This window comes from Chlorocebus sabaeus, chromosome 16 (genome assembly GCF_047675955.1).
Source record: "Chlorocebus sabaeus isolate Y175 chromosome 16, mChlSab1.0.hap1, whole genome shotgun sequence".
NCBI lineage: Eukaryota > Metazoa > Chordata > Mammalia > Primates > Cercopithecidae > Chlorocebus > Chlorocebus sabaeus.
Window position 1 is genome coordinate 55,890,971 of NC_132919.1, and position 288,358 is coordinate 56,179,328.

Here is a 288,358-nt window from a genome sequence, read left to right on the forward strand (position 1 = left end):
TGAATTTCACAAGGTCATAGAGTGAGTTAGTAACTAACTTGGAAATGGGCTTAGCCTTTGGGACTTCTCCTCTGTTTTTGTCCCTGGTCCCCCGGTAACAAGAGTTTAATTCATTCCAAAGATGCTTGAACTGTGGGTATAAATGTTTCAATGTACCAAGGCTTTCTGGAACTGTCAATGTTAAGCATATTTTAAGATACAATAAATATTCTGCAATTTCACTACCTGCTTAGCCTAGCCTAGCCTTTCTATTTAAAGCTGTATTTGGTCCCACATTCATTTACTCATTAAAAGTTATAGAAACAAAACTATGTGTGAGGCACCATGAAGAGATGCAAAGGTGTCCCGCTGTCAAGTGCCCTGCCCTCATTGATTCCTTATAGTCTAAGAATAAATCTGCTAAAATGACCAGCAGCCAACTGAGGGAAAAGACCACCATTAGAGGTTTTCCTTCCAGTAGAATCATCAACCCCCTGGAGATGGGAGATCAGCCTAAAGACACTAAAGACACAGCAATCTACCTTTCAGTAATTACTCAACCCTATTCCAGCAAATCACCAAATGGAGAGAATCTTTTATAAAAGAAAGAAGGAAAAGAAAAGCTAGATAGAAATGAGATCCAGAAAATATTTCTGGGTGGTAGCATGCTGAAGTCCAGATGGAAATTTAGCATTAATTTGGCTAACACTATTTCAGTCACAGCACATTTTCAACTATTTATTTTTGTACTGAGCCTCTCCTAGTAAGGTGGGTATCAAATGGAAATTTTTTTCTAAGGTGGCATTTCAAATAATAACAATAATAATAAAATCCTGGATCAGGAACACTTTTTCCATTAGATGCACAAGGAAGCAAAGCAGGAAGCTTGAATGGTCCTATATTTTTTGGCTAATTGAATCTGTTCATGTAAATGACATCTCTCCATTTCTTCCTTTAAAACGTTTGTTTTTCTATCCTTTTAAATGATTGGCTCCAACTTTGAGATGCTTGTTTCTTTAGTGTTGATACCCAAAAATGAACGCAGTCCTCTAATTTATACCATGGGGGAAAGGAGAGCTGGAGTATGAGAGGTGGATTTTATCTGTGCCATGGTTACATATAGAAAATTGATTTTCCAACCATACCAAATGATAAAGTCCATCTTTGATATATTCCTGTCTCACTGCTTTCCAGGTCTTAAGGCATCTGATCTCAGGTCAACTCCCCTTGGAGTGTAATTTAGAATACAGTCCCTTCCCTTTAGAGGTTTCATGCCACAGGGCATGGGTATGTTTTCTTTGGCTAGGACAGACCTTATGAAAGAAATTATTCTGCTGCCTAACTGACAGAGTTGGGCATGGGGTACAGAGGAATGGAGCCTCTCCCAGTGGCCCTTTGCCTGGAATTTGTCCTAAGAGCATGAAACTAAGCAGGATTTGTAGCAGACAGATGTGGATAATATATGCACTACCTTTCCATTCTGGTGTCTGTTTGCATGAGAATGATAAACTGCAGGACTTTAAATGTGGCCCTAGGTAATGGTGAAGTTGTGAACTCTTGGAGAGACCTGGTCCCGGATTGGATTGGAAAATCTATTATGGATGGATCTTCTGGCCAAACAAACAAACAAAAACCCTCCAAAAAAACAGGCAACAAAAAACTCCCATAGTGCCAGGTCTGCTGGAGCAAGCTTTCTGAAGACAATAAACTAAAGATTTTTAGTAGTCCATGAAAAGTATGTATGTTATAAGCAGACAGCAGTCAAATTTGGTGGCTGGTCGATACCGCTTGCTCTAAAACTACCTAAAAACTGGGGCTACCCAGCAGGTCAATGGTGTTTATTCAAAAACCTCTTATTACCTGGGCCAACATCTTAACCTAGAATTAGTGATTGGTCCAAGAGTTTGTTTCTTTGGTTCTTTTTTGTTTGTTTGTTTTGGATGAGTTTCCAGGAACAATTACAGTGAAACTATTGTTGTGTAGTGAAAAGAATCCCTTCTTGGGTCATATGAGTTCTAGCCTGCCTCTGCCATTTTAATTGTAAGCAAATTGTTATCTTACATATAATGTGAGAGAGATTATTTACATGACTTCCAGCTTACCTTTTTTTCACTCCAAAACATTATAGCATCAGTGCCACCAGACTTATCACAGTGAGTCAAATGTAAAAGTTAAGTGTCTAACATCAGCAATGTGTACCTCCATTGCCTGAAGTCTAGTGGTTTGTGGGAAATATATATTATTGATTATATTATAAGACATTCATTAATTTTTTTGAAATTTAAATTGGAGGTAAAACCTGGGAATTGAGATGACCTTTTTCTTGCTCTCTCACTAGCACATTTCTTCTAAACCAAGAACTGAACTTCCCATTTGTACACGGCAGCCAGCTTAGGTCTCAGCTTAGAGCAGGAATTGGCAAATAAATCATGACCCTCAGGCCACATATAGCCTGCAACCACCTGTTTTTGTAAGACCGAAAGCTAAGAATGGTCTCCTCCATATATATTTTTCTCTATATTTTTAAATAGGTGAAAAAATATCAAAACAAGAATAATATCGTACAACATGAAAAATACATGAAATTCAGATCTCAGTGTCCTTGAATAAGGTTTTATTGGAACACAGCCACACTCATTTGTTTACTACTATCTGTGGATGCTTTCATACCACCACAACAGAATTGAGTAGCAGCATCAGAGACAGTGCAGCTTGCAAAGCTGAACATTTTTACTGTCTATCTTATTATTAAAATATTGCCAACCTCTGGCATGGAGGGAGAGTATGAACTGTCAGAAATACATTAGGAAAGAGAGAAAAGAGAAATAATTACTAAGAAGAAAAATGTAAAAGAGGAAAACAATAATGATTACTAAATTGTAATTTCAATAACGTTAGCCATATTTGTTTATGTATAATACTACTACCATTTTGAAAATATAGCACATAGACTATTTTATTAGTCTTAGGCCAAAAGAAAGTTATGAAGGAGTAAGAAAAGTAAGATATTCTCTATTTTACTGAAAGATAGTGAGGCCCAGAAAAGTTCAATGTGAGCCACACAGCTAGTTAGCCCTCAGAGCCAAGACTTTAATTCAGGACCCTGAAGATTTATTCCAGTAGGCCTGACATATACAACATACAACAGAAGAGGACTGGGGTGAAAGGGAAGGGTCATTCTGGGAACACTGAATTAAAGCCTTACTAAAAGACTGAATTGTCACTCTTCCTACAGAATACACTTAAAACCTCAGGTTGACCATGTCATCCCATATGTTGATTCTATTAAAGGTAACACACACACACACACACACAAATATATGTGTAAAACATTTATGTGTTTCTAAAAGATTTACCATTATCCAAAAAATCGTCGACATATAAACCATTTAGTTTAGACAACACTCTGTTTTCAATACCTACACAAATAGTCATTTGGGCTATATTTTTATATTCTGTGTAGTATGAAACAAAAAGGACAATAATGTTCAGATCTCAAGATTTACATCTTCGAACAAATGACCAAATACCAAATTAAAAATAAAAAACTAACTAAATAAGTTCTAGATCTAGCAAACGACAGGAACGCCAAAAACTGTCATTTCTGATCCCTATGTCTTGTGAGAAAGTAGCCAATAAATGCAGCCATGGTCTCTCCCACCTCAGCCATCACCACCAACCCCAAATCCAGAGCAGCTGATACGATTTAGTGGCACAGGAAGAGACAAACATGTGGGAAAGCAAACCCTGAAAGTCAATTGGATTATAAAGTGGAGACTTTTGTGATAAAGGGGACTTAGTTTTACAGCTTAGTTGAGCACGAGTGGGGAGAAAAAAGAAAGAAGAAAAATCACTCTGGGTCTCTTTGCTTAAGTTATTTTGCAGATTTATTGAAACATGCACGTGGTAGAAAATGACTTCCAGAAGTTAGAATTTTAGCTAAGCCATACCGTGGTGGCTGGCTCTCCTGTGCAAACACGGCCTCATGCTCTGAGCTCTGAGGTAATGTGAGGTAACTGTTTACACTCAGGAGCCCTTGACAATGTTAATTGCAGGATGCCTCTGGCCCAAGCTGGCATGGCACTCCTGGATCCTCCACTCTGATTAGAAATTTGTGAAATATAACACGTCTTGCCAGGTACAGTCACGTTTGGGTCAAGCCATTTTTACCAAGTAAAAAGAAGTGGGAAAATATAGTGGAAATACACACGTGTGAGCGCACACACACACACACAGAGGAGGTCATAGTAGCCAATGCCGAGTCTACACAAGCCCACTTGATTAGGTGTTTTAACTGATCATGACGTTCAAAACGATCAAGTCATTCTTAATGGGAGATGTAGCATTTGGTTGGTTGCTCCTGGCTCTCCATTCTTTCCTGCGGTTAGTGTTTGCTATGGAACATGGAGCCTTGCTTATTGATCATTGGGGACACTTTATTAAATGCCAATGTGCTGGCGAGGTGAAGCCGCTTCACTAATTTCTTGGCCATCTAATTTATAGCCAAAAAGTCAACAAACAGATCTGAGCTATGCCTACAGGAATCCAAAACAACCGGTGAAGATTGTTTGATCCACTTCATCGGTTTGATCGAATTCACAGGTGGCTTAATGCATCTGGGTAGAAATAGCCACAAGCTTAATTCATAGTAAAACAAAACATGATCAATTTAAGTAGCCCATTGAGAAAAATATAGTCAAGCACTTTGTTTGCTGGAAGGTCATGCTAAAGGGAAATCGCTGTTTACAGAATTTCACGCAGCCCTTTTTGGCTCTGTGTGATGCTGGGAATAAGGTCTTCCTCCCCTGGAATGTCTTAGCATTTCATTTAATACTAGTATGTGGGTTAGATACTATCCATGTGTAAGAATTTGGTGCTATTTTTCATTCCCTATTAATTTATAATTTTCTTGAAGTAAGGAATGATGATGCATTTTTGTATTACGTACGGCACAATGTCATCCACGGACTGGTTCCTCTAGAAATATGTGATAAAAACAAGTTAAAATAATTAATGATGGATACACAAGTCTCTTACGTTTCTTGGGGCTCTTCTATTGCCAGTAATTCATTCAACTATGCTCATAGTAGAGATATCCTTTGTTATAAGCATGGTCCTTGTCATTTCGGGTATACAAATATAAATGGGACACACTTACTGGCTGCAGATAATTTAGGGGAAAGCCATTATGAGAAGAAACGTTTTTAACAGAATATAGAATAGGGTGTATCTTATTAGAGAGGTCCAAACAAAGAAGAGGATTCAAAGAAGAGGTTTTGTCATTTAACTTGTTGATTAATTGCCTCTTCATCTACTAAATATTTATTTTATTCAATCACGAAAAACATCAATATATGATAATATTTGTTATCACCTATATAGTGTTTTGTGCTATAAGCTACTTTCAATACATTACAGGTATTAATTCACTAAATCCTCACAACAAATTGGTGAGGTATATATTACTATCATCTCTATTAGACAGATGAAAAAACCTGGGGAACAGAGAGATGTTAAATAACTTGGGCAGTATCACACAGCACATAATTAGTGGAGCTGGAATTTGATCCCAGGCACTCTGGCTCAAGGGTTTTGTCCTATTAACCAAAAACCAGTGTTGACTTAACCCTTGCTCTTTGGGAGTTTATGATCTAGAACAGGGGATGCAAATATTTCCCATAAAGGGCCAACTAGGAAATATTTTTGGTTTTTTTTGGCCAGAGGGTCTCTGTTACCACTCCTAACTCTGCTGTTAAAGTAGGACAGCCTCCCTAGATAGTGTGGAACCAAATGGGCATAGCTGTGTTCTAATAAAACTTTATGTCTAAAAGCAATCAGCTGGTTGAATGACACCTGCTGGTTGTAGTTTCTTGACCCTATCTAGAAGGAAAGAAGTATATAAGCAAGCAAACACAGAAGGATTTTACTAGTTGCAATAGGTGTGAGGTTGGGAATGGTCTAAGAAACAATGGGTCTAGCGAGCATGAGAGAAGAGAGAAACTAGGCAGATAGTGTTCAGATGAGGTCTCTCAGAAGCAGTGGCCTTTAAATAGGGTTTAATGGTGAGTGCTCCAAGCAAGCAAAAAGGAGCCAAAGAAACACCATTCTGGATGGAGGGAATAATAAGATAAAGGCCACAGAGACGTTAGAAAAATATTGGTGAGGCGTGTTCTAAGAGTAAATTGTGTGAACACAAAAGAGAGTGGTGATGTCTTCCAAAAGGGCCAAGCAAGGTCACAGAGGGCCTTGTACACTGTAGTGAGAATGGATATTCCTAAGGTCTCTGGGAAGACACTGAGGAGTCCAAGTCGGGCTCAAAGACAAGCCAACTGTACATGTTTTTAAAGGGATAAAGTAGACTTTGGGCTTAGCCTAGGGGCCTAGGTGGAGTTTTGTTTCAACATTAGCTTACAATTTATATGTATAGAAAAGCTAAGGCAGGATATAATACTTTCCAAAAGTTGAAACATAAAATTATACCTGTTGGTGTACTATACTAAACTCTAAAATTTATCGTGTATAATTCTGTTTAACTCACCAACAAGAGGATTGCTAGATGCCAGGTGCTGTGCTAAACATTAACGCAAAAATATACATATCTCGAAAAAGAGCTCTGTGTGTACTAGAGTTAAATAAGGGCATAGCCAATACAACGTTCATTACTCCCTAAGGGAGTTCAAATCCCAGTTGTGCAGCCTTAGCACATTACTTAAATGCTCTATGCCTGAGACAGAACAGGATGATAATAAAATATGTGATTTCGAAAGCGAGGATGAGGAAAAAAGATGATACAGACAATATGAAGTTCCTAGACTAAAAAATAAATGTTAGCTACTTTCATGAGGAGATACTTCATAATTATCCTTAAGAAAATATTAGGCATGCACTCTATCTACTAATAAGTACACACACACATATAATTTAATAAAACTAAAAACAGAGAGCAATTCATTGTTTGCTAAGTGACAAAACACATTCTAAAGATGTTCTAAGCTACAAGATTTCAAAGAAGGGAGAAACCAAAGAAAGGTTCTACAGTGAGGATGTTTTGAGCCCCTGCTTCCTCTGCAACCAATGACTGTAAATAGCACTAAGGGGGCCAATGTAGTTTGAGTTTTAAATTTATATTTTGGGCACTATTTGGAACTCAGCTTCTTTCAGACATATCCTAAACTCACCAAGATTTTTTAGGCCAAGAAAGGGAATACGTAACCTAGGATTTGTACATTTGACCATATGCTGGCAGAGCCCATCATAACAGTGTTTAGTATTAGAAAGTAAGTCAATAGAAGACAAGTCATGCCTACGCTACCCAAACCATCGTCATCTATAATTGTAACAAAAGAGTCTTAGAATATAAATGTCATATCACGTACAATTTTAGGAAGTAAGATATGGGGCAAAGGCTTAATATTTAGTAATGGATGGTAAATTCTGTAGCATAATTAGGTTTCTCATAAAATGCTGTATCAACATTTCATCTCGTACATAAAATTGTAATACCAAAGTAGAATGATGTTGCAAACACACCTATATAGATCATTAGAAGAGTAATTTTCTCTCTTGAGAGCTTCATAGCATAGAATAATCTGAAGAACTATAGCATATCGATATATTGAAATAAATTGCAAGAATGCCAAAAAATGAGACCTCAGTGATATACAATGAAATAAGAGCGATCAAGTTAAATTCATTTTGTTTTTAATGTGTACTTTGAGAATGGCACAGATTACAAAATAGAAACTTGAGAGTAATTTTTGTGGAGTATGTGTTTTGAATCCCATGTAATAAATACGTAAAGAAAATTGCCGTGAGTTGTGAAAATTATTTTCTTCATTTCAACCAGGAGCTTGGTTCTTTACAATGATAATATGGTGTTAAAAGTTTGATTGCAAAATGGCTGTGCTCTGGGGGCAGCTTCTGTGCTGCTTTTGTGGTTTCTGCTGATACAAATTTGATATTTTACAAATGCAGAATATGAAATATATTCCTAACATGTGTTTCATACACTTATAATACACCAAAATGTAAAACAGCATATGCTTGGGACATTTCTTGGCTGTGTGCTTAATGCAGTATATCTGGAACCCGTTAAATGTTATTATAGAAATAATTGAAACATTTCGCACAGTTTCATGGAGAGAATTTTGCATGTTAAGCTCATACTCCTTTCTTCAGTTATAGAAGACTTTACATGACTGATACACAAATGTTTCCATTAGAATCAGGAACACGGATATGGTGTTTCTTTGTATGAACCAGTGTTAGGTAAACTTTGGCGGTATTTCAGACTTAATTTTGCCAACAACTACCTATCACTGAAGAGATTCATGAAGAGAGGTTTTTCTACAAATGAATTATATCGAAAATAAAGAGAGACGCGATTTCTACTTTCACAATTTAAAAATGACATCCTTTATTCCTCTTAAATTCATTTTTCTCCTTCTAGTTCTTTGCTGAAGGTTCTTTGTTTATCCTGGTATCACATCGTATTTTCTCGGTGATAAGGTGTAATATTTAATCATTCAGATATAACTCCTGCTTTCATTTGTGATGTGGAGTGTAATCTGTTTTTAGTATGATTTCTGGCTTCAATTTAAAGAAATTGAAAATTTATATTTCCTATGGTGAATTTGGAAATGAATGGCCTGATAGAAAGTCTGAAGTGATTCAGTAATAGCTTTAAATTATTATTCATTATTATTACTTTTTTGAGACAGGGTCTCACTCTGTCACCCAGGCTGTAATGTAGTGGCATGATCATGGCTCACTGGAGCTTCAACCTCCCCAGGCTCAGGTGATTCTCCCCACTCACTCCCTCAGCCTCTGGAGTAGCTGGTACTACAGGTGCACGCCAACATGCCCGGCTAAATTTTATATATTTTTGAAGAGACAGTTTCACCATGTTACCCAGGCTGGTCTTGAACTTCTGGGCTCAGGCAACCTACCTCAGCTTCCCAAAATACTGGGTTTACAGGCTTGAGCCACCACACCCTGCCCAATATTAATTTTTTATTTCTGAGAACTGAATGCCACTATTATTTCCAGATCATTTAGAAACTACATAAAATGATCTAGTTTTTCTCACGACAAACAGCACCATTTATTTTACTGAAAACCAGTTGTTACCACTAAAGTACGGTATGAGCCTATATGTACATTTCATTGATAGCGGGCCTCTCCACGTCAGTGGTTCTCCAAAGTGGGGTCCCCAGACCACAATCAATATCATCACTTGGGAACTTCTTAGAAATGCAAACTGACAGGCTCCCCTGGAGACCTACTGAAACGGAAACTGGGGATGAGGCTTGGTAGTCTTTGCTTTAACAGGCTCTCCAGATGATCCAGAAGCATGTTCAAGTTTGAAAAGCACTGCTCTAGAAGGATGGTTCCATCTCATCATGCACTGAGATGATGAGTTTCAACATCCTGCTAGAATCCTCTGTTCAATTACAGGACCTATGACAGGTTGGAGGGAAAACATTTATGTTAAAGTCAAATACATCTACTAGAGATAGAATAGACAAAAGATAACCAATCTCAGATTCTGGGAGAAATATTCTTCTTGCTTTCCCTCGCCCTTGTCTGCGTACCATATTTCCTCTGCCAAAATACACTTCCATAAGCGCGTGCACGTGCACACACACACACACACACACACACAGATTTATCTACCCCTAAAAAAAAGATAACTTGTTCATCCCCCGCTTTCATTTAAGTAAAGATTTTCCACAAGACAAGTATCTCAAGAAACAGAAATTTCATTTTCCAGCCAATGTGTGAATATTATCCGGGCCTCACAAAATATTAGAGAGATTTACAAAAGGTGAGGATCTACTAATGACTTTTTTTTTTTTTTACCATGTTTAAGACCTAAAAGTAGGAATCATGAGTTTCTTCAAACTTAAAATTGGTCAAATAATTAATTTGTATATTTAATGTATAGTGGAACTTATGGATTAAAATGATTTGTTTTTATTATTAGGGAGTCTGTAGAATAAGCCATTGCCTGAACTCACCCAGAGTTGCCCATAAGCCTATCTGACAGTTGTGAAAGGCAGTATCATCCCGTGCCACATGTGGTTAAGAAAGGTGATTCCGAATCTGAGTTTCACCACTTTTTAGTTTTGTGAACGACAGCTAATAACATAGACTGCTTGATTTTCTCTTTTCTCCATTGAAACATGGAAATAATAAGAAAATCTACTCTATAGCATTGGTAGACAAAAATAAACAAGATAGTGTTTATAATGCCTGGCACATTGAATAAACATTAGCTATCACTAAGCTGAATTTTCACTGACCATCTCTCTTGAGATCACATCCTCATCCTTATTTTATTTCCTTGATTAATGTGTCAAAACATTACTTTGGAAACACACAGCATAAAGTTTCCTTTCCACTGAATTTTCAATAAATTATGAGCTTTCACCGTAATGATATGCATTTACCTTAATTCCTCCCTTTGAAAAAACTCCCTTAACGTTTATATTAATGAGTCTTTTCAGTAGTTATGAGTCTGGACTATGCTCTTCCAAAGAAGTTTCCTCATAAATTAGCATTAATTGATGTCCAGTTTTTTGGAAAATGTTAGCACACATTATTTATGGCACGTTCTGTTCGTGTGGCGCCTCTTAATGTGAAAAGAAAAAGTTTTCAAAGGAGGTTCAAATGCTGTTTCCTTTGCTTGCAAAATGGTGAAAGCCACGGGCTTTTTGTATTTGGCAAGCTTTCAGCAATATTTCTAGTTGAAGAGCATGTAAGTGATCTGAAGTCAAGGGCGAATTTGGGATCACTCTCAATGTCGTGGTTTTTTCCACATCCATTTTAAGGCTGCATGAGCTGTGGATGCTGTACCCAAGTGACAAAGACACATCCCTCCAATATTAATAAGAATGCCTTGTATCCAAAATGAAGCAACATTTCAGAAAGGTTGGCATCACTTCTACCAATCCTAGGGTACGAGAAAAACACATCAGCACACAAATATATATTTAGTTTTATTCCTCGTAGTATATCTGTATGTGTGTGTAAATGGACCATTTGTAATTTTCTAAGCATCTTAACAGACTAGAAGAGGGAAGAAAGCAAGAATCCATAAAATAAAGTTGTAGTTTGATTTCATTCTATAGAAAAAGTTATGTAATACTATAAGCAGAAATCTTCCTAAAAGTTGGAAGCTTTTTCTCAATGTTAAACATCGTAGATTAATGGTTATGACTAAAGGCTGGTACAGATGTTCTGGAAAGCTGATCCTTAAAGATACATGCAGTGGGTCATTAGGATCTAGCACATAATGAATTCTCAATAATTTGTGTTTGTTATTTTCATTTTTCCCAGTCTTATGTGCTTGGTGATTTTTGTTTTGTGCCATTTTCAATTCTGTGTATTTGCTGATTTTTGGTAACAAAGACTTAAGGCCCTTGCTTACAGATAAATTCATTTTTCATTATAAGAAAATATAGAACTAGTCACTTATCCTAATATAATCAACCACACAAATGTCAATCTATATTGGATTTTCTTGGGAGAAAACCAAGTTCAGCTGAAAGTATTTCCATAAAAACGTAGATTGATGTGATAAACATAGAATGTTATTTGCATCAAATATAAACCCTGATCAAATGAAAAAGACAGGTCAAAAGACTTTTTTTATTTTTTATTTTTATTTATTTATTTATTTTTGAGACAGAGTCTCGCTCTGTCGCCCAGGCCGGAGTGCAGTGGCATGATCTCAGGTCACTGCAACCTCTGCCTCCCGGGTTCAAGCAATTCTCCTACCCCAGCCTCCAGAGTAGCTGGGACTACTTGGGAGGCCAAGGCAGGCGGATCATGAGGTCAGGAGTTCGAGACCAGCCTGGCTAATATGGTAAAACCGCATCTCTACTAAAAATACAAAAGACTATTTTTAAAGTAAGTTCCGTTGTAAGCCCAATCTTTGAATAATAAATGAGCCTACAAATAATTTTTTTTCCTCTAAATAATTTGTATTTTTATTAAGGAGATGACATATACACAGGAAATAAGAGAACGCTAGAAATGCTGTAGAAAAGACTACATGATTTGCTGCTTTGTTCTATTCATAACTATAGAAATTCCAAAGAGATATAAATATTTTTGGCAGTCCACAATTTTTCAGGATTTGAGTCAGAAGAGGGGCTGGTCCCAAAAATACATGACCGTTCCCAGAGCGGGTACTACCAAAAAGATTATCTCAAAGTCAAGGAGGAAAAATAAACCATATTAACAGTCAGTCAATTATACTAACATAGAAAAAGGAAACAATTTCTGATGTGAAAATAAAGCAATTGTTTAGAAGCTTAGATAAGCCAAACCACCGAAGTGTGGATGGGCTTGAAATAAAAAGCCAATATGGGCCTGGCATGGTGGCTCAGGCCAGTAATCCCAGCCCTTTGGGAGGCTGAGGTGAGAGGATCACCTGAGGCCAGGAGTTTGAGACCAGCCTGGCCAACATAGTGAAACCCCGACTCTACTAAAAATACAAAAATTATCCGGGTGTGGTGGCACGCGCCTGTAGTCCCAGCTACTTGGGAGGCTGAGGCAGGAGAATTACTTGAACCCAGGAGGTGGAGGTTGCAGTGAGCCAAGATCACACCATTGTACTCCAGCCTGGGTGACAGAGCAAGACTCTGTCTGGAAAAAAAAAAGAAAAAAAGAAAGAGCCAATATGAGAAAAACAGAGGCTGGACTGAGGAACAGACATGGTGAGCTGCAACGTGGAATAGGTCTACCACAATCTTCCCAGAGCTTAAACAGTCATGTTGAGCCTTGCTGAGAGGATACAGCATTTCTGACATGTTTGTGGAAAAAAAGACTGTTTACAGGTCAGATTTTGTCAGTAGCAAAGACTATCGAGGGTAAAAATGGAAAAGTTGCAGGCGTAAAGATTTAGATTTGGATAGTGGTTCTGTCCCTGTGTACTATTTTGCAACAGATTGGGAAGCCATGCAGGGTTTTGTACCTTCTATATTCTCATCTATGAGACAGGATGAGCGACACAAACTTTTTGAAATTCTTCTGAGGGTTGGCAATGATGTATAGTTACCACAAGATCTAACACAAAATACGTGTATTTTTTTCACATTTTCAAAACCTATTTTTTTTTTAAAGTGGATTTGTTTTATTTTAGATTCGGGGGTACATGTGCATGTTTCTTACATGGGGATATTGCATACTGGTGGGGATTGGGCTTCTAATGTGCCCATTATTCAAATATTGAACATTGCATCCAATAGGTAATAAAAATGTTCTTAGTAAATGATGGCTATTTTTATTATTGTTGTTATTATTATTGGCTCAACTTTCTATCCAGTCTTTAGGTCCTCATGAAAACATAAACATCATTTTACATTCTAAGCAGTGCTTGAATAACAACTGTAAAACTTTTTTCTTTTACTCCTAGAAGCCCCCATTCCATCTATTAGAAAAATTTTCTGTTAAATTAAAATGTACTTATTCAGGTGACAAATTTTCTGCATTAGTTTAATGATGAGTAAGAAATAAATCTATGGCTGGGCACAGTGACTCATGCCTGTCATTTCAGTACTTTGGGAGGCCGAGGCAGGAAGATCACTTGAGCTCAAGAGTTCAAGGCCAGCCTGGGCTACATAGCGAGACCTTATCTCTACTAAGAAATAAAATAATAATAATTAGCTGGGCATGGTGGTGCACACCTGTAGTCCCAGCTACTTGGCAGGCTGAGGCAGGAGGATTGCTTGAGCCCAAGAGATGGACACTGCAGTGAGCTATGATCATGCTACTGCACTCTAACCTTGGTGACAGTGAGGCCCTGTCTCAAAACAAACAAACAAACAAACAATAAACAAAAAACAGAAAGAAACCTAAAATCTCTTTTATGTAGTAGCATGTCTATACTCTGCTTATACGTTTATGTCTTTGCTTCTGTTTGGCTCTCTCAGCTACATATCACTGTCGTCTCATACGCAGGGAACTAAGTGGTTGCGCTTTCGATCTCTCTCTCTCTCTCTCTCTCTCTCTGAGAGTTTATTCTTCTATCTGATAGAAGTAGTTTTGAAACAAAGTCTTGGTGTGACTTAACCAACTCAGAATAGATATAAGCAATTACTTTTCTTACCTCTGAATAATATTCTTCTAGTAAAAGATAGCCTAAATCACATTAGCTTTCAGATGGCCATATTACAGTATTGATGAAGACATAGTGTCATCTTAAACCTCTTTCTAGGGGCTAATACATCAATGAATCAATTCTTCTACCGACTAAGATACATCAGTCTAGGAGCTAATCCATCCCTCCATCAATTCTTCTATTCATTTGAGAATGGTAAGTTTTGCTTTCCACATATTTCCAGAGTGAAAGGGCACTTTATTGAATCTACATAGATTTAAGAAACAGAGATTCCCTCTCTTACTAAGTTGATATAGGCCCAGATTCCCTGACAGTTGATATGTGAGCTGAGTAGTTACATTATTTTGTTTGTTTTTCATTTGGTTCTACTGAGCAGATCTTATATGCATCATCTAAGCATCCTCCTGAATCTAGAGAACAAAAAATTCGCTACTTAATAAGAGAATGTAGAGACAGGCAGACTTAACGTGTTGTTTACATACTTTTGCTTTTAATTTGTTTTCTCCATGTTCCTCTTGCTTTTTATTTTCAGGTTCTATTTTCCCTTTAACCTTTATACCTAGCCAGGTAAGAAAAATGTAGTAATTTCAAATTTCAGTAAACTGCATTTTAACAGTAAACAAGCGAAAGTGACCACATTCGTGTCATGTTCTAATAAATATTAGGTTCTGACGTAGATTGGGGTTTTTCCTGACTGCTTTGGGAAGTATTGACGTTCCAGCAATCAGTCTTTGCTAAATTTTTAAACTGATTTTCTAGATGTTCTGCACTAGACATTGAACATGAGGGTCATTGTATTCTCTATTAAATGACACGGTTAAAGCTTGAAGCAGAAATTTTTGACTGTAATCAGGCATAAAGGAAATAGGAAAATGTATCCCAATGAATTGTATTCTTCTTCATTATCAAAAAAGGTAAAGAATGTCGATAAAACATGCACATCTGTTTACTCACAATTTACTATTCCTATGCTTAAAGATAGATTTTCTGTTAAAATAGAAAGATACAGATCTCTTCTGAAGAGCTTCAGAAAACTTTCATATTAAAAAGGCATTCATCTGCTAACGATGAAATATTTTTCTTGCTGTGATTGTTCTATAGAACAATTGCTAAAAGCAATTAGAAGTAAAAGATACAAGTAAAAACCAATAGTTATTGTCATCAAGGAGAAAATATCTATCCTAAATATAGTTCAAGGTAATCGTAAGTATTCAATTCATGATACTAACATTTTCAGGACCCAAACTTCTGATCCTTTTAAGAGATTTATTTCCCATGCCATTTAATAGTCCCATTGCCTGGAATCAAGTTCAACCCACAATGTCTAATCTAACAAAAATGTTAATGTAAAAGAAAAACTAACATTTTCCAAAGTGCTCATAGACGACAGACTGCAACAATATTTCACTTATATTTATGATTACTTAGAAGTCTGTGCTGTCTTAACAGCCTACTTCTAAACTTCTGAAAATAGTTTCCTCTGGATTTGATAATTTTCGAAAAATAACCAAACAGTGAAACAGACGAAATTCTGAAAATGAATTAGGTAAAATTACTCAAGTGTGGGGTTAATTAGAGAAGAAGTAACTCTGGGAATCTGAATCATAAGCTATTTCCAAAGTATGACTTTTTATTACTTTTAGGAATATAATGGGAACAAGCAGCTGAGAGTGTTACCAAGTAGGAACACTGCCAGATGTGCTTAGATAAGTAGATAAAAAGTAGTTGTAAATAAAATGGTGTACTAGCTACATATAGGTAAATTTATTTTTAATAATTCTTGAAAAGTTTTAAAATAATCAAATATTTTATTCCATAACATGTTTATTTGTATGATGACACACAATTCAATTCAATCAATTTTCACCTTATTTTCAAGAGAGTGAAAAACAAGTAAGTTTTCACCAAAAATACACCTTTTTTTTTTTTTTTTTTTAGATGGAGTTTCGCTTTGCTGCCCAGGCTGGAGTGCAGTGGTGCAGTCTTGGCTCACTGCAACCTCTGCCTCCCTGGTTCAAGCAGTTCTCCTGCCTCTGCCTCCAAGTAGCTGGCACTATGGGCATGTGCCACCACGATTGGCTATTTTTTGTTTGATTGGGTTTTTTTGTATTTTTAGTAGAGACAGGGTATCACCATGTTAGCCAGGCTGGTCTCTATCTCCTGACCTCAGGTGATCCGCCCTCCTCAGCCTCCCAAAGTGTTGGGATTATAGGCATGAGCCACCACTCCCAGCCCCCAAAATACATTTTTATTCAGAAAAGCAAACTTACCAATAGCAAGATGTGCTGAACATACACATTTTATTGAAGGGTGAGCAAATGTGAGTAAACCAGTTCTCACTGAAAGAGCTAAAAGCATGAGAAGGAGCATTTAATTGACATTTGAACTGTGGTCATGTAAGATGTGATTTAACATAAAATTACTGCCATGTTTCCTGGCGTATCTTCTCCCATTCAGCCTCCTAAATAGAACTCTTTCTTGCAGCATTTTGAGTTACATGTGATATTCTGTTGACCAATGTTTCTGAAAGTTGTGGTTAAACTCATAGTCTCTGGAAATTCTAGTAGCACTATGCACAATCCCGGGTAATATATTTTCTCTGTTTCCTCATCTGTTAAGTACTAACTCATTTAATCCTCACAACTATGAGAATTTTTTCTCATAGAAAATATTTTCATAGAAAAAATTTCTCAAATTTTCTTAAAGTTGTGAGGATTAAATGAGTTAATACTTCAAAATTCTTAGAACAATGTGTGCCACATATTAAGTCCTAATTATCATTTGCCAGAAGGCAAATAACCTAGAAGAAGTACCCTCGTAGTTTTCCATTTATCCAATGCTCACTATTTGCAAAGTTCTGTGCTCTGCAAATACTTGTATGAGAGATGCAGAGTTGTATACAAATATTTTTATAATTTAAGGTGGGTTTTAATTTAGAAGAGGAGATATCCTTTCTGCAAATGTCTATAAAAAATGACTATGGGCTTTGTGTTTGGACCTGACAGTCAAAGATTATTTAATGCAAGACAAGTTTAAGATCATGGAATTTAGTGGGCAAATCACACATATTCTTTGAGCACGTTCCCACTGTCAGGCACTGAGCTGGTTGGTGGAGGATAATGTAAAGATGATATTTTCTCATCTCAAGTTACACTTAGTAAAGCACACAGACCTATAAGCAAATAATTCTACCACAGTGATAAACTAGAATTAAGATATGCACGAGGAAGGATGGAGTGAATTATTTTGGCAGGGAGGAAAGCATTCAGACAAGGATCAGGAGATGAAGAGAGTTGACCATGTCTCCAGGAACAAATCCAAGGCAGTGATGGGCATGCTAGATTGGTGACTCTTGCATACTGTGACTGGGAGGCATGGCAGTCAGTGTGGTACCCTTTGTACACTTTGCACCTGTCAGTAGTTGAACATGGCAGACAGAAAATGAAGGGGCACAGGAGACATGCCTGTAAGCAGACATCTCTGTTCAGAATGATTATTTGTAATTCATATTTCAAATTACAGTAGATATGAGAAAGTTATGGAGAAAGACTGATGGAATAATTATACCTGTAAGGCCAGAAGTAAATACAGAAGGATTCACCATTACTGCACACACACTAGGCACTATCATTTGAATCTGCCTTCTCTGATCTTATTCAAATTCAGGTCTTGCTGCTTCCTCAAAGATCTTGCTTAAAAATAGGAATCCTTACAAATAAAAGTCTTCAAATATTATTCTGTTTTCTGAAGGAAGAGGTCTATGTAATTTTCTTTCAAACCACTTTATTTTTGGCAAGATTTAGAGAAAAGCTCTCCTTTAAAAAATATAAGTTTTCCTTCCTAGAGGCACAATACTCAGACATGAGGAAATATCAGTCAAAAAGACAAAATAAACATGTAACTCATAAGTGCTTTAAGCCAACCAGAATATACTAAATATTGTAGTAAGTCTGAGTTCTCGTGTGCCTGTGTGTGAGAGGGTGAGGGAGAGAGGGAGAGAAAAAAAAAGGGTGAGAAAGAAAGAGCCAAAGAGGAAAAGGAAGAAAAGGAGGGAAGGAGAAAAGGAAGGAAGGAAGGAAGGAGAATGCAAGCAAGCAAGAAAGATAGAGAAAAAGAAAGGAGAGAGAGAGAAAGAAGAAAGAAAGAAGAAAGAAAAAAAAGAAAAGAAAGAGAAAGAAAGCAAAAGAAGAAAGAAAGAAGAGAAAGAAAAAAAGAGAAAGAAAGAAAAAGAGAAAAAGAAAGAAAAGAAAGAAAGTAAAAGAAAAGAAAGAAAGAGAAAGAAAGAAAAGAGAGAGAAAATCTACTGAAAGGTTTTGGTCTGTGAAGTGGATTATTGGAAATGGTGAGTCCCATTCTCTCCCAGACCATAGCAGGACAGTGTTAGTCAGCCAGAAAATCCCTCAGTGGGTTGAGGGTTGGCAGACGATCATTGCTTTAGGTTTTGCTCTGTGGTCTGACTCAAATCAAACCTATGTTAGCACGCATGTGTCTAGCCATAATGGAATCTACCATTAGTGCTGGTTCCACCCATAGCAAATGGTATTCAAACATTATCCTCAAATGGAAGACCTGAGATGAGATGGGAAATTGAATAAACTACAAACCCTTCCTTATTCCAGGCAATTCTAAGTTCAACATGACCGTTCCCATTAAAATCAGCCTTATTTGTAAGGTAACTAAGTGCTTAGAAATGTCTTTGGGGATACATGGTATAATGCAGGTAACCAAACCAAACCAAACAAAAACACAAACCTCTAAAAAGCTATGCCAATAAAACCACAACCTGAATTCATTTATCTCTTTAGAAAGTAGTTCACTTTCCTCAGAGAAAGGAATTTATTCTAGGGCACAGAATGTATCTTGAATCTGAGCAGACAGTTCTGCTTGGCCATAAGAGAGATGGAGATTAATGCCAGTGAACTCTGATACATCCCACAGTGAAGAGATCATGCCTTACAGAGATGGGCTAATGATATAATTTCTGTTTTATGAAGAACCCCACTCCATGAAAACAATAGCATGCAGGCAGCAACATAGCTTAGTGGAAAGAGAACAGATTTTGGAATTGATTAGGCACAGGTTTATTTTTCAGCTCTGTTGTCAGAGCAGTCACCTAATCACATAGACATATTTTATTTTTTTTAGAGACAGTGTCTTATTCTATTGCCCAGAAAGGAGTGCAGTGTTGATATCATAGCTCACTGTAATCTCGAACTCCCAGACTCAAGCGATCCTCCCAGCCCAGGAGTAGCTGAGGTTACAGGTGTGTGCCACCATGTCTGACTAATTTTTCTATTGTTTGTAGAGATGGGGTCCCACCATGTCACCCAGGCTAGTCTTGAACTCCTAGGCTGAAGCAATCTTCCTGCCTCGGCCTCCCAAAGTGCTAAGATTACAGGTGTGAGTCACCGCATCCTAGCCACAAAGACAGATTTGAAAGACAAAACTTACATTAAGTGCCTATTAGAGTACTTGGCACATGGCAAACCCCAAACGCGTCATTTTTATACAAATCTAAAAAAAGATACATCAAAAATAATGCTCCTACATAAACAGTATATAGGAACTGATGCAGAGTAAAGAGAATGGGACTAATATAAAAGGCAAATTTCAATAAATTTTGGGAAATTAGCAAAGGCAAACTCAGAGGCAATAGGCAAAAATGTAAGGACCACCCGTTCCCCACTCCTCTGCTTTCCCTAAGAATCTGCAGAATTATTGAGAGGAGATTTGCCCCTGCATGGAAAATGTCTTTCCCCCTAGTTTTATTTAAATGGGAAACAAGGATGACCTCCAAGGACCCTGCAGTTAGGTCAGTAAAGTGCTGAGGATGCCTCTGGCACATACTGCTGAATATGTAAATATGGAGGTTCCCAGCATGTGGTTGGCTACTAATTAGTTGTAATTAGTTATATGACTTTATGTATGTGATGATGATTTAATTCTGGAAGCTTCACTTTCCTTATCTGTAAAATGAGGAGAATGAGCAATGTTATGTAAATTCTGATTGTATTCTGAGAAACAATAACGTAAGTTTTGTCTTATCAAGGATCAGAAAGTTAATGATGAAGTAAAAACCCACAGAGGTGGAACAGGAGCCTGTAGATAGTAGAGTTGAAAATTATGCAGCTCCCAGTCAATTCCAGCACGATGCTAACTAACCCTTGTAATATAGTGAAGTGCTGTTTTCCATTCATCTATATATCCTTAGGCAATACTTGCTTATTTTAAAAAGCCCATTTTATCTTATACATTCTGTGTGCACATACAAGTACATATCATATTATGTGACCCAGAGGTCTATCTAAATGTATAGAACTTGTTCAGTTGGCAGGAAAAAAAAAATAATAAAAATATTCCCATTTGCTTTGTTTAAAAGATGTAGACATTTTTCTTTTATTTATTTGTTTTAATTCAAGAGAAAACCAGAAAATGTAGCCAGACAGTAGCTGTGTCTTTTGGCAGTAGAAATAATCTAATAAAAGCATCACATTTCAAAGGGGGAAGGGGAGACCCATCCCAGACATTAGTAACGTCATTCTAGCCCCAAATATATTTCATTCTGGGTTTATATTTTTTGGACTCACACAGCTTATGATGATTTTATCCAAAGTTCATGCCACCAGAGTTGGAATTTTTAATACAAACATTTAAACCAGGCAGTGATTGGCAGTTCTGACTGTTAATACCCCGTAGTAGGTCTTCTACCATGGTGAGAAGTTAAGATTTATTTTGACAAGCTTTCTCTTGGTTTTGTAGTTAGAAGCTTTATAATGGGGTTACCCCATGACTATATATCGGGCATAGGTTATTAGAATTCATAGCAAAATGGTAGACAGCCTTTTCCCATACAACCAGAGCCCGCAGATGCTGGAACTTGATATTAATGAAGTTATATCCAGTTATTGCCTTCTTTAATGGGTAGAATCTGGACATTGGATTTGAATTAGAACCAGACAATAAGTGGCCATGAATGTCAGCATCTCAATTTAGGAAGTCTCCTGACTGAAAACAACAACAACAAAAACTGACTTTTTCCTAAGCTCGTTGTCAATTCCTCATCTCCAAAAGAACCATTTGGTAGCTTTTTCACACGTACAAAAAAATTTACATAGAGTTGAGTTAAGGCTGCTGAGATTTCTTCAAAAATTGCTAAGTTAGGGCCGGGCATGGTGGCTCATGCCTGTAATCCCAGCATTTTGGGAGGCCAAGGCAGGCGGATCACCTGAGGTCAGGAGTTCAAGACCAGTCTGACCAATATGGTGAAACTCTGTCTCTTAAAAATACAAAAATTAGCCGGACTTGGTGGCACGCACCTGTAGTCCCAGCTACCCGTGAGGCTGAGACAGGAGAATCGCTTGAACCTGGGAGGTGGAGATTGCAGTGAGCCGTGATCGCACCACTGCATTCCAGCCTGGGTGACAGACTGCATCTCAAAGAAAAAAAAAAATTGCTAAGTGAGGATAATGGTTCTCAAAGTGATGATGTGAAGAGGCTTCATTAGGAGAATAATGGAGGTTGTGTAACAGACTGTTATATATAGCAGGATGAAGAAAAGGGACCATATTATGATTCTTATAATAAGATTACTCACTCATTTTTTTAACATATCGGGCTCTAGTCTTTAACAGTGTCTTCATGAAAAACACAGTAAAGCTCAGAATATACATGCATTTTAATATTTAATATTTAATATATTATGTATTTAATACATATTTAATATATATTTAATGTACAGATATTTAACTTAGGGATGACTTTATTGTCATTAGGCAAAAATCAATCTTTACTTCTTAGACATCCATCAAGATTGTGCTGATGACCCTTTGTGGTGTCCGGGGTCTTCTGAGGGATCAGCTAAGTCCGATAGAAGTGCTTGTGAGTGAGGGCTCCTGGGCTGGTCCAAACACTGTGCCTAAATGATGATAAAAGGAAGTGTCATTGGTGTTAATTCTATAATTATTGAGTGTTTATTACACAATAGGTTGGTATGCTATGCTTCATGAGACTAAGCATGTACTCTTTAAAAAAGGAATTATAAGAGAGATCTCGATGTGTTTAGACAACGTAATCTTTATAGTTTCAAATAATCCTGAGATGTAGGATTCTGAAGTCTTAATCAAGGAGATTCAATAAAATATAACTTTTATCTGCTTATCAGTAATCAGAATTGAATTGATTTCTTATTGATACAGGAAAAATCAAACAAGCATAATAGTCATTCAACAATTCTTTAAAAAATATGTATTTGTGATGATTAATGTTAGGTTTTATCTTGATTGGATTGAAGAATGCCTAGATAGCTGGTAAAAGTATTATTTCTGAATGTGTCCGTGAGGGTGTTGCCATTGATATGTGAGTTAGTGGACTGGGAGAGGAAGATCCACCCTCAATGTGGGTGGCCACCATCCAATTGGCTGCCAGCACAGCTAGAACAAAGTAGGCAGAAGAAGGTGGGATAGCTTTGCTTGCTGAGTCTTCTGACTTCCTTCTTTCTCCCATGCTGGGTGCTTCCTTCCATTCCTCCTGCCCTTGGACACCAGAAGCCAGGTTCTTTGACCTTTGGACTCTGGGACTTGCATCAGTGGCTTGCTGAGGGCTCTTGACCCTTCAGTCACAGGCTGAAGGCTGCACTGTCAGCTTTCCTGATTTGAGGCTTTCAGACCTAGACTGTGCCACTACCAGCTTTCTTCCCCAGCTTGCAGATGGTCTATCATGGGACTTTGCCTTGTAATTGTGTGGTGAGCCAATTATCCCTAATAAACATGTATTCAGGAGATAATATATATGCAGTGACCTGAGCTGTACTTTGGGCCCTTTGAGCCAGGGCTGGAGCTGGAGCTGGAGCAGCTGGGATGCAAGGAGCAGTGTCCTGGGGCTGTGCAGAGCAGTGGGCCCTGGGCCTGGCCCAAGAAACCATTCTTCCCTCCTAGGCCTCCAGGCCTGTGATGAGTGGGGCTGCTGGGAAGATCTCTGAATTGCCTAAGAGTTCTGTCCCTCTGAAGAACCCTGACTAATACAGCACTGGTCATCTGTTTATGTGCAGACTCTGCCGACTGCTGGGAAAATGTCAACAAATAGAGTAGACAATGCCTCTTCCTTTATGAAATTTATATTTTATGTGAGGAAACCAAACATCAAGTCAGCAACAAATAAGACAACCACAGATTGTGTAAAACTATAAATGACACAAATAAAATAATTCAATAGAGACCAAATGAGTAAGGCCAGCTAAAGATAAAATAAGAGACAACTTTTCAAAGGAGGGTAAAAACGAGCTACCTATAAGATCTTGGACTTTAGCATTCAGAGTTCAAAGAAATGAAGCAACAAGTGAGGATTCACTTGGAATGAAAATATTTGATCTGTTTGGGCAAGAAAGCAGTGAGAACAGAGACAGAGATTGCTGGGGGAGGAGTGAGGAAATGGAGTGGTACAGATTAGAAAGGCAAGCTGGAGACAGGCCATTCAAACGTTTTAGGCCAATGTAAGACCTTTTCTTTTTTCTTTGTAATAGTACAATAAAACCTTTGAACATCTTCAAACAGAAAAATGAAATGGTCTGAGTCTCAGTTTTAAAGGTTACTGTGGATGCATTATTTAGAATGGGCCAAAGACAACAAAAATGGAAAACAAGGAGATTCATAAGAGAGCCCCATCTCTTATCTGTGTTTAAATGATGGTGGCTTAGACTACAGTGCTACTAGTGCACTAGTAAAGGAAAAAAAAAATGCAGATTTAGTACATATCAAACAGACAGAATTAAAAGGATTTTGATTAGATGTAAGGGTAAAATTGTGAATTAAATGAATGCTAGTTGCTTAGCTTCATAACACAGAAGTTGACTGCTTGCTCACCTGAAGTCTAATCAGCAGTTGTACTAGTCCATTCTTGCATTCCTATAAAGAAATACCTGAGACTGTATAATTTATAAAGAAAAGAGGTTTAATTGAATCACGGCTCTTCAGGCTCTACAGGAAGCATCGTGACTTCTGCTTCTGGGGAGGCCTCAGGAAAATTCAAATCATAGTGGAAGGCAAAGGAGGAGTAAGGATCTAACATGGCAGGAGCAAGAGCAAGAGCAAGAGAGAGAGGGGAGGTGCCACACACTTTTAAACAACAAGATCTCCTGAGAACTCACTCACTGTCATGAGAACAGCACCAAAGGGATGGTGCTAAACCATTTATGAGAATCCAGCCCTGTGATCCAACCACCTCCCACAAGGCCTGTCTTCCAACATGGGGACTACCATTCAACATGAGATTTGGGAGGTGAAAAATACCCAAACTCTATTATTCCACCCCTGCCCCTCCCAAATCTCATGTCTTTCTCACATTTCAAAATACAATCATGCCTTCCCAATAGTCCCCCAAAGTTTTAACTCCTCCTAGCATTAACTCAAAAGTCCAGAGTCCAAAGTGTCATCTGAGATAAGGCAAGTCCCTTCTACCTACAAGCCTGTAAAATATAAAACAAGTTAGTTATGTCCAAGGATGCAAGGAGTTAAGTATTGGGTAATTATTTTCATTCCCAAAGGGAGAAATTGGCCAAAAGAAAGAAGCTACAGGCCCCAGCCAAGTTCAAAATCCAGCCAGGCAGTCATTAAATTTTAAAGCTCCAAAATAATCTTCTTTAACTTCACATCCCATGTCCAGGGCACACTGGTGTGAGGGGTGGTCTCCCAAGGCCTTGAGAATGGCTTCCATTGAAATAAATTGTATAAGTCCTAAGCCATCATACTTATTCAATGAGATATTTTTCACTATTTAAGTTGGCAAACTAGACTTTACATTATGCACAAAAATACAAGTATTATTTATCCAGGATATCTCAATGCTTGATATCATTTGTCTACTGTTCTCTCTATCCATTTCCCACTTAGATGACTTGAAAATTAACAGTGTAATTTCATCTGATTATAATCAGCTAGCCATTGACTAAAAAGTTCTCCTTGGCTATTACATTCATTATTTCACTAGTACATTGTTGAATATGTGACTAGCAAATAAGCAACAAAAATTGCACTTCTCAAAAGATAACTAAAGATTTATTCCTTACATCACTAACTTCAAGAGAGATATTATTCTCTAAACTAATTTTCTTCTTGTCCTAGGCTTGAAGTTTCATGTATATCAAGATTACTATAATAAGGCTTTCATTGCAGAAAAACTGAAACCTATCTAGTAGTTTTTTATTACTGTCTTTGTCAGACATACTAGATTTTTCTACCAAATCCCAAAGCATTCAAATTTATGCAAATTATTCATTTCCCAAAAAGGAGTTTTGACCTTATTAAGTATTGTTTTCATCTAAAGCTATGATGTAGTCCCAGGGTGTTCTATCAGACTAGTAAGAAGTTTAGAGTTTCTACTTTATTCATTGAAAAGAAACACATGTATTTATTCAGTTTTTCAAACCAACGTGGATTAAAGCTGTGTCACTGATATGGTTTCGCTGTGTCCCCACCCAAATCTCATCTTGAATTGTAGCTTCCATAATCCCCAGGTGTTGTGGGAGGGACCTGGTGGGAGGTAATTGAATCATGGGGGTAGTTTTTCCCATGCTGTTCTCATGATAGTAGATAAGTCTCATGAGATCTGATGGCTTTCTAAAGGGCAGTTCCCCGGCACACGTTCTCTTGCCTGTGCCATGCAAGACATGTCTTTGCTCTTCCTTTTCCTTCCACCATGATTGTGAGGACTCTCCAGCCATGTGGAACTGGGAGTGCATTAAACCTCTTTTTCTTTATAAATCACCCAATCTAGAAGATTTCTTCATAGCAGTATGAAAATGACTAATACAGTTATATTTTTAAAAACACTCTTATAACACATAGAAAAAATATACACAAATATACACATAGAAAAAATGTATACACAAATAAGATAAGTTGTGCAAAGTACTTAGCAGAGTTATTGGCACTTAGTGCTCAAATACATCAATCTTTTATAATAAAAATTATTTGTGTTATTAATCATCATAATAGTCAAATACTGAAAACAGGTATTTGCATATTATATTTCTTATTGCCTTTATTAAAATGAATAATGAAAAGCCCCACGTTTTAGGTAGACACATATCCATTGTCACCTGGCTTATGGAAATGATATCACTTTTACATTACACAAAAATGAAATTCAATTAGCCAACTCATCCATATTTTGATAAAGGTAGAATCTTATTTTTATCCTATTGTCCCAAGCCCTTTGTAGATTTAGGTTGAACTTGCATAATACTGACATTAACAATTAAGTGGTTGAGTCTACTAGTAACTAAGTGAACAGAATAATCAACTAGGTACAAAGTTGAAGTATATATAATTTATGAACATTAATAATCCCAGCACTTTGGTTTTATATAATTATTGAATCAACATCTATTTATTGAGCATCTGCTGTGCAGGAACTGCTAGGGTATGTGCTTGTGAGCAATGGTGAAAAACATAGACCCCATCCAAGATTTCAGGGTCCTAAATAACTTCAGTAGTTTTCAAGATGATATTGAAGAAAAAGTCCCTGAAAACTAGGATCAAATATAGTAAGTCTTAGAGACAACTAATTCTCCCTCTGTGTCTTTCTGGAGAGCAGTAAGTAAAATATCCCAATTGTGAAGGCTTCATTTTCTGGCTATTGTGTGAGAGTGCTATATTTAGCAAATAAAAATACAGGACATCCAGTTAAATTTGAATTTCAGACGAACAACATTTTTTTGTGGTATATTGCATGCGTTATTTGTATTTTATTTGGCAAACCTTTGTGGGGAGGAAAATCCTTTCCAAGCCAGCATGTTGCAACAGTAAACACTATGATGTTTTCCCAAGTTACAATTTAGAAAGAACATTTATATCAATTGTTTTAATGGGTGATTTCAAATCTTTACCGGCTAGAATCTTTTTTAGCATTAAAACATAAATGTGTTATGAGAGTACATTTTTTAAGAAATACAATTTTTCAGATGATGAACTTGCTATTATAGCACCCATAGGCATGTTTGTAATTAACTTTCAAGGCATATAAATGATCTAATTTGTGAAAATATGTTTTTGATCTGTTGGGATTTGTTTCAAATATGGCCATTACCTCAATGTAACTGATTGACCACCCAAACCTCATTCATTTCACAGCATGAAATGAAGTGATGATGTTCCCTGGAAAATACAGCATATACTTGAGACAGATTCATGAGCTAGCTATAGATGCTGATCCCCAGAGAGCAATCCATTGCTGGCTTCTGCTCAAAACGTGTAGGAATCTGTTTCACATCCTTCAGGGGTGTCCAATCTTTTGGCTTCCCTGGGCCACAGGGGAAGAAGAATTGTCTTGGGCCACACATAAAATACACTAACACTAACAATAGCTGCTGATGAGCTCTCTCTCTCTCTATATATATATATATATATTGCAAAAAAATCTCATAACGTTTTAAGAAAGTTTACAAATTTGTGTTGGGCTACCCTGGACCCCATGCATCCTGAGGGCTATGGGTTGGACAAGCTTGCTCTACATTATCTGGTTGGAATCTGATGCCTCAGGTGGAATATGTACATAAAAATGACCTCTTTTCCTCCCAATCTACTTTGAAATAATTTTAAGGACATATGAACGTAATAGCTACTATAAATTGCATGTCCACAATGTAGTTAGGGAAGTTAACTAAGCGGAAAAGAACATATAAAGGCATATAAAACCTCTCATTGTTAATTGTAGCTGCAGATTACCCGATGGAAGGCTTATGCCTGACTTCTCAATACCTTTTTTCTAACCTATTCTATTGAAATAGTAAAACAAAACAACAACATAACTTCTAAAAATATTTCAAATAAAAATGTCTTAATTTATGCTATTTTAAAGACAATTTCTCAAAACCTTTAAAATTAAGGTATAGTACATGTAACATAAAATTTACCATGTTAACCTTTTTTTTTTTTTTGAGATGGAGTCTCGCTCTGTCACCAGGCTGGAGTGCAGTTGCACAATCTCAGTTTCCTGCAACCTCCACTTCTTAAGTTCAAAAGGTTCTCCTGCCTCAGCCTCCCGAGTAGCTGGGACTACAGGTGTGCACCACCACACCTGGCTAATTTTTGTATTTTTAGCAGAGATTGGGTTTCACCATGTTGGCCAGGATGGTGTCAGTCTCTTGACCTCATGATCCACCCACCTTAGCCTCCCAAAGTGTTGGGATTACAGGTGTGAGTGATAGCACCTGACCCATGTTTGGCCTTAAGTACATTCACACTGTTGGGCTACCACGACCACTCTTCATCCACAGAACACTTTCATCCTGCAAAACTGAAACTCTGTGCCTGTTATAGGACAATTCCCTCTTACCTCCTCCTGCTGGCAACCAACATTCTACTTTCTGTCCCTATGAATTTGACTATTTTAAGTACCTAATTTAAGTGGAGTCTGTCCTTTTGCAACTGGCTTTTTTCACTTAGCATAGACCCCTAAAGGTTCATCCATTTATAGTTTGTGTCAGAATTAACTTCTTTTTGAAGGCTGAATGATACTCCATTGTATGTATATACCACATTTTGTTTATCCATCCATCTGTTGTTGGATACTGAGTACTTGCTTTCAATTCTTTTGGGTATACACCCAGAAGTGGAATTGCTGGATTATATTGGTAATTTCATTATTAATATTTGAGGAACCACCATTCTGTTTTTTATAGTAGCTTCACCATTTTACATTCCCACCAACAGTCATGAGATTTCTGATATTTCTGCATCCTCTCCAACACTCATTATTTTGTGTTTTATTTTATAGTAGACATCCTAATGGGTGTGAGATGATATCCCAATGTGGTTTTGATTTGCATTTCCTTAGTGATTAGTGATGTTGATCATCTTTTCATGTGCACATTGGCCATTTGTATGTCTTCTTTGGAGAAGTGTTTATGCAAATCCTTTGTCCATTTATTAATTCAGTTATTTGCTGTTGTTGATTTGTAGGGGTTCTTTGTATGTTCTGGATATTAATCCCTTATCAGATATATCATTTGTAAATAGTTTTCCCATTCTTTTTTTTTTACTGAGATGGAGTCTCACTCTGTTGCCCAGGCTGGAGTGCAGTAGCACAATCTCGGCTCACTGCAAGCTCCGCCTCCTGGGTTCATGCCATTCTCCTGCTTCAGCCTCCCGAGTAGCTGGGACTACAGACACCCACCACCACGCCCGGCTAATTTTTTGTATTTTTAGTAGAGATGGGAGTTCTCTTTGTTACCCAGGATGGTCTCGATCTCCTGACTTCGTGATCCACCCACCTCGGCTTCCCAAAGTGCTGGGATTACAGGCATGAGCCACCGTGCCTAGCCAATAGTTTTCCCATTCTATGTGTTGCCTTTCAATTCTGTTGATTGTATCCTTTAATGCACAGAAGTTTAAAATTTTTATGTAGTCCAGTTCATCTGTTTCCTTCTGTTGTCCATGCTTTTGCTGTCATATTCAAGATATCATTACTAAATCCAATGTATGAAGCTTTTCCCTTTCATTTCTTCCACAAGTTTTATGCTTTCAATCTTACATTTAAGTCATGAATTTATTTTGAATTCATTTTTCTACGTAGTATAAAGTCAAAATTTTTAAATCATGAATTTGAATTGACATTTAAAATCATTTAGTTCACAGATGGATTGGATTTAAACATTATTTAGCTTAATACATGAAGTAACAACTAAATTCCTTCTAAAACAATCTTAGAACATTCTTTCAAGTCTGGCTATGTCCTACTTTTTCTTCAAAATTCAATTTAAGTGTTATCTATTCTGTAAGTATTCCAGGACATCTTACTCTCCAACAAATACTCGTCTCAAGAGGAAATGCCCAAACACCTCTGAGCTCTTCTAAATTTCCAATCATAATGTACTGTGTTTTCTAGACGATTTTATTTTTTAGAGCAGTTTTAGGTTAACAGCAAGATTGAGAGGAGGAAGGTACAGAGATTTCTCATATACCACTGTCCCCTACATGCACGGCTTATATTATCCCCATTATCAACATTCTTCACCAGAGTGGTACATTGGTTACAAGTGATGAGCCTAAATTGGCATACCATAATCACTCAAAGTCCATTGTTTAAATTAGGATTCACTATTGGTGTTGTACATTCTATGGATTTGGAAAAATGTATGATAACGTGTATCTACCATTATATTATTGTGCAAGTATTTTCACTGCCCCCTAAATCCTCCTGCTTCACCTGTTCATCACCACCCCCCAACCTCTGGAAACCACTATTCTTTTCACTGTCTCCATAGTTTCTTCTTTTCCAGAATGTCATATAGTCTGAATTATCCAGTATGTAACCTTTTTAGACTTGCTTCTTTCATGTAATAATACATATTTAAGGTTCCTCTACGTCCTTATGGTTTGATAACTCATGTCTTTTTAGTGCTGAATAATATTTAATTATCCACAGCTTCTTTATCTACTTGCTTACCGAAGGATATTTTGGTTGCTTACACGTTTTGGAAATTAGGAATAAGGCTGCTATAAACATACATGCACAAGTTTTTGTGTGACCATACGTTTTCAACTCCTTTGAGTAAATACCAACAAGCACATTTGCTGGATCATATAGTAAGAGTATGTTTAGTTTTGTAAGAAAGCGCCAAACTGGCAGGGCATAGTAGCTCATGCCTGTAATCACAGCACTTTGGAAAGCTGAGGCAAGAGGATCATTTGAACCCAGGAGTTTAAGACTAGCATGGGCAACATAGTGAAATGCCATCTATACTAAAAATTAAAATTAAAATTAAAAAAAAATAGCCTGCTGTGGTGACATATGCCTGTAGTTACAACTGCTTGGGAGGCTGAGTTGGGAGGATAGCTTGAGCCGAGGAAGTCGAGGCTGCAGTGAGCCATAATTATGCCACTGCACTCCAGCCTAGGCAATAGAGTGAGACTCTGTCTTAAAAGAAAGAAAGAAAGAAACTGTCAAACTGTTTGCCAAAATGACTACACAATGTTCATTCCCACCAGCAGTGAATGAGAGCCCCTGGTGCTCCACATCCTCATAAGTATTTAGTGCTGTCAGTGTTAACCATATTAATAGGTATATAGTGGTATCAAATTGTTGTTTTAATTTTCATTTTCTAACGACATATGATGTAGAGCACCTTTTCATATGCTTTTTGTCACCTGTGTAGCTTCTTTGGTGAAATATCTGTTAAAATTTTTGATGAATGTTTTCATCAGTTTGCTTCTTATTGTTGGGTTTTTAGAGTTATTTGTCTATCTTGGATAGCAGTCCTTTGTCAGATATGTCTTTTGAAACATTTTCTCCCAGTTTGTGGCTTGTCTTCTCATTCTCTTGACATTATCTTTTACAAAGGAGAAGTTTTTAATTTTAATGGGGTCCCTCTTATCAATTATTTCTTTCATGGATTCTGCCTTTGGTGTCATATCTAAAATGTCATCGCCATAGCCAAGGTCATCTAGGTTTTCAACTAAGTTATCTTCCAGGAGTTTTATAGTGTTGCATTTTACATTTTGGCCCATGATATGTTTGAGTTAATTTGTGTAAACCGAACAAGATCTGTGTCTAAATTCATTTTTTTAAATGTAGATTTCATATACTATACCTTGAATCCTCTTTGCCTTCCTAAAAATATTAAACCTTTAGGCAAAGATTATATCTTACTTATCTTTATATTCCCCAATTCTATTCCAGAGTTCACAACCCCCAAAAAATGCATGATGGTGACCTTCTAGATGCCATACTTATAAAGTGTAAAATTCAATTTTTGACTCAGTTAAATTATTTTAAAAATTTCTTCTCTTTAGGTAACATAGTATTCCTCATTCTCTCTTAGATACCTACAGAGATCATATAAAGTTCATCTTTGTAAGAGCTTTCCAATTATTTTAACACCACTATTTTGGTCTTTCCCAGTGTCAGATCTTCAATTCCAAAACAAATGTCTTCAGATCCTTTCCAGGCTCTTAATCAACCCTGTAATTCTCTTATGGATTTGTATGTTCAGAGCTGGGGGGAGTGACAAGTTATTTTCCTTGGAATTTTTAATGTTAACAATACAGAAATAAACATAAAATTCTGAAAAATTCACACAAACTATTTGAAGTCACAAATTTAGAAAATTACTTCTGAACCACGAGAACGAGAATCCATATACAAAAGATGCATCTGCAATTCTCTGAATGTTTTAAATGAACCCAACTAATATTTCACAGTTTGTAAATTTTTATTTTAGATATGCATAGAGCAAAAATCATAACCTGGTCCATATCTCTCAGGTCACTATCACCTTATGTAGGTGTGCAACCTTCTTTGAAAATGTACTTTCGTTTTCCCAAGAAATTAGCTCAGTTTCATGATAGAAATTGATAAAATATTTGAAACCACCAATGTGGAGTCTCTCTATCCTTCTGTTAATTGCCTAAACCTAATGTATCATAGTATCATTCTCCACTTTTCATTTTTATTTCATCTCTTTTCATAGTCTTTCCATGTAACGTTAACATGTATATGTTTGTTTTCTGTGCTTATTGTGAACAAAATGCCTAAGTAGTTAAAGAATTCCAGCTGAACTAAATTCAGCACTCATCTATTTACAGTTGTTTTTGTTTGCTTTTTAAAATCTTACTGCTTTGGCAGGAAAAAATACCAACAAGCTCTAAGTTTGCAGTGACAAATGTAGACTTCATCTCAAATTCATGTATGGGTGACATTTGCATGTTGATTTCTTTGCCGCCCTAATGGTTAAATTTCAAAGCACATCTTTCCTTTTATCTTCAGCTGAATGAGACATCAAAATAAGGGCCAGATAAAGGCGGAAGTCCTTTGTCTGAAACTGCCCAGGCCTGGCCAGCTGTGATGAAAACTGTCTGATGTTTCACAGGCTTCTTGTCTGGCCTCAAGCTGGTATTTGCTTCTTTTATTTTGGAGGTTTTAAAGGAATATTGCATTCTAGCACACAGTGTCATAATGGACAATGGAAGGCCTGTTCATGGTGGTGTCTGAATATATGCACATCAGATTAAATTATTTATTAGATAATAAGCCACTGGTTACACAAGGGATATGTGCCATCTTTTATTATAATCATGGTAATTTCTAAGGTCAAACTAATGTTTGGTTGTATCACAATATCACAGCCTAATGAGAGTGTCTCCTTTACTGATAAATCTAACCTTCATGTTTAATTTTCTAATGTAGGTAATGAGATTGAGTGTTTTGGTTTAGTGTGTTTATTTTTAAATATAAAATCAATTAGTAGTAGCATCTGCAAATAGTATACTATTTGATGATAAGAAAGAAAGGTAGACTAACTGGAGTATGCTAAATTATATTTGGTCAATTTTTAATAAGAAATAATAGTGATTGCCTAAGCAGCAAGTAAATTAAGGCAGCTCCCTTAAAAAAAAAATCAAATAAGCCAGTGGTTGGCCATTAAAGTCATAAAGTATTTTCTTAGTTTTTTTTTTTAACTTTATGTAAGTATCTTCTTAATTTGGGGGATAGAATAAATATGCACAGGAGTAAAAGTGTGCTACAGTTATCTGAACTTGTAGCATTATTTATATTATAGTTCAACCTTTTTTTAAGAGAAAAAAGCAATAATTATTTCAGAATATTTTGCTTTCTAAAATAGCATAAGGGCAAGTAGGTATAATACATTATAAATTATCTTGAGTCCAAAATCGTTAAGATAACTTGACAATTGCACATACTGGATCCTTAACTATGTTTTTGGACCTCGCTGCTTGATGCTCTATTGATGAAATAAGGCTGACTCACTTCCTCAGGCCACACTCTTGTGTTTTTCTCATGCTGAGAAGTCCAGTCTACTTAGTGAGACCTTAAGACCTGGCACTCTGCCTCCAGTCCAACTTCCTGTTCCTTCCAGCCTGTCTAGTCACATACACATCACACACATGTCATGTGAGACTGTCATTTCTTCTTTGCAGAACCTACCCTGTGGTCTTCTACCTCAGCATCTTTGCTCAGAATGTCTCCACAGAGGGAGTACTCATCAGCCCCATTTTGTCTGTTACAATCCTGGCTATTCTTTGCATCCAACTCCGTTGCCCAGTCCTTCATGAAGTTTGCCACAACCCTGCTTTCTTCTTCTTTATTTTATCATAGACTTGTTTGTGGTTCTTTCATATTATCATAGAATTGTTTGTGGTTCTTTCATAGCAATAATTCACCAACATGGTGAAACCCTATCCCTACTTAAAAATACAAAAATTAGCCAGGCGTGGTGGCAGACGCCTGTAATCCCGGCTACTCAGGAGGCTGAGGCAGGAGAATCACTTGAACCCGGGAGGCGGAGGTTGTAGTGAGCCGAGATTGCGCCATTGCACTCCAGCCTGGGCAACAAGAGTGAAACTCTGTCAAAAGAAAGAAAGAAAGAGAGAGGAAGGAAGGAAGGGAGGGAGGGAGGGAGGGAAGGAAGGAGGGAGGGAGGAAGGAAGGAAGGAAATAATGGCATTCGCAGGAAACTAGATGGAGTTGGAGACCATTATTCTAAGTGAAGTAACTCAGGAATGAAAAACCAAACACAGTATGTTCTCTAATTGCTTTTTAATAATAGCCTACTAGGGCTCACTTACACATTTTTCAGGATAACCATAAAAAAGGTTTGTTCTTTGGGGCATATTTTGCATGTATTTCATGGCAGAATCACTGCAAGCTTCATCCAGTGTCCCTAAAAATACTTTTAACCTACCTGCGCTGAACACTATTCTTTGGTGCATAAACTGAAGTTTATACCATAATGTATGCTTTCAATCAATTAAATATATTTTAATATAGACTCTTCAGATTGAAGGAACATGAAAAAAACCTAGGATAATCATCCACCTCCTTCTTCCCAAGTCTTATAAAATGGTTGTCCAACCCATGCTTAAAATACTAGTGCTCACTATATTTGAGGAACAATCTCTTGACCACATGATGTGAAGTTTTGCCTGTTATTCACTGGCAACGGCCTGGTAGAATTGGATTCCTGTGCATTTTTCTACACACAAGATACTGGAATAATCTCCATCCCCATACTAAATGGAGGATGTCTGGGGGAGTGGGATTTTTTTTTTTTTCTTTGAGACAGATCTCGGCTCACTGCAACCTCTACCTCCCAGGTTCAAGTGATTCTCCTGCCTCAGCTTCCCGAGTAGCTGGGATTACAGGCGCCCACTACAACGACCACGCCTGGCTAATTTTTGTATTTTTAAGTAGAGACAGGTTTTCACCAAGTCAGTCAGGCTGGTCTTAAGCTCTGACCTCAAGTGAGCCACCTGCCTCAGCTTCCCCAAGTGCTGGGATTACAGGTGTGAACCACTGCACCCAACCTGTTTAGTTTCTTTTTATGACTGAGTAGTAGTCCATGGTGTGTATGTATATATCACATTTTAAAAATTCACTTGTTGACTGATGGACATTTGGGCTGGTTCCATGTTTTTGCAATTGTGAATTGTGAATTTTGCTGCTATAAACATATGTGTGCAAGTGTCTTTTTCATATAATGACTTCTTTTCCTCTGGCTAGATACCCAGTAGTGTAATTGCTGGATCAAATGGTAAATCTACTTTTAATTCTTTAAGAAATCTTCATATTGTTTTCTACAGTGGTTGTACTAGTTTACAGTTCCACCAGCAGTAAAAAAAGTCTTCCCTTTTTACCACATCCATGCCAACATCTATTATTTTTTATTTTTTCTGATTATGGCCATTCTTGCCGGAGTAATGCGGTATCTCATTGTAGTTTTGATTTGCATTTTCCTGATAATTAGTGATGTTGAACATTTTTATAAAAGTGGGAACTAACCTATGAAGATGCAAAGGCATTAAGAATGATACAGTGACGTGGGGGAAGGGTGGGAGGGGGTGAGGGATAAAAGACTACACATTGGGTACAGTGTTCACTGCTCAGGTGATGGGTGCACCAAAATCTCAGAAATCTACACTGAAGAACTTATCCACATAACCAAACACCACCTGTATCCCAAAAACTATTGAAATAAAAAAGAAAAGAAAAGCACCTAGCACAGTGCCTATCATGTAAGATACCCCCCTTCCAAAAAAAAAAAAAAAAAAGCAAACAGGCCGGTGTGGTGGCTCATGCCTGTAATCCGAGGACTTTGGGAGGCCAAAGCAGGTGGATCATAAGGTCAGGAAATCGAGACCATCCTGGCCAACATGGTGAAATACCATCTCTACTAAAAATATAAAAAATTAGCTGGGCGTGGTGGCATGCACCTGTAGTCCCAGCTACTCTGGAGGCTGAGGCAGGAGAATCACTTGAACCCAGGAGGCAGAGCTTGCAGTGAGCCGAGATCACGCCACTGCACTCCAGCCTGGGTAACAGAGGGAGACTCTGTCTCAAAAATAAACAAACAAAAAAAAACAGAGACATTAATTAAAGTTTGAATTTCAGTCTATGAATTATATCTTTTATTTTCTAGTATTGATTTTTGCTAATTAGAATGAGTACTTATTAAATAAAACAGTTACCCCAAGGAATACTGTAAATCTTTACCATGCCTTTTAATCTTTCTCAACAAATAAATTGTATTTCTTTATGGTATTGTTTTTACTTTTACTTGCTAATATTTTTCATAGCAAATGCTTATGGAAATGGGAAGTCAATAAAACAGATTACAGTGAAAGCAAAGGCTATTAGAAAAGCATCTTGATAGTACCTTATTTTGTTTCACTCATTATTAAGAACATAGAATTTTTTAAATTAGGAATATTAAAGAATAGTCAATCAAATATCACATTTTAATAAAACATAATTTCTTAGGTTATGTGTTCTACAGAAAAAGAAATGACAGTATAAATTTCATTTTATTATGGACCTTGATTAAAGTCAGAAGTATATTTATATCTGATTAGTTAATATAGTATCTGTGAAGTCCCTGAAACATATTTCTTTAAATATTAGATATCTGCTTAGAATTGTATCAGTAGTATCCCTTCATAAATATATTTTATTTCTCCCAAGTCTTCAAATAGTCGATGACACATCATATAAATTTGACTTAAGATCTTGCCTTGCTTTCTTCTCTCCCTCAGCAGAGAATACTGTACATGGCTATGTACATTTTCAAAAAATAGAAGAGATAGAGGTATAGAGGAGGAGGGGCTGCAGGTAAATATTCAAATCCCCAAAATGTAAAGAACTATGACTTGAAAAATTCAATGTGTTTCTAGCTATCAATAACACCTAAGGGGTACAAGGATATCATAAGCATTGTTTGAAACTAAAATGTGTGCACTTGCTAATTTTTTATGCATCTACTATATACTGAGTTTACCTAATTTTCCAGCAGCCAATATAGTACGTAACCTACCCATTTCATAAATCTTTTGCTGCATAGTAAATCATCCCCAAATTTAGTGTATTATAGCAATAGCACTTTATAATTTTTCGTTATTCCATTTGTTCACAATCTAGACCGTCTTTTGTTGGCATCCTTCGGGGTTGCTCATGATGCTGAGGTCATCTGACAGCTATGCTGGCACTCCACTGTCCAAGATGGTCTCAATCAGCTGTCTGGTTGTACGTGCTACCATTGTGGGTCTCTGGTTGTTCTCTATGTGACCTCTCATCTTCTAATATACGGACTGGGATTCTTCACAGCCTTGTGATGTCAGGGTTCCATCAGCTAAATCCTGGACTCTAGAACTCTTATTATTTTACTTCTATCACATTTATTTATTAAAACAAGTCACCAGACCAGTTTAGACTCAAGGAGTCTGTAAAATAGACTCTACCTCATGATAGGAAAATGGGTAAAGACACTTAACGAATGGGTATAAAACAGTGAGTTATGGTTTACTGAGGATCATTATGATGATTATCTACAGCAGTGCCATCTCTGGCCTCAATGAGTCATACTCTCTCACATGTAAAATGCACTCCCTCCTGCTTCTCAAGACCCTTTCAAATATCATCTAATCAACACCAGATTCAGGCTCTGAGTCTGGGATCTCATCAACTAAATAAGGTCCAGATGTGGATTACACACCCCACACACTCAACCTACAACAATGAGATGGAGACAAGTAACTGCAATAGACAATCCCACTCTGAAAACAGAACTAGGAGGTGCATAGTAAACACTGGTTGATATGGTTGATAACAATTCTCCTTTTCCAAAGTCAGGGAATAGTCTTTGATTAAAGCTGAATTATTCTCCCTGGAATCAATTCTCTAATCTATTCTTCTTCTTTATTCTTAGCTCTGTCCTCTCAGCCTGTTTACTTTATAGAAAGTTGACAGCCCAGAAGCCTCTTCTCATTTTGAACTACCATTTAGTCTAAAACAATACGGCATGCTTAAACTTTGTGGGTTTCCTATATATGAAATTATGTACCACTCCATTACATAAAGTCATGCCAAATTCATCCTATAGCATGCCATTTTAAATTTGGGAGTTGTTGGGAAATAGCCTTGAAATAGAAGCCCCTTTTTCTACCTGAGAGGTTCTAGTGAGCCCCACCTTAAACTTTTCTGAGATTTTCACAAGTGGTATTATGGACACACCCTTGAGCCAATCTTTTCTTAGGCATTTCTTAATTGACAGTATTTTACTGGCTGGAGAGAATACCCTGGGATGTCTATATTTCTTCTAAATTATGCATATAAACCAAACTTCGTTTTTTAGAGCATTTTTTTAAATGTTAAAGGAACCAACTGACACTTCATTTAGCCTGAAATTTTCCTTGGTAAGATTTACAAGTTCATTAGGTTATCTTCTATCTTCTGCTTTAATGTAGGATAAAATTATGTTAATTGTTCTGCTGGTGTAGGACACAGGTTGCCTTTTCTGCAGCCTAAGATAACAATTTTCTCAGTGCTTTTCTTGCCCCAGTAGCAGTCTTCCTGCTTCTCTTTCACTCTCCACTTGCCACCTGAGCTAAAAGATAATGCCAAACATTTTAGGTTTTTTAAAGGGAGAAACCCACTTCCAGGTATTAATTTCTGTTTCAGTTACCTTTTGCTGCGTAAGAGATCACCTCAAAACTGAGTAACTTAAAACAATACTAATATTTTATTTCTCGTGATTCCACCTTAGCAATGTGGGAAGTTCTTCTGCTGGTTCTTCCTGAGATCACTCATGTGGCTTAAGTCTTTTGATGACTACACTCAAGCTGGAGGTTCTGAGATGGTATCAATCAAAGTTTTTGCTACTTCATTTGGCTATGAGCTGGGGCTCCTTGGTTTTTCCATAGTTAACCTTCCATTCTCTATTAGGCTTGGATTAAATTTCACCTTATGGTGGTTTCAGGGTTTTAAGACTGTCAGGGAAAAACCTGCAAAATCTATTGAGATTCACACAAGACTTCTGCCACATTATAATGGGTAAAGCAAGTCACAAAGCCAGTGAAGGGGATGATAAAATACAACTCAGATACTATGTCACATTACAAAGGTTCTGGGTACATGAAGATGGGATTTCTTAGAGGTCATGACTATAACAATCTGTCACTCTACCTTTCTCCTTCAAAGCACCTCTGAAAGTGTATGAAATTATGAATACTTTTTTAAAAGACTGCATTTTTAGAGCAGTTTAGGTTGAGAACAAAACTGAGAGGATGATACAGAGACTCCCCTGCCCTCAAACATGCATACCCTCCCCCATTATTAATATCCATCACCAAAGTGGAACATTGGTTACAGTTGGTGAACCTACAATGACACATCATAATTACCCAAAGTCCATGGTTTACATTAGGGAAATTTTTCTGTGTTGTACATTCTATGAATTTGAATAAATGTATAATGACAAGTGTCCATCATTATGGTATCATGCAAAGTATTTTCCCTGCCCTGAAAATCCTTTGTGCTTTGCCTATTTATCACCTCCTCCATCCTAAGCCCTGGCAAACACTGATCTTTTTACTCTCTTCATAGCCTTGTCTTCTTCAGAATGTCATATAGTCTGAATTATCCTGAACGTAGGCTTCTTCCACACAGTAATATGCATTTAAGGTTCCTCCATGTTTATTCATGGATTGATAACTCATTTCTTTATAGCATTGAATTATAATAATATACCATTGCCTGAGGGTACCACAGTTTATTTATCCATTAAGGACATCTTGGTTGCTTCCAAGTTTTTGGCAATTATAAATGAAGTTGTTGTAAATATTCACGTGTAAATTTTCCTGTGGACATACATTTACAATAATGTATATGCCAAAGTTATTTGGTAAATACCAAGAGGTGTAATTGCTGGATTGCTGGGTAAGTATGTTTAATTTTTTTAAGAAACTGCCAAACTCTATTCCAAAGTGCCTGCGCCATTTTGCATTGCCATCAGCAATGAATAAGAGTTCCTCTTGCTCCACATCCTTGCCTGCATTTTATATTGTCAGTACAGTAGGTTTGGGGCAATCTAATGGATGTGTAATGGTGTTTTTTTGTTGTTTTAATTTGCATTTTCCTGATGGCATGTGATGTAGAACATCTTTTCATATGGTTTTTTTTTTTTTTTTGCCATCTGTATAAAATGAGAGGTGTCTCATTTTCTTGGTGAGGTGTCTGTTAAAACCTTTGGCCCAGTGTTCAATTGAGTCATTTGTTTTTTTATTGTTGAGTTGGTAAGAATTCTTTGTATATTTTGAATAGCAGTCCTTTATCAGATGTGTCTTTTGTAGATATTTTTTCCCAGTCTGTGGCTTGTCTTCTTCCCTTGACATTGCCTTTTGCAGAGGAGGTTTTAATTTTAATGAAGTCAAGCTTATCAATTATTTCTTTCATGGGTTGTGTCTTTTGTGTTGTATCTAAAAAGTCACCAACCTATCTAAGGTCATCTAGGCTTTTTCTTATGCTAACCTCTAGGAGTTTTATAGTGTATTTTACATTTATGTCTATGATCCATTTTTAGTTGGGTTTTTTTTTTTTTTTTTTTTTTTTGAGACAGGTTCTAACTGTCACCCGGGCTGGAGTGTAGTGGCTTGATCCTGGCTTACTGCAACTTCCACCTCCTGAGCTCAAGCCATCCTCCCACCAATACCTCTCAAGTAGCTGGGACTATCAGTGCACACCATTACTATGCCTGGCTAATTTCTGTAATTTTTGTAGATATGGAATTTTGCCGTGTTGCCCAGGGTGGTCTCAAACTCCTGAGCTCCAGCAATCTACCCGCCTCACCTCCCAAAGTGCCGAGATTACAGGCATAAGCCACCACCCCTGGCTTAGTTAACTTTTTGAAGTATTACTTTTAAAAATTAACTGTGAGATTCTAGACCAGTGACACAACTGGCCCTGATTAATTTTGAAAATGAAAATAATTTCCTGATTGATTGACTTCAACATATCATTCACATATGTAGGATTATAGAGTTTTAGGACAGTGAAGGTAATAAGGTGATATCTAGTACAAATTCACTTCTTATTCTTGAATCCTTTCCATCACTTCACAGTGACTCTTTTTGCTCAAATCTGTAGGTGTTAACACTCTGCTGCTCTAAGAAATTTTCATCTGAGCCCATCTACTACCATTATTCCTCTTGTTCCTCCCCTTCTTCCTCCTCCTACTATGAAACAGCAACCTTTCCTCATTGCCTTGTATGTGCCAATTTCTTTTCATGCATTAGTTTTATTCAACAACTTCATAAAATATATATTATGTTTAAACCCAAGGATATGAGATTTAGAAACATTAAGAAGTAGGCTATAAATGTGGGCTTATCTATACTCAGTCTGAGTTCGCTCCACTTTCCCTAGAGAATATTATAAAAGTCTCTTGGATTATAAAGGAAGAATATGAGGAAAGCAGTTGACCAGAAAAAATAAATATTTACTAAGCACCTGCAAATGTCAGACAGCGAAATATAGCACTTCAGTATAAAGTCCATTTTGGTCTCAGTTTTCCAGCTCACTCTTTACCTACTTTTGCCTCCTCCGTATGTCAAAATTATAAACCCTTCCTTATGATGCACGCGTAGTTTTCAATTAATGTTTATTTCTCATCCTTAACCCAGAAAACTCAGAGTTGAATATCTGTGTACTGTTTTTTCTCTTCATCATTTTTCCCCTTTCCCCCCACCCCACTGATTATATAAGTGCAGCATGAGGCATTAAGATTTAGGAGTTTATGGATATGAAATTATATTTGTAATAGTTCTGACCTCTGGGCCTTAGGTTTGTTGTTGTTATTGGTGGTGCTGTTTTAAATCAGTATAGTTAGGTGTTTGGATCATCTTTTAGTAAAACTTCCAGGAAGGATGCCTTCAGGATCTGGGTTGCTACTTGTGGGACCAGCACTGGCAGCTTCTGCTTGAGTAGGAGAGGAAAAGAGAACAGGTGATCAATGCGGAGGCCAGGGACAACTCAGTGAACATAAATAACAAAGGAGGAAAGAAGAAGGAATGTAAACTGTCAAGGGGGCATTATTTCTTTTTTCTTTTTCTTTTTCTTTTTCTTTTTTTTGTCCCTCTTCTCTTTTTTGTTAAAGAAAAGAAAAAATCTTTCCGGCAGCTTTGTAGCACCATCTCAATCTCTTTGCATCTGTTGTTATGCTCACTCAGATTCAGGAAAGTCACACGTATCATTTTTCAAAAGGCACAGAAAAGAAAATATTGCAAACTGACAACCCTTTTAGGAAATCCACTTCGGACTTGGAATTTAAGACAAAGTGAAGTGGAGTCTTACACAATCCTCCAGTGGATTTTGATTTGAATACTAAGGCTCTTCAACACTGCATTTTCCCTGTAGTTAATCTGGATTTTGATTTGAATACTAAGGCTTTTCAACACTGCACTGCATTTTCTCTGTAACTTGCGCGCGCGCGCGCGCGCGCGCACACACACACACACACACACACACACAGAGAGAGAGGAGGAATGGCTCCAAGATCTCTCTATTTAACACTTTGGACCATTGCAGAGACTATTCAGGCAAAGAATACCGGGAAATAACGTGAATTTCATTTTCATCTCCACCTCCATCTAGTGGTTCCTGCTGTGCACATCTTTATCTGATGGGAAGAACAGTCCAGCACCCTGGAAGAAACAGAGTTAGGATCTTCACAGCAGAAACCACATTATTTCCTAATTAATACTGGAAGCCTGATGTTTCTAGAGAAGTGTGTCCGTTCTCCATTTTACTCTTCATGTGTAAACATTTGACATTTTAAAAAATTGAAGAGGAAAGATCTACTTTTGAAATTTTCTCATGAAAATCTACCTTTTCTTCTTGCCCTTCCTAAAAAGAAAGTAACTATATAAAGGAGATACAATAGTAGAAGTTAGAAAAGCCAAAAATCCTTTGTATATTATAGTATTTCTATATCTTTGCTAAATTTGGTTTCAGTAAATGAAAACATGGTCATTCTATCCTATTGAGTTGTCTTGTCTTGAAGAATGAGCAGGTGACCCTCTGAGGCATGCAAAATGGAAACATATTCTACAATGGGAAAAAGAAAACAATATGGACACAGGTATCTTGTGGGCTCCCAGGAAGTAACCTGTAGCACAGTCCATTTTCTCTGTTTCTGTCTCTGAGGCCTTATATACTCTCTTCTCTGCTTCATTTTGTACATTGGTTTTATTTATCTCCTCATAAGAGCCTTCCCTCGTTTTAAATGCTGATCAGAGCCTTTGGAAGCTAATTTTAAATTCTCATAAATGAGATTCTGATGCGTCCAACTTGAGCCAGATTTCTACTCTTGGTCCCCATAGCTGTGGTTTTGGGGGAATAGGGCCACATGACCTGATGCCCCTTCAGTGGGAAGGCAGATGGTCAGATGAAGAACTTTGGGCAGATACTTTTCTAAAGGTAACATAGAGTAGGAAAAAAATATAATTGATGGAGGAAATAACTGATATTTCTAGTGCATTTCATCTTTTATCTTTCTAGCTACGTGTTTCGTTACCATAGCTTTTGCTGAGTAATACACAGCTCCAAAATATATAGCATAAAACTACAATTGTTTATTTATTTTTCCTGTGTCCATGGGTCAGCCAGGGCAGTTTTGCTGTTCTGGGCCAGGCCTGGCCGATCTTGCCTAGGCTCATTCATGAAGCTGCTGCTAGTTGGCCAGTTGACTGGGGACTTGTGGGTCTAGGATACCCTCACAGTGGATCCACTCATTTTCTACTCATGTGGCCCCTCATTCTTCAGCAGACTACCTGAGCTTACACTCACGGCAGAAGGCACAGAAAGAGAGAGTAAAACAAAGCACAGCCTCTTGAGGCCTAGTTTCACAACTGGCGTGATAACGTTTCAGAGCATTTCATCGGCCAAAGCGTATCTCCAGGCCAGCTCTAATTCGAGCATTTTATTGGTCAAAGTGGATCTCCTGTCCAGCTCAAATTCGAGCATTTCATTGGTCAAAATATATCCCCAGGCCAGCTCTAATTCGAGCATTTCATTGGTCAAACCCATCTCCAGGCCAGCTCTAATTCCAGCTTGGAGAAATAGATTCCATTTCTTCATGGGAGGGGCTGTAAAATGACATCGCAAAGGGTGTTGTGGCTAGAGGGAGGTCATTAATTTGTGTCACCAATGTAATAATCTGTAACACTTGCATCTTTATTTACCTCATCCATTTATCATTAAACCCCAAGCTATTATCTCTTTTTATCTTTCTCTTCTTCTTTCAGAGGGGCCATGTCTTCTCGTATTCTCTCCAGGAAGCTAAAAGTTTTCCAGTTATTTTTCTTTTTTATAATAAATCTTTTTAAGATACGTACACTTGCTAATATCTTCAGGATGATGTTTCTTTTATCCCACAATGTTTACACTTTGTCTTTATTACTTCTTTAAATATACTCTTTTTTTGTTCGTTTATAATATTGGTTAAGAGTAGAGTATGTATGTATGTATGTATGTATGTATGTATATATGTATATATGTATTTGTTTATTTTGAGACAGTTTCTCACTGTTGCCCAGGCTGAAGTGTAGTGGCATAATCTCCGCTCACTGCAACCTCTGCCTCCCAGGTTCAGGCAATTCTCTTACTTCGGTCTGCTGAGCAGGCAGGATGACAGGCGCCCAGCACCACGCCCAGCTCATTTTTGTACCCTTTTTTTTTTTTTTTTGACAGAGTCTTGCTCTGTCTCCCAGGCTGGAGTGCAGTGGCACGATCTCGGCTCACTGCAAGCTCTGCCTCCCGGGTTCACACCATTCTTCTGCCTCAGCCTCCCGAGTAGCTGGGACTACAGGCACCTGTCACCATGCCCAGCTAATTTTTTGTACTTTTAGTAGAGACGGGGTTTCACCGTGTTGAGCAAGCTGGTCTCAAACTTCTGACCTCGTGATTCGCCCGCCTCGGCCTCCCAAAGTGCCGGGATAACGGCCGTAAGCCACTGATCCAGGCGAAGAGTAGAGTTTTATTAGAATTAAACTGCCTGTGTTCAAATCATACCTTCACCATTTACTACCTGTGTCACTTTCAGCAAATTACTTTGACTAAAATTCTCTTTGTCTCAGTCTCCTCATCAGTAAGAGGGAAATAATAACCACCTCATCATGTTTTATGACGGTGAAACGATTAACTATTTATAAGCACTAAAAATAGTACCTGTCACATAGTAATTTTCAGTAACTGTTGTTACAATTATTGTCATTATTTTATCAATCTTTAAATGAACAAGAATGTTTCCAGACTCAGTGCTTTGATTGAGCGGATTGGCCTTTGGCTTGCAAACTTCTCAGATCTGCAGAGCTGAAGAACTAGATTGGGGGTCTAAACTCCAGGGCCACAGACTGGTACCGTCTGTTTTAGGAACCAGGCTGCACAGCAGGAGGTGAGTGGTAGGTGAGCAAGCGAAGCTTCATCTGTACTTACAGCCCTCCCTGTCGCTCACATTACTGCCTGAGCTCTGCCTCCTGTTAGATCAGCAGCCACATTCGATTCTGATAGGAGCACAAACCCTACTGTGAACTGCGCATGTGAGGAAACTAGGTTGTACGTTCCTTATGAGAATCTAACGCCTGATGATCTGTCACTGCCTCCCATCACCCACAGATGGGACCATCTACTTGTAGGAAAACAAGCTCAGGGCTCCCACTGATTCTACATTATGGTGAGTTGTATAATTATTTCATTCTGTAGTACAATGTAACAATTATAGAAGTAACGTGCATAATAAATATAATGCACTGGAATCATCGCGAAACCATCCGCCCACCCCTGGCTCCTGGAGAAATTGTCTCCCATGAAATTGGTCCCTGGTGCCAAAAAGGCTGGGGACTGCCAAGCTAGATACTGTGCAGAGATCCCAGCATCTTTTTATGATCAATTCCCATTCACCTTGGGCTGTGTCTTCTTGGGAGTTTTGTTACTGGGTCTACACTGTCAAGGCTGCAGCATTTCACCTTGAATGCGGGTCTCTCTTGCCCTGGTTCTCTTTTACGCAGATTGCTTTGGGACTTTCAGATACTAGAACACACAGGATGAGGGCATCAAAGAGGAGCAAGGGGGAAGAGCATCACCTACAGAGATCCTTGATCAGAAGCAGGTCCTGCTTCTCTGCCAGGGGAATGTGGATTAGGTTTGGTGGCCTTCTATCATCTCTCATTCTGTCAAGGTTGTTCCGTGTCACAAGATGGCATGCACACAGGGCACCAATTGGTTAATACACTCAGCCCTGTCTGACTTCCAATTATTGAAAATTCCTTCCAGATTCAGGCCTTGGGTTGTCTGTCAATCTTAGTTTATGGGGTCATAAATTTACATCTTTTCTGCCCTTACATAGTTCTTTTAGTGAGAGTTCGGGAGAGGCTTTGTCCAAGGCTTCTAGACAGAGGCCATTTTTAAACCAGAAACTTTGTTCACCTAATTGTCAAGTTTATTTGGCTCTTGTTTTTATTCAACCTAAAAATTTGGATGTGAACATTACCCAGGAATAACTCCTTCTTAAGTAAATATAGTATGTTATTGAATAAGAAGCACATAGAATTTTAAACTAAGAATTCTAAGGTTTCCAGAAAACAGGTTACCCTCTCATGGAGTTTTCTTTTAGGGGTAAGTGACTTGTGACCCCCTAATGAAAACAAACTCTAAGATGTCAGTGGTGATAGTTGGGTATTATTTTTGTTTAAGAATTTTAAATATTGTAGGTATAAGACTCTTGTAGCACAAGTAATATTAAATATTTGCACGTCTCTGAATTATGGTTTTTCCCCCCTTTTTTCGGGGGGAGTTGGGGGTTGATTCAAACAAGAGGTAAAGAAATATATCTTTCTGGTTAAAAAGAAAAATTCTAAAATGGATATTTTTAACTTGTGCAGTTTTTAGTTTCTAAATCTGTCACTAATACGGGAATCATTTTTGTGTGTGGCTGGCTGTTATTTATGAAAAAGTTGTATTTTATGAAATGTTGATTTTTCGAAATGTTATTTGACAGATTTCTTTGGAATACTGTTTATGCTGACTCTGTACTTATTAAACTACACAGGAAGAGGTAACTTTATAGAAAGAAATACATCTGCAAAAAATGTGCATAAGTTGCTTAACCCTTAAAGAAATTAGAGCCAAAGTTAATTCTAATGTTTGCATTTAAATGAATAATACAGTATAGATTCTTGCCTATTAAGAAATCTATTTGGTGGTCCTGGCTACCAGTATTTCCTTGTTGCAAACTGATAAACCTGAAAAAATAGATCTATTGAGGGATATATATTTGTTAATTCTGACTCTTAGAAACCCGCTCATTTTCATGTACACAAACAAATGCCGATGGAATGAGTCCAACCAAATTCAGAGAGCTCTTTAGTCATACTTAGAAAATCAACTACATATAAAATTGACTAAAAACAATACCATCACCACCAATGAAACCACGACCACCCTGATGGTAAAATAAATTTTAACTCTTTATGACTTGGTTCAACATTATAAAAATTCCCTGACACAGGCAGCTTAATAGAACTCTATCTCTGAAACATAATTGGACAGGATCTAACAGTTTTATTTTCTAAAGGATATACTTGTGTACATTTACTGGTAATGAAAATGATTAAAGTAGTTTTGGAGTTCGGAAAAGCCCACTTATTTATTTATTCATCCCATGAATATTTTTCTGGGTGAGAACTATGCTCACTAGACTGTATTCTTCAGTCAGGTCTCTATTACATGGGGTTAATTTGCTACTATTATTTCTTGCTTCAACTGAAAAATTGTTAATCCACCTTTATGTACATTCAAAGTTTCTGTTCTTCTCAAATAGAATTTTCTTTGTCTCTCTCTCTTTTATAATAATTATTTAAAGTTTGTCTCTTATATGAAATTTCACTCTCATTAATTACCTTTACTACATTGCTACTTAAATTATTACTGCTTGTTATCACATTTTCTAGGAATTATTCTAATTTCCATGAATTACAGCATAGCTTTGAAAGTTTATTTTAGATTATATTTTGCCATGGAAAATTTTTTGACAGTATTCATATTTTCTGTAAAAAATGCATTTACATAGTTTGGAAACCATATGTGTATTTCTGGGAACAATAAGGGAGATAGATATCTGAGACTGGAATGTGTTGGGAAATCTATACCATGTACTCATGTAATTATGGGGTTTGGTCAAACAGACCAAAGAGACCGACTGGCCAAAAAGCTTTTAAACCTTCATATTATTTGTGTTGGTTACTGTTTGGAATCTGGTGAGCGAGGCTACAACTCCTGGAAGAACTAATTTTCATTGTGGAGTTTATCTTAGAACAAAAAGTAAATTTTTATGGGTAATTCTTGAGCTGTAGAAATGTTTCAAACTCTTGCTTTTCCTATTTTTACTCATCTAATCAAATAGTTTTTGGGCACTTACCATGTTCTATGTAATTTGCTGGGTACTGGAGATTTGATGATGGAGAAAACAGATATCCCTTCCCTAAAGAAGGCACTAACTTACCACGCATCATTAAAATTCTTTGGTCTTGAATTTCTTTATAGAAAAAAATGGAAGAAAAAAAATCTCTGAATTCCATACTTATCATGAAATTATGTCTAAGAGTGGGTAGTTTTAGAATAATTTATTGGAATTGAGAAAGACAAGTTGTAGAAGATAATGTTTGGAACTTAACAATTTACATCAGAAATAACACATATGTTAAAAAGTATATATAATTCTAACAGCCTTAAAATAGTACCATAAATCTAAGAAAAACCCACAACATATAAATATCAGAAATTCAATAAAACAGAAAAATGCTACATCAAATATCACTTGGATAATAGACAAGATCAACAGTAGATTGTTTCTGAGTCTCTTTTTTTTTTTTTTTTTCCTAGAAATAGCAATCCCTCTCCATTCTGTTGGCACTTGTAAGGATTACCTGAAACCAAACAGACAGGTAAAGTTTGTGGCTAGCTTTCTCCACTCTTCCTTTTCATCCCTCGTTTGATTTTTTAAATTCTATCCCAAACATGTAATTTTTCAAATACTTTATTTTAATTATTGTTATTTAAATGGTCATTTTGAAACTAATATTTCTTAAACAATTTTAATGCCTTTCTTACCTTTGTTCATATTCTTATCTAAACTCCAGAAACCATTAGCTATGTTAGCTATATGACAGAAGACAATACCATCTTTATGGAGAAAATGATTTCAAGGTCTTAGCTCAACCAAATGCTGTCTACATATAGAATTTCTGACCAGCATTTTAATCAACAGATAATTACATTAACATATATGATCAGATGCATATACATTTCATCACAAAATAAGAAATGCAACTTAACCTGATACATGTTATTTTTACATATATACATGCACACACACACACAGCAAAAACTTGCTATGACTGACTCCTTTCTTGGGGCTTTGGGGTCTGTCACTTACATTTCTATGACTAAATCTTTAAATTAAGGTGGGGTGTCATTTTGGTGGTCAATGGCTGTGTGAAACTAAGTTTCTATACCTTAACAAATGGAGGCAATATATAATAACACAATGGAACAATGATTTTGTCCCATTTTTCTCAAAAAATAAAATGGTCTCATTTGGAAAGGATGAAGAAGAAAATGTAATTTAAAATTACATGGACCATGATATTCTACATGCATTGTGCTACAGAAAAGCAATACTACTTAGATGAAATAATATGATTTTCTTTGAGTCTGTCACTTTTTTTCATTTGTGTTTGTGGGATTTGGATGGCTGTCCCTGATATAAATTAGCTTTTTGTCTCCATTCCTCTAGGATATATCACTTTCTTTACAACCAAACTTGAAGCAAGTAGGATAAAGTATATGTCATAAAATATGCAATGACTTAACTGATTAGTGAGGTGGTCTTTCCTAGTCCTGTGCCAATATATATTCAGAATAATAAATCCTATGTAACATCATGCATCACAAGCTTTATTTTGGTTTTCTGTGGTAAAACCAAGCATTTATACAGTAGAAAGATGGTTGAGAGAGTGTTTTTCTGTTACCATATTTTATCATCAACCTTTTCATCTCTATTAGAGTTGATAATATGGGATTCATATTTAACTGGGATATATAGATTATCAGTTCATCTATGTTGCTCAGACTGGTCTCAAACTCCTGGCTTCAAGAAATCCATCTGCCTCAACCTCCCAAAGGGCTGAGATTAGGGGCATGAACCACCACACCTGGCCAAAATTAATGATTTTAATCTTCTTTCTGTCGAGCACAAATCAAAGTTGTTAATTATAAGCCAAACTGGCCAATTTAAATCAATCTTACCTTGCCTTTCTTCTTTCCTTCCTTCCTTCCTTCCTTCCTTCCTTCCTTCCTTCCTTCCGTTTCTCTCTTTCTTTCTTTCTTTCTTTCCATTTTCTACTCTCTAGAATAAAAATAATCACGGATTAGGCAAGAGGTCAAGAAGAAAGATAAGGGCTTGGATGTTTAGGAAACTATATTTTAAGCTCTTTCAATTAGTTAAAATTTGATTATCTTTCTACCTTTCTAGTGAATACTAAATTTCTCATAAACACAAGACTTCTTAAAATATAAACAACAAAATCAAAGATAAAAATCAGTAGGGCTTAGCTCTAATTTTCTAAAAATTAATTTTTATTATTTTTCATTTTACAAATATGTGCTATACTAGATGCTTTAGATTTTAATATAATTTTGTAATTTCCCATATACTCGGTTCCAAATAGTTCCAACGTATAGGTCTGTGTAGCTAATTGCCTTTCTTGATTCCCTTTAGATTTTCAAACAGTGTTTACAATTAATCATATTTTTCTTGTTACTTGTTTGTTCTACTTTTTTGCTTTTAATGTCCCTTCCTTAGATGTCTCAGCCAAGAAGTGTATCACATTGACACCAACTTAACTCATGACTGCAGGCTGGCTTTCCAATCCATTAGTGCCCTCCACAAGTCAAGTGTTGGACCACAGGAAATGAAGAAGTAGAGCTTTGGTTTACATATGTTGACGTGAACAACTCAGTTGCACCCGTTATGAGAGTAACTGCTCAGCTCATGATGAGTGAATAGGTCATCCAGCAAGAAACAGAAAACACAGAAATGGACCTTCTTTGGGAGCAGGGTAGCAAGGTGCTGACAGCTTAATGAATGACTTGTCTGTTATGACAGTAGGACACCTAGCAATGCCAAGAGCAAATATTTGAAAGAATATGCAATGCAGGAAGTGTATGTATGTTCTATATATAGGACACGTAGATTGGCTGTATCACTAACAGATGGGCAGCATTTGAGAAATCTTATTTTATAATGTGCAACATCACTCCTGTCAGATACACTTTGAGATTTGCAGATTAATGGAGCATGGCACTCAGAGTAAAATGGGAATTCCATTGTATGTACTGAGGGACTGGGGGTTTTAGGGATAGATGAGCTCAACAGAGAATACTGTCCATATTTTTTAGAGGTATAACTCTGATTTCATTTATAATTTAATAATAAACAGCTGCAGACACCATGTCAGATGAAATAGGTAAGTAGATAATTTTGTGATGTGTCTTTGGATAACATTAAATAGTGAAACCATGGCTAAAGGAGCCAAGTGATTAGATGGATGAGGAGTTCACTTTTACTTTCTAAACCAAGAAATCCACCGACATTAATTTTGAAGAGCAATAAAATTAGTTAGCTTGCAAAAAATGATATTATTTATAAATGGACTCACTTTGGAGCTAAGACTCAGATAATTTTAATTAAATTCAACTGAGATAGGTGACTGAGAGATGGTTCTTTTAATTTATTTTTATTTTGAGACAGAATTTCCCTTTGTTGCCCAGGCTGGAGTACAGTGGCGAGATCTCGGCTTACTGCAATGTCTGCTTCCTGGGTTCAAGTGATTCTCCTGTCTCAGCCTCCCCAGTAGCTGGAACTATAGGTGCGTGCCCCTAAATTTTTTGTATTTTTAGTAGAGCCAGGGTTTCACTGTGTTTGCCAGGATAGTCTCGATCTCCTCACCTCGTAATCTGCCTGCCTTGGCCTCCCAAAGTGCTGGGATTAACAGCAGTGAGCCACTGCGTCTGGCTGAGAGATGGTTCTTGAATAGATCCTGAAACTCTTACTCACTCTGGTATGGGCTCTTGTAAATACATTTGTTAACCATAGTAAATAAGCATGGAGACAAAATTAGGCCCACCATCTATTAGAGATTAATGACCATTTTGGAGTCTCATGGTTAACAAACGTATGTAGACTAGATTCTGACATATTTCTTACTACAGAGGTTAAGAAGAGGATGGGTAACCGGTAAATACTTGAAACCCCCAGTTATTCATTGAAATTTCATGAGTGCTAACTCATTAGCCAGATCCTATCATAGACAAGCCTCTCTCTCTCCTCATCACTGTGTTCATCCCCACTCATTATTCATTAGTTTTTACTGGCAGATGGCTCAGTACCAGGTGCTTTGCTGCATGTCCTAGTGAATAGCATATTGCCTTCAGAAATGCTCTGTATCAAAATTCTAAAAGAAAAAATATATGGGTTACTGTTCTTAGCATTCCATTCATTCTCTAGCAACTCTGTTAACATCATGGACTTCTCAGAGCATGGCTGAGGAGGCATTTCTTCCAGCCACACAACAATTCCACAGAAATAAAGAAGGGCTCAAGCTAGTAAGATCTCACACGAAGCTGGTACAATATGGGTTTGTCACAGATGTTAGGTGGCTTTCTCTGTGCAGTCAGGTCTCAACATCTCATGCAAACTACTTGGCAGAGGCAACAGAATGATATCTGGCTTTCAAATCATCAGGGCACAATCATTTGGCCTCACGAAGTGATCTAATTAGATAAGAAATCTCAACACTATTGAAACATGGTTACTATGATGTTTGCAATACAACAGGTCTTTACAGTTCAGGCTAACTGGCCTCACTTCACCTACAGGGTTATCTTTTAGTTGTTTTTTCCGACATATGCCTTAAGTAAACTATCACAAAACTGACCACAAAAATAAGCATCAAATAAATTTTATGTAAAAAATTTGGTTCTTCCTTTCTCACTGTGAGCCTTAACTCTCTATAAGAAATAGCTCTGCCACAGCATTATCTCAGAGCCCCGCAATGGAGCCATCCCTGACTCTTCACATTATCCCTGTGGGTTTACCTGGTCAGTCCTTGGGCATTGTCAATTATTTATGAATAGTGCCTCTCATTTCTATTCTCTCTGGTTTTATTCCAGGTCAGGTCTTCATAATCAGGGGCTTAATCAACATTACATATGGCATATTTATTTAAACATTCTTGAAGACTCTTGTTAGAGAGCATCATGGTACAAGTCTCTTGTTTGCAATTCAGCTGAATGAAGACTTAAGCCATATGTCTATATAGATAGATAAACACTATGGCAAGTGAGAGTCTGAGATGATAGGGCTCTCCCATGATGAAAGGGTTTGTGGGCTCTCAAAAGGTGTCGGCAGCACAGAGCTGGAAATAGAGGTGTAATGTTAGAGACAGTGGTTCTCCCACAGTGTCCCCTGTAATAATAGTTGTAAATTATTTTCTTATTTTTGCCTCCCTTGGGTTGAGCCTGAAAAAATTATAAATATATGAACACGGTCAAATGACAGGCAATAGATATTGCAACACTTACGGGAGGGAAAGAGCTAATTTTCTTAATTTAAAAAACTCATACAAGTCACTGAAATAAAACAAAATCATCCAGTAGAAATATGGTCAAGGCACAGGAACAGATGGTTCCCATGGATTTAAAGATAAATTGAACTCAAAGAGGAAAATGTCCCAAATCAAAATTAAAACTATAAATTTTTATTTTCTTATAAATTAGTAAGGATCAGAAAGTGTAGTGTTAGAAGGTGTAGAACTATACTCACATGTTGCAGGGAGTATAAACCTTTATGAGGTACAATTTGTCAAAAGTTATAAAAATTTAAATAGACATATTTTGGTCGAGAATTCCACTTGGCTATAGATTAGATGTGCATGGAAACATATGTACGAGAATGTATATGTATTATTGCTTATGAGTTTAAAAGACTAAGAAACAACCTGAACATCCAGCAATAGGGGATTTATAAATAAATAATGGTAACTCCATTGAATGAAATAGTATGCAGTTACAGCTGTCAAAAAGAATAAGGAGGCTCTGTACGTACCAAGACAAACTGACTTCCACGATAAGGTAAAAAATGCAAAAGAGAGAATAGTGTGTATAAGATTCAAGTTGCATTAAAAAGAAAAGTTATTACCGATTTTAGCATATGCCCATATTATCCAATGGATGTTTACACAAAAACTTGGTAATAGTGTGACTACATCTTGGGTGCAGAAGCAAGGGGCCAGAAGTCATTGGCAGAAAGAAAATATACATGTACAAGGAATATTTTTTAAATTTTATGTATTAATATAGTGCATATTTATTATAAATTTATAGCATAATATGCAATTATTAAAATACATGTAAAATAAAACACTCTCAGCCTTTTCCATGGTGTCATTTGAAGGTATCACAAAGTGTCTGATTCATGCTGGGAATAACATGATACAGGGAAGAGAATCAGAAGCATGTGGAAATACCTTTCAGCTACAGTAGCTCTTAAGAGAACAGAATTCAATCGGCAGGACAAAGACCAGAAATTCAGTCACATGGTGGTAGAGATGACAAGCAGTACTACCTGATAAAGTTACAAATGTGGTGGCTTCATTTAAGCGTTCTCAGAAACTGTAGTTGGAGAAAAATTTGTGAAAGTCTTTTCATGTTTTGCAGTTAAGCTAGATGAAGACTGAAATCATTGTTCACAATTAATGCTTGTATGCCCCGTTTTGTAAACATCACTGGAAATAAGTACTCTCCTAAAATCAGGAGGCGCAGGCATGCTAAAATGAGGCTGGCTCAACAGAGGCCAACCAAGAATTTGGAGGGAATGGGGCTGGTGTGTTCCAGGCAACAAGTCACATGTCACCCAGTTTATCTAAGTGTACGGTGCCCTCTGAGTTTGTGCCCCCTTATGTATGTTAAATTCTGTCTAATGATGCAGTCATATTGTTTTTCAAAATTCAAAATATCTTTATGTTTCTATAAGGGTCTGTGCTTGACACAGATCCTTGCCTGTTGAAATGACCATTTTAAAATTCCCTTTTCTACAGTGCTCAGTACTAAGAAAAATTTGGAGAAACTGTACTGGCATACAATTTATCTACGTACAATTCACCTAAAGTTTAGGAAGAAAGGAATCCGATCAAAAAGAGTTGCCATGAGATCTTGATGACCAATAACTGGACAATTTCCTATTCTCTCAAATCTGGTTGGTAGGAAATTTACATCTAAGAGTGAATTAGTCTCTAATTGGTAGAAACTTAAGTTATAGGAAATGATGTATCTTCTTTGTAAGAGGGGAATTTCTGCACTTGCTCTATTCTGCCGCTTGCCTCTAAAAATCATGATGGTAAAGAGATAGACGTTTTGATTCTCACTTGTTTTTATTTTTTTGTTATTGATTTTGATTTCTTCCTTCCTTCTCCCCTCCAGCTCTTTTCCTATTAAGAAAGAAGATTTAACCACAGATCTATTTATCCCGTTCTGTTAGTTTTCTACTTTGACCCAGTGAGCATAATCATCCTGCTTCATTATAAAAAGGGAACAAGAGAACTTTGAAAAAAGAAGTGTCAACCTCCCATAAATACCACTGTTTTTCATGAAGGCTGTGTCCACTGGATGGCTAGCAAGAGTCAATTGAGCAAGTTTCTCTGTAATGAGAACACAGATGGCTAACTATCCCAGCTGCTCGGGAGGCTGAGGCAGGAGAGTTGCTTGAACCTGGGAGGCGGAGGTTGCAGTGAGCTGAGATTGTGCCACTGCACTCCAGACAGGGCAACAACAACAAAAAAACAAAACAAAACCAAAAAAAACTTCGTGTAATGTTTTAGGACACACTTTCCTGACCTTAGACTTAAAAGTATCATTGCAGAAAGCAAATCATTTTCCTCTCTTTTCAGAATTCTGCTCCAATTCCTAGTCTCAAAATTAGTTCATACCAAATGCAGATGACAATTTGAATCTCCACAGCATCTGTGAATTCAACCGAACAACTTTTGTGGCTACTGCTTTGAGTCATGAGCCGGACGCACTCTGCTTTTGGTTATTTCTGCTCTCCTTTAGCTGTTTACTTATTCTCATGTGCATAATTCCTTCCAGCAGGCTCCATTTCTATCCCACTCACCCTGCCTGCTGCACCTTCTAACCATTACACTGCACCCTTGGAAACCTCATTCTATCATCTACAATTGCCCTGCATCTTCAAAATTCTAAAGAAAGAGGGCCCTACATTTTACATTTCCCATTTATTTATTTATTTCCATAGAGAAAAGATCTCACTTTGTTGACCAGGCTTGTCTTGTACTCCTAGCCCCAAGTGATCCTCTGATATTGACCTCCCCAAGTGCTAGGATTACAGGCACGAGCCACTATGCCCAGTTTCCACTCCTTAACTTACATAATAGTAGCAACATCACTTCTTTTTTTTTTTTTTTTTTTTTTTTTTTTTTTTTTGAGGCGGAGTCTCGCTCTGTCGCCCAGGCTGGAGTGCAGTGGCCAGATCTCGGCTCACTGCAAGCTCCGCCTCCCGGGTTTACGCCATTCTCCTGCCTCAGCCTCCTGAGTAGCTGGGACTACAGGCGCCCGCCACCGCGCCCGGCTAGTTTTTTGTATTTTTTAGTAGAGATGGGGTTTCACTGTGTTAGCCAGGATGGTCTCGATCTCCTGACCTCGTGATCCGCCCGTCTCGGCCTCCCAAAGTGCTGGGATTACAGGCTTGAGCCACCGCGCCCGGCCCATCACTTCTCTTTTATTGCCCTTTTTTGTGAAGGCTACTCATTCTTTCAGGCCTCACACGCCACGGGACTGAAAAGCACTATGGCAAATGTCCTAGCCCTCACTACCTTCTTCAGCCCATCTGTATTTCTGCAATTGCCTTTCCCTCCGGTCCTCCGCACCAACTCCTCCAAACTTCCACCACCTTCCTTGAGAAAACCCACCCCTTTCTCTCACCAGGTATCTTGCCCTTTGCTCAGTCACCTCTTCAGCTTCCTGCCCGACTAATCACCAGAATGAATTGCTCTGTGCCCCTCCTCCTCCCTCTTGGAAGAAATCAGTTCCTTTCTGCAAAATTAGACTGATACATCCACATTTGCTTTCCATTCCATTCCTTTCTGAATCAGAAAAAAACTCAGAAACTGGGTTTCTTTAGTAAAGTGTCTCATTCCTGCATGCTCCCTCTCCTTCCTTAGCCTTTTGGCCTCTCTTAGCTTAAAAACAAAAACAAAACACCGAAATAATGAAACCAAGTTCTTTCCCCCTACCTCTTTATGCTTTCAGTCCCTGATCAAGCTACAAATCTAGCATTGTCACTGGATTCTTGTGCTTCTTTATCCACATCATTATTTTTCCAGTTCTATAAACCAGTGCTTTTTAAAGTTCAAAGTGCTTTTGATTTAGTTGGAGATTTTGCTGGAAAGCAGATCCTGATTTGCTTGGTCTGAAGTGTGGCCATGTTGCTGCATTTCTAAGACGTTCCCAAGCACTGCAGCCACTACTACTCTACATTTCACCCTTGCGGTGGGGATAAAAGAAAGACAGATGCCTCCAAAATACTTTGTAAGATGTTGACAGCAATTTTCAAAAGAATAACACACATATATTTTTCATAAGTTATATCCAATTACATTGAGAGAATGTTTTAATCCTAAGATGGATAAAGCAATCACCATAATTTTCCTGACAACTTACTAGGTGCTACGGCATTTCATTTATCTAGATGAACAAAGTGGGCTTTAAAGAGGTTAAACAGTGGGTCAAACTAGCAAAAAATAAACATGGTTTGCATAACTATTGTTATAGTAGTAAGAATCCATGTCTTAAAATATTTTAAATTTATACTCCAGTTCCCCTTTTATTTGTTACCTTCCTCCCCTATTTTCCTGGAATAATGTAACTTGGTTTTAGAAATGAACTCTTTTGTTTTTAGAGAGAACAAATTATTTTCAGTTTCTCTAAAAAATAGGAATGCAGTAAACAAAGATTTTAACGAGACAAGCTGCTAATAAATTAAAATATAATCACATTCTGAGGTCAGATTGATGAGGTTGGAATTATGACTTTACCTCCTAATGTGTGATCAAATTACTTAACTTCTCTGTGCCTCAGTTTTCTCATAAAATGTAAGGCAGTGATAAAACCTTCTCATAGACTGTGATGAAATGAAGTTAAACCTCTAAAACACTTATAAAATTAACACATGGCAAGTGATTAATGCATGTGTGTAGTTATTATTATTACTATTATTATTATTAAGGCATTTTAAAAATTCTGCTCCTGGGATGGTGTCTGTGATTACCCTACTGGGACAGAAAAGTAAGATTTAGCCAAATGATCCATCATCTGGGTTTGTTAGTTTTGTCTGCAGACTGAGTCTGAATAAATCCCTTGGTACTTGAAATTCTACAGACCAATTTCTCCCCCATCTCTAATCCACTCCAAGAAGATAGAGCAGTTAATGAATTAGCTTGATCTATCTCCTAAGCTGTACTGTCATCAGCAAATTACCCCAAAGAATATTATAAATGGATGTTACAAATTAGAAATCATGTCCTTAAATTACTTCCTTCCTCCCTCTATTCTCTTATTTCAAAACCTTGCAAATCTACTACCAATCAACTTTGCTCCGTTGGACAAAATGTAATCAGGCATTTCTTATTTAGAATTGTGCATGAAAAGCTCTGTAGTAGGATTTGTAGATTTGTTTGCTAAGATTATCCAATGATTTCAACTGTAACAATTATTTTTTTAAAAAAAAAAAACACCTGATTATACTGCCATCAGAGGATTATCATAGGATTAGAATCACTGATACTGTGAATCTCTGTGATTCTTACTGATTTCACTTATGATTTGCCTGAGTTGATATAATTGGCAGATTCACATTTCTTTTTCTACTTAACTGCTAAAGGGGATTCATATATGCCCCAAATCATTTTTTATACTTACAAAGATATAAAGGTCATAGTGTCTATTAGCAAAGATGGAAGGTGATTTCCTCATACTGACAGATATGAAACAAGCTTGCATTTTCTTTTGACAAATGGTAAATTTATAAAACTGCGGTTGCCCTTGAAGTTAATGAAATAAAATACTTTATTTTTTTCTATTAAGTGAGCCTCAGAAAGTTACGTGTCTTGCCTCATATCACAGAGGGGCAGTTAGGGCAGAAACAGTAGATCAATGTTTGTTTTATATGGTTACATTGCTTCTGAGTGAACGCCAACATTTAATTTGACTTCATTTTAGCTATCATTCACAATTTGGGATAAAATCAACATAGCAAAGAAATACATAATTACTGCTGTCATTTAATTTTGATGAAAATGTGGTTTGCATTATTGTTTTGTCAGGGGGCATTTTGTTTACAGCTTTCTTAATTCACTGAGGACTGACTATACAAATATCTGCACAAGAAATATTTACACACAGCTATTGCTGCCCTTTTATGGCCTATGTTTGTTCAGATTCCAGATATTTTCATCTGTGTAAGTTTCCTTTGGATGAAACTGTGAAAAATGGAGGCTAAGTCTATTAAAGATGGAAGAACACATTCACAGGCAGCTACTGTCTTCCAGAAGTCCCAGTACAATAATTTAAGGGAATAGAGGAGAAAAAAAACGAAACCCACAAGAATAAAGAGAATGGGTCAGTAGACAACAGAGATAGAATGTCAGGGCATAAAAGTAAGATAGAGTAGTGATAAATGACTTAGCAAGATAAAAAAAAGCTGAATTTTAGTTTGCTACTGGGAAAAGCTATGAAGTAATCTCATGTTCATTGCAGAACTTCTCCTCAAATCTGAAATTGGAAACAAAAAAATTCTGGAGAAGAGGGTAAAGGAAATATTATCACAGGGGAATTGGTCGACCGTTTGAAAAGGAAGAAATAGTTTGTTAACCAGATCCTCTTGCTAGTATGTACAGCCTAGAGATTGTGGAGTCAGTATTTCAGCTGAGTATTAGAGATGCATTTGCTGGAGACAGTAAACCAAATGGCCTCTAGCCTAGGAAACAACAGGAAAAGCTAATAGTTAGCAATGAGAGCATCATGTGGAAAACAGGCATTGATTACACGTTTGTGACGTGAATGTTTAGATTCCCAGATTTCTACTCTACTTCCAGAATTCTGGCAACATCAGTCAGATTCAGCTACATAGCAAATGACCCAAAATGTAGTTGGTTACAACAGTGATTGTATTTTACTTATGATTCTGTGGGTCAGCTGGGCAGTTCTTTCGAGAAAACATGTGGAATGTATGCAAGACAAATGTGGTGTTATTTTAAATTTTCAGAAAGCAAAGACATCTTCTGTGAATTAAAAATATGGTTACATAGTGAAAACTTCAATAGACAACAAAATTGAAGAAAGCAACCAGAAAGTAGAAAATACAAGTGCTGAATAATGGAAGAATGAAGTAAATAAAGTTATAGCAATAATCTATAGTTCCAGCTGCTAGAGAGTGCGAATTTCAGAATGAAAAATAATGACACAGAGAATGTTAGCATTTCAATGAAGACATAGACTGAGGCTAGTAAACCTTTTCTGTAAAGGACCAGATACTAAATATATTAGGGTTTATGAGACATATTTCATCTGTTGTATATTCTTTGTTTAGTAGTTTGCTTGTCTTTACAATCCTTTAAAAAGGTAAAACTGTTTTTGGATTACTGGCTATAAACAAATATGTTACAGACTAGATTTGGCCCTGATTGGGCAGTAATTTGACAACTGCTGGTATAGAGAATTACGCAAGCTTTTCTCCTGCCAAAACAGTAACAACAACAACAACAACAACACTATAAACTACAGGTGTCTTCTCTCTGTACATGCACAGAAATGTGAAGGAACCAAATATTACTGGAAGCTCTCTTCCAGGATAAGCAAAGATCAAAAGCTGCTCACCCACGTGAAGCCATTGTCCAAGAACTGGGTAAATACTGCTAGACTACTGGGCCTGACAAAGGCAAAGGATGTCTGCTAGATCAAGGAGAGAACAATAGATATTTCAACAGCCATGCAGACTGCCATGACCTGCTAGAACTTTGGAAGCCTTGAAATCAAAGCTACTTCTCTTTACCCACTAAATCTCAGCCATGGAACTTTTGTGCGTTATGGCGTATATGGAGAGCAAGCCTAGAGTTGGACTGGAAAGATATACAGATATTTCCATCTTATCCTGTAAGACCATGAGAAAAAGATTTTTTAAAAACAGTGAAAAGATGCTGCCTGACATTGACTGAGACGTTGCAATCTCAGTCAGACATTTCTAATACTGGCAAGGCATTAAATAACTAGCACTAGTATGTTAAAGAAAATAGAGAAAAAATATGTACAAAATGAAGGAAAGGATGGCTGGAAATGTCCAATAGAGAAAAGAAATTCATTTATAAAAAAGATCAAGTGAAAACTCTAGAACTGAAAAATATAATCCTTAAATTAAACATTATAGAATAAACTTAACAGACAACATACAGCATAAGAAGGACCAGTGAACTTAAAAATGGGTAAATAGAAAATGATCAAAGGTGAAAATAGGGAGAAAATGTATTAAGAATAAAAAATAAACAAAAAACAAAAATACCAGAACCAAGTGGGAGAGACATATAGGATAATAATAAACAGTATAACAGACATGTAATTGAAGATCCAGAGGAAACAAACAGAAAAAGAAGAGATAGCTATTTTTTAATGTTATTTCATTTGTATAGATGTATGGGATACAAGTATAATTCTGTTGCATGCATATATTGTATCTTGGTGAAGTCAGAGCTATTAGTGTATCCATCACTGGTTAAATTGGCTTTGGTAAAGAATTTCCCAACACTCTTTAAACTCTTCATCTCAAAGATCCAAGAAGCTCAATGAATTCTGAATATAGTACAAAACAACATCTAGGCACATCATTGTGAAATGTCTGAAAAACAATCTTAAAAGACGGAGCAAAACAAGCATATTGCATTCAAGGATAAAACCATAAAGTTGACTATTTCGCTCTATAAAGGACACTATGAAAGCAAAAAGATAATGGAATAACATCTTTAAATTGCCGAAAGAATACAAGAAGCAAAAAACCCTGCAACTCTAGAAAAAAAATTCCTCAAAAATGGTGATAAAATGAGGCTATCTTAAGACATTTTGAAATCAAAAGAGAAACAGTATGCCAGACAAGATTCTACATTATTTTAGGGAAGCTATTCATTAGAGGTTCTAAATGTACAGTTTTAAAAGAATATTTGTTTTAAAAAACAGTTTTAAAAGAAGAAGAAATTCAAGGAATAGTGAATCTAATATAGTGTGATAAAATGACATCTTTAAAAAAGGAAGTAGAAACAAATCTAAATGGTTGATTTAGAAGTAGCCACTTTTGTGATGTTAAATGCTATTCTTGTGAAAAATTGTACATTTTACTCATTGTACTAAATCAACATGGTGAAACCAAAAATACAAAATTAGCCAGGCGTGGTGGTGGGCACCTATAATCCCAGCTACTTGGGAGGCTAAGACAGGAGAATCACTTGAACCAAGGAGTTGGTGGTTGCAGTGAGCCAGGATCATGCCATTGCACTCCAGCCTGGCGACAGAAAGTCCTCATTAGATTTTGAACCTCCTTGAACACTCATTTTCCTCTTTACATACTAAATGGAGACAAGCGAGCAAGCATTTTGACCATTTTGTATTCAAATTGACCTTATTCAAGTTTGGAATATTAAACTCAGATATTTTGGAATATCTGAGTTACTTAGGTACACTTGTATTCTAAGGTTAGAATTAGCCAGCTAATTGCCTCTTCATCACAACAGAGCAAGCCAAAATCCAGCCTCAATCTTGACGTAGTGTTTCTTAGCGGTCCCTTTCCAACCCATCACTGGCTGCGTGGACTTCTTTAAGACACCTAAGTATTTTCCATTCTTTAAAATCTGTACTTGGACTCCTTACATGAAAGAGTGTCCAAAGGAAGACAATTGTATTTCTGAACTCCAGAGGTAGTTCAGGAGAACCATTGCTAGAGTCAGTTCTTATTCTACCCTGATGGTTTTTTCACTATAGGAGACACTGGTTTGGTATCCAGAAGATGGTAAACAATACTTGATCTTTCTCAGTTTAGAGAAGTATTGTCAATTCACAACCACTCATAAAAGTTATACGTAACATGAGTTCTATGTAATGGGCTGTTCATCTCCAATGAGTGCTTGTACTTAGATGTACTTAGATGTACTGGCCTGGCTTTTGCTATGGTTTATATGAATTCTTATAAGAAATCAAAGGACTGGAGGTCATTTCCTTCTTGTAGCTTATGAAAGAACAGTTAGTTTTGCAGGAGATAAACCCAACATCTCTATACCTCTACTCACTCCTCTTCATGTTCTTGTCAAACCCCAACCTCATGTGATGACACAGACATCATCTACCAAAGATGCCCACACCTGCTCTCCAGTAGACAAAAACCATGCTCTATCTGGGCAGTCCTTGGCTACAAGCTTGTCTTATCTTCACACACCACCATCCTGACCCTGTGAGACAAGGACTATCAACAGTGCTGGGCACTGGTAAAGCCAGCATTCCCCTCTTGACTGATAACAGGGAGATGCATGAATTGGTCTTTTCAGCCAATCTCATGGTGTCCAGCCAGAGCTTATCTTCAGTTTTAAGGAAGGAAAAGCTGAAGTTGGCTAAAAGCTTTTCTTTATTCTCTCTTGCCTTGATATTCTATAAGTCACCAGGGGAGCTAAATATTGCAAAATCCTGTCATGAAAGAGTAGGCTGATAAACTGAAAAATAAAAACAGATGTGGAGCAAAGAAGGCTTATGGACATTTGTTTCTTGCTTTGGACTGGTTCAAGTGCTGGGAATCTTTATTCCTACTCCCACTAAGAAAAATCTAATATTTCCTCTGCTTCTGACTATCACAATCCTTGGATAATTCACATCTTTGGATAATCACCTCTCCCACATTGAAGTCAAAATAAAGTGATGGGAAAATGCAAAATAAAAATAATAAGTGACATTTATTGCATGTGTATGTGCCAAACACTCTGCAGGCAATATTTCATTTAAACAGGGAGAAAGCTCATATTCTAAGGCCTGATGGCCTGGAGTCAAATCCTAGCATTAGTGCTTACTAGCTGAGTAACCTTGAGCAAGTTACTCGAGTTGTTTTTGTCTCAGTTTCCTTACCTGTGCAAGGAGAATAACAATACCTTTACCACCCTCTTAAGGGTCTTGAATGGATTAAAAGAGTTAATATTTAAAAATTGCTACAAACAGTATCTGCCTATTGTAAACCCTCAATATGAATAGGCTGTTAATCTTATTATATGCAATGAAATAGGTAGTGTTATCAATCCTCATATTTTATATGAAGAACTAAATCTCAGCGAGGTTAGGTCACATGGGAATTATTAAGCATTACTGGAATCACAGCCCTCATCTGTTGGATTCCACAGCCCAAATACTTAACCGTGATGCCATACAGTAGAATTTTCAAGGCAAAGTCAAAATGGAGATGCCACCAACCTATGAACACCACTGTGATTTCTACATGTTAGGCAAATATATAATTCAGCCCCTAGTCTTGATATTTTACCTTCACAGATTTGAATATGAATTCTACAGATTTCCCCTCAGATTTCTATTTGCTACATGAAGGCATAACTGCTATTAGGACCCTAGGATCTGAGGAATCAAAATGATGTCAGGGCCAGGTCTGGTGGCTTACACCTGTCATCTCAGCACACTGGGAAGCCGAGGTGGGTGGATCGCCTGAGTCAGGAGTTCGAGACCAACCTGGCCAACATAGTGAAACCCCATCTCTACTAAAACTACAAAAGTTAGCCAGGCATGGTGGCATACACCTGTAATCTCAGCTACTTGGAAGGCTAAGGCAGGAGAATTGTTGAAACCAGGGGTGCAGAGTTTGCAGTGAGCTGAAATCCCGCCACTGTACTCCAGCCTGGGAGACAGAAAGAGACACCATCTGAAAAATAAAATGCCATCAGTTTTGCAAAGGCACTAATATCTAAGTACCCTAAGAGTGGAGCGTTGATCTCATCCCATGGAAGGACTAACTAGAAAAGGTGGATACTACATCATCATCACCCTGCTTCTCCTGAGATTTATCATATTGAATTTTATTGGCTACAAGTTACAGAAGACCCAACTCATAACAATGTATTGATAATAAAGTGTTCACTATCTCACATGTCAAGAATTTGTAAGAGCAGATGTTTCCAGGGTTCAGGTGATTCAGTAACACAAGGATGTTATTTTCATCCTTTCCCCTTGCCACATGTAGCTTATTTCCTCTTATCTCCAGCCTTGTCTTCATATGTGGCATGATGGCTATAACATCAGTTTTTTTTTTTTTTTTTTTTTTTTGAAACAGGGCCTTGCTCTATTTCTCAGACTGGAGTACAGTGACATGATCACAGCTCACTCCAGCCTTGAATTCCTGGGCTCAAGCCATCCTCCCGCCTCAGCCTCCCAAGCAGCTAGGATTACAGGCATGCACAACCACACTCGGCTAATTTTTAAAATTTTTGTAGAGACAAGGGTCTCATTCTGTTGCCCAGGCTGGTCTTGAACTCCTGAGTTCAAGCGATCCTCCTGCTTCAGTCTCCCGAAGTGCTGAGATTACAGGTGTGAGCCATTGCACCCAGCCTCAGCTCGATTTTTAACTGAGCTCATGACCCCCCCTTAAAACCAGCTTAGATGTAGGACTAATTTCTTACCACTGCCACATGAAAGTGGAATATGCATTTTTCAGAAGGGCCTTTTCTTTCTACTTCCCTCCTTACTGCTTTTTCTACCCTTGAGGGATGGCAGAATAGAAATCAGGAAACAGCCCACATTCATCATGACAGGATCTACTATGTCAACACTGAATTGCTTATTATTATATGAAAGAAAGTGACATTTTAATCTCATTTAAGCAACTGCTACTTGGATTCTCTTCCATTTGAATCTCAATCAATATTCCACTGATAGTATCTCTGCTAGTTTCCCCAATAATCCACAGTCAGTATTGCAATTAGAATAATGACTTAAGGCCGGGTACGGTGGCTCATGCCTGTAATTCCAGCACTTTGGGAGGCCGAGGCAGAGGGATCACAAGGTCAGGAGTTCGAGACCAGCCTGGCCAATATGGTGAAACGCCATCTTTACTAAAAATACAAAAAAAATTTAGCTGGGCATGGTGGCACACACCTGTAATCCCAGCTACTCAGGAGGTTGAGGCACCAGAATTGCTCGGACCCGGGAAGGGGAGGTTGTGGTGAGCCAAGATCGTGCCACTGCACTCCAGCCTGGGCAACAGAGGGAGACTCCGTTTCAAAAAAAAAAAAAAGGCTTAATTAGAAATCAATTAATTCCACTGTTCAATGGCTGCCACCATTTTGACTGCACTTAGAATCCATAATCTGTCCCCTGCTTACTTTCTATACGTGTCCTACCAACCCCTTGACTCTTACTGCATCTTGTCAATCCTGATCTTCTTTCTGTTCTCCAGGAAAGAAAGCAAAAAGAAAAGGGAAGAAAAGGGAACGGGAGGAGAGGGGAAGGGAGGGGAGGAGAGGGGAAGGGAGGGGAGGGGAGGGGAAGGGAGGGGAAGCGAAGGAAAGGGAGAAGAGAGAAGAGGGAAGAGAAAAGAGAAGAGAAAAAAAGAAAAGAAAAGAAATATCATCCCCACTCTAGTTTATGCTTCTTATTCTTTCCCTCCGTCCTGTTTTCCCAAAAAGCTTTATATAATCATCTTCCTAATTCAGAACTGACCTCAGTCACCGTCTTCTCAATAAATCTTTCTTATTTCTTGACCAGCCTTTCTCAATCACCCCTCATCATTACTCATAACACTGCTTTATTGCCTCATGGCTCTTAACTGTACCTGAAAGTTTCTTTTCCAGTTATTTGTTATATTATATGTCTTCAACCATTAGAGTGTAAGCTCCAGGAAAACTAGGAGCTCATATACCTAGACATATCTGTCTTGTAAAAGCACAGCTCGAAGAAGTTTATATTTTGTCTAGCTCTTAGTTTAATTTTCTGGATTTATTTTCATGCCATTTCATAAGCATTCAGATTGCTGGAGGGTGTCTGTAAGCTGGAGTCTTATTACATAAATGATTTTGTGTTCCCCCTCTATATGTGATGAAGATTTCAAATAGACCATTCTTAAGTTACTCTCGTAATAAAAAACTAAGAGAATTTTAAAATAAAACCATAAAGAAACTTAGAAGGATTGGGGGGGGTAAGGAGATAATTGGGAGAATAAACATCCAAAATGATGTCTAATTTGGTTGAAAATAACCAGGATCTACTGCATGACGCTGGGAAAAGATTACTGAAGCTCTTGACTCCTGGCCTGATTTGCAGTCTGACCTTAGGACGCCTGTTACAATTCTCTTAAGTTGGATGGACACTTCCTAATAAATGCATTGAGAATCTTTAGATACAACAATTTCAAGTCAAGCTTGGAAGCCTTTTCTGTATGTTTTTAGTTATCTTTAAAAATTAAAAACAGCTCTGCCTGCACTTGTCTTGTTTCAGCATAGAAATATTCCCAGCAAGCGCTTGCATGAAACAAAACAATCATTTGGGACATGACAATTGAAAAAATGAACTGTGTCTTTTAGCTGCTTGATGACAATCCAATTGTACTGATTTTTAAAAATTAATTTTCTTATTAAATCACTTTAAAATAATGTATTTTTAAAATGTACTCTTTCCTTATTTATTTCGCATCTGTTTTTTTTTTTTTTTTTTCTTTTGGTCCATGTACTATGGACTTGGCAAGATGGAGCTATAGTTTCTGTATTTGGATGATGAACAGATAAAGAGGTGTTCCATATAGAAAGCAATGTTTGTTTTTGGAAATTTTACATACTTGCATTCAGTCTCATAATTATATAGATGTTTTCTGCCAGCTTTCTACTGTTTCAAGCCTATTTTTACTCTATTGTTTTTCTCTAAGCAGACTTAACCTTAGAAACGGAATAATGACATCCTTCCTAGAAGAAAAAAAGTTTCCTCAAATTACTTCAGAGGACTTCCGTTGATGTTTTATTTTCAATAAACCTTGAGGCAAATAGCCACTTTTGAACTTTGCACTTTGCCCTCTGAGTTTCACAACCTGGAGAAAGATCAATACCAGAGTCAAAAGTGTCAGCAAAAATGAAAATGATATGCACAAATTGTTATTTATACAAGTCCCCTGATTTTGTTTACTGAGTTTAACATAAACTATGCCTTTTGATTAAAAGCAAATGTTCAAGTTCTCTGTAGGGACCTGCTGTTCTAGATGATTATATCTTGTAAAGAAAACTGCAAAGGGCAAGAATTAACATAGAAAAGCAGATGGCTAGCAGGAATTCCTTTGGTATTAAATATACTAAATCGCAGAAGATAATGACTGAGCCATGTGGCTATGTATGGCAGAAAAGGAGAGAGAATAATTACAACAGACATAATGCTCTATTTCTTAAGGCCTTCTGACATATATATTATTCAAAACTGTTGGCATAGTGTGCCAAAATTAATACAAATTATCATCCTTTTGCATTAGCTACTTTAAGTCTTGAAATTCACCACAAAATAAGACAATCAAATACGCATGCAAATATGTTATCTTTAGTGCTGTTGACACTTTAGCTCTTAGAGAAATAATAAAATAAAAAGAAAAAAGAAAAAAATTAAATGATGTTTTTCATTTTCCATAGAATTTAATGAATCAGCTTAAAATATTTTATGGGATATTTCATTAACTGAGAAAACTATCATCGTAGGCAGATACGTGAGAAAACCAAGTTACTAAAACTGCATACCCGAGGTGATTCATCATTTGTAAAATCTTCAAATTTTATATAGATTTAAAATATACAAATAAGCCTGGAAGAAAAGATACAAAATTAATGAGCTTTCTCTGGAGTTGGGCCTATATTTCTTATTTTCCTTATACATTTTTAGTTTTTAAATGTTTCATCAAAGTGTAAGCACTATTTTTGTAATTAAGAGGTGATTATTAAAATGGGTGCTATGCTGTTGATATTTATTTTTAGGCACAAAAAGGAAATGCTATTGAACTTATTAAGATTTTACATCTTTTATAGAATCTGACGAGGCATATGACAATGAATTCCCTACTCGTTTGCTCCCTTTTGGGGTTTCCCACTACTAAGATAGCAAACCTTAACTACTTAAAACAAAAGTATTAATAAACGTCTATGATAGATTGTCGTTTTTAAAAAGATTTAGCTTAAATTTTTTTGAATGATACCTAATACACATTTATTTTTGGCTTTAGATAGTGATAGGAATTTTAGGAGTTTATAATTCTTGTCCTCAAGGAGTTTATAATCTTCCTGGGGAAAACAGACCTGCTATATGAAGTATTTACAGAATAATTAATGAACAATTTGTGTGGTCCTAACCAATTGTGCGGTGAGGTTCCTGAGTTTATTCCTCTTCTCATAGGAAGTTAATATGTAAGATAATGGCAGATATTTTGTGGAATTAATTAAGAAGAACAAATATAGTAAAGCCACAATCAAATTTATTGATGTTGTGTTTAGTGTAGCTCAAATTAATTTCTCTAAAATATGGGAAGTGAAATATGTGCATCTTCTATTTAATTTTAGCTCTCAGGGAATACAAATAAAAACATCCTGATTCTATCATTCAACAAATGTTTAAGATATTTCAATGTAGATAAAATGTTAAATCAAATAAGGATTAAAGCTCAGATGAGAGCCCTTTCAAACAACCTATTGTTGAATGTTTGGTGACTTGTATCCATCAGAGGAAGGCTGTGGCCCATGAGTGTCTGTCCTTTGTAAGTGAATCTTCTGTATCATGCCCTCAGGTCTTACGGTGATATATTACCTCTGTAGGAGTTCTAACTTAAAAACAAAATGATGCAAACAAACAAAAACACCAAATAATTTATTAACAGGGAGACAAAATTAAAATTAGTGGGGGAAAAAAGGCTCAATATCTGTAAGTAATTAAATATCACATTCGTTCTTTGGAATTTAGCAGCCAAGAGATCATGTTTCACTCCATTAATTTGTTCTTTTACTGCTCACTGTAGGAAACAAAGAATGAAAACCAGTTTCCAGATTTCCATCTTAATTAATCCATAATAGCCTGACCAGTAAAATAATCTTCCATTATCAAATTTCAACCAAAGATGGCAACTTTTCCTGGTAAGGGTGCCAAGAAGAAATATTTCAAAATAAAACAATAAACAATGAAATGTAACTTGCACCTGGAATTGAAAAAAAACAACTATGGATTGACCAGTTGTGTAGAGTATAGCAAAGAATAATTGCCTTATAACAATTTTATTATAAGATATCATCCATGTTACTCTGCATAAGATTTCAAAGGGAATGATAGTGCATATATTTAGCACCCGTTATAAATTAAATAGGTGTCTTAATCTTTGCTTAGTTGTCACATTTTACTCTGATTTTACATATATATGTATATATATGGAGATATATATGTATATATGGAGATTTTTATGTATATACTTTACATATATTTATATATATTTTACATATATGGAGATTTTACATATATACACACACATATATACACATATATACATATGTGTGTGTGTGTGTGTATGTGGTGATCTGGCTGCCCAATATCTTAATAACAAGAAACAACAAAAAACTTACTTTAATGCTTCTGTTTTTACACACACATTATATACACATATATATACGTGTATATGTACATATATATGTGTGTGTGTATATACACATGTATATATGTGTGTGTGTATATATATGGTGATTTGGCTGCCCAATATCTTAATAACAAGAAACAACAAAAAACTTAGTCTAATACTTCTGTTTTTACACACACATATATACACATATATACACATTATATATATGTGTGTGTGTATATATATGTGGTGATTTGGCTACCCAATATCTTAATAACAAGAAACAACAAAAACCTGTTTAATGCTTCTGTTTTCCTACGTATAAACAATGTGTGATTATAAACATGCACGGAAGGCAATAATGCCCCTTTAACATGACCTTTAATTTACCTTTGCTTATACAGAAGTCATTTCCTATACCAAACAATAAGTCAGCTGCAATACTGAATGTACAGCTGAAAATTCATTTCATTTATTTTAAATGAAATGGGCAACTGGGGATTCCCAAGAGTGATATTAATGGGTCACTTAAACATTAGGTGGCCTGGCTGCTTAGAAAAAGCATTTCGGCATGGTTCTTTTGTGAATGCCTCATTTTTATAAACCATAATCTATTGTTCCTTTCCTTCAAGAAAGTGGACAAAAATATCTATCATAGCCTAAAGAGATTTTCATATTTTATGTGCTTTTGTTTACCATTTGTCCAATGTCACCATGAGTCTTAGAGTAAGAGAACAAAACAGAATGCCGGAAATAAACCTTATGCAAAGAAGCTCAAAGGAAGGGCCCTGGAGTGCATACTGCACGGTACCAGTGAGCACTTCATTTTCCAGTACTGCTTTGCCTCTTACTAGTAAAGAAAGTTGCTTATAAAATAAACCACACACACTGACGGAACTCACAATTGGAACATTTAAATGATTATTTGCTTCTCTTCCTACCAGCTTGTAAAACATTATTTTCTTATTCTTCCTTAAATGGCCTGCGCTAATTACATACCATGACCCTTGCCCTCCAAGTGCCTTCATTTATGGCAGTGCATTCCTTTTCAGGGCAACACATTGGCCTGGTTTATAGGATGTTGCTACCAGGCCTTCCCTCCTGACTTCTACTTCCCTAGGTCATAAGTCTCATTCACCACATATAACCCAGCAAAATAATCTATTTTTTCAGCAGAGGTAGATAACTCAATTGCATCCTGAGAAATAAGACAAAATAACATGACTAATTATATGTGACTAAAATAATGCAAAATAATATATCCCTCTTTGGAATATCAACCATATCAACATAGAAATACTTTGGTGATTTGTTTCTTTCCTAAAAGAGAGAAAATAAAAATAAAAATTCAGCCTAGGAATATATAATTGAATTACCATTGTGGAGCCATTTCTACAGGGATTATAGAAATAACATTTGAGTTGACTTCTTAAACAGTCTGCAGATTGGAAGTTTATAAACTGTTTTGAAACTTACAATCTCAGTTTTGCGTGATTCTAAACTGGCAATGACATCAGAGGATGGAAGTGAGACTCCATGTTAATCTAAGTGTATCGGGGTAAAAGGTTGTTGAGATGATGTCGTACCTATCTTTCATATACCTCAGACATAATACAAGATTGAAACTCTTTCAGCTGTATATTTGTCAAATAGTTGAATTCAGCACAGCTTGGTTTTCAGGATCTGAATATTGAATGGATTGAGACAAACTGACCAAATAGAGATTGCTATTAAAACATAACTATAAAATTGAATCATTCAGAAACAAACGAAACATTTCTATGCACAGGGCCTTATTATTTTAACCATTATTGCTGGCCCTCAAAGTTCTGGTAAATTTATCACAATTATTTATTGATTTCAAATGAAACTGTTTTAGGAAGTTGAACTATTCAGTTAATTATATAAGGCTCTTAATACATTTCCTATAGCTAGACGTATCTATAGTATGAACATAAATGAAAATTTTTGTCAATTGCTAAATGAAATAATTGTACTTTTCATACAACTTTGACTGAGTAAGAAATATACAACAAAAGAGGAAGGTGTTTTTGGCATGCCATTATATCTATACATACCTAACATCATGTAAAACTACATAATGTGTGTCATTCTAATTCAATTTCTACTACAACTAGTACCTTTACTTAGAAAACTAGGATGCCTGAATTTCTGTCAAGTCAAATTTATTCAATCAAAGTGTTTTAAGCAGCAATATAATTAACTTAAAAGTATTTTCATTTAAGTGTGTTAAAAATCTAGATTTAAACAAATAAGCATATATAATTCATTTATGAGTATCACTCTAACTTCATTAAATAGTATATATTACATATAAAATATTATATATATTATAACTATTATACAAAAATATTTACATATGAAATTTACAACAATTTGATTTGCAAGCGTATTTTCCACTTGGGCATTATATACACGTTAAATGTCTTCCCTGTATTTGACTTTATGTTGATATAGTGTTTTCATCAGTAACATTTTAACATGTGATGACTTTATAGCGCAGGTAGAGGAATCTTTGCTGACCATTTCCTTGAGGATAGTATAGTAAGGGTGACAAGTGTTAAAATTCTGAGATACTTTTTCTTATGATGGCTTGGGGTCCCTCTCCCCACCCATGTACCAGTGATGTGGGCTCTCAGAAAAGAGGCCATTTACTTGCCCTGTTGTCAGCGCATCTGGAGGCCTTGTCAAAACAATCTAATTTTACTCTGTAACTTTTTGACATTGGTATTTATTGCACCTGTCTTTGGACATGATTTATGACCTGTCTGGTGAATATTTCTCCCCATGTTGGAGTTTACAATATGAGATAAGTGAAGCATTTAAAGTCCTGTGTGTGCTTCAAAATGGGAAATGGACATTTTGCACACACAGCTCACCGCCTTTCCTCTTTCCTCAACCTCATCGTCACCTCAAAAATGGCCACTGTGATACACCTTTCACTCAGTTCTTCAGAGAAAGAAGGAAGACAAAGATTATGTAAGACTACATTTTCTATAATCTATTTTGCAGGGGAATTATGCATCAATAAATTCTAATGAGTGGCAAGGAAATTCACCATGGGGGAGACAGCCAATGGAAAACATGTGTTTGTTGTAAGGAGAGCCCAGTGACCTTTTGTCTTTGTAATGGTATCCTGACTGGGACTCATCAGTGTTTCTATATGTCACCAGAAAACACACTTACCATTGGCAAAATTGCACGTATTTTTTAAGCAGTCATTTTAATTACATTGCTTCACTAGGCTATAATCAAGAAAACTTTCTTTCCTTGAGTCATCCCCTCTGGGTCTTGGTATTAGGTTATGATTGTTTAGCAATTCTTCTTAATCTCATAAAGTACTTGCCTCAGATATGTTTTTTTTTTCTATGTTCTCATAAGAAAATGTTTTAAGTCCCTCAATTTCTGCTCTCCAAAGTTCAAAAGAATATGATCTACTTTAGGAAACTTCTCTAATTACTAATAAATTATAATGTTTCTGAAGAAAAAGTTAGAGATACGTGACTAGAATCTGTTTCTGTGCCTCCTTCTTCAGGAGTGCAAACTCTTTCCATTTAATACAATAGAAACTAAATTATCTTAAAATAACATGAAATATAATTTATGTGTTTGTACAATTATACATTTTTTACTTCTAATTAAGTAAAACAGATTAAAATGTAATGTGTTTTAATCATACTTTAAAAGAAAGCATAGATTGCCCTGTCCTAAGCACTTTTATTTTTTTTCACCATCATCCTACCTAGAATGAAGACTCAAGCTCAACCTCTCCAGAACTTTCCTTCCTGGCTATATACTTTCTTTTATTTGAGTGACAAAAATCTGTTAAAATGTTGTATATACTTAATTTAAAATTATTAATATGTTCACTTCCAAGGTGTCCCTAAGAGCTCACGATTATTTACTATATCACTATGTTATTTAAGTGCAGTCATAATTGGCCCCAGCTTCTGTAAGTTACCTTTATTTTGATCAGATAACACATATACACTTAAACATTTATTAATTTAAATGTGTTTCAAAAACTCATTACAGAAGCCTTCAAATCATAAGTGGGTTGAACTTTATTCACTCAATTTGATTTGAAAATTGAGAACTCTGACACAGGTTTAAATAGAAAACCCAATTTTCTGTACACTGGTAATTCAGACAAAAAAATTATACCATCGAAAGAGAAGATAATTAATTATTGCTTTCTATGACAACTCCTTAAAGCTGCAGCAGTAGGGGGGTGCATAAGCAATAGTTCTTGCAGCAAGGAATCCTGTAGTCTGTGCCCTTCATGTCTTTACTATCCATCTCTCAACAATGCCCCAAGTTTCTTAACGTTTTTACCCAGAAATGATAATCTAACTCTTTAATCATTTTTGTTGTATTTCTCTCAATCCTCTCAAAATTCTCCATATCATTCTGTTGTGGTGGTGGTAGTAGTGGGACCCCAACGTGGATAAACCTGCCAGGGTTGAGCATAGATGGACAATTGCCTCAAGGTTCCTAGGTACAACACTTACATATATATCAATAAGTTGGTAGTTTATACAGTGTTAATCTGTCTTACAGACTCATTCAGTGTGACACGCCAATTTTCTTCTGGATACTTAAACATTAAGACTAGTTCCTACCATCTTCTTATGGTGCAACTCTATTTTACTCCTGTGAAAAGTTCTGCAGCATTTTCCTTTTTAGAAGATGAAGGACTTTCTTCCTTGGCAAATGCAAATGCAAATGAGGAAAAGACACTATATTTGTCAACTATAATACCTTAATCACTGCAGTGAAATATATACTAGCCATTTTACTGTCAGCTCTTGCCATTTCTTGTTAGTCCATATGCAATCCAGAAAACATACGTCCCTCTCCATGCTGTGATACAATTTCCTTCTTGAACGTACTCATCTTTAACAAGTTGGACTCTGCCAGTGTGTTGCCAAGCCAGTGACATCAGCACTGGCAGGACATAAAATTGAGATTAGAAGTGGCCCCATGACATCACCCTCTTGTTCCTATCGAACAGATGGTTTCTGTATATTGTGCAATTTTAGATCATTATTCATGGTTTGGGTCAGTATAATTCAGGAAGCCAAAAAACTGCCAAGAAAAATTGACCTGGAACCAGTTCAAAGACTTAAAATGATTTTATTGATTAGATGACTAAGTTTTCATTTTCCAGAAGAACATCATGAATCATCAATATATGATAATACCTGAGTCATTTTGCATGCAGCGCGATGTTTAGAACTTCAAAACAAGATCATCTTTGAGGGGTTAACCTTAAAGAATTGTGATAATAAGATAGCTGACTGACTTTGTTGGGTACAAATGAACATGGGCCAGAACTGTTGACTGAGGCAAGTGGTTTGTTTGAACTGGATGGTTATTTATTTTCACCTTATACTTGTAGACTTCACATCCTCCTCACAGCTCAGTTCAGAGACAGTAAAGAGGTATGTTTTAAACAAGCCAGACAGGAAGCTATTTTGTAAGGCCTTGTTCAGGCATTATACCAAAATAAGAAGATAAAGCACGATTTGGCTGGCTGAGAACTTGGAGAATAAAATCATGTTCAAAACAAAACAAAACAAAACCTAAATGTGTTCAGAGAAAGCTTTACAAGAGACCATAAGTATCATCTATTCTTTCTTTAAAAATCTGGAAGGAATTTTAGTAATAACACATTTCACTTAGAGTAAATATTAGCTATTTTTAAAAGATATATCTCATTATATTCATTAGATTATCACTGCCAGAGGGCAAATCTCTTGCATGAGGCATTGTAAATTTATTCCTAAACAAATTCATGCTATGCCCAAACCTCTACCCATCTATGCCTCCCTTCCATCCTGCTGCCTAAGTGCTGTTCCATGTCTTTGAACATGTTACTATCTTACTTAACATTAGTAAGACTGTTGTTGCCACCCACTTAATTGAGTATAAATTTATGCATTAAGAAAATCAGGTCTTGGCCAGGCATAGTGGCTCATGACTGTAATCCTAACACTTTGGGAGGCTGAGGCGGGCGGATCACGAGGTCAGGAGATCGAGACCATCCTGGCTAACAAGATGGAACCCCGTCTCTACTAAAAATACAAAAAAATTAGCCAGGTGTGGTGGTGGGCACCTGTAGCCCCAGCTACTCAGGAAGCTGAGGCAGGAGAATGGCATGAACCCAGGAGGAGGCAGAGCTTGCAGTGAGCCGAGATTGTGCCACTGCACTCCAGCCTAGGCAACAGAGCGAGACTCCGTCTCAAAAAAAAAAAAAAAAAAAAAAAAAAAAGAAATCAGATCTTTTTTTATTTCTGTGTGGATTTCTCCCTCCATCCTGTGACGGTGTATGCCTGGCAAAGTTATGCACACTTTTCACAACCCTGTTTAACAAGCCTATGTTAGGATAATTCACTCTTGACATCACAAGCAATGCAGCTTTATTAGAAGACTGTAAGAGATTAAACTCTCTGGATAGGGGCTTTCTCCTTGTCTTTGTTCCTAAAGTTTAAAATTTATAACTGGGTATAAAAGATGAGATCTTCCTACTATCACAGGATAAACCCTATTGAGATTTAGGTTTCATGGTTAATATAACTGAGTTAACATGTTGCTGTGTTTCATGTTCTATCATGATTTGCATAGTTACGTTCCTCCCCTCACTCCCTACGGTCAGAGCAGGGTTTTGTAATGACAGAAGCATTACAAGCAAGAGGAGGTGCTGGAGAGGTGGGAGTAGAGAAATAATTGGTATCCACTTTGGAGCTGTGTGACTGCCAAGCTTTTATTTTCTACATTAGATTTTTAAATACACCGTAATCATCTTCACATTTTGGGTGCCTACTACAGTGCTTGGCACATATTCACTACCTAGTAAATGTTTGTGAAAAGAATGCTGAATTGGCGTTTTCATGTTGTATTTAAGTGGGAAGGTTCTGGCTTTAGTCTGAACAGGCTGATACATTTACAACTTCTGTGACACAAGGTATATTAATCCATTCTCACACTACTATACAGATGCTACCTGAGACTGAGTAATTTGTAAACAAAAGGGGTTTAATTAATTCATAATTCCACATAGCTGGGGAGGCCTCAGGAAACTCACAATCATGGTGGAAAGCAAAGGAGAAGAAAAGCACATCTCATATGGCAGCAGGAGAGAAAGAGAGAAGGAGCAAAGGGGAAGTGCCACACTTTAAAACCATCAGTTCTTGCGAGAATTCCCTCACTATCACGAGAGCAGAATGAGGGAAACTGCTCCCATGATCAAATCACCTCCCACCACATCTCTCCCTGCACACATGGGGACTGCAATTAGATATGAGATTTGGGAGAGGACACAAGGTAAAACCATATTTTTTCACCCCGGCCCCTCCCAAATATCATGTTCTTCTCACATTTCAAAACAAAATCATGCCTTCACAATAGTCCCCCAAAGTCTAAACTCATTCCAGCATTAACCCAAAGACCAAATCCAAAGTCTCATCTGAGACAAGGCAAGTCCCTTCTGCCTAGGATCCTGTAGAATCAAAATCAAGTTAGTTACTTCCAAGATACAATGGGGATACAGGTGTTGGGTAAATGTTCGCATTCCAAATGGGAGAAATTGGCCAAAACAAAGGGGTCATGGACCCCAGGCAAGTCCAAAACCTAGCAGGGCATTTCTTAAAGCTCCAAAATCATCTCCTTTGACTCCATGTCTCACATCCAGGGCACATTGATGCAAAGTGTGTGCTCTCATGGCCTTGGGCAGCTCTGCCTCTGTGACTCTGCAGGATTCAGGCCCTGAAGCTGCTTTCACAGGCTGGCATTGAATGCCTGTGGCTTTTTCAGGTGCATGGTATAAGCTGTTTGTGTATCTACCTTTCTGGGGACTGGAGGGCAGTGGCCTTCTTCTCACAGCGGAGTGTGAGGGCTCCAACCCCACATTTTCCTTCCACACTGCCCTAGCAGAGGTGCTCCATGAGGGCTATGCCCCTTCAGCAGACTTCTGCCTGGACATCTAGGCATTTCCATGTATCCTCTGAAATCTAAGGAGAGATTCCCAAAGCTTAATTCCTGTCTTCTGCACACCTACAGGCCTAACACCACATGTAAGACACCAAGGCTTGGGGTTTGCACCCTCTGAAGCAATGGCCGAGCTGCACCTGGGCCTCCTTTAGCCACGGCTTTAGCTGGAATGGCTGGGACACAGGACACCAACTCTGGAGGCTGCACAGGGCAGTGGGGCCATGGGAGAACAACACCATTTTTTTCTCCTAAGCCTACAGGCCTCTGATGGGAGGGGCTGCCATGAAGCTCTCTGACATGCCTTTGGAGACATTTTCCCCATTGTCTTGGCCATTATCATTTGGCTCCTTGTTACTTATGCAAACTTCTGCATAATTTGATGGCTTGATTTCCTCCCCAGAAAATAGGTTTTTATTTTCTACCACATGGTTAGGTTGCAAATTTTCAAAACCTTTATGCTCTGCTTTCCTTTTAAACGTAAGTTTCAATATCAAACCATCTCTTTATGAACACATATAACTGAATGCTTTCAGAATAAGCCAGGTAACCCCTTGATATGCTTTTCTGCTTATAAATTTCTTCTGCCAGATACCCTAAATCATCTCTCTCAAGTTCAAACTTCCACATATCTCTAGGGAAGGGGTAAGTGACCTTTGATCCACTTCCCAATAAATTCCTCATCTCCATCTGAGACCACCTCAGCCTGGACTTCATTATTCGTATCACTATCAGCATTTTGGTCAAAACCATTCAACAGGTCTCCAGGAAGTTCCAAACTTTCCAGCATCTTCCTGTCTTCTTCTGAGCCTTCCAAACTGTTTGAACCTCTGCCTGTGACCCAGTTCCAATGCTGCTTACACAGTTTCAAGTGTCTTTATAGCAATGCCCCAAACTCTGAATGATACGGTTTGGCTTTGTATCTCCACGCAAATCTCCTCTAGAATTGGAATCCTCACATGTTGAGTGAGGGACCTGGTGGGAGACGATTGGATCATGGGGTGGTGCTCCCCATGCTGTTTTCATGATAGTGAGGGAGTTCTCACGAGTTCTGATGATTTTAAACTGTGGCACTTCTCCTTTCCTCATTTTCTCCCTCCTGCAGCCATGTAAGATGTGCCTTTCTTTTCCTTTGTCTTCCACCATGATTGTAAGCTTACAGAGGCCTCCCCAGCCATGCCAAACTGTGAGTCAATGAAAGCTCTTTTGTTTATAAATTACTTAGTCTCAGGTGGTATCTTTATAGTAATGTAAGAAAGGAATAATACACATGGCAAGTCACTTATGCTAGCTAAACGTCGGGCTCCTCATCTGCAAATTGAGAGAGTGTAGTATAATGAGTCACATTGACTGCTTACATGTTGATCATAAGTCTGAGATCATTCTTGGTACTTTATGCATGTTAACTTACCTGATGTCTATATAAGTCCTAAGGTGTAAGTGCTATCTTTTAAATCTACATTTACATATAAAAAACGGAGGCCCAAGCAGGTGAAATGACTTGCCCGAGCTCAAGAGCTGAGGGACAAACCCAGGCAGTATGCTTACAAAGATGGCATGTATGGCCGCTATGCCACATCGCCCAGTTGTAAGGTTTCAATGCAATGTAGATGTAAGTCACATGACACATAATCCATCAAAAATACAAGTTCTTATTGTTGCTGAATTCCATCATCTACAATTGAAGATGCGAGACAAAATTCTCCCTAGACCCTGACTAGTTGCACCATTCTATATAAAACCTGTGGTGATGATTACATTGTTATAGTAGCAGTGACATGGGAAATAAAAGATTTGGTGCAGTGATGGAGTCATCATTGAAGCTATTTTCCTTCCAATTTCTCTCAAAACTTATGCTATGAATAAATCATATGGTCTTTTTAAAAGTATTGATTGAGGCCGGGCATGGTGACTCACGCCTGTAATCCCAGCACTTTGGGAGGTCGAGGCGGGTGGATCATGAGGTCAGGAGTTCAAGACCAGCCTGGCCAAGATAGTGAAACCTCATCTCTACTAAAAATACAAAAATTAGCTAGATGTGGTGGCAGGCACCTGTAATCCCAGCTACTCAGGAGGCTGAGGCAGAGAACTGCTTGAACCAAGGAGGCAGAGGTTGCAATGAGCTGAGATGGTGCCACTGCTCTCCAGCCTGGGCAACAGAGTGAGACTCCATCTCAGTAAAAAAAAAAAAAAAAAAAAAAGATATTGATTGAAATGCCATGATTCTATTTATTACATATACATATGAGTGTGTGTGTATATATATACATGTATATATGTATATCTGCAACTAACTTATGTAATATACCTATTTTGAATATGCCTGTAATAAGATAACAGTGAGTTAACAAGTAAGAAAGAAATTCTATGCAACTCAAGCTTAATCATCCTATGTAAACCTTTCAGTTTTTGTATCATGTTATATTTTAAATCTCATTTCCAGGTCCTATTAGATAGACTATCTGGTGGTTATAAGAACCACTGAAAGCAAGAATACACTTTTCTGTAGGAATGGTGAAATGTATCTTACATTACTTACATAAAGGAAGCTTCAATCATAGGTAATAATAGGCTCAGAAATGTTCGATTTTTTTGTTGCAACATGACACATCACCTTGTTTAACTCTAACGTACTCCAGCTATAATACACTGGCAACATTCTCTCGCCAAGCAATCAAACAATTTACCACTTCAGTTCATCACTTACACACTTGCCTCCTCTCCCTACCTCCCACCTATCCAACCCCATGATGTAAGCAATAACAACATTACATTGAATGAAGCTTCAGAATGAAATCAGTATAAAAAAAGAAAAAAATTTTAAATGATATTGCTGATTGGGGAAAAGAGGATATAGGAATTCAAGTAGCTTCTTTGGGTATTCTTTTTCCAAAGGCTGTCTTTGCTCTGAGGGGAATTGAACATATGCTTATGATTCAATTTGATTTTTTCCCCAGTTACGGCAGGTAGGACAGTGTCTGGGCATGCCTCATCCCTCAGCCCTATTTCTCTGAACATTACCAGTATCACAGATAGTGTTAGAAGCGGTACTAAGAAATTTGTTTCCTGGAATTTTCTGTTTGTCTCTCTGGAATAGAGGTCTTATCTATTTATATATGCCTTTGCCCCTTCTTTCTTTATTATAATAATTATTATTAATTTTGAGACAGAGTCTCACCCTGTCACCCAGGCTGAAGTACAGTGATGTGATCACGGCTCACTGCAGCCTCAAACTCCTGGGCTCAAGCAGTCCTCCCACCTTAGCCTCCCAAGTACCTGGGACTACAAGAATGTGCCACCACATTAGGCTAAATTTTTAATTTTTTTTGTAGAGACTGGGATCTCGCTATGTTGCCCAGGCTAGTCTCAAACTCCTGGGCTCAGCTTAGCCAACAGGATGAAACCCCTTCTCTACTAAAAATACAAAAATTAGCCAGGCATGGTGACATACACCTGTAATCCCAGCTACTCCAGAGGCCAAGGCAGGAGAATCTCTTGAACCAGGGAGGCAGAGGGTTGCAGTGAGCCATGATTCCACCACTGCACTCCAGCCTGAGCAACAGAGCAAGAACCTCTCTCAAAAACAAAACAAAACAAAACCCTCCTGAGCTCAAGAAATCCTCCTGCCTTGGCCTTCCAAGGTGTTCAGGTTACAGACATGAGCCACTGTGCCTGGCTGACTCTCTCCCGCTTCTTTAAAACGTTGTTTTCAGGATTGCATTTACATATATATAGGAATACTGCTCCTCTGGGATGATTCCTTAGGGACTTGATCCTTGTCTTTGTATCTACTCGGTACCATTCCTAAACTTGTGTAACTAAGTAAACACTGTTTCAAAATGTCCTTATTTCCTAGGCACATGGCATGTCTTTTTCAGTCTTCAAAAAAGATGTCAGGCACTCCATGAACACTGACTGATCTTTCTGCTTTGTTTCTGCAGGAACAGAAATCAAATCAGGTAGCATGCTGTAGTAGCACTGGAAAAATGAAACATAACTCTTAGCTGGTAACTTGGTTTGATGTACAAACAGGTGAGGAAAGAAAGAGAAACATTAAAAAAAGGTTTATCTGTGAATGACTGTTTTAGAATTCTTTACTAAAGATGATCTAAAGATGTAAAATTCTATGCTTGAGGGAGATGGCTGTGTTTATATATTACATTCACCCTGAGTACTGACTGCTAAGCTGTTGTAGATCCGGCTTGCCATTAAACTTCACATTTTGAATCTGAGAAAAAAGGCTAAATGGAGGAGTGTTCTATGTCACATCTCCCGTAGATCAATGAATAAATAAATATAAACTGTAATACTTTCCTTCCAGGAGCCTAAAAAGGCCTTTTACATTTTACATTCTCAAAAAGCCTTTTTAAGAGTCACATGTCTGTAGGATTCAAGGTTTCATTTGCATGGTCAAAGTAGACAAATATTTCATTATAAGGGGAGCTTCTCAAAGATAGCCTCTATTTTCTCCTGTTTTCCAATTCATGCTAAAGTTATAAAGAAACCTGAAAAACAAAAGAAAACCAAACAGAACAACAACAAAACCCTCCTCTCTTCCTTCATCACTACCAACTGCAGCCAAAACAGTGCAGTGAGGAAAATACCTGCAGCCTCTAGGAGCTTTGATAGAATCAAGACCAGTGAGATGTGCCAGGCCTTTTTCCTTTCTCCCAGATGGTGTCGTTTGCGACTTTCACATTTGGCTTTTAATGGACCAGCGAGAAAGCCTGCCAGTAAAGCAGCGAAGCAAACTAAGAAAACAAACAAACAAAAGCAATCACGTCCTAGACACGGAGGCCAATGACAGGTATGATTGATCAGGTGACCAGCTGGAAGCTGTCACCACCAGGTTGAGAGAAACAGCCAGAGTTTGGCATGTTTCACGGGCCAGAGATTATCATGGGCTCTTAGGTAGTCAGTGTTCTTCGGCAAACAAAGAAATGGAAAGAATGGAGTTTGTTTTGCCTGGGCCACATATCTCATAAGCAATACTTATCACATGACCCACCTGGTATAAAGGATACTGGAAACTAAACATATCATATTTCCTCTTGGAAACGCTTACTAAAGAAATCCATACTGTGCACCACTGTCAGTATTTTTGTGTTCAGAGACAGGCTGGATACTTTTTCCTTGCTAAAATAAGTATACATGTTGGCATGTAATAACTTCAGCAGCCATGCAATCCGCTGGGAAGCAATCTCAAGTTTAAATACTTAAATTCTAATTGTGGTGTAATTTCCTTGTTGCTTAACTGAGGAAAACAGAAGCCCTATGAACTCGATAGTATTATCTTGAAATAAGTGGAATAATACCACATACACTTGATTTAAAGATGTCATGGATTACAAGGCTCACAGAAAGTTTCTGAAGAAATAACACCTTTTTGCACATTAAGTAAACACATTGATTTTAAAATTAATCTCATTCTTTAAAAAATATTAAAATGTGCATAAAAGGTACACATTGCAAGATCTACATGAAAATATTTGATAAAACACAAAGTGCTAGACACATGAAAGATATTACCAACAATTCCGTCTTAATGTGAACATGTTAATAATATGGAATTATTAGCATCCTTCTTGCTGTAGACCGCTGCCTTCAATAACACGATGACTTCACACACACAAACAGAAACACATCATAAACAGCATAAACTTAAGATCTTAGTGTTCTTCAACTCATGTGTACTAAAAATGAAAATAATAGAAAATAAACCTTTTACAAATTTTACTTCATCAGAACGCAAGTAAATATCAGTGTAACAAACATATCCTGAAAGCCTCAGCCTGATTCCATTTCAACCCAACACACATTTGGTGAGTAAACTATTGATCAGACTCATCCTATAATATTTGTTCCTGGTTTTTGTTAAGCGCCCAATTTGTATTTACAAATACGGTATTTGTTTTCAAAGAATTAGGATCAAACAGAAGATAATCAAATGACACTGTATGACTGACTAAGAGACAGATCATCAATATCTCTTCCGTATGGCCAGATTCTGGTATCTTGCCAAAATATTTTGGTAAAATACTGGGAAATAAAGCTATGTGCCTACATTACTAGTTCCCAAACTTGGCGCATCCCAAGGATCACCTGCAACAGACAAAACATATTCGGGGTTTCTTGTCTACCCTTGGAGACTCTGAAGCACTATGTCCCAGTGGGGTCCCAGGATTTTCAGTGTTTATCAGGTGAGTCTAATGAGAGCTGGAGACTGTTGTAGTAACGATTCACATTAACCTTCCAGACTCATTAGTAATGTAACAATATGGAAAAATATTCCTTTGCAGGAGAATATATTTTTTTCTTTAATGTTGGAGAAATATTTGCTACATCACTTGGCAAGGGTGGGAGAAATGCTCATGGGAAATTTTTGAGGAAAAAAAGGTGGTCCTGGGCTACATTCTAAGCTTATTCTTGCTGGGTAGAGTACATAAACTCACAGCATGAGATAAATTATTATGGACAAAAGAGGAAATTTTTTAAAGGTTGCAAATGGGAAGAAAATAGGAGTAAAAGGAAAATGTTCTTACTTTAGTGCCTTATATGTACATATTTGCTAAATTTAGTAATGATTGTTGTTGTTAGTATTATTACCCCTAACATCATATGTAGATAACAAAAGTCAGTAACATATTAGGGTCTAAAGATGTCCCCAAAGGGATTGATCTAATGACTAGCAAAGTTCAAGGATCCTTAAACTCAGTGGCCATTGACCACGCACATGTACCATAAAGAAAGAATAAAACAAAAGCATTTCTTTAAACAATCTGTTGGAACAGCCAAATGTCTTTGTCGATTTAAAGTTGCATCAAAACCGGCCAGTATACCCCAAAACAATGATGAATCTTTGGAAATGCAAGCAGACATTCCAAAAGAAATGATTTCATACTTGAATTGTCTTCAGGAAGCTAGAGTTAATGGTAATTTAATAATGCTTTCTTAAATGTCAAGGGATATAATAATTTACCCCCTTTGAATATTGCTACTTTCCTTTCTGTTTTTCCCCAGTGATTGATATTCCACGTTGAACTATTTAATTATATTTAAAAATAAGTTTTACATGCAATTTTAAAACTTTTATTTCATAAATTGCTAACCAGATTTTAGGTTCTAAAAACTGTAAAATAGTGTATTGAAAATGTAGTCTTTGTAGAGTCAAGGATAATAAAAAAAAAATACACTTTTACTGACCATTAACCAGGGGAAAGAAGTTCTTTTGGGATAAGGAGTGTTACTGTAAAAGATCATGCCACCTGTGACTTTTGTAGTTCACAAATTTCAGGTAACTGGCACTCTGCAGTACATGAGTGAAAAAAAAATACTTGTTTTTAAGACAAGGTATGGAGCAAAATATTGTCAAAATAGTGTTTCTCAAGGTGTATTTATTTTTATTTTTAATGAAACAAAATTACTGCCAGCTGTGCAGTGTTCTCACTCTACCCATTACATTTTAATGAATCTTACAATAAGATGATTAATTCTACACTCTTGTAGACTTTTGGCTGAATGTTGTTGATTAAGCAATTACTTTAATCCACTTCTGTTTGTTTTTATGCAAGCCCAATGATGAAGGTAATTTTTCCCCCTGTGGAATAATCTCACTAGAATTATTAGGCACGTGTGAAAGGAGTTTTACACATGTTTCCAAGGGCTTCAGTTGCTATTATTAACCAATTTTAAGCTGCAAATTGCAATCAACCTGTTTTATTCCAGCTGATAAAGTTCACAACATCAATTTCTTTAATTTCTGATCTTAGGCATTGACATTATGCAATGGCGTTAAAATAATATCATAGTGTTTTGGCATGGAATAACTTACATAAAAACACAATAGAAATTGATCAACTATTTGACTTAGGCAGCAAAACATGCACATTTTTTTGTCTTCAAAAATGATTAAAATGTAGGGAATAATACAAATAAAGGTTTTAGAAATGAAGTAGAAAATGTTAGAAGTAGGATTATGATTTAGAGTAGTTAGATCGGTGTGGGTGTTGGTTGTGGACCCCTGTGAGTTTGCAGAATTAGCAAGGTATTTATGGTGGACCTGATAGGACAGGCAACAGGAGAGGTCTCTACCTGACATGGAGAGACACTGGAAGGTTTGGGTTATAAGAAATTTAATAGTGGAGATAACTGCCTCCGCATTTCTTGTGATGGCAAATGGTAGCACATGCAAGAATCAAAATAGAGGTAACACAAGTGATTGGATAATTTGATACTTATTTTGCCTACCTTTTTTCTTCTTTTACTATAGAAGACCAAAGATGTGAATAGTTTCTTATTTCATGTAACTTGTTGTATTAGGCTGCATTATGCAAAAGAACCAATATTCAATCATCTTTAACTAAAATGACAATTTATATGGTTAAAAATAATAACTATAAAGTAATTCTGTCATACAGGCATATTGCCTTCTTCCTTGGTTCTTCTTTTGTTGTTGCTGTTACAAGATAAAATGTATCAGCTTTTGAGAGTTTCTTGATTTTCCTTTCCCCTCTTCTGACTACAGAGGACTCTGTCTTGAATCACTACTTGCTCTCGAGAAAGTTCAGGGCTTCTGTGATAGAGAATAAGGAGAGAAACGGGAGCGAAAGAGGAGAAAAAACAAAAACACCTCTCTGAATGTGAAACACAGATGTTTCATTTTAGTGAAGTTGAAGAGAAAAGTGAAGCTGAGGAGAAAATTGCACAAAGCACAGCTGCATTGTGCAAGAAAAATTGTTTGTTGAAAGAAAAATAAATTTGATGTTAGGTAGTTTTGCTGAGGATTATATATTCATTTTATTTCTTTAAAAAATACAGGTGAAGAATTTGTATTATACTAGCTTCAAAGCATGCACTTACTAAATTTGAAAGACATTTAATTATATATGCATGACATCATTCTTTTCTCCTTCTGTCTATAAAACTTTTATTTTAGTTCATCTAAATTTAAGGGGTACAAGTGCGATTTTGTTACATGGAAACGTTGCACAGAGATGAAGTCTGGGTCTTTCGTGTATTTATCACCCAGATAATATATATCAAATAATCTTATATAATTTAAAATAATGTAAAATTAAATTTTACATTGTATTATTCATATCCTATACACATGCTATTGCATGAAATATACATTTAAAAATACAGCATAGGGCTTAAAACTCACAGGCATGCCTAGTCCTAATCATGGACCTACCTGCAACATTTGCTCTAAAATACATGTTATTTGACCCTCCTGTTTCTGGCAATAGCTTCTTATATTTCATTTGAATTAAGAAAATTTATGTTGATAAATTTCTTACATTCAAATCATTACATCCCATCACCTTAGCAAATTGTTTGTCTACTAGACTTTACTATAAGGGTTGGGAGAGTCTTTAAATGATATTATATGAATACATAATTATTGGGAGAGTCCTTAAATTATATTAATACATAATAATAGCTATCCATTTAATAATTTATTCAATAAATACTTATTGGCTGGGTATGGTGGCTCATGCCTGTAATCCCAGAACTTTGGGAGGTCAAGGTGGGCAGATCACGAGGTCAGGAGTTTGAAACCAGCCTGTCCAACACGGTAAAACCCCATCTCTGCTAAAAGTGCAAAAATTAGCTAGGCGTGGTAGCAGGCACCTATAATCCCAGATACTCAGGAGGCTGAGGCAGGAGAATTGCTCGAACCCAGGAGGCAGAGGTTGCAGTGAGCCAAGATTGCATCACTGCATTCCAGCCTGGGTGACAGAGCAAGACTCAGTCTCAAATAAATAAATAATAAATTAAATATTTATCATTTACTCTATCCTTAGCACTGTAACACGAGCTAAGAATTTTCCTACATATAGGAGGAAGGACAGTCCCTGCTTTTAGTGAGTTTAAATGACTTTCTTCTGGGTTGAATAGGGTGAGGTCTTCAATATGCCTCACAGAGAAAAATAAGAATGCATACTTACTAGCCACTGCGAAAGGGCATGAAGTGGATTTTCCTGTGATATACAATATCCAGAATACAGAAAGAATGGTATGGGCACAAGAAGGAAGATTTTCTTTCCACTATACCTTAACAAAAATTGAGCAGTTTAAAACATTTTCATTGTCCTTTTCTATTGGGACTGTATTGGTGTGTCAGGCTGAATAAGAATTAGTCCTTTATTTTTCAATGAAAGTAATGAACATTCATTCTCCACAAAATAAATGGTTATATGCATAGGCACAGAATATGGTTAAGCCCAAATCAGCTTTTCTGTTACCTCCCATTCTTTTGAGAATGAATAGAGGAGAGAGGGAAGTGGTGACTGGCAGGATGGAGCAGCACATATCCTGGCAGAGGAAGAGTCACATGTTTAGAAAGATGGTTCCCGTTTCCTCTCGACAGACGAGGACCTGACTTCTGTGAGTGGGTTTCAGCAACTGCAACAGCAGCAGTTTATGGCCATAGCATATGCCTTGCATTTTCACTTAGGGCTGTCTTAGAAGTTCAGACATTGGGACCTTTTTCTTTGAAGACCTCCTGAACACAGTTCTCACTCTTTCTGGCTCCACAAACTAATTACATCAATGATAAGGAAATATTTAAAAGTGCGTTTCCCAAAGCACTTAAGGGTGGCTGGACACTGCGAAACACTTTAAAAACCACACCAGGAACCTTTCATGTCTTAGGAACATTTTAAACATAGCGTGGGCACTGAAGCTTTAAATTCAGAAATAGGGTATCATATAGCTACACTCCAGAGTTCTGTAGACTTTAAGTATCCTACTGGATAAACTGGTTACCAGAAAAAGAAAATTCCCCTACAGAGTGTCTTTGGTTACATTGTTTCTACAACCTAAAATGAGCATTGCAGCAGGGTCCACTTTTCAAGCCCATTTGTTATATTAATTACAACAAGTTGATTATAGAAGACAGAATTTGAATAAATTACAGCTTTAACATAAAAAGAAATGTATTGGATTTATTTTAAAGTTACTGAGGAAACTCAATAATCTAAGCAAGCATTGAACATCAAGCCAAAATAAAGAGAAGCATTCAGCTGTTGCACCTCAGGGAAAAAAAAAAAAAATAGATCGAAGTACTTAAGTACTGTCAAAATACTCACTGTTCATCTCTAAGTATCAGCTGTGTTGATCTTTCTCCCTAGACTAACTTTCTCTATCTGGTAGACATGTTAACCAAGAGTTCTTCAGTTTTATGTGTTATAAAGAAGTTTCTTATTTCCAAGTTCCAAAGTTCCATTGAAGTGACTCATCAAGTCAACTGGAGTCAGATTGTACCTTATGTCAGATAATTATGATCAGTGCTGGAGTCATACAAAACGTGAAAAGTAAGTCAGTAGAACCTCTAAGAACAAAATGAGTAAAGAAACATTGTCAGCAGAAGGATTTGTTGTTGCCTGGGTCGGGGAGAAGATAATCTAGGCACTGAGAAGAACCTCCCATTGGCTAGACCCAACTGGAAGCCAGGAGTTAAGAGAAAAGAGTGTGCTGTATTCTGTCTGATATAAGACCTTGTGGTAGAGATCAGGAAAGAGAAGATAAAAGGGCCTGGGGTAAAGGAAGGCAGAGTAATTAGTTCCCATAGTCAATATGATATATATGTGAGATGGTTTGACTGTGTCCCCATCCAAATCTCATCTTGAATTGTAACTCCCATAATTTCTATGTGTTGTGGAAAAGAGCTGGTGAGAGACAATTGAACCATGGGGGCAGTTTCCCCCATACTGTTCTCATTGTAGTGAATAAGTCTCATGAGATCTGATGGTTTTATAAAGGGAAACCCCTTTCGCTTAGTTCCCATTTTCCCTCGTCTGCTGCCATGTAAGATGTGCCTTTTGCCTTCTGCCATGATTGCGAGGCCTCCGCAGCCATGTGGAACTGTGAGTCCATTAAACCTCTTTTACTTCCCAAACTACCCAGTCTCAGGTATGTCTTTATCAGCAGCATGAAAAAGGACTAATAAAATACAGGGGACTTTTACCTATTAGACTAGAATTTGTTAACAATTGTTACCTGGCCCCTTTCTGGCCCTGCGATAGAGAGAATTACAAATGGAAAAAGACTCAAGGAGCTTCTTTTTTTTCTAGTTAAAATTTATTCTAGTTGAGCAAGGAGGAGTATTTTGAATGCCAGGTGCTATTAATGTCAGTGTTGGTATCTTTTATACCTGCTATTAATTTTAGTTTCTTCCACATTTCTATGGTTGTACACCAGTGACTTTTAGGTTAGTGCTTTGTCTCAAGAAAGCAATACTAGTGGATGACCTGCTTCTTCCCTCCTATTCTATTGTTACCAACCCAGACTTTGAAAATATAGCATTTAACTCCATAGTGATTATTTTATTTAATCCAGTAGGAGTCATATTTTGATCCTTTGCATTCTTAGAAAGGAAAGGTGAATTCCTTAAAGAATTAGGAAGAGAATACTATTCCCTTCCTGCACATAATTCAAAGGGCTTGCTGAATCATTGCAGTAATATTAGAACCTGTGAAAACCCCACTGGACATGAGAAGGTGTTGAATGGATAGGAAAGGAGAAATGGACTTGAAAGGTTTCTTCCCATCTGGTGATTCCCCCAATGACCAAGCTAAAAGAGGACCGGGAAGAGAAAAGGCTCAAGTAATATTATGAGAGTCGTGTTTTCCACTCATGTTCAGGAAACCATTGAGACAAAAGACACCCAGCAGCAGCCACATGGCTCGGGGACTTGGAAAAACATGCTGCTTCCTCTGTTGTTTCCTCACAATATTCGCGCCCTCTCTCAATTTGTTTTTGTAAGGAAATAATTAAAGATACAGATTTTTTAAAAAAGACTGACCAGTCTCTCTTTAAATGTTAAAAAAAACTCTTTTTCAATGAAATTATTTCAATTCTTTCTGTTTTCTTCTTCAGACAAAAAAAAAATGTATATATCAGTTTTCTTTATCTGGACACTAAAGAGAAGATTGGTTTACATTCCCTTAGAGGAAAATATCCAAGGAAACTTTTGCCAGCTTAATGCATTAGTCTGAGATTTTTATGTCATGTGGTTATGAGGTGTAAGGCTACTTTAAATCAAAGTACTTTTTCTTATGCCACTCTCGAGCTATATGAAAATACATGAATTTCATACTTCATATTTCTTATCTTCTAATCAGTTTTTTTGTCGACTGCTACTTTTAACACAGTACATGCTAAGAGTATTGAAAAGTAATATAATCTACATTGCAAGTTTATTAGGACTTCATTCTTTCTGTGATTCAGCAGATCTGTGCATACATAACTCTTTTTTCATTAGAAACTATTAATAGAATATGAAGTGGCACCTCTTCAATAAAGTCACCAAAGGTAAAACCTTACTAAAAGCTTAGTAGGCATTGAGTATACTAGACTATTATATATAGTACATATTCATGCAGTTTTAGGCAAGAAAAATAAAATTCTACAGATTTCATTGAGAGATAAGATTTTGTATCAGATTGAAAAACATAAAAGTTTCACATGTTCTATATTTATTCCATCTAACTGCTGATCTAAAAGAATAGTAAAAACTCTAAAGTTTCTAACATAGAGGGAATTTTGGTTTGGTTTTTTTTTTTGCCTCATACACAAAAATTTATCTTTCATCATTGTAATATATATTGATCCATCATTTTAGAAAATAACATGAAAATACATCTTCTTTAGTCTTTTGTCTGTTTATTTTTGTTTCCTGATGAGAAATCTGCAGTCTCTCAAATAGCTGCTTTCTTATATGTAATTTGTGATCTAATTCCCCTCAACCACCCTTTAGCTACTTTTAATTTTTTTTCTTTGTTTTTGGTTTTTAGCAGTTTGGTTATGATTTACCTGGGTATAGATTTTTAATGTACATCTTATTTGGGGTTCACTGAACTTTATTCTGTAAACTTTATTTTACCAAGTTTGCAAAATTATCAGCCATTAATTCTTTAGTTATTTTTGTACTATATTCTTTCTCCTTTCTTTTTTAACTTTGGTGTCATAAATATTAGACTCTTAGAATTGTCTCACAGGTACCCAAGGCTGTCTTTTTGTTTTCCAAATATTTTTCTTTCTGTTTCTCAGACTGGATAATTTTTATTGATGTATTTCACTGACTCTTTTCATGATAAACTCCATTTTGCTATTAATTTTAAAATTTCAGTTATTTACTTTTAGATTCTAAGGTCTCTGTTTTTCACATCTTCTATGTCTTTGCTGAGACTATCTTTCCATTCATTTTAAGAGTATTTTCTCTATTTCCTGGAGCATGGTTATAATAGTTGCTTTAAATTATTTTTCTAAGGATTTCAACATTGGTATTACCTGTTTATTTTCCTCAAAGTTATTGAGATTTTCCTGCTTCTTTATATGTCAAGTAATAGTGGATTGTATCCTTAAAAATTTTAATATCATGGTAAAAAATTTTGAATATTTTAAAAATTCTATGGATTGTTTTTGCAAACAATCAGCTCAAACAATCAGTTGGGTTCACATCATGAGCTGTAACCTATCCTTCAATATCGGTTCAGTTTCTAAAACCTCTACAGGACTCTTCAGTTGTTTTCCATGTGTGTACCAACTAGGAAGAAATCTGAGTCTTTTTAGTATTATCTCCCCATTCTTGAGATTTTATTAATGCTTTTCAGTTATTTTTCCATATTTTAGCTCTGATTGGATGATCTCCACTGAGGTATCTTTCAGTTCACTGACTCTTTACTCTGTCATTTTAATTTTACCGTCGAGTCTATCCAGTGAATATTTAATTTTGATTATGTTGGTTTGACTTGCAGCACCAAACATTGAGATGCTGAAATGGTTTGGATGTTTCATCCCCTTCAAGTCTCATGTTGAAATGTGACCTCCAATGTTGGAGGTGGGATTAGTGGGAAGTGTTTGGGTCATGGGGACGGATCCCTCCTGAATGGCTTGGTGTTGTCCTTATGGTAATGAGTGAGTTCTCATTCTATGAGTTCACATGAGATCTAGCCATTTAGAAGAGCCTGGTACCTCTTCCCTCTGTCTCTATTGCTCCCTCACTCATCATGTGACATGCTGGCTCCCCTTTATTTTCCATTACGGTTGGAAGCTTCCTGAGGCCTCATCAGAAGCAGATGCTAGTGCCATGCTTCATGGACAGCCTGCAGAACTCTGAGCTGAATAAACCTGTTTTATTTACAAATTACCCAGCCTCTGCTATTTCTTCATAGCAATGCAAATGGACAAATACAGCTTAAAAATATGACAATCGGAAAGGGGAAGGTAAACAGTACAAAACTTTAGGGACTCATATTCTGGGTGAAGTTTAAGGGTCCAAGTGTCTGAGTGTATCAAAATATCCCCTCAAAGGTAAAGGAAAGTTTTCTGAAGTTTTACTGCCTACCACTCAAAGAGATGGGTACTATATTGTGGAACAGTTTGGAGTGGGATAAAAGAGCAACATACAACACACTTGAGTATGCTAATCCAAAATATTTATCTCATTAACCTCCAAATACCATTTTTGGTCATTCGTTTCCTGGGATCACTCCTCATATAAATTTCTATATTAATCAGCACTCAGATGAGAAGTAGAAATTGCACATGTTATTTAAACAGAGAAAATAAAGAATTGGATATTAACTGTTGAAGAACAGAAACGACACAAAGAAAACACTAAGAAATCATGGGTGTATTAACAGCAGTAAGGAGTTGCCACCTCTATGACTAGGGGAACATTAGATGTGTTCCCACTTAACACTTGAAGAATGGGACCTGGAGACCTCTGAGGATGGGTTGCTACTCTGCTGGTAAGGATGCCACTAAACTTAGATTAGTGAGTTCAGTGCCTTTGTGGGACGGACCTGAGACCTTATGGGAGGAGGAGCTGGACAGTTAATGAGAAGGAGACACATTGAAGCTGATCTGGAAGTGCTGGAAGACTAAAAACTGGATTCAACTTCTGCTGGTGGAATGGTTGCAGGAGCAAAGCCAGGGTGAAGCTGACAGGTAGAAAAAACAGAGAAAAAGCTAACAGGATGCTCGTATAAAAAGGCAAGTCTCTTTTCATCTTCCAATCTTCCAGTCCACATGTATTGACAGAGCCTTTTAAGGAGCCAGCTGCAGAGAAGGAAAGTGGGTGGCAGAGATCTACTTTTCCATTGCCAAATGAAGTAGAGAATTATAGACCTGGGTGAAAGGCATTAGCCCAGTAAATGGCACACTGTGTCATGACTATTCATGACAGCTTATACATGAACAATTAACTTTGTTTCATAATTGGGCGTGGTGGTTCACACCTGTAATCCCAGCATTTTGGGAGGCTGAGGTGGGTAGATCACCTGAAGTCAGAAGCTTGAGACGAGCCTAGCTAACATGGTGAAACCCTGTCTCTACTAAAAATACAAAAATTAGCTGGGCATGATGGCAGGTACGTGTAATCCCAGCTACTCTAGAGGCTGAGGCAGGAGAATTCCTTGAGCCTGGGAGGCGGAGGTTGCAATAAGCCAAGATCGTGTCATTGTACTCCAGCCTGGGCAACAAGAGCGAAACTCAGTCTCAATAATAATAATAATAATAATAATAATAATAATAATAATGTGTGTCCAACTGAAGATTTAAGTTTAATATTAATACATTTAGGAAAATAAAAAAAAAAAACAGTAAAATAAGAAAAAAACTGGCTGTTTTTAATTGTCATTAAAAACAGGTTGTCATTATTAGGTTGCTGAATTTAGTGTAACTGCATGTTTGGGAGCTAAATTTTGGATTGAGTACAATTGTAGCAGGAAATTAATATTGATCAAAGTAATTTTCCCAGAAAGATGAAGGGTTTTTTTCCTGTGGTGCCATGTATTCTGTGGCAGGGTGCTACATGCTACATGGGTGCAAAATCAAGGACTTACGGTGACAGATACGAATCTCAGTGTGAAGGCTTGCCTACTCATGAGATACAGTGTATTATATTTTACTCCAGCACCAACAAATATACATTGAAAATATTCATCTAGGAAGATGACCTAGATTTTGAACCTTACCTGAAAAGCACCTGGTAGACCAAGCCCAACTCATTGTTAAGGTAAAACACAACTAGAGGCTATGAATTATGTGGTTTTATTTATCCATTAACTGTTCTAATCCTCACCTTGTTCAATTGTAATGTATGTATCTTCAAACTTGATATTTTGAATGTCAAGGGTTACCCCATCTTATGTCATCACTTTCATGTAATTCCTAAACTATTACATATGTTTTTTCTTTGTTTTTAGGTATCCTTCTTTATTAATAACAGACCTTATTTTTGAGAGTTCCAAATTCAATGCATTTTCTTGAAACTTTAGAGGTAGTTACACATATCTCTAAATTAGACATGACCATTCCTCACTAAGAGTTTGAATAGTGGAGCCAGAACTTGGCTATTATGCCTCCAGATCAGAACTATAACCATTTTCCCTCTAATATATGATAAGTGTCCATTTCTAAGGGCTCTTCTACTCCCTCTGGCTTATTGCCTTGGTGTTGCCATCATTGTTACTTTTCCATTGACAATAGAGCTTTTGCAGAATAAGGAGGAGAATACTTTCTCTCTTTTGGATGAAGTCAAAGATGCCCTGGATTAGTGTTGCCAGGCCTCTGCACAGCATAAAGGCACCACTCTTTCATTTCAATCACATATAACCGATTCTCCCAGTATGCATATGTTCCTGCAGGGTGTCAAGAACATGGGGGGATGTCTATGTCTTCACGTGCCATACAATTCCTCCACTGCTCAAAAAGACTCCCTTATTCCATATGGCTAAAACTTAAAACAAAACCACTTGAGATTTTCCTAGAAATTGCATTAAATCGGGAAATTATTTGCATACACTTCTGTTGTTTGTGCAGTCTAGGAATACACTGCTTTATTGTTTGCGGCTGGCCAGTAGGCTATACCCTCGTAGGTTGCCTTGTTAGAACTACATTAGAAAGGAAATCAACAGATTTCCTTTGGTTGGGTTTATGCAAAGGGAAAGACAGCAAGAAATTAAAGACTCAGAGAAAGGGGAAGTCAGTGCATTTATTCCTTTGACTCCATCACCCTTTGGGCACACCATTGGGTTGGCTCCCTTACTCCACTGAAAGCCATAGCAGCGGTGGGTCTCTCCACGTGGATGCCTTCTCTATATTCTAGTAACCACTCCTAGGTGTAAGTAGCAACAGTACTCTCCGCAATTCAATGTTATGGAGTATATGATCACACTTTGGTTGCCTTCGTTCTTCGCCCAGCAGCCATAAATCGCACACAAGCTTAAAGCCTTCCACTGACTTCCATTAAACTTGGAATAACATACACACCAAAAACCATGTCTACAAAGTGCAACCAGACTTGACTTATCCGCCTTTCCAGACTCTCACTGCCACCATTTAAAGGCCTCATCCTGGTCTCAAAACCCAGCAAAATCTGCTCCTGATTATATCTCCAACATCTCATCCCACTTTCCATCTTGGTTTCTATTTTCCAATGATTTTGTTTTCCTGCCATTTCCTTAAACACACTGAAACTTTTCTTAATGAAGAAAAGTTCATCCTTGCTATTACTACTTCCTAGAATGCTCTTCTCTGTTTCTTTCCAAATTAGCTCATTCTCATCCTTCAGGTCTCTGCCCAGTAATAATTGCCGCTGAAGATCTTTCTGAACATCTTAAGTTGACCACCCCAATTACTTTTGATTATATCATCATCTTATTTCCTTCATTTCATTTATGACATTACATAACAACCATATCATTTTTCACTTAGTTAGTGATGGTCTTCCCTAATGAGAATATAAGCTTCATTCATGCAATAATCTTGCTATTGGGGTTGACCATTGTAGCCTCACAAAACAAACCTGGACTAATAGATGGCACTCAATACCTGTTTCGTGAGTGAAATTTGAGTATAATGTACTTTGCAATGAAAGGCATATATCTCTCTTCAGTGAAAGTATTTGTTAGGCAGAAATCATTACTGATTCTCTCTACTTGAATTTTTGCATAACCACGGTGTTCCCTAAGGTCTGTTACTTACAGCTACACTTACTGTTCCTGCTTCCAGCTCCAGATGCTGATTTGGGGGTGAGGATAGTGATACAGTTTCACTGTATCCTCACCCAAATCTCACCTTGAATTGTAACTCCCATAATTCCCATTGTGGTGTGAGGAAACTGGTGGGAGATAATTAAATCATGGCAGCAGTTTCCCCCATACTGTTCTCATGGTAGTGAATAAGTCTCATGAGATATAATGGTTTTATAAGGGGTAACCCGTTTGGCTTGGCTCTGACTCGTATCTTGTCTGCCACCAAGTGAGACATGCTTTTCACCTTCTGCCATGATTGTGAGGCCACATGGAACTGTAGGTCCATTAAACCTCTTTCTTTCTTTCTTTTCTTTTTTTTAATGTAATATGCTATTGTTTTATCGCTTGAGTAAATGTCGAATTGACATTAACTTAAGGAAACAGACCACTGTAGGTTTTTCTAAGTATCTTGCAGTAAACCTCTTTCTTTTGTAAATTTCCCAGTCTTGGGTATCTTTATCAGCAGTGTGAAAACAGACTAATACAGATGGGAAGTGGGCAAGCAGAGACTACAGTGGAGTCCTCTGGGATTTTTTCCAGGTTGTTCCTTTACAGGTAAATAATTAAACATTGCAGAAACCCCTTGATGTATCAAGTGTAAATATAGTTCCCTCTCTTAGCTTAGAACCCTGAAGACATTATTTTTTCTATTTTTCTGTCCTACTGGTTTCATCTACGGGTATCTGAAAGGGTTTATAGGCCTCTCTGCTGAAGTTATAACCCCATAATTCATCTGGAATATGAACACTGGCCACTCAATAGTTGTTTACTCAATAGTTGTTTGCAAAATTCAAATGGACAGAAATTGGTATTCTCACTTAAAACTTAACCCAGATATTTTCTGTGGCACATGCTTTTGGAAGGTTTTGTTTGACAATTTTTTAGGGTATTTATATTAGTCAGTGTTCTCCAGAGGGACAGAACTCATAGGATATATGTATATATGGAAGGGAGTTTATTAAGGAGAGTTAATTCACATTATCACAAGGCAAAGTCCCACGATAGCCTGTCTGCAAGCTGAGGAAGAAAGAAGCCAGTGGTGGCTCAGTCTGAGTCCAAAAGCCTCAAAAGTAGGAAACTGACAGTGCAGCCTTCAGTTTATAGGCCAAGAGCCCCGGCAAACCACTGGTGTAAGTTCAAGAGTCCAAAGACTGAAGAACCCGGAGTCTGATGTCCAAGCGCAGAAAGCATTCAGCACAGGAGAAAGATGAAAGCCAGGAGTTTCCGCAAACCAGCTTATCTTGCCTTCTTGTACCTGATTTGTTCTAGCCCTGCTGGCAGCCCATTGGATGGTGCCCACTCACACTGAAGGTGAGTCTCCCTCTCCCAGTCCACTGACTCAAATGTTAATCCACTCTGGCAACACCCTCACAGATACACCCAGGAACAATACTTTACCAGCTATATAGGCCTCCTTCAATCCAATCAAGTTGACACCTAATATTAACACCACAGTATTCTATATCGCTAGAGAAACATCAAACTAACTCTTAGAACTAGCTCCTAATCTATGAGCAATTTTGAGTTTAAGCATCAGAAAGCATCAGGAGGATAATTAAGTCTCTAATTTTAATTTTAAAACATTTTATGTTTTAAAAACCTTAAGTGTTTAACTTGTTAGACTGTAGGGATCCACAATTGCACTGGTGTATTTTCAGGGGATGGGCAATGTGGCGGGATATATGATACCTATTATTAAAGAGTAGCTTGCTCCCGTGACTATTGTGTTCTTTTCCTTTTATTTGTTCCTGTGATATTTGACACAAATTGACAATTTTCTGATTGTTCAGAAAGAATTCATTTGTCAATATTTCAGTTATTTATAATAATCTATATATTCTTGTGAAGCAATATTTAGTATACTTATCCATGTTGAAGCAAGCAAATGAATTTATATTTAACATCTTTATGAAAATGAAAGCATTGTCTGTAATGAAGTATTCGTACATAATTGTATGTAAAATATTTGTATGTACTATTATATATAAAGCATTTATACATAATTATATGTGTGTGTAAATGTGTGTTATGTATAAAGCATTTATACATAATTATAGGTGTGTGTAAATGTATATGCATATACATATCTATTATTGTCAAGATCAAGTTAGTTCTTAGCTAAGTCTGTGTTTAACTTTTCCAGCAGGCCTCCACAATAATAAAATTGTCAAGCCATTTTTCGTTAACAATTACTGACTCCAGCTATAAATCCCTAAACTGGTCAATAACCTATAACCCAGCACTTTTTGAAATGGAATGTGGGATATTTACGCTCCCCCTGAGAACAGCTTTTATACAAAGTCCCAAACAGCAGTGTGTGCTGACCAGGACCACCGTTCTTGAGCAATAACACAAACACAATAGCAATAGCGTCGGTGTCTTCACTTCTGTCTTCCCTCCCACGCCTGTAATGTCTGAGACCGCTTTTCTTAGAAGGCTTGAATCGCACCCAACTTAACATATTAGGTGCTAGCTTAGCACACGCAGCACTAAACCACACCACAGCTCATTAACCTTTAGACTATAAAACAAGAAAAAAAAAACTTGCAGAAACGTCAGTTTAACTTTCCATGTCAATAACAGGGTTTAGGGTTAACAAAGAAAGAAAACACAAAACCTGAGACTGTGTGGTCATTATTATTAAGAATCATTCATTTCATAATTAGTTTTTAAGTCATAAAGTGTCAGAGGAAAATTAGCTTCTAATCGTATATTTTATTTAAAATTCACTATGTCATGTTTTTCAAAAATATATTAGTCTAACTTAAATACAGTGTAAAGTTGAGTAATCCCTTTACAATATACTGGAGATTTTTTCAAAAATATTGAGCACATATAAGACCTTTTTCCTAATATATTCTCCGACCATTAAACAAATATTTATTAAGCGTTATGTGCCAGGCACAGCTTTAAAATCACTGAAATACAGTGGAGAATAAAGCAAACACAAGCTGCTGTCCTCAGGGCGCTTACATGCATTTTAGTGTTTTGCATCACCCTCTAATATATGCTTATATGTGTCCTTCCGTTCGTGATGAAGGTAAATTTCACAATGGTCGAAGTCCAAAATACGTGATTCCCATTCTGGTTTGTTTGACATATCCCTCCTTTCAAAGAAAAAATCATTTTGTACATTAAAAATTAAAGTATTTTTATTGTCCTAGAAACACGAAGATAAGCAGTGAAGATTGAGGTATCTAAATGCTTCTCCCTAAGTGTACTCTGTCATGTGCTACACCGTCCCCAAAACGCAGGTCAGAGACAGGAGGAGATGTGTGCTCTAGAAAAATGAGTGTATCAGCTCAGTAGCTCCAGACAGCAGTATATTGGAGGCCTTAACTAGTAGCAGAGTGGTGGGATGGGAGGCTTCTCGGTGGTTCAAACTCTGCTACATTTTTCGGGATACCTGAAAATACAATAAGCTGTCAGACAACAATGGCTTGTCACAGTGACTTAGATGATGTGTGTGTGTGCATATATGTATGTATGCACATGTGTGTATGCATATATAGTCATATACATTCATATGTACACACATATGCATACACAGGGATATATATGTATATATACACACATGTACATAATCTAGGTCACTGTGACAAGTCAGTGTTTATATATATGTCAGCATGTATATGAACACAATTGATTATTACACAAAATGGGGGTTAAAGGACTCAATCCCCTGCACAGTCAAAATCCTGCATGTAACTTTTGACTCTCCAAAATCTTCACTACTAGTAGCCTACTGTTAACTGGAAGCCTTACTGATAATATAAACAATAAATTAACACATATTTTGTGTGTTATATACTATATTCTTACATGAAGTGAGTTAAAGAAAAGAAAATGTTACTAAAAAAAACTCTAAGAAAGATAAAATATATTATTCATTAAGCGGAAGTGGATGATCATAAAAGTCTTTGTCTTCATTTTCTTCATGTTGAGAAGGATGAGAAAGAAGAGAGGAGAGGTTGGTCTTGTTGTCTTAGGGGTGGCAGAGGCAGAAGAAAATCTGTGTATAAGCGAACCCATGCAGTTCAAACCCATGTTATTCAAGGGTCACCTGTATATACATCTCTTTCTCTCTGTATATACACATACACATATGTACACATGTGTATATATATATAGAGTGTGTGTGTGTGTGTGTGTGTGTGTAGAGAGACAGAGAGAACTTAACTACACGTCAGGCACTGTGTTAGTTGCCAAAGTTATTAAAAAAATAAAAGGGCTGGGCACGGTGGCTCATGCCTGTAATCCCAGCACTTTGGGAGGCTAAGATGGGTGGATCACGAAGTCAGGAGATTGAGACCATCCTGGCCAACACGGTGAAACCCTGTCTCTACTAAAAATACAAAAATTAGCTGGGTGTGGTGGTGGGCATCTGTAGTCCCAGCTACTTGGGAGGCTGAGGCAGGAGGATCGCTTGAACCCAGGAAGTGGAGGTTGTAGTGAGTCAAGATTGCACCACCGCACTCCAGCCTGGCGACAAAGCGAGACTGTCTCAAAAAAATAAAAATAAATAATAATAAAATTAAAAAAATAAAAGTAAAAGAAGACAAGTCCCACAACTCTCACTCTAGTTGGGGAAGTGATAGTTAGAGGTTAGGGTCCTGTGTTTATTATTATGGTAGGCTTAGACACGTGGTTAGCTAAGGGAAGTCTTCTAAGAAAATAAAGCACCTGATGTGAATTAATTTTTTGGCACCTACCATGTGCTAGGAGCCTGAATGAAATTTTAGTCTAATGTGCTTTGCAGTGGAAGGCATATATTTTTGTTCAACAAAGGCGTTGGGAATTCAATAACGAATAACATGGACATGGTTCTTGCCCGAAGGAGACAAAAGTATAGTGAGGAGATGAGAGACTTTCAATTACAGAAAATTATACCTACATCTCAACTATGGAGAGGCAGTCTTGGCCAAGGGCAGCATAGGTAGGGAAATCCTGGCCCGGGGACAATTGAGCAAAGATTAAAGAAAGGATAGAAATGGCAAGATTGTACAGAATGAGCATAAATAATCTGGTGTTGCTAACGTGTAAACAAAAGCAAAGAATGGAGAGATTTCCTGTATTCGTGAGAATTATTCTGTCATACATTGAGAGAACCAGACTGAGAGTCAGAAGATCTGAGCTCTAGTTCCAGAAGAAAGATCTTGGGGAAGTCACTGCAGGGTAATACTCTAGGCATTTCAGAATCATTTGGGGAGAGAATAATAGTTTTAAAATAAGGGTAGAGTATGCATGACTCCAAGATCATCCCCTGCCCTTCAGTCCTGTCTCAACTGAAGCTTCTTTTCAGTCACTTACCTGATACGACAAAAATGATGAAAACATTTATTGCCAACTTCAGGATGGTTGCAAAAAATGAATGAAATAATGAATGTAACAGTGTATTCAAATATTAATCAATAACACTCTTGCTTAGAAATGGCTATATCAAATAGACACCAAGACTTATCAAGATTTATACCGGGAGATTTAAATCTGCTTTATGGAGAAAGATAATGCAGTTCTAATTAACATCTTCCAAAGCAATTCATAATATCCATTGTGCTCTTGGCTACTGGATGTCTTTTTCCATAGCATGGTGCTTAGAGTTTTTGTCCAGGGTGGAGAAGAGAAAATAGTACGTCCTTTACAATTATTTTTAGTCTTTTGGGATCTACTTTTTGTAATTGAGAGACAAAAAAATAAATAAATAAAAATAGATATTTAAAACTTATCTTTGGAAAGGAAGATGAAATGTCATAATGTTGTCAGTTCTAATAACAAGTGGTGTATCAAATGCAATCTTATTTAAACTCAGTGGGATTTTTCACATAATGTCATATATTTTTACTAAATTTTACTAATGTGGAGAAATAAGTAATTTAGGATATCCAAGGTTATTCTAAAAGGATAAATGATAATGTGTGTGTGTGTATATATATATATATACACACATAAAAATGAAAAACTAAAAGTAAATTAAAATGACCATTTAGTCAATATATTCATCAGTAGCTTTCTAAGCTTTGAGATTGGCTTTGAAAACACTATATGGAAAAAACATGATGAAAATAGATTATATTTTTAAAATAACTAAAAATTTTAGTCAGAAAATGTCAAAATTCTGGGAATAAAGCAAATAATTGTTTGACAAAAAATAATTGCATACATAGCAAGTTTTATCTCCTTATATAAAAAATGTAAATGGCACCAATAATGATGTGACATTTTACACTTATTAAAGTGACCAATTTAAAAAGTAAATTCTAACCAGGCAAAGTTACATTTATACAGTATCTTCCTACATTATTTGAAGAGTATAAATTGATACAGCTTTGTGGAAAATAATTTGACAGTATGCAGTAAAAATAACAGTATTAATTGTTGTGATTTGGTAAACATTCTATGAATGTATCCTAAGGAAACAACTTAAAAGCAAAATAAGTTATACACATGAAGACATTGATTGCAATATCACTTGGAAATAAATGAGAATCAATCTCGTTTGCAAACGTAGGATAATTCAAAAGCTAGGTAATGTAATTAAGTAACAGAATAGTGCTTTCACTTAATGATATTTTATGTGAGCACTAATGGAATAATAATTAACAGCTTTAGTGCTAGGAAAATGCGTACATAATTTACATGAGAAAGCAAAATTAACAACTGTATATAGGCCGGGCGCAGTGACTTATGCCTATAATCCCTGCACTTTGGGAGGCGAGGCAGAGGTGGGTGGATCACCTGAGGTTAGGAGATCAAGACCAGCCTGACCAACATGATGAAACCCCATCTCTACTAAAAATACAAAATTAGCTGAGCATGGTGGCACATGCCTGTAAACCCAGCTACTTGGGAGGCTGAGACAGGAGAATCGCTTGAACCTGAGAGGCAGAGGTTGTAGTGAGCTGAGATTGTGCCATTGCACACCAGCCTGGGCAACAAGAGCAAAGCTCCATCTCAAAAACAAAACAAAAAAACTGTACAAAGATACTATGATTGCACTTCAGTAAAGACAATAAATGTAATTAATAGAAATACTTCAGAAACTAGTTCTTAATACTAAAAAATCACATAAATGATTTTTAATAAAAAATCTATAGAAAGGATGCAATAGTTTGAAAACTAGTAAATAAAGAAAAGCATCAAACATTTATCTTGACACTTCTGTATAAAGTATACTTGGGGTAGCTAATAGTTGACATATTTTTATGTAGGAGTATTCCAGCTAATTAAAGAAATAAAATCAGAAAGTCAAATCAGTCACTTGTGTACCTTGAAGGAGTTTGAGAAGTATATCAGGTAAAGGACTTTCAGTTGTGAGGAACAGAACCAACAGTGGTTTTCTTGAGCAAAGATAAAACAAGTAGGAGATTGGAGGTTGAAATAATTGATGGAAAGTTGGAAAACCAGGCTTAGAAAATGACCCAGGCTACTTCAGACATCCAGGAAGCAGGAAGCCATTCAACTAACTTTTAGGAGTCACATTCGGGCCAGGATTCTGAGGCTCTGGGACCCTTCCACTGCTGCTTCTGCGTATGAATTTTAACCTCTCTCTCCATCTCTATCATACCTGTTCAAGATTCAAATCCTGGACATAAGCATCTAAATTTTTGAGCCTAGAGGTCATGTGCACATACGTTTCTCTAGGAGAGTAGTTAAAACAGGGAGGCTTTCATACTTCTTGATTCTGTAAAATGGAGAAGGCAATGCCTTATGCCAATACCAAAAAGCTAACACACGTTCACTGTGCAATTTGTTAATCAAAAAGCAATAAATAATAGAAGACACCAGAATAAAACAGAAGAAATTCCATGCCTGCTATGTACAGGATACAAGACATCTCATATGTGTCATTTAATCCTCACATCTCCAAACTCTTCATGAAAGATACTCTTGTTACCTTTCACATAATCTCACAATTCAGGAGAATAAGTGAGGTTGCTCACGTGAAATTAGTAAGGCCAAGGTTTAAATCTAAATCTTTATAACCATGAAATTCAGCTGCTGTGGAAATCCAGAAAGAAGACATTATATTCAATCGATGGATTGACTCAACAGATGACATTTACTTCAAACGTTGAAAGTTGAGTAAAAGTTTTGACATCTACCAATAGGGAAGGAGAATATCAGACAGAGGCAACAACATGAGCAAGGATAGAAGAAGGAGTAAAGTTTGGAAGTCTTGGGAAAGTCTTGGGAAAAATATTGAGAACACAGATTGAGGTTAAGACTAAGTTTTAGAAACCTTTGAAGGGTAGTCTAAGAAAAGAATTTGGTCTTGAGTCTGAGCATTTCTGGGAACCACGAGGTAATCTTGGACAGCATGGGTAATATTATTAGAACTATGCTTCAGGAACACTAATTTGACAAAATTTTTACGAAATTATCAGTCGATATACACTAATCTTATTAAAAGGATGTGGCTGGCGCTTTCCACTCTTTATTTAAAGACACAAAACAATGTTCCTTATATATTTTGTACTGAAATAATCTTGAAGGAAAACTCTTCCCGTGGATAACTTTAATATAAATAGCCACCTTTCAACTCATATTAAGGTAAAAAATCACACATATAGCAATCTTTGCTTTTTGAACAGCTAACATTTTATTTACATTGAAAATGGTAGTTGAACATATAAAAATTTCTAAGGATGCTTCATGTTTAATGTAGACCTAATATTTTATTTAGAGAATAAGGAATGAAACCAAGGAAGATAGAATGACATTAAAGACATCAAATTATAAATTAGTGGTAAAGCTAAAAAAAAAGTCTAATTTAGCACTCTGGACACTCAATTTCAATTATGTCTTATTTTACCACACAACTGCTGTCTGCTTTCCTGGCTGCTCTGGGACAAAAACAATCTCATAGAAATTGCTGCAGGTAACCGAACATTCTTTTATAATTTAAGAATAGTCTTTTATATTCCTTTTGCATTTTATTTATCCAAATTCTGTAAAAATTGAGAAGGACATCATCTTAAAACATCTAACCTAATCTGACTCCAAAAACTGTATCTTGAAACCTGACTTCTAGGTTGTAAAATTATCAACAGATCAGCAAACTGGCCATTTAGATATCTGATTCCAATGACAGATGAAAAATCATAGGAAATTACATGATTTTTATCTTTCTACATAGAAATAGCAAAGGAAGATTTATTACTAAACCACCCAGTTTCTTAACCAAAAAAAAAAAAAAAAAAAAAACCTCAAAATACATGTCAAGGGAGCATTTTAGGTTTTTAAATAGAAATTATCAATATGATCTGTCATCGTTATTTACTACATGTGCTGCCCATTTATTTTTCTTTGAAAACAAAAGAAATTTAATCTTCCTTATTTTTCTTGACTTAGCTAACTATATGGCATAGTATTTTGAAAGGGTTAAATAATTTCCTTCTCTTCTGCACATTTATTTATTTCTTTTTGTGTGTGAGGTTCCCCACTAACCATAGCTCTGTCCAAAAGGAAATTAAAATGAAATACATAAGGCATGCTGGGACTTCACACTTCAGAGACTTACAAAGCAATATGGCCTGGTTAAATTGATTGTCACTTTAACTGCCCACATCTACTCTTCAGGAAGGGGGCTTACGGTTTTACTGTTCTTAACGGGACCATATCCCTTTTCCAATAGCTTAATTTAGGTTGTGCTGAAATTCCTATTAAAATCAGAGTCATTAATATTTCATTAAAAACACCCATGATGTCAGAAGCAGTCATTCTGAGCCTGCCAAGTTTCAAAGAAAACTACTCTTTCTTTGTCGGGTTGTGCTAACATCCTGATATCTAAACTCACATTTACATTTTTTCATCCACCTGAATAAAAAACAAAAATGAAAGAAGGAATGTATCGAATGACTCCCATTGTCTGGTGCCTTCTGTGTTTTGATGTCTTCAGATAATACCATTAGCTCTTGACAATATGATCTTAAAACTTGACTTCAAGGATGTCAAATTATCAACAGATCAGCAGGCTGACCATTTAGATGTCTTACTTTTGCACCACAAAATTAGAGCATTTGACAAATGGATATGGGGTTTCTCTGTGTCAAGTGTACTGAAGATTTTATTTTAACAAAAGTCCTCTAGCCAGAGCAACCTTAAAATCACACAGCTGTCACATGAATGCATATATAAAATCCCAATCATAACTAAAATGCATCATCATGGACTTAGACAATTACTTGTAGATATTCCTTATTCTTTGCTATTTGATTTAGAGAAAAGCTGTTACAGAGTCTGGTTCAAAGCTTTGATTTTTAGTGTTTGCTTTTAGAGAGAAGATGCCTGCCCAAATACCCAGATAAAATGTGATGAATCTCTTACTCAATTGAGTTAACACTCATTCCTAAACTTGACTTATTCTCTTGGCCTTCCAGCCCAGATCCTCTTCATTGTATCACATTCTACATCTTCACCTGCCCTATGACTTCTAAATGTTTACATTTTCAACATGATGACTTTCTCTATGAAGTTCTGTATCAGCAGTTCTCTGTTGTAGAATATCTTTTCTTTTCCACCCCTTCTTCTAGGAAATATCTATAGCCCACACATGCTTTAGGAATCAGCTAAGATGCTACTTCTTCAGCTGGGAACTCTACTCAATGATCTCATGGCCTTTCCCCCACAACAGCCGTTGACTACTGTTAGACCAGGGAGTTTCTATGGCTTGTTTGCAACCATCTCCTTAGCACTTAACATGGTGCCTGGCATACACTAGCTCCTCCTCATGGTGTGTTGTTCTTGATAAACCTAACATAAGAGATTCAGAAAATAAAGCATATGGATTGCTTCCAATACGAAGAAATGGATGAGACACGTAGCTTTCTGGCAAAGTCTACAGAATGGCCAAAATTTTGCCACAAACAGAAATGCACAAAGCATATTCTAGGGTGGCAAGTAAGTGACTTTCCAGAATTGCAGCAATGAAAGATAAGGCAGAAATGTAAGTAAGGCTTAAGTATGAATTTTAGGTGCAATAAAAAAAAAAAAAAAAAAAAAAATGCCTCTCCTTTCCGGGTTCCTATTCATTGTTTTAATGAACCTAAATATGATTTGCGACTTATTCCCTTGACATATCTTTTAGTTAAGAACAATTGGTGGAGGACAACATAATGTACAGACTCCTCAAATTAGAGCACTGTCTTACCTGAATAGAAATAATTCATATCGTCAACTGGGGAATATTGCCCAAACCCGGTGGTACAGGCTTTGCCATTTTCTTTCTAACCTTTTCTCCTTCAGTGCCCAAGAAAATCACTTCTTTTCATTCTCAGAGAAAATGTAAGAAACTGAAAATCTACATGCCCTCAAATATTCCAGGAAGTTCGTTTTTAAATTTCATTCAGAAATTTTCCATTGCACAGAAGGAATGAGCTATCGAAAAGAAGTTCAGTCCAAAGATGGCATTTTTTTAACTTAAAATTGAGATTTCCCACTATGTTTCTCAATTAAGAATGAATTGAATTTTATACTAAAAGGTTCATATTATTTCAGTAATAAATAATGATGTCTAAAAAAGTAATTAATACAAATAATTTTTAAAAATCAATCAAAATGTTTCTTTGGCACACGAAGGATCAGTCTCTGGATACATGTATCCAAAAAGAGAAAGCATTCTGATTCAGGCTCAATTCAAAACATGGAATGAAGAATGTACTTGTAAGAAGAAAATGAAATTATTAGCCAGTTGAATCCTAAAGGAAGAAAGGAGAAAACAGAAAGGAATTAGTCCATAGGCTTTTCTGGTCCAAGCAATGACTCAAAATTAGATGTGATAACTATGTGTAACCATTTGAATTATATAAGCATTACAGAAGAATAAAAACCATGTTAAAATAGAAGAGATTATGTGATCATTAATAAAATAAGAAATGTGGTCTGAATAAAAGGAGGAAGCACTCTGAGATGAGTTATCTTGGTTCTTCTATTTTATAAGTAAAAGTTAGATAAAACCACATTTTTATAGTATTTAGATACTTATTTGAGCAAGTAGATATACAGGATCATCTAAAACTGCCAAATTGATGTCCCAGTCAAACATCTCCCTATTTCTAAAATGGTAGGGCAATAACAAAAAGGACGGCCTAATCTTGTCTCTCTCTCTCTCTCTCTCTCTCTCTCTCTTTTTTGTTTTTGTTTGAATGAAAAGAGGAAATGCTCAGAAGTTCGTAAGAGACAGAGCAGCCATAAACTCTCAGTTTGATCTCCAGGCCAAAGACATGTAGATAAATTCAGATTCAGCTAGGGCAGGATTAACACAAGACATGATTGAATCGGAGCAAAGACAGCCAGTCCAGACTCCCCTGCCTGATTTCTGGCACTCAATCCATTTTGATTGTACCTTAGCCAGGGCCTGTAATGCATTGAACATCTGCTTAACTATATTCTGTATTGTAGTAAAATCAAAAAGAGGTGCAGTGGGGGCAGTGCTCGCATTCAGTAGTTTTCCTGCTTAGATCACTCATTGGATTTGCTGATAAAGAAAGAAAGAAATCATAGAGGAAGAGAAGAAAAGAGAAGAGAAAAAAAATCAGATGCATAAAACATATTTAAAACATATTTATAAGCATCGTTTGGCTAGAATGACTCAGAACACACGAAAACTATGCTAACTACAAAATCTTCATTTTAATACTTCTAGATTAAAATCTCATTTTCACTTGGTAATTGTATTTGACAATTAGATTGTTCTTTTCTCACAAGTGCTAAGTAGCAATATAGTTCAGTCCAGGAGTAGGCGAACTTTTTCTGCAAAGGGGATGATGATATTTTAGGATGTCCAGGCCCGATAGTCTCTTTCACAATAATACCACTTTGCTTGTATAGGGCAAAAGCAACTACAGATAACATGTTTAAAAAAAAAAAAAATGGTGTGATTGTGTTTCAATAAAACTTTATTTAAAAATGGCCAGACCAATTTGACATGCATGCAGTCATCTGCCAACCCTGGTTTAGGTAACTGCTTTTATCATGCATTATTTAGAAACTCGGAATCTGCAAGCCTTTGACATACAAGGAGGAAAGTAAAGTAATATTTTTTTTGCATATTGACAAAGATCCAAACTTTACAATTTTCAAATCAAATCTCAAAAACATTGAGTGGCATGCACGTGGTGAAAGAGCTAGTCAATGCTTAAAGCAGGATTCTAGCATGATTTGTCAAACTCCAAAATCTGCACTTTTATAAGTTCATCCTGCTACTGTCTTCAAGTAATTGGTCAAAATTTGATAAGCAAATCAGAAAGTAATTAAGGATACTTCCTTTAAAAAGATATGTTTTCTAAAATTCCCATGCCCCTCCAGACATGTGCTTAAGAAAATACATGTTTGGGAAATAATCAGGACCCAGAACTGTTCACAAAATTTAGTTCAAATGCTCTATTTTTAGTGAAAAATTTTATTTGCACAAAAGATTATGCATAAATATTTTTCTTTACTCTTTCATGAAACATATTTTCCAGTTGATACCTTGCCCTTTTTTTATGGTGTTTTTTGAAACATGAAAAAATATGTAAAATTGAAAAATTTTAAATTATTTCTATGATGATTTATTTTTCTCCTTTTGCTTTTGTGGAAAAGGAGGAAATACTGGAAAGACCACTCTGAAGACCAGATACATATTCACCAATAGTTTATTCTAATTTTAAAAATTACCTTATGATTTTAACAGTCTGAAATTTATCTTGATACATGATTTCAAAAAGGAGTAAAACTAATTTTTTTCTATAAGTCATTAATTGTGACTGTTTATTGAATAAAACTGTCCCTTTTCAAAGGGTTTGAAAGGGCTTATTTTTATTACATACTATTTATACCTTTATTAAATACTAAAGTTTTGTAGACCTAGTGTGATGGTTAATATTGAGTGTCAACTTGATTGGATCGAAGGATACAAAATATTGGGTGCATCTGTGAGGGTGTTGTCAAAGGAGATTAACATTTGAGTCAGTGGGATGGGAAAGGCAGACTCACCCTTAACCTGGGTGGGCACCCTGCCAGCACAGCTAGAATAGAAGCAGGCAGAAAAATATGAAAAGAGAGACTGGCCTAGCCTCCCAGCCTACATCTTTCTCCTGTGCTGGATGCTTCCTGCTCTTGAACATCAGATTCCAAGTTCTTCAGTTTTGGAACTTGGACTGGCTCTCCTTGCTCCTCAGCCTGCAGACCGCCTTTTGTAGGACCTTGTGATTATGTGAGTTAATACATAATAAACTCATATATATATATTCCATTAGTTCTGTCCAGCTACAGAACCCTGGCTAATTTTGGTACCAGGAGTGGTTCTAGAGGAACAGAATATTAAGGATGAAGTTCTTTCACTGATTTTGGGGTTTCTGGAGTTGGCTGCTTAATATGATTAGACCCAGAAATGCTAAGGACTCTACTTCTAATACGGAGAACACTGATAGTCCTTGGCATGACCTGTTTAGAGAGTTATGCAAAATAAATGCATTTGACACTCCTGATTCATCGCTTGTGAGAGCCAAGGAGTTCAGTGATTCTATATATAATACCTTTGACCATATGTGGAGAACCAAGGAACATAATGAAGCTAGTTGGTTGCTCCTAAGTTCAGTGGACAAAGTGATGAAAGAAAATGATGAACTCAGGGATTCTATCTCCCAGCTTCAGAAGCAGATACTGAGCTTCAAATCTGCTAAGATTGCCCCAAGTGAGTCTTATTTCCTGTAGAGAAAGAGCTGAAATTGTGGAAAAACAAACATAAGCTCTTATCATGAAAGTGGCTGACCTGCAAGGAAAAGTGCATGCACAGCCTCACCAGGTGTCTACTGCTAAAGTGAGGGCATTGATTGGAAAAGAATGGGACCCTGAAACTTGGAATGGGGATGTGTGCGAGGACCCTGATGAAGCTGGGGACACTGAGTTTGTAAACTCAGATGAATCTTTTTTGCCAGAAGAAACAGCTTCCCCATTCCCCATTAGTGGCAACATCCCCTTCCCTACCCATGCTGCCATCTTTCCGCCTTTGTCTGAGGAGATAAACCCTGTGCTGCCTGAGGCAACAGTGGTGGCCTCCTATGAGGCAGTTGCCAGGCAAGACAATGTTGATTCTCCTCAGGAGTCACCCCCAACACTCCTGTTTGCTTCTAGACCTATAATTAGACTAAAGTCCTGGTGGGCCCATAGAGATGGGACTGAGAGTATGACCCATGAGGAGATGCACTACACTTGAAAAGAATTGCTTGAGTTTTCTAATTTATATAAACAGGAATCTGGAGAACAGGCATGGGAATAGATATCAAGGGTGTGGGATAATGGTGGAAGGAACATAGAGTTGGATCAGGCTGAATTTATTGATTTTGGCCCACTAAGTAGGGACACTGCATTTAATGTTGCAGCTCGGGGAGTTAAAAAAGGTTCTAATAGTTTATTTGTTTGGTTAGCTGAAATATGGATTAAAAGTTCACCCACTGTGAGTTAGCTGGAAATGTCTGATCTCCTTTGACTTAATGTAGAGGAAGGGATCCAAAGGTTTAGGGAGATTGGAATGGTGGAGTGGATTAGCCACTTTAGACCTACTCATCCCAGCTGGGAGGGTCCAGAAGATATACCCTTGACCAATGCCTTGCAAAATAGATTTGTGAGGGCAGCACCTGCATCTTTGAAGCGCCCTGTAATTGCTCTTCTTTGTATGTCAGATCTAACACTGGGAACTGCAGTCACTCAACTACAAAATTTTAAAACAATGGGAATAATTGGATGCCAAGGTGGCAGGGGCCAAGTGGCAGCACTCAAACATCAAAGGCAAGCTGGGCATAGCTACCGTAATGGACAGCAGAGGCAAAGCGGCAATCAGAATAGTCTGACTCATGTAGAGCTAGGGCATTGGCTAATTAATCACTGTGTTCCTAGAAGTGAAATTGATAGGAAGCCTACTGCATTCCTACTTAATTTATATAAACAAAAAACTTAGAGGTCAAAAGGATAAAAGACTAATTTGAATTATAAAAACAGAGAATCACGCCCCCTCAATCAATTTCCAGACTTGAGACAATTTACAGACCCAGAACCCCTTTAATTTAGGGAGGACACCACTACATTACTGATAATTTATGCAGTGAATCTTTATGGAGCAAGGCCCTGCCATCTTCTGCAGATAACTACTGGAACAGCACTTGGCCCATTACAGGGCTTTGGTAGAAACTGAACATTTGACTATGGGTCATCAAGTCACCATGTGACCTGCACTGCCTATCATGAACTGAGTGCTTTCTGACCCATCTAGCCATTAAGTGGGTTGTGCACAGCAGCATTTCATCATCAAATGGAAGTGGTATATACATGATGAGGCTCAAGCAGGTCCTGAAGGCACAAGTAAGTTACATGAGGAAGTGTCTCAAATGCCCATGGTCTCCACTCTTGCCACCCTGCCTCCTCTCCCCCATCCTACACTGATGGCCTCAGGGGAGCTCCCTATGATCAGGTGACAGAGGAAGAGAAGACTAGGGCCTGATTCACAGATGGTTCTGCACAAAATGCAGGTATCACCCAAAAGTAGACAGCTACAGCACTACAGCCCCTTTCTAGGACATTCCTGAAGGACAGCAGTGAAGGGAAATCTCCCCAGTGGGCAGAAATTTGAGCAGTACACCTGGTTGTACACTTTGCATGGAAGAAGGAATCGCCAGATGTGCGATTATAAATTCATTCATGGGCTGTAGCCAATGGGTTTGGCTGGATGGTCAGGACTTGGAAGAACATGATTGGAAAATTGGTGACAAAGAAATTTGGGGTAAAGGTATGTGGATGGACCTCTCTAAGTGGTCAAAAAATGTGAAGATATTTGTATCCCATATGAGTGCTCACCAACAGGTGACCTCAGCAGAGGAGGATTTTAATAATCAAAGAGATAGGATGACTTGTTTTGTGGACACCACTCAGTCTCTTTCCCAAGCCACCCCTGTCATCACTCAATGGGCCCATGAATCAAGTGCCATGGTGGCAGGGATGGAGGTTACACATGTGCTCAGCAACATGGACTTCCACTCACCAAGGCTGACCTGGCTACAGCCACTGCTGAGTGCTCAATTTGCCAGCAGCAGAGACCAACACTGAGCCCTCAATATGGCACCATTCCTCAGGGTGATCTGCTAGCTACGTGGTGGCCGATTGATTATATTGGACCTCTACCAGCATGGAAAGAGCAGAGGTTTGTCCTCACTGGAATAGACACTGACTCCAGATACGGGTTTGCCTATCCTGCATGCAGTGCTTCTGCCAAGCCTACCATCTGTGAACTCATGGAATGCCTTATTTACCGTCACAGTATTCCATACAGCATGGCCTCTGACCAAGAAACTCACTTCATGGCTAGAGAAGTGCGGCACTGGGCTCGTGCTTATGAAATTCACTGGCCTTACCATGTTCTCAATCATCCTGAAGCAGCTGGATTGATAGATGGCAGAGCGACCTTTTGAAGTCACAATTACAACCCAACTAGGTGACAATACTTTGGAGGGCTGGGACAAAGTTCTCCAGAAGGCCATGTATGCTCTGATTCAGCATCTAATGTATGGTACTATTTCTCCCGTAGCCAGGATTCACGGGTCTAGAAATCAAGGGGTGGAAGTGGCACTACTCACCATCACCCCTAGTGATCCACTAGCAAAATTTTTGCTTCCTGTTCCCGTGACATTACATTCTGCTGGCCTAAAGGTGTTAGTTCCGGAGGGAGGAACATTGACACCAGGAGACACAACAACAATGCCATTAAACTGGAATTTATGATTGCCACCTGGACACTTTGCGCTCTTCCTACCTTGAAGTCAACAGGCTAAGAAGGGAGTTACAGTGTTGGCTGGAGTGATTGACCGAGACTGTTAAGATGAAATCGATCTACCACTCCACAATGGAAGTAGGAAAAGTATGCATGGAATCCATTAGGGCATCTCTTAGTATTACCATGTCCTATGATTAAGGCCAATGGGAAACTATAATAGTCCAATCCAGGCAGGACTACAAATTACCCAGACCCTTCAGGAATAAAGGTTTGGGTCACACCACCAGGAAAAAAAAAAAATGCATGACCTGCTGAGTGAGGTGCTTGCTGAAGGCAAAGGGAATACAGAATGGGTGGCAGAAGAAGGTAGTCATCAATACCACCTATGACCACATGACCAGCTGCAGAAATGAGGACTGTAATTGTCATGAGTATTTCCTCCTTCTTTTGGTAAACATGTTTGTGCATGTACACACTTTTACTAAGAAAATATCTTCATTTTATTTCCTTTCTCCTTTATCATGTAACGTAAAGTTTATTGACTTCACATCAGCATTTAAGTATTGTTAACTTTATGTACTAATAGTTGGGTTGGGGATTGGTGCCTTTCTGGTTGTAGGAAGGATAGTTGTATTATGTTAGGCATAATTATGACCTTATTATTTTCTTCATTTGAAGATTATGTATGATCTCAGGAGATGTGTATGGGTTCAAGTTAACAAGGGGTGGACTTGTGATGGTTAATACTGAGTGTCAACTTAATTGGATTGAAGGATACAAAGTATTCATCCTGGGTGTGTCTGTAAGAGTGTTGCCAAAGGAGATGAACATTTGAGTCAGTGGGCTGGGAAAGGCAGATCCACCCTTAATCTGTGTAGACACCATCGAATCAGCTGCCAGTTCAGCCAGAATATAAAGTAGGCAGAAAAATGAGAAAAGCCTAGACTGGTTTAGCCTCCCAGCCTACATGTTTCTCCCATGCTGGATTCTTCCTGCCCTCAAACACTGGACTCCAAGTTCTTCAGTTTTGGAACTCTCCTTGCTCCTCAGGCTGCAAATGGCCTAGTGTGGGACCTTGCAATCATGTTAGTTAATACTCAATAAACTCCCCTTTATATAGATCTATACTTATCTATCTATCTATCTATCTATCTATCTATCTATCTATCTATCTATCTATCTTCCATTAGTTTTGTCCCTCTAGAGAACCCTGACTAAAACACCTAGCTTGGAAACTAAGAAATTTATTTTTAATTTCACTAATATGTTATTTCTTCTATAGCATCAAACTTCTACTTACTGCAACTCTATAATACTTAAACATTCCTTTATCCCTCAAACCTCACTAACTCTTCTCCCCTGTTTGTTATCCAAACCTCATTTTAGATTTTATTTATATTGTTTACTTTTTGTAATTCCTTTAACCTAGACACAGATCAAATGCTTCTTGACAGAATGACAAGTTGAAACATGAGTATTAAGATGTTTTATGTTAGTTGACTGAAAGGAAAATAAAAAGAGATAGGCAAGTGCTCTGAGTATGTGGGAAGTCCCAGGAGGTTGCTGGTCTTCAGCTGTGTTATGCATCATGCACTGAGGTCCACTCTTGTGGAACCAGCCACCATCTCTTCCCATTTAGATCAGTCTTCACCTTTCTTGCCTCAGAGATAGGGAGGTCTTGTGGTTTTAAATATTTCACTTAGAGGGGCTCCACAATTGTTTTTTTTCCAATCACATTTATTTGTTTCCTCCGAAAGAATTAGAATTAGGAGATTATACATTGGTCTGCTTAAGACTATTATTTTGCAAGAGGGTGACGAGGTTAGCATGAGAAGGCTAAACTAGATTGCTTCTTGTAACTCTAGCCAATGTGCTTTTATGTTGTTGATGGTTCTCCACCAAGAGGAATGTATTAGCCCTTTTTCACACTGCTAGTAAGGGTATACCCAAGACTGGACAATTTACAAAAGAAAGAGGTTTACTGGACTTACAGTTCCACGTGGCTGGGGAGGACTCGCAATCTGGTGGGATGTGAAAGGCACATCCCACATGGTGGCAGACAAGAGAAGAAGGCTTGTGCAGGGAAAATCCCATATTTGAAATCATCAGATCTCCTGATACTCACTCACTATCAGGTGAACAGGGCAGGAGAAATCCAACGCCATAATTCAGTCACCTCCCACTGCCTCCCTCCCACAACATGTGAGAATTCAAGATGAGATTTGAGTGGGGACACAGCCAAACCATATGAAAGAAGAAAGGCTCAAAGAACATTCCAAATGACTGCAAATACCTCCACTGGTGACCTCACTAATTTAAAGGAATAGCAGCAAACATTTTAAGATATCGTTCTCCACCTTTACTACTTTGCTCTCTTCTGCTCTTTCTTGTAGGGAGCCAATTGTGGCCTTCTTGCTAATTCTTTCAATTGGGTGCAATTCATTCTACACTTATTTATGTTTCGTTAAGAGCCCTTAACTTGTTTTATTGACTATACTAATTGACTGTACTTGCCATCGACTGTACAAGTACATTGTTGCTATATTTACTTCATAAATCTCATTTTATTTTTGATGAGGAGGTTTTAAAAATTTAAACTCCCATGTTGTCTCATTTCTTGCAAGTTTCTGGATTGCATTTTTTTTACTTATATGAGGAGTGCATTTTTAAACTTATACTTTTAACTGACTTATACTTTTAATTGAGGAGTTTTATCCTATTTGTATTTATTGTCATCACTAATAAATTTACTGTTTGGATATCAAGTTTCATCATTCCTATCTTATGTTTCTGTCTGTTTTCTTTTTATTTTTTAGTATGAGTTATAATTTGTTTGCCTTGAATATTTAACAAGTACGATTTTTAATTACACAAATGGTCACCTTTTATTTTGTTGAAAAAAGCACAGTTGAACCTACTCTTTTCTGTTTACCGTGTCAATGATAAAGTAGTATTTATTTATTCCTCCCTATTTAAAATGAGGAAAGTAGCACATTTTTATTTCTTCTTTAAATTTCAGTCGCCCAGTTTCAGGGATATCACCCAGCAATTTAGAATCTCTTTATATGATTAACATTTTATGTGTCTGTTTTTATAAGAATTAGTTGCATTTTGTTTTATAATTACACTTATAATGCTTGTTTTTCCATAACTAGTTTAAATAGTTTTTGTGCTTTCCACCTATAATGCTTTCTAGAAACTCCCCACTTTTGAAGTCTTTATTGTGATACAGTTAGCTAAAGGATATCTTCAATTCATGCTTTCAGAGAAAGTATAGGAGCCTGTATTGTCATTATATTCACATTTGAATTGTACTTTGTTTGATAATAGGTGTCTTTTGAAATAACCTATTTCCTTCAAACCTTGAATTATTGTGTTTAATGCTGAGGAGAAGGCATTGAAAGGAACCTGAATTTTTGTTACTATTAGTAGCAAATTTTGCTTTATTTACGTTGTTTACTTGACATTTTTGGATTCTTATTCTTTTGAGATGCAGTTGTATATATTAGTCTATTTTGATTAATTTTGCCTGATGTATAGCCTACCTATATATTCTTCAGATTTGGGTCTTTTACTCAGGATTATATCTTATTCTATTTTTATTATTGCTTCTGCTCCATATTTTCCAGTCTCATTTTCTGGAATTCCAGTATTCCATATACTCCTCTCTACTTTCTATCACTACTACTTAACATATCTTAGTTAAGACATTCTAAATTGGATTTTTTTTTTGTTAGAGCAACCCAACCTAATATGAATAGATATGATATACATTTTCAGTACCACTTCAGCAGCACAAAGCGTAAGACAAGTTGGCGTTTTCAACAGTGGCAGTTTATCTCTTCTTGCTTGGGGAAAATGCCTTACTGGGGACGGCTATCAATGGTCCCTGTTCCGTTTTGCTTGCCTTCACTCCCAGTACACAGTACGTCTGTCTCTGATATTCTTTTTGGTGCTGCTGTCTGAAATATCAGTGACAGGGTCTGCCTGATCAAGAAGAAAGTTCTTTGTCTTTCAGACTTTCTGCCTGGCATATTTCTCTCACAGATTCTTCCAAATACGTTTCTCATCTGGGACACAAAGGAAAACTCATTTGGAGCACTTGATCTCAATCCCAAGCCCTATTTTGGCCATAAGTCTCCACCACGCTCTGTCTGAGTTGCGCACATTAGAAGGATTTTACCAGAATTTTTTCCAAATTAATCTTGTCTAAACTATTTTATCAGAAGAAAGATTTAGTAATTTAGGGTCTTCCCTTAATTTCATCATATCTGTATCCAGTTTTCATGGGAAAGTTTTAGCATGCAGATAGTATTTCGTTTTCTCTCTGATTTTTTTTTTTTTTTTTTTTTTTTTTTTTTTTTTGATGGATTCTCTCTCTGTCGCCCAGGCTGGAGTGCACTGGCACAGACTTGGCTCACTGCAACCTCCGCCTGCTGGGTTCAAGCAATTCTCCTGCCTCAGCCTCCTGAGTAGCTAAAACTATAGGCATGTGCTACCACACCTGGATAATTTTTGTATTTTTAGTAGAGATGGGGTTTCACCACCTTGGCCTTGCTGGTCTTAAACTCCTGACCTGCAGTGATCAGACAGCCTCGGCCTCCCAAAGTGCTGGGATTTCAGGCATGAGCCACTGCGCCTGGCCAGAGAAAGTAAACTTAGAAGGCTCCAGTGAGATATGAATTCTATCTCTTACAATAAAGCAAAGCAGAGAGAGTAAGATAATCTCCTTGGATATTTCAAATGTTCAAATCTAAGTTTTGAACCTGGCATTATTTAGGCATCTGTGTACAAATTACTGACTTTTTAAAAACACTGTTTTAAGAAATGTATTTTAATTGACAAGGAAAAATTACATATACAGTACTTACGGTATACAGCATGAGGCGATGTTACATGTACACCTTGTAGAATGGCTATGTGGCTATGTCAAGCTATTTAACATATGCCTTACTTCAAATACGTATCGTTTCCTTTTGTAATGAGAAGACTTCAAATGTACTCTCTCAGCAATTTTCAAATATTAAATATATTACTATTAACTGCGGTCACTATGATATATAATTGATCTCTTGAGCTTATGCCTCATATCTAATGGAAATACTACATGTCCTTTGAATTCACATGTCCCCAGTCCCCAGATCACCTCGCCAGCCTCTGGTAAACACAATTTTGCTCTCTGTTTCTGTGACTTACTGAAAACTCTTGACCCTTAGTACTAATGAGCAATCATTGGTTTTCAATTGACAGTGGGGTCTCAGACAAAAAACAAAAAAAAAAGAGAGAGAGAGAGACGTTAGTTATAAATAAATGTGTTTTGTTTGTTTGTTTTTTTGTTTTTAGTTTTTTTGAAACAGAGTCTTGTTCTGTCACTCAAGCTGGAGTATAGTGGTGTGATCTTGGCTCACAGCAACCTCTGCCTCCCGGGTTCAAGCGATTCTCCCACCTCAGCCTCTGGAGTAGCTGGGATTACAGGCACGCAACACCGTGCCCAGCTAATTTTTTGTATTTTTAGCAGAGACGGTGTTTCATCATGTTGGTCTGGCTAATCTTCAACTCCTGACCTCAAGTGATCCATCCACTTCGGCCTCCCAAAGTGCTGGGATTACAGGCATGAGCCACCGCCCAGCCTCAAATGTCCTTTTTTGTTCAAAAAAAAAAAAAAAAAAAACTGGCTACTAAAAATGTAAAATCACACATGTGGCTTTCATGTGTGACACGTTTGATTTTCATACGACCAGCACTATGTAGAAAACTAGCAAAGCCACTGGTGTGTCTAGGACAGACTGCGGGAAAGGAAGAAAGGCCAGAGGGCACAACGGAGGGCTGACCATAGTCCAGATGGAGAAGTGGCCTGTCGACTGTCGCAAAGATGTCAGCTTTCATTCTGAGTGAACTGCACATCCAAACCATTACCGAGTCTGAAGCAGAGAACATTTGTGCTGACATCATATTTAAAAGGGTCTCTGTGTTTGGTGTTTTGTGCCTGAACACCAATGAGGCAAAGGTAAAGTCAGGAAAATGAGTTCAAAGGCTATTTTCTTAATTGAGTCAAGAGATGATGATAACTATGATTGGAACAATCAGTAAGAGAAAACATCTTCTGGAAATCACAACAAATATAAAACGGATGAAAAATAAGAGGAAAAAATCATGAAAATAGGAATAATTCTAGGAGGTTCAGAGAGGGGATAAAATAAATAATAATAATGATAATAATGATGGACAATTTCCTAAACCTGAAAATGGGTCTTCAATTTGGAACAGCCACTAACTGAAAAAGCAATCATCAATAAGACGCACTGTTTCATAATTCAGACATTCAAAAAATAAAATGGATATACTAAAAACAGATAAAACAGGAACAAAACAGATCACCTACTAAGAATCTGAAATTAAACTTCTCAGTGGAAACTTCGAATACTATACTAAGAATCTGAAATTAAACTTCTCAGTGGAAACTTCGAATACTATACTAAGAATTTGAAATTAAACTTCTCAGTGGAAACTTTGAATACTAGTAGAATATTGAGTACTAGTAGAGTATCTCAAGCACAGAAGAAAGCCCAAAGAGAACAATTTTGCACGAGGAGTCCACGGCAGCTAGTGCAAAGAAGGAGGCAAAGCTCGGTGTGTACTAAGGGATAGGGGGTGAAATTAACAGCATGCTAGGATCTGTGCTTTCAATATTAGAAAAACTTAGTGACAGGAGCTTGATGGGATTTTTAGAACAAAGGTATAAAGATATTTAAGCAAATATAAAATCAGTAAGTGAGGAAATTTGAAAAGTAGCATGTAAGCAGTGAATTATAACATAAACACTGGTAGCAGATTAAATCCCCAAATTGTGATAATATTATATGATACCACTGTGGGACAAGGGAACATATGAGTATACAACAAAGTTAAACCCTTCTTCTCCTATTACAGGAATTGGATAGATAATGTCGGAAATTGATAAATATGTATGAATACAAATTTATACAAAATATAAGCACATTACTATTTCCTAAATATATTTAAAAATATAAACAGGCCGGGCGCGGTGGCTTACACCTGTAATCCATGCACTTTGGGAGGCTGAGGCGGGTGGATGACGAGGTCAGGAGTTCGAGACCAGCCTGGCCAACATGGCGAAACCCCGTCTGTACTAAAATTACAAAAATTAGCCAGGCGCAGTGGCAGGCGCCTATAATCCCAGCTGCTCAGGAGGCTGAGGCAGGAGAATTGCTTGAACCCTGGAGGTGGAGGTTGCAGTGAGCCAAGATCACGCCACTGCACTCCCATTTGGGTGACAGAGCAAGACTTCACCTTGAAATAGATATATATGTAAATATATGTATATAGCGATATATGCATATATGCAAATATATGCAAATACACACAAATAGATAAATAGATGAAGGTAAACAGCAAAAAATATAGAAAAGATTTGTCTCTCAGAAGCAGGATTAGGTATTCAGAAAGAATAGTATTTTTCTTAGAAACATTTGGTACTGTTGTCAATTTTGTGAGATGGATTGGGTTACTGGTGTCAGTTATTCACTTCTTTGTAACAACTACATTCTCACGTAACTGTAGCGCCCCCTCATGTACAGAGAAATGTTCCTGACACTGCTACAGGATTTGGATGTACACCCATGAAATTTTCTCTAGCCAGTGGAATGGAAGGGGGCATGAGACACACACGGAGGCTTTAAACATGTTTTTGGTATTTTATTTGCCTACTTGTGCTTCTCAGATTCACCAAGAAGAGAAGAGAATGCTACTGGCCCAAGGAGAATGTAGAAACCTGTGGTGCCAGCTTGAACCCAACTTTACCATGTAGCAAAGCCCAGCTTCTTCCAGTCAAGTCCGAGGAGCCATAGTTGGTCAACCCATGAGTAAGAAAATGGTGGCAGTTGCCATACGCCAAGACACTGAGAACTTTGAAGTTGATTAATCCAAATTAACTAATACTCTACCTTTATGATATATACACCATGAGAAAATTCATCAAAACAAATTTTATGCTAATTAAAAATAATAATAACAAAAAAGGAATTAGTGGGAAAGTTAGGATTCCACACACCGGAACTTCATCTGCTCAAATAAAGTAGTCATATATCTATCTGTTTATTTCATTCTGACAACATTAAAATCTGTTCTCAGCTAGGCGTGATGGCACATGGGCACATAAGCCTAATATTTTAGGAGGCTGAGGTGGGAGGATTGCTTGAGCCCAGGAGTTTGAGACCAGCCTGGGCAACATGGTAAGACCCTGTCTCCACAAAAGATTAAAAAATTAGTTGGGTGTGGTGGCTCACGCCTGTGGTCCCAGCTACTTGGGAGGCTGAGGCAGGAGGATCGTTTCAGCCCAGGAGGTCGAGGCTGCAGTGAGCCATAATTGAGCCACTGCACTTCAGGCTGGGCAACAGAGCCAGATCCCGTGTCAAACAAACAAACAAACAAAAAGTAAAAGAAAAGAAAATTTTAAAAAGGAATAGAAAAAAGTCTATTATCTTCCCAGGAATAGCATACGTGACTCAGCATAAGCAATCTGCTGCGTCACTGTTATCCAAAAACCTTGGAAATTATACAGATTATAAACATTCTTTCTTTGGATCTGTGACCTTCTTTTTCAGAAGGCTACTCTCTATTTCTAGCCCTGCAGCAACTTCACCCTCAAGGCTTTTCCAACCAGTTTCCCTGTTCTGGGAGTGCTGCTATCTGCTTCTATCCGGTGTTCCCCCATCCCACTGTTGAAAGGGAAATCAGTTCCATTAGTTTAGAGCAGGGCAATATCACAGAGTGGAAGAGGCCAGGGAGAGATTCATGGGCACAGATCATGGGGGGATTGAGTGGGTTTTGAAGGGAAGATAAGCATGGGATGCATAAAACAGAGTACACAGGGGTCTCCTTTCTACCTTAGGAAATAGAAAATCACTTTTAAGATCCCCAAAGGGAAATCAATGGCTTTCTCCCCCATGGTGAAACTTTCTTGTCTTAACAGGAACGACATAAATAACACTTTTATTATAAGGAAGAATCGGCCTCTTATTAAGACTCATAAATCAACAGTTATTTTATTTTCACAACATGACCCCCAAATGTAATTTTAATGTGAAACATATTTTAAATGGCATGTGGGTATACATAATTTATATTTGTTTACATATATGGTACTGAGATATCTACTTTTATGTTTGAATACATATTGTATTATTTGGGAGAATACATTATTTTGCTGTATATAAAAAGCTAGATATAGTGGAAAAATATGGGGCTTTAAATGTATGAGAGTGTTGAGAAGCATTAGAGGCAGAGAGGACGAGGGTCAAATTCTAGCTGCATCTTTTATACATTACGATCGTGTTTGTTTTTATCCCACTGTAAACCTGGTGTCATCACAGTGTCTGGCACAGAATATGTGTTCAATATGTATTCGTTTGATAGTGAGTAATAGATGAGATATGTGAAGTTTTAAGTGGGTAAGTGACTTCTCTGAGCTCAATCTGTGGCACACACAGGATAGAACCCAGCCTGCTTGTCTCCTCATTGAGTCATCTTTTAATCAGACTTAGTCACTTGTATTTTAGCTTATACCTTTTGTGTCTAATCGTTGAAACCAAGTTTAAACTGAAATAAAGAAAATATGGGAATTTAATTAAATGTCCCTAGAATATTTCTTAAGTCAACCCAGCCCTGGGAAAAATAAGAAAACAGGTGTGTCCCTGAAACATCTAGCGACAAAGTGTGCATGCCTCCAGGGAATTTTTTCTTCCAGGGTTTTCTGCTTTTCTCTATACAGTGTGGCAGCATCATCCTATCATCTCACAACAGAATACCTTTCTCTTCATGAAGTAAATTATCATGGATAATACCTCGACTGTTGATACTTGTGATGGTTAATTTGTGTCAGCTTGTGTCAGCACGCTTACTTCTCATGGTTCCAATGCCTGGCTTACTCTTAGTGGGGAGTTTTAAGTGATCATGAGAAATGTAGGGATCTTGATCAGGCAAGGTCGTATCTGTGTGGGACTTCCAGGACTTAGGCTATGAACTATGAAGTCCGGGCAAGGTCATCAACAACAGCAGCATTGCCTGTGGGTTTCTGGCACTCCTATTGACCATGTTGGTGACAACAGTCTTTGAGGCAACCAACACGAGAAGTCTGAAGCCTTTTAGTTGAGAATTTGATGATGATATGGCTTGGCTCTGTGTCCCACTCAAATCTCATCTCCTATTGTAATTCCCATTCTCCCCCTGTGTCAGGGGAGAGACCTCGTGGGAGCTGAATGTATCATGGGGCTGGTGTCTTCCATGCTGTTCTCGCGATAGTGAGTGAGTTCTCACGAGATCTAATGGTTTTAAAAGTATTTGTCATTTCCACTGCTTGCACTTCGCTCTCACCTGCTGCCATGTAAGACGTGCCTGCTTCCCCTTCCACTATAATTGTAAGTTTCCCCAGGTCTCCCCAGACATTCAAAAGTGTGAGTCAATTAAACCTCTCTTCTTTATAAATGACCCAGTCTTAAGTGTTTCTTTATAGCTGTGTGAAAACAGACAAATACACATGGCATGGGGTTCAAAGAGAATACAGAAGCAGTTGCAAAATAGAACCTCAGTGGGGTAGAAGAGCTCCTAAGTTACTGTCGACTTAGCTTAGAGGCCATGCACACAACTACTTGGCTCAGAGTGCAAAGCTTCCAAGGTATGACAGGTCCCATACAAAGTTATTCAGTAGGCTTGCACCAGCTCCAAATTATATTTTTATGTGTCCACAGGACACAGAAACATACCTAACAAATGGAAATCTTAGAAAAAGCCTTGATTTTCCTAGAGTAAGTGTGCAAATTTAACTCAATAACTGTATTAACTAGGCCATATGGATGTGCAGAGAAAAATTTTCCATAGCTAAATATGTTAACTCCGAGCCCTAGTCAGTCATCACACAAATGTGTAAACAGATATAAGAAGAAACTTGAGAAAGTGCAAAATGTGAATTTAATGAAAGTCCATCTTTTCCCAAAACCCAAAGGAAAATTACTTTGTTATTTATTTATTCTTACTTTACTTTTTTTTTCTAAAATGTATTTGAAGCTGCAAAAGGTGAGGATTAAGATAATGAAAGCCATCTTTCATTTATACTTGTTTTGCTGCCTATATATAATAAATTAAGTGTGTCCACAATAGGTATGTTTTTAGTTTACCATAAAACAATAGTGATCAGACTGGTGATATTCATTTATTAAAAAAATTGAAATAGTTATAACGAAAGCATGTTTAAAAATATAAACCTCTGGGGCAATATTTTAAACATTTTATATATTCTCACTAATGGCTTCAACCTCACAGAAGCAGAGCAGTCTGAAAATCTCTCACTTATGCCAAGTCAACATTTACAGGCAAGTGGGTAGCTCTTATCTAAGATGTGTCAAATGGAATCTGTGGCCACATGACAAAAATGAAGTAAATGTTAACAATGACAACAGAAAACTTAAAATATTTTTTGGCAAATGTTCTCACTGCTTCAACAATATCTTCAGTAGTAAATCAATGCTTTTTAGGATGGATGGTTCTAAACACTGAAAATGATTGTGCTAGTTATTCCATGATCCTGTGATTTTAAACACTGTGTGGGTGAAGTGGTGAAGAGTGATAGTTAATAGGTTTATCTTTAAGCATCGAGGGCATATTTTAATTACTGTATTATCATGAGAATACATTTCTCTATAATCAGTTTCCTGGGGCTTTGTCACCTAGAAAACATTCACTTTTGAGGGTAAAGCAGCCAACTGGTCAAAGATTTTATTTTATAGGAAATCATCAATTGACAAGTTTTACAGATATAGTTCATGAGATATTATATTTTATCCTTTAATTTCATATCCTTTTTGAAAGAAAATTACTAAAGCATAATACTTTTTAGTGTTTTATAAACTACATCATCACATCAGTATAATATGTTATGTTACATTTTTGATAGCAGAATGAGATTTTCTTAAAATTTACCAATACACTTATTCCTAAGTTCTTATTTATTCTGTAATGGATCAGGGCCTAGATAAAGAAGTTGGTACATATACTATGTTTATTTATTTATTTTTTTTTGCTCTTAATATGTTTTCTTATTAACCTGGTTTCATAGATTACTTTTATTTAATTATGTTTAGATAAGAGACAACATCCAAGAATTGATGCAGAAAAAAAATCATTTCTTGTAATAAGAGTCTGAGCAAAATATCTTTGGAAATGAACTCCAATATACTCTAGGTTGGGAGAGTAAGGAAACTTACAGATCAGAAATCAAGATTGTCAGCAAATTTATATCAACATGGTTCTCACAGAGTCATTTATAGAATTTCATAGCACTCCCTTCGGATGGTTGCCTGAAACATAAATCTGGGTTCCAGATGAGTAATTAGCATAGAAATGTGGGCCTTGACATTTTAGAAGAGCATCCTTCCCAGTAAGTCAGCTTTCAGAGGGCAAAAAATCCCACCTGAAAGAAGCTATAGGTGAACCCTGAATGAAGACTAGGGGAAAATAGGTGCTGTCAGTAACAGTCTGCCTTGCATTTGCAGGACTCAATAGGAAAGTACCCGATATCCAGCTGGAGAATAAGGCTAGGCATATGGCTCCATGACCACTCCTCTGCTTGTATAGTAGGACCACGAACAAGATGGCCATATGGGACTAGTCCTAAGCCAGACAGTATGGGCTCCCTTTCATTAAACCTAATGGAGAGGACTTCATCATTGAATGCCCAAATTATAGGCAGCAGAGGCCTATGAAGAGCTCTTGATGATGCTATGCTCTAGAAAAGACCAGCCAGCTATTTGATGGAAGACTGATTCTATTAGACTCCTTCTACACTGCTGTGGGGCTGTGATCCATTTTTACCAGAATGGGCTGGATGTTGGCTTTCCTTCTCTGCCCACAGTGCCTCTGCCAGCACCATTACCCAAGGGCTTAAAGAATACTTGATGGAATATTAATGGAAGGGAAAGCACTAATTGGGGCAGCAGCTCAAACCATTGAGAAGTTGGGGAAAGTCATACTTACAAGAAAAATACAAGCCAGTGGTTGTTTCTGTGCACCACTGATGCACTGGAGAACAATGAAAGGCTATCCATAACGAATCACTAATTTAACACTAATTGCAAAATCAGAGAAAGAGATGTTTAGCTTCTGCGTAACGCAATTACCATAGACATATTTAAGAATTGGCCATATCTCTGGGCATGGTGGCTCACGCCTGTAATCCCAGCACTTTGGGAGGCTAAGGCGGGCAGATCACGAGGTCAGCAGATCGAGACCATCCTGGCTCACACGGTGAAACCCTGCCTCTACTAAAAATACAAAGAAAGCTGGGCATGGTGGCGGGCGCCTGTAGTTCCAGCTACTCAGGAGGCCGAGGTAGGAGAATGGTGTAAACCCGGGAGGTGGAGCTTGCAGTGAGCCGAGATTGTGCCACTGCACTCCAGCCTGGGTGACGAGTGAGACTCTATAAAAAAATAAATAAGGCCGGGTGCGGTGGCTCAAGCCTGTAATCCCAGCACTTTGGGAGGCCGAGACGGGCGGATCACGAGGTCAGGAGATCGAGACCATCCTGGCGAACACGGTGAAACCCCGTCTCTACTAAAAAATACAAAAAACTAGCTGGGTGAGGTGGCGGGCACCTGTAGTCCCAGCTACTCGGGAGGCTGAGGCAGGAGAATGGCGTGAACCCAGGAGGCAGAGCTTGCAGTGAGCTGAGATCCGGCCACTGTACTCCAGCCTGGGCGACAGAGCGAGACTCCGTCTCAAAATAAATAAATAAATAAATAATTAAAAAATTGGCCAAATCTACACCTCGGTGCCTTGGCCGGTAGGGGAGACCTTATGTAAGTTCCCAGAACTACACTTAACTGCTGCTTGCCAAGGTAGTACACCAAGAGCAACATTTGATTTTTGTTTCTGCCCTAGGACATAGAAAACTGGAAAGTGTCACTCATTTTAACAATAAAAAATTAAAGATAATAAAAATCAAAATCATGAATATTCTTCTTTCCTTCCCTCCCTCCCTCCCTCCCTCCTTCCTTCCTTCCTTCCTTCCTTCCTTCCTTCCTTCCTTCTCCTTCTTTCCTTCCCACCTTCCCGCCTTCCTGCCTTCCCGCCTTCCCACCTTCCCTCCTTTTGTCAGAGTCTCACTCTGTCACAAACTGGAGTACAATGGCGTGATCTTAGCTCACTGCAACCTCCACCTCCCAGGTTCAAGCAATTCTCCTGCCTCGGCCTCCCAAATAGCTGGGATTACAGGCACACGCCACCATGTTTGGCTAATTTATGTATTTTTAGTAGAGACAGGGTTTCACTGTGTTGGCCAGGCTGGTCCCAAACGCCTGACCTCAAGGGAACTGCCCGCCTTGGCCTCCCAAACTGCTGGGGTTATAGCATGAGTCACTGTGCCTGGGAATTTTCTTGAAGGCAATAGAGGAGAGACAACATCCAAGGCAAATAGGTAGGAGCTTGGGAGCTTGAAATAATAATTCAAAAATATACATCTTCTAAGGGAAGGCAGGGCAAATGAATGAGCACACCTGTGGCAGAGCACAAGAAGTGGCAGACACCACATACATGAGTAAGAAGCTTGGGTACCATTTTAACTAATTGCTAAAGATTGCGTGAGGGCCAGTGTGACACTACAGAATCCTTGAAAGTCCTAGACAACTCCGAGGGGAGTTGACATCCACTTGCAGTCTCCTTGCCAAGGATATCCAGCCAGTCTTCATGAGAAATATTGGTGGCAAGGAGGAGACCAGACAGAGGTTCTCACTGTGGTGTCAGCATGGAGGGAGAAATCTGCTGGGAGAAAGACACCCAGGCAACATGGAACTTCCCCCCTACCTTTTTTTAAAATGTATTTTGTTTTATTTTAAGTTCCACGATACCTGTGCAGGACACACAGGATTGTTACATACGTAAATGTGTGCCATGATGGTTTCCTGCGCCTATCAACCCATCACCTAGGTATTAAGCCTCATATGCATTAGCTGTTTATCCTGATGCTCTCCCTACCCTCGCTCCCCACAACAGGCCCCAGTGTGTGTTGCTTCCCTCCCTGTGTCCATGTGTTCTCATTGTTCAGCTCCCACTTAGAAGTGAGAACATGTGGTGCTTGGTTTTCTGTTCCTGTGTTAGTTTGCCAAGGTTAATGGGTTCCAGATCCATCCATGTCCCTATGAGGGACATAATCTCATTCGTTTTTATGACTGCATAGTATTCCATGGTGTATATGTATCACATTATAAAACTTCTCTCTTCGTTAGCACCTTTCCTTCGGCCACTGGGGGAGGTATAGTAAATCTTGTCATACTCCCACCTCCAAAGCCCATGTAGAACTTATTTTCATGTTGTTTCCTTTTCAGGGGAGTGGGAGGGGAGGAAAGATAAAAGAAAAACTCTCCTCCACCTTAAGAGTGGGGGATAGGAAAAGAAGGAAACATTTTATAACCCAGGATCTTATACAAATACCTTCAGAATTCTGAGACTGTTGAAGCAGGGTCAGGAAATGATCTCCCACAAAAATCCTCCTTAGAGATAAGGCAGAATTTAGGAGCCACGAAGAGAAAAAGAGGGTTCCTAGGAAGGACTCATTCCTGGTGCTTGAGTTCACAGAGCCTAACTAAGACCAAGAAAACAGAGCAAGTGCCTCTGCCCCTATCACTAGAAATGTCAAGCAGTGTTGGAGGAGGGACAAGATTGTGACTCAGGTACAGCAGTCCGGCTGACAGCCTTGGGCGGGGCATGAACATTGAGGAAAACCCCTCTAAACATACTATTACAAAAACAGGGCATTTTTGGAGGATCTGAAGCTTTTGGTTTTCAAATGAGAGCAATTTGACTCACGGGGACATTTTGACAATATTTGGAGATCCTTTTAATTGGCACACCTGGGAATGGGAAAGTGTCACTGGTATGGAGTGGATAGAGGCCAGGGATACTGCAGAACCTTCTATAGTACACAGAACTACCATGACCACTGCCACCATTGTCACCAACAAAGAATTCTCCAGACAAAAATGTCAGTGACCCCAAGGTTCTAAAACTCTGAAATAAGGCAACCACGGTAACACTAAAACTCAAACCTAGCCATACTCCTGATTAAATTGACTCCTACTTTCCCCTCCTTAATAACTACAGCCTGGTAAGCAAGTAAACAAGGAGCATGCAGTTCCAGGTTTAAATATTGTGTAACTATTGCATAAACCAGACAATATATACTATTATGTTTTATGCCAACAGTGTGACATTTAATTAAAAATTATGAGACACACACACACACACACACACACTCTCACACACACTCACTTTAGAAAATGGCATTGTAAAAGACAAAACAACAGACCCAGAATGAAAATTGACACAGATGGTTGAACAGCCAGAGAAGTATTTTAAAGTATGTATGATTAATATAATTATGCTACTATATCATAAAAAACTAGACACAAATGCATGAACAGATGGGAATTTCAGCAGAGAGGGGCAAGCTTTAAGAAAGAATACATTGAAGAAGCTAAAATGAAAAACAAACAAAAAATAACAATATAAGAGAGGAAGAATTCTTCAGGCATATTTGCTAGTAAACTTGACACATTCTCGTAAAGAATACATGAATTTGAAGATAGGTAAATAGAAATACACACACACACACACATACAACAGAAAGTAAAAAGAATGGGGAAAAGTACACAGATCATTTAAGAGCCATGGGACAATATCAAATGACCCAACCTACATGTAATTGAAGTTCCTTCAGAAGAGAGAGAAGAGGGAAAATTTAAAGAGACAACACCCAATAATTATTTTAAAAGAATGAATTAAAATATGGAGATGATGAAATTACATAAACAAATAGCAAGATCCAACTATATACTGCCTACAAAAAAACCATTAGAAATGTAAAACCTTAGAGTAACTAAAGTAAAAGGAACCACATCATAAAAGAACAACAGAAAAGTTGGAATTACTATATTCATCTCAGATAAACTAGGCTAGATACCAGAAATAATGAGGGACATTACAAAATGATAACAAGGTTAGTTCACCCAAAGACATAATTTAAATATATATGCACCTTAGAACAGGACATCAAAATACATTGAACAAGAATGGATAAAGCAGGAGAAAGAGACAAACCCACAATTATGATTGGAAACTTAAACATTTCTCTCTATTTAATAATAAAGTAGACAGATAACCTATGAAATCATAGCTGACCTGAATCAGACTGTCACCCAACTCAGCTTAATTGATAGAGAATACTGCCCAACAACGCAGAACACATTCAAGCACACATGGCGACTTCACCGTGAGAGGTCATATTTTTTGTCATTAAACAAACTCAACAATTTAAAACTGTTGAAACTATGCAAAGTATGTTTTCTATCCAAAATGGAATTGAGCTAAAAATCAGTAACAGAAAGATATCTGGGAAATCTTTAATGTTTGGAAATTGAGTAACATTGCATCTGATGAACTGACGGGTCAAAATCAAACGACAAGTGAATATTTAGTTGAATGAAAATTAAAATGAACATCAAGCATTTCCGGGATGCAGCTAAAACAAAGCTCACTCCACTTTTGTGATGGTCCCGGTGCACTCTGGCAGCCCCTCATCTCCGTAGAACTGCCTGCCTTCTCCTTTCTGTCCTTCTGTTCCTCGGGCACCATCTGAGAGGCCTGTGGCAACTGCTCAGAGATTCTTTCTTGCTTGCTTGTTTGTTTGTTTGTTTGAGACGGAGTCTCGCTCTGTTGCCCAGGCTGGAGTGCAGTGGCCGGATCTCCGCTCACTGCAAGCTCCGCCTCCCGGATTCACGCCATTCTCCTGCCTCAGCCTCCCGAGTAGCTGGGACTACAGGCGCCGCCACCACGTCCGGCTAATTTTTTGTATCTTTGGTAGAGACGGGGTTTCACCGTGTTCGCCAGGATGGTCTCAATCTCCTGACCTCGTGATCCACCCGCCTTGGCCTCCCAAAGTGCTGGGATTACAGGCGTGAGCCACCGCGCCCGGCAGAGATTCTTACAGATGAGAAACTTGAAGGTGAAAGGAAACAACTTCCACAGAGCAACTCATGAGTATTGGAGGCACGAAAGATCAGATTCCAACCCTTAAGAAACACTATCAAAGGAGAGTCTACTCATTGTTTCAGAAGGTCCCCAAGCAAGATTGATACACAATTGCCCTGCAAATGGCAAGATCAATAGCTAGTGTCAGGATTTGTAGTCCTTCTTTTTCTATCACACTATTCTCATGCTTCTACTCTCATCAACTGCAATCAATTCCCAAAATAAACCTACAAGCAATGCAGCCCCTCAGGCTGTGTTTCTTGAGAGAACTCAGGATGAGAAAAGATTACAATTTTTTTCCTTTGACTACTCCTTTCACCTATTGCTATTTGTTACAATTACAGATAATGTGGTGGGACATCATTTTATATGTGTGTGTGTGTGTGTGTGTGTGTGTGTGTGTGTACACACACCTATACATACCTCCCCACACACACACACACACACACACACATATCTTTGTCACACACACATGGATATGTATTAGATTCATTGGACTAGCGTGTTAGGTAAAAGCATTCATGAATTTCATATTTTGACAAATAATGCAAATTTTAACAGTTGTAACTGTTTATATTCTCACCAAAGCTCTGGGTGACTTGCTATTTAATGTTCTGCCCTTTCTTTTCAATTTCATTTCAGATTCCTTGAGAGCAAAGACTAAGTTCACTATGTTATATCCCCCGTAGTAGCATAGTATCTATTGGAAATACATTCACGGGCTGAAAGGTTATATAGAAGTAAATACTTTTTCTACAGAGAAGAGAACAGGTAGGATGCAAAAAGTCAAACATTCCAACATTTAGGGGTCCTATCAAAACAGAGCAGGCCAATCAGTGGAGGTTCACACCCCAGGTAATTGGCCTAACTTTTACAAACTTTCCTTGCCTCTAATATTCATTTAATTGAAATATGCATTCACTAATTATGAACATAGCAAATTATGGAAAATAACAAAATGATTTTGGAATTATTTATTTTCTTACGAGGCAGCCTCATAGTTAATCATCCAGATTTTTCAAAAGAATTTATTATGGGAATTTAGTAATACAGTAGTAGTATTTTCACAATATACTTGATGGGTGGGTAATTCTCTAAGAAAAATAAAAGTCATAAATATTAAAATTTATAAAGGCTCAATTGCTCCAAACTTTTCTGTTGCAGAAAAGTAGTTAAAATCTTAGCGGCTGCTGACTTTCCCCTGGGGACAAAATTTTTACTGGAAAGGTGGTTGTACTATGGAAACATTTACCAGCTGCAGGTATAATACTGTGTCTGTTGTCAGACTCACAATTTCATTGGTTTATTTCTGGAGGATTATTTAGATGGCTGTGGTCTTATATCCAGGCCCCGAGGAAAGAAAAAAAAGACAGAAAAAAAAAAAAAAGAAAGAAAAAGGAGCCTATGAGGTGTGCCTTCTCACTACAGAATAATGATTTGTTATGTGTTTGTCTGAGTTAAATATAGCAGCCAGTCATCTTGCACAGTTCTATATTATACTCTGCTCACCAAAAAAAAAAAAAAAAAAAAAATTGTTTGCATAGTAGACGTAGTCTCAATAAAAACCATAGCTCATTTCTCCATTTCTCCATTTATTTAAGGTAGATTTGCAGGGCTTATGATGATATAAATTTTACCAATTAATCAATAAGAATTGAAATTTGTTTGACTCACTAATGCCATCATCTTTTACTCAAATTTGTTATTATTTTAACAACGGTGATTTTGAACGTGACATTCCTAATGGCAGCAGCAATTATTTGGGAGGGGGAGGTGGCTGACTGTTCACTCCCCTGGGTTATTAATCAATTGGGGGGTTGAGGGCAAAAATTAATTAGGGATTACAAAACCCTCCTTCGTTATATTAAATGGCTCACTGAAAACAAATAACCTCACCTGCATTAATTTCATGAGTTCGAAGATTAAAGAAATTGAATTGAATTCCTTACAAGTGATTTTCAGTTCCCAAGCTGAGATCAACACAGTGTTCAAAAGCAGCCTATGTCTCAAGGAAAGTCTGGGACTTCAATTTATGCTGCCTTTTCTAGTTGCACCAGGCATTTGCTAGACCCAAAGTCTTTATGATTTGATTAAAACTAAGGTGTTCTTATTATTAGTATTATTGTTATACTTTAAGTTCTAGGGTACATGTGCACAACGTGCAGGTTTGTTACATAGGATTACATGTCCCATGTTGGTTTGCTGCACCCATCAACTCTTCATTTACCTTCGGTATTTCTCCTAATGCTATCCCTCCCCCAGTCCCCCACCCCCTGACAGGCCCCAGTATGTGATGTTCCCCACCCTGTGTCCAAGTGTTCTCATTGTTCAATTCCCACCTATGAGTGAGAACATGCAGTGTTTGGTTTTCTATCCTTGTGATAGTTTGCTGAGAATGATGGTTTCCAGCTGCATCCATGTCCCTGCAAAGGACATGAACTTACCTTTTTTTATAGCTGCATAGTATTCCATGGTGTATATGTGCCACATTTTCTTAATCCAATTTACCACTGATGGACATTTGGGTTGGTTCCAAGTCTTTGCTATTGTGAATAGTGCTGCAATAAACATACGTGTGCATGTGTCCTTATAGTAGCATGATTTATAATCCTTTGGGTATATACCCAGTAATGGGATTGCTCTTAGTCATTGTGATCATATAATGTTTGAAGTCAAGAAAACCAGATCCTGATGTATACTGATTGCTGTAAAATATCTGACAAGTTAAAACTTTGGCAGCAGAACCAAAAGCCTTGTTTGAATTTTGTAATAAGACTGTAGTGTGTCATTATAATGTTTCATCCCTCTACTGAAATCGTTGCTATATTTTTCAAAAAAAGATAAAGTATAATGGATATATTTTACAATTGTCCTTAGATATTATACATTTTATTAGTCTTACAAATTGAGCATAGAACATATTTGCGTCTACCACCATACCTGTAATGTTAATAGGGAAAAATGATCACTTTACTTTGTGTACCCTATTTGTAAAGGCCCAGTAAAGCTTTCAATAGGTCACCTTTATTTCTGTTTTTAAAGTGGTTATGAATTTTTGTTGATTACTAGAAAATATACTATCATCTCTATTACACAAAAGAAGATAATAAAAATAAGCTTAAATCATTTATGACTCTACCATTTCAAGACCACTGCTATATATAAGATTATATGAATATGTACACACATACTTATCTTTTGCAAAATGTATTTCACTTTGATGTAAAAATTGATTTTACATTATATTGATTTTACATACAAATACAGATATTGGCTTAACTCTCTTAATTTTATATCAAGAGCCTGTCATCTTTAATGTTCTCAAAAAAGATTTCATCATTTACTTAATTTTAAAATCTCTTCTATGCACTTTTTCTCTTTTACTTTTCTGAAAAGTAATGGGCATAAGATAATCGATTTTAGTAATATTCAGACCCAGGCCAACATTTAATGTTTGCTGTTATTATTTGCATTCTATAATTTTAAAATAAAAGTCCTCCAGTTAATTTCTATGATCTCAGCATTCAACGTTAATACACGTTACACCAAATAATACTATTAGTTTTTCTCTCTGGTATGTAAGTCAGCAGGGCAGTGGGAACATTTGATGCTTAGATTACACTGGTGAGCGTCAACTGTAATTTTTGAGTCTTTGAAAAATCATCCTGCAGGTATTGCCCCTTCAACAAAATTTAATTTGGCATTGGTCTTGCCCAAGCATTTTGCTAGTATTCCCACTGCTTTCTTGAAGTTATCCACCTTTTCATTTCTGCTTACACACATTCACTACTGTGATCTGTCTCTGTCCATAGCAAGGTCAGTTGCTCTTTGTGGATATGGAATTACACGCCACACATTTTAAACAAAGAGTGTTTAAAGACCTAGATCCTAAATGTGTTTACTTACCAACTCTGTAAATAAAAAATAGATGTTCTATTCTCTAATTAATGGTATTGACTCTGAGCTTTCTATCCCCCAATGAAGTTACAGGAAAAATTCTTTGAAAATGAATGGAATGGCCCCAAGCGTTGTTATATTTTTCTTCTTAGCTATATGTGATTTTCGGGGGCTGATATCATCAATTATGGATGTAACTATTTTAAAAATGTTCAATAATCTTTTTTTTTTTTTTTTTTTTTTTTTTGAGACGGAGTCTTGCTCTGTTGCCCAGGCTGGAGCGCAGTGGCCAGATCTCAGCTCACTGCAAGCTCCGCCTCCTGGGTTTATGCCATTCTCCTGCCTCAGCCTCTCGAGTAGCAGGGACTACAGGCGCCCGCCACCTCGCCCTGCTAGTTTTTTGTATTTTTTAGTAGAGACGGGGTTTCACCGTGTTAGCCTGGATGGTCTCAATCTCCTGACCTCGTGATCCGCCCGTCTCAGCCTCCCAAAGTGCTGGGATTATAGGCTTAAGCCACTGCGCCCAGCCAATAATTCTTTGTCATAGTCATTTTATGTACAGAAATGATTATGGATATGCATGGATTTACTGGTTAGAATGTTCAACATAAAATTTTTAAATACTCCAATAAAAAACAAATTACATCTCCAATAATATTAGAGAAATTACATAATTTATGGTTTTGTGAAATTTATTAAATGAATCCTAATAAAAGGAAAGATTTCATGAGAGAGTAATGAAAAGAGGGTTAAAAACAGAATGTGCGTTGTGGTCCAATTTTATAAAAATGAAAATGAACATGTATATAAATGTCCAAAGGTCTGTCATTCTTTCATTTGTTTTCTGTCTGCATTTTAATATTATACAAGCATAATGCATAACCATTGTAATAAATATAAACATTGGTGTTATTTTCTTTAATGTACGATGAATCAGAATTTCAACATAATACTGCCAAATAAGCTTGGTTTTCTCCGTTAGCTCATTGTACGGACTTTGGCATTGTCAATGATAACATTTATACGACCCTTGAGATCTGACCCTCAATCTTTTACAAATATGACAGGAATAACAGAAGTTCAGTATTAGTTTATTACATGGATAAAGAACAATAGAGTTCAGTATTGAAAGCTTTCTTCCTTTGTATGACATGCAGAATACTGCCCCCCCTCCAATGTGCATGTCCAAATTCCCAGAACCTGTGAATGTGCTACCTTATGTGGCAGAAAGAATTTTGCAGATGTTATTAAGTTAATGGTGTTGAGATGGGGAGATTATCCTGGATTATCTGGGTGGGCCCAGTGGAATCACAGGCATCCTTCAAGTGTGTTGGGGTAAGCAGGGCAGGACAGAGTAGGAGAAGGAGATGTGATATGTGTGATGACGGAAGCAGAGGTCAGAGTGAGGAGATTGCTGGATGGAGGCCATAAACTAAGGCATGCGGGCAGTCTCCAGACGATAAAGAAAGGAAGGAAATGGATTCTCCCCTGGAGCCTCTAAAAGAAACGTAACTCTGCCAACTCCTTGATTTTAGGACTTTTGACCTCCACAAGTGTAAGACAATATATCAGTGTTGATTTAGGCCACTAAGTTTGTGGTACTTTGTTAGTGCAGCAACAAGAAACTAATACGCTTTGGAAGCCAGAACTTGCTTCTGAATTCCTTGGCAGTTTCACCATAGAATCTGTTTAAAAGAAAAAACTGAACACTCATTACATTTAACAGAGTTTAATTGAGCGAAGAACAATTCAGGGTTCTGGCAGCCTCCTCCCACCCCTCCTGCAACCAGAATAGGTTCAGGACAATGTTAGCTGCTGCACACTTGGAGAGGACTTGCAGACGGGAAAAGGAAAGTGACGCACAGAAAAGGAAGTGAGGTCCAGAAACAGCCGTGGTCGTTACACCTCAGCGTTGGCCTCATTTGCACATGGTTTGAACAGCTGGTCACCTGTGAGTGGTTGAAGGATGGCTGCTGGGATTGGCTGAGACGTGACTTCTCGTTAACAAGAGTAGGTTACAGTCTGTTTACATACTCAGTTAGGTTACAGTTCACTATATATGAGAAACACTTACGCCCAACCTAAAATATGTACGGGGCAGCTCTAGGTTAATTTTAATTTAACGAATCGTATCAGACATGCAGAAAGACCTTGTCTGAGTTTTTTTCTCTTTAACTCTGCAAGGATGGCTTCAGATATTTTCCCAAAAATAAGCACTTACCATCACCATCTGGCTCATTTATACATGTATACACACACACACACAAACACACACACACATATATAGATTTTATATATATATATATTGTAATCTTTGTTAGCATTTGAAGCTTTTGTATATTTTACATATAACATATATATTTATATAACATATTTATATGTATACACTTATATATAAAATCATATAATTATATGGTTATATATACATATAAAATCATATAATATATACTTATATATGTATATATTTATATGTATATATAATATTTATTCATACATACATATATAAAATATATATAAGAGCTAACAAAGAAGCCTGACAACCACATGTACAAACCAGAGCCAGGGAGATGTTCCATTCCCAGAAGGAATGTGAATAAGAGAGCACCTAGCAAGGCAGCTCTCAGCCAGGGATTCCCCACATTTCAATCAGCTGTGTGTCAGCAGTTTAAAGCAACTACTGTAAGAGCAGGCGAAAATGTGGTTATAAGCTGTGTGATGACAGTTGCCCATACTTTATGAAGAGAGCAGTGCCTTGAACATACATCTGCTACATACTAGGTGACTGTTGCTTTGTAAATTGCTACAGTAGAATTAGGCATCACTTCTTAATGCACCACAATACATATCTCTTGGGTTTCTCTTTAAGATTTAATCACAAAACCATTTGTTCCATGAAGAAATCTTGGAAAACAACAAAATGCTTATGGCAAAAATAAATGGCCTGTAATGCTGACTATTAAAATTTCACACGCTGTCTCTTTCTGTCTCATTTTTTCTATGTATGTATGTAAATACACAATTTATGTATGTAAATACACGAAGAAACAAAATTACCTCTGATAATGGCATGACACTATGTTACCTACTATTCTGAGTTCTATTACTATTATTCAGTCATTAAATATTATCCAAGTCTGGTCCTCCAACTTTGGCATGTACCAGAATCATCTGGAAGCCTTGTTAAAACACATATTATGGGGTCGCAGACTTTGAGTTCTGTGGGTCTAGGCTACGGCTCCCAGAATTTACACTGAGTTCTTAGGTGATGTGGTTGTTGCTGATCCGGAGTCCCCACTTGGAGAATCACTCCTCTAGATAGGAGATTATTAGCTGACATAGACAAATGTTTTATATTTCTGTTATCTCTATTTACTATTTCCAATTAATATTTATATTGTTATAATTTGCCTACTCAGTATGTTTGGAGGGTCCCAGGATTATACACTATGTTCGGTTGGTATGGAAAAATGGTCCTCATTCAGAAAATTCAAAAACAAAACACTTTGCTTCAACTAAATGGGCATTTCAGTTAATCAAGGCCTGTAAATAATTGAGATAATTTGGGTCAAAGCTCCAACTACCTTCGCATGTATGAACTGAAATCCTATGCCTGATGGTCATTGTTTTTCAAGGAATCCCATTTAAGTAAAAAGAGGATGAATTTCCTAACACGTGTTTTCCAGGTAGTTTTTTAAACAGGTCTCTCTTTTTTATTTTAACTGAAATTTTTTTCTAATGTGGATCAACCGAAAGTGCTGGCTGGAAGCCTCAGAATGTAGAAAATCCAACCTGTTCTGGTTGCACAATCCAAATGTAAACAGCCTTCCTTGTCATTTGTTGGCAGAGTGTTTGGGACACCAAGTTATTTCACTTTATTGAAATTTCTCTCATGAAAAATGCATGGAACAGCCTTCACACTTCTGCCAAAACCTCATGTATTTACCTCACTTGGGGGCAGTGAAGATTTGTGTGTAAACATATAGAAAGCCTTTGTAGTATCTGAGGCAAGCATAAAATGATACTCCTACTGCCCATAGGAAAAAGCATCACATAGATAAACTTTGCACTGGCACCCTCTTTCCTCCTAAAATCTTTCCAGAACATTCCTGCCTTCCCTGTGCTGTCTCTACTCATAGCATATCCCTAGGCTGGGCCTACCCAATGTGACAAGGCGTTATTTAGTTGGCTTCAACTTGGACAGGAGGAATTGAGACTTTATGGTTCTGGGTAAACCAGCAGCCTCTTATCTAAATCCAAAACATAGAACAAAGTATTCAGAAATGTTTCTTCTATAAATTGTGAGCTTATTGATAGCAGTTCATATAAAATCATACATATTAAATTGTATTTGATTACTGACTTACAAAACAATCACCTTTACTGAATAAAACACTATGTGAAATTAAAACTAAAATATGAGATTCACAGCATAGAAAATATGATAAAGGAATGTAGTGCCTGTGAAACTTTTCAGCCGTCATCATTTAATTGAAGGGAGTGAAAATGGGCAGTGATAGTTCTTTGGCCCCAACACCAAGGAAAACACAAAATGCCTACTAGCTAGTTGACCTTTAAGAAAAACAAAGGATTTACATACATATTTTTAAAATGTAATTAATATATATTTCAAATTAATCATCTAAATTAGCTATCCAATCTGACTGCCCATCCCCTCCTGTCTATACACCATTGAAATTGACAAGTCTCAAATGGGTTTATTCTGTAGCTTCTTGTAATACACAATTGAGAAGTGTCACCATGCAAACATTTTAGAGTACCAGCTTTGGATTCAGACAGATCTAGATTCTAATCCCACTGCTTCCACTGTATTCCACAGTGTTCTTTGCATACCATCTAGGATCACTGTGTGGTTTTCATCTGGGTCAGCTCCCGTTGCTATAATCCTAGACATAGACAGCATCTGTGTCTCTTTGCCTAAAGACTCCTCATGCTATATCAGCCCTTCTCAGAGTGCATTTGGAAATGTGTCAAAAATAAAAATTCTTGAGTCCCACCCCAGATCTACTGAATGTGAAACTATTTTAACAAGCCTTCCAGGTGATTCTGATTTGCTGAAGTTTGAGACCCACTGGACCACACACTTTGGGGACACAGAGAGCCCTTCATGCGGACCTGGGATTTCATGTACTCCCTTGTCTCTCCTGCCAACTCCTCACTGATGATGCTCAGGTAGGGAGGAATAAATAGCCCAATCCTCTTGTCCCTTACTGGGACAACGTTAATGGGTGAACCACACAGTTTTGAGAACTTCCCTATAGGGTGATGCTTTGGGGGCGTTTGCTAAATACATGCCTCTTACTTGGCATTTGTTGGCATAGTGTTTGTTGGCATAGAGAACACCTTCTTTTCTTCTCTGTCTCACTTCCCCGATTTTACACTGGTAGTTCTTGGGGAATAGTCTTTTAAAAGCAAACAAATCAACTTTTATATGAATCCTTTGCTTCTTGGGAATTCAACTGTGAAGAACAAAGGGAAGGGAAGGGGAGGGGAGGGGAGGGGAGAGGGGGAGAGAGAGAGAGAGAGAAAGAGAGAAAGAGAGAAAGAGAGAATCTGGTCCCAGTTCCTGACACAGAGCTCCTTAAACTCTTGTAATCTGAGTACTAGAGATTCTAGGAACATCTTTTTTTTCTAACATTCAGCCTTTGGCCTTGGTTCCTGACACAGAGCTTCTAAATTCCTTGGAATTTTCTGGGTGATAGGATCATCTTTTGTTCTAATTAGGTGCCTCTTGGTGGGCTCCTGAATAGCTCCTGGATGTGGGCTGGTCACCAGAAATATCAAGCCATGATCAGAATCTGTGCAACTTTCAGCTCCACCGCAACCTCATCTTCAGAAAGGGGAGAGGAGCTACAATTAAAATAATAATCCATCTTGCCTACATGATGAAACCTTCATGAAAATCTCTAAAGCACAGAGTTACAAGATCCTCTGGGTTGGTGAACACATCCATGTGCTGGGAGGCTGGCACATTCCAGCTCCACAGGGACAGAAACTTCTGCACTGGGTGTCATGACAGACCCCTATCAACTCCAGTAGGAATGCCACCAGGTTCAAGAGACTGAAAAAAAGACCCAGAGCAGGCTGGGTGCAGTGGTTCATGCCTATAATCCCAGTACTTTGGGAGGCCAAGGTGGGTGGCTCACCTGAGGTCAGGAGTTCGAGATCAGCCTGGTTAACATGGTGAAACCCCATCTCTACTAAAAATACAAAAATTAGTCCAGTGCCTGTAATCCCAACTACTCGGGAGGCTGAGGCATAAGAATTGCCTGAACCCAGGAAGCAAAGGTTTCAGTGAGCCGAAATTGTACTACTGCACTCTAGCCTGTGGGATAGAGCAAGACTGATTCAAAACAAACAAACAAACAAACAAACAACAACAACAACAAAACCCAGAGCCAGTAAAGAAGACATAGAGTTTATTGAGAGGAACTTACATACAGGGAGGTCCAGTGCCAGCAGGCAGCAGAAGGGAACCACCACTGCTAGTGATGCTCATCATCACTGGCCATCAGAGAAATGCAAATCAAAACCACAATGAGATACCATCTCACACCAGTTAGAATGGCGATCATTCAAAACTCAGGAAACAACAGGTGCTGGAGAGGATGTGGAGAAGTAGGAACACTTTTACACTGTTGGTGGGACAGTAAACTAGTTCAACCATTGTGGAAGACAGTGTGGCGATTCCTCAAGGATCTAGAACTAGAAATAGCATTTGACCCAGCCATCCCATTACTGGATGTATACCCAAAGGATTATAAATCATGCTGCTATAAAGACACATGCACACGTATGTTCACTGCGGCACTATTCACAATAGCAAAGACTTGGAACCAACCCAAATGTCTATCAATGACAGACTGGATTAAGAAAATGTGGCACATATACACCATGGAATACTATGCAGCCATAAAAAAAAGATGAGTTCATGTCCTTTGCAGGGACACAGATGCACCTGGAAACCATCTTTCTCAGCAAACTATTGCAAGAACAGAAAACCAAACACCTCATGTTCTCACTCATAGGTAGGAATTGAACAATGAGAACACTTGGACATAGGAAGGGGAACATCACACACCAGGGCCTGTTGTGGGGTATGGGGAGGGGGGAGTGATAGCATTAGGAGATATACCTAATGTAAATGATGAGTTAATGGGTGCAGCACACCAACATGGCACATGTATACATATGTAACAAAACTGCATGTTGTGCACATGTACCCTAGGACATAAAGTATAATTTAAAAAAAAAGAAGACACATATATGCAAGCCAATAAACATGGAAAAAAAAAAAAAACCAGAGTCAGCAAACAAGACATAGAGTTTATTGAGAGGATCTTACATACAGGGAGGTCCAGTGCCATCAGGCAGTAGAAGGGAACCACCACCGCTGGTTAAAACCATGCAGTCTATATAACAATCTCTACCTGGAAGCCTTCATTTAACCCCAAACAAAGGGTCTCAATTTCCTGTATGACCCATGTTCCACAGGATAGGCTGGGGGTTCAGATGCTCCTCATAGATAAGAAATAAATCTCCAGGTTTGCTGCTCCTGGATTCCATAGCTTGGAACTCCAAACACATATTCAAGTGCATCTGCCATATAGGGTCATTCTCAGATTAAGCTTAAGTTACCACCATCAGGTGCATCTGCCACACAGGGATCCTTCTGAACCAACCTCTCCCTGTGTACTTCCACCCGGCTGTTCATCTGCTACTGTATCCTTTATACTAAACCAGCAAGCACAATTAAGTGTTTCTCTGAGTTCTGTGAGTCAGACTAGCAAATTCTGAACCTGAAGAGAGGGTTATGGAAACTCACTATTTATATCCAGTTGCTCAGAAATATGCGAGGCCTGGCACGTGAAGTAGAGGACAATCTTAAAGTGAGACTGAGCCCTTCACTTTGTAGAATTCAACACTAACTCCAAGTAGATAATGTCAGAATTGAGTTGATTGCAAGACACTCAGCTGGTGTCTGGACAACTGGAGAATTAGCTGGTGTAGAAAAACACACACACACACACACACATACACAATAACAACTAAATACATTCCCTTCTTATGGGTTATCTCCCTCAAATTATTTAACTTTTGGTCCCTTGGTGTCTTTATCTGAGACAATATCTACCTCAAATAGTACTTGTATACCAAATAAGATAGGGCTGTCCGTGGGGCATGGTTAGCATTCATTGATGTCTTCTCCTCACCCTTTCCTCATCTCCCATCTCATATCCTCTCCTTTCCATTCATTGGTGCTATGATTATTGTCATCATTATCATCATTACCATCATGATTATATTTATAAACAGAACTTTGGAATTAAGATCGATTAATTCAATTTATGAAGAACTATTTTATTATAACAACAAAAAAACTGTTTAGATGTGCACGGAAATAAAGCCACTACTGAAATCTAGCACACCACTGAGAAAGAAAATCGAAAAAGACCATCCTGACATTTGAAAGTTGGCATAACACCCTTCCTGGGCCATGCCATTATATCTAGCTTAACTGATCTCACAAAATACCAGACTTAGACAAGGTTATCCTGAGTCTATGACAAAACAGATAAAACAAGTCTACTTTATAATTTTGCCTAAGAATCAATTAAAAAAGAAAAGAAAATCACAGTGCCACCCACAAAAGACCAAATGTCTCTCTCTCTTCTAAATGATAGGCTGCTACTTTACCAGCTATGGCTTTATCTTTGTCTTAGTCCCCTCTGTGTACGGTTAAGATTCTTTGAGATAGTCATAAAATTGTCCTGCTTTCTGGAAGCATTAAACTTAGAGCAAACTCATTTCTTAGACCCTCTCCCAAATTACCCAACCAAAGTGTAAATTCTGTATCACGTTCTCTCTAAAACCCTCTTTCGAAGACATCCTCAGATCCCCATGGTGCATGTTCTCCCTTTTTGCAACCAAAAGTAAATCTAACTAATTTAACTACAGCTGTGCTTCTGGTGGTCTTTGTCTGGAAGGCATTGGCATCACTCAGAAGAAGATGTAAAGAAGTAGCGCTTTGTTTTCACGGAGACAAATTTATAAGCAAACATAAGGAAGGTCGTAGGGCTTTCAGTTTTGAATTGTTTTTCCTTGTTTGTTTGCTGTGACAGTAGTCTTATTTGTTGTTTAACTTCTTTCTTCTGGATTATCTATAGATTTTATATTTAGCGTTATTTGTTTTAATTTTAAATGAGATAGATAAATTTTAAATGATACAATGATATTGAAATATTATAGTAACAATGCTATTAAGACAACACTGCCTCCTTTTCTCCTCTTCAGTAAAAAATGAAAACAATATAAAATATGACTGTAATTCCTAGAAAATTAGAATCTATATGACATGACAAATATATATGCACTATAGATAATAATACAAATATGCATATGCTTGTTTCAAAATGAATGAGGCAGACAAGTCCTACCGGAAATCAGAAAAGGACAAATACATTGTGAAGATTTATGATCATAAGCATGTAATGTTGAAACTAAATCCTTAGGAATAATGATCCTACAGGGAGATACTACGTGAATAGAAATCAGGAGAGACTGTTGACTATATTGCTTCATAAGTGCAACTAGGGAGACCATTTGGAAGGTAATCTCTGAGTCTTTGTTGCAAATTGAGATCACTCAATGTCTCATCAGTTTTGCAAATTGAAGGTACATTAAACTGAGAGCAGATATTCGAGATTTCATGTATATAGCAGAATTTTAAAGATGAATCCCCAAGGTTCCCATCTCCTGTTATTCAACCAAATACTAACCTAAGCTAGGTACTGCTATGAAGAAGTTTGCAAATGTAATTAAGGTTACTAATCAGCTGATTTTAAAGTAGGGTGATAATTATAGGTTATCTGGGTGCTCAATAGTAGTATGAGTCCCCTTTAAAGCAGAAAAGTCACTCAGAGAGATGTGGAAGGGAGATCAGAAGTATAATAAGCATTTGACAGAGCCCTCATTACTAAAGGGGGTCTGCTTAGAGAACATGAAAAGAAAGACCAGCCCCTGCTGACAGTCAGCAAGGAAATGGGCACTGCAATCCTATCATTGCAAGAAACTAAATTTGATCAATGACCTGGATGAGCTTGGAAAAACATTCTTCACAAAGCACCTCCATCAGAACCCTGGCAACTGACACCTTGATTGTGTTCTTGTGAAATCTGGAACAGAGAAGCTGCTGAGCCAACCAAGACTTCTGAATGGCAGATCTGGGAGATGATTTTTTTAAGCTGTTAAGTCTGTGGTGATCTGTAACAGCAGCAATAGAAAACTAGTCATAGGCATGTATATGTATATATATATTTAAGTATTATTTTTCCTTTCCTCCTTTTCACATGAAAAAAAGACTTTTTTAAAAAGATAGCAACTGAACTCTTCCACCACATCCAACTCAAATACCTCCACCTCCAATACCATCTCCTCTTCCACCACTACCACCGTCATCAAAGACTCCTCCATAATTACTAATATGTCATCAATGTCTCCATCCCCAATAACCATATCACCATAACTTCCCCACTACCATCTCTACCACCACCATCTCCACCTCCAATGGCACCATCATGACTTAGACCGCCATCTGTTATATACACAACCCCACAATCCTCTCCCTTCTTTGCACTCTCACTGCCATTTTCACAATCACTACCACCACCTCCATCTCCCCTTTCAGCATCAGTACCCCTGTCACCATCATTTCCACTATCACCTCCAATCACCACTGCAACAGCACCATTGCTACCATTTCTAGCCTCATTTTTTATCAGCAAAGAAACTAGAAGGAACAGCTGTGTTCCCCAACTCACATGCACTTCCACATGACTCCTAAAGTTACTTTACAGTTTGCAAGTTGCTATTTCCTTAATTAAAAGAGAACCTAAGTATCAACAAGTTTTATCACTTACATTCATTTTATGTTTTAAATATCAGGAAAATAGAGAAAAGAAAAGACTTGGAATATGACTCCCATAAATGAAATCATTTCACTTCTGAAAATTATGAAGACTATGGAGATAATGACCTCCACTAGATAATTTAAATTCTCCTACACACCGTAGCTCAGCTGTACATTAACTGGAAAAGCTAAGCAAGCTGAATGTAGGATTTTATATGCTAAATTCCAGGAACCATTTTATGAGTAACTGTGGCAAAAATCCATCTATTTACCTATAATATTTCTTTGCCGATTTATGGGCCATTCTCATCCAAGTTCAATTTAAATTATAAAATTCCGTATTTATATGTTCTAGGTAAGAAAAGATCATATGTAGTAGATAAATGCAAATATGATATAGCGGATCCATGCCATCTAAGCCTCTTTTATCTACAGCATGGAGGATACTTAGGATGAGATGCTTTTTGCCCAATTGTCCTGGAAACCAAATGTGAGCATTTATAATATTGTTGGCAAGGTTAATGGTGTACTTGGTGGTCATGGAAATAAATGATGTTAACTGGGCTGAGCTGGGAAGGTGCCCATGGTTTTATTCTCATAAACACAATGCGCCAACCAACTGTTGCTCATTCAAAGCCAACTGTGGAGGGAAGACTTCTCCAAATTTCCTTCACCCACCATGACAGCCTTGGCTGCAGATCTGCTTTCATGCTTGGTTAAGCTGGGGTAAGGTTAGCCAAGTCAGTGTCTCATCAGTGACCTTAACATTATGGCTTACTCTGCCCATGGCGCTCATCCCCAGTAAAACATTCAGAGACTTTTTTGGTCACTTACACACTGTTGGTCTACTCCTTATGAGGTAGTGTCTCCAAGGTCAGAATTCAACACATATTAACTCAAAGGTACATCAGGTGGAATCCACACTGAGAAATCATCATCTTGGTTAATAAATCCCTTCTGAAGGATTAATTATGCTTTCGTTAGAGACAAGGCAGGAGTATACACTTTGTCACAGTCACTGGTCCTTATACTATTTTTAACAAACATAAACTACTGCTCTAGCTTTTGAAATGACTAAACTTTATTTTAATAAAAACACATCAAATGTTTTTCGTAAATTTTTTTCTTCATCCTATGCACAGCTTATAGAATTCCAACCACACTACCAGCCTTTGGTTAAACAAAGTAGATTATTATGAATACAAATATTTGATATATTAAATGTGAGTTAAATTAGATTCACTTTTAATGACTCTACACTCACGAAGAAGCTTATACTTATAAGAAAATAACCTTTAAAAATGTCCTTGACTCTCTAGGGGAAATGGGATCATTTGCCCATAAATACACACAACATCCCTGTTTAAAAATAAATATCCTAAATATTGCCTGCCACAACTCAAATCCTATCATTAGCAAGAAATTCTTATAAAGAGGCATTTCATTAAATTAATGCATGTGAGACGGCATTAGGCATGTACTATACTTTAGGGAAGAAAAAATACGTAAATAAGTGAGTGGAAGGGATGTTTTGCATCACATGGTGTATATTCCAACATTTTCCCCAATATGAAAATAACTCTGACCACTTGGCTGATGAAAAACTGGACCTTAGCAAATATTGCTAGACCCTGAACAGTCGTGTTCAACACATGGGTGGCAAAACCAGAAAACAACCAGTGCCTGCTTACGTTTTAAAGAAAAGTGGTATATTGACTAAATCAGAAAAATAATTTAAAAGAAAATGAAACTATAAATAATAAGTAAATGTAATAGAGCAAGGAAAGAGGTAATTTACTACAAATAGGATATTGAGCATTTTGAATACAAAGAAAAACATTATTGGGTATCAATAAACTATTTATCTGAGTTTTCATTTGTAGGTGTCTATTAGCCACCTTGACCACTTTGAGAGAGACAGTGACGGAGAGAGGGAAAGAGATGGAACCCATATTATTTTACAACCCAATATCGGAAGTGATATACCATCACTTCTGCCATATATGGATCAAAGAGACCAACTCTTGTACAATGTGGCGGAAATAAACAGGTTGTGAATATCAGGAGGTGGAGATCATTGGAAACCATCTTGTAGGCTGGCCACTTGGATTTATGTCTTTTTTATTCATTTACTGTTATTTGTGGAGTTTGGGGAGGAAGAAAACATGAATGAATGGGTTCAATTCATCATATATAACCATAATATATGGTAGATTTTTAAAGCAGGACATGAGGAAGACATGGGGGTTAGTTCATCAGTGGGAGAAAATTGCCACAACAAATGATTTTTAGATTTGGGCCCATCTCCACAAGGGAAAAAATAAAAAACTTTGAAATACCAAGCAGACAAAAACATAACCAAATTTATTCCACATCAATTGAATTACTCATAGAAAATTTGACAGTTATCCACATACTACCTGCTATTCTAAAACCCTGACTAACACAGATGAAATTCTACCTACAATTTCTATTAAAGGAATGCTAGACATTTAAACCAAATTTTCTGGGACTGTTTTCTGCATTTTTTACTTTTTATGTTGTTAAGAAGAAAGCTTTGGCCAGAGGCAATGTTTCTGGAATGAGAACATGATATACAGATGGTTTTCTCAATGGTATAAAGACAATATGTTCTTAATAATGTAAAAATTACAAATTGATCGGTTAAGTGAGACTTTGTAAAGGTAGAGACTAAAGATAATAGGAGGTATAATATTTGATGAAGCCCATTTGTAACCATTTTACTTTTAGCAATGGGATGAGTGACTAATGTAATAACAACAAAACATACACTAAGATTTTATATAATCTTACGATAATGACAAATATTATGCTACAAAACTATCGACCCTTTCACTGTTGATTTTTATGCATCACAATTCTTTTGGGTTAATAGCTCAAATCACATTGAATTTGCACTTCTAGCTGGCAAAATATCTAAAATAGTGTTTTGTTTTAATATCTTACTGGGAATAGAAAGGTTAATTTTATGAAAAAACTAGCAAATCAATCTAACTTTTAATGAAACTGATTTATAAGGTCATCATCTGAAAATTTGTATCATTTGCAATATTGAGAAGCATTATTACCACATGATGCTCTCAGGGTCTTTGGAAGCTGAAAATTCTGATGTAATCGTATTTGGTGTATTTCCACCAGAAAAGTTATTATTGTACTGCTGTTCTCAATAAATTCGCAATCCATTCACTAGCTCTCCATTTTATAGATACATAGATATGATTTATGCACACATGGATATTATATCAAAAGACATATGTGAAGCAGATATAGACATGGTCACAGATTTGTCTAGGTATAGAGAGGATACTTTGAAACAATAAATAATGCATTTCTTCCAGGTAATTTTTAGTGGTCCTTAGCTATTTGTGATTCACTAATATGACTTTAATAGCTTTAAAACAAGAGTCAAATTCTTCCTAGAATGAAGAAAAACTTGCTAAATTTTACATTTCAAACAATATCATATAATAGTGGCAGTGTCAATAAGCTAAAGATGCTGTTGACTTTCAAGAATATTGATCCTGAGAGAGAGAAAAAAGCTTTTAACTTTTCTATATAAATCAAGAGCAAAAGCTAGCTTTGTGTTCTTACATAGAAAACTACATGACAAAGTTTCCTCCAAATGAAAACTCTGACCGAGTTGAGGAGAATCTAGCAAGATACGCTTATTTTCTCTGCAATCATTCTCTGAAAAGTGTCCCACTACCCTCGGCATCCTTGGGCTGAAAGCCATATTGAAATTCTGTGATTTAGAACAGAGGAATCCAAGGCTTTGCATCCTAGCATGTTTATGAAGAGACCTACTCTAGAAAGAAGTTTATAGCCCATTGTGAATGGAATAATGGAGACCTAGGGGAATACGGCCAAGAGAACCTCATAGCTAAGATTTCCAAGCTTCGAGGATTGAGGACATGGCGTATAGTCTGATTACCAGAGGTTGCAGCAAACTAAGTAGATACTAGCCCATAGCAAAGAGAACCAGATGGCATTACCTCTGATGGGCATCAGCTGTCAGTGGTTTAATTTTTTCAAAACTCAACTTGCTCATTTGTAATATGGGTTCATTAATAAATACTTGATAAACTTGCAAAAAAAATACAAAATTATATAAAATAACACTTCTCAATGACTCATACACTGGTTATCATTTGAAATGAACTCAATAAACAATTCTCCCTTTTCATTTCTGCATGCAGGTAGCACTTTGCTACTGACTTTTGTGGCCTTTCACTTTCTAATAGATTCATTAGAATAATTGAGAAGCCGAAATCCTGAGCGGCAGACTTCAAAACTTAAGAAGTAGAACCTACACTGTACATCATCCCAAAATAATGTCATACACAGTAGTCCTATCAACACACTAAACACATTACTTTCATTATAACTAAATTCCTTCTAAGCATGAAGCTACAACATCTCTTTTATATTTATTTATTTATTTATTTATATTTTATATATATATTTATATATATATTTATATATATTTATGTATATTATATACATTACAAATATATGGAGTCTTGCTCTGTTGCCTGGGCTGGAGTGCAGTGGCACAATCTTGGCTCACTGCAACCTCTACCTCCCAGGTTCAAGTGATTCTCCTGCCTCAGCTTCCTGAGTAGCTGGAAATACAAGCACACATGACCATGCCCGGCTAATTTTTGCATTTTTAGTAGAGATGGGGTTTCACCATGTTGCCCAAGCTGGTCTTGAATTCCTGACCTCAAGTGATCCGCCTGCCTCTGCCTCCCAAAGTGCTGGGATTACAGGCATGAGCCACCGCACCAGGCCACATCTCTTTATTTGTTTTAAATTTAATCCTCAATGAAAACCTGCCAAAGGCAAATTAGTTGTGTGGATATTTGCAAATCTGTAGTAATAGATCATGGGGGGTAATAACTCTTTTAGGTAGATTTCTGAAGGAAGTGATGATGTACTCAAAAGGGTTAAGTGAGGAGAGATTAAAGATGCATGCTACAGAGGTGAAGTCCTCATGAATGAGATTCATATCCTTATAAAAGGGACCTCAGAGAGCTTTCTCAGCTTCTTTCCTCCACGTGAAGATGCAAGGAGAATTGGCAGTCTGCACACCAGAAGGCCCTCACCAGAATGTGACCTTGCCGTCACCCTGATTTTGAATTTCCACCTCCAGAACTGCAAGAAATAAATGTCTAAGTCACCTAATCTATGATACCATGTAGTAATAGTCAGAACTGATTAAGAGCAGGCATCAGTTTTTAGGGGTGTGGGTAGAGCGAAAGGAGCCATCAGGGATGGTGAAATGTCCAGGATGAACACTACTTAGGCATGTGTGATGGTTAATACTGAGTGTCAACTTGATTAGATGAAGGATGCAAAGTATTGATCGTGGGTGTGTCTGTGAGGGTGTCGCCAAAGGAGATTAACATTTGGGTCAGTGGGCTGGGAAAGGCAGACTGACCCTTAATCTGGGTGGGCACCATCTAATCAACTGCCAGAGAGGCTAGAACATAAAGCAGGCAGAAGAAGGTGAAAAGACTAGACTGGCTTAGCCTCCCAGCCTACATCTTTCGGCCATGCTGGATGCTTCCTGCCCTCAAACATCAGACTCCAAGTTCTTCAGCTTTGGGAGTGGCTTCCTTGTTCCTCAGCTTGCAAACAGCCCATTATGGGACCTTCTGATTGTGTGAATTAATACTCCTTAATAAACTCATATATATCTCCATCTTATTAATTCTGTCCCTCTAGAGAATCCTGACTAACACAGCATCCCTGAGCAAAAGGGCAAAGCAAGAGAAAGGCATTACTTGCTCCAAGTGAGAGCTGTAGCCATGGCAGAGGAGCTGCCTTTAGGAGCCGTGGCCATAGGTAGAGGGACATAGATACTGCCAATACTGCAGTCCGTTGGTGACATACTGGGGACATAGAACCCTTCTCTCCTGCTTTCTCTTCTCCTCTCGGTGCTTCCCTTCATCAAACCCATTGGGAAGCTCAAGCACCAGGAAGCCCAGGTAAGACAATACTGCCAGCTTAGTCTCCAGGTGCAGAAGGAAAAAAAGGCAGAGAATAGAATCCATAACTAGTCCAAGAACCAGCTTGTCTCTATTTTAAGAGTAGGAGCAACTGAGACATAGAATAGCTCATTCACAAAAGCAGGAATAGATGATTCATTTAATAATTTCTAGGACACGGCTGTATCCACGCTGACTGGGATGTGCTAGTTGGCATTTTGTTTTGTGGTCTTTTAATGGATGGGTGTATCTCAGATTTGTATAAATTCCTTTGGTCTGGGTGGTCAGTGAAACATCTAACCAAAACTCATCATATTTGTTTCTGAAAAACTGACAGATTCTTAAGTTGTGTTCGTTGAGGCAAAGATTCTGAATTTTTTGCTTGATTTGCAAGTGTGTCTTCAAAGACCCAAACTGTTAATGGAATCACCTGCTCTATTCTCTGTCCCACAAATACTATTTAATTAAAATTTAAGAATTAATAAAAGCATCATACTGGAATACAAACATTTATCAGAATGTGTATTTTTACATTCATTCACCTTTATGCTTTGATAGCCTTATATGTGGTAAATTTATTATCATCAGAAAAAACCTTAAATCAATTTCATGTTGGTGTAAGCTAGATTTAATATAGGTTGCACCTATTTGCACAGCATAGTATCTTATTGATGCTTGAACAGTTTTATTGCCCAAATAGGTGAAGGAAATAATTATTAATTGAAGCAGATAACCTAAAAGTAAATTTCTTTATTTTTCAGCATAGTGCCCTGAATGATGCAATGTAGTCAACACCTCTCAGTACACTTTGTTTTTGAACAAAGGTCAAACTTGGGGTACACAAGTTATATAAAGACAGTGATTAGAGAGTGGAAGGCAATTATGCTTAGATATGTTTACTCATTATTTTATAGACGTGATAGAGGGTCTGCTTTAACGGCTACTACAGACAGGGCTGGCAATGTTTTAATAGATCATGCCACATTATATCAAATATTTATACTTTGGGAAATACGATTTGAACCATACAAAGTTTTAACATTTGTAGTAACAGAAATGGCTACACAACAAAGTGCCAATATAATTGTATCATTCCTCGAGAATTTTCTTAGCTGTTTAGTAGCTAAAGTATTTGAACATTAAGCTAAGTAGTGGTATGGGGTAGCAAAAGTCCGTGGGATTCTGGAACGTTTATTTTATGTTTTTTAAATTTTGTTTTTAATTAATGTATAATAATTATATATATATATATATTTATGGAGTACAGAGTGCTATTTTGATATATATATATAATGTAAAATAACCAAATCAGGGAAGTCACCTTAAATATCATTTATTTGTGTCTGGAGAATTCAAAATTCTTTCTTCTAGCTATTTGAAAATAAACAATAAATTATTGTTAACTATCTTCACCCTATGGTGCTATAGAACATTAGAACTTACTCCTCCCATCTAGCCGTAATTTTGTATCTCTTAATCAGCCTCTCTCTATCCTCCTCTCTCCTGTGCACTTCCAAGCCCCTAATAGCCACAGTTTACTCTCTACTTCTATGAGATCAACTTTTATACCTCCTACATATGAGTGATAACATGTGGTATTTATCTTTCCGTGCCTGACTTATTTTCCTTAAAATAAAGTCCCCCAGTCTCATTTATGTTGCTGAAAATGATAGGATTTCATTTGTTTTTATAGCTAAATAGTATTGCATTGTGCATACATACTGCATTTTCTTAATCCATCCATCTGTTGATGGACACTTCGGTCGATTCTATATTTTGGCTATTGTGAATAGTACCGCAATAAACATGGGGGTGCTCTTTAGTATACTGACTTCCATTCTTTTGGATAAATACCTAGCGATATAGTGATTTTAGCTCCTTTGGACGAATACCAAGTAGTTCTACTTTTAGTTTTTGAGAAACTTCCATACCGTTCATTAAAATGGCTGTAATAATTTACACTCTCAATAACAGTTGTTTAAGAGTTCCCTTTTTTCTGTATCCCTGCCAGCATCTGTTATTTTTTTTTCTTTTTGACAATAGTCATAATAGTTATTTTAACTGAGGTGAGTCGATATCTCGTTGTGGTTTTGATTTTCATTTCCCTGATGATGAATGATGTTGAACATCTGTCATATACTTGTTGGCCATTTGCATGTCTCCTTTTGAGAAAAGTCTATTCAAATGCTTTGTCTATTTTTTAATCAGATTTTTGTTATTGTTTTCTGTTGTGTTGAGTTCCTTGTATATTCCTGCATTGGTATTTGTGTATTTTGTGGAATAGTCACTTCTTCCAATTTTATGGAGCAGCTCTTTAAGGGAAGACTTTCTCCTATAGACATGTCCTATAGAGTCTGCTGGGTAGGGTGCTTTGGGTTTGCTTCTGGGTGGATGTAGTATGCAGTCTCCTCATGATTTCTTCATCTGTAATCGATGTTTGCAGCGTCTGCTAGGGCCTCAGTGGCCTAGGCTGCAGTCATTTGAACAGGCTGTGGTGAGGCTTTGTTGGGGGTCAGAGAAGGCATGCCACAGGTGCATGGAGGCTCCATTCCTAGCAAGGGTGGAAATCTTGGTGGCAGCAGGCCTTATTTGGCTAGACCTTGGAGCCCCGAAGCCAGAACATGGGCACACAGCTGCTTCCACACTGAAGGGAGCCCTGAAGCCTGCACATGGGCACACAGCTGCTTCAGCACTGAAGGGATCAAGATCACTAACAGTGGTGGTATGCCCTAGGCATGCCAGTCTTTGGGACACTGTGCAGCACACATGAGCGTGAGGGGGTTTTGTTCTGGAGTGAACAGGGTTGACCTGGGTCCAGGAAGGCCAGTCTTATGGCCCCTGGAGAGTGCCAGCCAGCCTTACTGCTAGACTAAGTGAAAGTCTCAGCATTGGTGACTGGGCCTGGGAAGGCAGCTTTCAGGTTAAGGGGGGCATGCACATGAACTGCCTCTGGCCTAGGGGCAGAATACCTGCTGTGTGAGACTGTCTGTGCCCAAAATGCAATGTGCTGTGTGGGCACAAGAGAAGGGGACATGGCTGCACAGCTGGGTCCAGCTGGTGTTGTGACATTTTAACCCTCTGTGAGGTGGGATGTCCCTAGGGTCCCAGGAGTGTGGAGATGCAGAGGCTACTGAGCCCCAGGGCAGAATGCAGTCTGATGGTAGCTTCATTCTCAAAATTATGACATGCTATATGGCAGCCTGAGTCCTGGGGGTTGGGGAAAACCGATTCCTCTCTGGATCAATGCCGTCATGTGGTCTCCAGGCAGTTCCTCTCCTGGGCTCAGGGTCTGCAGGGGCTGTGGGCTGTCTTGCAGCTAGGATTACAGGAGTTTGCAGTGAGACTGCGTACTTTGACAGATCACCTCTTACCTTTTCCTGCAATGAGAAATTCTTCCCAGCTCTGAGCTGATCCCCGCCAGATGCCTTGCTTCCCTCTCTATGCTGCCATCCTGAGTCGCTGGGCCTCAGAAGGTCTGTGTTACTTTGCCAAACTCCAGTTTTGTCCCTTAGACTATTCCACATGTAGTCATCTAGTTGTTTTTGTCTTTCTTTATAGAAGAGGCCAGTGCTGGGTGCCTCTAGTCAGCCATGTTGATTACGTCCTTTCTAGAAAACACCCTGATACCTTGTGCCTGTTCTTCCAAGGTAGCTGACATTGTGCCTGTGCCTCCAAGGTGGCTGACGTTTGTGCCTGGGCTTCCAAGGTGGCTGACATTGTGCCTATGCTTCCAAGGTGGCTGACGCTTGTGCCTGGGCTTCCAAGGTGGCTGACGTTTGTGCCTGTGCCTCCAAGGTGGCTGACGTTTGTGCCTGGGCTTCCAAGGTGGCTGACATTGTGCCTGTGCCTCCAAGGTGGCTGACATTTGTGCCTGGGCTTCCAAGGTGGCTGACATTGTGCCTATGCTTCCAAGGTGGCTGACGTTTGTGCCTGGGCTTCCAAGGTGGCTGACATTGTGCCTATGCTTCCAAGGTGGCTAACGTTTGTGCCTGGGCTTCCAACGTAACTGATGCTTGTGCCTGGGCTTCCGAGGTGGCTGACGTTGTGCCTGGGCTTCTGAGGTGGCTGACTTCTGAGTGCAGTGGAGACCCCAGTGGTGCTTTACAGAACAGGTGGCAGTGCTGTGCAATCTCAGAACACAACTGGACGGATCTCCATTTTTAAAATGTTGCTTTTGAAGTTCCTTGGTCTATTTTAAGTCTTAGACAATAGAGCACTAATTCGTGTCCACAGTTAGGGAAAAAGCACCCCAAATACTCATGTTATGTCACCTTTCAGTACCACAATTCAAATAGTGAAAGACGATGCTGCCAGGAACCACGTATAGGTCTCTACTACTGATTTTTCTCTCATTTTAACCTAGTTTCACATATTTTTGTGGTATAGCTAACTCAACACTGATTCCATACTAGAATATATTATCTAAGATAGTCTTTAAAAATATATGAATTTCACTGGGATTTAAAACCCTACACAAATAATTACCTCTTACTAAAAACACTGAGTTTGGCAAGTGAAATTTTGTAATAAGGTGAAGATTCAATAAAATCTTGTCTCAAACTAATGGGCTTTGGCAACTTTTATTTTTTTTTTCCTGTAAATTCTGTCTATGGCACTACCGCTATTAGGCCAAATAGATGTCCTCTGCAATAATAGTCGTAATGGTACAATGACAGATGACAAGCCATGGGGACCAGACTACTGTCTGGAAAGGAGCACGAAATTTTAACTCTGTCTCCCTTTGTCTACCAAGGTCTCAATAGTCTTGACTTTCTTTCTTTCTTCTTCTTTTTTTTTTTTAAACATAGGCTATAATCGTCTAGGTCTGGGGTTGGCAAACTTTCTGCAAAGAGCCAGACAGTAAATATTTTTGGCTTTTTATGCCAGACAGTCTCTGTCACATGTACTCAATTTTGTTGTTGTAGCATGAAAGTCACCATAGACAATACATATATGAACAAGTCTAGCTGTTTTCAAATAAAACTTTATAAAAACAGGCAGACAGCCAATATGGCACCCATTTATAGTTTGCCAACATGTGGTCTAAGTCATCCTTATCTAAAGTGTCAAGAATACAGAAAAAGAGCTAAAACCTCTCTTAGCTGTCTTTGAAAACTAAAGGAAGTAGATTATGACCATCTATAGGTGTATGAGCTATTAGAAAGAAGCCTAAAACATTATTCTTTTTTAGGCAACTGCCTAACAGAAGAAAGTTTCTGCATATAATTACTTGTGATACTTCAAAAACTCACCGTAATCTGACACATTTTAAATGTCCTAGTTTCTGGTACATGCATCATAATCTTTTCCTCTGATACTGTCAGTTTCCAGAATTTTTGAATCCAGTCCCAAATCTCAATCTTGCTTCCATCATATCAAAACCTGAATATATTTCAATTTGGGAAATATTTAGAATTTTATATTTCCCCTTCATGGAAATAAGCGACATTGCAACAAAGCAATGTTTTTGTTGTTTTGACTTTAGAAATAACTCCTGTACTAGGTTTACTGTTTTCTGAAATGCCCGTCTTCCATGAATTTGGAAAGGGAATGTAAATTTAACATCCCAGGCCAGCTAAAGGCGACTTTTATGATCATGTGCTATTTGTTTACTGTCTCTGAAACTTATCTGTGAGATGGAAATAATAAATTATTTTTAAAATGTGTAAGTGAATTTTACATGTAAGGTGTGTAGAAAAAGTTCTTTCCATGCAGTACGCTGAGTAAATGGTTGCTAATGTATTTAATTAGCTAGAGAAAGATTGCCATATCATTGAATGATATGTGACATAACCCTAATTTGTCTTTAGACATTTTAAAAGTAAAAATTGTATGGTATCCTCCCCTTAGAGAATCTCATTAGGTAAGATCTCTTATCAATACCAATTATGAGCAAAATTAGAGACACAAATTAGATATAAGACTTTTAACTTCTGAATTCTTGATGTTTAGGTTGTTCATAATAGTTACTTTATTCGTGATGATATTAGTTATACATTTTCTTGAGAAAGATGTCCAAAGACTTTCATGTCAATTAAGCCACAAAGTCACCTGGAGTAAGACTTTGCATATTGTGGCAGAAGCACTCTCATAGTAAACAGTAATTTACCTATATGAACACTGTCAGAAGCCCCTTCCTAGGACCCCCCACTCCATACCACAGAAACAAATAGAGTCAGGTGATTTAAGTGTGTTTCTCAGGATTTTGTGTGAATCACTACTTATCCTATTCACTGGGTGGACGAGGGACATCGACAGTTTGGATTAAAGACTTCGCCATGACTGTCTGCACCACGAAGTGTCCTATTCACAAATTTGACAAGGAATTTCCTCAAGGGTTACTGGTTGTTTTGTCCTAATGCATTGCAGTTTACCTTTTTTGGCATTTATATTTTGTAGGTAATTTTGAGCTGGAGAGTCTTGAAACCATTTGACTTGTGGAAGAAAATTGCTTGGAGCACTATGAAAATATTATTGAGACCATGTGGTTTTTAAACTCTTTTGCACTGTACTCTGCTTCTCAATTATTTCCAGCTGTGTCTAGCCACTAAGCGTACCTTTACAGCTTGACTTTTTTTTTTTTATAGCTGTGGAGTACCATTTTCTGTTTAGTTGTTTAAGTGAATGTCGAATGTCAGGTAGCTGTGGAAGATTCAGCTCTGTTCCAAGATATAACCATTCTTTCTCCTGGCACTTAATACTTGTCTGCTTTTCCTGATTTTATATTTTTGACAGAGTAGGAAGTGAAAATAGGATGAAGTCTCGTTAATTTATACTCCATTCATTTACTCTTTGTAAATATAGATGCAGATAAAATTTCACTTATATCATCTATGAAAAAGACTTAGAAATGAAAATCCATAGTTAAATAAGGATATCAATCTCCTGTTGGAATCATAACTTTTAAAAGTCATTAACAGCATGCATCCATTTGCCTATTAGTCATGTAATGAATGGATTTTCTGCCTTAGTTAAGATAAATTTGTTAATCAGTAACTTGCATTGTTTCCTGTTCTATTTTTCTTAAAACGATTCTAAAACTTAGACATCTAACCTGTTTCAAAGTGTTTCATAACCCTTCCCCTCTATGTTGAAATTTTGATAAAGATAACTGTCTTTACTATACAAATCAAATGTATAAGTATCAAGAATATAGCATGGTTGCCTATTCTGAGGGGTGATATTGAAGATATTTAATGACTGTTAGAGCATGAGCAACAACCAATCAGAAACAGATGCCCTGTCCAATCAGAATGGACACCAGCCACTTCAACAGGTGCTTACCAGCTGCCAGTCGGCCTTGCCTGCTCCCTAGGGAGGTCTGCAACTGCTTTCAGACCAAAAAGATTAGAAAGGAATAGAAAATATGTAATAAAGTATCTTCTCTATGACCCAGTTTTGTCCACATCTCTTTCTACCGTTGTAAGTCCTATTTTGACTACTGTTATGAGGGCATTGTCACGAAACCAAGACTCTTAATTAATTTCCTAATTCTACAGAAAATCTGAGTCATAAACTGATGCTATGTAATGTTCTAAGGGAAAGAGATGTTCTCTATTCCCAACATTGAACAAGTTTAGATACTCAGTGGCAACATGGGAGGGACTTTATATTAGCTTCACCTGGAAGGTGATTTCATCACTGCTTAAAGTTGGTTTCAAAAGCTACACAAATGTATAAAAACTAAAATTAATAAAAACTAAAATTTAGTAATGCATTCCAAGAAAACAAGAGATCCTTTTAAGATTTTCTATCTTTCTGCTCCTCACATCCTAGTGAAAATAAAAGAGACTGATCCATTTTTTAAAAATTCCCCAAGTACATGAGTACAGACACACACAGTATTTATTTTTATACACATATGAGTGAAGCCTACACATAATTCTGTATGTTATTTCTCTAAATTTAGCTTAAATTCTAGCAGAAAATTCTATATGGTGCAGAAAATAACATTCATTCCTGATGATAAATTTAGTAACCAAGAGTTGGCAGAATATTAATAGATGCAAGAGGTCATTGCTCTCTTGCAACCACTAAAGACATGTTCTCTGTTATAAACATTTGAACAAGGTTTAAATTTGGTAGATTATTTATAAAATGAGAGTTTTTCAGCCATTGCTCTCCAACATCCTAGGATAATGGTCATCCTTTTCATCTCTGTATCCTTAGAGATGTATAATGTGCTACAAGCATGCCTCTTAAAGACCGTATTTGCTGAGACAGCATAAGCAAAACTCCTTTGTAGTCAGGTGTTACACGTGCCCGTACATTCCACAAGTCAGAGTGAAATCATCCATTCGCTTATCCTTTTGCTTATTCATTCCACAACATTTTATTGAGTGTCTACTCGGTGCCGGAGGATTCTGATGCTACTTTGATAAATGCAATCTCACCTCTGTCTCCTGGAAGTGCATTCTCTAAAGGCAGAGGAAAAACAAGTGTAAATAAAAATCTACCTAAGTGGAAATACATGCTATGATTACAAAAGAACAGGATGCTATCTGAGTAGAAAGAAATAGAAGCTAAGTGTTTTAGGGTAGAGGAGAAGACAGTAGTTGTCCCTGAGGGTTCCTGAGGAGGTTTTGCTGAGGCAGCAAAAAAAAAATAGCAAAGCCATTAAGTATTGAGAGCCTGTCATGTAACTCAATTTGACATAATATAATTTAGTCCTCTATTATGCCTTTAAAATTAAAATAAAGCTTCAGGCCTCTCCAGAGTGGACATATACATAAATAAGAATAGAATTATTTTTACAAAAAAAATAGCTTAGAGTCCAGGAATACACTATTTCTTTATACCAGGGAACAGCTGATTGGGGTTTAACTCAAAGAGCCTCTTGAACTTCAGTCAGGAAGGCAGGACTGGAGCAAACTTGTGAAGTCAGTGGACTGTGTCCTTGGTATTGGTGTCCTCCAATATCCTCTTTCAGCTTCTTTCTCCCTCCTGGGTCTGCCCCTAATGTTGTCAAGGTCTCAATTTTAACCTATCATCTTAGTTTTGCATATAAAAATGCAAATTTAATCTACCAAAATCGCTTTTCCTTTATATCTAATTTACATGAAACTACGCTCTAGTGAAAGCTTAGTGGTTCCCATTTCAATATTTTCCTAAGAATCTGATGACATGGGAATTACTTTTAACCTGCAATTTTAGGTGCTAAAAGCTTGGCTTGTGAGGAAAGATGTAAGTTAATTAATTATGAGAGTTTATATATAATAAGTGTATGCATGTGTGCACATATATACATATACACATATGTATGTGTAGCTTGAATAACATGATATACAACGTAGATACATAGTATATAACATGCCCATATATATGACTGTAATACAAGATTGCTGTTTAATTATTATAACACTAAAAATTTACATCATGCAAAATAATTTGAAAGTGGTTGTGTTTTTTTATATAGAACAAGTCCACTTATTCCATTTTATTTCAGAGCTCCCAACTGTTTAAAAGAAAATTAATCACAGCAAAAATTTCTGTCGAGTGCTCCAAAGGGGCCTCTAATTCTTTTTTCTTTTGGTTATGCTGCACAATTTCAACTGGCACTTTTTAGAAGATGGGTGGAGCGGAAACTTTGAACTCAGTGGAAGACAGATACAAAATGTCTCAAACACTCTAATTGTTTTTCTGAGAAATTTAGTAATTATAGAGAAGTCTGTTTATTTTAGTGGCTTCTTATCACCACATGCAACTCACTTTATGACATTTTCTCAAGGGACCTCCATGACATCATAGAGCAGCTCCAGTGCTTTCTGATACTTTAAAATTCTGTCACAGCCCATTTACAGTACGGCATACAATTGTGGGATACCTAGAGCAGTCTCCACATAGCTCCCTTACACACATTCAAATACGTATATATGTCTATTTACGTAGATGTATATACTATGTAATATTTCAAAATATATCATACAAAATATAAAAATAAAACATTACGTACAGATACATAATTTGCAATGCGAGGAAGGGTGGGGGGGGGGGGGGGGCGGGGAGGGCAGTGAAGTTTGTGCTTGATTTAAATCACTGTAGTATCTGGAGAGCCTGAGAGGTCACTTCTCCAGAGCAGCTGGTCTAACTAAGGAACTTGCCCAGACAAATGGCATAGGCCATGTACTCTTCCCCTTGCGTGGCAATGTCTTGGCATGTAACCAGTCTACCGAGTGAATGCATGAATAGTGAAGGAATGATTGAATAAAGAAGTACCTAACACATAAGTCAATGATTGCTTGAGTAAATGTTGATCTCTTAGATGATGGAGAGCAGGGAAGCTGTACAAACAGTACCAGAGTCTTAGGAACTGCCATGCTTGAGAATTTCTCTAAATAATAGTTTGTCATATTTCTCTGAAGGTGGCTCTAGTTTTACCAGTTGTTTCTAATGTTCAAAGTTTTATCCCAAGAGAATGATATATCCAATGATGATGGACTTTTAGCACTGGGACCGATGGATTAGAGATGCTTGGAAGGATTGGGAAAAGAGGAACATTCTTTTGCATTTCAATCATATGACATATTTGGACATTTTTCTCCACAACCTTGAAAGAATAACTCTAGATTCCCTTTAAGTAGATGAAAACTACTCTGTGAAAAAACAGAAATCAATTCCCTTTATACCAGGAATGTCAAGTTCCCTAGGGCTCTTCATTGGCTTTTACCTTTATACACGCATGCCAATATGTACATTTCATGAAATAAGGAGATAACAGACACATCCAGAAGCAACCGAGGCTGAGTGTTGGGCTGAGAGGTCATTTTAGGTTGCAGCTTGGGAACTTTGACCCCAGGCACAGTGTACAGCACCGCACCGGTGATTTTCTCATTTCCACTGAAAGCACTGGTCCGCTTGCGACGGGAATATCAAGTGTTACTATGGGTTGCTGCAGCTGCGAGCCATTATTTCCAGTGGCAGTGGAAATCCATTGAAAGATCTCCTGGGAGATTGTGCAAAATGCTGTGGTGGGTTTAATATTAACCCTTGCCACTGCTGTAGCTAAGACTTCCGGCAAAGACCAAATTTTACTGGTCAGCTGCTGCCAAGTTTTAGAAAAAAACAGACTTCATCACATGCAAGCTCGATTTTGAGATGGAAAACAAGTGCCTTCTAATGCAACACTAGGCCCCTTGGAAGCCTTTTGTCTGCATTTGACAGTTTCACACCCCACAATGTCTGTTTCATAGAGGTCTAGAAAGCTTTCTAGGAGAGGAAAGCCTGTAATGAGGAATGCAGCGCAACTCAGACAAACCAAATGCGTTTTTCTTTATAGTTCAATATGTGCCTTAAAAATAGGGGGGAAAAAACCTATATTACATTACCAGACACACTAATATTTTATTTCTACAGCTATTTTTTGGCCCTTACTTAATTTGAAACTTCTCTATTATTTTGTTTCCTTTATTATTTAGGGAAATTCGCATTCTTATTTCCTGTTCACTTTTTTTTTTTCTCTTTACAGAGAACATTTATAAGAGGATGATAAAGTCCTGAAAAACACACCATGATGACAAATACAGGAAGTACTCTGCTCCTGACTCTTCACAAAACTAAATAACTAAATAACTCGCGACGCTTTTATTGTAGGTCTAAGAATTTGTATGTCAGTTATGTATTTCCATTTTGATGTAATTTCTCCAATTAACTAGCTGCTCTTAATTGGTAGACACAGTCACATCACCAGAAAATTGGGCTTAAACCAGGGTTTCTCAACTTGTGTATTATGACATTTTCGACTGGACAATTCTTTGTCACAGGGTGGGCCTGTGGGGCAGGCTTCTCTGTCCATTGTAGGATGATTCTAACATCTTTTGCCTCTTCTCACTAGATGCCAGCAGCACCTCACCCGCCAGGTATGACAGCCAAAAACGTCTCCAGACACTGCCAACTATCATCTAGGAGCAAAATCTTCCCAGGTGAAGAACGACTGGTTTAGAAGGAAGTTACAGTACAAAATTCTTTTTTAAAAAAAGTCTGGAGGCGAGGCACGGTGGCTCATGCCTGTAATTCCAGCACTTTGGGAGGCCAAAGCGGACGGATCATGAGGTCAGGAGATCGAGACCATCCTGGCTAACACGGTGAAACCCTGTCTCTACTAAAAATACAAAAAATGAGCTGGGTGTGGTGGTGGGCACTTGTAGTCCCAGCTACTCAGGAGGCTGAGGCAGGAGAATGGTGTGAACCCAGGAAGCCGAGCTTGCAGTGAGCCGAGATCGTGCCACTGCATTCCAGCCTGGGCAACACGGCGAGACCCCATCTCTAAATAAATAAATAAATAAATAAATAAATAAATAAATAATTAATCTGTAGGCCATGTCCTTATGTGCTAGGATATTTTATGCACATGATCTAAATACCTATTCTCAAATCCTTAATGGTTCTGATTCCTATTCAGCCTTCACTTTCCTTTTGTTCTCCATTTGGTAGACTTCAAAGAGGACCATCCTGAGCCCTTTTCCTTACCTACTAACTATTGAAATCCTCAGGTGGTTCCCAGCTTGGCTTTTCATTTTCACTTAGAATTAAAGCCTTCAACACTATGACTGAGCTCACAGCTACAGGCTAACTATGGTATCTCAGACTGGCACTCCCTACTGCACGTGGCTATCCAGGGAAGCGCCAGGTGGGAGCGGATGGAGAGCATCGGCTACCTAGGAGTCACCAGTAAGTTGCAGCACCTTCCTCATGCAGCAGTGGCAGAAAGACGACATTATAAGCATCTGGTATACCCCAATATAACAGCCGCAACAGAGTTGGTCCTTGTCGTTCTCAATGAGAAGAATATTCTCATGCATTTTGATTTTAAAGAAAACTCACCTTTGTTTTATTTTACCATTTGTCTGTAAACATAGCTTGCCCTTTAAGCCAAAGTAACTTCTACCAACTAGTACTGTTTCCACCCAGCTTTGGATTTAGATTGCTCTGGGAATAGAGTTCCTCAAAACTGCTTTCTAAAAGATCCTGTATTCCCACAAGAACATGACATTGTAAAACAGCAATTTCAGCTGAAAGTTAACAAGGTTTTAAGGTAGTTAAAAATCTGTGAAAGCCTGACTCCCAGTGTGAAATACAAAACCTGTGAAATTCAAATGTGCAGGAGCGCTTTCATTTACTCACAGCTATGATTAAGGCTGAAAATGCTTCTTTGTTTAAAAATAATCCACAGGCCAGAGTGTAAAGAAATGTAGGATTCTTAAATTTACTATTTATTTTTTCTTTGGCTAATTATGAGCTGAAAATAGTTCGATGTATATATAGTTAGGTGTTTTCATTTGTATACACTTTCTATATGCTTCCTTTGTATTCCCCCCCTCTCTATATATATATATACACACACACACGCACACATACACATGTGTGTATACATATATATTATACTTATATACAATATACTTACAGATTAAGCACGATGTATGCAGTTACTTAGACACAGATATGAAGGGTTTAGTAGCTTAAAATAACATGTTATGTTGCAGTGGAATGAGCACGAAGGCATGCATCTGCAAAGAGGATTCAGTTCTCAGCATGCTATGTCATGGTGATCTAATAACTACCAACGTTAATCAATATTTCAGCCAATTCTAAGTTTTCACACATATAATATTAGGATATTAATATTCTGATTTTCCTCTACCTACTCCAAAAATATGGAAGGCCTTTAAAAACTGCAAGGTCTATAAATATGTAGAATAGATATTTATATAGCTACCTAAACTAAATATTTTCCCAAAAAATAGTTAGGACAATTACTGTATGCAATCAATTCTGTATTCATTCTGTACTTCGTGTGTCAAATACATAGTTAACTTATAAGCCATGCCAAAGTTCTTATATCAATATGATAAAATAAATCAGTATACAGCTTATTGAAAACTAGAATTTATGGGAGTGCGGCAAGAACTTCTTCCACTCACAAGAAGACATTTTGTTAATATTAGCTTCCCCAAACTTTGAGAGATTTTTAAATATTTTGTACCTAACTTTCAAATTTAATTACTAAATGTATGATTATTAATACTATAATGAAATATTGAATTTATATTTTACGTTTTGTACAGTAGCAGAAAAAGTATCTGAAAATATTTTGGGACATATGAATATTGAAAAATGGCATTCATTTTAAGTCTGTCTAACTTTAACAAAAGGACCAAGAGGGTTTCATTGTAAGCAAAAGCATGCTCATGTAATAATCACAGGAGTCTCAAATTCTACCTTCCTTCCTTTATGGTATTAAAATATAGTCATTAAAATACGTATCTCAGCCCTTAGAGTATACAGTCAATATTCTTCCTTCCCTTTTAAGACTTCTAAATTGTGGTTACTGGCTGTTTACTCAGATTAGTGAACCGACCTAATTTCAAAGACAGAGCTTTTAAGTCAAAAGACTCAACTGATACCATGAAACACTTTTGACTTTAGAATTAATTTTCAATTTCTAGGCTACTATATTTTCAGATGTATTATTTATCTACAAGGAAAAAATAAATGAATTATGGTAAATCTATATGATATAATAGTTCATACCCATTTAAAATCATATAGTGATAACCTAAAGATGGGAAAGTCTACAAAACATAATATTTGGTAGAAATAAGAAAATTATAAAATTCTATAGCTGGTATAATCCAACATTACATATGTGTATATATACAGATATATGAAGTATATATTAATATATATAAAAATGTATCTCAACATATGTGAGATGTATGTTATAATAAATGTATACTGATGTTAAATAAATATTCTTATACTGATGTAAAAAGGGAGGGAAAAATATTACCATTCTGACAGCAGTCTGGTAGAAGTATGGGTCATTAAATGTTGTTTATATTGGTTATCTGTGTTTTCTAAATGTTCTACAATCTTATTTATTATTTTTCAATCAGAAAATAAAATAATATATTTTAAAAATATTATAATCTTAAAATACATAAAGAAGAAACCAATTTCATTAGAATATAAAAAATTCAGATTTTAGGTGTTAATTCTAGAACTAATTCAAATGTGATGATAATATATATTTCTGCCTCCAAATGTGTTTTGAAGAAATAAAGTACAAACTCAGTTAAAAAAATAAAAAGAACACAAGAGTTGTGACAGAGAAAGAGAATAAATAAGACAATGTATTGAAAGGTTTCTTAAAATCGGACTTTTTAGCTACATTTTTCCAAAGAGTCAAATTTAGCTTAATTTTTAAATCAGTATCCAAGTCATAACAAAAAGGTTTCACTTTTAACTCTAACGGATGTATTTTATTCAAAGTGCAAGAACTTTAAAAAATATGGGGAATGAGACCCACACAAATATGATTTCTATTTCTTTTCAGATGATCTAAAAACATTCAAATCTTTATGTAAACCTCACTGGCAAAAATAATTAGAGCTTTGCTGTCATTTAAAATTGTTGAAAACATTACAGAAGAAAATACAAACTGTCATTAAGAGAAAAATATTTTACAAAATAGTCCAAAGACATTCCTTTGCGTTATAGAGATAATGAACATAAATTGTCTAATTTGAAAGGCTTCTATTTACTAACTAGCTTTTTGTTTCAGTGTAATTTTTATAGGATTAATGATTAAGGGTTAAGTCACAGGCTCTATAGGAATATTGCCTTTACTAGTCTCTGATTTTTTTTTTTAATTCTTAATGAATCCAAAAAGGGGAGTGGGAGAGGTGGGGCCACATATGGTGTCAATACACTTTAATTAAGTGCAATAATTCCCCCTTTCCTGAGGTAGCTGTGTTAAGACAGATTTCTCTTCAGAGATTTACATTCTGGGCATCTATTTTTTCAGCACAGCCATCAAATTGGTCTGTGGAATTCCACTGCCCCCTGCTGGAATCCTGTAAAAGTTCAGATGGCTTTCCATCTTCAAAATCAGAAATTTGGGGGTTCAGCTTCTTAATTTTGATGTTTTCAGCTTTTAACAGAAACCTTTCAAAGATAAAAGGTTTGAAAAATTTCAAAGTTAAGGAAAGGTTGCTTAAATTTACAACACACAAACGTCACTCCGAAACATTTCTTTACATGTTGAAAATAAGCTTAGATTTTTATAACCATCTCATTATGTGTAAATACTATAAAAAAAAAAAAACCACAACTTTTGCCTGCTAAGACAGAATGAAGAAAACTGTCTTTGAAGTACAGCAATGCCATTTTTCCCTTCTGTCAGGCACCAAACAGAAAATATAATAATTTAAGAAAACGAATTACACCATTATATTATTGTATTTTTATTTTTAGCTAAATATCGTAGACTAAATTCCTTTGAAAATTAAGGTGCATTAAAATCTGCAGTTTGTTTTATGAGTAGCATTCACTGAATTAAATTTTCCAGCATTGACCCTTGTTTCAGTGGGAAACTTAGGAGATGGATGCCTTTGATCTGCAGAGCAGATGGTGATCTGCACGCTTCTAGCAGAAATCTTCCACAAATATACAATAAGAAGTGACCTGGAAAAGTCACTTCATGGAGGAGTAAAGAAGTGGCCAGAGGTGGACTCAGAAGTGCCCAAAGCTATCTGGCTGGAGGCCTTGTTACTGATTGGGTATCAGTTTTTAATTCACTGGATACTGCTTTTCAACTAAAATTTAAAAATCTCTCCTCCCTTTTCAACATCTGGTTTAGCAATTCCTTGAGAGACAAAACAGTCCTTTCTCTCTCATCCCATCTATTAAAATGTACCTAGGTCCTGAGACAGAAACGAATGACCATGTCAGAGCTGAATACTTCTCTTCCAGTATCCTGCTAGAAATAAGTCCTAATGCCCAAAAATCAAAATATTACAGTAGGACAATCTTCGACAGTGCAATTGATGGAAAATTAGCTTGGTTTCCTGTTATATCCCACAAAGTAATTTGTTACATCAAAATGTATAAAATATTATAATCAGTTCAATGTATTTATTTAAAGAACAAAATAACAATTTAAGTCCTTATATCTTATCCTTTCATGGCCGCTAAATATTTTAATTCGTAGTACACTATTTTAAACATTTTCTTTAAAGCATTTTGAAACAATACTTACCATGTTGAATATGCAAGAAGACCTGAGCTTGGATGTATTCATACTAATTAAATGTTGCAATATAGGGATAAACATTTATAGTCACACGTATATTTTAACTATAAATTAAGTTTTAATAACTTAGTCATTGTATGCCTTTTTTATCAGTGCAAATTTTCCTAAAATAAGCAAAGCTCTTTTAATATTATGAAATCTTAGTCTGGAGAACTAATTTTACATCTACTTTTTCGGTTCCCCCATTTAAGTGAAATATAACAAACCAGAAAATACAATTGAGAATTTTTATTTTACAACTATAGATTTATCTGTAAGTTGTTAGATATCTGCCATATGATCAATGTTCACTCATATCTCTCATTTACCAAGCCTAACATACTTGCAGCTCTACAGAAGTGTAGCTGGCATATCATATACAAGAACCATCATTGTTAGAAGAGAGAGATATCAATGTCTTTCATTAAAAAAATAATAATAAAATAAAGACTAGGCCAGGCGCAGTAGTTTAAGTCTGTAATCCTAGCACTTTGGGAGACTGAAGCAGGGAGATTGCTTGAGCCCAGGAGTTTGAGACCAGCCTGGGCAACAAGGCAAAACCTCTTCTCTACTAAAAACACCAACATTAGCCAGGCGTGGTGGTGCATGCCAGTAGTCTCAGCTACCAGGGCAGGGAGGCTGAGATGGGAGCATTGCCTGAGCCCAGGAAGTTGAACTGCAGTGAGCCAGTATTACACCATCACACACCAGTCTAGGTAACAGGAGTTAGATCTTGTCTTAAAGAGAACAAAAGAGACTAAAATCCAAGTTGTAAACTGTAAGGTAGATTACTGTGTATCTCCACAAACATATGTCTTGCATGTATGGGTAATGGTGTCAAAACATGGGTTGAGTCGATGTCAATAATCTTACATAAGTTGTAAAAATGTATAACACTATGTATAATTTAAAATAAAGTTTTATCATTAGAGGGAATAGTATTCTAAAGATAAGCATATTGGCTTAAATACAAAAGTGTTATTGTTGAAAACTGTGTGAGATCAGAATTCATGAATATTCTAAATATCATTTTACGCAGATCCCAAAGTTTATCTAAATTGTCTTCATTTAAAATCAAACTTGCTTCCATTGTAGGTAAAAGTATATTTACTGACTGCTAGAAGACAGAGTAGAAGGAAATGCATCACTAAAAGGTTTCAAGAGTTATAGTTAAATAGAGAAGAAAAATATTTCTTTAATTTAGAAGTTATCTTTGGGCAATGGGGTTTTGCATATATCATACAGAGTTCTCTTACAGCTGTATAGTCAAGACTTACAGGGCTGGAGTGAAACAGAGATGGTTATATTCCTAACTTCTCACTACCTTCTAGAACTATGCTTCACATAACAATTCATCTATAGAAAATTTCAATCAAGCTTCACCTGAGGGAACAAGAACAGAATGAGTTTTACCTTCTCCCCTCACTCTCTCATTCTATCTTAGGGATTTTTCTTAACATTATCTTATCATTACAAACCCTACCCTATGCACTAAAAACACTTGAAAATAAACTCATCCACTGCACTGCTTATCTATTCCTTTTAGCGATTATAAGACATAGAAATACAGAGTGGCACCAATTCCTGCAAGAACTATGAAGTTTCTGTTGAAACATCCTGAAACATCCATGCAGGGAGGCTGTGCTGCCTCTAGGCATGATGGGAGTTCTTTACTTCTTGCCTTCTTTACATGTTCTGAGTCTCAAGCACACATACAGTCTGGGTATCACTACTACATTTGGCCTGTCTAGGTCCATACTGTTTCCTATATAAATCTTAATCAAAATAGATAACAAAAAAAATAGTACTATAAATACTCTACCTTTATTTCAGGTAAGATAGACTGTGAATTTTCCAAACGAATTTAATGAAATGAAAAATTAAGAGTCTATTATATTCCATTAGGCCTTTTACAGACACTGTTTCATGTGATTCTTGTCAAGAGTTCTCTAAGTCATTATTATTTTCATTTTGCTCATGAGGGAACCGAGGTTCTGATGGGGGAAATGATTTGCCAAGGATTAGATAGTACTTGAAGGTAAAGGACAGATGCAATTTTAAGACCTAGACTTTTTATAACTGCAATCTTCTTACTCCATTATCCTCTGTCTTCCAACTTTCCCACAAAAATCTCTTACCCCCTCTCCATCAAAAGACCCTATAAGTATTTTACCAAGCAAGATTTTAGACTTTTCAGAGAACATTCTGGGAACATTCCTAATATATTCCTTAGGAAATACAAATTTAGAAAGAAAAGAATGAGTTCTTATATGTAGGATGTCCAAGAATTAATTTCTGTCTAGCCAGCTCAAACACAGTATCTTCCAACTGTACGTTTTCACTCAGCCGTCGATATTGGCATCAACATCTCTGAGTTATAAAGAAGTTATCCTGGGTTTTGCTGTCTTCCCTGCCCCATGGCAAGTCTACTCTTCAGCTTCGAAGCTCTTTACAAGTCATCACACTCACCTGTGTTGCTCTGGCATCCTTGGAAATCTTAACATTGCTCGGAATCGTTGGTAGGTACTGTGCGTAAAGGAATTATATTTACTACTCCATGTTTTTATGAGCTACATGTGGTGAGCTCATGACTCTCTTTGCTAGCTTCTACTAGAGGCCTTGGTGCGATGGGGCTGGGAACACAGAAGTCTGGTGGAGGGGGCCATCTTGAACCCGTTGATTTAAAAACAACCCTTTAGCTCCCTGTTTCTCATGTGCTTATATGATAAGCTTTTAATTCTTCTCTGAGGGATACCATTAATTCTCAGTTCACCTCAAGAACAAAGATGACTTAAGACGCTGAAGTGTCTTTGCCCCAACCGTTAACTACTTTCCTCAATTCTTTGATAATATTGTCCTGACTCTGATTTTCCACAAGTCACAAGTCCCTGATTTACACCCTCATGACACACACTATTTCAATAATTGAAATGAAATGCTATGTCATTTTAATTACCCCCATTAACAGACTATGATTTGTAAACTTCAAAGTGATGTTTAAATTGGCTGCTGTTAGAAGAGGCAGGTAACCTTGTTTGTGGAGGCTTATTTCAAACAACAAGTCTACTTAAATTTGCAAGAGTTGGGTATAATTACTACTGGTATTTTTACCTCTCTCTTGTTTTACAGAATATATCAAGGACCATTTAAATATATTTTATTTTTAACTTATAAAAAAATTTTCTCAAACTATATCTTTTTGCTTGATAATATCTGAAAAGTGCTAATAATTTAACAAAACATTGTGCAATGTACAAAGTCTTTACTATAATAGGATTACTTTTCTTTTAAGTTTCATTCTTTGTAATGCAAGGGATTCACAGTTACCATCTGCAATGTGCAACAGCCCTACTTTATAGTCATATTGCTTAACATATCTATGCATGCTAAAATCCACATCAAATAAAAATAAAATTGAAGGTAAAATGCATTATTCAGCATGATAATTGAGGAAAATATAGTTTATTCTGACTTTTCCACAAACTTTCGTGAAGCACGTATGTGTATTGTTAATAGACTTTTCCAGGAAACTATATTATATTTTATGCCTGGTATTACTGAATCCCAGTCCAGTTGTCCAGTTCTCAGGCTTACAGACTCCATCCTTTGATCAAGATGTCATAAATATATACCTTTGGTCACAAGTAGGAACAAATATTTGTGGAGAGAAGAGCAGAATAATCTATTAATCATAGGAAAGATTATTATTAGTTTAAAAAAGGCTCTCCTACTGTATTGACAATTTATATTACATGTTTTAACACTGGTAGCTGAGTAGTTCCATATTTGTGGACAAGGTACAGCATATCACATTAAATACGAAACATTGAGATGCTTTTGTGAACTCTCGGGGAAATTAGCAAAACTCTCGTTAACAGGAGCAGTATGCTTAATAAAAGGTAGCTAACTTGTTTCCTAAGATTACTTTAGTATTTACAAGAGAGATTTTTAAAATAAAAGGATCTTATTTTCTAAATGGTTTCCATGGCTTTATTTTGTTTGTTTTGTATTTTCTTGGCACATGGCTTAAATTATGTGAGACTAGAGGAAATGAAGATGGTAACAATCCAATAATTCCTCTTCAATGAACAGCATTTAAAATTCAGTAACCATCTACGTTTAATTTCTTCCTCGTTAGAACCAGGGAAGTAGTGAGATGGGGAAAAGGGGCTGATGTAAGAACATTGCAGCTCATTCTTAAACATCGTGGTATTTTTCTTGAAACAGAAGGTAGTAATCAATGAGAAGTTATTCAATGTGGTTCAGCTCATATAATACTTTCCTGGTGTTAGTCTAACCACTATTGCTTTGCACCTTTTTTTTTTTTTTTTAAACCTTAGTAGACTCTTTAAGGTCACATCTGTTAGGGCACATAATGGTTTTTAATCACACTTTTCTAAATGACTAGAACACAAGTATGTGAGCGGAGCAGCACTTAAACCGAAGCCTGATCCCTGTTGTAGGATATTTGGGTGGTGATTTTCAGGAGGATTGAATGCAAAATGGCAGAGACCTCTGCTGAACCCATGCCAGTTGATATACAGCTGAACAATCAAATGCAAGCAAACCCCCACTCTGAATAAGTCTCCTTTCCCAAAGGAGGATCATGGGGAACAGTTTCAATTTTAAGGAAGCAATGAAGGCTAGAATAATATATTATCTTTACAGACCCTTGTCTTCAATTCCAAACACCTCTAATGCACCTTAAATCCACATCAGATCAGTTTCAACCAAATTATAATAAGTATTCACAGTACAGTGCCTTTCCCCCAAATTTGAATTAGGTGCTAAAAACAAATTTTTCTTCTTTTTCAACTTATATTTAACTTGAGTCATTGATGATGTGCTACTGACTTTTTCTATATAGCTTGGAACAAAATCATATACTATAGTCCATATCTAAGTATACTTCCAGTAGTTACTCATATTCTAGGGATATAGACAAAAAGAGCTGATACTTATTTAGAATTCTATTTTATTCAATAAATTACACTATTCTAGACAGTAACGAAACAGCAGCTACAAACAATAAGGATCTTGTTGTCATGAAGCTTCTAATCTATATATTAGAATATATATATTTCATTTTCAAATCCAATGATTTGAATGTGTATAGTAAACACATTAAAACATGTGTATAGTCATGTGTATAGTAAACACATTAAAACAAACTACATAATTTCAAATGGTGATAAATCTGATTAGGCAATTAAAACAGAGTGATGTAAAAGAGAATGACTGAAGGAAGCTGCTTATGTTTACCTTCAGGAAAGATACCTTGAAGACATGATAATTTGCATTGAGACCCGAATGATAACAAAATGTCAACTTTGAGAAGATCTGAGGGCAAGTATAAGAATAAAATTTTATGGCACAAACAAGCATGTTAGAGAAACAATATGAAAAGGCCAGTGTGGCTGGACCATAATGAATGAAGAAAAGGGCATTTCTAGGTGAACTACAGTTTGCATAAGGCCTTGGAAGCCAGAGTGGGTTTTTCAGGTGGACAGTCAACATGGTTGAACAGCGCTCTACTATCCAACATGTTTAATTGTAGTAATAGTTTCATTTTAAAGACAAGCTGAGATCACCATAGGCAATTCTGTTCTTAGGTGCTAATATACTACATACCTAAATGAGGCAGATTACATTTTAAAGAGTCATATTAATATATTTTTCATTCATGAAACATCATCTGGTTGCAATAGCAATCTTAAAAATGTGATACCACCAGTTTATTAATTCAATTATATTTAAGTAACATTGACAGCATGTTATGAGGGAAAATAAATGAAAGGAATAATTTCTTTCCTTAAAGGGCTTATAGTAAACACATTAAAGCCATTGGGTATTGGAATGAAAAGTCATTCATTCTAATGAATCTATTTTACATTCAATAGAATGTAAAACTTGCTCTGATCTTTTCTTCCTTAATTTTAAAGTTTAGTCCTTTGAGCTACGGAATGGACAAATGACTAAAATTTGCAGCTCTGAGAAGAAAACACTGGTTTTCCATATGTCCATAGCAATTACAGCCAAGAATATCAATAAGTTAACCTGGCCGTGTGCTATGGTTTGAATATTTGTACTCACCAAAACTCATGTTGAAATGTAAGCCCCAATGTGGCATTATTGAGAGGTGGGGCCTTAACAGGTAATTAGGTCATGAGGGCTCTGGATTAATGGGTTATAGACTAATGGGTTAACTTCTGTGCATTAAAAGATACAATCAACAGAATTGAAAGGCAACACATAGAATGGGAAAACTATTGGCCAGGCGCAGTGGCTTATGCCTGTAATCCCAGCACTTTGGGAAGCTGAGGCAGGTGGATCACGAAGTCAGGAGATCGAGACCATCCTGGCTAACAAAGAGAAATCCCATCTCTACTAAATATACAAAAAATTAGCCAGGCGTGGAGGCGGACGCCTGTAGTCCCAGCTACTCGGGAGGCAGAGGCAGGGGAATGGCGTGAACCCTGGAGGTGGTGGAGCTTGCAGTGAGCCAAGATCGCACCACTGCACTCCAGCCTGGGCGACAGAGTGAGACTCCGTCTCAAAAAAAAAAAATTGAAAAACGTTATTATAATTGGGTGCCAATTGGAAGCACTGATAATCTATTGATGACCTATTATCTGAAAGGAAAGTAGGTTCTGTGCAAAAGTAATTCTAAGTAAAAGATGTTTTATATCCTCAAGAGTTTTATAAGAGAAGAAAGTCAAGTTAGCCATTAGAAAACTGTATTACAAATGCTCTTAGTAAGATAAGAGCTCATGAGACCACATAAAGCATTTAAGGCTCATGACGTGAAAAGATCAAGGAGATCAAGCTATGAAAAGCTTTGGTGGCAGAAGATGAGAAGAATAATTCTCTTTGGAGAGAATCAAATGGAGCTTTAGGCAAGAGAACTTGGAATCACGCAGGCACTCTTGATAAGGATGGGTGAACATGGACAGGAAAAGGAAATTTCAGGTGGAGGAAACAGCAGAAGCAAATTTATTAGCATTATCTATATATATTTTTCCCTTTTTTACTTATCAAAGAATCTGGTAGGAAAACTTGTGATAATGTTCTATCCAGCCCAATGCAAATATTCAAAGTCAATCATTTTTCAGGATTATATATTTTTCCATGTGGATAAGCTTTTCCCACAGTACCACGATGTATCACTGCAGAAAGATTCTCTTTCCACCATTTGTCTCACTGTTCGTTTCACTATAAACAGGAGAAATAAAGATGAAGCATAAATAGATCAATTTTCTTGATTCCTAGTTGATAGCTTGACACAGTAGGAGTTTTGATCATTAATTATAAAGTAACATGATGGATATTCCAATCATGAAAAAGACTAAAGGGCCTAAATAATTCTTTTAAAAACAAACAAATATTTTAAAGAAACAGACACAAAATTTTGAGAGTAGTTTTATTCCCATTAGGTAGCAAGCTATCTAGCCAAAAAATGCTACAACTCTTATTATAGTCAACTCATTTTTGAAGACTTAACTCTTCTTAGTAATTCTGTGAACATTAGCAAAGCTTTATTTCTACTTTTAAAACTTTTCGTCTAACTAGTTTTCATGTCACAATAATTCAATTGATATGAAATATGAACAATAATTCTGATGGTTTTCTCTAAACCCACTGCAAAATTCTTTGCTCTGAGGGGAGTCTTCTATAACTGGCAGACAACAATCTGGCTTTAATTGCTAATTCATCTCTACATTGGAAACTTTGCAATTTTTTCTTTAATTTTTCAGCTGAAAAAATTGCTAATAAAAGAAATAAATGGGCCAGGTGCAGTGCTCACACTGCAATCCCAGCACTTCGGGAGGCCGAGGAGGGCGGATCACGGGGTAAGGAGTTTGGGACCAGTCTGGCCAACATAGTGAAATCCCTGTCTCTACTAAAAATACAAAAAATTAGTTGGGTGTGGTGGTGTGCTCCTGTAATCCCAGCTACTCAGGAGGCTGAGGCAGGAGAATTGTGTGAACCCGGGAGGTGGAGGTTGCAGTTAGCCGAGATTGCGCCAGTGTACTCCAGCCTGGCAATAGCTCCGTCTCAAAAAAACAAAAACACAAAAACAAAACAAAACAAAAAAAAACATGTTTTTTTTGGGGGGGGGCGGGGAGGGAAGGTCATATTATGTGGATGAAGAAAGCAGAGAGAAAGGTCACGGTGCTTCTTAAGCAGGAAATCAAAGGTAGTCAACTTGAATGAGAGCTGCTTAAAGTGGAGACAAGTGATAAACCGGTTACGTTAGGAAATGCACTGGTAGCTAGATTAATTTCCAGGATCCTATGGGTGCCTTTTTCAATTGATATCCTTTAAATAACCTTTAATTTTTTTTGTGTTAAAATCTATTATAACAGGGAAAATTGAGGAAGACACTTATTAAAAAGAGGCAGCAGCACATGTGGTATTATTTCTACAGCCATTCACTGTGTTGATATAAAGTAATACATTTGAGTCAAACATCATCTGTGTGAGTAGTTAAACTGAAAACTGATCTGACTTTGCACTGTGGCCCAACTGGCTGTCCAATGAGCAAAATGATTAGCCAGGTTAATATCAACAGACCCATTCCTGTGTCAATTTGACAGTTATATTGCTACACAGATTTCAGCCTTTCCCTTAGGGCTTGGCCATGATCCATATATATATACACACATATATATACATATATATATATATATATATATATATATATATATATATATATATATATATCTCCTTATGGATATGTATGGATATACCCCTAATGAAGCACCAGTCATTGGCGTAGGAAACACGCTTGTGCCTCTGATAGAAATCCAATGACAAAAACACTTCAACGGTTTTCCAAAACTTGAAAGACTTTTCTTTAGAAACATCTCAGTTAATACAGCCCACCTCCAAATTATCCTCTAGAAGAGTTTGTAATAGAAGAGTTGGTTGTCGAACAAATGGCTTTGAACTTAGAATATGTCTTTGGCCTGCAGTTATATGAATAAGAATAGTTTAATTAAAAGTCATTTAATACTGTTATTTGCATATTACCTCCATTTAAAACTCTTAACTCCTGTAAATGATTTTTTTTTTTTTTTTTTTTGAGACAGAGTCTCGCTCTGTCATCCAGGCTGGAGTGCAGTGGCGTGATCTTGGCTCACTGCAAGCTTGGCCTCCTGGGTTCATGCCATTCTCCTGTCTCAGCCTCCCGAGTAGCTGGGAATACAGGTGCCTGTCACCACGCCCCACTATTTTTTTTTTTTTTTTTTTTGGTATTTTTAGTAGAGACGGGGTTTCACCATGTTAGCCAGGATGGTCTCGATCTCCTGACCTCGTGATCTGTCCGTCTCTGCCTCCCAAAGCCCTGGGATTACAGGCATGAATCACTGCGCCCAGCCTGTGAATGTATTTTTAAAATAAATGCTTGTAAATTGTTTTCCTATTGATACAATTGCCAAATGTGGATTTCTTGACAAGAGTGTTGTCTTGATATTCTGGACATTTTCCAGACAATCTATGTGATTGGCATAGAGACCACAAAGCTGGATAAAATACACCTTTATTTTGATCTTTTGAATTTCACCAAAGAAAGTAGAATTAACAGCTTTATGTGAGACAAAAATAAGATTCCTAAATCTTATTAATACTACAGCAGACTTTCCTAACCTGAGACTTAGGATGGAGTCAAGGAGCTATGGAATGCTCCCTAAAAGTGCATGCCACATTTGTGTGTGTGTATGTTATTATGTGCATGTCTCTGGGCCAAGAGATCACTAGTTTTCAAGTTGTCAAAACGGTCTGTGGCTCACAGAAGTCTAATAACCCTGCTTTGAAGGGCTTATTAGATAGAATTCAAATCCCCAAGGAGAGGGTGCTGGAATCTCCCGTTTGGCCCTGCCCTTCCTCTGTCTTTTCCCCACACTGCCTCTGAGTCAGAGAAGCTGGCCTGTAGGATGACATCACTTGGCCTCTATTAGGATTCCTGTCAATGGAGAACAATGGTGGAATATTAGAGCAAAAGGGGAAGGTCCATCTGATATGTACTCCTCTGGCTCCATCCATATGGGGTTAACACATGGCTGTGACGTTCCCTTGAGGATCACAGGTCCTACCGGGCAGTGTTGTTATCACAGCTCTCTGTCTTCTTTACACATTCAGGACTAGGGATTTTAACAAAACCCTACTGTTACTAGTCCCAAAGTATTACATTTTTTTCTTTTGCCTTCCCCGACACCCTGCTCACACCTTTGTAAATAGTCACAGTGAATGATCCATCTCTTTCTTTCCACCATCTCAATTGATAAGCAGGTGAACTCATTATAAGCAACACCCCCTTTCTTTTGATGAAATGGATGGGGTGTGTAAAGAGAAAAGTTCTGTGATAGGTAAAAAGGATTATCGTATTAGAGCAATAGACAATAATTATCACTTTAGGTGGCACCTGAAAGTAGGTTGTAATGGGCAGAACTATTATTCAAATTAAAAGGTGGGGGGAAGCATAGATTAATTTTCTCATGGTACAGAAGACATAAGTGAAATGATATATTAATAAGGCAAAAATGATATTAACCTCAAATAATACAACAAAGACCTTGGACATCTTAAAAGTGGCATTGACTTCACCTAGTTTTACAATAATGTATTTAAGTTATTGAATAATAATTATTAATGGAAAATGTATGTGACAACAAAGCCATTGAGCAGTCCCATTTTAACCAAGTTTCACCACTTGTGAAACAACGTAACAATATGTGCCTCCTAATTTAGTGCAACGAGACACACACAAAAGCCATTTGTTTCTATAGTCCTTACTCACTACAATTTGCAGTCTTTCAATTAGTATATCTTCAGTATGTCTAAATGAGAAAATATTTAGAAAACGGAATATTGAAAGGAAAAAATAAGTGCCTCCTATAAGCATACTAGCCAGAAATAAGCACTGCCATTTTAATTCTATATCTATCTACACACACATATATGTGTATGCATATATGTGTGTGTATATGTGTGTACATATATATAATATCTTTGCAAACACACATAAATATGTGAATGCATAATTTAAAACAGCAATCCCCAACCTTTTTGGCACCATAGACTGGTTTCTTGGAAGACAATTTTCCCATGGGGTTGGGGGATGGTTTCTGGATGAAACTGTTCCATCTCAAATCATTAGGCACTAGTTAGAGTCTCACAGGGTGTGTGTAACCTAGATCCCTCACATGTGCAGTTCACAATAGGGTTTGTGCTCCTGTAAGAATCTAATGCCACTGCTGATCTGACTGACAGGAGGTGGAGCTTGCCTGCCTGCCACTCAACTCCTGCATACTACTGGGTTCCTAATAGGCCACAGACCTCTACCAGTCCGTGGCCTGGAGGTTGGGGACCTCTGATTTAGAAGATAAACATTTCTTAATGCACAAAAATTAATTACTACATCTGAAGTTTATTTAATTTTATAACACTTTTGTGTATATATGTGCTCATTTTATATTTAGCGGCATTCTTGTCAAGAGTACAGAACTTACTGGAGTACTTCAAAACCATATTTTACAGTTTCTTTGAACTAAAAGCTTTTTATTAGGAATCTTTACTCAGGTTTTTTTTTTTTTTTTTTTTTTGAGACAGAGTTTCACTTTGTCCCCCAGGCTACAGTACAGTGATCTTGGCTCACTGCAACCTCCACTTCCCGGGCTCAAATGATTCTCATGCCTCAGCCTCCTGAGTAGCTGGTCCAACAGGCCTGCACCACTGCCCCTGGCCAATTTTTATATATATTTTGTTTAGATAAAGGGTTTTTCTATATTTCCCCAGCTGGTCTTGAACTCCTGAACTCAAGTGATCCTCCCACCTCGGCCTCCCAAAGTGCTGGGATTACAGGCGTGACCCACCGCTACTGACCCTTTACTCAGTATTTTTTTTTTTTTTTTTTTTTTTTTTGAGACGGAGTCTCGCTTAGTTGCCCAGGCTGGAGTGTAGTGGCGCAATCTCAGCTCACTGCAAACTCCACCTCCCGGGTTCATGCCATTCTCCTGCCTCATCCTCCCAAGTAGCTGGGACTATAGGCGCCCGCCACTACGCCTGGCTAATTTTTCTGTATTTTTAGTAAAGACAGGGTTTCATGGTGTTAGCCAGGATGGTCTCGATCTCCTGACCTTGTGATCTGCCCGTCTCCGCCTCCCAAAGTGCTGGGATTACAGGCGTGAGCCACAGCGCCCAGCCCTTTTACTCAGTTTTGTTGACAAAATTGTTATTCTTAATTTTAAGGTTCAGGTTCTGGGATGTATACAAATGAATAGCAATGTTCCAACCTGTTTATTCTTTCAGTAGTCCTGCACTGAGCTTGACAAATTTAATAGATATTTAAAATAAACATCTATGCAAAGTCATTTATTACATGCTCTCTAAGGGGAGCTTAAAAAATAAAGATTTGAGTAGGTTTGACAATTACTTTGGAAAAATGGTATTGTTCAATGAATTTAATGCTATAGATTACTCCAGCCTTTTTGCAGCGTGAAAATGAATGTAATAGGTTACATTTTTTCTAAAACTTTCTCAGGATGGAGATATATTAAACTACTTTGGTATCTGCACAATATATCAGTTAGCTTTTATTTCTAGAATTATTTTACATTCTTTATTTCTAGAATTACCTTACATTAAGAGGTAGATAATGTAAAATTTTCTCACAATTGGTAAAACATGGTTACAGTTGGCCTACCCAATGGCTTTATTGTAATATACATTTTTCCAGTTTTGTTTATCATATATTTTACATAAGGAACACCACATATAGGTAAACTAAATTATTTTTGTCCTTTGAACTAAAACCATTGCTCTCGTGTGTTGCATTTAGAAATAATGAGAGTGTAGATTAACAGCATTTTTTTCTCTGACTATAAACTTGAGTGTTGTGTTTGGCAAAATTTGTTTTCAAATATATTTAACTCAACCTAACTAAATACCATTCACACTTTTTAAGCAATGGAAATGACAAAAACTGTGGTTTGTTTTAATCAAAACCATTCCAATACAAATCCCATTTGTAGCATACTAGATACCAGTTGCTCACTGATTTTCTTTTATTAATGATCTATGTGCAAATGCATGGGCTCACAGCAAATCAGATATGTTATTAGATGCATCCAAGTCCTTTTCAAATAATATATTTCCCTAAAGTTGTTTCATTTGGGCTATGTCAACAGAGATCACTCCATATGTCTTAGTTTGCAAAGACAGGGATTGAAATGTACTTTTAGCCAATGCATAGAATAGAAATAGCCCATAACTCACAGCCTGGGTTTTATTGAGAAAGCAAAATGATGTATTTCATTGTTAGGTAACAAAAATCTATATTGTTTAAAATGTCTGTAATCTGAGTTCTTCCCCACCACCCCCCAAAGTGACATTGACTGAAATCTCTCTATAAAGAGAATTGGGCTATTGCTTCTAGTTCAAATGCATACCCCTTCATTTCCTCTAATTTTATACAATGTAAATAAATACTCTGTAGTGTTCAGAGGCTACTGGAAAACTCTGAATGCCTATCATGTGTTCTAAATAAGGCCGTCTTGAATAAAGAATTACCTTTGAGCTAAGAAAAGTAATAGTTGCTAAGCAGAAAGGTCAACAAGAGCAAGTGGGCTTTTTCCTGTATTTGTCTGTGAGAATAAACATATGGAGGAAAATGTCCTTCTATAAAAGAATTCAAACAAAGCAAAAGTCTTCAGAAAATAGATTGCCATGGAAAGTTTATTTAAACTTAAGACTCCCGCATGGAATTAGCCATGTTAGACTGCATTGAATTGAATGAATAATTCCATTCCAATATGGCTCACTTTCTTTTAATTTCTGTGAGTAATGTTTGGAATATTTGTGCCCAGCAGTATATGAGACATTTCAACATCAGCAAATTGGAGCACAAGAAATAAGACCCTGAAGAAATGAGCCCACAACTTTAGTGCTAGTCAGAAATGTTCAGAAACTCTTAAAGGATGTAAATGTAACTCAAAACAATGCTGAAAGCAAAGTATAATATCTGAGGTCTTATATAAATAAATATACATATAAATATAAATGTTATATAAATTTATATAACCTTCTAAAATATATGTATATTTTTAAAAACTAGACTACAAATGTACAGCATTCATTAGAATCTTATAAATTTTATATTTTAAAATTGATTTCTGTAGAAAACATTTAATATGATTGTTATAGTGCTTCACAGAACACAAAAAGCAAAATGGAATAGGAAGATTATTAGGTTGGGAGTATCTAGGTTTGTAACTCCAGACAATTAGAACTACTGTCTTTCCCAACAAAGTGCACATTTATCTTCCTTCTATTGTTCTATCCTGAATAATGTGCATTAATTCTTTGTTTCTCACATATGATATACTCCTTTGCAAGTTTTGACCAACCTTTATAACAGGGTGATGTAGAAAAATAGGGCTTTCTGGGTTTCAAGCAAACAGGTCCTGACAAATGATTTCTCAATTTACTCATGAAAAATTAATCATAATTTAGAAATGTTAAAAACTTTTAGTAGTATTAAAAATTAAAATGGAAAGTTTACATTGTTAGAATCTGGAGTGATTTTCATCTATCTTTAAAGAGTTGGATTTAAAAAAAAATGAGGACAGACTGACACTATGCCTAATGCAAAACCTGAAAAAGGAAAACAGTTCACTCTTTTCCCTTCATTTTCTCAAAAGTGGCCCTGACTTAAAGACCAAGATCTGGGCTAGCTAGAAAACAGGGTAGCTATCACTCAATTATCTGGCCACCAGGGTTCTAGTGAAAAAGAAGGGTGAAGACTAATAAGAATACATATAAAAGGTCCAGTCACCACAAGTAAAAAGAGAGTGGGCTTCTCCTGCCATATATTAAAACATATGGTTAAACTATATTAATTTAAATAGTATGGCACTCAAGCAAGAATATATGGACTAATCAATCATGCAGAAGAGATATCTGAAAAATAAGCTGTATGGATATATCAATTTAGTTCTGTTTTTAAAGGTAGAGTAACAAAATCTATAGGCAAAGAAATGATTAACCAATAGTTGTATGAGACTTCGATAATTTTGAACAGCATACGGTCAGAGCATCACCGTGAACCACACATCAAAATAAATTCCACATTGATTCAACAATAAAAAGGGATCCAAAAATAATTCAAAGAGGCTGGGCGTGGTGGCTCACTCCTTTAATCCCAGCACTTTGGGAGGCCGAGACAGGTGGATTACCTGAGGTCAGGAGTTCGAGACCACTCTGGCCAACAAGGTGAAACCCTGTCTCTACTAAAAATACAAAAATTAGCTGGGCATGTTGGCATGCACCTGTAGTCCCAGCTACTCAGGAGGCTGAAGCAGGAGAATCACTTGAACCCAGAAGGCGGAGGTTGCAGTGAGCCGAGACTGCACCACTGCTCTCCAGACTGGGTGACAGAGTGAGACTCCATCTCAAAAAAAAAAAAAAAAAAAAAAAAGAAAGAAAAGAAAGAAAAGAAAAGAAAAAAAAACTTGAAGAAAATGTAGCTAAATATTTACTTGTTGTATAGAATTAGGAACGATTATCTCAGCATTAAAAACAGGAAAATATACCACTGGTGAAGAGAATGCACACGGGAAAGTTAAGTGAAGAATTATAAGGCTATCTTATTTTAAATGGTAAGTCAAACTATAAACTCTGGGGAAATATACAGTCCATAAAGTTTGCTAATAAGTAAACAAGGAAAACTTATACCCAGAAGACATAAAATGGGGAAAACACATAAATAGGTAATTCACAGATAAAACATTTGCATTTGGAAAAAATTTTCTAAAAAAGACTTTTAAAAGTGCTGTTTGAGGAACTAATGCCTGCTAAATATTAATACACAATACATTTTCAACAATAAGTTGACAAATATTGAAAATGAATTAGGCATTCTCATATAATAAAAAATTGAAAATGTCAATTTAGGATACCATTCTGCAAGTAATGGGATAATATATATCAGTCAGACTTAAAGTTGACCTATTAACCCTACTTCTAAAAACCTATCCTAAGAAAACAGATTGACCAAATACTTATGTAAAAAGATGTTATTGTGCATCTTTATTTACAACAGCAATATAGTAGAAACAAAGATTCAAAATAAAACTGGTTAAATAAATTTTAAAAGACATTCAGTCAAAAATTATGCAACTATTATAATGTCAAATTTAAAACATTTAAATGTAAAGATTTGGCTAAGGGTTACTTTTTTCTAATTTATATTAAGAATTTGGCATTTTGAACATAGGCTATTTTTTTTTTTTTAAGCTAGGCACATTTCACATCCTCCATCCTCTCCTCCCTTGTACTCAGACTTACTATGACAGGTGGAATGTCAGGTTTACAAAGCTAAATTCTTGTCTTGTTTATTTTGCTGTTATTTTTTGTTTTGTTCTTTCTTGTTCCCTTCCCTGCCTCCACAATACACACATACACACAAAACAAACAAAAACAAACAAACCAACAGAAAAAACACCACGTACAATGTTTTAACTTCAGCACAGAGGCTGCGGTAGGCACACAATATCCAGCGAATGAATGAAGAGATGGAGTAAAAAATACAGGCAACACTTTGAACTGCAGGTTGGTGCAAATATAATTGTAGTTTTTGCCATTACTGATATCAGACGATTTTGTTTTGCAAAAGCTTAATCTGTTGAGTGTTTGCATTTGACAACTAAAAAGAAAAACCTCTTCCTAGAAAAAATGCTTTTTAAGAAATTCATTATGGGGTTTTATATGTGTGTTTCTGTTTGTTTATAAAATTGTGGTATCTAATGGAATGTATTTTTCCTTTTTTGTCGATAGAGTTTTGTCATTTTTATGTCAAAGAGAGAAACACACCAAAAGCATACTGTTCCTGTCTTTTCTCTGCCTTCAGCACCTCATTTTTAAAAATAAAAAACTGCAACACAGTTTATTTATGTGTTCCACCTAATTCTAAAATATTTAAAAAGACGTAGTGGCATCTTGTTGCAGATGTTTATCTTGTGCAAATCCTGGCAGAGGATAATTAAAGATTCTTAATAAAATATTTGTCAGCCAGATGTGGAGAATGATTTTTGACCTTAAAAAAGCAGACAAACGAAAAGGTCACCTATGTATACAGTTGCACATATTAAATTAGTCAAAAGATCCCTAATGTGGGTGTTTATTTCAGTCCAAAGAATATGACTCCACTGTAGATGTGAATTTTGTAAGATACTTTAGAGAAAACCAGTATAATGTAAAATGCTACTTCTTCCTGCTAAGATTTGGAGATCTAATAATAGAACTCGAACCTGGGTATGTACTGAAATAATGAAAAGACTGATGAATGAAAGCATGCAATAATAACAGTGCATGAAGGTGGGGAGGTAGCCTACAGGAGGGAGTGAAACACAACGAGGCACATAGGAAAGTCTCCTACAACCATATATGTTCAAGCTGTCTTACTTCTGAATGAGAGCTGATTCCCAAACATTCCAAGGAGATAGGTTGTTGAAGGAGTGGAATGGCTTATTCCAGACAAAAGGAAGATTGTGAGTTGTGAAGACAAGTAGGTGTTAATTAGCATGGTGTCTTTTTTTTTGTTTTTTGCATTTTTTCCTTCTTTTTAAATTTATAAGTTCAGGGGCACAAGTGCAGTTTGTTGTATAGGTAAATTTAGCCATGGGGGTTCGTTGTACAGATTATTTTGTCACCCAGGTATTAAGCCTCGTACCCATTAGTTATTTTTCCTGACCCTCTCCCTCTTCCCACCCTCCATCCTCCCAAAGGCCCCAGTACATGTCGTTCGCCTCTATAGGTCCACATGTTCTCATCATTTAGTTCCCACTTATAAGTGAGAATATATGGTATTTGATTTTCTGTTCCTTTGTTAGTTTGCTAAGGATGATGACCTCCAGCTCCAACCATGTCCCTGCAAAGCACATGATCCTGTTCTTTTTTATGGCTGCATAGTATTCCATTATATATATCTATATCTATATATCTCTATCTATCTATCTATCTATCTATCTATCTATCTATCTATCTATCTATCTATCTATCACATTTTCTTTATCCGGTCTTCTAATATGGAACCCAAAAGGAGCATGGTATCTTTAAGCAACTACAAGCAATTTGTTGTCATGGGATCATGGTTTGTGTAGCGGGTACAGGGAAGATAAATGATTGATAGAATTGGAAACCACCAAAGGCACTGTTCATAATGCTAAGAGCTTATATTGGACTTTATTTTTCATGGGTCATAGGGATTTATTGCAGGGTTTTAAGCTAGGATTGACATAATCATAGCTGAGCGGTTTTAAGATGATGATGGTGAACCTGTTTTCAGGCGTGCTACCTGAGTCAGGGGTGCCAGTTAGGAGACAGTAGTCTGTGGGAACACAAATGAAATCAAGGTAGTAGACATCTCTAAAGGACAGTAGGAGATGTTCTTAAGAAATGTACTAGTCCTTCCTTTAAATCCATCACACATTTTAGGACTTGCATATTACTCAAATACAGTTTTATACAATGACACAGTTTCTATTCATAAAGAATTTGACTACATCCTTAATACATTAAAAATTTCAGAACTCCTCTGATTGAATAAAAAAGTCAATATTGTTTAATAACTTTTTTAAAAAATTTAAAATGACATTAGCATTTATAGAAAGCATCATAGTTTCCAGGTAGCATGTTCCTTGGATAGAGAGTGAATTAAAATTAGTGTTTCTTGTGAGCATGCATCTTTTGAAGCATCTCTGGGCTTCTAGTTTTAAAAGTAAAATAATTTGGACTACCGTTTATCATGGTTGTATTCTGGAGGAGATTTTTGCCTTTCTTATTAGGGTTTATCTAAATCTACATCATGGATTATTTTCTTCTCCCACCTTATGTGATTTGGCTATTAGTGTAAAACCAAGCTCAATGTCGGTTACCTTATGTCCACTCTTGATTTTGTTAATTGGTTTAGACACCAGAGAGATTTCCAATAGCCTGAGGTATTTAAAATTTACTAATTTTTCAGAGTTGGAAATCAGAGCTTTCAATAAATTAATCATTTCCCAATTTGAGTGTTAAGTCCTTACACAAGTCCCTGGAAAGAGAAAAAGACACTGAAATAATTTCAGTAGCATAAATTCAGCCCAACAGTATTTCTAATTTATCGGAACCAGGCGGAATCTGTCTGTGGTTTGGATGGGCTACAAGAGTCAGTCTTTTCCAATCCTGTTTCTGTCCTAGAGTATGGACCATGCAAAACTCTAAAGATAGAAATAGAGGAGAGGTTTAACATGAGCCAGTTGCTTTTGATGCTTAGAAAAGGGGTTTGGGTGCTTCAGAAACTGCACACATTTCACTTTAGAGATCGGCATGGTAATTGGATACACATTGAAAAGTATTTATACTTTTGATAAAATACACAGTTGTCTGAACTTTTGCCCAGAACCAGAAACCAAATAGGATGTACGCCTTCGTTTGGAGAATTCATTTATGCATTTCTGAATTTGAACATTCCCCTCTACTAATGAAACATTAAGAACTTGTGGTTAACTCGAGATGAAAATTTGGAGTGGCTACCGTTTGGATAAAATTATTTTCTTATGTTTTCATACAATTACTTAATGAGCTGTATCCCATGAGGTCATACTGGAGACCCACAACAGTTAAACCTAAATAGCCAATTGAAGCCTGTCCTTCTGTCAAGAACATTAGTTTTTAAAGCTTTGTTTGCTCTCCCCACTCTCCTGCTGCTCACCACAACTTGTTAGGAATAAGACGTTTGGCTCCATGTTTAAAACCAGAAATGGAAAGTTGTTTTGGTTTTCCTTAATAAAGTCTTCACAAATTTGATTTTTAACTTATAGAAGAGAGTTTTCCATTAAGCCTTCCTTTTTTATTTCCATTTAAGGCAGGCAGCAAAGTCAGCTGTAGAGAAGTCTGTAATTAAAAACAAAGATTCTCTAGTTTCCTACTTGCTCAAATATATGTTATGCTTCTTGAATACTGAGTTTTACATTTTTTTCTTGATGCATTATACTTGGTATAATATAATGCAATTAGGAGTCCTAGCATGATGTTGGAGTGTAGAGTCAGTTACCTGAGAGTGAAAATGGCAGGGACATTATACGGGATGCTAGGTGCCTACTAATGTATATGATTATGTTGGTTTTGGACATGAAAGTGAAATGTCATAGATTCTTGCCCAGGCTGGAATGCAGTGGCATAATCATAGCTCACTGCAGCCTCAAACTCCTAGGCTCAAGCGATCTTCCCACCTTAGTCTCCTGAGTAGCTAGGACTACAGGCACATGCCACCATGCTTGAACAATTTTTAATTTTTTTTTTTTTTTTTGGTAGAGACAGGATCTCTCTATGTTGCCCAGGCTGGTCTCAAACTCCTGGCCTCAAGCTATCCTCCAACCTCGGCCTCCCAAAGTGCTGGAATTACAGGCATTACCCACCATGCTCAGACAATATGGGACGATTCTAATGAACAGTGTCTATAATTTAGTGGAAAGCACTGGATTTGGGTTCGGGAAAACCTGGATGCCTCTGTTAGCTGCAGCTTCTGATGTTCTTTCCTAAGGTTAAATTCTTTTAATACATCATTTCATTTAATCATCAATAAATCTCCTCTGTAGTACTTTGTATCTCCACTTTGTACATAAGATAATTGAGGTTTAGTGTAGTTAAGTAATTTTCTGCAGACCCCAGAGCCTGCAGGTGGAGAGACTGGTTCATTAAGTGTCATTTCAAAGTCCTTGCTCTTTGTGACTACAGAACTGGCATGAGAATGGGAAACTCCTACTGCCACTAGCCAGTGATGCACACTCAGTTAATTTGTTTAAAAGTTGTAATCATTCTCTTTGTTATATGCAAATTAGCAGCAATACTCTCTGTTGCACAGGGTATTAGGTATATTAAGCGAGATGACATGAAAGTACTTAGCAGCATGTTACCTATCGTATCTTGGAAGTCAGTGAATATTTGTTTAGTATGGAGAAATACATATCTATGACTTCAAAAGATAAAAAATTGCTGAAGGAAGATAATAATTTGTATAGACTGCCTAGATAATTAATGGTGTGACAAGAAGTAAAGGTTTATTTGGACCAGAGAATCTGGGAAATAAGAAGAATACACTTTCTTTGCTTTCATTTGGACCCAAGAAAGTATTAAGGTACAGTGAAGAGAGAAAAAAATGGACAACTGCTTTTCACAATATTAATTGACTTACTGAATTAGAAGGTGTCTTTCCACATGTAAAATGGACAATGTCAGGCTTGAAAATGTATTAGTAGCTCAGGAATTCAACAACCAGACACTATTTCATTCTGAAGAACAAAATTAGAAATCCCCATTAATTTACTCTTTGCAGACTGGAGAGTATATTAAAAAATACCCAAAGTAGAATTTCATCATGAATTTATGGTGTTTTTCTTTGCTGTACAGTTTGGCTCTTTCTGAAAGCTGCAAATGTGAATATAGGTTATAATGGAGCTTAGAAGAAGATGAGGAAGAAGAAGGAGGAGGAGCAGGAGGAGGAGAAGAAAAATGATTGCTGCAGGATACTATACCATTGTAAAAGTAGATCATTTTTATGACCAAATGGGGAAAATGGGGTCCAATAATAAACTATTATACAAAGAAGTTTAGACATTTAAAAATTAACTGTATAAATTGCTATTCCTATGGAAAGAATGAGTTTTTGTTCAGAATAATTCTTATATTTAGTGGAAGAAGGAGGAGTGTGTGTGTGTGTGTGTACGCATATATGTATAAATGCATATATATGGTTTATATATATTAATTCTCATTAATTTTTAAGAATAGAAAGGAACACCTTTCTTTTTTTAAATTTTTTTTTGAGATGGAGTTTCACTCTTGTTGCCCAGGCTGGAGTGCAATGGCGCAATCTCAGCTCACTGCAACCTCCACCTCCCAGGTCCAAGTGATTCTCTTGCCTCAGCCTCCTGAGTAGCTGAGATTACAGGCGCATGCTATCATGCCCAGCTAATTTTTGTATTTTTAGTAGGGACAAGGTTTCACCATGTTGGCCAGGCTGGTCTTTAACTCCTGACCTCAGGTGATCCGCCCACCTCGACCTCCCAAAGTGTTGGGATTACAGACGTGAGCCATCGCACCTGGCCTAGAAAGGAATGCCTTTCTAAATAATTTTACTATTGGTCTAATCTATTACTTCTATTTGCTATTTTGCCTTGATAAGTTACACTTAGGTTTCTCCCATTTTGCATCCTAGACAACACTGCATGCTAGACAAAACTACAGATGCTTTCTGTAGCCTGTCTCTAGATCTCTCATATCCTTGGCATGTTTAGCTTTAAAATACATTGCACTAGTTTCCTAAAACTTTAAAATAAATATCTTTTTGTTATTAATTTGTTTTGATGTGCAGTCTAAAAGTCAAAACATCATATAGGTCATTTCACACCATCCTTTCAAGTATAGAGGGAAGTCCCTTTCAGTTGCTCTTAGAAATACCTTTTAGTCCAGACTACATGAAGTAAGTTATTGTTTATTGCTGTAAAATAAGTATGGGAGGGGAAATTGAGCCCCCATGAGGGGAGCATATGAGGTTAGTAACACTAACCTACCATGAAAAGCATGGCAACCCAAGACCAAGGCTAGCGGGGGGTGGGGTGGGAGCATAAGTGGGCATCCAGCTAAATAAAAGTGTTGAGGATGATTCTGCAAACTATGCAGGCTGTGAAATTCAGCCCAAACTGTGGAGAAGTGGAGACCCAGGCAAGTTCTAGTCAAGTAGGGAGAGAGAAGCCAGGTTCAGGCTGACACGCTCTGCCATTTTTCATCCTGCCTCTATGTTATAAGTGACTCTGTATCCACAGATGTTCATTATTGTCTCCTGGGGCCTACAGGACTCCAGGTAGCTTTGGATCTAACATGTGCCATTGCCAAGGTAATTCCAAAATTGAAAGTCATTTTGCATATAGATGCAGATTTAGGTTATGTAAGGTCTGCAGTTTCTACAATTCTGAGGACTCTCCTTAAGAAATGTTTTAAATACTACAAATGCAAACTAGACGTGAATGCTAATGTATATTTAGAATGAGAAAGAAGTCACACATTATTGAAAGACTCATTTACAAAAATTTTAAATTGATTTGAGCTTGATTTTAAATATGACTCAATAAAGAAACAGCAATTATTACCTGAGATGTAAGCAACAGGGTAAAGACATTGTTTCATGAAAATTAAAGTACAGGAGTCTCCTTCACAGGCAGATATTTGCTTTGCAAGATATCTACTGTGAGACCTAGAGAAATTTATGTAAAAGTCCATAATTGGTGCATAGATGCTATTTTCCAAGAATGCTTGCGATTATGAAAGCAACCGAAGTCTGCAGCAAAACTATGCCATTTGTAACTTAAACTGTGAAGATTCAATTTCTCTTTTCAAATATAATTTGAAAAACTTAAATTTTACTCCCTTCTTGACCTGACAATAAGCTACCAGGCAGAAAAACATAATTCTAACACCATTTAGGTAGTTAGGTAGTTGTATTACATCACAGCTTTTACAAACAAATGAGACCAAATAAACTCAGATGTTCTATTTTCCCTGTGTATAACCATTGCTAAAATTGCTATGTAATATATGCTAGACATTCAATACTCAGAATGACTGAAATTTTGAAAACATTTTAAAGTAAACCAAAATTGGTACTTTGGAAACATTTTGTAATGTATCTTAAGATGTATACGTGCAAATTTTATGGACTTCATTAAACCTTAAGTGGATATGACAGACATCTATTGAACACAATTCAGCATATTTATATTCTTTAATCAGGGGCCTCTGAGTCTGTAAAAAATAATTATTTAGTATTAGATTTAAGGATCCAAAACACTGGTTTCATTCCACTAAGAGTAATAATTAAGTTCTCTGATAGATCCGCTCAACTTAATATTGTTTTATCAATTATTACTTCCTTTAACATAAATGTAAGACTGATTTGAAACAGAAACATCTTGATGCATTTTAATTCTTAGTGTCATTCTTCAGAGAGCTCCTCCTTGCCCAAATCTTCTTAAAATACATTTTTCATGGGAGGAGAGAAAGGTGGAGAATCTATGCCTCGTGTTGTCTAACTCTACAAGTGCTTTTTTTCCCCTTTAAAGAAGAAAAAATCCAAACAGCCTTCTGTTTCCTGTCATTGTTATAACGTGAAATGTAAACAAAAAATCTCGATTTTATCTATAATATCTCTCATTAATCCTAATTCAATTTTTTTATTTAAAATTATGACTTAAGCTTCAAGGATTCAATAAATTCACTTTCATGTCTTCTGATAAAATATGTGTTCCGGGCCAGGTGTGGTGGGTCACGCCTGTAATCCCAGGTGGGTGGATCATGAGGTCAGGAGATTGAGACCATCCGGGCTGACACTATGAAACCCTGTCTCTACTAAAAATACAAAATATTAGCCGGGTGTGGTGGCGGGCGCCTGTAGTCCCAGCTACTCGGGAGGCTGAGGCAGGAGAATGGTGTGAACCCGGGAGGCGGAGCTTGCAGTGAGCCAAGATCATGCCACTGCACTCCAGCCTGGGCGACAGAGCGAGACTCCGTCTCAAAAAAAAAAAAGAAAAAATGTGTTCAGGTTTTGGTGGTAGATACGCTTTCTAGAACAGCAGAAGTAACTGTAGATGCTAGCATAAACAACCAAATAAACATTCATTTACATGGGTTTCAAAATGTGTTGCTGCCACAGGCAGGCTCAGCAATTTTTCTGAGTTTCATAAAATCTTAGACATCGAAAGATACAAAGGGAGAAAAACTAGCTATGTATCACCTGGAGGTGACTTTCTTTCTTATATGTAAAATTGTTTACCAAAGAAAAGCAATGGTTATTTAAATTTCAAAGTGTTTTTATTGTTTGTTTATTTAAAAAAAAAAACCGTTTTAGTTTGAAATGATTTTACCTATACAGCGAAGTTGCAAAGATAGTGGAGTTCCCATACACCCTTAACGTACACCCCATAATGTTTCCATACACCCCATAATGTTATCATTTTGTACTGCCGTCTCATTTTTGTCAAAACTAAGAAAGCAACACTGATACATTACTACTAACTAAACCTCAAACTTGATTCAAATTTCACCACTGTTTCCATTAATATCCTTTTTCTGCTCTAGGATACAATTCAGAATACCTCACAGCATTTAGTTGTCACATCTCCATAGTCTCCTTTGGTCTATGACAGTTTCTCAGTCTTTGTTTCATGACCTTGATATTCTTGCAAAATGAATACAATGCATCAAGGCTAGATGAAAGTCCTGAAGTCAGGTAGGGCCCTCCTGAGGAACAGTTAATGGCAATGCTAAATGTACAATTTGCTGAGGTGATTTTGGAAGATATCTGTAACCTAAACATTAGGTAGCTTGAGGAAGGTTTGAATAAGTTTTTACATCTGAATTCCTTATTGTAGCTGCTTCTATGATTTGTAGCTAAGCTAGGAAATCTTGAACCTTTCACAGTGGTCCGGAGTTGTAGATTTTCCATTGTTTTAATGCTGAAAGTGCTGAATGCAAATAGAAAAGTATAATGAACACATCTGAAAATGCAAAGTATATAATTTGAGGTTGCACTGCTTTCAAAACTTTAGAAGTCTACGCCTGCCAAGAAAAGAAGTTGTAGCATTACACTTCTATTTCTAAAGAGAAGAGAAGTCAATACCTACAAGACATATGTCTTTATTTACTCAAACATAAATCAAATGGTTCAGGAACTTGTGCAAGTAAATCGGATTTCATTTGTATGTTTTTCCTGACACATAAATCTAGCTGCATGCAGAATGGCATGAATAATGCAGGAACTGAGCTCCCAGAGTGGATAATCTTTCACTGGAAACCTGGGACTGATGGCTTACCTTACAGAAATGGGCTTGGCACCATGGACATAAATGCAAGAACACACATAAGCAATCTATGCGTATCTATTTTTTCTCCTGTTGGATTTTCATATTCTGAGACACATGGAAGTAGTGGCATGCCAGTGTTGTTTCCTTATTTACCTTATTTAATGCATTAAATAATAATAATAATAAACATTGGTCACTGTCATTATGATTACTGATTTATTTATTTATTTATGAGTCTCTCTCTGTCGCCGAGTGCAGTGGCGCGATCTCGGCTCACTGCAAACTCTGCCTCCCGGGTTCCCGCCATTCTCCTGCCTCCGCCTCCCGAGTAGCTGGGACTACAGGCGCCCCCTACCATGTCTGGCTAATTTTTTGTATTTTTAGTAGAGATGGGGCTTCACCGTGTTAGCCAGGAGGGTCTCTTATCTCTTGACCTCGTGATCCGCCTGCCTCGGTCTCCCAAAGTGCTGGGATTACAGGCAGGAGCCACCTCACCCGACCTGATTACTGATTCTTTTATGCTGATTGCACTACTCACGGCAACCCTGTATACTATTGTTACCATCATGTTAAGAAGAAGATGATGAAGGACTGAGGATTTTCATAATTAAAGATCATGCCCTTGGGCAAGGGCAGAGTCAAATCTGGTCTGTCTCACTCCACAGGCATAAACATTACTAAATACAATTCCTATTTTGAACTCAAGATGGTCTTTGATGGCTTATGGTAGTAAGATAAAGTAAGCTGACAGAGGCAAAAGGAAGAAATAAAAATAAGTTAGGACAAGACCCTGAGTATAAAAAGAACAAATCCTGTGCTCAGACTGCAAAGCTAAGTTAAAGCACACTATAGGATTATTTTCTCAGCAGTAGAAAGAGCAAGGCTACATAAACTAATATTCAGATCCCATTTATCACTTATGTGTCTGAACAGTTCAGGGAAAAAAATAAATCCTGAAACCATAACTGAAGTTACAAAGGCCTTTATTCATTGATTAAAAGTCTATCAACAAGATGGTATCGAAATCTTTCAAAAATCTTAATAAGACAAGGATGTCCTCCCTTCCCATTTTATTTAATGTTTTATTATAGGTTCTAGCCAAGGCAATTGGCCAAAGAAAAGAAAGATAATGTATTCTGATTATTTGGGAAGAAGCAAAACTATCTCTAATTTACAGATAACAGGATTTTGTATATAGATAATTCTAAGGAATGTACACACACGAATCAGATCTTAAAATAAGTGCCACAGATGATTTAACAGATGACCAAAATCAAGACTTTTATCAGGACAGGGTGTTTCTGGAATTTGGAGTTCCTAATGTCTTTTCTTGGTTGCTCTTGAACTTCTCAGAAAATTTTCACTTTAAACATAGTTGCAGTGTTATTTCTAATGTCAAGTGGAAGCATGGATGAATTCATAGTTGCTGTTGGAAACCATTCCCAGAGTGGCTGATTACTTTCTACAATGGAAAACCATTTCTTTGTGCTCATTCTGATCTTTTATCCATACTTTTTTCCCAACGTGTTCAGTCAACAGGGCAAACTCGAGATGTTAAAACTGTCAGCATGGAAACTCTGCTCAGTTTCATTGGCTCCTTTAACCAATTAAACCTCCCAGTCAAATGAAATAGCAAGAGTTATTTTTTCCCCTTTATTTGTAACCCTAAGTAGTTATGAAAAAGTTTCTCAAGATCTCATTCTGGGACTCTACCAAAGATGTATGTGTTCAAGCCAATCACATAGTAGTGGAACATGAAGAAACATATTTTTAATAAAAAATAATAGCAAGTTTCATCAGAAGATATTGAATATTTTCCAAATAGAGTCAGTTACTGAAGGAAAGGAGATAAATTACAAAGCAACTGAAGGAGTTTGGAATCATGGATTTGGAATGGATTCTGAGATTTAGGAGAACCAAAATCGTAAGTGTGTTAAGATTGTCACAGTGTATGCTTTCATATTCACAAAGATGCTAAGAGCCCAGAACACATGAGGGAAGTGTGAGCTAATTACACCAAATTGGAAGTTACCAGCATGTCAATGGTGATTGAATCCTTTGGAATGAATGGGATACTAAACATATTATAAAGTGATAAAAGAAGGGGGCACATGTCATAATCTTGAGGAATACCTAACTTTAAAGTGTGCAAAGGAAACAAGAAGTCAGAAAATCAGTAGAAAAATATATTAATGGCAAAAAACGCAATTACTTTTGCACCAGTGTAATAGAAACGTTGCATCCTAACATTTAGGAAAAATGTGGTTCAACAGAAGATCTACAGTGTCATATGCTCCTAGGAGATCAAATAAGAGAAAGGATGCTGCATTTAATGATCTTTTGAATTGGTGACGATTGGCAACTTAAAAGGTCACAGGTCTCCCCTTTCTGAGATCCAAGTGTTATTTTTAAATAAACATTGAGATTGCTCCAAGACTCTGCTTAATCTCCAGAGTTTTGCAAAACTTTATTCTGACAATGTGTGCCATTGCTTTTGTTGCTCTTATAGAGAAGTTTTGAAGGTGCTCATTTGGCTTCTTCACTGATGTCTCACCTATATTTTGTGTCGCTATCCTCATTTGTTTATCTATCTTTTTTTTTTTTTAAATTTATTTATTATTATTAAACTTTAAGTTGTAGGGTACATGTGCACAACGTGCAGGTTTGCTACATATGTATACTTGTGCCATGTTGGTGTGCTGCACCCATTGTTTATCTATCTTTTTAGATGACTGCACTTAATCTGTCATTTATCTGCAACGTGCAGCTGTAATCATGGCAGCACCGTTTCCATCAATCCCTTTCCCTGTGTTATTTATGTTCTTCACTACTTCTCTTATTTATTTATTTATTTATTTATTTATTTATTTATTTATTGAGGCGGAGTGTAGCTCTGTCGCCCAGGCTGGAGTGCAGTGGCCGGATCTCAGCTCACTGCAAGCTCCGCCTCCCGGGTTCATGCCATTCTCCGGCCTCAGCCTCCCGAGTAGCTGGGACAACAGGTGCCCGCCACCTCGCCCGGCTAGTTTTTTGTATTTTTTAGTAGAGACGGGGTTTCACCGTGTTAACCAGGATGGTCTCGATCTCTTGACCTCGTGATCCGCCCGTCTCGGCCTCCCAAAGTGCTGGGATTACAGGCTTGAGCCACCGCGCCCGGCCTACTTCTCTTATTTATTACTTAGATAAGTGGTGACCAAAGAAAGGTGTGCATATTTTAGGATATGCTCAAAATGATCTTGCAGTCACAAAAAAGGAAGATATTCTGTGAAAGTTATTTTATCTTTTTGTTTCATTTGTATGTGTTTGATCATATAAGTGTCTATACCTTCTCATCCTATAGTAATTACTGTTATTTACAGAAAATAACCAAAGTTCTTTGCTTGGTAATTTTTAAATAACTTAAATATGAGTCTTTCATATGTATCAAGCTTTTCCAGCCCAGTGGTTTAAAAATATTGTTTAAATGTATACCCAAATAAGTTAACTCCGTATTTCTGTTCAACATTTCATACTTCAAACCATACATTATATGTAAAAAAAAAAAAAAACTCCAGAATTTTTTTTTTCTCAAATAATCTACCTTAGCTAGGTTTCTATCAGGAGAAGTAACTGACAAAAATACAGTTGCTGACCAATGTACATGTTTTAAACAGGTAACTAATGGTGAGGTAAATGTGTGAGAACTTTGCTTTCCTAGAGGACAGAAATGTCACACACATACAAAGAAAACCTAAAGTAGAAATTTTTAAGTTTGCCATTTTGAAATTGGTGTACTGCAATTTTATTTTGAGGTCATTAAATTTTATTTAATCTTCGGGAAAAAAAAAAACAGTATCATTTTGTGAAATGTGGTAATGACTCTAGTGCACAGCACATATGATGTTCATGCCACCATCTTGATGTGTCACTGTATCACTGTAAAATGGCTTTGGTTTTATTTCAGTGACTTCAAAAAGATCACTTGTCTCTAAAGGAACATTTGCTCCCTCAGAATCTTTGTTATTATGCCAACTAGACGGTTATTTCTGCTCTTCTTTGCAAAGAACTGTAAGACAAAGGCCTAATAAATACATTCAAAATTGGGAAAGATTGAGGGGTTCTTTGCTTATAATCTCTTTGTATGAGTAGAAACGTACAGAGAAAAATCTATTTTAATATTTCAGTATCTGCTTGGTTATCAGTATAGACTAAGACAAATTAGTACAGCAAGGGTATAAAATAAGTATGCTCAAAACATAGAATGATATCACACGAAAAAGTGAATTCTCTTTATAGAGTTTAAAAGGTAATTAAAAGGTTATTTTTTTGAGGCTTTAGTAACATTTCATCTAATGTGAAGCCAATGTGTTCCAGGTCATATGCAGGCCAGCCTAGAATGAAGTCACAGAAATGAAAGTGAAGATGGAGTGGGAGATTACTTTAATTAGGATTTCTTAAGATAATATTTAATTTCATGAAGGATTTTAAGGCTGTAAGATTGTTTCCTCACATCACAAGCAACATGGAATATGCACATTTTCAGATTCTTCCCAGCCACCAGGATTGTCTGGAATTCACAACCTCCAAAAGACACAATTAATGCCAGTTACAATAAGAATCCCAAATATTAGTGGCATGCAAATGGATCTGACTAATAACAAAATGTAAGGTAGTGTTTCCATAAGTATCTAATCCAATGATTTTTGAAAGATCCTGTCCTTGATCTCATTTTTTTCCCTGGAAATGGTGATTTGGTGCTGAACTGCATTTGATAAGAAATTAATGCCTAAAGTATACAAGAAAAGAAGTGTGTGTCTTGGTGTGTGGCATGTGAAAACTTTGAGGAAGAAAAATAAGGATCAGGGAACCAATCTCTGAAACAGTATAGGTCACAAGTGCACATTTAAGTAGGACTTATTTATAACCTTGAAATATTGAATAAGGAAAAGTCCTTGGGGGTGATACTTTTGAAACTCTTTAGCTTATTGCTTGGGATTTTGAGATTTTTCACTTAGATGGGTATACACATTTGGAAATGCAATGTCACATTTTTAATGAAATGCAATGTCACTCCCTCACACTTGGGAGTGAGCATGATATTTAAGAAAGAAAGAAAAAAAAACCCCCTGCATTTAGATGCCAATCACCTTATAAAACTCTTAGAATTTATTATGGTTCCACTTTTACAGATGGGGAAACTGAGACTCAGACTAGGCTCTTTGCCTGTTATACCACTATAAGTGGTGGAAACAGAATTCAAATTCGATCAACCTTTAAGCCTATACATCAGATTACCTCTCTTCTCCGAATTAAAGACTAGAAATCAAAATTCCAAATGGTAACCCATTTGAGTGGGTGCCTTTTTACTCTGCCTTGACATCTTGCTGCTGTGTATTCAGAAAGTGAGGAGAATGGTAATGCATATTGTCTTTAGCTAGAGGACCATGTCACTTTTTCTCCATTTTCCCCCGCAAACCCATCCTCTCCCGTTCTCTGTCTTGTCCTGTATCCTGAGATGCTTGTGCCCTAGGCATGCATCATCAAACTTCCTTACCTCCTGGCTTCTGATTTAGTTTGACTAATAGGAGAGTAGGAAGAGAATAACCTGAGCATTCCTTCTCTGTTCCATCTCAACTTCAGTACTTTGGTTGTGACTGTGATTATGTTTCCCAAAATTTTGTATGCTGTTGGGAGGCCCCTCTTTCTTCCCTCTTTCCCTGTCACTAGATCCTGATGAATAATCTCCCCCTGTGCTCCCTGAGGCCTGAAAGTGGTAACACATCCCAGTGCTGCTAGTCCCTGGAAGTCTCGGCATCCCTGATCAGCTACCTGATCCCTGACCGCTCCGTAAATAGTCCTTCAGGAAATTCTTTTCAATATACCCATTGTGTGCATCTAGTCTTTCCTTTTAGAATCCTGAATATTATATGACTATTAGAAGATTAAGCATTTCTTGGGCTGGGTACGGTGGCTCGTGTCTGTAATTCCAGCACTTTGGGAGGCTAAGATGGGCGGATCACTTGAGGTCAGGAGTTCCAGACCAGCCTGGTCAACATGGTGAAAACCCCCATCTCCACTAAAAATATAAAAAAAAAAAAAAAAAAAAAAAAAAAATTAGCTAGGTGTGGTGATGCACTCCAGTAATCCTGGCTAACTAAGAGGCTGAGATAGGAGAATCTCTTGAACCTGGGAGGCGGAGGCTGTAGTGAGAATAGATTGCACCACTGCCCTCCAGCCTGGGAGACAGAATGAGATTCCATCTTAAGGAAAAAAAAAAACAAAAAACAAACAAAAAAAAACCTCTGCAAATAGAGGCTGTTCAATGTTCCCTTGTTTTAGTTATTGATTAGGTTAGTAATACAAACAGATTCCAAAGATGCTCAGAATCTTTTTTCTCTTTTTCTACTGTACAGTAGGAAAAAAATTATATTTATTATTCTCTCAACTCTTCCAGTGACCTATCCTCTTCTCTGACAATATATCTATCAATTGGCAATTTTTTTACATGTAATTTGAGTATACACGAATCTACCACTTGTTAAAGCAAGCTAAATATGACCTGAGGAGGACTGAGTTCTTCTATATTTGAGTCCCTGTGGAGGAACCGTAACCTAACTTAATAGGTAGACAAGACTGAAAATCTAACTTAGCAGTAGGCATCTGTAACAATAGCTGAGTCTTGGCCAATCCCAGCAGGCACACTTCAACCATTCATAGGTAGACAAGATTGAAAAACGGGCGCGGTGGCTCAAGCCTGTAATCCCAGCACTTTGGGAGGCCGAGACGGGCGGATCACGAGGTCAGGAGATCGAGACCATCCTGGCTAACACGGTGAAACCCCGTCTCTACTAAAAAAAATACAAAAAACTAGCCGGGCGAGGTGGCGGGCGCCTGTAGTCCCAGCTACTCCGGAGGCTGAGGCAGGAGAATGGCGTAAACCCGGGAGGCGGAGTTGCAGTGAGCTGAGATTCGGCCACTGCACTCCAGCCTGGGCGACAGAGCGAGACTCCGTCTCAAAAAAAAAAAAAAAAAAAAAAAAAAGAAAAACGTAACTTAGGAGTGTGCATCTGTAACAATAGCTGAGTCTTGGCCAATTGCAGCAGCCACACTGTAACCATTCATATACTGTGTTCAAATCAGGCAAACACCAACCCGTAACCACTCCAGTTGTTTCTATACCTCACCTCCAATTTCTATACATCACTTCCTTCTATTGTCTATAAATTTGTTCTGACCACAAGGCATCCCTGAAGTCTCTCTGAACCTACTGTGATTCTGGAGGCTGCCTGATTTGTGGATTTTTTTTTTCTGTTGATTAAATCCTGTTAATGTGTCCAAAATTTTCTTTTAACATCCTGTAAACCTCTTCATCAAAAAGAATTTTAGAAAAGGGTATGAAAGTTCCTTCAAGCCTCTGCCATATTTGATAAGCAATCTCATAATATGGATGGAGCCCCTGAGCCTTCTGAGTTAGGCTGTCATGTTGACATTACCAGAAGGGCACATCGCAGTTGTCATCTTTCTTGAAATTTCAGGGGCAGGTTTACTTGTTAAGCACTCACTCTTTAAAAGATGTTTCCCCTGTGATTTCTGTTATCCTGTACTCTTTTGGTTTTCTTACCTCTTTGGCCATCCGTTCTCATTACTTTGTGGATCATCATCTTGCACCTGTTCTTTATGTCTTGAAGTAGCTCAGGTCTCTGGCTTTGAAAATTCTAAAAATCATCCAGAGAGGATGCAGCATTATCTTTGTATGTACATTCTAGCCCTTTTACTTGGACTCCAGACCTGTTATTTCAAAATATTTTGGCTATCTGACATCTGCATTTAGACTTGTCTCTGGTATCTAGAACTCAATTTCTGTAAAACTGAACTCATACTCTTCCTTGTTCTACCTAAGAAAAAAATAAATAAGAAAAAAAGGAAAAAAAAAATAAAACAATCACCATTACAGCAACAACTCAATGAAATATTTCATAACATGTTGAGGACCTTGGATTTTTGCCATCAGGAGACAGTGTACAATGGACAGATCCTATTATGCAGGAGGAATGGGAAGGATCTTCATATTTACATTTTGAAGTGATTACTTTGCTGATTTTCAATAGTTTTGAAGAAAAGATGACTGTTGGCAGAGAGACCATCTGAGATATGTTTTACATGTTTGAGGTAAAACACAATGAAGATGTGAAGAGAGGTATTAAAATAGGGACAGAGAGGAGAGCATGAATTTGAGAGATATTTAAAAGATAAATCAATAGAACTTGATAACTGACTAGATTTAAGGACTAAGGAAGAGATACGCTTTTATCACCTAGGAAAAGGATGTTGTGACCAGGTGAAATAGAGAATACAAAATAAGTAAGTCTAAAAATAAAGGGGTAAAATAGGTGTTTTTCTCTTTCTCTCTCCTTTCTTTCCTCTGTCTTTCTTCTTATTTCTTTTCTTCCTTTTTTCTATTTATTTTTATTTTTTTCTTTTTTTTTAATGTTTGAAATACCTGTACGAAATGCTAAGAAAGTAGCTGAAATTTCCAGTATATTAGTCTGGATGTCAGAGAAAAGATGATCTCAGCTCGAAAAGCAGTTCCAGGAGTAATGGGTATATAGAGGACAGTGGAATTATGCCATAATTAGCTCACAAAGGGAAGGAAACTGTGCCAAGTGGGAAAAACAGCAGCCAAAGACAGAACTCTGAGGACTACAGCACTCACAGAGTGGTTAATGAAGAAAAAGCTGTTAAAGCCTGAGATTCAGGTAACTTAAGCATCTGTTCCAAACCTTGTACATAATTATGGGAAAAGGAACAGAGAGAGCATGAATTTAGATTCTCACACAAGTTCTCTTTCCACGGAACACTAATTTGTCCTCATTCTGTTTTAACAGAATGTAGGTTAAATTGTAGCATAGGGGACTTCAGAAATTTCAGCTATGTCTACACTAATATTTTACCATCATTTATCAAGTACCTAATGGATAATTCAGTTTCCACACTATAAGAAACTACTCTAAAACTTAGCCACTTGGGATAATAATATGGATTGATTTTCACAAATGTGTAGGGCAGTTGGGGATTTCTTCAACTGTAAGCTGGTTTGGCTGAAGCTGGATGGTTTCACTAGCACTCTGATGATTGGTTCAAGACCAACTAAGGTGATGAGAAGACTAGGCTACGTGTCTTTTATCCTCTGCCAGGTTAGCCGAGACCCACTCACATGGTAGTGGTCAGAGTTCCTGGGCCCCAGCATGCAAGTACATTGCAAGTCTGTGCTTGCATCAAGTTTGCTGTCATCCCATTAGCTAAAACCAGAGTTAGACTGGGAGGGACCAAACCACGTGTGTAGGCAGAGAGAGAAGCATCATGTCAGACACTTTTGCTATCTACCACAAGTATCCAGATTTGCAATTACTGCCCATCTTTGACAGACTGGATGAAGAAAGTGTGGCACATACACACCATGGAATACTATACAGCCATTAAAAAGAATGAGTTCATGTCCTTTACAGGGACATGGATGAAGCTGGAAACCATCATTCTCAGCAAACTAACACAGGAACAGAAAACCAAAAACCGCATGTTCTCACTCATAAGTGGGAATTGAACAATGAGAACACACGGACACAGGGAGGGGAACATCACATACTGGGGCCCGTTGGGGGATGGCGGGCGGACAAGGAGAGGGAGAGCATTAGGACAAATATGTAATGTATGCAGGGCTTAAAACCTAGATGATGCATGTATCCCGGAACTTAAAGTAAAATTAAAACAACAAAAACAAAACCACATCATTTATGTGACTCTTTCAGGCCTGACTATAGATTTTGTCTTTCCATGTGAGTCTCTGAACCTTCACTAACATACATCATGCTACTCAAAGTTTCAAAGGAAAGGGGAGGTATTTATTTTTTCTAATTAAAGCATATCTTACCAACATGGAAATATTAGACTTTGGAATCTGAAACGTTTTTATAACAGAAAAAACCATTTTTCGTGTCTTTTTTCTCAACTTTTATTTTAGATTTGGGGTTACATGTGAAGGTCTGTTAAGTGGGTATACTGTGTGATGCTAAGGTTTGGGGTACGAATGACACCATCAGCCAGGTTCTGACCATAGTACCCCACAGTTAGTTTTTCAGCCACATTTTCTTTTAAGAAGAAATCGTCTAAACTATTAAGAATGGTCTATTTTATAAAAAGATAAATTCTTGGCATTTTAAATTCATAACAAGTTTAGGAAATTTGCAATCAGTCTCTGTAGTTTTCAAAGAGGTCTGAGCAGAGTTAATATTTAATAAACGTAAAAAGAAGTAATTCTTCCTGAATCGTCTAATTCAGAATGCCCACACTGGGGACGGACTGTACAAAATGTCTCCAGTACTGAAAATCCCCTATATTTTATTTTACCTACAAGTGGTGACAAACATCTTGAAAACAAATATCTTTCAAGGAAATCTGATGAAACAAAAAGTATTTTGTTCCAAATGTAAGGAATAAATCTTGTAAATTTTAAGTGGTTTCCCGAACAAGAAGCGTATGGAAAACACCAAAAACGCTTTTTTTTTTTTTCTAGGCATTTCTTCAAGAGCAGAATTTCAAGGACTTAAAAAAGTTTTGTTTTTGTTTTGTTTTACTTCTTAAACGACTAGGTCCAATATTATTTATGGTAGATATTTAGAGGTTTTTAAAGGTGTTTTGCAGATGCATTATACTGGCCTCACTGGCTATGCGATGCATGCTGAAGGATGTTATTCAACTGTTTATACACATAAAAAATCGCTCTAAATTTGTGAAAATATTTCTGTCTTTTAGTTGTGATTAGTTGTGAAAATATTTCTGTCTTTCAGAAACACCTTTAGTCTCCAGTAAGTCTTGTGGTGAACATCAGGATTACTCAGTGTTCTGAAGAAATAACCACACTTATTACATGAAAAAAGAAAGAACAATTCTAAAAATCCATAAATTGTAATTAGCACGTGCCACAATGATGCAAAATATGGTTTTCATCTATTTTGAATGAATAGTTGAATCTTGAGCACCCCTTTACTGAGAGGCACTTACCTTGTTGGCAAATGCCTGGGTTTAAATGCTAGATTCAACATCTCCAGTAGAGTAGCTTTAGCCTCATCTGTTATATTTTTTGAGATTCTGTCTCTTAATGCAATAGGGATATCTAAGCAATAAGCATTTCTAATATTTCTAATTGTTTTCTAAATTTTCATTTCAAATACCAAAGTTAAATTATTTTATTAAAATGGTTTGTTTTTGTTTTGGGACAGAGTCTCACTCTGTCGCCCAGGCTAGAGTGCAGTGGCGCGATACTGGCTCACTGCAACCTCTGCCTCTCAGGTTCAAGCGATTCTTGTGCCTCAGCCTCCTGAGTAGCTGGGATTATAGGCGTGTGCCACCACATTCAGCTTATCTAAGTGATTTTGGAAAGGAAGTCAGTTTGCTGTATCTATATTCATATGCAATTTCAAATTGCATATGAAAATATGTGCAGAAAGTGGATATCCAAGTAGAACCACTGTAGACATCACATATTTCAAGTGGACAAAAATCCAGGAAAAAGACATATGGCATCACTTTTTTGTGATAATGTCTGTAATGGAAAGATCAAATGTTATATACATAGCTTGTTTAGTCTTGAGACTAATATTATAAACCAATTAACTGTCAATCAAAGGAGTTTTAATGAATAGACATACAAATTAGATGCTCTGCTGTAGACATTCTTACAACATCAGTAGTTTATAAATGGATCAAGAAATGCCAAGGCAGTCGAATCACAAGGTCAAGAGATCGAGACAATCCTGGCCAATGCGATGAAACTCTGTCTCTACCAAAAATACAAAAATTAGCTGGGCATGGTGGTGCATGCTTGTAATCCCAGCTACTCAGGAGGCTGAGGCAGGCGAATTGCTTGAACCCGGGAGAGAGAGGTTGCAGTGAGCAGAGATGGTGCCACCGCACTCCAGCCTGGTGACAGAACAAGACTCCGTCTCAAAAACAAAAACAAAAATAAAAAAAAAAGAAAAAGAAAAAAATGCATGTCCACTTCTCTTCCTTGTTAGTGCATGGTGCTGTTTATTCTCTCCACAAAATTGCCAACCACTTCCTAATTCATCTTTCCCTCTCCCTCTAGCCCAAATTAATGCAGTCATTGGTTCTCCACAGTACAATTACAACCATTTTTGGTTTTCTACAGCTAAATTAGATCTTGTCAATTAGTAGTTGAGTTTCTTCCATGTCTTTTTATTGCTCTAAGAAAAACAGTTAATAAATCATTAGCTCCTTGTGTGGTCTAATCCATACTAAACTCCTAATCTCTACACTGTAGTAAGGCTACAGTCCTCAGCTCTAACCAGAGATTCCTTAATTTAGATTGCAGCTGTGTCAGTTACTAGATGTGAGTTGACCCTTATGTAAATTTATTAACCTCGCTGAACCTGGGTATTCATAAACGGGGCAAGCATCTACCTCACTAGAGGACAAAATGAAGCTGTGCATTTAAAACATTTCCACCAAAGCTATGTGCTCTGTGAATATGACATCTCCCACTATCAAGCCTCACCATCTGTTTTTTAGCCCCTCTACCCTTTGGCCCAGTGTCTAAGGAATGCTGTGTGCCCTCCTGGCACAGAAACTCTGTGTGTGCTGTTTCTTTCTGGGGAAACTCTTCCCTTCTGAAGAGCTTCCGAACTCTCGTTGCATCTGTAGCACCCAGCCCAAGCATTTCTTCCCCACAGAAGCTTTGATCCCTGACTCCCCCTGCACTTTATTTCCCTTATCAGAACGGCAGTTGAACAGTCATTGGTTTCATCATCTGAATAATGTCTGGCTCTCCTGAGATACTGTGGGCTCCTTGAAAGCAAGGATTACATTTGGTCACCTTTGCACCTCCAGTATCCAGCACTGTGCTTAAAAATGTGTGTTGAATGAATAAATCCATGAGTTAATTAAATGAAATCAAACAAGAACAATACTAAATGAATATGTTAACACAAACTTCAGCTTAGCATGGTCCAATGGATTCAACAGATTGAAATGAAATGTGAATGCTATTTGCATGTCTTTTCCTCCCGTCCATCACATAAAAAGGATGATAGTGATAATGACAATGATGATGGTCATACCCAGCTCTCAAACACGCCTAGTGTATACGAAGCACTAAATGCATTCTGCATATATTAACTTATTTCATATTAGATAATAGCTAAACAAATTTCAAGTTTCTTGATTGTTAATTTTATACCACTGAATTATAACCCATTTCAAAATATTAACAAATTGATTTTAGTGTATTATTATTTTGAACATGTCGACTTGTCCAGAAGTCTTGGAGAGAAAGTCTTGGAAAAAAATCATAATGCTGAGGTAAGAACTCCGAGTTCTGGGGCAGAGAACATGTACGTACTCAGGTCAGAGAATAAAATACACAAAACAATTCAGTGGGTCTTCACTATGAATAAGCTATTAACAAATGTCTAATGCTACCATTAGAATTATATCCTTAGAATTTTAGATATGAGGAATAATAAAATATTCCTTAATTATATATGTGTGTGTGTATTGCATATTCACTCTATGGCAAAGTCTTTACAAACATTTATTATATTATTCAATCCTCAAAACATCCTTACAGACTTTTTACCATCTAATTATACAAGAAGATAAATGTAGTATCAGCGAGATTTCATAACCAGCCCCAGGTCACCCATCTTGTAAAGTGATGTTTGAACTGAGTTTTCTCTGACTCTGCAACCCATGGTGTTCTAACTATACATCCGACTACACTATGCTGGAAGAATGGAAATTGCTGGGATACGGAAACAGTTTGTTATTTTCCTTCACTCTTTTCAAATCAGTCAATTTTAGATTAAGTTGTGTTATCTCTACTGAGCTACTGACTGGGCGTCCTAACAGTTCTACTCCTTCACAGCTGTGTGAGCAGAGATATATCTCTCAGACTAGATTATTTCCAAGTCTCTATTATCTTGAAAGAGATAAGTTAGAACATATTTATTATATTTGATAAATATATAAATTATATTTGAGGTATAAGTAGATACATATTTTGACACTCAACAGCATAATTCAGTTTATGGAGAGGAAAAGACAACAGAAAAAGAGAAAAACCTCATGAGCAAACACAAACAACCTTCAAATCCAAACTAAATATGGGTGGGAGACTCAATAATGATCACTGCACTGACCAAAAGGCAATCCTTAATTTTGCAAAAATATTTGCAGTGTAAATTTTTGGTCAGTTGGGGACTGGCTGCATTTTTCAAAAGCCACAAAATCATAACCATAGGAGTATTTTAAATGTCTATGATAACTACTTAGTGGTTCAGAAACTAAAACTTTTTAATTCAGACTTCCAAGGAAAATGGTTTGTTCTAAGTTTAAAAAAATCACAGAAGGTAAGCAATACAGGATTTTTTTCAATCTATCTATTTACAAAAAGAAAAAATATATAAGAAATATGCATTAAAACTTTTTAATTTATAATTTATTTTAAACTAGTATTTTCCCTTTTCTCAGTAACATACTATTAAGTTGTAGAGTGGGATAGTGCTGAGGCAGATATTTACATAATTTAATGTGCTACATGAATTCATTGGTAGAGAGAAAATTCTCCACCATTTTTATTATTCAAATAATTTGGACAAAGTATCTCTGATCAAATTGCCTAACTGAATTAGGATGTCTATATCCAACTTGCAAGATAATTTTGAAATCTACATTTCCATCTTGGCACAAGTATTTCAAAGAAAACCCTCCCTTCCATGATAACTGTATTCCTCATCTCATTGAACAGTTTACTCTACAAATTTGTTCTTCACTAAGCACAAATGAGAGACATGGCTTTGAAGACAAAGGGAAAAAATCATAATGAAATTAACAGATCAGAAAGCTAAGTCTTGTTTACAGAGAAATCTCAGTAGTTTGGAATGGAATGGAGATAACTCTCCAACTTTAGAAAGTTTTACTTACACTTGAAAGTATAAAATAACCTTCCACCACCATAAAATGCTTGCTGAGGAGGTAATTTAAATGTTAAAAACAAAATGCCTCACACTTTATTTATTTATCAACAAATTAAATAAAGGACAAGAACATCCTGACGTTCCTCTAATTTCTCCACACTTGAAAGACCCTGAGAGTAAGTGGTGAGTATAATTTAGCTCCCATCCTTTGTTGTAAAGGCAGTCATTTAAGCCATGAGACGTATTTGTTAGTTCTAAACATGAAACATAACACATTGGCTTGTTTGAGATTCTATGGTAATCATCCAGCCAGTGCCACTTAGAATCACACTTGGCTTTGAAGCCAAGAAGAGAAAAAAACACCAAAATAAGAACTGAATATAAAAGATGGGTTTGGAGCCAAGTCATCAAGAATAAATGTGAAGAAGTCATCCGAGGGCTACATGCAAACCTATAAACATTGTACATGTGCACAGTCTTATGTTCCTTGGGTTAAATAAAATAATAAACAAATGTTGGTAAAAAAGTTTCAGGTCTTGTGTTGGCAACTAACGGAAAGATAAAAGTGAAGAAACAACAACAAAAAGAATACTAAGATTTGTACAACACAACCTTTAGTTTAAAATGCTGCCTGGCTATAAAAGAACATGCAGCCTATTCTGATTTACCACCACACACTTCGTGAAACAGTTAAAGCAACAAAACAAAACAGAAAAAATGACAATGCGTATCATTTAAAAATTAAGACTGACAGCAACACCAATACAAGGAACTAAGAGGGTTTTTCATAAAATTCAAAATCTGTTGCTACGTAGAGAATTATAGGCAAGTCTAATAAAACAGACCAAATCCTCAGACTTCAAAAAAGGGAAGCAAACTCTTTTTCTCCTCTGTATATTGTCTCCTTGGTTCTGGTATCTTCCATTTATGATTAATAGTTACACTAACATTTTCCCATCATTGTTGATGTAGAGATATCACTGCTAAAAACTTTGTCATTTCAAACATAATAAAGTGCTGTCAAAAAGATATTTCTCTTAAGTTTGTTATTAACACTTGGAGTAGACATTTAAGGGTTTGGCAAATAGTTTTGCAATAGAGGAGACCTGTAAGTCACTGTAGTAACTGGCTGCCAAGTATTTGCTGCAGACCTACAGAAACATAGACCTGAATATACCTAGCAAGTTCTCCAGTCCTGCCATACCTAATGGTACTCAGTTAAATGATAATAGACAATAAATAAATAAATAAAAGTAATAGTCCATTCTGAATTAGAATACCTTTGATATTGGCTGAAATGTATTAAAAGATGAGTAGACAAGTTCTGAGACTACCACACACAACACTGCCTCCTACCGCTGCCAGGTGGGCAGGAAAATTGTTACATGCTTTAAGGGATTGATATTTGTAGCAGAGTGGAAGTAATCTGATTTCATCATCAGAAAAGCATTTGAACATTCCCAGTTTCTGCCCCTTTACCCCTCTGAAAAATAACAACACTAATACATAAAAATAACAAGATAAAGAAACGGGAAACTTTGGGCGGCGGTGGGAAAATGGGAAACTTGATGTCCCATTGGAGCTGTCAGTATGAACGAGCTAGACCAAGAAGAATAATCCAGTTAAAAAAGGGTAAGGAAACTACAACCAAACAACACTTTGAGCCAGTGAGTTCACACACACACACCACACACACACACACACAAGAATATATTTCACAGGAAGTACAACAGAGAGGTAAGAGAGACCTTCAGAGAATTAGAAGGAGCTGTTCCTTGCATAAAGATATTCAATAGAAATTTCAAGCCTAGAGAGGAAAAACTGGTTCCATGCCCATCTAATTTATGTAGGCAAAATTGTATCTTGACAGCAAATATGACTTCTGGAAAATAGAGTTAATGAGACTTTAGATTTTATCGTAGACAAACTGAAAAATTTTTTCTACTTACCTCCTTCTCTTTCCCACCGCCCATTTTGACTGCGTCTTTTCAATCAGTTTCTTTCTTTCCTTCTGCTTCTCTCTTCTTCATTCATGGATCTCTTAATAGAAAATGTAGATAATTTAGTGATCTTCAATATGTAATGCCTGGAAACCACCAGCCTAAATTCATTATTCCTCTAACCCATTTAATTTCCTTCCAGTTCTATGTGTGTCTGTTTAGCTTATAATCTTCCAATTATCATTCAATTTCCTGGTACTTTGATACTAAGAAGAGAGTGCTCTGCATATCAGACATAAAAATAGGGTCACTGGAATGTCTACCCTTCATGAATTCAAATGCTGACCTTTATCTACCCAACTATGTTTCTGAAAACTCACCTGGAAATTTTTATCACTCAAATCACTAAGGACACAAAATCCTGCCCTTGGCTGTAGTCAACTGTATTGAGAGTAGATCTATTTTAACCCGGTGCCCCGGATATTATGGTCTTTGATACTCAGGTTCTCCCTTGATGAGCAAACACAGTTTCTGCACTTATTTCAGATGTCTCTCCCTGTACTATACATTCCTGAAGAGAGGGTTTGGCATTTGCTCTCTATATGAAGTACCACAGCTTCAACAAGAGGTAGCCACAGCTTCTCTGCTCAGTTACAGCCAAATGCATATACCTGGTTCCCCTTCTCCACTTGAGCAGAGGAGCCAGTGTCTTCTGAATTTGAAACAATCTTATGTGAGTTTCATTTCAGAGAATTATATCTTTACGGTACCTAAGGATAAGCCTAGACTGTCTCCTGAGGTAAACACCTTTTTTTTTTTTTTTTTCTTTTTTTTTTTTTGAGACAGAGTCTCGCTCTGTCACCCTGGCTGGAATGCAGTGGCACGATCTCAGCTCACTGCAGCCTCTGCCTCCTGGGTTCAAGTGGTTCTCGTGCTTCAGCCTCCCAAGTAACTGGGATTATGGGCACCCGCCACCACGTCCAGCTAAATTTTGTCCTTCTCCACATGGTGGCAGGAAGGAAAAGTGCCTAGCAAAAAGGGGAAAAGCCCCTTATAAAACCATCAGATCTTGTGAGAACTCACTCATAACAACAGTAGCATGGGGGTAACCACCCCCATGATTCAATTACCTCCTACGAGGTCCCTCCCACAACACACAGGGATTATGGGAGCTACAATTCAAGATGAGATTTGGGAGGGGATACAGCCAAAATATCTCAGGAGCTCAAACAGCTCAGTAGGAAAATACTCTGGCGAACATACGGCAAACAGACATGGGAAAAGGTGCTCAACATCATTGATCATTAGAGAAATAAAAGCAAATCAAAACTGCAATGAGGTATCATCTTATTCCCATTAAAATGGCTTACATCTAAAGAACAGGCAACAACAAAGGCTGGCAAGGATGTGGGAAAAAAGTAACCCTTAGATAATGTAGGCGGGAATGTAAATTAATACAATCACTATGGAGAACAGTTTGGAAATTCCTCCAAAAAGAAAAGAAAAAACACACAAAAACTAAACTAGAGCTCCATATGATCCAGCAATCATACTGCTGGGTACATACCCAAAAGAAATCAGTACATCAAAGAGATATCTGCACTCCTACATTTGCTGCAGCACTGTTCATCATACCTAAGGTTTGGAAGCAACCTATGTGTTCATCAACAGATGAAAGGATAAAAAAAATGTGGTACATAGACATAATGGAGTACTATTCAGCCATAAAAATGAATGAGATCCTGTCATTTGCAATAACATGCATGAAAGTGGAGATCATTGTGTTAAGTGAAATAAACCAGGCACAGAAAGATAAACATTCCATGTTCTTATTATATTTGTGAGATCTAAAAATCAAAACAACTGAACGCATAAACACAGGTAGAAGGATGGTTACCAGAGGCTGGGAAGCGTAGTGCGGTGTTGGGGGAAGGTGGGGATAGCGAATGGATCCAAAAATAAAAAAGAAATCAGACTTACTATTTGATAGCACAGCAGGATAACTATAGTCAATAATAATTGCCCATTTTAAAGTAACTTAAAGGGTGTAATTGAATTATTTGTAACACAAAGGATAGATGCATAAGGGAATGGATATTCCATTTCTGTGAAGTGATTATTATGCACTGCAGGCCTGTATCAAAACATCTCATGTGCCCCCTAAATATATAATCTATGTACCAACAAAAATTCAAAATTTAAAAAAAATTAAAAATCCTTAGAAACTTAATATGAACTTCCTTTTTGGATTACAGTATTTGTGGAACTACGCTCTGTACCACTTTTCTGCTACAAATGCTTACTCCATTAACTGGTTCATACTTAGCCTAAGGAATTTTGACTGTATGTTTTAAAAAGTATTTTTTAATTTCTGAGACACCTATCTGACCAGCTAAAGTCAATGGACCATCCAGTTTGACCTTACCAATTACATCTATGTTGGAAGCATCTCCACGATGGAATTTACACTGTTTATTTGAATGGTCTACATTTCTTAACAAACACAGCAGGTTCACACTGATTGTGATTAGAACAAGAATCTAAATGTTCCTGGTTCTTTTGTACAACTTGCTCGGAGAGTTGGACTGTTTGTTATTGTTATGAATTATTTCAGATTGTGACCCTAAATTAAAGCTGGTAATTTTAAATAGAGATGTTTTCCATATTAGAATACATATTGAAGAAATTGCTCTTTTCTTTCTCAAAGTCAGTGTTGTTTTCCCAATTTTTCTTACATTAAGTTACTTAACTGGCAATAAGAAAAATCTAGAATAAAACAATTATCGTGCTCCAATCTTCTTGAGAAATGATAATTATTATATCTAATCAGCATGATTCACATTACTATGGATACTTGAAGTTATGGGATACAGAATATGCTTGTTTTCCTGGAGATGAAGTACATTATTAACATTCTGGTTGAAGTTCTTTACATGAACTAAGCAGTTATCCCCAAAGACATTGTATTTATGAACTCACTTTATATTAAAATATCATGTACATATTTATCTATTTTGTCCATATTAAACATGGACATGTAATTTCCTTAGCCCAGAATTTTTTATGAAGTTGTTGGGACATTTCATGGAAAACTGACTTGACATCTCAGAATTACATTATTCTAAAAGAAGTCCTCCTTGATGTTACTCTCAATGATTTAGGCAGTGCATTAATATCATAGTGTCTCTTAATATTGTGTTATAGCTATATAAAGCAATACGTGATTGAACAAGGGGTTCCTCATCTGAATTTCGATGAGCTATTGCTGTTGCCTTCACATTGATCTGCCACATGACCATAAGCTCCCTTTGCGATTTACTTTGCCATTCTTTTTCTCCATATAGCCTTTTCTCAAACTGAGAAAAACTATTTGCCACTGTCTGCATACAACCCACATTGTTTTATCTTCACGCCTTTGCTTGGTTTTCCTGCCTATGTAAAATACCTTTGTTCACTCAATCCAAAATTCACTAAGCTCTACAATGTACTAAACAGTGTTCCAGCTTGAGAACAAAGCAGAAGGAAGATGCTCAAGGTCCCTACTCTTAAGGAGTTTTTATTCTGGTAAAGGAGATACACAATAGACAAATACACACTGTAATTTCAGATAGAGAGAATGCAATGAAGACAATAAAGCACACGAAAAAAGCAGACAAAAACAAAGCAGAGGAGATGAGAATTTCTGATCTAGAATGACTTTGTCAGGAATAGCTGCTCTGAAAGGGTGAGAATTATGCAGACGGCTAAGTTGTAAAGGAGGGCTAAGTAGGTATAGTAAGTCAGGGTTCTCTAAAGGGACCAAACCAATAAGACATATGTATGTATGGGGGGAGTTTATGAGAATTGACTCACATGGTCACAAGGTGAAGTCTCACAATAGGCTGTCTTCAAGCTGAGGGGCAAGGAAGCCAGAGTCCCAAAAACTCAAGAGTAGGGGAGCTGACAGTGCAGCTTCAGTCTGTGGCCGAAGGCCCAAGAGCCCCTGGCAAACCACTGGTGTAAGTGCAAGAATCCAAAGGCTGAAGAACTTGGAGTTCGATATTTGAGGGCAGGAAGCATCCAGCACGGGAGAAAGATGAAGGCCAGAAGACTCAGCAGGTCTGCTCTTTCTACCTTCTTCTGCCTGCTCTATTCTTACCCATACTGGCAGCTGATTAGATGGTGCCCACCCGGGTTGAGGGTGGGTCTGCTTCTCCCAGTTCACTGACTCAAATGTTAATCTCCTTTGGCTACATCTTCACAAGCACATCCAGGAATAATACGTTGCATCCTTCAATCCAATCAAGTTGACACTCAATGTTAACAATCACAGCAGGGTAAGGACTGAGACTGAGGAGGGAAGAGCTTGCTAGGCAGAAAGCGGAACATGTATAAAGCTTGTAAGACAGGAACAAACTTGATATGGTGGATAACCAGTCAGAAGGTCAGCGTAGCTGTACCCACAGTTAAGGAGAGAAAGAGTCAAAGGAAATATTTGTGTATAAAATCTTGAAGGCCACACTAAGGAATTTTCTTTTTATTGCAAGTATAAACGAAAAGCTTTAGCAAGAGACTTAAGTAATCTGATTAACATTCTTAAAAGACCACATTCATTGCTGTGTACAGAATAGAATGGTTGGGAGATATATTAAAATACGGTGAGTCTAGATGGAGGTGATGGTGGTGTGAATTTAGGACGATACCCAGAGTTAGCAAGAGGTGACTAGATTTAAGCTAGGCTTTGGGGATAGAGCCCACATGGCTTGTTGGTGTATTACATGTGGGAATTACAAAAATAGACTTGACAAGAATTATGTTGATTATTTTGCCTAAGTAAACAGATGAATGACAGTTCCCATAACTGCCAGAGGAGGAGTATATTTTGTGGATGGGAACCACGGTTCTATTTTGTGAATGCTTATGAGAGATCAATTAGCCATTACCTCAGTATAAGTAATTATATATCTATATTCACAAATATCTACATGGAACACCTCTCTCTCTCTCTCACCCCCCTCCCCCCACCTCCCTCTTTTTTTCTGTCATCCATTTCCACTTCCTACTAAATTGTTTGTTTGTATATATGTCTTATTAATCTGTATTAGAAAGTATTCATTAACTTCAAGTCTTCAATAAATTAAAGTCAGCCAATATATGAAGAAGATTAAGAGAAAAAACAATGGCTTCATCTAAAAACACAAAGATATTTGAAATGACTGGCTCTCAGGAAGACCTAGAATCATGTCATTGAAGTCCATGATTTCTTTAACTAAAATTCCCTTTGTGCATTTGCTTCATTGTTCTTTATTAGAAGACCAGAAGATTCTTGTCTGTTTTTTAAATACTATTTCTACTGCAAATGCGGAAGATGTGTGCTCGCAGCTGCAAAGCGCGCACATATTCAAAATCTCCTCAAAAATAGATTCAGAAAATGAATCTATTTCTGTTTCAATTATAAATTCTTAGAGAGAGAATTATTTTGCTTTGGTTTTCATCAATTGCTCATCCCTGGCCCAAATAACACTGTAAACACTTTATGGTTGGAGATATGTTTGCTGGAACTGTGTAAATCCTCTAAATTTTAGTGAGTATCCCGTGGGTAATTTTTTATGGAATGGAACAAATTAAAGAATAAACTAATGATCAAATGAATGAATGGATGGATGAATGAATGGCTTCAGGGCATATATGATATAATTGGGGAGAAACATGGGAAATTCACTGCACAAAAAGGCAACAGAGTAAAATTTTAAATCCTTAATTATGTTGAAAGGTCCACTTACAGTAGAAAGTAGAAGTTTGGTAGAGACTATTACTTCTATCACAATACCAGATTAACAAACAGTCATACTTTTCTTTGAAATCATCAAAGAGCAGTGGATGCAAAGGAGCCTGAAATAACTAAATTACAAAAAAGGATGAGAAGTCCTTCATACCTGAGCAAAAAGCAGGGGTTTCTTTTGTACTTGGAGCAATATTTTAGTCTTAGCATGAGTAGCAGAGGGAGAGGCAGGCCTGATAATCAGAAAATAGTCCATGAGACGATGAGAAACCAGCTGAAATTTAAGAACTGTATGGGTTGACATGATGGATTAGAATTTAAAAGATCTCCAAAAGCAAACATAAATCTCTCATCTGACAATGATCTCTCATGAGGATTTTGTTGAGTATATATCAATGGAAAGAGTGAGAGCGCAGAGAAAAACAGTCTCACATAGTGCCTGAGCCCAGGCACTGCGGAGTTGAATAAACTAAACTAAAACTCAGGCTGCAACTCAGCTCTCTGACAGCTCAAATCTTGGTAGGATCAAAATGCTCAATCCCCTCTGCTACAATACAGGGTGTTATAGACTGAAAGGAAGGAGAAATATAGATCTCTTTAATTGCAATTTAAACTTTACACTAGTTAAATGACCCAGTGCTAGTCTAGCTCTACTCATGGTGAAATCAAAATGATCCATCCCTCACCCTAGCTGCCTGAAAAGGAAAAGGTATGGAAACTCTGGAAGCAAGAAAACAAAACGTGTTGTCTAGTTTAGTCTATTCTATTTTTTTGTTCAAAATGTCCTGCATATAAGCAGAAATCAAAAGATGCAAAAAGACAGGTTAAACTGACTCAAAAATGAAAACAAAAAACAAAACAAAAAAAACAGCAAATACAGGCAGACACAAAGATGAAATGGATGTTGTTATTAATAGACAGGACTTAAACAAATCTAAATATGTCAAGTAACTAAGAGACAAACAATTTACCGAATGGTAAAAGCCCTAAAAAATGACCGAATTGAAATTCTAGAAGAAAAAATGTAATATCTGAAATTAAAAATTTATCAAATGATTTTAAATAGTAAACTTGAAGACAATTTAATACATATTACTCACATTGAAACTTTGAGACAAAGAAAAAATAGCTAAACAGAGCATCATAGATATGTTAGGACCAGGTCAAATAATCTAAACACTTAAGTGGTGTCCCTGAAGCGAGAGAGCATGGGCAAGGACGTATTTGAAGACATACTTGTGAAGATTTTTCTATACATAGTTATTGAAATCACACATCTCAGAAGCTCAGGGAATCCCCAACACAATAAATACAAAAACAAAACCAACAAATAAAAACCCGGCATTCCTACATGTAGCACAGTCAAATGCAGAAAATCATAGATAAGAAAAATATTTTGAAAGAAATCTGAGAAAAGTAGACACATTACATTTAGGAGATAACAATAAGAGGGATAACTGATGTCTTATAAACTCAAAGTTATTTGCAATCTAAATTTGTATTTGATTAGCTAATACAAAAGTGCCATCGCATTTTTTTTTTTTTTTTTTTGAGACAGAGTTTTGCTCTTGTTGCCCAGACTGAAGTGCAATGGCGTGATCTCGACTCACTGCAACCTCTGCCTCCCAGGTTCAAGTGATTCTCCTTCCTCAGCCTCCCGAGTAGCTGGGATTACAGGCACACACCACCACACACAGCCAATTTTTTTTGTATTTTTAGTAGACATGGGGTTTCACCATGTTGCCTAGGCTGCTCTTGAACTCCTGACTTCAGGTAACCCACCGGCCTCAGCATCCCAAAATCATGGGATTACAGACATGAGCCACCGCGCCTGATCTCATTGCATTTTTAACTGTATTTATTTATAAAAAGTAATAGAGACATAGCCCAAAATAAATGAAATTGTATCTTGGGAATCTGTCTCACTTTTTCCCCCATTATCTCCCTCCCACCAAAACATACAAAATGGATTTAATATATGTAGGTGCTTATTAAAGAGAGATATTTAGTTCATATTACAATAAGTTCAGGAGACTGGTAACAGAGAGAAGAAAAAACCTCCAATGCCTTAGTTATGCTTTCATTGTAGTCATTAATTTAAGCTTTTACTTGAAAGATATTACCTTAATTTTTCCATTGAAGGAGGATGGAAATATTTGAAAATAATGAAACTTCAGGTGGAGAAATTGTAGAACTTAGAATCAATGGCTATAGGTTTTAGCATTTTGATGGTGTTTTTGATGTTTTGACATTAACGTTATTTTTTTCAGGGGACAGTGTTGACCATGCTATGAATGATAGTATATTTTATAAGGTGGAAATCTTGAGTTCTATGCTTTGTTTGTATAGTGTTTTTGAAAATAATAATGATAACAAGTGACATTGTTTATTCTCAGCCTATTACCTTCTAGGAGTAGAAAGTAACACAGTGAATTCTCATTTTGATTTATTTTTTCATATAAATATGCAAAATTGGGCATTCTTTACTCCGAGAGGACAGAAGTAATTTTATTGTTTTATCAATGATGTATTGGAAGCATCACGTGTTTTGATGGTATGAGGTATATTTGTGAAGCATGTGGTTTTTAAATCCATAATATAACAAATTTGGTTATAATCTGTGTTTTAACAGATTATAAGTATTCTACTTTTTCTTTTCCTTAAACAAGATTATTCCTCTAGAGCTGTTTGCTATTCCAGATATACTCTATCTAATTATTATATTAACTTTGCACAGTATTTCAACTGGATCAGGAATTAAATCGATCATTTCATTTTCATTTAGAAATCTGTTAAATTTTTAATGTTCATGATCAAAAATCTAATGTATAAATAAATATGTAATTAAATAATTTAGGAAGACTCACTACCATGCTCCCAACCACCACCAAGCTTGTCCAGTGTTTTGTAGACTGAATTACGTTATATTTACATATATGTAATTCACTATATATTATGACTAATTTTTATGTCTCAAACTTTACCCTTCTTCAATTATCTAGGTTATGAAAACTAAAACCAGCACTGTCACCAGAACAAAATAACTATTAGAGGGCCTAGAGAGAAATACATTAAAAAACAAACAACAATAAATTAAAACATATGAACAGTTATGGATATGGGGAAATACAAATAGAAAAATAAAGTAAAATAAAGGACAAAGTTCACAGGAAAGAAAAATGTCAAATCAGCTTTTACATCTAGTGGTTGATTACAAATATGGCTACGAGAATCCCACCAATCAAAACAAAGACTTAAATAGGGTCATAGTGCCCATTGTTTAAAAATAAACTTCTAAGAGGCGTACAGATATTGGAACAACAAAATTAGAAATACTGCAGAATGGCACTAAGAAAGGAGCCACTGCTGTACAGTCACAGATGATACACTACAGTAAATCGCAGTATAGTGGACCCTGTCTTTCCCATACAACAGAGGGTTGTAATTTTCTAATATTTCTCAGAAAAGCACAGAAGTGAATATTCAATGCTCAGCTCAGTAAAAGCAATTCTACGAGGAGCCAAAATTATTGGGTGGAAGAATATAGACGTTCCCTAAACTAACATAAGTCAAAGATAAAATATTGGGCCGGGCGCAGAGGCTCATGCCTGTAATGCTAGCACTTTGGGAGGCCAAAGTGGTCAAATCATGAGGTCAAGAGATGGAGACCATCCTGGCCAACATGGTGAAACTCCGTCTCTACTAAAAACACAGAAATTCGCTGGGAGTGGTGGCACATGCCTGTAGTCCCAGCTACTTGGGAGGCTGAGGCAGGAGAATCGCTTGAACCCAGGAGGTGGAGGTTGCAGTGAGCGAAGAGTGTGCCACTGCACTCCAGCCTGGCGACAGAGTGAGACTCCATCTCAAAAAAAACAGAAAAAAGAGAGAGAGATAAAAGTTTAAATACTTGGTGAAATTGAAGTAGTCCATGCATTATAGGTTATCATCAATAGACTCATATTTACTTTTATCAATAGTATTATTTTTAATTGACCATTTGACAAAACACTCTTGAATGAGATTATATTTTCTGGCTCTAATATGAAAGAGGGGAAACTTTATTCCCAAATAAAGGCAAATCCATATTCTTTGACTATCAAATTAGTTGATGACAGAGTTAATATCAATTTATAAAATAAAGTGCTTATAGGTGTCAGGATTAGATAGTAAACTACGCTGAAAAATAAAGAAATGCTGACTCTCAGTGGGTCAGCACAGTAAGAATTTCTTTCGATGCCAATCTGGATGCTTTCCTAGTGGATTTCTTCCAAGACTATGTTCCTACAGGGCCAGATGGAAGTCTTGGCTTTCATGGACACTATGGAAGAGGAAGAGGAGTCTGAAAGATTCTGAAGAATGATTTTTACATGTTGCCCAATGGGATTAACATCACTTCTGTCCACATTTTACCTGCTAGGAAAATTGTTCTAACAAAAATACAAGGAAGGCTCAGAAATGTAGTCTTCCAGTGGGTTGTGGGAGAGGAAACAGTGTTGGGAACATAAAGTATTTTCTTTGTTGTTGTTCTTAACCAGAAAATGTGCCTGAATAGATTTTTAACTCACTTTTAAAAAAAACTAAGACGACTTCTATGCATAGATGATGTTGATGAACAAGTCCCCAAAGATCCACATTAACAGGTTTCTATAACAATGGCTACATTTTCCCTAAACAAGTTTTTCAAGCATAACAGAAAAGAGATGAAATGTTGCCTCAGTAACCCCTCCAAAAATAGAATATGTAATTTGTCTAGAATATTTAGGTAATAAGTCAATAATCTTAATGTGTACTGAAAATAAAACACATTGTTATAAACTTCAGTTTGGCTTTATTCATAAACTGAGATACAAAGATGTCTTAATGTAAGTTTTGTACTTCTAATCACTCTTATAAAGCTTATAACAGTAACCGAAGCAGCTATTAAATAATGTCAACATTATGTTACAAGATTCTGATCTGCCCATTTTTCCAAGCAGTTTATTGCAGGATAGTGTTTAAAATAAGAGCAGAGATTTCAAAATAACTATTTTTTTGTTGTTGTTGGTTTTTTTTTTTTTTTTTTTTTTTTTTTTTTTTTTTTTTTTTTGAGACGGAGTCTCGCTCTGCCGCCCAGGCTGGAGTACAGTGGCCGGATCTCAGCTCACTGCAAGTTCCGCCTCCCGGGTTCACGCCACAAAATAACTATTGTTAATGTTCTGGTAGGGAATCGTGCTTCTTCTGATACTGTAAAGAATAAAAACTCTTGCATCCAAATAATGAATAACATGAAATTTCCAGAAAGCACCAATGATAACTGATTTATCAAAAGTGAGGAGTATTCATTACTCCAATGTCTCAACATTTCATGAGATTATTGTGACCACAGAGCTCACTCTTGACCATAGATAAAATTGCCGTCTCATGTTACTGTATGTATGTATGTACGTATTTAATCTCTTTGTGTTTGGTCATGAAGGTTATTGTAGAAAACCTGCAAACACTTAAGAAAGACAATCTGACAAATATTCCCACAATCGCACAGCATTCAGAGGCAACTGTGGAGTTTTGTTTTATCTGATAATTTATTCATAGTTTATATCTTGATGATAGATATTATTGCTGGCTCCTAAATATTGGCTAAACATTTTGACACAAATTTCCTACTTCATTTATATAATTATGTAAATCTTACTCCTGTGTAAGAAACACCATATAATTGTATCCTAATTTCCTTAACCATTCTCCTAATATTGGACATGTAGATATTAGGATATTTTATTATATTTATTAAGATAGTATTCATCATGGTAGTCTTATGAGAGCTCCCAGAAGAAAAGTCCTAGCTCCAAATGTATGAGCATTTTCAAAGTTTGGAGTATGTATTGCCAACTTGTATTCTATTCATGTTTCTCCGACTTCTCTCTGGAATTCTTAGTGGGTTTTTTTTGTTCTTAAAAAGTGTACAAATCTTAACCTAGTTAACATATCTTTTCTGTCCTTTAGGTGTAGAACTTTTCACGCTCTACAGTTTATGACATAGCTTTGTATATGATCTAATTTATGCTTCATAAACATGCTTTGCAAGATTAGGATGATATTATTTCCAGTTTCACAAGGGAAGGAAGAGGGATGTTAGATTTCTTGCTTCTGATTCTAAAACTAATAAGTATCACAGTCAGAATTTGGATCTCTAGCTCCTGCCTCCTACCCCAAGGCTTTTTCAATTACGACAGGACGACAAGGTACAGTGATTCATGGGAATTCATACTGTTTACCTTTTATAATAAAACGCAGCAACATCGGTCCTCAATTTCAAAAGGGAAAGTAACATTATGTCAGACATGATTTAAATGTAATAACAACTGCTTAACTTGCAAGGCAGTAAGAACATGTGGTACCCTTTTATGGAGACTTGCTGTTTTTAAAAGTTAAACTACATCAGCTTTTTCTCAGCACTGTAGCTGTGATTCCTGAGGAAAACTTAGGATCAAAAATGCTTTTAAAAAAATCAAGTACTTTTTTTTTTTCATGTTTTGTAGATTTTCTTTGAATTATAAAAAGAAAATCCTTCTAATGTATTCATAAGCAAAACCGGCTTTTGTCACTAGCACCCTGTAGAAACCAAAGATGAACATTAAATTACTCTGAGCACATGGCTACTTGCCAGTAATTATTCAATACGAGGTTTAAGCAAGTTTATCTAGAATACGAGGTCCATGTATACACAGCTAAAGGGAAAGACATGGTTAAAGTAATTATTTGGCATATTCCCACAGTATAGACAGACAGTCTGGCTCATTCAGAGTAAAGAATAATGACCCAGCACATTTCTTTTGCCATTTGGCAAATCACCTCAATGTGCCTCAACAGATGAACATTAAATCTACAAGATGCCAAAAGAGAGAGAAAACATAACTTCCTTGGGTATTGAAAGTCTACAGAAAGCATAGCCTATGGGAAGGACGCTCTAGAATAGAATGGGCCAGAATCGGGGAAATTGCCTTAACATTCTGTGATCCTTTCTGGGGCTTGTGAATTAAGACTCTAGAGTCTCTTCATCATACCTCTCTTACTGCTCCATCAATTCTTCCCATGAAGCTTCTGGTCTTTTCTTAAATGTCTTTTTCTTTAGGTAATGAAGATCTGACTTCTCTACAGACAGTAGTGTCCCTTTATCCAAAACCCCCAGTGGATGCCTGAAACCGCAGATAATACTGAACTTTATATACAGAGAGTCCCTAACTCATGATGGTTCAACTTAATGATTTTTCCACTTTACGATGGTGCAAAAGCATTCTGTTTTTCTTTACAATATTCAATGATTCATGAGATAGTCAACATTTTATTATAAAGTATGCTTTGCACTAGACGATTTTGCCTAACTAAGCTAATGTAAGTGTTCTGAGCACATTTAAGGTAGGCGAGATTGATCTATAATGTCTGGTAGTTTAGGTGTATTAAATGCAATTTTACTTAACAATAATTTCAGTGTATAATGGATTTACCTTGACATCACCCCATCATAAGTCAAGGAGCATCTGTATACATGTTTATTTTGATCTGATAACCAAGATACTGTTAAGTGACTAACTTGAAGATGACCCATACAACATGGATATGTAGGACAAAGGGATGATTCACATCCTGGGCAGGATGGAGTGGTGTGGCATGAGAGTTCATCACACTCTTTAGAATGGCACGCAATTTAAAACATACGAATTGCTTATTACTGGAATTTTCTATGTAATGTTTTTTGACTATGGTTGATCAGAAGAAACTGAAACCACTGAAAGGAAAATTGAAGATGAGGGGTGGGATACTATAATTCCAGAGTTATAGCTTATCTGATGACTAATTAAATACACTATATAATCCCATCTTGAAATTTTCTTTTGTGCTGGGCATGAGAAGAGACTGATTGAGAAGCACCAAGCCTGTTTACTGTTGACAACAATAATACATATCTCAGTACCCTCTTCAGATAATCAATACCCTTTTTAGTTTGTTTTCCCCTTTGCTCCAATTTCCTTGAGATTATTTTTAAATGAAACAACATTGATTTACTATAGTATAAATGTTACTTCTATGGACAAGAGTGTTATTCATTCTAAATATAAGAATTTTCTTAAGTTCAGGGGTAAACAGATTTGTTACATGGGTAATCTTGTGTCATGGGAGTTTATTGTACAGATTACTTCATCATCCAGGTATTAAACCTAGTGCCCAAGAGTTATTTTTCCTGATGCTCTCCTTCCTCCCACCCTCCACTCTCTGATAAGACCCAGTGTGTACTGTTCCACTCCTAAAACCAAAACAGAAATGATGGCTATTCTTTTTCTTGCTTAACTGACAGATATTTCTGAAAGATTCCATTAGATTTTTCTTTGGCTGTTTATTTTGGTATAGCAGATTGATCAACGGGATGGATTCTAGAGGCAATTTCTCCAGGCTCATATATTTCCTTCACTGTTTATTAACTAAATGACTTATCTTTCTTGGCCTTAATTTTCTTATTTTCATGAGAGATAATGGTTTCTGCCATGTAGGAGTTCTGTGAATAATATATAAGATGATTTATACAAAAGCTTAATACTGAGCCAGATGCATGGAAATGTGTTAATACATATTTATGATTAGAGGTAGTAGCATGTCAAACATACACACTCGCTAGACTTAGATTTATTGTGGGATATTAGGCAAATAACTATTTAATGTTACTTGTTCTACTTTTCCTTGTCTATAACTTAGAAAGGTAGTCCTGACCCTGTAGGTAGTTAGGTGGTATGTGGAATGAATCAATTCATATAAAGTATTATCATAACATTTTGTGGCTCATGCATGGCAAGTGCTCAAGAAATTAACTACTACAAATATTTATCCATCCATGCTAAAAGAATTTTCCAAGACAAATGGAAAACAAGATGAAAAAGCCTGAAACTTTACATTAAAAGGGGCATATTTAATTGTGAATTATTTATAAATACTGCTACATTTGAATATATATAAAAATAAAATTTAAATCTCTAAATATAGAAAAAATGATCAGCAACGTAGTGTCAGTGTCTCCCAGGGGGTGAAACGTAAATGACCGTACATGATTATCAGACCCAATCTCTGCATTCTGCTTCTCGAAGCCGATTTCAGGCTTGAGTTATAAAAAGCATTTAGAAACACTTTAAAGCCCACTTCTCTAATTTCCATTGAGTGTCTCTTTACCCAAATTTTAAAGAAAGGCTACTACACACAAAGTCATTTTAAAAAAATAATGAGTCTGATTTTTTTTTAATCACAGTGTACTTTTTGGCTCCTGACTGTACCTAGGCTGATATACATATCTTTCGAGATTCAAATGAGGATTGGAACACAATTCCTTTTGAGGAGGGGTTCCTAATATTGTTTCTAGCCCCTAACTGGAATCAGGGGTTGGGACACACTTTTTGCTTTCCCAATCCCTATTCAGTTTTTAGATCCCGGTTCTACTGTCTTGGCTCAGTGTGTACATGGGCCGCCACCTTGGTATATGGCCAAATATTAAGTTCATGTTTCTCATCTCCAAGTCCACCTTTCAATATTCTGCCCTATGATATTGTGCAGACCACATTTCTCCTTTGCTATCTGCCTCTCTGCTACATATAATGCGACAGATGACACTAAGGGGAGATTGGAAAGCCTGGAGACTCATGCCTTCTGTTTACTCCCTGTTGTCAAAAGTACCACTCCCATAACAGGTCTTCACACCAACAGCAGCATGTGTTCACAGTTTCCAGCTTCATCTAGCTTGATGGGTCTAGTTTCCACCTTCATTTAGAACTCCAGGCTGGGCACGGTGGCTCACACCTGTAATTCCAGCCCTTTGGGAGGCCAAGGCAGGCAGATCACCTGAGGTCAGGAGTTTGAGAGCAGCCTGGCCAACATGCTAAAACCCTGTCTCTACTAAAAATACACACACACACACACACACACACACACACAAATCAGCCAGGCTTGGGGGCACATGCCTGTAATCCCAGCTACTTGGGAGGCTGAGGCAGGAGAATTGCTTGAGCCTGGGAGATGGAGGTTGCAGTGAGCTGAGATCGTGCCACCGCACTCCAGCCTGGCCAACAGAGAGAGACTCTCTCAAAAAAAACAAAACAGAAAACAAAAAAAACCAAAAACAACTCCCAGAATCCATTCAGAAGGTTCCCTTAGAGGTAGTATCCACCAGAGAAGACCCTTTCTCAGAAGTTTCAGTAGAGCTTTCAGTTTCAGGAGCTCTCTCCTATGAATTCCAGAGGTATAGAGCTGAGACACGTCCTCTTCTTGTGTAGGTCCCAGCTGCCCAGTCCTCTCCTCCAAACTTCTAGCGCTCGAAAATATTCAACAACTTCTTCCCTTTCTTCCTGCATCTTGACCAAGATGGCCTTCACATTCCTCTCACCTTCACTAAACTTTAGACAAATTACATCGTGACCGTATGCTTCTGACCTCTCCTTTCTTAGAATATTTACTGTAAAATACCAGCAATGGTAAATTCTTTCTCTGCCCCTTTTACAACCCAGAAATGTCTTTCTCAAAGACCTGGGAGTCACCCCCTTTGAAATCTAATCATTAAGGAAGACAAATGTATCTTTTTCCCATTCTTTGCGGGAGGGTAGGAGGCTAACCTGAACAAACAACAATCAGCAAACACAGATGCTCTAATGACTTGACCAACTTCCCCTTCCAGCCACATTTCCACTAGTTTATCCGAGAAATTAAAAACCCTCCTGTTCCTGCAGAAACAAAAAGTGGGAGGGTTGAATTCAGTCCTGTTCTGAAGTCTCTCTCCTTTATTGCTATAACCCGCATAAAGTGTCTTGTCCATCTTAACAAGTGTTTAGTGCAATTTCACTTTGACAATCATTTCTGACAGTATCATCTCAGTGTTTCCCCTTTGCCTTTTTTATCCTCCAATACCTGAATAATTGATTCTTTGTATTACATCCTGTTAAAAAACAAAAACAAATAAATATTCCTGTCTGGAACCTGCCCGATACAGTTAGCCCTCCTTTTTTAGCTGTCAACAGGTGGAAGACTCATCATTTATCACTAATTTCTAAAAAAAAAAAATGGACTCCCCCTTCCCACAAAAATTAAATCACATAAAACTAAACTGGTAATAAAAGGTTGTTTTCTCTGATAAGCTTTAGAAACATTGGGTGGGTAGAAATGTTTGTATCATGCTGATGCCAAGAACATAAGACTGAAGAGTATTCGTGATACAGTTAGGCTCTGTGTCCCCACCCAAATCTCATGTTGAATTGTGATCCCAAGTGTTGGAGGTGGGGCCTGGTGGGAGGTGACTGGATCATGGGGGTGGTTTCTAATAGTTTAGCACCGTCACCCTAATGCTGTCTCATGATAGAGTTCTCATGAGATGAGGTTGTTTTATTTCTATTTCAAAGTCTCTAAACTTTTTTCATTAAATATTTTGTTTACTGAACTAAAATTACTTATGCATACAAACATTTCTGAACTTCCATGGTACTTTCAGTTAGTATCACATCATTTACCACTTGCTTGGACACTCCTAACTATATTATTGATTCTTGCATATCTTGCCTCACACACTATGTTGCAATTCCTCATTTTAAAATTGCCTCCTATTCACTCCCTTGGCGAGGAAAGGATTTCTCTATAGTGTTACGGGAATGGCACAATACTAATACTTCACACTGGATAAATGAGATCAACAGCAGTGTGTTAGTCACATATACTCACAGACCGGGGAGAGGGACACCATGCCACACAGGGCCACATGGAGCCTGTGCTCAGGAAAAGAGCTCCTTCATTCTCTTTCTTCCTCCAGCTCCCACCACGTAAGATGTGCTGCTTCCCCTTTGCCTTCTGCCATGATCATATATTTCCTGAGGCCTTCCCAGCCGTGCTGCCTGTACAGCCTGCAAAACTCTGAGTCAATTAAACCTCTTTTCTTTATAAATTACCCTGTCTCAGGTATGTCTTTATAGCAGTGTGAGAACAGACTAATACAACTAGTTATGTGTTTCAAAGTCCCTTGCTCATTTCAATAAACTTGACCTCCAGGTTCCAATGGGGATAATTGGCTTGTTTTTCCCCTCCTTTCAGGAGGACAACAGAATACACAAATATTCTCTGATGTAGCACAAGTCAGCTCTTGGATTGGTTCTGCTCTTGCCTTTCTGTCTCCATCTGACACCTCTTTTCTCACCTAAATGACTAACCACTGCATTTGCTTAAAGAAACCAGAGTCCCAAAGGGGAATTTTAAGAAGACAAACCCGGCCAGGCGTGGTGGCTCGCGCCTGGAATCCCAGCATTTTGGGAGGCCAAGGCACACAAGATCACGAGGTCAGGAGTTCAAGACCAGCCTGGCCAACATGGTGAAACCCCATCTTTACTGAAAAAGTACAAAAATTAGCTGGGTATGGTGGCAGGTGCCTGTAATCCTGTGTTCGGAATTGGTTTCTTTTGGTGAGTTCTTGGTCTTACCAACTTCAAGAATGAAGCCGCGGACCCTTGCGGTGAGCGTTACAGTTCTTAAAGACGGTATGCCCAGAGTTTGTTCCTTCAGATGTTCAGATGTGTCCGGAGTTTCTTCCTTCCAGAGGGTTCGTGGTCTTGCTTGACTTCAGGAGTGAAGCCACAGACCTTCACAGTGAGTGTTGCAGCTCTTAAAGGTGGCACATCCTGAGTTGTTCCTCCCGGTGAGTTAGTGGTCTCCCTGACTTTAGGACTGAAGCTGCAGACCTTCATGGTAAGTGTTACAGCTCATAAAGGTAGTGTGGACCCAAATAGCCAGCAGCAGCAAGATTTATTGTAAAGAGTGAAAGAACAAAGATTCCACATATGGAAGAGAACCCAAGCAGGTTGCCGCTGCTGGCTTGGGTGGCCTGCTTTTATTCCCTTATTTGGCCCCACCCACATCCTGCTGATTGGTCCATTTTACAGAGTGCTGCTTGGTCCATTTTTACAGAGGGCTGATTGGTGCATTTACAAACCTTTAGCTAGACACAGAGTGCTGACTGGTGCATTTAATGATCCTTTAGTGAGACAGAAAAGTTAACCAAGTCCCCACCTCATTAGCTAGACACAGAGCACTGATTGGTGCATTTACAAACCTTTAGCTAGACACAGAGCACTGATTGGTGCATTTACAATCCTTTAGCTAGACAGAAAAGTTCTCCAAGTCCCCGCCCGACCCAGAAGCCCAGCTGGCTTCACCTCTCAATCCCAGCTACTCTGGAGGCTGAGGTGGGAGAATTGCTTGAACCCAGGAGGCAGAGGTTGCAGTCAGCCGAGATGGCGCCACTGCACTCCTGCCTGGGTGACACAGCTCCCTCTCCAAAAAAAAAAAAAAAAAAGACAAACCCCATACAAATAAAGTCTTGTCAGTAAGCAGGCAATTCACAGAAATGTTTGATTTGTTGTGTAGTCACTATCATTACCCTCCAGCTGTTTTCTAAAGGAGTGATGAAACAACTATTGTGGTTTTAAGTCAAGTGGTGGAGAGGAAGTTCTACTGCTATAAAAAGAAAACCGATCACAATGTTTCTATATTTTGCTTCGGTTGTACTTTAGACCAGTTGATACAAAGCAGAAAGCAAAATGTTAAAACTCCTGTAAGCTCCCCACTCCGTTTTTTGGGTAATGCAATTTATGTTTCCTCTTAGCTCCTCTAACTCTCCTGTGATCTGAAACCTTTCTAATTGACTTCTTAGAATCACCGTGGTGCAATTTAAAGGCAACATTTTGCCGTTAAATAAAAGAAAGAGGAATTGAAAGGGGTGTATTTATAACCTTGGTCATTGGTATCCTAGGAGTGTTTCTGTTTTAATAATTAATTAGCTTATCAGTTCAGAAATGTTAAAATGACTTTTGGAATCCTGTGCTCTGAGGCTGTTGGCACCATGCATATTTCCTGACTGGTTTCCTTAACTTTCCGTTGAATTTTTTTCTCCTTGAAACTAAAATCATTTAATGAAATCTGACACTTCAAGGCCACCGACTGATCTTCTGAGCAGAAGGTATGCAAAGGTGGCCAACTTCATTAAATTATAGCCCCTGTCCAGGTTAGGAGACATCATTTTAAGGCAGACAAAGTGCAATGCAGCCAGGAATGCTAAGAGACATAACTAATAACATGGAAAAAAAGAATAATGTGAAAAAATCTGAAGGGAAAATAAGTTCAACACACAGAAAAGCGAAGATCAGGAGGTGGGGGAAGGAAAAGGAACACGTGCAATTTTTTTCCCACTTATTCTATTTCCTTTATGTTCCCTAGTTCAGGGCTGCTGGTAGAAGATTGATACATTTATTAATTCTCCATGCAGAAAGACAAACAGTGGACTCAGTCCATTGGGATTGCAATGTCTGGCCCCAGGTGTCCCTGTGGAATCTTCCAAAGTTGCCTAATGGTCTTTGACCAACACAGACCCATTTAAGAAATACAGTATCCATTTTCTAAAATCTCACTCAGACTCATACATAAAATAAAATCATCCTGTCACAATGCACTGGCTTTCTCTCCAGTTCTTCCTTTTATTTCTCTTGGTTAATTTAAAACACAGGACTGAGAAAAGAAAAGGAAGAAAAAAAAATTTAAAGAATGTTCAAGGTAGTCTTTGTAATATGATTTTTTTCCCATTCAAATTGCAAGAATGTAGTCAAATACACCATTTATTTCAGAGTGATAATTTTGCTTTATCTTTTAGAAACTATTTGAGCAAACATTCATACAGATATTTTCACTTATTTTACCTGTTTTTTAAACTTAAGACCTGACTGAGGGCACTGCAAATTATGAAATCTATTTTATTAGAGTGAAAATTGACATCATAAAAGTGTGGAAGTTTTGGTTTACCTGTTTAATATTTTTTAGGGGGTAGAGTCTTGCTATCTTTCATTTTTGGAACTCATCTTGGATATTAGATGCTTATCAGTTTTAATAAATTTCCACATATTAGATGAAGTATACATGAAATATTAGTCACATAGCAGGTATTTTTCTATAGTTCCTCGTACAATTCTAATAAAGAGAAACAAGAAAAAAACTTCAGATGATCAGAAGTTACTCTGATTTTAGTTTAAGTCTTGAAAACAGGTAAATTTAGTTCAATTATTTGAGATACCTTTATGTAAAATTCTGGAAGTTTGTCAGCATGAGAATAACTGTTATGTCTGTGTTACAGAGCACCTAGATTTTGTGAAGGATAATCTATTAGGATATTATTAGAAATTTAAAAATCATCTTTTGAGATCAATTTATATGTGAACCCTAAAAAAATAAACATGCTTTTAGTTTGCATTTTGGATGATGAATTGGAAAGGTTGTTATTTTACTAATGTGTTCTGTTATGTCTGTTTATGTTATTGAGATGAGATAGCATATATACAGTATCCAACTCTGTTTTAAAAGGATAAAATATATCATTTCAAGTAATAAGGTCCATTTATCTAAACTTTATATTTGTTTGGGATAGTTCCTGAAATAGACCATGAAACCAACTTCCTTATAAGATTTGAAAAAACAATCATAATTGAATGTAGACTAACAAATTTTTAGTTAACTACATTAAATATAAAATTACAAGACTATAATTTTATGTATAAGTTTATTTTACCTTTTTCATTTTGTAAGACCCATATTTTGGTAAAGAATGATACATTTGGTGGATAGATGAAATATCGTATTTGTATATATATGTACCCAAGCCTATTATAAAGTAAAATATAATAACATTTTTTATATATATGCATATGTAGTTATATGTATTTGTATAGTTATATTTGTTAAATATAAAATAAATATTCACAAAAAGACTTTGTGAGGTTATCCACCCTAAAATATAGCTTGTTGAGAGAGTACTGTACTGGTTGTAAGCCCTTAGATTTTGAGGATAATTGTTTAAAAAGTAAACATGTACAATTTTTTAAAAAGTTTGAATTCCTACCTCACTCCATATGCCAAATAGTTAAATTCAAATAGAAATCATTTAATGAAATAAAAGCAAATACAGGTGATGTTGTAAAATACGCTCTGAGTGAAAATTTCTATTTAAGAACATCATTAAACCAAATAATAAAAACAGAAGTTTAAATTCATCATTCTCACTGAATTAAAACTTAAATTTGTATACAAAAAAAATACAAGAAGATTTGGTAACGAGGACTTTGATGCTGAGCAGGTGTTCCAACCTCACTGCGACCACAACTTAAGAGTCACTTAACCATTCCCCACCCTGAACTCACAGATATATTCAAGGAAAAGGTGCTCTGCCAGCTAGAGGACTTTCTCTATTGTAATAAACAACATCAAACATACCAAAGTCTTCAGAAAACAGGAAGAATTCAGGAAGGAAGATAGTAACATAGTGAACAAATCAAAGACCGAGGACAGAAAGAGATTAATATTTGTCCAACCTCAACTCTAACAATGATCAACTCCATCACAATAATATATGAACATACATTATCTCTGTTTCTCATGTAATCATTCATAAATATCTCCAAGACATTTAATAGATAGCTTTGTATAGGTAACATAGAAGGATGGACATTGGAGACATAGCCCGGCACCTCCTGAGTGATAGGAGTTTAATGTATTTTAGTGACCAGCTGTCCCTTGCCTTAGGTTTCTGATTTGCATTAAACGAATAGAGAGTAATTTTAGCTATAAATAGTATCAAACGGACAATGGGGAACATGTAAGGAAAGAACTAGACAAAATCCTGAATCAGCCAAGATGTAGTAACTCAGCTTTTGGCAAAGGGAACAAGACAGATGTAATGCAGTTTTGAAAAATGGTACAGAGTTTCACAGCAGGTCAACATGATTGTGTATGTTGAGGAGTGTGGCCTTGGCTTCCCTCAGCCTCATTATGTTTACCTGCCTGAAGGAGCAAGTGATAAATGATCCATAAGATAAAGTAGCATTGTATTTGCAACATCAGGATCTTAGAAATACTAGGTTCAAACTCTCTTTGTATGTAGAATCCAGTACCAGGGCATCAAGGGTTGGCATGGATTTAGGCCACTCAGGTTGGTATGGATATCTACCAGAGTAAAAATGGCAACTTTCTAGGTCAGGTAAACCAATCTATAGTCTATCAAAAACTCATCAGGCAAGAAAGAATCAAGATGGATCATGGGCTCATAAAGTCAAGAAGAAAACTAACGGGAGCTCTCAATTTGGCAAAGTCCCCATCCTTAACAGAAAGCTTTTGTCTGGAAGCATAAAACAAGACAGAGTTGTTTGTTGTATGGAACTCAGTGTCTCAAAGAACTTTCCCTAGGCATAGCAAAACCAGGTTAATTAATTAAACAACCATTTGTTGACACCTGCTATGCATGGTAGATTAGTGCTGACATAGTTACACTGTTGGCTGAGAGAAAGTGTTGCTACTAAATTAAGAATAAAGACTGTGAACTGTTTCCATTTTATTTCAATTTGCGACTGAAATTTTATCTTTATTTTTAAATTATACTTTGAGTTCTGGGATACATGTGCAGAACATGCAGGTTTGTTAAATAGGTATACATGTGCCATGGTGGTTTGCTGCACCCATCAACCGGTCATCTAGGTTTCAAGCCCTGCATGCATTAGGTGTTTGCCCTAAAGCTCTCCCACAGGGAGGGAAACATCACACACAGAGGCAACTGAATGTTTTTACTGGGCATGTATTTTCTGCAAATTCTTAGGGCAGCACCAGGCATATATCCCTCAGACCTTTCCCTCAAACCTCAGACTACTTTTCCAGAATATTGGTTAGACTACTACTCACCCCAAATATCATATCATCTCTCCTTCATTATGCATGGTAAAGCAGCACTGATGTTTGTGCTTCAGAATTTGTATATCCAAAACTATTATGATAATCTGAAAAAAAAAAACGGTGTGCATTATACACACACACATGCATGCGCGTGCATACACTTTTTTTTTCTGTTAGTTTCTCACTTCACATTTTTGCACATAGAGCCTCATTTTAGATAATGCAGTACATGTTTATTTAGGTCTACTGTATTCCAGGCACCATCTCATCCTCGGATATAACAGCTTGACGATTCCTCTTTGATTTAAAACCTCTTCTCTGCTAAGTTTAACACAGACATTTAACCTGTACCAGGTTCCTTGGTATTGGAAACCACGTGATCACTTCTGAACCAAAACACATTGACAATTTTTGGATCCGTCATCCTCATCATCACTCACCTGCTCTGTTCACTCTTCTAATGCTTCACTGATCCTCAGCTATTCTTCTTTCTAGTCTTTCCATAAGCTTCCTATTTCTTCTGACCAGACAGCTCCTTCCCCAGACAAAGCAGGCACTCTCTCTCATACTCTTCAAGCCCACGTGTTAGAAGTTACTTTCAAAGTGAGGTCTTCATAATCACCTTGTTTAAAAGTGTAAAAAATCTCTTCCCTTAAACTTTTTTATCTTCGTTGAATGTTTTTATACATATCAATTAACATATTGCACCATGCTCTATAATTTGGTTATTTTATTTTTTTCTTTACTGGAATGTAAGCTGCACAAAGGCAGGTATTTTTGTCTTTTATTGTACAATGACGTGTTTCAGTACTTTGAAGTATATATGACGACCTCGTGGCAATTCAATAAGTATTTGTAGAATAATGAATAAACCATCATCAGCCATATCTCAGAAATTGTCTTATAGCCTTAATATGAGTTGAAACAATTTTCTTGAGTTTCGATAATAAAAAGAAAAAGTATTGAAATTCTCCACTCTGAACACTATTTTTATTGGGGGTAGGAGTTGGCATCAGGCTTAAATCTACATTTTAAAAGAATAAATTACTTTTGGAAATGAGCTTCTCTGAAATGTGTAATGGATGTATGGAAGAAAAGGCATAATGCAACTGCAGAATTATCCAAGTAATAGAAAAATAACTGGAGGGATATTATCTTGACATTTTAAAATGTGAAGATCTAGCAAAGGAATAAAGATAACAATTTAAAAAGTTGATAATGATGGCCATTTTTAATTTCCAAAAGTGTGGAGGAGCGTAAGTCAAGAAGGATACCATTAGCTAAAACACTTGCCCTGTGTGCCGACTCAAGCATGCTAATAGAAGTTTCCATGTTTTAGAACTTGGCAGGGAAATCCTTATAAAAATAAAAGTGATCCACTGTAAGTTTACTGCAACTGGAGCCTCTATAAGTTATGTTCTTGTCTCTAAGCCAGATCAGGGTGGCAATGAAAATATTTGGAGGTAGTCCTGGCACATAACTTTTGACATTTAGGTAAAATTCACTGGGAAAAGAGTCATTTTAGGTTAACCTGAATCTGAAGGCTCATTATATTAGAGACATAAGCATTCATTTTTGCAGCTCTATGTTTGGTCTTCAAGCCAAATGTAGATGTGACTGTGGTCCTAGACGTAGAGTCACAGAATATGTTTAACCATCTTGCCTAGAATAATGCTCACCTTTTGCTGCTCTAAAGACCGAAATTTAAATTATTAGTCTATATAGATAGGTTATATATTACAATATATAGGAGATATATATATCTCTTTTCTTTTTTTTAATCAAAGGACTCCAATTCATTTTACCTTAAAAATGTGAAGTTGTGTATATATATATCTTTCTGTGTGTGTATATATATATCTCTTTCTGTGTGTGTGTGTGTATATATATATCTTTCTGTATATATCTCTCTCTGTATGTGTATATACATATATATATCTTCCTGTATGTGTATATACATATATATATCTTTCTGTATGTGTATATACATATATATATATATATATATTTCTGTATATTCATTTTGCTGGAGTAGACTTTTGTCCTTGTATCCTTTCCAAATTGGGAACATCCCAGTCAGAGGGTGTGCAGGGCAGAGTCAATGATAGCTGAATCTTTCTGGCAGCTAGGTAAATGTCTTTGCCCTAGCCAGTTAAATGTCCCTACTGAAGGCTTTGCACATTTGTTCATTTTCTCAGGAAGCAGTTTCAGGCAGAGCTTTTTCCCAGTGGCTACAATGTAATTAAGACCTTACAGCTGATGACGGTATCAGGGGCAATGGCACCAACCAAGCTGGCAAATGTTATGGGATGATGATCTGGGGGAGTTGTCCAAATCGTCTCATCACACGTCATGGCGTTGGTGATGCAGGCATACTTCAGAGATATTGTGGGTTCAGGCCCAGACCACCTCAATAAAGCAAATATCCCAACAAACAAGTCACACAAATTTTTTGGTTTCCCGGTACATCTAAAAGTTATGTTTGTACTACACCATAGTCTATAAAGTGTGCAACAGCATTATGTCTAAACAACGTACATAATTCGATTAAAAATATTTCATTGCTAAAAATGCTAATAATCTTCAAAGCTATTATTATTGAGTCATAATCTTTTTCTGGTGGACGTCATGCCTCATTTTTGATGGCTGCTGATTGATGAGAGTCGGGGTTGCTGAAACTTTTCATGGCTGTCGCAGTTTCTTAAAATAAGGCGACAATGAAGTTTACTGAATTGATAACTATTCCTTTCCGAAATGCATGTTTGATAGCATTTTACCCACAGTAGAACTTATTTCAAAGTTGGAATCAATCCTCCCAAACCTTGCCACAGCTTTATTAACTAAGAAGTTTATGTAATATTTTAAGTTCTTTTTTGTTATTTGCATAATGCTCACAGGAGTGGATTCCATCTCTAAAAACTCTCTGTTCATTCATAAGAAGCAACTCCTATCCATTACAATTTCATCATGAGATTGCAGAAATTCAGCCACATCTTCAGCCTCCACTTTTAATTCTAGTTCTCTTGCTAGTTCCATCACATCTGCAGTTACTTCCTCCACTGATGTCTCGAACTCCTCAGAGTCATCCATGAGGGTTGGAATCAACTTCTTCAAAGCTCTTGCTAATGTTGATATTTTATTCTCCTCCCATGAATCACAAATGTTCTTAATGGTATCTAGAATGGTAAAGCCTTTCCAGAAGATTTTCAATTTATTTTGGCCAGGTCCATCAGAGGAATATGGCATCTACAGCCTTATAAAATTTATTTTTAAGTAGCAAGACTTGAAAGTCAAAAATACCCTTTGACATTAGGCTTCAGAATGAATATTGTGCTAGCAGAAATAAAAACATTCATCTCCTTGTACATCAGCAGCAGACCTCTTAAGTGACCGGGTACGTGGTCAAGAAGCAATATTTTGAAACAATTTTTTTTTTTTTTTTCCCCCCAGAGCAGTAGCTCCCAACAATGGGCTTAAAATATTCAGTAAGCCATGATGCAAACAGATACGCTGTCCTCCAGGCTTTGTGATTCCATTTATGAGCGCAGGCAGAGTAAATTTAGACCCTTGGATTTGGTAAATGGGTACTGGCTTCAACTTAAAGGTCACAAGCTGTGCTTACACCTAATAAAAGACTCACGCTGTCTAACGAAGCTTTGAAGCCAGGTATTGACTTCTCATCTCTAGCTGTGAAAGTCCTTGATGGTATCTTCTTCCAATATTAGGCTGTTTTATCTACTTGGAAAATTTGTTTTTTAGTGTACCCACTTCCATCAACTTCTTAGCTAGATTTTCTGAATAACTTACTGCACTTTCTACATAAGTACCTGCTGCTTCACCTTGCACTTTTATGTTGTAGAAACAGTTTCTTAAACTTTATGAACCAACACTTGCCAGTTTCAAACTTTTCTTCTGCAGCTTCTTCACCTCTTTAGGCCTTCATAGAACCGAATAGAGTTAGGGCCATGCTCTGAATTAGGCTTTCGCTTTAGGGGACGTGGTAGCTGGTTTTATCTGCTATCCAGACCACTCAAACTTTCTCCATATCAGCAATAAAGCTGTTTCACTTTCTTATCAATTATGTGTTCACTGGAGTAGCATTTTTAAATTTCCTTTGAGAATATTTTCTTCGCTTTCACAAATTTTCAAACTGGTGCAGGAGGCCTAGCTTTTGGCCTATCTCAGCTTCTGACATGCCTTCCTCCCTGAGTTTAATCATTTCTAGCTTTTGATTTAAAGTGAAACACAAGCAACTTTTCCTTTCACTTGAACACTTACAGACCATTGTAGAGTTATTAATTGGCCAAATTTCAATATTGTTTTATTTCTGGAAATAGGGAGGCCCAAAGAGAATGAGAAAGATGGAGAAACAGGCAGTGAGCGGAGCAGTTAGAACACATACAACATTGGTCAATTAAGGTCACTGTCTTACATGGGTAGGGATTGCAGCACCTCAAAACAATTACTATAACAACATCAAAGATCACTGATCACAGATTACCATAATGGATATAATCATAACAAAAAAGCTCAAGCAATTTACAGATTCAATGCTATTCCTATCAAACTACCAATGATATTCTTCACAGAGCTGGAAAAAAAAAAACTATCTTAAAATTCAAATGGAACCAAAGAAGAGCCTGAATAGCCAAGGCAATCCTAAGCAAAAGGAACAAATCTAGGAGGAATCGCATTACCTGACTTCAAACTATACTACAGGGCTACAGTGACTGAATCAATATGGTACTGGTACAAAACAGACACACAGACCAATGGAACAGAAGAGAGAGCCCAGAAGTAAGTCCACACTTACCTACAACCATATGATTTTCAACAAAGCTGACAAAAACAAGCAATGAGGGAAGGGGCCTCTATTCAATAAATGGTGCTGGGATAACTAGATAGCCATATGCAAAAGACTGAAACTGGACCCCTTCCTTACACACGCACAAAAATGAAATCGAGATGGATTAAAGACTTAAATGTAAAACCCAAAACTATGAAAATCCTAGAAGAAAACCTAGGCAATATCATTCTGGACATAGGAACTGATGAAGACTTCATGATAAAGACACCAAAAGCAAATGTAACAAAAGCAAAAATTAATAAATGAGATATAATTAAACTTAAGAGCTTCTTTACAGCAAAAGAAGCTGCCAACAGAGTAAATAGACAACCTACAGAATGGGAGAAAATATTTGCAAACCATGCATCTGAAAAAGATTGAATATCCAGCATCTACAGCAAACCTAAACAAATTTACAAAAGAAAACCAACCCCATTAAAAAATGGGCAAAGGACATGAACAGACACTTCTCAAAAGAAGACATACATGTGACCAACAAGCATAGGAATAAAAGGATACTATCACTGATCATTAGAGAAATGCAAAACAAAACCACAATGAGATACCATCTCATACCAGTCAGAATGGCTACTTTTAAAAGGTCAAAAAATGACAGATGCTGGCCAGGTTGTGGAGAAAATGGAACACTTACACACTGTTGGTGGGAGCATAAACTAGTTCAGCCATTGTGGAAAGCAGTATGGTGAGTCCTCAAAGAATTGAAAGCAGAACTACCATTTGACCCAGCAATTCAATTACTGGGTATATACCCAGAGTAATATAAAGCATTCTACCATAAAGACACATGCATGAGAATGTTCATTGCAGCACTATTCACAATAGCAAAGACATGGAATCAACCCAAATGCCCATCAGTGGTAGACCGGATAAAGAAAATGTGGTACATACACACTATGGAACACTACACAGTCAGAAAAAAAAAATAAGATCATGTCCTTTGCAGGAACATGGGTGGAGCTGGAGGCCATCATCCTTAGCAAACCCACGCAGCAACAGAAAACCAAATACTATGTGTTCTCACTGATAAGTGGAAGCTAAATGATAAGGACTAATGAACACAAAGAAGGAAACCACAGACACTGGGGCCTACTTAAGGGTGGAGGTTAAGAGGAGGGAGAGGAACAGAAAAATAACTATGGGGTATTACTTGGGCTTACTACTTGGGTGATGAAATAATCTGCACAGCAAACTCCCATGACATGAGTTCACCTATTTAACAAAACTGCATGTGTACTTCTGAACCTAAAAGTTTTTTAAAAAAAGAAAAAAGCTCTAAATAGGAATTATCAAAATGTGACTCAGAGGCACAAAGTGAGCACACGGTATTGGAAAAATGGTGCTGACAGACTTGCTCAACCAAAGATTGCCACAGACCTTCAATATGTGAAAACACAGTACCGGCGAGGAACACATGTAATTGACTTCCCTCTATCTCTGCCTGAACCTTATTCTACCATCTTTCTGTCAATGAGGAGAACTACCTAAAATCCTTGCAATAACTCTATCGTCCACCTTAGTCAAATATGAATTTTGTTGCTTGTAAGCAAATATTCAGATAAATGCAATACAATATGAATGTATTTTTCTCTGTACTTAATGAGGATAAAGCTGTTTATATGGCTTCTGTTGTGAAAATAATGTTATTATAGATGTTAAATTATATATATTATATATGTTACATAATTTAATGTTATATATTTTTATGTGTAATAAAATAATATACATAATTTTGTAGGACTTTATTGTATTTTCTCTCTGAAGACATTCCCATTTTGCATGTTCTTTGAATGATTACTTGTACATTTTCCTAAAGTGTCATAAGCGCATTAACTTACCCCTTTATATTTTAGTGATTTCATTGTTCATCATTATTTCTCTTCTAACATGTCTTTTTCATCTTGGTTTATTTTTCAACCAGTGGAGTACTTTTTTCAGGAAGGGTAATTTGGGTTTAGTCTGATCCCTTGCGTTTCTGAAAATGCCTTATATTTTCTTTACACCTAAGCAATAGTTTAAATAAACAGAAAATTATTGAGTCTCTTTCTTTAAACCTTACATTTCTTTATATTATACTTCATTATTCCCTGAAATTTAGTTCTGGGAGGAGAAATCTCATGCCCAACTACTTTTTGTTTTCATTTGTATTTTTCTTTGACACCTTATCTGTAGGTTTTTAGATTTTTTTCCCATTAATCTATGAAATTTTTTAAAAGAATATGATGTTTGTATTCTGTGTTCTGTAGCTTTTCACTGTGATTTCTTGGCATTAGCTGTGATTTTTTAAGGATCACATTCATTGTCACTGTGGAGACTATTTTTCTTTTGCTGTTTTGTGTATTGCTTTTGTTTTGCATGCTACGTATTTTCCCCTCAGCAATTTCTTTTTGTTTGTTTCGTTTTGTTTTTGAGACAGAGTTTTTCCATCGCCCAGGCTGGAGTGCAGTGGTGCGATCTCCACTCACTGCAACCTCTGCTTCCTAGGTTCAAGCAATTCTCCTGCCTCAGCCACCCAAGTAGCTGGGATTACAGCGGCTCACCACCATGCCCAGCTAATTTTTTTTTTGTATTTTTACTAGAGACGGGGTTTCACCATGTTGGCCAGTCTGATCTCGAACTCCTGACCTCAGGTGATGCACCCACCTTGGCTTCCCTAAGTGCTGGGATTGCAGGTGTGAGCCACCGCGCCCGACCTGCAATTTCTATTATATGTGTACTGGATCTCTTTTGTCTGTTCTTGTCTCTGACTTTTATCTTTATTCTGTAGCACTCATTTCTTCATTCATTCTTCAAATTCTGAGAGAATTTCTTTAGCTCCTCTTTGCTTCACATCTCTGCAGAGTCTAATGCTCTCTAACTGCTTTATATTTTGATTGAGTTATCATTTTCCTTTTCAGTAGCCTTCTTCCATCACAATATTTCTTTTCATGACTACTATCTCTAGTTTAGTAGGCAGAGTATCATTTTGAGTTTTTGTGAAAGGTGAATTCAACATTTTATAAAATTTAATCTTAAACCCCAAACAGTCCTTTTCTTTGAAACTGAAATATACTTTCAGTTTCATGTAAATGGTTGTTCAATATTGGGCAATGAGATGATGTCAGAAACCAGTTAGAATCTTTTTCCAAAATGTTGGTTCAGATAAAGGAGGAGAAAGGAAACATTAATATTCAGCCTAGCTTTATTTTGTCAAATTGCAAGTCTGACAGCCTGAAGGAATCTGGAGGGAACAAGACAGGAGACTTGAAGTAAGCTGCCTTTTGGTGGCAAAAAGATCTGTTTTCATTAATATGCAGGCAAACTGCAATGAGCCATGGAAGGCCACACCTTCTCTAATTTGCTTCTCATTAGGGGCCTGGTATGACAGATCCTTCAAATCGCTTTAGGTACATCTGTGGAAGTGAAGTTTGAGGCCTGAGTGAAGAGGCAGGGCCAGAAAGCCTTTGGCTCCCTGAAGATTTGAAACAAACAAAAACGTCTAATGCAAAAATTTAAGTTGTGAATTAAACATAAAATATCACATGAATTATATCCTTAATTTAGTAGCCAGGACTTTGAGCAATAGGGTGAATGTATCAGCACTCACCAATCTATTATTTTTATGCATTTAAAAATCTACATAAGGTTGGGTGTGGTGGTTCATGCCTGTAATCCCAGCACTTTGGGAGGCCAAGGTAGGCAGATTACCTGAGGTCAGGAGTTCGAGACCAGCCTGGCCAACGTGGTGAAACCCCGTCTCTACTAAAAACACAAAAAAATAAGCCGGGCTTGGTGATGCAAGCCTGTAATCCCAGCTACTTGGGAGGCTGAGGCAGGAGAATCACTTGAACCCGGGAGGCGGGGGCTGCAGTGAATGGAGATCACACTACTGTACTTCAGCCTGGGCAACAAGAGCAAAACTCTGTTTTGAAAAAAAAAAAAAAACAAACTAGATAAGAAAATATTTTGAAGTATGCATAAAATGAGACTATTATTTATTATTTCAATTCTGCTTAACCCTGTTTTATTTTACAAACAGCTATATATAAATTATTATTCTGTTGGCTTAAGCCTAAATAAAGGTGTTTCCCACTCCTTCACTTATTTGGCAGATATAGTTGCTGTTGGAAAGTTGCAGAATAGACCATAATCTTAAGGAGCAAGTGAAGTTGAAGTCTTTAGAACTGAGCGTTTTGACTCAGAGCTTTTTATGATGCACTCCCAGAAAAGTGTGACTACCTAGAGAGTCGAACCTTTTAATTAGTAGACTGATGATGAAGCAAAGATGGGGATTTTTAGTTTCGGAAAAAGTGGACAGACACTATAGCAAAGTCAAGAGCTTGACGTTTCCAATGCACTGAGAAACATGGGGAAAAAGCATCTCCATCATCTGACACAATTTGTAGTTGGCGCTGCAAGGAAATGAATATTCTGACAAAAGCCCATCATTCTGTATTTCAACATTGTGGAACGTTGTTCAAGAATCATGAAATATCTACCAAAGAGAAACGAAACTATAAGGGGTTGGGAAGAGACTTAAGAAAGAGATCACCACTGCTCTGGTTTTTAGATATCTGCATCATGAGTTGTTTGGTCTGGAGTTTGTAAAGGTGAATGTAAGTGACATTGATAAGCTTCCAGGAAGAGCCACAACTGTCCCTCACTTGCTTATTTCATTACTCAGAGCCATACTAGACTTCTGCTGACGTAGATAGACGCATGAATGGAGCATCACACCAACTGTGGGAGCATAAGACAAAATGTTCAACAAATGAACGATGCTAAAGAGAGCTCTGAGTCTATAATCTTGCTTATGCATCTTCTGTTACTATTCTAGAGCATAGTATTTTTCCTGTTACTGATAACAAAGGTAAGAGTGTGTTGTGATAGTGAGATATTTGAATGACTTGCTTTTAGATTTAGGTGAAGATGAAATAACTTGATCCTGGGGGGTCTAAGGGCACAACTGGGGTGCATAAAGCCTCCTGCTTCTTTAATTCCAGAAGCAGGAACTATAAGGGGTCTCCAAGTCTATTGTGTCATGGACGATGTCTCTAAAAAGTCAACACAATCACTCAGCTTTTTACCTTTGCAAATTATAAGCAACTCCTGATTTTGTTTTTAAAGAAATGCTATTTTTTAATGGCTGTTGACAAAAAGAAATTTTGTGTTGTCCCTAAGTAAAGATTTTATTAATAAAAAAGACAAGATATGATGATGAGTTTTAGAGTTAATATTAAATTTACTGAAGACACAAAATAAACAAACCAAAAGATTCATTTCCATTAAGACCAGATTAGCCTCATAAACAAACTTTTCAGGTTAACCTTAAACAAACTTTTCGTGAATAAAACTTAATCATTTTCAGGAGGCCCTATGATCAATGCTTCATCAAGTCAAGTTGAAAATTTTAAATTTCCTTAGGCAATCAAGCTATGTATAATTTAATTCCTCTAAATTTATCAAACACACTTACACATATAACACATTCACTTTTCTGTTGCATCTAAAAAGCAAAACTAAAGAGCAACACTCTCCAAAATATTTAACAACTTAATAATCAAAATGCATACATATGATGAAACCCAAGTCGGTTTGAACCTCACAATACGGATTAAATACTTAGCCAAGTTCTCTTAAAATCTCCTTTCTTATGGAGTCCTCAGCCATAACTAGGTTGCATACAAAATAAAAAACTCCCTAAGAAAAGATATTACTGGTACATTAAAAAAAAAAAAAACCCACAGTGTTAGACATAGCAAGTGTTTAAAATGTCTATGAATTGAAAGTCTTGATTTTACTTATAAGAAAACAGAAAAATATCTAACTTCACAACACATAAGCATTTTTATCCAATTGTCTTCTACCATTTTAAAAAATGTAATTTTCCAACCTCAGTGAATCAAGTTCACCATGAGTCAAAAATTCTAGTGAATTCAAGGATAAACTGTGATTTTGCAATATACAGCATTACTATACCTTAAAAAGAAACATGTTAGCATGAAAGTGTTTTCATATAGTTTTGAAATATGTTTTGTAAATATAACTCAATCTGATTTCCTTGCAAATAAATCACTTTAATAAAAAAGAATATAGTAACTGAATTTACTAGGAAACAACTAATTTTCACACTGCAAGGGATCAAGGGCTTTTCTGTACTTTGTTAAGCCTGAATTAGTTAGAATGTCAGGAACCACAACACTTCTAGAAATACCAAGTCTCCAGTTTTGCCTAAAGTTTGCTAGGTTAGGTTAGTTTCCAAACATCGCATTCCCACTGCCTCAGCAACTGTGGCTTTTTTCTTGTTCCTCACCCTGAAACAGGGAATTAGTGTGGATATTTTCCCCATAATCCCGGTAACTATCTCTTATTTGTGAACCAATTGAAAAATCAACTTCTTTAAATAGATATTTGCATATGTTCTAACTTATTAATAAATACAAGAAATAAAATGAATCCATAAAAGATTCTAGTGCAAAGGTCAGTTACTCAATTATTTATTTTAAATTGGAATGCCAAGGCTACTTTATTACATTATCTTAAAAGTCATCTTTTCTTTAAACATGATAAAACCTGTGAATACCAGTACAGGCTGTTCCACAAAATGGATTAGCATCATTGGTGCAGTTTACTTTGCATATTTATAGATCTGCTCAGCATTTTCAGAATTAAGAGACTGATCATTTATACAAATGTTTATATCATTTTTAAAATGTTAGATCCCATCTCACTAGGCTGAAGTCTTTCCTCACAGGAGATTTTTGACTAGAATGCGGACTGGTAAGGCAATTATTCATCTGGCCTTTGCTGGAAACTGAAGGTCATTATTGCATCATTGTGAAGATCCAGACTCGCATGTCCTCTAGATGTGTTGCTCTTATGACACAAAATCCCAGAATGCAAGTTACAACACTAACCTACTTCCTTTTTAATTCAAATCTGTGCGAGTTATTTCTTTACTTTTGGAATGCTACTCATCTAATACTTACTGTCTGATTCTATTCAAATACTTTTCAGAGTATTCTCAGCATGTGGCTCCCAGCTCTTGTCAATAGTGAAATGTGATTCAGTTTAGATTTTGCCTATATTGCTTGTCTTTCTCTGGCTTTGTGAGTCTCACTAATGACATTTAACGGTCTCCCGAATCACCACCAATGTTTTATATATCTTATAAAGGTAATCAAAATTAACTGCTTTCAAAATAGGACTTATAGGAAACTATCCATAGGACATGTGCTATAAATGAATGGTTAGCCATGAATCCCAAAGTGACAGAATCCAGTGTGCAGCTTTTAGCTATTTAGAATTCTTTTTACTTAAATTACTTGTATGGAAAACGATGTTTCATCCAACCCCCAAACCACCAAACCACAGGTGTTTAAGTAAGTCTTGAACTTCTATTATTTTTCTATTCAAATAGATTATTTGGAGTACCAAGCAAATACTAGGGAAAACATATAACACCAATATTTAGGAGGTACATTTTAGAGTTGGCAGCTTTTCTCACCTCTTTTTCCCTCTCCAGGGTATACACACATAAATCACTTTAATTTTTTTTTTTCTGAGAATTTATATGCTAAATTTTCTGCATCTCGAAAATGTTGAACCATTTATTAACACAAGGCATATTTTCATCTTTGGTCTTTCCATCTATATGCCCCCCTGAAATATTCTAATTACAAAATAATATAGCCAGAACATTTTCATTATTGTTTCTCCATCATCTCTGGCACTATTCTCAGGGTTTGTAGTAAAGGTTTTTTATACAACCCTTCTCTCCTTTATACCTAACAATAGTAGTCTTGAGTTCAAGTTGACAATCAAATTCATGAGACACACAATAGTCTTCACCTAACACCAAGTTTACTTGGTGTTGAGAAAGAATAAAGACTGGCAAAAATAGAGCTCATACAGAGAAAGCAATGCAGTGGTCATGGAACTTCCAGGCACAATTGCCATCATCACGTCACCCTACATGGAAGACATGTATGACTGGAAAGACCATACAGGCAGGCATGGATCACCTTTGTTCAGGGAAGCCATAAGTTCTAGGTCCCATCAACATTCATACCTTTTAAACCAGTGGTCTCCAACCTTTTTGGACCAGGGACCAGTTTCATGGAAGACAATTTTTCCACAGACTGGGATAGGGGAAGGGTTTCAGGATGACTCAAGGGCATTACATGTATTGTGTACTCTATTTATACTATTACATCATAATATATAATGAAATAATATCTACCTCACCCATCACGTAGAATCAGTGGGAGCCCTAAGCTTGTTTTTCTACAACTAGATGGTCCAGTCTGGGGGTGATGGGAGACACTGACAGATCATCAAGCCTTAGATTCTCATAAGGAGCGCACAACCCATATCCCTCGCATGCACAGTTCACAACTGGGCTTGTGCTCCCATGAGAATCTAATGCCACTGCTGATTTGACAGGAGGTGGAGCTCAGGCAGTAATGCCAGCAATGGGGAGTGGCTGCAAATAGAGAAGAAGCTGCACTCCCTCACCATCACTCACCTCTTGCTGTATGGCCTGGTTCCTAACAGGTCATGAACTAGTATTAGTCCATGGCCCAGGGGTTGGGGACCCCGTATTAAACCACACAGCTCCCTCAGCCTCAGGGGTACATAACTAGTGGTCATTCTGTGATACAGCTGCATCTCATCAATATCCGTTTTTCCTTACTTGATAAACAACCCTGACAATGAAGTAGAAGATTTTGGTCTGGAACATAGTGATCTCAGCTCCTTAATCTTGGAAACCTGAGTCAATGTGACCAAGAAGATTTAGTCAAGGCATCTAGCTATACATCCTTTTTTTCAAGAAACATTCTTTAAAGGACTTCATCCTGATCTTTTTAAAACTGATAGTTTGTAGATTAATCTTACTTGCCTTCTATCTCTCTTTGACAGTCTTTTCCCTTTCATCTCCTAAGTACTACTGGTTTCCATAGTTCTATTTATTTTTTAATCTCTTCAATTTCCTTATTTTAAATCCCAGTTTCTAAGAGTTACAGGCACATGGAATTTTTTTTTTTTTTTTTTGAGACAGGGTCTCACTCTGTCACCCAGGCTGGAGTGCAATGACATAATCTTGGCTCACTGCAACCTCTGCCTCCCAGGCTCAAATGGTCCTCCTGCCTCAGCCTCCCAAGTAGCTGGGACCACAGATGTGTGCCACCACGCCTGGCTGATTTTTGCATTTTTTTTCTTTTTTTTTTGTAGAGATGGAGTTCTGCCCCGTAGCCCAGGTTTGTCTCCAACTCTTGAGCTCAAGCGATTCTCTTGCGTTGGTCTCCCAAAGTGCTGGGACTATAGGTGTGAGCCACCGTGCCTGGCTGGCATATGGATTTTTTATGAAGGGGCCTCAAGAGGAAGTTTTTATCAGTCATTTGTTTTTGCTTCTAAATTTTGCTCCTAAATTTCTAACTCACATGGAAGCTTAGGTTACTTCTCAGGGTTCCTTGTCTCTTTGTTTCCCTTTCCAGTGGGAAAACACAGGTCTGCAAGTACTACTGCATTTCCAACTAGCCCAGGAAGCGTTAAGCTGCTCTATGTGAAATTTCCCCACGGCTTCATTGCCCAGGTTTCTTCTCAGTTGACTCACCACTCCAGGTATTCAGAAGTGTATAAATGAATGTTGACTACTGGACACCACTCATCCAAATACGGTAAAGGTACCTGACATACATCCCTGGGAATATCTCAGTCTCATTTAGTTGGCCTAGTTATTTCAGCAATCGAGTGCATAAATATGTCCCATCCAAATTAGACCATGTAAACCATTCACACTCAGAAGGGTTTCTCTCATTCTTGGGCTGGGTCAGGCTAACCATAGTGCTGCTTGCTGAAGGCAGCCCTGGGATAAATGATGTTTCTCTTGCCTATGGGAAGGATAAGTGCCTCCAACACAAGGCGAAGCTCGAAGTAGAAATACGCAGACACAGGACAGGCAGGGTGAATAATGTTCTCTAAACTTTCACTATTCCATGAGAAGTTTGCTTAGGCAGGATATGTCTAGCCTCATCACAGGTCATTGATATGTAAATGTAGTTACTAAATTCCTGCCTCCTTGCATATGTCTAGAGGATTTGGAAAGAAACAAGCATTATCCAACATATTTCTGAGGGCTCAAGTTTCCTTTTTCAGGTATACTAGCAGGAGAAACATGATGTTTTTGCAGGCTGAGTTTTGGGGGAAATTGCATATCAAAGGCCTCGTACCCCTCCCTGGTGATCCAGCTCAGCTCACTGCTGGGCTGCATACAGGAGAGCCATCTAGGTCACCCAGGAAACCAACTAGGTTGGTTTTCCTCAATAATCTCCTAAAGTGTCCATTGTGGAAAATGTGCTGTCCTCTTCAGGAACCTGACCATCATCATAAACTCCCACCAACCCTTGTCCCTGGCACGTGCTGCTTTCTATATATCCTGGCAGCCAAACCAAATATAATTTAATCTGTATGCTCTGTGAGCAAATGGAGACGCTCTCAATTGCTCTCCAGAAACTGTATTGGTTGTTGAACAATTTAGTACATTAAACGTATTTTTAGGATGAGACAAACAGGTGGCAAATTATTTTTTCACCTAATGAGGATTTGGTCTTTTCAAGTTATATCTCCCAGTATGTAAGACTTGAAAAGCAGCCACCCAGAATTTGCCAGTTAAAAAAATTAGGTATCTCTACATCAATCAGCTAATACTTCATGAAACGCTAGAACAGACCTTAGTATTATTTCCCTGCCTTTTCCCCACTCATGTATTCCATAAATTTTTATATTTATTAAAATATCCTATGCAATACATTTGCTAGGAAATTATATTTTCAGTCTAATTTCTTTCATATGTAGTCCATCTTAAGGCTTACAAGTTGCTTTTACATGAATTATAATTTTGTGCCTTCCTCAACTACCCTACGAGTCAATGCAAGGCAACTATTGCTTTCACTTTACGAGAGAGAAAACTAATATTTCAAAGTGACAGACCTGGGAACTAGAACTCAGTAGTGAAAAATAATAATACTGGAATAGAAGATTTTTACATAGTGTATCTAGTGAAACATCAGACATTACACTGCTTCCTACTGAACAGAAAACTGTAAAAGATAAATGACTATAATTTCAAAAATTTTAAAAAGAAACATCAGTGATTAAAAGACTTCCAGCAAAATGAGTGGATGGCACCAAAAAAAAAAAAAAAAAACACCCAGACCTGACCTCAGAAACAGGAAAAAAGAAAGGAAATTGTGCAGCACGGTAAGGTTTACTCTATGCTGCATTTTCGTTATGCCATTGTTTAATTTTTTTAGTCAAAGCCATTCATCTTCCAGGGGATCAAATAAGCTGGGTGGTAAAAAAAACAGATGGAAGCAAGGGAACAGCGTTATGGGGTAGAGGGTGGTGGGGAGTTTGGTAATTCAGGCTGGTGAGATTTGTTGCTTCAATCTCACCACAATGATCAAGGAAAAATATTGCTTTTCATACGAAGTGAAAATCAGAAATGTGGGCTTCCTCTTAGCAGCACTGTGCACTGGGGATTCTGTGTAAGAAAACCAATTCTCCTTTACTCGAAGATCCATATCGGTTTCAAAGCCATTTATTTTTCTTTTCCTTTCAATATAACAGGTAGTACGGATGGGGTGAATTATCAATATAATATCTATTTCTAGAAGCATGAATTTGTAGCTACTTCTGGAATAGTAGATTACAAAAAGGAGTCAGAAGTAACAGATATAAAATTTATTTTACTTCACCCCACTCATACATATGAATGCTTCTGTGTACTATTAAAATTACTGCAAAGTTCTGTTCTAACTAATGTAAATTTCCCATCTGAAGACTACAAATGATATTCATTATTGTTAAGAGTATGAACACATTTTTCTTCTCTTCCATATTAGAAATGGGGCAGGGTTTTCAGATAAGGTAGATTATTTCCTTAACAGTACCTCCACTCCTTCAGCAATATTATAAAAAGGTCTTCTTTTTGGGGGGTGCAGATTAACTGAGGCCTTTTTCCTGGTATGCTTATGTCAGTGAATTGGTTTCCTGACCCACTTTATACATCCAAACACAATTTGAAGAAGTTCGGGCAGAGGTACAGGAAATATGGAGTCTCTTGCCTCCCAGGGGCTAATTTACATGGAAAAGCCTATTTAAACCAGAAAGAATGAAGACATTTTTCATTGGCAAGTTATAATACCCTATTATGAAAGTGAAAATCCTATATATGATGCAGCATTTTATAATGCAATGCATCTTGTGAGTATTTTCAACATCTGACCAGCTCTAAGAAACTGTCTTAACAAATGTTGCTAAACTAGACAGGGATAAAAGCTGGTTTCAAAATGGGAAGGGTATTTAAATGGAGACTAATTTTTTCAGTGTCAATAAAAATGGGAATTTATGACTTGAGTTTTATGTCGCTTCCCTACATAATTGTGGAAATTCTGGTAATGAATATTTGGACATTGACAAAAGCTCTATTATGACGAAATAGAAAGTAATTTATTACAGGTTTCCACCCAATTAAAACATTCAAGTGTCTGAAACTATAAGCCTGTTACTCATATTGTTGCTGCTGTTTATCCCAATTGGAAAGACTGAAACAAGTAAAATTTCTTTAATTAAGAGTCACTGATTAGATCCCTTATGCAAGATTTTTCTCAGCAAATGAGATAAAATTCTCTCAGCCACTAATGTTTAATCTACACTGCTCATTCCAATTCTGAGACTGCCATTGACGTCAGTAGAAATCCTTGATACGAAATAAAAATATGTAAAAACAAAGAAGTATAAAAGGACTCTGTATATTCCATGTTTATAGTACATTACAGATGTATGTACAGGGCTCTTTGCAAATTGGTCTACTTAAATAAAATGTGTGCTTTCGCTTGTACAAATACAGTTTACTTATAAGATGAATTAAGTACCATTAAGGAAAAAAAAAAAAAAAAAAAACCTTTCAGTAACTATAAGTACCTTGAATTTTCCTTCTTTTCAGAATATCATCTCTAACCCTGGAAATATTTTTTCATGAAGTTGCATCCAAATATTTGTTTAAAAGTGACCCACAGTTTCCACCTAATGACACAGTAAAGTATTGGCACTGAGAAGTCCTTATTTAAATGAGACACTAGAACATGGCTCAGTGTTACTGACGCATTATTTTTAGAGAGGAAATTTTCTACCTTGAAAAGTACTTAAAATAGTAGATCATTTCCTTTTGTTAGGATCAGAGAGAACTATATATTTGAGAAAAATTATACTTCTAGAAAGTTGTTTAACTGAAGGAATAACATGAGAGATAAATGCAAAATTTTAACATGATGGTAACTTGGCACTGCGGAAAATTAAAACCTGCATTTATTGTCAAAAGTTTAGGGACATCTTATAATGTCAAATGTGTTCAAACTTGACGGTTGAGATTTTTCTAGAATCGTAATGAACCTTTTTAAATCCATCTTCATTCCAATTGTAAGTTAAGAAGTCTCCTTTGCTATGTATATGATCTCAGAAGTTATTCAACCTCTCTGATTCTCACTACCCTTAACTATAAAAATGAAGATATCATAATACACCTCAGAGGGTCACTGTGATGATTAGATAGGTAAAGCACACAGCCAGGTCGATTTGTTTATATATTGTATGCATGCATTAATTAACTATGTCTAGTCATATTTTCAGACCTGAGCACGTAGCGTATTTTCACATCTCTCAGATAAACAATGTCAAATGTTGGTATGCTCTTTGACAACGTATTTTAAATATCATTTTGTCTCCATAATCTGAATTTTTCCAGGAAAAGCCTTTTTTTTTCAATAAAATTCCCAGATCATTGTCTCCATTTCCGATTAGTAAAATACCCTTAGTTTAAGCAAAAGCCAGCATCCATAGAGTAAAGCTAACAAAAAATGTTGGTAGCTAACCTATTTCACATGTGGCAACCACAATTACATTTCATACTGGAGTTGTTTGCTTTATTTTTGCCTGCCCAGTGGATTCCACGGTAGCTGGGAACTTGCAAAATTATTGCCAGTTATAACTAGAGGAAAAAATATATTGAGTTTAACTTCATTACAGCTACAGCACTTGTATCAACAGGGCCTGGCATAAAATGGGAAAGCTGCCGAAATTCATCAAGTGACGTTACTGTTTAGAATAGGTGGTGGGGACCGTTGCTGCTCCTGGTTCCAGATCTTCTACTGACCCTGCTTCTGTGGTCTTCTGTCTCAGCAGGCTGTCAAGTCAGAGACTGAGTGCCTGAGCAGGCATGGACCATGAAGGAGAGGAATCTAACACACCGAGGTTGGAGCCAGCCAGTCTGAGGAAGTCAGAGATGGCAGGAAGAAATGGTAAGTATGTACGTCTAGGCAGGCTGGCAAGATTCAGGGTGAAACAAGTTAACAAAGGAGTATTAGTGACCAAATGTAAACACTGATTCTAGTTCAGCACCTTTAATTTATACATGTGTTTATTCCTTAAGTATTTATTGAGTGTCTGATATTTATAAGGCACTGAATTTATGGTATTGATGTAGACTAAGGCAGGGTTCCTCAGCTTCAGTGTCATTGATCCTTTGGGCCAGGTAATTCTTTGTTGGGAGAGGTGAAGGCCTTTTCTGTGCATGGACAGATGCATAGCAAGCATCCCTAGCCATTACTCCCTATATGTCGATAACAAGACCACTCCCCAGTTGTGTCAACTAAAAAATGTCTCTAGATATTGTCAAACATCCCTTGGGGGGCAAACTCTTCCCCCACTGGAAGTCACTGGACTGGAGGGACCAAAAATAACATCCTTACACTGGAGTCTTCAGGAGCCTAGAAGAGCTTTACTTTTAGAGCTCTGGTTGCTAAGGCTGGCATGCCATCCTGGGCCCACATCATATCCAGAAAGTTGTCTGATAAAAACAGGAGAATCCTTTTCCTCTGGGATCCTTAATAGTGACTCATAAAAATTTCACCAGATAAGCAGGTATAAAATGCAGAGCTTCTCCTTCTCTCAAGCTAATCTTGCATTAAAGAAATTTCTTAATGCCGTCATGATATTGTCCACTCGAAATAATTGGAGATCATGTAATGCTGAACTTCGGGATATTGACTTTGTATGAAACTGGGCTTTCAGAGAGGTGAGAAATCACTTGAGTAATTGGAAACGAAAAGTGTAGAAAAAGAATCTAATTTAAGATAAATAGTGTGATCAAATTCGCTGTGATAAGGGGGACTGACTAAAGAGAAATGCACATGTTGGAGAATAATGAGAAATAACTTTGGAAATAGAAGCTTGGTGAATCCCAAGAAATTGAGCATGCAAGTTAACCAAAACACCTCCACAGCAGTTTGTCCTCTTGATCTTGACACAGAAAATCCCTGAAGGAAACAGTTAATTCAGGACATTGACTCCTTGAATTGAAGCTCAACCAGCTTTTAAATCTCCAGACATAATCTCCAAGCAGTTCAGTCAAAACCACTATCACCATGCTGGAGGATCTGATGTCACTTCCATCATGGAGGAGAAACCTGAGCCTGACTGCACTGGACTTTCTGATCAGTTCACATAAGAGGCCCCGGTTCAAGGCTAACAATATCTGACATGTAAAGTAAATACAGTTTGCAGCCTGTTTGTTGCAACAAGCAGGACTGCAAGCTGAGAAGAGTCCATGCGCTGGGATCATGTGAGCACAGTTCTCCATTATGATTCATGAGGAAGTTGAATTGCAGTGCCGCCACTCTGAGAATAGTGGCTGTCAAAAGAATTCAACACAAAAAGCTGTAAAACAGAACATGAAAACAAGCACTGGGCTGAAATGTACCTCCAGGGGCAGAGAAGGGGCGGGTGGTGAGGTGAGTTAATTTGTTTTTATTTGTAGGTCTCATTCCAAAAGGTGATGTTTGGTTTTACCTCCTGAACTGGTGCTGGAGAAGAGACATGGCCCATGAAACAGCGGTGGACCTTTCCAAGCAGAACCACAAGACAGTTGTCAGAGTTCCAGACATTCGCGAACAACTCCCCAGATTCCCTGAGCTTGTTGTTATTAAAAGTAGGTTTAAGGCTGATGAAAGCTCCCAGGTCAGTAGCCTCTGAAAATTGTAGTTTAACAGCAGGGAAGATACAGCAACTACACCCTCCAGTACAAAGATAACCCCCCCTTTCTTCCAGGCGTGGCCCCCTGCTGAGCCCTAGGCTTTTGGCAAGGGATTTCAACCTTGATTTGCTGGATCCTAGGGGAAGAGAAAGTTATTCCAACTTCATGACACATTCATGCTAGACCTTTATTTCTATAAAACGGCCACTGCTTGTCAGTGACCCTTAAGGTGTCTAACGAGGAACAGGAAAATGAGGAGCAGGAGTTCACTTATGTGGAGAAATACACAAAACAGAAGCTGTGAGTTGATGCAACTGCTAATATACATATAACATAACACAGTGCTTCCAATAAGACTAACAGGTCCTTCCTCATCTTAAATGCTCACAACTTCCCATCAGGCTAAAATCGTCCAACAGCTTCTTCCTTGTATAGTCTTTTTTTATTAGTAGATTCTAGTTCTTTAGAAAATTACTGATACATTTCACCTTTTCTCAAAAATAATTTATTACTTTTACCAATAATGGCTTTAGAGCTATACAATAACTTGTTAGCAGATTGTAGTTCTTTGGAAAATTACTGATAAATATCACCTTTTCCCAAAAATAATTTATTATTTTTACCAAAAATGACTTTAGAGCTATACAATCACAAATGGTGTTGTTTGCATTTCTTTGCTCTTCTCCAAACTGAAAACTTAGGCGTCAATATCATTTTCTGATTTTTAAAGTCTCCTCTTTTTAGTGGTTTCATTTGAAGTGTTTTTCTTTAGTCTTAATAATCTGTGCCTAACAACTTATGTGCTGAGTAAGTACTCTGTCCATGTTACTTGACTCCTGGTGCACACTAGGATATATTTCAAAAATCCTTACCACTTTTTTAGAAGGCTATGGTTTATATTATTTATATTAATTGGTTCATTCTTTATTAATTGAATGACTAATGATGGATTGCAGCCACAGGAGAATTGTTTTGGACCTAAATTCTAGAAGTCTCCAACATAGTAATGATTCATAATCTATTTTACTAACACTTGAGCTCTTCCTGTCTATCCTGTGCTCCAATATGTTCAAAGACACTCCACTCCCAGCACGCACACACACACACACACACACACACACACACACAGCCACCTGAGTTATCACTGCTGTTGCTGGCATTCCCTTCTTCACACCTCCTTAGAGCAGGGCAATGTGAAATAACACATATTTGACCACTGGGGCAACATTGTCTTCCTGGTGTGAAGAGTGGAAGGGGAGAAGTTATAAAAAATATGATGTTTGTGGACATCAGGACAAAAATTAGTTGGGCATGGTGGTGTGTGCCTGTGGTGTCAGCTACTCAGGAGGCTGAGCCCCGGAGGTCCAGGCTGCAGTGAACTGCGATGGCACCATTGCACTCCAGCACCTGGGTGACAGAGAAAAACCATGTCTCCAAAAAGCAAAAAAAAAAAAAAAAAAAAAAAAAGAGTAGAGAAGGTATTTGGTAAGCAAGAGCTACTTAAGAGAAATAATTTCTAGGAACTAATTCTTCAAAAAATGCTAGCCTTCTCCAAAATATTTCTAAACAGAGCGTGTTTTGTTTCTAATCTAACTTTTGGCAAAAACCTTAGAGAAGGTTCTCCATGTAGATGTAGGCCCATATTTGAGTTAGCATAACTTTAAAAATACAGTATCTTCTAAGACTTTCACTTTAGTGAGAACAAGTTAAATCAATTCTCCGAATAATAACACGAAATCAGCTTAGAGGATGGGACTTTTGATGAGAGAGAAATACGGGTAATGTTCCTGAAATTGAATAAACATAGGAACCAGAGAACATTTATGGTAGAAGACTAATCACTTTTGTACTCCACAGCCACTCTAGCAAAGATGAGTGTGGGAAGAAGAGTAAATTGGTTCCTTTAAAGCCCTTTGAATCCTTAGTTTGTTGTAAACTCAATTGCTTTTTGGATTTAGTCCTTCAGCATTATCTGTGATGCACTTAATTAAAGGCCATAGACTGGAAAAGAAACCACGTAAAATGAAGAAACCACTGCTCAGCCTAGAAACAAGTTCACTACTATGTACGTAAGAGTAAGATGAATCAAACTGCATTGAAAATATCATGCGTGTTCTGACATGCTCAAAATTCTAATTTCACTAGCGAAAGGGAAATGTCAGCCAAGTTGAGCTGCAAAGACATTGATATACAGAGATTTTATTCATTTTTCTCTAATTACTAATGTTTTTAAAATACATTAACAGGTTCATTTCCTCAAGAGATTCAAGATTTAATTACCTCTGGCCATTTATCTATATGAGTCCCTGTACCAGAATGTAGGTAGCCATCCTTTTATTGTTATTGTTTTAATCCATTGTAAGTGATTTTAACAAAAACACAAAAGAAAATTTACTTTTGACACTTACGTAAAATTTTCAGAGAAATACATGAGCATTACGATATGTTCTGAATTCCTTTGGTTTATTTCCTGCCACTTCCCACAATTAGGTTATATGAAAGGAATGACTTACATGCTAGTTAGGAAAATTTGTTTGATTTATTTATGATGATTAATACTTTACTTTTATTTACTTGTCTCTGATTTTAACAACGTGGGTCTCCCAGGTCAATGCTATCACAATAATCTATCAGAAAAGTTGAAGTCTCCTGGGTTTAAACAAATTGTGTGTTACTTTTTTGCTAGGTTTTTTCTTTCGTGTTGAGTTCTCCAATTCATAAGTACAATACTCTGTCAGGAAAGAGGGACTTCTCCTTGTTATGAAATGAGTCAGTAAAGATTGCAAGAGTCCCAAAATCTCAGTTCTTATAAAAACTCTTAAATAACCTATTATTTAGTGTTATCCAGATAATAACAAAATATAATAAGCATATACTGGCAGTTCAAGAATCTTTAACTAGGACGGCATACATTCAGTTGAGGAAGAAGATGAATCTTGTGCAAAAGAATGAAAATTATTGATGATGGAGCTGGAATAATTTTATATGCACTAAACACACATTAAGAGAAAGGGAGCAGGATGCATTGTTATTCACCCAAATGCCTCTGAATGCAAATAATTGAAGTCATACTTCTCAAAATGCACCTTGCCCCAACGAATCTATACTTTCTTGGAAAAGAAGGCAAAATCAAGTGAATACTATATGAGAAAAACCTTGAAGTAGAGTTATTCTGGCCACTGGGTAAGGAGGAATGAATTCATTTGTACCATTTAAATGTGAGGAAAAGGACTACAAAATCTCGGTGGCCTGGGTGGGCTCAACGTATCTGGTATCCATTAAGATCCAAAATTTACTCGAACCTACAGATTAATTCTCCTGCAGGAACTGAGGCAAACCAATAGCAGCTGAAAGTTAATCAAGCACTGATCTCTTCCAATCCTTCTAATCACAGCCAGCTGTGATTTCAAACCTTTGCACTGAGGTTCCCTGGGGCAGTTATCCACAAGCCCTGGAGTGAGCACCCTCAACTTTTGAAGGGCAAGAAAGAAGTTAATAAAATAAAACTTAATGCCTCCAATCAAGGAACTGAAGAATAGGATCGGGATGGTCTACAGCTTTTTCTGTATTAATCTCTTCCCTCTCTTCCAGCTGCCCATCCCTGGAAGGCATATGCTTTCTTCCGAATGTTTGCTGGGAATCCTTTATTTAAAAGGCTAATACAATTGTGGACAGTTGGTTATTCACCGGGGCTTCTCCAGTTGTCTCAGGAGAAGGGGTTATTTATAGCACCTAAAGAAATTCTCCTAATTTTTATTGATATAATCATGGAATTCTTGAGTTTGTGTAATAAATGCCATCCAAATGAAGATGAACATTCTTATCTTAGGCTTAAAGAAGTCAAAATGTATTCTGAGCACAACTATCTGAACCCAACCAGTTAGTAAGCTTTAATTAAACACTAACAAAGCCATACAATTTGCAAAGAAGCTTACTGTAAAGTTGGTGGTTTTGTGATTTTTAGTTTATTGATGTTATAAGCACGCAAGATTGTGACAGATAAAATTCTGTAGTTATCTAGTTCTGCTTATTGTCTCTTCCTATCCACAAGGCCTAGGACCTACATATACTTCCTTCATTCAGAGCCAGTTCTCTTCGCCGGGACTGATCTTTCCTGCAATTTAGCTAAAACACCTGAGCCTTCTCTCGCTGCTGACAGAATCCTGAAACTACTTGTATATCTTCTTTTCCAAGTATCTGTAACACCTCTGGACACCTTTTATCTCTCTCCTGGTTACCCATTGTCACCTCTGGACATCTTTTATCTCTCTCCTGGTTACCCATTGTCACCTCTGGACATCTTTTATCTCTCTCCTGGTTACCCATTGTCACTTTTGGCACACTTTTGAGTTAGGACCCTAAATATATATATAGCACTTATTGTCTATTGCTTTGAGCTTTAGATAACATGTTTTGTCTGTTAGATTTCCTTCTATCATTAAAAATGAATTTATCTCCCCAGAATCAGCGATATTTAATTGTTTGGATTTATTTCGAGTTCTGGCTTTCCTAATATGCCCCATTTTCTCACATTTCACAAGCATTTACAGCCATGTTCTAAGAAATGACATGCTCCCATGCTAAGTCTTCTCAAATAATTCTGGTCCACAGTGACCCTAACAACATAATATAGCAGAATTCACCAAAGCATCATGCAAGCAGACAGTGAGGCCTCTATATCGTCTAATACAATTGAGGATTAAACTATAAAATGAAGTCATAATGGATAAACTGAATTCTAACCCTAACTATAAAAAGAGAATGGATATAAGATTATTGATTATGTAAACGTATCTGATTGTCTGTGAGTGATAATTCAGGCACATATGTGTAACTCTTGTCTTGAATTCACCCACCTATAATTCTAACAATCAAAGGAATATACAAAAGATTGAGAGAAGCCCAGTATCTGATTTAGAAATAAGGGAATGCTACCATTTCTGTATACAATTTTCAAAAAATTACATCATATACACATAAAGCACAGATAAATGAACCCATCATTCACTTCATGGACGGAAGCTGATTAAACTGAAATTACATGGGAGATATGACTCCAGCAGAACCACATCAAAATCTCCTATCTCAAAACTGCAAAATCTGCGGGGGCCATGGCAGGATGTGGGACCATTGGTCAGCCACAAATTGAGATCCTTGCCAATATCTTGGAGAGCTCTCCAGCACAGAGAATTGAGAGGAAAGGCAAGATCCCACAGGAAAGCTCCCTCCTGCTTTTTATTTGATACAGACAGAAATGGTAGGGAAAGCAAAGGTTTGGCTGCACCTGTTCTTAATCAAAAAAGCCAGACCTGACAGATAATGAGGGCACTGCCCGAAGAAACTTTGATCACCACAACAAACGCAAGAAACCTACATAATCTCCCAATACTTGACAAGTAGAGGTACATGCGGATGGGTAGAGCAAAAGTAATCAAATACGTAGAAAAAGAGCAGTTGAAAACAGCCGTTTCGAGTCCACATGACGGATTGAACACATGTATTTACTTGCTTTTCTTCCCCAAATCCTACTGAAATGACAAGAAAACTGTTTAAAAATAGTGAATCCCTGGCAGTAGGAAGAATAAAGGGTACCGTTAGTGATTCAAAAATGGGAAAATTTTCTGAAAGCACAGACATGTGGTCTAAGTTAGATAGATAAACTAGAGCAAAAGTGAAACCTGAAGCTGAGTCGATGCTCCTTTCTTCCACACGCTAGAGGGGCTGGTTGTGAGGTTCAATGGGGTTAGCACAGAGGCGACCCGGCTATGAGGCTGGGAGCATCCGCGTTCATGGAAAAGCAGCAACATGGGCTTCCTTTCTCCCCTCCAGGAATATGAGTCAGGTGCCTGCTGCTGCTGCTGTTCCCAAGTGAAACCCTGAAACCTGCTCTCTAAATTAAGCAGAAGAATTTTGGGGAGTGGCCTGTTGTGTAGACTCAAGCCTGGAAGAAGCAGCAGAAATGAAGATAGTTCTCTATTTCCTAATAGATCAATTGGAAAAGAAAAAAAAAAAAAAGGAGAAAGGTAAAAACAGACAACAACATGCCATCCAGAAGTGAGTTACATTAAAGAAGCCTAACGTCAAGTATATTATCTAATGGCAATTTACCTATTGCAGCTGTAACAAATCACCTCAAATTCAGCTGCTTAAAAACAACACAAATGTATTCTCTTACCGGTCTCAAGTCAGAAATCTGAAATGGGTTGCAATGGGCTAAAATGGAGGCCTCAGCAGAGTGGTCCATCCAGAGGCTCGAGGGCAGATTCTGTTCCCTGCCTTTTCTAATGTCTGGCGGCTGAATACATTCCTTGGCTTATGGCCCCTTCCTCCATCTTCAAAGCCACAACACAGCATCTGCAAATCTCTCTGACTCTAGCCTTCCAGTCTCCCTCTCTGATTTATGAGGACTCTTAGGATCACACTGGGCCCCTCCCAGATTATCCAGGATAATCCCCTCTCAAGCTCTTTAACTTAATCAGATATCCCAAGTCCTTGTTGCCATTTAACTTAATCAGAATTTTCAAGTTCTTTTGCAATTACCGTTTAGGTAATCCACTGTCAGATCCTGGGGTCCTGGTCCAGCCCACACTGCAGTCCAAGGGGTGTGGGTGGATGAGCAGAAAGAACACTCCGGGACGCCATAGGCAGGTGAATATAGTTTATTCAATAGCAGTTTTCATCAACAGCTTTCTCACTAACAGCTTACTCTTACACTGTTCGCCCCGTCTAGGCTGCTTGAGCCAGCCACCCTCACACACAGCTGCGTGGCCGGCTCTCCCTTGCTCAGGATCAACAGCTTAACTCTTTTCTCTGGGCACAAGCAAACCGAGCTGTGTCCTGGCTCCCTCCTGTCTGTCTGCATAGACGGAGAGCTTTGGCTCTCTCTTTCTCTGGACACCCTTTCACCCACCATGTTAAGCCATGTCGAGGCGAGCCGAGCCCCAGGAGCCCAAGAGCCGTGTAAGTTGTACACAGCGTCAACAGGGCAGTTACCTCTTTTACAGACAATAGTAGCTCCAAGCCAAGTATGAACTTACACAAACAGGTTATATAACAAGAGGAGGTGTGTGCCAGTGCACCAAACTCGCTGACTCCTGCAGGCCTGGATATCCACCTCAGCCTACTCCTTGAACAAAGCACATCCAAATACCTTACACTCCACCCCGCAGGCCGAGGGAGACATAGGTTTTGGATACACAGTTTTGACACACATTAGCCTGACACGCAGGCTTTGGGCACACAGACTGGATATACATGCACAGGTTTGACACAGTAGCTTGACACACAAGCTTTGGGCACAGAGGCCCATTACATATATAAGCCTCGATAAACTGCCTAGCTATTGGTGCAGATTACCACAGGTGTCACCCTTTTGGTGATTATTATTCACACTGCCCTGAGTCGAGCTCGTTAGCTACTCTGTTTACACCTGGTTTCAAACCATATGGTGTTAGTACTAGGCTGGGCTGCGACCACAGTCCAGGCAGCAGAAGCACCCTGGCTAGACCTATCTGTATACCGTACCCCATTAGGAACAGGGGTATGCACATCCTAACGGTGAAGGCTCAGGGTCTAGGGGTGCCTCAGGCCCCATGGCCTTATCTTGAATTAGGACTACAGATCCCAAGACTTCTTGTAATTCTGCTGCTAAGGGACTTATACTCAGCATACTCCGCTGCTGTAAGTAGGCACCCTGCTTTGCTAAAGTGGGTGTCTGTGCCATCCCTGTCCAGGGGGTTGTTATCCATGAACGCACCCATCCCGCTACTACTAACTGCTTCTTGCTTAAGGAACACCAGAGCTCAGCTCCTTTCCACAGCTGAGACTAACAACAGCCTAGTGGCACCCCCAAGCGCTCCACGCATGGCTATAGACCCTAGCCCAAACTATCTGTGGTTACATGCACATCAAGTTTAAATGGGCACCCCTGGTTAACTACCCACAGGGATTGTGCCTGCTAAAAAGCCTGCTTGGCTACCAGGAAAGACTGTTTCAGCCACGTCTTCCCAATCCCAGGCAAGAGGGGCGTTGCCGCTTCTAAACCTGCAAATTGTTTCCGGGTCTTCATGGACTGTCCAGTTCCATTGCCCAGCAGTCCACTGAGTTCGTGATAGACGGCACAGCTGCCAAGCCGTGCAAAACATCCATCCCCAGAATCTCCTCAGGCATGGGAGACACATACACAGTGCATAAGTGGAGAGCCAAGTGGCTGATGCCAAGGTGCAAAGACACCGGTTTCACTTTCACTGACCAGCTTTCACAGCCATTAATAAATGCAGCTCTGCCTGGAAACTTATCCAGGTTCGGAGACCAGTGGATTGCCGAGCGCACATGTGGCACTGGCCATCCAGTACCCTGCAAGCCAGGCACAACAGTGGCTCTAAGCCAAGTATGAACTTACACAAACAGATTATATAACAAGTGGAGGTGTATGCAGGTGTGGGCCAAACTCGCTGATTCATACAGGCGCCTAGATATGCGCCTCGGCCTATTCCTTGACCAAAGCACATCCATGTACCTTACACCCACACATCCCAAAGGCGAGGACATGACCATCTATGAACACTGATAGCCATTGTTCTGCCCATTTGACAGTTTAGAAATTGCCTTAGTCCTCTCTGTTCATACAATATAAGTGGAAATATGATTGTTGCTAAAACCCACAGTTACTGGGGTAACCAAGATCTGAACAGCATCAAAAGGAACCCAAATAAGTTGCCTATGCAGACATCATAGCTCATCATTCCCCTATGATTAGTTAACAATTGAAAAGAAAAAATATTAATCATATGTTATAAGATAAATTGATTAATGTAATTAGGGCCTACTGTATGCCTGGGGCAGGGGATAAAAGGAGAAATAGAAATACAAATTCTCAGCGTCATGAATTTTGTATTCTGTTACAGTATGGAAAGAAAACTGATTGATTAATTCAATTACTTCTTCAGCAAATCTTTATCGAATATCTTTGATGTGCCAAGAGCTGTCCTAGCCAGCAGTATTATAACAGGGAGCAAAAGAAAGTCCCTGCCCTCATAAATTTATGTTCTGGAATGAGGAGACAGACATGCAGTCTAACATATAGATGTATGTTACATGTAATATGTTTTATGTATTTCTAGATACACACACATATATTTTAGTATATTAGGTGGTAATCACGGTTATAAAGAGAAATCAATTAGCATCATAGGTGTTTTGAAGATTATCATATCATTTATTACTCCAATTTATTAAATTATGAGAGCAATAGATGTTAGGAGTTATTATGGCATGATAATGGGCATAATCTGAGACTACCCTGGGCAGATTGGAAAGTACGGGAATTCCAGATGAGTGTGCATGTGTTTGCATTTATGTGTGTTTATGTTTGTGTTTAGGAACATAGCAGAAGTGTTTTTGAACAATGGTCTGATGGAACAGAAGGAGACAGCCACGCATAAGTCAAATAAGGAAGGAAAGAAAATTTAGATAATTGGTAGCGCTACAAGCAGTCTTAAAACAGGCTGCTTGTAGTGCTACCTGTGCTACAAGTGCTTGTAGTATTTGTCGTGCTAAAACAAGAGACTGAGGGCTACTTTAAATCAAGGTCAGGAAAAGTCTTAGTAAAAAGGTGACATTTATGTTGGATCTGAGTGACAGGGAGAAACCATCCATGAAAATATCAGGGAAAAAACTTCCATGAGCTTCCTCTTCTAGTTATGGCTGGTAAACTCCCATTGGACTAACTGTCCTACAGATAACAACTATAAACTCTAGACAAAATACAAGAAACAATTCCCCGAAGGCATTGGAAAGCAACGGAAACAAGGAAGAATTAAGTTGAGGTTGACCCTAGAAGGAAGGAAATGATACTGAAAGTGATTTTTATATTCACTGCTTCCAGCCTGAGGGCATGTATCATTCTTGATCATGGCTATGGGGGTGATGGCTAAAACTTCTACAGAAAAGCCATAATGATTCTTGTTTCAAGATCCAGAGGACAGAGCTGGAGCATTTTACAAGAATTACAAGCTCCAAATGTAAAGTAAATATGCCATGATTTAGAGCAACAGGTGGAATTTACTTGTTCTTAGTGTTTGGGATCTGGTTCCTTTCCTTCTTCTTTCTTCGTTGTAGAGAATACAGAAACTCTAGATAAAGATCACAGTTCCCAAATTCCCTGCAATTATATATGGTCATATTGCTTCTTTCTTTCTTTTTAACTTTTAAGTTAAAAAAGTTAAAAAGTTAACTTTGTACATATGTAATAGATACCTTATTTACAACAAAATAGTTTTGTTACATACGTAGACATGTGTCATGTGTGTTTGTTGGACAAATTATTTCATGATCCAGGTATTAACCCTAGTATTTATTTTTTTGATCCTCTCCCTCCTCCCATCCTCTACCCTTTCATAGGCCTCAGTGTGTGTTCTTTCCCTCTATGTGTCCATGTGTTCTCATCATTTGGCTCACACTCATAAGTGAGAACATGTTGTATTTGGTCTTCTGTTCCTGCCTTAGTTTGTTAAGGATAATGACCTCCAGCTCCATCCATGTCCCTGCAAAGGACATTGATCTCATTCTTTTCTATGGCTATATAGTATTCCATGTTGTATATATACCAAATTTTCTTTATCCACTCTACCTCTGATAGGCATTTAGGTTGATTCCATGTTTTTGCAATTGTAAATAGTGCTGCAGTGAACATATGTGTGCATGTGTCTTAATCATACAACAATGTATATTCCTTTGGGTATATACCCAGTAAGGGAATTGCTAGGTCAAAGGTATTTCTGTCTTCAGGTTTTTGAGGAATCATCACACTGTCTTCCACAATGGTTGAACTAATTTAAATCCCCACCAACAGTGTATAAGTGTTCCTTTTTCTCCACAATCTCACCAACACCTGTTTTTTTTTTGACTCTTTAATGATAGTCATTCTGACTGGTATGAGATGGTATCTCATTGTGGTTTTGACTTGAATTACTCTAATAATTAGTGATGTTTAGCTTTCTTTCATATGATTGTTAGTCACACATACTACTTATTTCTAATTAATGGGATGTGAGTAGAAGTAGTATGACAATATCAAAAAGTATCCTTGAAGGGTTAAGAGCCATGTACCCTTCCCAACCTCTGGTTCTGTCCTCACGGCTAAAAAATGAATATAAAACTGAGCATGAATTCATCTACTTATCTCTGGATTTTGCTTATGTAAGCCTGTAAAACCTTTACAAACATATATAGCATATACAAAATATTTGCTCTTTGGAGACGCTATGTTTGTTTGTACTATGCTACATTGAATCTATGTAGCATGGTGGAAATCTCACAATAAGATATCTCTGTTATGTGATCATTTTCCTGGAATTGCAGAATAGGAACGTAAAATTTGTTACTGTATATTATTTCGTTTAATAGTCAAGGTTTTCTGGATATTATACAACGAAATAAAAATACAGGAATAAATAGTAGATTGGTATGTCAGTAAAATTGCCACTATCATCTATAAGCCATGATTTCAGATATCCCTGTTTATCAGAGTAGCTTCATAGTCTCCATGGGAGAGCTCAGTAATAATCTGAATTTGTAAACATTAAATTTCAAAAATAAATATATTAATAAGATACTCCTTTGCTTGTTTCATATAGTAGGACTTCCAGTTAAGATTTTGTGTAAATTATGTTTTCCTATGAAGAATTTAAACATCATGGAGGTAACATAGAATAAGTCTTAAACTAAAACGTATCCAATTTTTACCTGATCAGAAACAGGTTTAATATGGAACAAATTTAAAAGATTAACTTTTTAAGAGAAAAGATTTTGTTCTTCAACATTGCAATATTCATATAATATGTTTATATATTAAACTTAAAAATGTGGCTTCTTTTAAACATGTTGATTATGCCAAATCGATAAAGTACAGGGTAATTGTATTACATTACTTGTAACGAGTATAAAAGGAGTCATTTGAATGATTTAGTTAACCTACTAAATATGCAATCTCTGTGCAAATTTTTCTAAGAAGTTGCCAAAACCTAGTTATGTCATTTAAGGCATTCTATAATTATCTCCCAGATTCCCTTTCAGATAGCCTCTGGCTACATGCTACACAATGACTGTTTCCATTTTGTACCAATGGTTATTAATAAAAACTAAATCATCTTTTTCTCCACACATCAAAATCTCAAAGAAATCAGAGTGATCCATGGTGAACCATCATTTCATACCATCATTTCATACCCAAAGTCCTTTTAAATTGTTGTCAGCTAGCTGCCTTTTTAAGTAAAGGGAAGTTAAAGCACATTATCCTAAATTACTTCCTCTTGGAAATGCTACAGCTTTATATTTGATATCACTTAAATCAATTAGGCACATGTAAGCATACTCCATTTTTTAATTTTTTTCCTTAGACAGAATCTCGCTCTGTCACCCAGGCTGGAGTGACTCACAACCTCTGCCTCCCAGGTTCAAGCAATTCTCCTGCCTCAGCCTCCCAAGTAACTGGGATTTCAGGAACCCGCCACCATGCCCGGCTAGTTTTTGTGTTTTTAGTAGAGATGGGTTTTCATCATGTTGGCCATGCTGGTCTCAAACTCTTGACCTCAGGTGATCCACCCACTTCGGCCTCCTAAAGTGCTGGGTTTACAGACGTGAACCACCACTCCTGGCCGACTGTAAGCATAGTCTTTTGAACAACCTAAAGTCATAGCGAGGCTATACATTTTATTTCTCTGTCTGACATTGAAGTTGAGAAGGAAATGACAGTGTTTCCAGTGTAACTATTCACTCTTAGTCAACCCAGTTTCTCAATGTGCTGTTGCTTCCTTCTGACTTGGTCAATGCTGACTTTTCTCTCATCAAATGTTCCCTGAGGACTAAATAAAAAGAATGGCATGGGACAAATATTAACTGATTAATTAAACCTCAGGTCTTGAAAGTCCTTAAAATTGTGATGGGAATGTGATCACATCTCAGTGACTTTGAGAGTGAAAAAAGAGAGCAGAGCTTGCCAAGCTCCACTAAGATATGGAAAAAGGAAGCATTTCTGCTTCTCTAGTTCTTTGTAGCCAGCGTGCTTTGTAGTTCTGCCCCAAAGAAGATTATCTTTAATCTACGAGGATTTAACCCCCTGATTCTGTCCATTGGGAAAAAATTCCCTGTTTCTGTTCATTCATCAGGTTCTGCCAGCCTGATCATTCTTTTAACACGTTAAAAATAAAGGCTACACAATAAGCAGAATAAAGACCTAATAAGCAGTTGAAATTATTATTTTAAGAATGTATCAGATGTTGTTGTGCTTGACTAGCATCCACTTGTAATGAACATGCAATGACAATTTTGAATGACAAACGTTCTAGATTGAAAATTCCAGTCGCGTCTCTAACAGATCATACTGATTATTCATACCAAGAGAGGCAAAACTGGGTAAAATCAACTAATGTGATGTTGCAAAGTGCTAATGGGTGAGTCTTTGATAAGCAAGGAGGACATGTCTTAATTAACAGCCAGATTCTAAATCTGTTTTTTGTTTTTTGTTTTTTCCAGATCTGCTTTCTTGGTAGGTTATTATTGTGCTTTGGTACTTTAGAGAAAAGGAAAAAAAAAAAGTTTTCTTAAAAATTTGAAGACCTAGATAACAAAATATAAAATGTCTTTTTGTTTTTCTCCCCCTCAGGGTTTTTTAGTCTCGTACATGAATTAATCTCTAAGGTCAAATGGCTCATAATGTGTTTTACTGAAATAAATACTGTTTGATTCCTTATAGGGCATGTGCAGACCCAAAAATGTCTAACAAAGCATTCTCGAATAACCTCTAGTGGGTATTATGATCACAGTTATTTGAAATATGGGAAAAATAATTTAAAATAAAAAATGGCCAATGTGTGCCTTACAGATAGGCAATGGGATGCAATTTTGAAGCATTGGTGAGAAATGGAAAACCTTTGAAGCTAAGTGGAAGCTGATGATGACTCTTTATCTTATAAACACATTGTATTTATTAAGCCCCCATGGCTTTCTGAAGCATAACTAAAAGAGAATTATAGCTGGATTTTAAGAATTCTATCCTACCAAAGTAACTTATATTCTACACCAGAATGCAGTGAGTTTAGGTGATGATATTCTCTCATGGATAAACGGAGCTCATAAGCAATTCAGACCTGTCCATAGGGCTGATAGAACTAAATATGTTCTTAAATGGAAGAAACATCCCAGTTAGAGTATAAGATGCATGTTTTACGTGAGTAAGCTACATTCCAGCATTGCCTAAACATGCCTTTATTTTAAAAAAAAAAAAAAAAATTCTTTTCCTTCAGAATGAAAAAGTCTGCTTCCATTTATTTCAGGCGACTGCAAGACAATGAAGCAGAAGGAAAAATTTAACACTGGCACGGCAGTGTCTTGGAGCTAATCGTTTTTCACCAAACACACACATGTAGCAGCGAAACATCCTTAAAATGTAAAACATCTTGGTTTTTTAATAACCCCTTGTGGTATGTTTTTACTTTAGCAATAATTGTATTTTCTTTTTTGCACATTTTATTTAACAACATTGCAGTGCCAGATAATCGGTTCCATGTGTTCAGGGCACTAGCAAAGTGCCTAACAGAGAAACAATTAACTTTATTGGGCTCCTGTTATTGGCAGACACAGCCTTACACCCTTACTTGTTCATGGTGCTGAGCTACATATGAGCTGCAAAGAATTTGGTGTCCTAAGTAATCATGCAGCAACCTGAATTTAGAGCCAAGTTGTCATTAAAAAAAAAAAAAAAAAATCATGATCATGAACTAGAAACAGAAGTTAAAGTCCATGACAAGATCAGAAGATAAAGTTCACTTAACTAACAAAAAGTACAATGATTAGTCCAGGGCCCGGAGCCAGTGGTTGATGAGCAAGCTTGGACTTTTGCTAAAGAAGAACATGCAGTATGATTTGAAGCAAGTATGAGCACTGTGACCGTAATGCAAGCATAGCTCTTTTAGTAATAGGCACTGAAACAATGGTTAAATGCAGTTAAGTGCAAGGAGCAACATAGTTAGGTTTTATCAAACATTAACACTTGTACTGGAGAGTCCATAAAATTCTAATTGGCCTCTTCTGCGGAAAGCAGCCCCAAGAGGTTCTTTATGTACAAAGCAGCTCTGACTCATGCCATGAGTGCTATGAGAAAATAAACCCTGCTAGCATAGCTGCCATTCATTTGTCCAGGGAATGATGCTCAAGCCACAGAAAGGATAAATAATAGGTCAGGCATGTGGTAGCACAACCACCTCTGCAATGACACAGCCTAAAACTCAGCATTGCATTGGACAAATGGACCTGAACAAATTCTCTTTTATGAAAAGTGAGCATGGCAAGTATACCTGGGGAGGGAATATCATCTGGGCTCAGACAATATCCTAAATAAATCTGAGATATGAGTCTGTTGCTTCATGAAGCACATGATCTCTCCCAGGCTGAGAAGGGCACCTGGAGTGCATGTTACCCTACCTTTGTTGTGTGCCCTTATTTTTTAAAAAATCTCTCAATATAGGAGATAAGCTGGAAAGTTCTCTTTTCTTTCAGAATTTACTTAATACACATTATGTCTGCAAGGCATTCATCTGGGCCTCCGCAGAGAAAAAAACTGTCAATGAACAGAACCATAAGATGGACTGTAGAGTCCAAAGGAAGGAAATGTTTGAAGAAAGTCTTATTCACTCCAATATGTTTTGCTTTGCTGATTCCTTCACAGTTGGGAGCAGCACAAAATTCAAAGCAACTTTGGGGAATTTAGACAGCTACAAGAATATTGGCAGGTAAAGGAGGAAGAAAGAGGTGGTGAAGACATATTATATTTTTATCCTGCGTTGTTCCTCTTGAGCACTACTAGTGGGCAGAAAATATATTTCATTATTAAAATACAAGAATTACCCTTTTATTGTTAGAAATGACACTTGTAACCTATACTACTGTTTCTGGAAGTGCAACCCCACTGAACTCGAATATGCTTGAAGATGATCCAAAGACTGTTGCTGCTAATGCTGAAATTAACAGTCTTTCCAATGCTAAGAAAAATAATTCACAGGTAAAATTATTTTAGTTTTAGAGTTTTTCATGAGTTAACCTTGAATAGTCTGTACCTGTCATGTATGTTTGAGTCACAATTGTTGAAATCAGACTTGTGATATCATTACACGTGTAGTTTCATTTTATGTTTTTTATTTTTAGGGTACTGATATTCCATGATACTCCACATATGAGATTTCCAAGTTGTGGTCACCATGAGAATACGAGGCTCAGACTATCCCTCAAGAGAGGGTCTGCTGACAGGATTATAGAAGGCCAATGGCCTCCAGCTGCCTCATCTTGGGAATGTAAGCCATACTCCCTCTGTCCCTAAGCATAATGTGGCTACCAGTGTACATAGTGAGGGTGCCAGAGCTGAGCCATTCCTTTTAAATGCAGGACTCCACTTACAGGCCATTTTTTTCTCTGGGGATCTTCATTAGCCTGGCTGAGATTTTCTCAGAGCTGCACAAGCTTTCCCACCATACCCTTTTTCCTTCCCTCTCTCCTTTCACAGATGTCAGACCTGTGTCTGCCAACTTCTAGTCTCTCTTCATTTTCTCCATCAAAGGTGTTTCTCCAATAAATCTTTTTCATATCTAATTTCATCTTGACATCTTTTTTATAGAGGTATTAAATCAATACTCTGCTACTCAGGTATTCTTTCTCAATTTTAAGAATTACCTATCTGTAGTGTAAGTTTCAAAAAAAAGGATGAGGCCAGGCATGGTGGCTCACGCCTATAATCCCAGCACTGTGGGAGGCCCAGGTGGGTGGACTGCTTGAGCTCAGGAAATAGAGAACAGCCTGTACAACATGGTGAAACCCTGTTTCTACAAAAAATACAAAAACTTAGGCGGGTGTGGTGGAGCGCGCCTGTGGGTCCTGGCTACTCGGGAGGCTGGGGTAGAAGGATCACTTGAGCCTCGGAGGTGGAGGTTGCAGTGAGTTGAGATTGCTCCACTGCACTCCAGCCTGAGCAACAGTGTCAGGCTCTGTCTAATAAAATAAAAGTAAAAATGACATTATTCTATACTATTGAATAAGCTATTACTTGAAGAAAATTGGAAAAATACCTAATGTCACAAATAACTTCAGATGGACTGGTATAGACTAGTTACAGCAAGAAAACATTTTAAAAGAAATATAGGGATATATATATTTATATATTTTTATATGTATATATTTATATTTTTATATATATATATATTTTTTTCAGAGTCACAGGGCTGGAAAACACATTATAGAGGAATCCAGAGTGCCTAAGTGTGTAATTTAAATAACATTCTGTATCATACCAAAATAAGATGTAGCTTTCATACCTCAGCAGTCTCCTGTAAGTAACTGATCCTCATTTCTATGAGATAGTCTATCAAGGAAAATAATAAAATGCTTTATATGTTATCTATGTTTACCAACATCCTCATAGTTACACAGTAGTTACACATGAAATATGCTCATAACCCTAGACATAGCATGGCTTATAAACAAGTTCAGCTTAAACTGTCTGCCATGAATCTTTACTATGACACAGAGTTACCCAAATAGTTACATCATCATGTTCAGAAATTTTTCTAAGTTATTAGGGTTGGTCCTGGCTCATAGTTTAGCATTCTCTTTCTTCAGCCACTAATACCATTTTTTTCTGAAAGTGGATCTCATTAAGCATAACCCTCTTCTCAAACTACTTCACCCTCTATCTGGAGAAACGATCTTACTTAGACTCCTGTGATTCTTTAAACAGATGAAACATGCACTAAATCTGTCTCACAATGAAGTGCCTAAACTAATGAAGCTAAAAATATTCTTAAATTCTCTTGGTCTTCTCTTCCAACCACCCGGAAGACACTGGGGTTTCTAGCAGCCCCAGGAAAACAAGAATCTTTTCTTATCCTCAGGGTGATGTGAGAAGGGAAATTGATTTCATATTATATTTAGCACTTCATTGATTCTGTCTCCCCCGTTGAGAGACCCTGTTAGGACTAAACAAAAGACATCACTTTTATGAACTGCCTATAACTCTATGTCTTTGTTGGATTATGGAAAAGTCTGCCAGTGTGGAAAGCTCGAATTCAGAGTGCTCAGTGAGGCTTGCCCAGTGGAGGCCAACTCAGTAAATCATATCTGACAGCCTTTTGTTAAAGAACTTTCTCAGTGCTCACTGTGTCCCCCTGTACTGGCCCCAGTAGCTCGCCCCCACACCATACCCACAGCTATTGGAACTTGTGTTGGTATTTACTCAGGATGATTTCATGGTCCTTGCCAGCACTGACTTACCTAATACTGATGAGCCTAGCTATAGGCCCCAGTCTTTGCAAATAATTTACAGAAGCCCCAGAAGTCTTTTTGTTGGATTTGTTCTACAGTGATGACACTTGCGATTTTCTTTTGGCCTCTTGCTGATAAGAGTTCAGTCATAAATGAAAGAAGATAAAACTCAAATATGACTGTTTTCCATGCACTATTTCCATTACCTTTGGATAGTAATAAAATGATGCAAAAATAATGCATGTCCTTGTAAAGACTCAGAAACCATGTCACCATGGCCACTTTTATACATCTCAATAGTTGAGATTGTCAGTGATTCCAGTTAAGGTGCTACCAACTGTATTTAAGTAGGTTATAAAGTGAAAACTATTTCCTTGATTTTTTTTTTTTTTTTTTTTTTTTTTTTTTTTTTTTTTTTACAGCCACTAAGATAGTGACTTTACCTCTACCTGGATGTGTGAGGAAATGTGGTCACTCTAAAATTTCTACCCATCTCTCAGTCCCACCTCTCACCCTTGATGTCTGTTTGTAGAGGAAAATAGATGCCTGTATTTGTCTTTGTTTGTTTGTTTGTTTGTTTTTGAGTTTTTTTGGAGATGGAGTTTTGCTCTTGTTGCCTGGACTGTAGTGCAGTGGTGCAATCTTGACTCACTGCAACCTCCGCCTCCCGGGTTCAAGCGATTCTCCTGCCTCAGCCTCCCAAGTAGCTGGGATCACAGGCACCCGCCACCATGCCTGGCTAATTTTTTGTATATTTAGTAGAGATGCGGTTTCACCATGTTGGCCAGGCAGGCCAGGCTGGTCTTGAACTCCTGAACTCAGATGATCCACCCGCCTCAGCCTCCCAAAGTGCTGGGATTACAGGCATGAGCCACCACGGCCAGCCTGCTTGTATTTGTCATATTGCCATTTCATTTTACATATCAGCAATACTATCTTTGTAGTGTGTGAACAGCTGTGCCCACTGTCTATACTTTTTCATACAAGTCATATCCACCCAGCTTTATGTTAAAGAGCTGCTTTAATCTTTTTGTTTATTTGTTTGTTTGTTTTAGATGGAGTTTTGCTCTGTCGCCCAGGCTGCAATCTTAATATGTACGTAGTTTTAGCATCACCAGAGCCATCATAAATGACCAGTATTCTCAGATTTTATATACATACAACTGTAAAATAGTTTAATGTGTCTTTTTCTGAAAAAGTATTGTTAAAGAATGGAAATTGTAAACCCTGTGATCAAAGACCAACGTGGAGAAGATACTCGAGGCAGTTTTTCCAAAACATTTTGCTCTTGTTGAAAAAAAACCCATCAATATAGATGAAAGTTAGATGGTAATATTGTAAGCTGGTTAGTTGTTAGGTGGACAGGAGAGCTATGGACACACTCCAGGAGCATGGTTTCCTGTGCTCATAACTCCCTGTCTATACCCAAATTCTTAATGCTATAGTTTGTCTCTCCTTTTAGCTTTTTAACATAATAAAAATTTTAACAATAAAATTGCACAGGGCTGGGCACAGTGGCTCACGTCTATAATCCCAGCACTTTGGGGGGCCAGGGCGGGCGGATCATGAGGTCAGGAGATCGAGACCATCCTTGCTAACACAGTGAAACCCCGTCTCTACTAAAAATACAAAAAATTAGCCAGGCATGGTGGCAAGCGACTGTAGTCCCAGCTACTCAGGAGACTGAGACAAGAGAATCACTTGAACCCGGTAGGCAGAGGTTGCAGTGAGCCGAGATCGTGCCACTGCACTCCAGCCTGGGTGATAGAGCGAGACTCTGTCTGAGGACCAAAAAAAAAAAAAAAAAAAAAAAAAAAAAAAAAAAAAAAAAAAATTACACAGAAGCCAAAAACATACATAATGGATTTAATTAATGCCAGTTGGCCAGGAGTGAATTATAGAGTCTCTCTTTGAATTTCAGGAGTTCTGCATAAAAGTCTACTAAGGTGTTGTTCCCATGGGGGAAGCACATGGATCACTGAGAAAATTACCTTTATAATTTGGACTGAGAAATACTGAGTATTTTAGGCTTTTTTTTTTTTCTTAAATTATCCAGTCTTTCTCTCTCCATTAATTTAATAATATGAGAGGTATTTATTTTCTTTGCCACTTCTAACAGTAATTGCACATCAAGGACTGAATTAAGACCGTTTCTGTAGAATCAAAATTACCACCAAGTATCAGGTCCCTAAATGCTCTGCTGCCCCAAATAAAAGCTTTAGAATCCAAATGGAAAAGGTAAAATTCTGATTTTGCACTTAGCCATTATAACATTGGGGAAGCCACTCAACCTGTTTAAGCTTCATGGGGCTGAGGAATCACCCTAACTAACCAGGTTGTTACTGAAATGAATGAGAAAATATACAGGGAAGTAATTTGTTATATGTCATGTAAATATCACATGTTATATTTATAGAAAATACATTTTGTATTGTTCAAATACTACATAGTCTCAAATCTTTTGTTTTTAAACTATCATCACTCCTTCTCCATCTCTAGAAGTGCTTTGGAGTTTTAATAATCAGGAAGAGGATAACAACTTTTAAAATGGTGTGCATTATTTTAAAAATAAAGAATGTTGAACGGTTTTTAAAGCAGACCATGAACCAAATCTTCCCTGCAGCCAGTTTTTGTAAATACAGCTTTATTGGACCGAAGCTACACCTATTCATTTACATATTGTCTACGGCTGCTTCCAAACTCCATGGACAGAACTCAGTCATAGCAACAGAGACCATATGGCCTGCAAAGCCAAAAATATTTACTATCTGGCCCTTTACAGAAAATTTTGACCAACTCTTGGATTAATAGCACAAAAAGGGAACAAAGCAGTTTCATTTAAAAATGCCCTTTTCATCTGTTAAATATTTTGTAGATTCGTACTTTAAAAATCTTGCTAAAGCTATTGAGAGCTGGTGAGAAAATGCATGATGTTACACACACACAAAATGTGGGTTTGCCTGAAAATGTGCACCTTGTCTGACTGCAAATTTGGTTACATTCAATGGCTTAAATATTCTGACACTGAGCCAGAAGGATTCCATGGTGATACTGAAAGCAGTGCCTGCCTCACAAATGAAACCAATTGCAGCTGTCAGCCACTGTCACTTTGGCTTAATTATTAAAATAAAGACAATTGGTTTTGAGCACACAGAACATTGGAGATTTGAAGATAATTGTTATGAAATAATTCTGCCTAGAAAACTAGTAACAGTACATGATTTTTATTGTGTGCCTGTCAGTGCAAAAATCTGACTGTCAAGCCCACTTTAAATATGGACACAAATAATAGGAGGTTGGCCTGTGCCTTTGAATTGGTAAACTGAAAAAAGAAACACACACACACACACACACACACACACACACACACACACCCCTGCAGAGGAGCAGGCAAATAACCTTTAAGTGCGGTACAGAAACACTATTTCTTTAAGTGAAAAACTCAATATAAAAAAAGAGATTTTGTAGGGGTAGATTCTGTACAGTTATTTCAACGTTGGAAGAGTATCCGTCCTTGGCTTTTTTTTTTCGCCTTTTTTTTTTTTCCCTCAGCACAGATGTTCATCTGCATCCCATCTGATCTGAATATTCGGCTTTCTTGGCACACATCTCTTTATCTCCACTGTGTGTTCTTCCTCTGGGCCAAACTCCAGTGTCACAGATGTGCAGAGAGAGAAAGGAAAGAGAATATTAGGGATGGAAAGGCTGAGCTCAAATTAATCAACAGGTCCTTATGAGGACTGTTTATTTCCCTAAATTCCCACCTGCGCTGTTACAATCTAATAGCCAGACAAATCTGGCAACAAATCGCCAATCCGTGAAAGGATTTTTAGAAATTTATACCTTACGGAAGTAAGCCTTATAAAAGTTGAGCCCGGGATAAACCATCCATAAATCCTTTACGTATTTACTTATTTTGCATAAAAATGGGGTACCTAATTCAAAATGTAGTGTTCCTTGCAGTAAATGTGAAAATCTGATACAATCAATAGAATCGTACTTTTAATGCCACTTCTTGAATCTAACACTGGATAGTATCAAAGAATCATTCTCCATTATTCTGTTCTAGTGAATGAAAGGCTCTAGGCAGTGGCTATTTAGTCAACATTAATAAATTTTCACTTTTCTAATCTCTCATCCAACCAGTGAAAATTTCCAAGTAGTTCTTTTTTGTTTAAAGAGATATCTGAATTTTCTCAATGCACACATTTGAGCTACACACGATTATACATTAGTCTTGTTATGTTTTATCATGTCTGCTTTTTATTCTCCTACAATAAGACTTAGCCATTTTTCCTTCTGTAAAGGGTGAAATATGATCTCTGTTGAAACTCAATTTACAATCGTAGGACCATAGTAGTCATAGATAATATATAAATGTATAGACGTGGCTGTGTTCCAATAAAACTTTACAATGCAGTCAGTGAGCTGGACTGAGCCCCAAGGGTCATTGTTTGATGAACAATGCTGTACTACATTCTATGTTTTTGAGGACAGTTTATTTTCCTGGAAACTATTTCCATCAAGTAATACTTTCCTTCAGCCTGAAGAACTTTTACCAGCATCCTTATAATGTTGATGACCATTCTCTCAGCTTTTGTGTGACTGGCATTGTCTTCGCATCTCCATCATTTGTGAAGGATATTTTCACTAAGTGCAGAAGTCCAGGTCAGCTGCTGTTTTTCTTTTGTTACTTCACATTTGGTGTGTGATTGTTTTCTAGCATCCATTACTACTGATAAGAAGTCAACTGTTTTTATATAGTCGTTCCCCGAATTGTCATCTGTTTTGTTTTGTTTTTGCCTTTGGCACATTATAAAATGTTTCATCTTAGCTTTTTATGATAGCAGCATGATTTTGATATGCCTAGATATAGGTTTTTTAAATTTATTCTTATTGGTATTTATTGAGCTCCTTGGATATGAAAGGCGAATTTTTTTTGTTTTTTGCTTTTACAAAAGTAGGAAATTTCTTCAAAAAAATGCTTTCTGCCCCTTCTTTTTCTTCTTCCTAACACACAGTTGCCTGTGTGTTAGACCACTTCACATTTTTGCATAGGTCACTGAGGCTTCGTTAATTTTATTTATTTTTCTTTTTAATTGCTTTTTAAAGTTATGTATATTTTAATAATTGTAACAAATAATACTTGTATAAATTTATGTGGCACACTGTGATCTTTTGACACACACACACAGTGGAATAATTAAACCAAGCTAATTAACATATGCAGCACCAAACATATTCATTTTTTTTTTGTGGTGAGAACCTTAAAAATCTACTCTCAGCAATTTTTTAATACGTTACATTGTTACTAACTATATTCGCCAGTTTCAGTTAGACAAAAGGAATAAGTTCTGCTAATTTTCTTTCAATCTTTTTCTCTCTGTTTTTTTAGAATGTATATCTTGTGTTGATCTGTTCTTAAGTTGACTAACCTTTTGTTGTAATCAACGTCTAAACTGCGCTTAAACCCAGTAAGTGACTTTTTTTTTTTTTTTTTTTTTTTTTTTTTTAGTTTTAGATATTGGACTCTTCAGTTCTGTAATTTCAGTTTGGTTTTTTAGTTTTAATTTCTCTATTGAGATTTCTCATCTGTTCACTCACTGTTACTTTTTCTTTTTTTCCTTTAGGCCCTTGAACTTTAAATGGCTCTATCAGTTAATTACAGCATCTAGAATATTGCATGATCTATTTATATCAACTGTTTTTTTTTTTTAAAGTCACATTTTCACTGTTTTTTATTTTTTCCCGCATGCCTAGTAATTTGTGTCTTATTCTGGACATTATAGTGATGTGTTATAAGACATCTGGATTGTGCCAACTTTCTTTCTTGACAACATGTTCAATTATGGGCAGATCCTCCTGTCATTGTGAAGCTTGATTTTATTATTTTTTATGACATAATGATTTCAATTTTGAGTTGATACTTAGGATGTGGCCTTTATTTTAGAATGTAATCTTTATTAATATGTTGTTAATTTTCTTGGATCTCACTTGAACATATTAGTTTATTAGAGAGGTTTCTTTGCTCTTCCTGGACCAAAATTCTATCATCCACACTTAAAAGGCCTTTGTTATCACAATTCTGCCATCATCTCTGTAAGAAAAAAATTCTGCTGTCTCACAGTTATTTATCCTATGCCTGTACAACTTCTCTCAGTCAAGACCCCATGGTAACTTCTCATGCAGACTTCTGGGTCCTTTACTCTATGTAGCTCCTATTTTCTGGGATCCTGCTCAGCAAATTTCAGCTGTTTCAGTGGCCTGGAACTCATATTTGCCTTAGCAGCTCAGAGGTATTGCTTCACTACTTGAGCTCTGATTTGATCTGCCTTGAGGTATGAACATATCCCCAGGCCAGGGAATATGTTTACATTCTCTTAAGAATTGGGGGCTGGGTGTGGTGGCTCACGCCTGTAATCCCTGCACTTTGGGAGGCCGAGGTGGGCAGATCACCTGAGGTCAGGAGATCGAGACCAGCCTGGCCAACATGGTGAAACCCCGTATCTACTAAAAATACAAAAATGAGCTGGGCATGGTGGCACACACCTGTAGTCCAAGCTACTTGGGAGGCTGAGGTAGGAGAATTGCTTGAACCCGGTAGGCAGAGGTGAAGTGAGCCAAGGTTGCGCCACTGCACTCCAGCCTGGGCGACAGAGCAAGACCCTGCCTCAAAAAAAAAAAAAAAAAAAAAAAAATTGTAGACTTGAATTTCCTGTTTTCCAATGCCTGAAAACCATTGGTTTCTATGTTTTGCCACTTTTTATACTTTTTTACTCTGGACAGACAAATCATGAACAAAAAATTAAAGGAGGATCTAGTATCAAATTGTGAATTAATATTCATCTAAAGACAGATGAAATATAAAGAATGCATCTATGTCTAAAAAGTGGTAAGACATTTAAATGAGAAAATCTAAATTAAAAAATATTGTGATGAAGTGAGAAAACTCACTAGTAGTTAATAAACAGACAAAACAAGACATACGTGCAGTCACCAAGCATACGAAAAAAAGCTCAGTATCACTGATCATTAGAGAAATGCAAATCAAAACCACAGTGAGATACCATCTCACGCCAGTCAGAATAACTATTATTAAAAGTAAAAAAAACAGATGTTGGTGAGGTTGTGGAGAAAAGAGAATGCTTATACACTGTTAGCTGGAGTGCAAATTAGTTCAACCATTGTGGAAAGCAGTATGGTGATTCCTCAAACTGCCAAAAGCAGAACTAACATTCAACCCAGCAATCCCATTACTGGGTATAAACCCAGAGGAATATAAATCATTATACCATAAAAACACATACATGTGTATGTTCGCTGCAGCACTATTCATAATAGCAAAAACATGGAATCAATTCAAATGCCCATCAATCACAGATTGTATAAATAAAATGTAGTACATATATACCATGAAATACTATGCAGCCATAAAAAAGAATGCAATCATGTCTTTTACAGGAACGTTGATGGAACTGGTGGCTATTATCCTTAGCAAACTAATGCAGGAACAGAAAATCAAATACTGCATGTTCTCACTTATAAGTGGAAACTAAATGATGGGAACTCATGAACACAAAGAAGGAAACAACACACACTGGGGTCTACTTGAGGGTGAACGGTAGGAGGATGGAGAAGAGCAGAAAAAATAACTGTTGTGTACTAGGCTTAATACCTGGGGGATGAAATAATCTATACAACAAACCCCTATGACATGAGTTTACCTACGTAAAAAAACTTCACAGGTCCCCCTGAATCAAGAGTAAAAGTTTAACAACAACAAAAAACCCTCACACTTTTAGTCTTTTCAAATAGCTTGCTGAGTGTTTATGAGCAAGTTGAGCAATGAGAACATAAGGTTTTGCATCTGTATTTGCAAAATGATTATCATATGCCTATCCTGTCTGCTACAACGGCTTTTAGATATGACATAGCATAGTTTTTACATGGATAGCTAGACTTATAATCTCACTACTACAAGATCTTGGACAAGTTATCTATCCTCTCAGATCCTCATTTTTTTCTATAATTGGGATAATAGTAATTGCCTTATAATGATATTAAATATTAAAATAAATAATTTTTGATAATTCCTTTATCATAATAATTGGTACATGGTAAACACTCAAGAAATGTTAACTATTTTATCAATATACTATTATATAAGTATCATAAATATAAATAATTATATTAGTAAAGTTGTGATTGTAATAAATGACCATGTATAAGTAAATAATACAATAAGAAATTGAATGTTATTAATATTACATCGTATAATCATAAGACTATTTTCTTACATTTGAAACGACAAATGAAAGTAAACATTTTAAAAAATTATTCTTCTTTATCAGGTGTGGTGACTTATGACTGTAATCCCAGAGCTTTGGGAGACCCAGGTGGGTGGATCTCTTGAGTACAAGAGTTCAAGACCAACCTAGGCAACATGGTGAAACCCTATCTCTAAAAAAAAAAAAAAAAAAAAAAAAAAAATTAGCTGGCCATGGTGGTATGTGCCTGTGGTCCCAGGTACTCGGGAGGCTGAGGTGGTAGGATGGCTTGAGTCTGGGAGGTGGGGGTTGCAGTGAGCCAAGATTGCACCAGTGCACTCCAGCCTGGGTGACACAGTGAGACACTGTCTCAAAAAAACAAAACATAAAACAAACAAATAAATATTTATTCTGCTTTGATTCTGGCTATCTACATATATAATTAGACCCTAACCTATCAAAAAGAATTTTGATACTAATCAAATAATGGGAGTCCTCAGAAAAGTATCTGTAAGACAGGCAAAGCAAAGAGGGAAGAAATCACAGGGTAGTAAGTAAAATAATCACAAACAATAAGTAAGTAATAACCAAAAAAAAAAAAAAAAAAAAGAAATGTTTTATTAACATACTTAAATTTTTAAAATATTTTTTTCTTATATCTTATTACTTCTTAAAGAGTTTTTTTGTGTTTATTATTTTTCGGCTCTAGTGATAAGGCTTCAGCTTAAACTATTCTCTAGATTTCTTATGGAAACACAGAAATTAAGAAAAAAAATAAAAACATTTGGGATCCATTATTGTGCCCTATTCGTCCATTTGAAGTGTGATGCCTCTCCAGTTGTCATGTTGTTATTCTAATAATTTCCTGTGCTTATTCTCTCAGCTCTCCTTCTCTTTCTCTCTCACCCTTTAAAAAAATAATCCTCAATACTAATTAAGGCAGAACTTTATCACTGAGAATTTCTGAATTACAAGAGAATGCTGAATTTTACAGGATGAGGGAAGAGTTTGACGTTGCATAAACAAGCAAAAAAAAAAAAAACGCTAAGTCACATAACAGAATTTGTATGAATACATTCTGATGATCTCTTCTTGTATGGGTTTTGAATTTTGCTTTTGCATTATTGAAAACAATCTTAAGCAGAATATAGTAATAATAGTGCTAAATAGCTGTTCACTGAAACATTATCTATATAATAAACTTTTGAGGATTAAATGCTAAAAGTAAAAGGAAACTAAAATCTGTGGGAATGCTGAGTTACACGTTGTAAAAGCCAAATAGAATTTAGAACTCATAGGATTCATATAAATTTCATTGTAGACCTCCTAGTTCACAGAAGGGTCAACCTAAAGATCTTGCCAACCATAGAATAACACTTTAAGACTATGGGAGACCCTAGTAATATGACTGAAGGAAAAGCTATGGAGTGGCAGTTCCTTGGGCTTCAGTAATCTATTTAAACTTGAAGACTTTAAAATAAAATGATGTGCTTTTTATTTTGGAGAGCCATGGTTGCTTTGTTTATAGTCAATTTTTTAAAAGTCTCATTAACTTTGTTGTTTTTTGTAGGCAACATCTTTGTTTTGTCAGAGATCCAATGCAATAAGAAGCACTATCCAAGTTTCCAGAAAGTGTGAGCACAGACCTTGTACTGATTTAGGGTTGAACTGCATACTCTAAGTTTTAATTACGAGTTTAAGACAAAGACTGAAATTGACATTTTGTATTTTCAGCAAGACGGTAAGAACTGCAAATGCTTTATGCTACACTCATTAAATTCTGGCCACTTGGATGAATTAAATAAGAGTAGCAATAATATTTTATGTTATTAAATATTTGAAATGTTAAGACTAACATTTTAATATTATTTTGATTTTAAATAAAATATTTAATGTCAAAATATATTTAATACTAGTATATTTAACATTGACATCACATTGTGAAACCACTAACAATGAAAATTTTCTAAATGATATTGTGAAATGGGCATTAATCTTAGTTTTCTCATCTGAAACATGCAGAACACAAAAATGTATTCATCAACACATAACAAATAGCAAAGTCTTCTGATTCCAAACCTGCTTTGTACCCCCATTTGTCTGTATTCAGCAGTCACTATTTACTTTGTAGCATATACAACATCTAGCATAGAAGTATACACAAGGTGTTAGTAAACATGTATTGATTGATGCATTTCCTTTGATAGAGATAGAAAATGCTTGAAACATATGTTTGATTAACAAATACTTATTAAAAACTTGTTACTCAGCAGATTTCAACAACAAAAATAAATTGTTAAGCTCTGTGTGTAGCTGAAGAGATGGACAAGAAAGAAAATTATAATGCATATAAAATGTGTTTTGATATAAAGGCAAATATAAGGGTGCCTTAGTACTGTAAAATGAAATTCGGCTTAGGGATGGGGTGCATTATGTAAAGGTGAACCAGTGTGTTCCAGGAACAAGTCAGTTTGCTGATGTTTAAGGTGCAAGTGGATGAATGGAGGATATGAAACCAGCAG

At 37.1% G+C, this 288,358-nt stretch overlaps 1 long non-coding RNA gene across 1 annotated transcript; it reads right to left on the minus strand.

Moving 5' to 3' along the window:
* Positions 1 to 20,502: 20,502 nt before the first annotated feature.
* Positions 20,503 to 215,011, minus strand: LOC103243115 (uncharacterized). The gene is made up of 3 exons (XR_012088849.1): positions 214,825 to 215,011; positions 50,750 to 50,849; positions 20,503 to 22,022 (listed from the first exon to the last, which is right to left on the minus strand). It is a non-coding gene; the product is annotated as an uncharacterized lncRNA (long non-coding RNA).
* Positions 215,012 to 288,358: the final 73,347 nt, after the last annotated feature.